We start from the raw sequence: 288,358 nt of genomic DNA on the forward strand, positions 1-288,358 counted from the left end.
CCTGGGGGGGGAGGGAAAGGGGGGAGGGAGGGGGGCATGAGGGACAAGGCAACAAACAGTACAAGAAATGTATCCAATGCTCAACGTATGATACTGTAACCTCTCTGTACATCAGTTTGATAATAAAAATTTGAGGAAAAAAAAAACTTTTACCTAAAAAAAAAAGAAAACTGAAGAAATATAAAACAAACACAGACCAATATTTAAAGAAAACAGTATGAAGAAAAATTGAGAAATGATGAAGGTATTGAACAAATCAACATTGTATTTTATTATATCTCCATTCTAATTAACTAATTGATAACAATAAAGTCTATGGGATAATAATTCATATGTGGTATTATATGGTTAACTGGCTTTCCTAGATGTTACTTAGCTTGGAAAAAAGATACACTGAGAGTTACAGAGCCATTTAAAACTTATTGAGGCTGAATATGGAAAAAAAAAATCACAAACTTTACTCTTGTCAGTCAAGAAAGGCTTGGAAGTAATTGCAGGCAAACGTGATGATAGAATGAATGAAAATGATATCACTTTTCTTTGTCTTTCTCTATGAGATCCATAAAGAATGATGTCTACTCCAAGAGAATAAGCATGGTCTTAAAGATGACAGAAAACAATTGCAAACCTGACATGGAAATCTGAAAGGCAAAATGAAGCAATGAGCAAAATGAAGGTGGGGGGAGGGGGGGAAGTGTTTCTACTACCACTACTCTCCTAAATCAAGAATATTGTATTCTTTTCACCCAATAATTTGATTTGATTCCCTAGAAATAGGATATTTATTTAACATGACAGAATCAGTCAGCTCCATTGTCTTTCTCTTTTTCCCTTATACATTCCATCTTAGCGACTAAGGAAACCCACCAATAATTGCATCCCTCCTTTTAGAGCTTTGGGTGCACAGAAGTTGGAAACTCAGTTGGCTAACTGCTGGAGATAACCAAAGACAACAAATCAGAAAGAAGATGCTGAGGACTGGATGAATCACAGAGAGGTGTCATGGGTCCTTTATTATGGCAATATTTTAAAATAATAGATCATGTTCTAGTTTCTTACTCCCTTTCTACCACAAAACAAGGATTGCCTCTTGAGCACAGATTCTAATAAAAATCAGGTAGTAGATTCCTGTACATGAAATATACTCTACTATATTTTTCCATGTTTTTTAATTCTATTTTTATGAGCCTCTGTGGCTGAGAGAAATAGACTAAAGAAACAGAGAGTTCTGGGTGTGTTAACTGCAGGCTGATATATGCCCATAGAACTCTTAAGGATGGAATGGAGCTTAAAAATTAACTCACCCAATTCTCTTGTCTCGTGGAAGTTAAGACCTGAAGCAGTAGCTCATCCTGTTCATGCATGGTAGCATAGAAAGCAACCTACTTTTTTATTTTGACACATTGGGACAGTTTGTCAAGGCTACTCAAAGCAAAAGATGTCATTGGTTTCCTGCAATTCTGTTTCCACCATGGATTCCATGGTGAGCAATGTAGTGGCATGCATATGTATTTACAATACCTCCTGGTGTCAAGAGCACCTCAAGAGAACAATCTGGTCTTGAGCCTTAATATTCAAACAGAAGATTCCAAAAATAAGCAGTAGTAATAATCTGGATGTCTGACCTTCCAGAAGCACTTCCAAGGAGTATTATTCCCAAGGGAGTAGTTAGAAATATGTGGAAGGTTTCATGAGATGCAAACAGTAGTTGCCTAGATTTCTTCTGATCTTATGCAAAATTACTTCCACAGTCTTTGAAACTGGCAGATTTAACCAGGTACCAGTGGCCTATGTCTGTAATCCTAGCTACTTAGTAGGCAGAGAAGGGGAGGAGCAAGACTCTCCAAACCATGTCAAGTCAGGTCCCCTCCCATCCCCGTGCAAAAAAAGAGAAAATTTACAAGACTTCCATCTTAACAGAAAAAGCTGAGCACAGTGGCACATGTCTGTCATCTCATCTATGTTGATAACTATAAAACACAAACAGAAGGAGTATGGTCAAGACCAGCACAGGAAAAATACAAGACTATATCAAACATAGGCAAAAGGGACTACAACATAGTTCATGTGGTATAATGCCTACTTAGTTGGAAGCCTGGGCTCAAGCCATTGGGTTGAAACTCCAGTGTGATGAATGAAAGAGAAAGAAAGGAAGGATGGGGGAGAGGAAGAGAGAGAAAAGGAGGAAGGAAGGGAGAGGCAAATTTAAATCAGTGTTCCATCCCACACTTTACACTATATTTCCTAACTTAAAACTACTTGTGTATGTTGCAGAAGATGAATTAAGATGAATGTTTCTTTATACTGATAGCACAGTACTGATAACAGTCTTTCTGCTTACATTTCTGTGTTTAAAAGCCACCTATATCCTGGCACTGGTGGTTCATGCCTATAATTCTAGCTACTCAGTAGGCTGAGATCTGAAGATCATGGTTCAAAGCCAGCCCAGGCAGGGAAGTCCATGAGACTCTTACCTCCAATTAAACCCCAGAAAACCATAAGTACAGCTGTGGCTCAAATTGGTAGAACACTAGCTTTGAGTAAAAAGTGTTCAGGGACAGCAGCCCAGGCCCTGAGTTCAAACCCTACAACTGACAAAAGAAAAAAAAAAGCCATATAGAGTACCTCAATTTTTCCTATTTAACTACTAACAACAGGTAATTAACCAACACATTCCTTATAATGATCTTTCAGTTATTGGCGTGATATGTTTTCAGAATTTTAAAAGTTGGACATGGCAATTCTGGCATGCATTTCTAATCTCAGCAGTCAGCGATAGAAGAAGGAGGAGGAGGTCTTGGAGATCAACCTGAAATACACTGAAAAACCCTGTCTCAAAAAAAACAAAATCAAATAAAAAGAGGAAAATTAAGATAAAACAAAATAAGATATTTGGTAAGTGGTAAAGCCAGATTTGGCTTTATTTTCATAACTACCCAGAATTTTTTCTTAAGATAGAAAAAAGTTATTGTGGAACTGGAAGAGTGGTTCATATGGCAGAGTGTCAGTCATGAGAAAGAGCTGAGAGTATAAGGTCTTGAATTCAAGCGCTAGTACTGGAATAACAAATTAATTATGAATAACTGCTAAAACTTCTACACATCACACAGAAACACATACAAACACACAAACACAAGTCCACCCTAAAGTAATTAACTTTTGTATGATGTTGCAAAACTCCATATATCTATAAATTTTACTTTCCTGCCCCGTTTTCTTTAGGAAGAATAGTTCTTGCTGAGTCTGTGGTTGGTCATATCTTAGCTTTCACAGCCTTTGCTAATCTGTCTCAGAAAATTTGACAGGCATCTAATCTATTGATAAAATGGGTTCCTTTGCAGATTAAAACCTTTGTCAGTCACATTTCATTTTCAAATGATTATGTGTCAATATCAAAACTTGAAAAGCCAAGGCAATTGGGCACTGGTGTTAACATTGTTTATTGACTTTCAATGTTTATTAACTATTATTCTTTTTTTAACTATCAATGGTTTCCCCATTGATTTTTCTCCTGAGCTCTGAAAAGACTGCGGGGTGGGGGAAGTGGTAAAGAAAAGAAAAATACAGAGAGAGAGAGAGAGAGAGAGAGAGAGAGAGAGAGAGAGAGAGAGAACACATCTGTTTCTGATTATTTTTGTACGCTGCATACTTAAGAATTTTATAAGATGCTCCCCATTAAATTAAAAAATGTTACTTTGGCAAATCCCAGGTTGAAAACCAAATGAGGACAGAATGGTTTCTTTAAAGACATTTGGAAACCTTGCCTTTTAAATAACTCCACTTCTACTGCAGAGAGAAAGCCATGACTATTTATTCATTTCATTTGACTACTTTTTAATCTCAGTTTTTATGAGGACACTAATGACCCTCACAGATTGTTACCCTCCAGTGAAATAACAGAGCTTTGGCAGCAGCTAGATTCCAGTTGAAAGAGTTGTGAAACTCATTGTAAATCTTCCTGTTTTGTTGTTCTTCAAACTAGGCTTTGCCATCTGCCTTATGAATTGAATTTTTTGTTGCAGTATTTCACATGATCTAAAATACGGTTATTGCTGTCCATAAACTGAGGTTCCTGGAGAGTATTAATTAAGTCCAAAATATTGCACCAATGTGCACAGTGAAATACAACACAAATGTCATGGTGCGACCATCATTATCACACTCTCCTCATTCCATGATGGCTGTTCTCTCAAAACCCAGGCAATTTGGTTGTAGCTGCTAACAAAGTTAAACCTGAAGTCTTAAATTCAGGTGAATGAGATAAATTGAATCAGATATCATTGCTCCCAAACACTCTCTTGGAAAATAATGGCATCTTGACATTTTATCAGTCACTCAAGCGGTCATTCCCAGTGGTATCAGCCAGAGCTTGAAGGATAGAGCTGTAAAGAAAAGACTGTCAGTCATAAACATTCCTCAAAACCATGAAAACCACAAATGAGAGCTTAAGTAATGGAGGACGCAATACCCTTGATATTTCAACAATTACCTGCAACAACAGGCTTTGTTCAGAGCCTTGGTCATTTTTTTTCCAAACTCTTACTTGTCAGCCTGGACTGGGGTAAGCAGAAGAGTGATGGAGGGAGAAGAGAAGAGGGGAGGAGGAGAAAGGGGAGGAGGGGGAGATCCCATCTGATGTCCTGAGGTTAAAAAATGAACTTGAGGTGGCTGTATATTTTAAAAAGCTTATGGGGATTTTTTTCCACGACAACAAAAACAACAAAAGACCCCACTGAACACCGATCCAAGGACATTAATATTATTAAGCTTGAAGTGAAGCTTGGAGATCATTAGAAAGGCATTTACACCCCTCAAGTATTTCCTCCAGCAGCCATTCCTGGTGTCAAATTACAGAAGAGAAAAATCACATGGAGTCCATCACAGGGAAGAGGAAGTAGTAAAGGATAAGAATGTTTGTAGAGGAAGGCAAAATGAATTTAACTTCATTACACCTCAGGAACATAACACAGCTCTTTGGAAAGAAAAAGACTAATTTTAAATGAACTTGGTGCTATTACCTTGGCAATTGGGACCCAAGAAAACTAAATGAAATTGAGTATAGACCACAACCGAGTCACCGAAATTCACAAGACAGCAAACACAGAAAGGTTAAATGCCCCAGAAATTGCATTTGTGGAGTTTCTCAACACCAAAGATTAATGGCTCCTCAAAGCAATGGATAAATATTAGCTGAAGACTATTAGCCGAGGAAAACACATCAGTGCATCACTATTCTTGGGCTTATCAGATCAATTTTAAATAGGTTTATCTGGGACTTTTCTAACATTTAATGAGGTGGAAATTTTTCTCTATTTCCTCTATCCATGTTGACTTTTTGATATTACCTAGGAGCGAACAATTAAAATAAATGTTTCTGTGACAGAGTGTTAATTTGGTTGTCTCTGAAGCAATTGCCAAAGGGTCATTTTATGATCGTGTCCTCCTGTTACACAGCTTATCATAAGTATTTAGATTGAGCAGTGGAATCCTCCGCTCAGAATTTAAGAATCATTTGGCTTTTTCTTCAATTTTCACGTAGACTGACACAAGCCAACTTTCTTTCCAATAGTTCAGTCTATGTCAATCAGATTCAAATTGCCAGTCAGTTCTGTTTATAGGTAGTAACAACAAATAGAAACAAAAGCACAACCTAAAGATTATTGAGTCTCAGACAGGTGCCAGTCACTGTGGGCGCTGTGGTAGGGATTTCACAAAATAAACAAAGCCAAGCCCTCCCTCCTTAGGAAGTATAGTTCCTAGTAACCCTCCTTTTCTCACATGATATAGACCCATTTTTCCCCCAGGAGAAATGGGCAGAAATCAGTTGAAACATACTTATCTTATCCATAGCTTCTTTAAAAACAATTATTGTTACTCTCAAGGTGATGTACAGAGGAGTTACTGTTTCATAAGTCAGGTAATGAGCACATTTATTTGGGGGCAATGTCCTCCCTTTCTTTTGCTCTTCTTCAGTCTCCCTCTCTCTTTCAACATAGTTTCTAACAAGTACCACTGTTGCATTTGTTCACCTTTTTTTCTTTTCTTTCTTTTATTTGTGTGTGTGTGTGTGTGTGTGTGTGTGTATGTGTGTGTGTGTGCCTGTCCTGGGGCTAAAACTCAGGTCCTGGGTACTATCCCTGGAGCTCTTTGTGCTCAAAACTACCTCTCTACCACTCAAGTCACAGTGCTTTTTCTGTAGTTTGCTCAGGCTGGCTTTAAACCATGATCCCCAAGGTCTCGGCCCCCTGATTACAGACTTGAGCCACTGGCACCCTTCTTGTTCACTTTTTGCTCCTTCATTTCTGTGCTTCCCTTTACCTCTCCCCCACAAAATAGATAGATAGATGAACAAACAAGACCCCCCCCCAACAAAACCCCACAAGAAACAGAACAAAAACAAACAAAACCTTGTTTCCATTTCCTAGATTCATTTCGATAAACATTATTTTCACAGCGGCATTGTGCCTTTGCATCCCTATCCCCACCCCTATGAGTATCCTCCTTTAGTCTCATCGTGTGTGAATGAAGGCCTAGAGACCTGTCTAATTTATGCTATCTTGGTATATTTTACATCTAGCTTTGGCATACAAGGAAAATAACTTGCCCCTTTTTTTTTTCCTCTCTGAGCTTGCATAGCCTCTTCTTTTTTTTTTCTTTTAAGCCCATCCAGTAGCTTAACGCAGGGCCTGGATGCTGTCTCTGAGATCAGGTTTTGCTAATGACTAGCACTATACAAGTTGAGCAACAGCTCAACTTCAGCTTTTGCTTTTTTGTTTTGTTTTGTTTTGTTTTGGCAATTAACTGGAGATAAGAATCTCACGGACTCTTCTGATAAGACTGGCTTTTAATCTCTATCCTCAAGGTTGCTGTTGCCCCAGTAGCTAGTATTACAAGTGTGAGCCACAGGGGCCCAGAATCCACAACCTCTTGATTGGCTAAAAGGAATGTTAGAGTCCAAAGCTTTCTGTATAGATATTAATAAACAACTTGAGAATGGGAAAGGAGACCACAGAGCAGTCACAAAGAATACTGGAGATGAAATGTCCACTTTCCAGCCCTCCACTCTGCTTCAGTCACTACTTTGTCTCCACCATAGTTGCAGATGATGACTTTGAATTCACCCCCAACCTTGGAGCCTACTTGACAAATGTTAAAATCAAAAGGATCTGTGAATACAAATTTGTCTCTTAATACTTTTTTTTCATTTTTGTTTTCTGTGGTGTCTTCCCACATTCAACAAAGAAGTACCTGAAGTTTTCTATGAGCAGCAAATAATGCGATACCCATTTTTAGTGAAATGATCCAAGAATGAAAGTGACAAGTGACATTTATGCTTCCTTCAATGAACCATGAATGTGGTCTTCATTAAAAGCATCATTTCTTTTGATTCTACCTAGCTATCTCATAATAAGGCATCAATAGAGTAATATTTGTATACCATGGCTGGCTGACCTGTAAAACAACTTCTCATGACCCCAATATTTCCCATTGTGAACAATTCAGCATGAAGCAGCCTCAACCCACCCACTCCGAAGCCTGCAATGTCAAAACAAATAAAATAGCACAGTGCTTGACCATGCACACCTTTCACATATGGAGGACTCCCCATAGATCTAAACCTGAGTCCATCAGTGGTCTTAGAACATGGATCACATGTATAGATACCTTTGAGGAGGCCATCTAATGAGAATAAAACATATGTTCCCTTTAGTGGTTCCAGAGAGAAAAGAGATATGTCTTCCCTAAGTATCAAACAAATGGAATATTCTCAGTCTCAGAAATAGGGGCATTATTGTTATTAACCATGGAATCTGATTAGAGTAAGAGGGCACTGAGGTGAACAAAGACCTTTTACCATGTATGTTTAATTATTTACATCTATTCGCCCTCCCTTCTCTGTCTCTTCTTCATCCCTTTCCTCCATGTAACATGTATCTCCTGTTGTTTGTACAGGGACTATGCACAAATTTGTTATAAAAAGTTAACAAAGAGAGAAAGAAAAAGTCTTCAGTGTGCTTCTCCTTCATAGTTCTTTCAGTAAACAGTTTAAATACATATTCATTAAAAATGAGTGATCAGATTCTATCCTAACCTTTCCCCTTTCAACAGAAATATGTCTATTGTGTCCTTTATTCTACTTATATACAAAACCAGAAACACACACACACACTAAAAAAAAATAGGAGTCCTAAAATTTTTTTTCACCTATGATATACACTTTTCCTGCTCACAAAAACCATCCAAGATTCATTTCCTTCTTCATCTCAGTTTAGGATTCTCTGTTCTATTACCTGACTTTAAGCCATGATTCAGGTCCATTTTGATTTAAATGATCCTCTAGTCTCCCCTCTGGATCTTCAGATTTCTGCTTTTGTATATGGGTTTTGTTTTCCTTGGAATTCTTCATTCTCTAGGCCAGAAATCCTAGCTCTATTCTTCTTCAACTCAAGGAGAAACCATAGGAAAAGCTGAGGGAGAGCTCCAGGTCAGGCCATGAGATAAAGACTCAATACAATACAGAAAAGGAAAGAGAGAAGGGAGGGAGGAAGAGAGGAAGGGAGGGACAATGAGTGACAGAGAGACAGAGAGACTGAGAGATAGAGAAATATATGAATTTTTATATGGCATCCAACACAGTAGAAGACAAATAGTAAATGCTTATTAAACCAAAGTTCTATTAACTCATTCCAACATAAAGCTACTTTCTTTCATGTGTGTATTCATTTAGTTCTATGTATATATAATATATACCTGTATCATATGTGCCCTGTATATAACATGTAAATAATGCTAGTTGTTCAACAATATTTTTTTCTAAGAGCTTGCCATATAGTTGGATCCAAAAGACATACATACTTCATAAAATAATATTTTTAATATATAAACTTTGGGCTTGGCTCAAGAACTCATTCTTTTTTTTTTTTTTTGCCAGTCCTGGGCCTTGGACTCAGGGCCTGAGCACTGTCCCTGGCTTCTTTTTGCTCAAGGCTAGCACACTGCCACTTGAGCCTCAGCGGGCCTTCTGGCCATTTTCTATATATGTGGTGCTGGAGAATTGCACCCAGGGCCTCATGTATACGAGGCAAGCACTCTTGCCACTAGGCCATATCCCCAGCCCAAGAACTCATTCTTTTAATCCAAGCTCTTGGGTAGTTATGCACAATAAGTTCACCTTTGGCCTTTACTTAGCTCTGATAATCATTGATTATGGAAAAATCATTTTCTTCTATATACCCCACTTCAGATCATGGTGTCATGGAAGGTGGGTATGAAAGAAGTACTGACTAAACAATTCTACCACAGTGAGACCTCTACTGAGTGAAAATCCTAGCTAAGGAAAGTATAAGTAGCTCTACTTGCTCAGAATTCTGTGATCCTCCAACCCTTGAGGGGAACTGGCACTTACTGTAACACTAAGTACCAGCGACAAACTGCATAGGCATGAGCACAATTATTGCCTCATGCTATAAGGACCTCGAGAATAAAACTATATCCCCTTAATAGAAGGGAATCTTATCATTTTTTACTCTACCTCTTCCACATCCTTGGGCCCTAGCACTTTATGTGTAGTTCTATTATTGGCACTGCAGACATAATAGAATTGAATAAATACCTTCATCTGATATGTAGTCATTTGATATCTATTCCTCTCCCCATGTCATTTCTTTATCTCACTGTATTATCTCTACTTTAGCAAATTGTATAAACAACTGCAATTGTGACTGCACTTTTTACATCTCATTCTTATCCTAACACTTTCTTATTGTACAGTACTTTGATCCACTATTATCATATATTTCATGCAACTTGCTAAAACCACATAATCTTAACCTGACCAGCAATATTTTTTTCTATTTTTCTTTTTTCCTTTTCTCCCTCTCTTTCTTCTCTTTCTAAAAACCCTGATTGTGTCATTGCTCTGGAGTGATGGTTCATAGGCTTTAATATGCATAAGAATCATAGGGACTTATTAAAATGCAGGTTCAGATTCAATAGATCTATCTGGATAAGGCTGAAATCCTATATTTCTATTGAAGTAACTGGCAATGGCATTGCTTCTGATCTACAGAGCATATTTTGATTAGAAAGAAACCGGGAGTCCTCAAATTCCCTTCCACCACTTCAGTTTACATGGGCTCTTAAATGGCTAGACATAGGTTGGGAAGTAAAGGAAGGAAATATACAAAAGTAGTCTTTGCTTCCTTCAATGGCTGATCATTCCGTAATATAGGTTAATAACTACTGAGAATGCTTTGCCAACCACTATTCAATAACACCACACTTACCTCAACATTGTAAATTAGACACTATTCTTGTTTTTCAGATGAGGAAGCTGAGGCCTAGACAGGCTTGATTAACCTGCTCAAAATCACATCAACTAATGAATCCACAGCAGGGAGCAGAATTAAACAAGATTAAGTTTGTTTAACACTTAAACACTTAACATCCACTCTCCTACCCCTCTATAAACTATTTGCATAACAAAAATGTAACTATGATATTTCTAAGACTATAGATTAATCACTCGTTCATTTAGTGTCTTTAGAGCTAGAACCCTTAGACAATCCCACCAACCACTAGGGAAGGACGAGAGACAAGTGATTTATTAAAGATACTCTCACTTTACCTCAGAGAACAGTTACTTGCTAAATTGTCAGACCTATAGGTTGAACTCACTGCCACCCACTAGCTATTAACCAATGTCAGCTGTTCTTTCATGTCTCCATCCCTGTCCCTTGTAATTGTGACTCTAGAGCTTCCACTGGCTTTACACAGAGCCACAAAAAGCCAGCTTTGCCTACTTCCCAGAACACACCCTGTGTCCCATGCCAAGGCTGTGCTTCTTCTGCCAATTATAATGGGAAGTTCAGATATTGACTTACAAACTAAATTTGGGCTTATTAATTTGTAGCCAAGAAAGGCTTAGATGACCCCATCTCTTATTTCTACCCTTAATGGAAAAACTGAAATGGCACAGACAGTAAAGTATGTTGCCTCTTTTGGCACACAAATAATTTATTTTAAGACTTTTCATGCCTTCAGGGTTCTCTTTTCTGGGTCACAAATGATAAAGCACACAAAATTTTATTCATTTCTATCATGGTCCTGGGGAAGTTAAAAACCACATTCTGCTTTTAATAGCTTCTCTATCAATACAGGTAGTAACCTCTTTCCAGTCTCTCATGCCAGACTATCTGAGCCATGGAAACAAGACTCTTGTATGATCTCTCATTTAAGTGCTGGCTACAGCTAAGTGCTTTGGAGAATATACACAGCATTAGCACTTTGTAAGATGCACTGCAGTTTTATAAATTGATGACAATAATAAAGTCTTACTTTTATGGTGTTCTTTATATTTTTTCAGAGAGCTTTTTGTGTTCATCATCTCTTGTGGTCCAAAACTATCTTTCAAGAGGAAGTAAAGTAAGTATTATTGTGTCTACTTCATAGATTTAAAAAACTGAGGGTCAGAAAGGTTAAGTGGTTTGTTCTGGGTTAAAAAACAAATGCTGTTGGTATGATATTTGGAACTGGAGGTCCTCTAATTCTTTTAGGCTTCTTTTTTGATACTTTATTTCACTTTTATTATCAAGGTGATGTACAGAGGGGTTACAATTACATACATAAGGCAGTGAGTACTTTTCATGTCAAACATGTTACCCCCTCCCTCATTTTTCTCCCACCATCCTTCCTCCGTTCAACCCTCCCCGTGCCCCAAGTTGTAAAGTTGGTTTACAACACATTGTCTTGTAAGTATTGCTCTTTCATTGGTTCACCTTTTACCCTTTGTTTCACCATTTTTGATGTTTCCATTCCCTTCCCTAATTCAGGCACACATATATACAATACCCAGGGTACCAAAATCAAATATAGTGACAACAGGTGCTAAACCATAGGGAAGCAAAACAAAAGATTTCACATAGTATGTTGAAAATAACTATTTAAATAGACAAAGTCAAAATTACATGCTAACCAAACCTAGTTGATACATGTAATCATTGAATCATGGGATTAAGAAGAGTGGGAAGGGAAGGAGGGAAGAATGGATGTAGAAAGAGAGGAAGGAAGGGAAAAGGGGAAATGGTATAGATAGAAAGAGAGAAGGGCAATATTTCTGTCTATTTCACTTACAACAGTGATGAAATTTTATCTTATTCTTGAAATGTAGCTGAGATGTTTATGGCCACTAAGAGAAGAGATAGATGCAAACAAAAGTGTAAGCTTATGAGTATTTATGAGCAAAAAATTGAATTTATAAAGCCATAAATGCAATCTGACAAAAGCAAAAGTCCTACAGGAGAATTAGAAAGGAGTAGGCCAGGATTAGATAGAACATGGTCTTGAATATCCGACTAAGAAGTTCAAGGCTAATGTATTTGCATAGTCACATACTATTATCCAAATGGTATTTAGTACACTTTCAGATATTCCATTAATCTTAATAACTACTGCACTTGGACAATCTATAACAAATATTCAGCTAGTTAGGGGCTCATGCCTATAATACTGGCTATATGGGGGGCTGAGATCTGAGGAACACAGTTCAAAGCTGGCCTGGGCAGGAAAAGCCCATGAGACTCTTATCTCCAATAAACTCTTCAGAAAAAGCTGGAAGTAGCACTGTGGCTCAAGTTGTAGAGCACTAACCTTAAGGAAAAGAATCTCAAGAATAGCACCCAAGTCCTGAGTTCAAGCCCCAGGACCAGCACACAGACACACAGAAACACACACACACACACACACACACACACACACACACACACACATACACACAGAAATCACCAGTACAATCTTTGCATGGGAACTCTCATTCCCGCTCTTAAATATCTCTTGCTCTACCTTGTATGTGCATCGCATAGCTGTATACATGCAATTAAATTTTAAATCTACAAGTTTCAGTACTTCACCTTCTTTTGTTAACAAGTTGTTTCTAAAAAGTCTATATCTCAAATAACAAAAAATGGTTAACTGATTATTTTAATTAGCTAGAAGTGTTTTCATTTCAATTAACGATGATAGAAGAAGGGAAATACAGAAAGTATACTAAAACATACCATGTTTTGTTTTTAAATGTGCAACTCCAGCTTCGTTTTTTCTTTATTTCTCATTACTGGTGATGACAATATGACAATTTTAGAAAAAAATGGTCAAAAGTCCTTTGTAAAAGAAAGTTGAATAGTGTTCTTTCCAATAGGAGGAATTGTCAGCATTAATGCTATTAGCCTTTAAAGCCTAGAACATGTTTGTTGTAGAGGACTATTCTGGCCTTAAAGGACATACAGCTCCATTGATAACTTCTGCCCATTAGATTTCAGTAGAAACCCCTGAGTTGTGACAGGCAAACATGTCTCATATATTATCATACTATCTCCTGGATGAAAACGTGGTTCCTTATTGAGAATCACTGAACAACAAAACTAAGTGCTATGGAAACAGAAATCGTAACAATTGTTTCGAAACAAAATTAAGAAAAATAAATTTAATAGGTTCCCTATTTCCCTAAGCTTTTCATGCTAACAAACTTTGCTATATAATCTCATTGCTCAGATAAAAGCCTTACAATTCCAATAATCAAAAATCTAAACATACATGCTCAAGCATATGCATGCCTAGGTGCACGCACCCACACAGACATGCATGAGTATGTGCATGTACACACACACACATACACACAGACATGCACACCAGAAAATAAATCCCAGCTATGAACTGGTTAACTAATATTCTACAAGAACTTGTAGACAATTTCCCTCAAGAAATTAAATTCTTTTACCAAAGTACCCTGAGGACTTCAGCACAAATCACTATTCTTACTTGAGACAATTTATCATTTTTTTAGAGCTTATAAATTATACACATGAAGCAGCAATTTTATACACCAACAACCATAATAATCCAGACACAAAACAGAACAGTTGAAGGGTACAGTCTTCTAACAAAGGGGTGGGGGTGGCAGTACAGGAAAAGCTAACTATGCCTCTGTTTAGAGCTCTTCCCAGGGACACAGCTTTTCTTTTCTGTCCTCCCTGTCTTAATAGATTTCATCTTCCTTTAAAAGACAAGTCACAATCTGTCCCTGAAGACAGCCGTTATCATTAAAATGCTCCACTGGGGGCAGAGGGGCAACATTACTCAGCGTGCGACAGGACATACAAGAAAACGCGTGACACTTTTCCTTCAGGGCCAGCATTTCTGAGAACGGAGGGGCTAAGACAGAACTTGGCAGAGGTCAGCCCTTCCCTCCTCTTGCCTCTGGTTGAGGCTGCATTCAAAGTCACTCCAGAAGGAAACTAGTCACATTCCTACATTTACATTTCTAGAACGGAATGTTTAGTTTTTCACAGTAATTAACAGAATGTGGAGTTCTGCTATGACATTTCTTCCCTGTTTATCCAATGTACTCAGCTTCAGCTATCCCAATCTGAGCATCACTTATAATGATCAAGAATCCAGTGCCACACAAAATACATCACTTCTGCCCTCTCATGTTGGAGGTGAGGAGAAACCAGATGAATGACAGACAGACACATGCACACACACAAACACACACCGTGATCACCTTTCTTTGCAGTGGTTTCCATCTCCATATGATTTAAATTAGTAACCTTCATGTCACAATTAAGCTGTTCACCGTCTACAGAACAAATAGAAAAACAGAAAAGATGCAAAATAAAATAATTACAGTACAGTGTATTTAGAACTAGAAGGCACCTTGAGAAATCGCTCTACCCAAACTCATTTTACAGAAAAGGAAAGTCATATGAATAAGTTCTGAAGATTAATGCAAGCATGATGACACAAGCAATAATACTCTGTGGTATACTGGAGATTTGCTCAGAATGTAGCTCTCTCACACACACATACACACATACATGCACACATGCACATACATACATACACACACACATAATCACATAGAGATAAGGAAATCCTAGCTAGGTGAAGTGATGGACATGGTAATTACTTGGATGATTATTTTTCAGTGTATGCATACATCGAATCAGCAAGTTTTAGGCCTTAAATCTACATAATTTTTAAAGGAGGGGCAAGTTCAAATTGAATAGACAAAATGACACTTTCCAGTGTCATCCAACTCATCAATAAATGACCTGTGAAAGCCAAAGGCAGTGCCGGCTCAGCCCAGTGATCTGCCCACAATGGTCCTGCCAGGTCTCAGAAGCAGGAAAAAAGTATCTAAGGAAGCCCAAACAAGACAAGAAGTGTGAAGCTTCTGTTATTAAACAAACCAGAGCAATTATTTGCTTTATTTGATTTTTATTTTCTTTTTGAGGCTGCACAGCAGCCATTCCTTTTCTCAGTAGCATCTACCATTCTTTTTAGGACTTTACTATGCCCCTCATTTTGAGCCATGTGATTTGGATGGATTTTCTTTTTGCACCAGTTCCAGGCTGTCTGTCTTAGCAATCAAAAGAGTCTACCCTCAGTTGGAAAACCTTAAAGATATATTAGTTTATCGGATTGCTTTCCTTTCTGTAAATGGCCAAGAAGGTGAGCAAATTTAAGGCATTACTGGTCCTAGTGATTCCAAATATACACTTTTTATTTGTTTGTTTGGAGGTGTCACTAAGCATATAATCTATTCATGCACCAAGGCCACTGCCACCCCACCACACCTCACCATGAGACCCGGGAAACCCCAAATAAGGCTTGTTATTTAGTCACTGAGGAATGAGGTCCTTGTGCAAGTCATCAATGTCCCAGCAAGGCTGTCTGCACTAACCCACTAATCCTCCTGACTTCCTACCTGTAATCAAATTTGCTCCATTGTTACAGTGACCAGGCAAAGTAGGTATTACTAACAATCTTTTCGGGATTCATAAACCGAAGTCCAGAACTTCAATACCTCAGCTATGTCTGGATCACCTGGTCCCTGACTGACAACTTGTCCTTTGTTTTGGACATCACATCCTGCCTCAGTGCAAGGAGACAGAATTATTTTTTTAAAGAAATTATGAGTTCTACTCTTTCCTATTTTAATTTAAATTGTCTTCTTTAGACATCACCTTGGACTTTTTTGAAAAGTTCTTTGTCCTTTGATTTTGAGTCTGCTGCTTCTTTGTTAAACTGATTGTGTCTGTGGTGCCCTTCCAAGATGACCTATGCCTGGCACAGAAAGCCAACCAACAGGCCATTTGTCACACCTCATCTCTTCCTTTTTATAAAAAGGGACAAAAGGCTGTCTTTGAGCCCCCTTTGGAAATGTTTTCATGCTACTCTAAGAATTACTGTTGTGTTTGTTTTCTGGCTGGTGCAGTGTGAAGTCATTCATGGGGCCGCATGGACCTTGTCTAGTCACATTCCAGGCCATTCTTGGAACATTTTGGGGAAACGCATCATCGCTCTGCTGGTGGGAGACAAGTCTGTGTTCCTGCCTGAGGCTGGCAGCCAATGCATCTATGTCCTTGATAGCGCATGAAAACATCGCCTGCCATCTCTGCCAGGCAGCCCACTGCATGCTCACGGGAAGGGGCGAGCAGAATTAAATGTTCATCCAAAAATACCAAGACTGGGGAGAAAATGACAAACTCCTAACTGCTTATCTTTCTGAAGAAGAAGAAGGAAAGAGAGTAAGCTGAGCACTTTAGAGGATTTTGTGGGGAAAATGGAAGCTTTACACACACACACACACACACACACACACACACACACATACACACACACAACACCCTAAGTTATTGTGGCATTTTGTTTGTTTGTTTGGTTCTTTAGTTGGTCCTGGGGTTTGAACCTAGGGCCTAGGTGTTGTACCTGAGCTTCTCTTTTGCTCAAGGCTAGCAGTTTACCACTTGAGCACCTGAGCGACAGCTTCACTTCCAGCTTTTCTTAGTAGTTTATTGGAAATTGGGTTTCAGACTTCCTGACCCAGTTGGCTTGAGTGTGTGTTCACACGTGCTTGTGCATGCACGTACAGACAGTGATAGAAGAGAGAGATAGATAGCTGGATGGGTGGGGAGAGAGAGAGAGAGAGAGAGAGAGAGAGAGAGAGAGAGAGAGAGAGAGAGAGATTCTAAGATTCAGGGTAGAAATTCTGAGACACAAAAACCAGTTCTGACTCTGCTCCTAACTGATTGTGAGAATTTGGAAAGTTAGTCACATTATATCCTTTCTATACCAGGGCTAATATTTCAAGCACCACAAGAGTATGGAAAAGTTAAAGGAAATATTCTCTACTAATACACTTAGTTAACAACAGAGACACCCTCCCTCCCCACCCCAAAAAAAAAAAGTCTTCTGATTCTTGGCCCCAATGTTTGTACATTAAGACAGTGGAATACATCAAAGTTGCCAAAGTCGGCTCTGTATCAGAAACATTTACAGATCTTAAACCATATACAAATTAGAGGCTTTGTGAAATCCTGAGGATTAGGGTCTCAAACCATGTTTTATTTTAGTTTCCAAGGCTGTCTGGATTCAGCCTGGTCAGGACTAGCTGTTGTAGTCTCCTGTGAAACCACTGAAGTTTGCTGGTCCAATATTTAGCTTTTCTCAAATGAGGCAAAGCAGCTAATAGGTGCTGAACTTGCTTCTTATTGTTTTTTTATTTATTTTCATTGCACAGAGGGGCTACAGTTACAGGTAATGAGTACATTTCTTGTCAAACATTGTTACCCACTCCCTCATTTTTCACCAATTTCCCTCTCTCTTAGCTCTCTCCCCCTAAGTAGTAAAGTTCATTTCCAACATACTGTCTTATGAAGATGGCTGTTCCATTGGTTCATCCTTTGTCCTTTGTCTCACCATTTTGTTCATGGTTTTTATAGTTTGGATAGTGAATTTCTCCAAAAGGCCCATGTGTTTAGTTGTTGGTACGCTATTTGTAGTACCATTGTGAGGAGGTAGAAACATTCGGAGGTTGAGCCTTGTTAGGTAAAGTGATTTATTGAGGTATGTGCCCTTAGAGGTTATATTGGGACCACAGTACTAGTCCCTGCTCTCTCTTTGCTTCAAAGCCATCATAAGATAAGTAGCTTTCTCCTGCCTTACTCTTCTGCCATGTTTTCCTGCCTTGATAATGGTCCAAAGGCAAGTAACCATTGACTGACACCTCCGAAATTATAACTCAAAGCACACATTTCTTCCTTTTAAGATATTTATAACAGCAATGGAAAGCTCACTAAGACAACCATTAAAGAAAGTTTTATTTTTTTTTAAAAGTGTTTAAAAATTCTCTATGAAGGATGAGCAAATGCAGCAGTGGTACTCACTAGATAATGAGTTGAAAATGAGCTATGCAATGTGTGAATGGGGATGGGAGGAAAAACTGAGAGAGAGCAAGGGAAGGGTGACATTGTCCAAAAAGAAATGTACTCATGGGAGAAAACAGAAGGACAGAAGATACTGTACGAAAGGAAATGTATTCATTACCTGACTCACGTAATTGTAATCCCTGTGTACATCACCTCTATAATAACAATAAGGTAAATTGTTTTTTAAAAAGAGAGAAATATGCTTATTACATAACTTATGTAACTGTACCCCTTTGTACATCACCTTTATAAAAATAATAAAAATTTAAAAAATTTTCTGTATAAAAAGGAAATATTCTTCATAAGGGCAACATCCTAATTAATGACATTGTATTTGTGGATGTTTATTAACCATAGTAACTAAGGCCTTCCTAACACAGTAGAAGACTTTGACAATAAAGAAAAAAATTTAATTAAAAAAAAACAAGAAAGGAAATGCTTGTGTATGTTGAGGGTAAAGTTCTCTAGAACAATCTCTTTCCAAACATAAAAATTGAGTGCCAGAATGTTTTTAAGTAATGTGATCATAAAATTTTCATCCAAAATAGGATAATTTTAAGAGTGAAAATGGTATTCTTGATTGTTTCATTAGGCATAGAACATGATTCTCCAGGGCATACAGCAATATCTGTTTACTCAAAAGTGTAAACATATATTGAAAGTGACTTAGCCACAATTCCACAAAAGTTTATATCCTCCAAGGACTGAATTATTAAGAAACAAAATGGCACTAGGACTTCATTTTCCAGCTGTTTCTTAAATCAATGGCAGATATATTTGTGGATGATTCAAGTTCTCTTCACTTTGGGTCTGTGAGTATCCTAATTGGGTCGAATCCTTTCATGCAAAACCTGTGTTTTTTTCTTTTTTGGTTCTATTTTTTTATGGGTAATGTGATTATTTATATATACATATATATATTTTATTATCAAACTAAATTACAGAGAGGTTACAATTTCATAAATTAGGCATTGGATACATTTCTTGTACTGTTACCTCATTCCCCCGCAAAACCTGTTTTTTTATAAGGAATTGACTGTCTCAGGTATTGTACTAGAAACTGCTGTCCAATGAAAGGCAAGGCAATGGCTCACTGAGAGCTCTCCTTGCCACCCCTGCTAAGCATCAGGGCAGAGTACCATACTGTACATCGCTAACCCAAGGAAAAGAAATCAAACTGCAAACTTTGAAGTACGATTTCTATTGAATTTATATCACTTTGTCATCATTGTAAACAAAAACTTGTGAAGTTGAATCCATCTGTATATCACCCTGTACTTCTATATTGACTCATCCATGCTCTAGCTGACCAGTCTTAGACCCATCCCATCTGCCACAGTCTGGTGATTCAATGAGTGTATGCTATCACGTGGAGAAGACCTTCCCTTCACATGAGCAAAGATAGCTGCTGTAAGTCTCAACCGATGCTCCTATAGATGGCAGTGACTACACCAGGATGCTTGAAACTTCCCACATTGAAAAAGAAAGCTTCTGAGGGTCCCTCATGCCTATGGCAAACCATGTTAATTGAACAGAGACTGAGTTTGCCACCACTCATCCCATCAGTAGTCCCATAACCAGACTCAGGCTACCCATTTGACAGCTAGAAAAAATGTCTCTTCTTTGATTTCCTAATACTGTGTGTCTGACCCAAGTTAGGGTTTTCTGGCTTAGTTTCTGAAAAACAAACTCCTGGATTAGAACTGAGCCTTGACTTCCATCCCTATTCTCAGACATATTAGTATGTACCAAGCACCAGGTTTAGGGTTAAAACAAGCAAGCAAACAAACAAAAACCAAATAAATAAAAAAGCAACCTGAATTGCAGTCCCCTGTCAGGCTTGAAAGGGAAATTGTGAATTATCAACTTAATGTTATTTGCTATAATAAGAATGACCCCCCCCCCTCCCCGCCCAGGTTTCACTCATCTACAGCCTGTGGCAGGGAAAGAGGATTCGGTTTGTATTTGTCGTATTTTCTAGAGCAGATTTTCTTTCAGCCAGTCTGCTATCAATTCTCTCTGCCAAAATAGCATTTTAATATGTTACCTGCTGGTCACGTATGTTCTGTTAAGTTGTTTTCTGCCTCTACTGTGTTTTCTGATGCTGTTTGCCATTACATTTTCCTCCCATTTTTACCACGTTTATTATATTTATAACAAATGTGTGTTATAGTATTTCAAATACACCTCCAGTTTTGAAAAACATTAGTTTAAGAGAAAAAGACAAGGCTAGGGGGAAGATAGAAAACAGGGCCTTCTCTTGCTGCAAAGACCATTTTAATGAGTTTTCTTTCTTTTTTTTTTTTTCTGTAGTTGGGAGATGCTCTTAACCTCGTTGGCCTGATAAGATGTGATTTCTTGACACTGAGCGTATTGCAAATGCATTTTTAACAGAGAAGTTGCATAAGGTGGGCACCAGGGGGATTTCTCCAGTATTTAACAAAGCCATCTATTTGCAACTCAAAGTAATGCTTTGTTTACCCTTCCTCTTTGTCCTGAACATAGCATTATTCTGGAGGCATTGCTTCTACCTTGAAAATTGTCAGTGGCCAAGGGTACTTTTCAGCGTGTTTAGGATCATAATTGGCAAAAAATGTCTGCTGAGTGGTGGAGAGGAGACAAAGATCAGGCCTGATCCATTGGAGGCCAATCTCCAGTTTGCATAGCACAAGACACCAAAGCACCTTGCCCCTTCTCCAAAGTTCACAAACCCTTCTCTGCCTTCTAGAGGAACAGCCTTTCCTCTCTGCCAGGTAATTAGCAACAGTGGCAAACCTAGCTGACATGTCATTGGGCACTCAATGGCGCTCCTTTCCTCCAAGCTCGTTTCCTTGGAAGGTGAGAGCCATTATCGTAAAGATGGATATTGTAAATTCTGTTCCTTCTGCTATGCCATTGCTCTGAGCAGAGAAATTTGTGTTTTTCTGCCAAGGAGAAGAATAACATTTATTTAATGGATGCTGAGCAAAAGGTATTCACATTTCATGCTTCAGGGCTTAAAGCCTATCCTAGATCAGGAGGGAACTTTTCTGCACTGTGAATTGCACAACAGGGTAAGTGCTTAGTGAAAATGACCCTTCTGTCCCTCTCCAGGTGTGGTCTCAGGTCACCATCTCCAGGGTTTCCCCTCATCCCTTCAGCTACTGAATTTGTTCACAAACAATGTTTTATTCTTTCTCCTTCTTGCCAGGTTTTCCCTACTTGCCAGTTTTTCTTGCTTTTTGCGCTTTAGAAGTACTTCTTATAGTGCCACCATAAAGACACTTGCTTATCCATGTTCATTGCAGCACTATTCATAACCCAAGTGGTTGTAACAGCCGAGATAGCCTACAATAGATGAATGGATCCAAAAAATGTACTTATACATAATGGAATTTTACACAGCCATTATGAAGAGTAACATTATGTCATGTTCAGGGAAATGGATGGACCTAGAACAAATCATGTTAAGTAAGCCATATTCAGAGAGACAGGTAGCACATGTTTTCTCTCATATGTGGAAACTAGATCTAAAGTGCTCTGGGACATAATAATCTATACAGATCTCTACGTATTCAAACACAGTGATGATATCCTTAGAAGAGGAAAGAAAGGCACAATGTCGACCTGCATCTGGTCATACAAAATAATATTTATTGAAATGAATGCCAGGAAATGGAAACAAGAGGTTTTTTATTTTTTTACTGTTTTTATTTTCTTTTATTTTTGTTCTATTTTGTTTGTTTATATGTCTTTGAAAGTACTAAGTGATGCATAGAAACAGAAGGACAAAGTGTGAACAAATGCAGCAATGGTACTTACTGGAGACTATATTGAAAATGAACTGCATAACTTGTGGGGGGCGGGAGAAAAAAATCTGAGAAAGAGCTGGGGTAGGGGTGACATATTTTAAAATGAAATGTATTGAGAAGTGGAGCTCTTGTTCAACGTGATAGAAAGGTAGCCTTGAGCAAAAGAGCTTTGAGACAGTGCCCAGGTCCACAGTTCAAGCCCCATGACAAAAGAAAGGAAAGAAGGAAGGAAGGAAGGAAGGAAGGAAGGAAGGAAGGAAGGAAGGAAGGAAGGAAGGAAGGAAGGAAGGAAGGGAGGGAGGGAGGGAGTAAGGACTCTTACTTATGTAACTCTAACACCTCTGTATATCACCTTTATAATATAACAATTAAAATTAATACCTATAATAAGAATCCATTTTTCACCCGTGTCTGGTTCCTCTCCATAGCTCTGCTTCCTTGTTCCATCTCTCTGCAGCTGAGTTTCCTGCCTCCCCCATCTGTCTATCCACTGGCAGCTTCAGAGAGCACACTTCAGGATCCAGCCACCTGGAGAAAATAAATTCCTCTCTAGGGCCCAATAGCAAATTCCTGGGTAATGGCTTAGATCATGTAGTCATTGCTGATTAAACAACAATAAAAAGGGTGGGGCATTATTGAAAAAAAATAGAATCTTGAGATATCATGAGCTGAATAGCCCAAAGGTATTCATCACATAGTAATCTGGAATACAAGATTGGCTTCAGTCCTGCTGGAACTCCCTTCAGCCACATCTAGCACTGAGTCCTCCACAGACTTTAAGGTGTCATCTGGCTCTGCTGCTGGCATGAACCCTTACCATAGCTTTGCAAGCTATAGATGGCAGTAGTTTGTGGTGTTGGGCCTACTTTTCCCTGGTGTCTGCCTACAAGGGAAAAAAATATTCTCTAACTCATCACCATAGGTGTGTAGAGCATTGAAACAGTTCGGAACTTGAGTAGTCCAGTTTGGTACCAAAAAGGGCTGGCCTATAGATACTTTCCAAGGCAAGGAATGATAATAGTGGTTTGATCAAGCTGAGCCAGGAAAGGAGGGAAAGGGTGAAGTTGGAGAGCCACAGTAAAATTCTATGAAATGTTTATATTGCTGAGACCATAGTCCTGAGCTCTTTTACCACTGAATCCTCTGGAAGAACTGACAACTGGCTGGCCTTTAAAAACTGAAATCGAGATTTACTGGCTGAGGTTCAACAGAAACTGAAGGGAGGTGAGTTGGGGTGGGGAGGGGCCGGCTATAGGCAAAGCTTGAGCCCAGTTTCCTGGATCCAGGGAAGCAGCTCTATAACTCTTCTGTGAGTGATGGGTCAATATCCAATAACTCCAAATCAAAAGCTCAAAGTCTTCTTGAGTCAGCAGAGCTCAAGCCTCCTTCAGGGCATAAGAATACAGCACCCATCCTTCTGAGAGAGCTGGAGTTGCCAGTAGCCTTTAATCTAATGAAACCACAGGCAAAGCAAACTTGGCATATAACTTTTCCTACATTAATTAGCACCCTTAAGTTTAAAGAGGGAAAAAGTAATAAAACTCTCAGGAGCATGGCTAAGAGTTCATATCCTACTCATTTAGATTCAGCACACAAAGACACAGGGGAGGGGGACAAAGGGCGGAGGATGGAGTGAGGCATGGAGAGGGAGAAGAGATTATTTCAGGTCAGCTGAACAGTGGCTCTCAGAAAGCAGGCCATTGTTTGAATTGTGTTTCATGCTATTGATTACAGATCACCCTCAGTAGTTGTTCACCCTTCTGGTCAGGTGCTGGCGTTCCTATTGGAAATGGGAGGCAGAATCCTGGTGCTGTGCTCAGAATACTTTTTTTAAGTGCAATGAGCCTGCTGGGAAGATAGATTTGACCTGGTCTTCAATTGCATTTTTAATAGGTGAATATCTAGTTAAGAGAAATTAACTAATCCCTTATATATGTGCACCAAACAGAAATCAAAAGCAAAGTGATGAGAGAGAACAGTAACAGAACAAATAGTACCACACACCATTTATGTGACTGTTACAACTTGAGGGGGGGAGGGAGTTGAAGGGAATGGAAAGTGGGAGAAAAATATGAGGGAGGGGGTAACAATGTTCTACTAGAAATGTACTCATTACCTTATGCATGTCACTGTAACCACACTGTAAATCACCTTGACAATAAAAGAAAATAAAAGACACAGAAAGAAATTATTTTCGAAATGGAACTGAGGATATACTCTCAATCTCACAATCATGATTCTTTTTATTGGTGACAAAGATCCAGAATTGAAAGTGCTGGTTATTCACCCAAGTAAACTTTTGCTTCCTGTTTGCATTTTTCTTAATTATTTTTTCTTATCTGGGAAAAAAGAGTTAAAACATATAAATCATCTATAAAACAGCTATGTATAGAAAAAGACAAAAATAAGATATTTGATTCCTAAATTGAGAAGGGAAAGTTGACGTTTGATTTTTATGGTTTCTGTCCACTTTCTGAAAATAAAATTTTAGAAACTAGTGTTCATCACCTCAGTTCATCACCATAGCTCAACTTCCTTATATTTTTATAGTTTGCATTTGAACACATAATACATGTAAGACAATGAAAATATTCTTTCTATTTTGTAAGCATTCAAAACAGATAAAAATTGAAATTGTGTATAATGCCAGTTACAAAAAAACTTCTCTTTTTCAGTTGGTCATGGGCCTCGACTTGGTGTCTTGGCACTGTCCCAGAGCTCTTTCTGCTCAAGGCTAGATCTACCACTTTGAGCCAAAGCACTACTTCCAGTTTTCTGGTAGTTAATTGGAGATAACAGTTTCATGGACTTTCCTGCCTGGGCTGGCTTTGAACTGTAATCCTCAAGTCTATACCTCCTGATTAGCTAGGATTGCAAGCATGAGTCACCAGCACCCAACTCATAAAAAAGAAACTTTTATATCTATTAATTTTATTTAATTATTTCCATTCACATCACAAAGGGTTAGGGTTAACATGGTTATATCTATTCTACAAATAAAGAATCTGCAGCTCCAAATATTAAATAACTTCTAAATCATAGCAATTGTATGAAGGCTTTAACGAGAGATTGAGTTTTCCCATTTTCAACTGTCCCTCCAGGCATACACCCATTCAATAAACATTTATTTAACTCCTATAGGTTATGCTTCTTTCTTCTAGATGTTTTTCAGTTTCTCTGGCAATAATAATAGCTTGTAGTGATAGAAAGAAATTTATTATTTTTGTTGTTCTACCCTCATAAACTACCATTTAGACTGTTACTCCACTATGGACTATACAACTATTATACCATTATTGACTATTATACAACCAAATGACCTAATTAATTACAGTCATTGACTAATTTCATAGTTCTAAGATGAAAGCTTTTCTATACCCCACAAAATATGCAGAAAATCAGTACGTGATGCTAATTTGCTGACCATTATTCTATAGGTATGAAAGCTTAGATATAAAAGAACTCTCCATGGAACTCTAATTATGAGAGGAGATAAAACTTCTTTGTATCATATACATTCCATTTTACCGAAGGTGTGAAACAGATGAAATATAACTTAAGAGCTGGACATAAAGATAAAATAATAGTGCCCATATTAAAACTAAGTACTGTTCTGAGATTCTTAAGTGTTTGTTTGTTGTTGTTTTGTTTGTTCATTTGTGGGTTTTTTGTTTGTTTTAATTTCAGTACTGGTGTTTGAACTCAGGGCTTGGGAGCTGTCCCTGAGCTTTTCTGCTCAAAGCTAGTGCTCCTACCACTTGAGTCACAGCACCACGTTCAGCTTTTTAGTCTTTACTTGGAGCTAAGTGTCTCACAAACTTTCCAGACTTGGCTAGCTTGGAAAACTAATTGTCAGATCTCAGCCTCCTGAGTAGCTAGGATTACAAGTGTGCGCCACCAGCACCTGACAAGATTCTCAATTTTATTACTACTCAGAGCTGGTTATATTATATTAAAAATAGATTCAGACAAGGACGTTCAGTTAGGAAAAAAAAGTGACATAATTATTATCTACCAACCTTTTTTACTGAGATTCTATTGGATATTACAAATATATGAAGTGAAGTGTATGGGCATCTTTTGTCTTCTCATTGTAAATTGCACTTTAGAGTTTACATGCCATCACATTTCAAACCGTATAGTCATTTCAAACCTTATAGTCCAGCATGGCAGTTGTCTACTTGAATTCAGAATCAGACATTCTAATTTTAAATCTTGGCTCTACTACTTTTCAGCTGTGTGACCTCAGGCAATTTGCTTAATCTTACCAAGCCTCAATTTCCTCATTTTGCACAGCAATGATAATAGGGTTCTTGGGAAGATTAAAAGAGATAATTCATGTAAAGCACTTAACACAGTGTCTGGCACAGTAAGCCCTCAATAAATGTTAGCTATTCTTATGATTGTCTTTACAACTTACCCTGCTAGGTAGATAGGGCATGCATTATTTATATATTAAAGAGAAAACCAGGGTTGAAAAGTTGGTGTCCTTAGTGAAGTTACCCAGCATTCTCATTTGCCCAGTGCCTGCTTCCATCCAACTAACAATGTCAGTGAGGGAAAACAAAAAGAAAAAAAAAAAGAATTATCATAATTATGGGGAGAAAAAAAGAATAGATATAGTAGACAACTGTAGGAAATATGACTGTTTCTGCTGGCTGAGCTCTCTGCTTTAATGAACACTTGATCTGTTACTTATCAATAAATAGACATATCCTTGGTGTCGTGAAGTGCTTTCCAATTAAGCTTATTTTCTTTCATCTAGACCAATTCTCTGTGTTTTAATTTTACAGAACTAATTATTGGATTTTTTGTAGCATCCTATAACTTTTCACTGAATTAAATATTGCAAGTATATATTCAAGGGGTAAACATTATTCACCTATGTGCTCAGAAAACGCATGAGACAAACTATGTCTTCAGTTCCAAGAACTCCCTTGGTTTAGTTATCAAACTGCATTGAACACCTTTCTGCATATGATCATATAAAATAATAGTTAACAGAATGAAGTCTCGGTAATGGAAACAAGAGTGTTTTTCTTTGTTGATGTTTTGCTTTCTTCTTCTTTTTGTCTTGTTTGTTTATTTATCTGTCTCTTGCCATAGCACTCCAGATGATCATCTACCAACTAATCGACATTCAGCATTCTGGATGGCTTCCATCATGTTGCTGGCTTTCCACGTCCCACTTTAGACTTGCTAAAAAAGATTCTCTTTTGACAGGATCTAATAATCTGGATTATTATAAATATTCTAAATTAATTTTAAGCTCACTAAAATTTGTGAACCACCAATTTAAATTGAGTGTTCCCATTACCTATACCTTCTTCCTGTGCTCTTAGAATTTAACGGCATGCTTGCCCAATAATAACTACTCAAATATTACACACATACACAAACACACACACACATACACACCCCTCTGTTGTGCATCCTATTCTCTGCCCACTAGACCTTTGTCTCCATATCTGGTTCTCCTCCAAACACTTGATGTTCCTCAGAATAGCTAAGAACCCCATTTCTTCAACACAAACAGATCTTAAAACTAATTTCTCATTGTCATTTTAATGACTTTCTCAGTGTTTTATTTTTCATCTTGTTCAAAACCAGTTAATTAAGCCAGGCCCCCCTGGCTCGCATCTGTAATCCTAGCTACTGAGGAGGCTGCAATCTGAGGGTTGTGGTTCAAAGCCAGCCTGGGCAGGAAAGTCCATGAGACTCTTATTGCCAATTAATGACCAGAAAACCAGAATCGGCACTGTGGCTCAAGTGGTAGAGTGCTAGCCTTAAGCTGAAGAGCTCAAGGACAGCACCCAGGCCCAGAGTTCAAGCCCCATGACTAACAACAACCAAAACAAAAAACAACAGTTAATTAATGAGATTTTAATATCCCCTAGAAGAATGATCAGATCTCATTTCTCCCATCCACTAAACCCCAGTCCCAATCAATGCATTCTTACTGAGACCAAAAATAAACATTTTATTTTATAATGTATAACACCGAACAGAAAGCTATGTATTTATCTATTCAATAATTCAATTCAGCACCTACTAAGTGCAAGACACTTAGTAACATGCCAATTTCTCAATGAACATTTAACCAGAAATAAGCAGTAAATGAACAAGTGAATATTTAGCAAATTACTAATCCTCTTTGATTTTTATTCTATCCTCTTCTATCACACTGCACACATGCAGTGGCTAAAAAGTAGGTGGCTAAAAATGCCCACTGGAGGGGCTTGGGGATATAGCCTAGTGGCAAGAGTGCCTGCCTCGGATACACGAGGCCCTAGGTTCGATTCCCCAGCACCACATATACAGAAAACGGCCAGAAGCGGCGCTGTGGCTCAACTGGCAGAGTGCTAGCCTTGAGCGGGAAGAAGCCAGGGACAGTGCTCAGGCCCTGAGTCCAAGGCCCAGGACTGGCCAAAAAAAAAAAAAAAAAATGCCCACTGGTAGCTGAAAGAGGCTAATGCTCTGATAACAAAGTGATGTCACAGGAAAGACCAGGGAGCTTATCTCAGTGAATATCTATACAATTCTCATATCCGCTTTCCCCCAGGGAAAGAAGAAAGACATCTTTTTGGTCCCTTCCAATTGGGTGACAGACACTTTCATATTCCCTGTACTCAATCAATGCTTTATCAGATCTCAGTATATTTTTTTGGTTTTTTGTTTTTGTTTTTGTTTTTGTTTTACCCTGTGTGATAGGAAAATTCTATAATCAGTTTATAGAAGTCTGTCCCAGAATCATAGCTGTAGGCAGGATCTTCTTTTAGCACGAGGAGGAAATTTACAGATGTAAATCTAGCTGTGAAGAAGAAAAAGCAATTTAAAGGGATATTGTCAAGTTTGAGAGGACTAAATAGTTATTTTTTAGTTTAGTAATTAAGAGCTTGAAGAGGACCCAATTAGAGCTATTTTCAGAAACATTATAAAGAAAGATGCAAAGAACTAGGATTTCTTTTATCCATAAAATCATTTTTCACATGATAAAACCGAGGAAAGCTGAGAGGCAGTTAATATCTATCTTCAAACAAATATTGGATTATTGCTGGAAGATTCTTGAACCACAAAGAACTCCAATCCTGCTTCAGATGAAACCGAAGTTCTAGCAGAAAAGACTTGCCAAAACTCAGAAGCATCTCCTACAACTACTTCACATGTCACATAGAGAGCTATGTGGAAATGACCAAGTCTCAAAAATAAAAGAATAAGTGTGTATTTAGTAGCTGAGAGAAGTGGAGCCAAACATGACCCAGGGTCTCACAGCCAGGTGTTTACACCTACAACCTGGTATTATTTTTTTCCTCCAAAGGCCTCCTGAAAGAGACTGTCCCATGTGTAAGCAAAATTGGGGGAAGGGGAGAGAGGGAGGAAGCAATCTATTTACATAAAGGATTTAGACTGGACATAGAAATTTAATTTCCCATGGCAAAAAAAAAAATGGCTACAGAGAATCTTTCCCACTAGATACCTCCTGTTTTTCTTCAAAAAGCATTGCTACTGGGGCTGGGGATATAGCCTAGTGGCGAGAGTGCCTGCCTCGGATACACGAGGCCCTAGGTTCGATTCCCCAGCACCACATATACAGAAAACGGCCAGAAGCGGCGCTGTGGCTCAAGTGGCAGAGTGCTAGCCTTGAGCGGGAAGAAGCCAGGGACAGTGCTCAGGCCCTGAGTCCAAGGCCCAGGACTGGCCAAAAAAAAAAAGCATTGCTACATTTGTTAAGTGGGAAGATTCTCAGAGTGTGCAGTTTCTAAGAACTAAAAACATGTTCTTAGGCCTTAAAATCTTCCTTTCCTATGTTTACTGTGGTGTGTAAAGTTTTCATCAATATTAAAATGTGTTCGTTTCTGTTATTATCTTGAAGTAGTTGTGCAAAAGGAATTTAATTTAACGTATCAGTATAGAAGTAAAACTGATCTTGATCAATGTCACCACTTTTATCATTCTCCCAGATCCCTCTTTAGCCACACCCATCCCCTTATTTTCTTACCTCCATTTTCACAAATGTACATTATTATGATTGCATTCTCTCATCCTTTCTCTCTCAATTCATCTACTCCTCTCCCTTGACTTTACCTCCCCTCCCCCTCTCATTTCAAGTTTGAGCCTCCTGGCATTCATTTTGTTAGATAGTAAGTTGTTCAAAGGAGTTATGCTGTGGAATTCTCCTCTGTGTATATCATACTTTAGTTAATACGAAGACAAGTGGATATGAGCCTATATGTATTTTTAAACTAGTACAATTTAAGGCATTATATCTTCAGAAAACTGCAATTCAATGCCACTATATCATGATGCAAGATTATAAGCAACGCAATGAATGAGGAGCGCCCCATTCAACCTGCTCATGAGCAAGTAAAGACTGAAGCATGTATATGTGCATGAAAGGCACATAAAGGTAAAATAAAGGAAACTCCTAATAAAGCTAGACTACAACTGGAGGAAAGCAAACAACTGAATGAATGAGAATAGAAAACAAATTTTATTTTGTTGTGTACTTGAACTATGGTCATTTTTAGATGTCCCCTAAGGAAAGCCTAGGCTAACATAAGTACTCATTGGGTATTTATTCTGTAGTTTGGGTAAGTTCTGTATCCAAAGTAGAAGAGAACTTAAAGTTGGTGTTTCTCATAGAACTATTCTAAGAACCAAGCAATACTACTCGTGGGCATCTACCCATATTATGTCATTTTCAGGGAAATGGATGGACTAGAACAAATCATATTAAGTGAAGTAAGTCAGGCATAGAGAGACAAATAGCACATGTTTTCTCTCAAATGTGGAAGCTAGATCTAAAATATACCTATACATGATATACAGTGTTCTATGATTTTATACACAAACAGACCAAAGGAGGGTATCATTGAAGACAGAATCCTAAGGCATAACTCTTCTGAACAACTGAAGTACTGTTTATCAAAATAAATACTAGGAAGTGGAAACGACTTTAGGGAGGTGCAAAGCAAGGGAGAGGTCATATGAATGGAGGGAGAAAAAGTGAGCAAATGTAGTTAGTATATTCATTGGACATTATGTAAAAATAAAAGAAATGAACTGTGTAACTTGAGGGATAGGAAGTACAAAATAGCATTGACCAAGAAGCATTGTACTCATAACCTGACTTAAGAAGTTGTAACTGCCTTTGTAGAGCTATTTAATAATAAAATATCATAAATAATTTTCTTCTTTGCAGAGATGGCAAACAATAGGGGAGATTAGAAAAAAAAGAAGAAATGCAATGGGTATGCCTTAAAAGTATGACCAGTCAATATTCATGGAACCTCAAGGCAACTAAAGCTATGTGTTAGTTACATATGAAGTCTTAAAGTAACAGAGAAGATAGCTTATGTACTCAATAGCCCCACTTATAGTGGGAGATAAGATCTGAGCCGGAGGTGTAATATTTTAAAAACCTAGGTTTCCAGTATGTGCATTCAGGAATCAGGGAGAGTGGATTGACACTACTGCTGAAAATCTGCCACTGTTAAAACAATTCTAAACTTGAAACTGGACTGAAAGGAAAGTTAGACTTCAAAAGTGAAAGATCAGAGGGAGTACATAACAGAAGTTCAAATGAGCATATGTGCAATGTATGTTTGCATTATGAGAGCAACTTCTTTGTGATAGTTAACTGGAATAAGGAAAAATGACTGAAACATGTTTTCTCTCATCTGTGGAAATTTGATCAAAGTTATAAATATATATGGAAACATATATGCATATATACAAGAACATATCAACTAAAGTATGGTATATGCTGGGGAGGATTCCAAGGTGTAACTCCTTTGAGCAGTTAACTAACTTAGGGGTAAACAAAAATAAAATCCAGAAAGCAGAACATGTTTGTAGAGGAAAGATAAAGCCAAGGGGAAAGAAAGGGGTAGATGCATTCATAGAGGAATGCTCGGCAAATGTAGTCATAATCTTCAATGTTTATATGTGAAAATGGAACCAGGTAAATTGACAGGCTGTGTGGGATTGGGAGAGATAGGAAAGAATGGTGGAAGGAGTGGCATTGATCAGGATGCATTGTACTCAGAAACTGATGTGTTGAATTGTAACTATGTAAAGATAGTTTTAAAAGTTACTTTAAAAATGAATGTGGTATTGTGGTCCTCAGCTAGCTCAATGATTATGTACATATGATCATATAAGTTAATGCTAAGCAAAATGAACTCCAAGATATAGAAACAAGTGGTTTTTTAAATTGCTGTTGTTATTTTTAATGTACTACGTGAAATTATTTCTTTTTTTTCTTGCAGTTTTCTTCCCTATGGTTTAGCATCTGTTGTCACTGTATTTGATTTTGGTACCCTGGGTATTCTAAATACCTTTATCTGAATTAGCGAAGGGAATGGGAACATAAAAATGATGAGACAAAGGACAAAGAGCAAACCAATGCAACAGCGATACTTACAAGACATTATGTTGTAAACTAACTGTGCAACTTGAGGGGGGAGGTAGAGGCTGGAAGGTGGGAGAAAAATGAGGGAGGAGGTAACAAGTTGGACAAGAAATGTACTCACTACCTTACATATGTAACTGCAACCCCTCTGTACATCACCTTGACAATAAAATTTGAAAAAATGAAAAAGAAAAGGTAGGCATCATATAAGGTCTGCTTAATGACCTTGGTGTTATTTTTTTGTTCACTTTTGAAACTTCAAGGCATGTACAAAAATCTTGAAGGAACCTTCGAAATTTGGCCTTCTTCTCCAATATAACAGAATAAGTTAAATCCAAATGCAAGTTCTGTTTCACCACTGAACATGTGAATGACTTAATCAAATCTTGTATCCTGCCTTGGTTCATTTCTGCATTGATACCATAGAATGATTTCTACTACTAGTTTATTAAGGTTATGAAAACCAAATGAAATAAAGTCTAGCAGCAATATTATGCAGGGCTACACAAATATTAGTTGTCATCATAATTAATGAAATGTGCGTAGTATGTTTGGTAGAAGCCATCCAACACCAGTGAAGAACCCAGAGTTAAATGCTTGTTCCGAAAAGATTTTATGTACTGAGAAGGTATGAACATATTTAAAATTGGAAACCAAGATCTAGCATATGTGTGAAATGCATCTGGCTTCTGTAATAAAGCATCCTCATTACTACATTATTTTTCAAGTAGTGGAAAAGTCAGTGTATGGAATAAGGAGATCACTCCAGTCTTTCTATAGATGCGTGGAATGTGACAAATGCTTTCAGAAAGACTGACCATAAAATGCTTTTTCAATGTATCTGATTGGTTAAAATTCTCCTATATCACAATATTAATAAGATTAAATGTCTTGTGATGGAACTGATGGTGCATCTTCTAATTACAGCACAAAAACAATGTGCAATTCATTTACATACTTCAAGGAACTTTTCTTCTCTCATAAGTCTAATCAAGGACCACTATGAGCAAGTAAAATGGAGATTTTAAACCTATTATAAGTATCGTCCAAAGAACCAAGTTAACCAAGTTATATCATTATGTAGATGTTATGTAAATTTATTCAACACCTTACTTAGCCTCATCCCAACTCTTGCTACAGAACTATGGTCTCTAGGCTTGCTATGCATCTTGAGAACCAAGGAGGAGTCAGGGTCACAGGCAAGCCTAACTTTATGAGCAGCTGCACAATGCCCCAACAACCCTTCTTGAAAAGTTCCTGTTCCTAGTTTAGTTTTTTCCTTATTATTATTAATTATACCTTTAGACTTACATATTTTAATAAGTTAGTCCCATAGGAAAATAGTATGAGTATGTGTGCAGTGGTGATGAAGATAAACAGAAGAAAAGGACTTCATAGCTTAGTACTTTTCAACACCATGGCTTGGCACAAATTTGGTCAATGGCTGTATTTACAGCCCAGCATTTACACAGAATGCATGACAACTTTGGGCTTTGTGACATTTCCTCATCTCCCATTGGATCTCGGTCTCAGTTTATTCCAATGAAGCCATCATAATTTACTACATTATGATCCACACTCTATCCTATTTGGTTGACCACAAAGTTATGCTGGAATTACAGAAACATATTAGAGTGGTAATATATATTGGCTGAGTGTTATTCATTTAATTTGAACAAATGATCTTAATTTTCTGTTTCATTCCCTAATGATGAAATATTCCCTATAAAAATCTATCTGACTATATTTCCAAAAGTAATTCTTGTACATTAAAGCCAAACAAATATTAATCAATACTCATAAAATTGCAACTAAAAATTGAGTTAAATTATAACTCGAAAATATCAAATTGGCTTCTTTTTTTAGCTTAATTCTTGCCTAATTTCTTTCATAGAACACTATTTAGATTTTTATGTCATTTTCAAAGTTTCCAGCATATTACATTATGATTTGTTTGAAATAAGTAAAGGGATGTACATGTATATACACATACCTAATGTCAGCAGGCATATTTGTTAAATTCATAGTCTATACATATTGATGTTCTATTTAGAAGGAAGTGAGACAATATATAAAAGCTTTAGGGAAAAGTTTCTCTGCATAACAAAAGAGCTAATGCATCAAGTTATAGTTTGCTAATGGCATTCAATTAACACATAACTGTTGTTAGTTGATTAAAAATTAACTGTGGATAACCATTTAACATTTAACACTTACAAACGTTCCTTGATTTATTAAAATTGTAGAAGCAAAGGAGTCTGGGGAGAAGCTAGAAATACTTGGTTAGATATTTAATGAAATTTTGGACATACTGTGAAATATCTCTTCCTAGTAAATATACATGTGTAAATCAATCTTCATATTTTAACTGCTTGTGAAGAACTTTGTATACCTCCTGTGTTAGAGGCACTTAAGAAGTAAATACGTGCCAGGGAAAAAAGAAATCCATCAGTTTTCTTTCTGTGTCTATACAGATGGTAGACACACTCTGAAACTTGTTTTTCTTCAGTTGTTCCATTCTGCACATGCCCCAAGGAATCTCAAAGTTGTAGAAACTAGAGATGTAGTAGAGTAAATAGGTCATCTATTCCAATAGAAAATTTACCAGATTTATACAAGACTGTCTGGAATTTACAATGCAATTCACTTTCAAGGGGGTACAAATGTTGAATAGAAAATTGGCTTTTTCCCCTGCCATCGTAGAGTAATGTATCATGCTCTACTATTAATCATGCTCTTCTCTTGGAGATAACATAGCATTAGAATGTACATACTGAATTGCTTTTTCAACAAAAGGATTAGGCTTGCAGTGGTAGATTTGCAGTCTCTCATTGGCACCCTTAAAACAATGATGGCTTTTGAAAAATAAACAGTGGACATATTAGGAATCATTCATAGCTGGTGGAAGAATGTTCAAGTAGGTACCCTTTGTAATAGTCACATTTGCCAGGTACTGGTGGCTCCAGAGTGTAATGCTACCTACTCAGGGGTCTGAGGTCTGAAGGAACATTGTTTGAAGGCAGCCAAGACAGGAAAATCATGACTCTCAATTCCAGTTAATCACCAAAAAGCCAGAGATAGAGCTATGGCTAAAGTAGTAGAATGCCAGCCTTGAGTGAAAAAGTCAACCAAGATTATAAGGCTCTGAGTTCAAGCCCCAATGCTGCACTGAAAGAAGAACAACAACAAAGGTCACATTCAACATCTTATCTCTTTACAATCATACCTTAACTAACCAAAGTAACCAACATTGGGCTTGCTGCATAATAACTATAAAAATCACTTCAACATCTGTTTAAATACCTTTAATATGGAAGAAATAAACAAGCCAAGGAAGTTGAGACACTGTCTCAAGCCTTAAAGGTATACATTCTCCTCACATATGAAATATGTGAGAACTTTATTCTATTGGGTATTATGGCTGTCCTTTGTCATCATTTGCCTCCCTGTCATTCTTCTGTATCTATAGAAAATTTTTCTCTGTGGGTTAGATGGCTCTAACCCTGAAGTAACCCACTGAGGAAGAAATGATCAACAAACTAGTTTGGGGCAATTAGCATTCTCCATGAAAAGCTCCCCTCTTACACACACACACACACACACACACACACACACACACACACACACACCATTTCAGGAAAAACTAAACTATAATGAGAGCCAGAGAGTGCCAATGACGTGCCCAAGGCATGGGGATAGAGAAGACAGAGTATGAGTTCCTCATATCATTAAGTCTTTAAGATGCTCCTGATATTATATACTTACTTACTTTTAATTTCCTGGGACCTCAATCAATAGATCTCCTTTATTTTTTAACTAAGATATTTTGAGATGTCTTTCTGTCATTTATAAGGGAAAGGCATCTACTAGTGAGCAATACACATGGTAAAAGGAGTATGTAAGATAAAATCCAAGAGAATAGAAATTTTCCAAAGAGTATGAAGCATAATCTATAAATTTGAGAATGGGGGAGGAGAGAGAATGTGGTTTAGTGGTACAGTGCTTGCCTAGCATGAAGCCCTGGGTTTGATTCCTCAGTACCACATAAACAGAAAAAGCTAAAGTGACACAGTATCTCTAGTGATAGAGTGCTAGCCTTGAGCAAAAGGAAGCTCAGGGACAGTGTCCAGGCCTTGCATTCAAGCCAAAGACTGGACAAGGAAGGAAGAGAGGGAAAGGAAAAAAGGAAAGGAAAGGAAAAGAAAGGCAAGGGAAGGGAAGGGGAGAGGAGGGGAGGGAAGGGAAAAGGGAGGGGAAGTGGAAGGGGAAGGAACAGAATGGAACCAGAACAGAAAGGAAAGGAAAAGGAAAAGGAAAAGGAAAGGAAAAAAGAAAGGAAAGAATGAGAGAAGGAAGGAAATAAAAATGAAATTTTTGATAAAATGGTAAGTTTAAAGAGGCTAAAATGTAAAAACCAATTTCAAAGACTAAAGATGATATGTAATGAAGATCGTGTGTAGGTAGGTAAGCAGTAGGAAAAAGGCATACATATAAGCACATTCTCACAGAAGTGGCGCTGTGGCTTAAATTGGTAGATCACCAAGCTCAGGGAAAACACACAGGCCCTGGGTTTCAAGTCCCACAACTGACCAGAGAAAGAAAAGAAAGGAACATTCTCACTCCATGCAAAATGTAATTGATAATCTAAAACAGTGGGAATGTTTTGAATAAACTTTGAAAAGAATAAAGTGCTAAGTGTACATCACTGTCATCATGGTTAAACAACATTGTAAATCAGCTTCACTGGTTAAAGTTACATCATAGAGTCTTGTTCCCCTTGGAGGGTATCCTGGACGTAAGCATGGGCATAACAACTTGGTGCCACCCATGTTGCACACACAGAGTGACTCATCTAAAGACTGGGGTGCCTGGGACATCTACCAAACATTTGTCATGATGACATAATCCTTTTAGAAAGGCCAATAGAATCGAATCTACCTATAGATTGTGATTTTTCTTCTCTCCTTGGCTCTCCCTGGAAAGTGATTCAATTAGATCCTTCTTTTTTCTTCTCGCACACACCTCATTGAGCTTTTTTAAAAATGTATTTCTTACATTTCATATCTTAGTATTGTCTTGACCTAATTCATACTTGCATGTCGAATCTAGAAAAGAAAAATATATAAACTTAAAAAAATCCATTTGTACCCATAGAAAAGACAGACTGCATATGTTACATGTCAAGGGAATTATCTGGCCCTCCTTTTATTTTGAGAGTAGTGATGAAGAGTTCACCATCATTTATAAAGACACATTTTGTAAGCAATGTTAGAAGGAGTACATTTAGATACATCAGGGCACAGTTTGCATGAACATAGTTTAGATATACAAGTATAGATATAGGCATACATGTAGGTAGAAGGTAAAATTATAGAAACAGAAAGGGAGAGAAAAGACAGACATAGAAAGAGAAAAAATAAGAGTAAACAAACATATCCACAATATTAGCTCACTCTTTATAAGTGAAAGGGCACTCACATTTATTCTGCTCTCTTTTGTTCTACCTTTTCCAATATCTTCTGAGCAAGTGCATCCTTCTTAGTTCCATATGAATTAATGAATACTGAGAGAGAGCGAGAGAAAAGGTGACACTTTCCAAAAAGAAATGTACTCTTTACCTGATTTATATAACTATAACCACTCTGTACATCACCTTTAGAATAATAATAAAAATTTAAAGAATTACTAAAAAAATTGGGATTCCATGGTTCAGTCCATAAATTATAGCTAAGCATAGCAGCTAAAGGAACAGAAAAGGGTGGATGTGGTTGATGCTGAGTAGCTATCACGTCTACTTAGGAAATGTAAATAGGAAGATTGCCATAAATCAAGGCTGGGCAAAAAGTGAGGCCTTATCTACAAAGAAACCTGAACCAAAATGATTACTCAAGCAATAGAATGCTTGTCTAGCAAGCAGACACCTCTGAGTTCAAATCCCAGTAGCACACACATACACACACACACACACACACGCACGTGTGCACTAAATAAGTATAGTTTTCATTATAATGAAAATCTTCATGGAGATAGAACATTGTCTTTATTTTGGAGCATAAGAAAGGGCATTTCATAAGGTAGAATCATTTGATTCACTTTTTTTTTTTTTTTTGGCCAGTCCTGGGCCTTGGACTCAGGGCCTGAGCACTGTCCCTGGCATCCTTTTTGCTCAAGGCTAGCACTCTGCCACTTGAGCCACAGCGCCACTTCTGGCCATTTTCTGTATATGTGGTGCTGGGGAATCGAACCCAGGGCCTCATGTATACGAGGCAGGCACTCTTGCCACTAGGCCATATCCCCAGCCCTTGATTCACTTTTGAATGTTGGCTTAGTAGCAGTAAAGATTTATTACATCTGACTAAATGAAAGGGGCTTGATACTCTACTGTTACTCAAATGTCTTTTCATTTACTCATTTGTTCTTATTTTGTTCTCTCATAGCCAGAAAGAAATGAGCCTGAAGTTCTGCAGTTAGAGTGGGGTTTTACAAAGATAAATGGAATGGTCTTATAATTTCTAAATGATTGGATGATTTTCATTAGTTAATAAACATTGAATACCTACTATATTTTGAGCATCAAATTATTTGTGCCATATTGATGCATTATTATATGCTTCCATCCTAGATGATAGGAATGTTGAAACAGGGACTGTGTCTTCCTTTTTTTAAAATTTAACACGTACAAAATTAATGGCAGATATGTGATAGATTCTCAACGTTTTTTAATAGATTGTTGTGAGGATTCAATGACGAGTAAATAATGAACACAACCCCCACAAAAAAAAATAAAATTTGCATCAATGTTGTGTGTTTTATTTTAACATCTAAGGAACAGATATATAAAAAATGAACATGCAGACATTGAGAAGAAATGGTGATATAACACAAGCCATGCCTTTTGCTCACAACAGATATTTTCTTTTTTTGTGTGAGATGTTCCTAAGACTTCTGACCACTGATTTTCATCTATTACTTCACCAAGATTTGGCTTTGATTCCAGGAATCCCCCAGTCTGCATAATGTGTTCTTGCTTTTCCATTCCACACCTACCACCCTAGATACAGTATTCATTGTCTCTGGAAATCTTGAGATTAAGATTACGAAGTCAAGAGTACAACGAGTTATTCCGTTATTTAGATTAACTGAGACCTTATTTATACATCTAGCCACACATTAATGAGCATCATCACCGTGAGAAGTGCCAATACATAGGGAGTAAGCAATATTCTGTGTCAAGATGAGTAGCACAAGGAGTGAGCTTAGATGAACTAAACCTACTTCGCATGGAAGTATATTTTGCAAGTGACTTCTCCTACCAGATCAAGCCCATAATCAGTGAGAACATATAAGGAAATTGATGAAATCTTTTGTTCTCAGTCACTTTTAGTAAGGTTAGATATTTCCAGGAAGTCAACTAAAATGAGGCTTGAAATGTCTTCCAGATTGAGACTTAGACTTTTTTTCACATTCTCTTACAAAAATTTTTGAAATGACATGGCAGGGATGGAAATAAGAAGGTTGGAACTTTGTCTCTCATTCAAAGGAGAAGGGAAAGATACTTGCTAGAGAGGTTGGTTGGTTTTGAGAGCATTTTTTAATCTTAGAGAGTTTTGACTATTGATAGAAAAAAATCATTAATAACATAGAAGTTGAAGATGAGAAAAGATAAGGAGAGGGCAAGATTGATCATGACAAACTTTGGAAGGATTCTCCTGTTCCCAAAGAAAGGGAAGATACTAGTAAAGATATATATCCTCAGAAAGGATGAGTGTTGGACATCTGTTATGAGAGGTAGATTTGTGGCAGAAGGACTTTGTGGACATGCATAGTGGAGTTTTGTAAAGGCTGGAACCAGGCTTGATATTTGCAGAAATAAGAACCATAGAGTTAGGCTGGCTATAGAGAGAAGTAAAATCATTCTGTGTAGTTGTCTGGGGGAAAAATAATGACTTGGAAGTCCATTGCATTGGGAAGGGTAGAAGGATCAGAGACCACAGAACTACTTTTAGGTTTCAGTTGGTTAAAACAAACAAACCAAAAAGAAACAGGACATGATTTGGGACTTGCGAGCAACTGTACAGAAGAATAAATGTTATTTTAAGTATCAAGCCTAGAAGAGAAAGGTCAAATATATTTGTTGCATGAAATGTTGTGTTGGCAAGAATTCAAAAATCCATCTTATCCATATAGAAGACAAGTATTAGAATCAACGAGTCTGTACCAAGGAATATAAACAAGAATGTTTGGTAAGCTATTGTTATTTGTTACCTACAGGAATTGTTAAGTCACCTAGGACTCCTGAGAGAGCAATCAGTTGAAGCAGGAACTAACACTATAAATGAGAGAAAGCAGAACCACCATTGTATGAACTAGTTGCATAAAACTGTTCTCTGGAAACCACCTTTCCTCTTTCCTTTGGATGAGAGCCAAGCTTCCTGATCTCATATGAAGGCTTTAACCCACTGCCTTCCGATTTCCATCCCTGCACATTATTCAATGATTGTGGAAGTGTAATGATCTGTAAGCAGCAATTAGGAAGTAACAGAGTGCTTATAAAAGTCAGAAGATAAACATCTCAGCTAGCATAAGGAAAATGGCAGCTTCAATGGAGGCCAGTCCATCAAGAGCTACATGTAACCTCAAAAGTAAAAGACAAGTTCCCTAATCTACCATAAAACTGTTCCCTATGATGGGCTTAGTGTAGAGAAAAATTTATTTATTCCTATGCATAAATCACTTAGGCATATCAGAACACTGAATTGGGTCCAGTATAGATAAGTGGATAAAAATAATTTTTAATAGCACTCTCTGATTCAAAGCCATCCATCCATTAAAAGGTCCTTATCCTGGTTTCAATCTTGTTGTTGTTGGTTTTTTTTGGAAAAATTTCTCCCACTGCTCTAATAACTAAATGTCTATCCTACATAGGGTTGTATGTCTCCCTCTCCTTTATTATCTCGTTTCCCATTTTCAGCATCATCTCTACCTCAGATGCCCTCTTTGTTTTTCTCTGGCTATTAACATTTTTCATGTCCTTCCAAGCCCAGTCTACTATCAACTCATTTTATGAGGTCTGTCTCTGATACTAGAGAATTATGACTTTGTCCTCTTCCTGTTTCCGTTTGTACCCATTTGTATTTTCAAGCATGATGGACATTTTTTAATTACATCAACAACCATTTTAGATTCTTACATGCCAAAAAAAAAAGTCCTTATTCCTCTTTCTCGGCCCCCATAGCCAACACATGTTAGACACCCAGTTCATTACTGATAGGTCAACATGTAAGTGAATTGAGGGATAATTCATACAATATTCTCTCTCCCTTCATCTTCGTAAGGAGGAGATAGCTCTATACAATCGAATCTGTGTCCCAGGCAAGAACTTCAGCAAGATTCCAGTGAGGAAGAAGGGTGAGGACTCCAACTGTAACCTGGAAATATGCAAGGAACTTGGCATTGGGAAAAGGGGAGCTAAAGCCCACTGAAGGACAGGGTGGGAATGGGGTGCAACCCCGCCCCCCCAAGGGCTGGAAGGATATCTTTGTTGTCACTCACTAGAAAGAGTGTGTAACACTTCTGGCAAGCTCCCATTATCCCATCACTATCTCAGATGGTGGGCAGTGGAATCGATATTCCCAAGGCTTTAAAAAGCTCCCAAATGTTGTGCTGCCATTCATTCAACAACAGAGGGAGAAATAGGGAGGGGGGAAAAACTGATGTTGGCTTCTTATTTTGCTTATGTTGTTAAAAGCTGCTCTGATGCTGCGGTTCTGGAATAGGTCCCCTCTTTCTTTGAAAGCATGCTGTGTGATAGACTGTCATTTGTCCCCTGCCTCCAGAAGAGCCAGCTGGCAGCTAAGTGCTAAAGCCAGTGACTTGCATGTGTTTTTCTGACATATAACAAATGGGAACAGCTTGCAAATCTGCATTAACTCACTCTGTCTCACAAATAATCAGGGCCTACGCAGTGTAGACGCTGGGAACATTAGCTCCGACACAAAAGAGTGAGAGGCTGGGGGGGGGGCGGTGTAGGGGAGACAGAAAACAAGTCAGCAAATAAAGGATGCTTTAACGAAGGGATGAATGTAACATTCTGCTTCAGAGGGAAGAGTTTTGAAGTCATTTTTGTTTTCAACAAGCCACTGCTAATGGTGCTAAATCCGTCTGTCAAGGCCCTGCCTTTTACAGCTTTCCAGTCTTCATGGCTGCACCTCACAAATGCTGATCTGTTGGCTGCTATTACCCTGCAAATGTAATTTCAAATGTCTTAGGCTTCTAAGTCTACCGTGTCTCATGAGGGCTGTTTGAATACAAGTGGACATTTGCAAAGCCCATCTCACAATTTAGTTCCTGTCCTTATATTGATATTAGATGAGAGTGTCTGCTGTGTGACTTCCTCGCACAAACACACCCCCATAAACGAGGTACTTAACCCCCAGTAACACTATGGATTTTAGGGTAAAGGCAGGTGTCCCCTTCAATCAGTGATCTTTGTTTCTTTTGTTCTTTGGTCATGGGACTTGAACTCAGGGATTGGCTCTGTCCCTGAGCTCTTTTGCTCATAGCTAGCTACTACTTTGAGTCATAACTCCATGCCCAGTTTTCTCATGACTAATTGGAGATAAGAGTGTTGTGGACTTTCATGCCCAAGCTGATGTCAAACCACAATCCTCAGATCCCAGCTTCCTGAGTAGCTAGGATTGCCAGCATGAGTCGCCATTGCCTAACTCAGGGAAGAGTAGCTCCATCAAATGCTAAATGTTTCATTCTTTTACAGGATAGTTGTGTTTGTGTTGTTTCATATTCTCAACTTGCATTTTCAAAGAAAACAAGAGCCTTGGGATAAATAAAGAAATAGATATCCTCGGGAAAATTTGACTTCCAGAAGACAAGAGACTAAATGAATTTATGCTTCCCTTAAACTTACAGGAAAGGTCCCAGTGATATATATATACATACATATATATGTATATATAGATATAGATAGATAGACATATATGTACATACATATATATATATATATATATATATCCATTCTCCTGTTAGAGCTGTGTGAAACTGAGATGGCCCTCAAAACTTCTCTTCTAAGAACTTAAGATATAGGTTACTAGAACTCAGGGTTAACACAGTGTCACAAAAGAAGAATATAAATGTCCTTTCTCATTGGTATTAGTGTCCAGGAGGGCAATGACCTGGTGTTGGGAAGGTCTGCCTCATAGGCAACCATGGCCTTGCATAAGATCAGAAACATGATGAGAATTGTTGAAGTGACAACCACCTGTACTTCCCAAGGACACAAAGCGAGCTTCTCAGGGAGGACTTTGTTGGGTTTTTATTGTTGTTTAACTTTATAGGAGAAATCACTTTGAAAACTCAAACCAACTCTCCAGGACCAAAATAAAAATTGACTACTACCAGATGAAAGAACTGTCATATTCTAAGGCAGAATGGCAACTGTATAAGGAATAGATAGCCATTTGCCAGACCAAGGCCAGAGCTCTACGTCAGCAAAGAAATAGAGGAGCATGCTGGCTGAGGTTTGAGATTCCAGTATATCTCAGGATCACAGGGCTCTGTGGCTTTGCAAATCTACCTTGTTTCTTGACTTTAATTGAGTTATCAGTGATTCTGGGCAGAAAGACAGGAAACAAATAAGACCCATTCCTCTGGAACAAGGCATTACATGTGAATCCATCATGCTTCTCTGGCATTCAGATGAGTCATGACCTGTAACATGACTGGATTCTGAGGAAGTAAGTCACAGGCAATTTTTTAAGTGTAAAAGATGAATGAATTATATTTGAAATATTTACCGGGATCAAACAGAGATCATTACCAACACAATATATTTCAGAAATGGTACATCTTACATGAATAGTTCTAGGTTCCAATTCTTTATTTTTCTTGTCTTTGTTATTGCTTTCAACATGTGTGGTGATGACTTCCAACAAAAATAGTGTTCTTCCACTTCATCTGTACACTAAGCCACCAACATTTTGCCATCTCTCCAATAGACTCTCATCTATCCTCATTCCAGTTTTGCTTTTGTTCCCTGCACAGGTTTCTCTAAAACACTCAAAACATGCACTAACGTGTCCTAGGTTTCCATTCAGACTCCTAAGAGTCTGCTGGAATATTTTTAGTACTTAAGGAAAACAATACTACTACATATTGCAAATTTTCAACATTCCACTGTACAACATAGTCTTTATTGTGGGATATCTTTGTGAAGCTGGGTTTTCAACAACTGCTGTGGTAAGAAAACCAATAACACACAATAACTATTGTGGCATAGGAAATAAAAGTGGAGGTGTCAAATCTCATACCAAAGCTTTAGAAATTGGCAATGCCCAATAGGCAAACATATATGGTTTATAATTTATTGTAGTTAGTTAGCTATTAAAATATATTGCTATATAACAGATAGCAATTAATATACATAGCAATATTTAAAATAGCACATAGGTAAATGTTTTCTCTTCTTATTCTAGTGACCTCCAAAAAAATGGAAGTGTTCTTGTTCACAATTGTACCACTGAATGCATCATGAAATACCTGTCCCAAGACATGTGTAAAAATTGTTTATGAATATAGAAAAGAAATATCACTTTAGGGTTTGTTTTTTGTTTTTGTTGTTGTTGGGGCATTACTCTAGTTTAGTTTTCCTTACCTTATCCAGGGAGCCAATTCTCAGCTGAGTAGAGTATTATAAAACCTTGTTTGCTTAATTGTCATCTATTATTTTCTCTCATGTATTTTATCAAAATGAAATAAATGACCACTGGCTCAAATGTAAGATACCAGAATTGCAGTGCCTATGCCATAGGTCTCTCAGTCAAAATATCTATGTGATAGTTTCTGATCTCTACCCTGTGATGGGAAACTACAGCTCATGGGAAAGACTAGACCATAGCATTAGAGGGGACCCTAAGGCAAACATCTTCAATTTATGGACAGAGGGTACTGAAAGATCTGAAAACTCAGCCACTTTGTGGGAAGCCTAATTTAAAAACAATTGCATTCTCTCCTAATGCCTAAGAACACACATGTGAGAATACCACCCAGGCAGACCATGGCTTCCAACAGATGAGAGGCTGTTCCAGGACCTCAAGCAGGCAAGAGACGCAAGAGAACCAAAAATAACAAAGATCAATGCAAAGTGCTTATTGAGGCCTTTGAGGTGAACCCATATCCTGATTTCAGCAAGAGAGAAGAACTTTCGGAGCTGACTCAGATTCCTAAGTCTCGAATCCAGGTCTGGTTTCAGAACAGGAGAGCTAGGATATCAAAGAAAAACAAGAAAAACCCTGGTACGAAAGTGGCCCCGGCACATGTCTCCATCGCAGACCCAGAACTGCCTGGAATATTTTTCCCCAACTACTTTGGCCAGTCGGGCCTTCCAGGAACCCAGAGAAAGAAAGGTTGCTTCTCCCATGAGTCAGACCATGCTACCTTCTGGGGCCACACTAGTGGCTTGGGCCTTAGCATGGTCTGTCCTGACCTGGAGACTCTGGATTGCATGCCAAGACCATCTTCTAGAAGCTTCTGTCCTTCCTTGGGTCCAGAGGAGTTTCCACCTGCTCTACAAAGGCCCTTCCCACAGCTGGAAGCTGAGGGTACTGGGACTCACGTTTGTCTAGGCTGCTTCTGCATGGGGACCCAGCCTTGCAGGGATCAGAGGAACATCCTCGCTCTGAGGAGCCGCAATCACTGTGGGACTGGAAGCCACCTCTGCCAGCTGAGGAGCCAAAGCCCCTACTGGTGCTGACAGCGGATGCAGAGGGTCAGGAGCAAAGCAGTCCTCCTTCCCGTGTGGGATGGTCGGGAGCACTCAGCCCCTAGTGTGAGCCACTGAAGTGTGAGCACTGCATTCCAGGCTACTACCACTGTAACAAGGATCTAAGCACTTACTGCCAGTAGGAGATGATGGGAAACGATAGCATCAGTGTGGGAATGCAGAAGACATACAGCAAACACAAGACCTTGAAGTTTTCCCGAAGAAGAGAAAAGATTTACAAGACACCACAACAGGGCTGGGAATATGGCCTAGTGGCAGAGTGCTTGCCTAGCATGCATGAAGCTCTGGGTTTGATTCCTCAGCACCATAAACAGAAAAAGCAGAAAGTGGCACTGTGGCTCAATTGGTAAAGTGTTAGCCTTGAACAAAAGCAGCTCAGGGACAGTGCCCAGGCCTTGAATTCAAGCCCCAGGACTGGCACCCCCCCCCCAAAAAAAAATCCATCTCAGCTGGGAGCTGGTGGCTTATGTCTGTAATCCTACCTACTCAAAGAAGCTGAAATGTGAGGCTCATGATTTCAAGTCAGCCAGGGAACACAAGTCAGTGAGACTCCATCCTCAATTAAATAGCAAAAAGTGCAGTGTTAGAGGCCCTGGTATTGGTACAACACAAAACAAAACAACAGCAACAACAAACTGTGTGATCTAGTTAATTGCATCTTGACTAATATTTCACCCATTTCTACCTTTAAAAATTATTTTTTGGAGATATTTCTTTTGTTGTATATTTTGTTGTATATTTTAGCTGTTAGTATACAGTTCTAATTTACATTAGAATTTAGTATTTCCCAATTTAACAATAGGAAACTATTCTTTGCCCAAAAAGAGTTGTACTGATGTAGGTAACTGTAACCCCTGTGAATATCACTTTTATAATATCACTAAAAAATAACAAAAACCAATGATTCTCACTTAAAAAAACAATAGCATTAAAAACTAATACAATGTTAACTTTTGAATTTTGCTAATTGTACTCTGGTTATGCAAGATTTAACATTTGAAAAAGCTGTGTAAGTATATAGAAGGATATATTTAGACTACAGTGTATTTGTAAGCCTCTGCAAATAGGAAATTATTTTTAAAAAAACAACTTTAAAAATAACTTTTAAATATGTAAAGTGCCAATTGGTATGTGGCTAAGGTAAATAAATACAGAAAGATTCTAATGGTCACGCAACAACTGCCCTAATGGGTAAAGTCAGCTTGTATGGTAACAGTGACAGAGGGTTTTTCAAGAGCCAGAGGGAAACGCGTGACTTCCTATGACTTGAAGTGGAAGTAGAAGGTCATAGTTTAGGGCACTGTCATAAAGATGGTATGGGGTAAGAACCACATTACATGTTTTTCTGTTAGGGGTTTCTTTCTTTTTCTTTCTTCTCCTACCCTCAGGGATCAAGGAAAGAGAAGAAAGAGAGAGTGGTTATCTCTACAAAGGTAAGGATTGTGATCCTTTCACTAATCAGCAGCACTGATTGAGTCAGTTTCTAAGTGAAATTGATGGAAAAATGTATTAGGAAAAGAATACACTTTCAATAGACGGAAAGTAGGTCATCTCTAGGGACAAAAAAGCTTAATGGAGGCTGTTGTTGATTATATTCTTTCTGTGACATGACAAAAGCTCTCAAGTATTTGTTATAGCTAACGAATCAATACAAAAGATCAAAAATGAAAAAAAGATTGAAATGAATGGCACCATCAAATATGACCCAAAATGGGAAAGGGTGAATGCATCTTGAAAATGCCTATCTGAAGCCCAGCTGCAGAGAGTTAAACATCACTCTTGCCATTTATACACAGAAATCAGTTTAAAATGATGTAGCATGCTCTCTTTGTAGAGTTCTTCATGAAGAACATAGGAAGCCACAGAATACAATTAAATCTTTATCCTAGGTAGAGGTAAGCAAATTGTCAATTAGTTTGATATAAATGATGAGGTGGCAAAACTCAAAGACTTAACTCCCCAAATTCCTTCCTTCATCCCCATTCTCTAAGTTGTATTTTCCCTGCCTGATCCTACATGAAAAGCTAGAGCCAAAACAGGGCTGGGTTGTGGAACTAAGCTATCTTTTGGAAACTAATGATGGGAGGAATCAGGACATAGACTGCTGCTTAGGTCTGGGACCCAGCTGCTGAGGAACTAACAATGTCTAGTTTGAGTTTCAACTGTCATTTTCACTAGTTAACACTCACTACATGCAGCCAATTCCTTCTGGCATGGTTTGAGGTTTGTTCTCTTGCCATGAAGCATTGTTGATGTCCTGAGCATCTCTTCTTCAGTCTCAGCTTGGGTGTTTCTTCCATAACTGGCTCCTGTGCTTACTATCCCTTGTTCCAACCTCACAAATTCTTTCTGAACTACAACTCTGAGCCAGACACTTCAACCTGCCACTACTGAGATGTCTTAGCTTTCTCCCACACCTTCCATCTTTCAAAAACAATGAAAAGTTATTGAACATCATTGTGTACCCAGTCAATTCGAAAACTGGGATATTCATGCAAATGAAAGTTAATCTGCACAGTGAGAGACAACAGAAAATAAACAAGTACACAGAGAAATGATGTCATGTTCCAGCTGGTAACAAATGATCTCATTGTTGTACTGACATCAGCTTGGACTGAACATAAGGTAACCCTGCCTTTTGTGTTTGATACTCACAGTTTCACCCAAAGAGATAATCAGTACTGCAAATGTGACAGTCGGCTTCCTCTGTGTCCACAAGACTGGGTCTCCCCGATCTCTTCTCTGCTAGGAGCTTCTAATATCCCACAAATTTGAAGTCAAACTACTGTGCAAATTCCTGCTACAGTAAATATCATATCTCAGCTTGGCTAGGTCATGAGGTGCCAAGATATTATTCAAATATCATTCTAGGCATTTCCTTGAGGGTGCTTTTGGATGCAATTTGCATTTAAATAGATAGATCTTGAATGAAGTAGAATGCCCTGCAAAGTGTGAGTAGACCTTATCCAATCAGTTAAAGACTTGCATAGAACAAAAAAGCAAGCTCTTCTGACCTGCCTCACCCAAAAACAAAACTCAACCATACTACCTTTATCAGAAACATCAATTCTTTCTTGCTCAACTGCAAATAGCTTTAGATTTCAACAGGAACTTTGGCACACATGAGATTTCTGGCTCTACAAACTATGACCTTCCTAGAATTCAAACTAATGAAACACACACACACACACACACACACACACACACACACACACACACACACACGAATATATACTATTTCTTTTTATATAAATAAGATTAGGATTTATGTATAAATCTATATATGCATATGCACATCCTGTTGATTCTATTTCTATGGAAAATCTTATTTTATTTTCTTATGACCATTTGGAAATTTAAAAAGAAAAAACTTCTTATCCCTTAGAAAAAGGAACAACAACAAAAAAATAATGGCTGGGATAGCTCCTACGGAAACTAGAGCAAATGATATTAGCCTCCAGTAAGTATTCACTGATTGATTGACTGAACAGCAAAAGTAGCAATGATACTAATTGTTGGACTTATTAATATCAATGAAAACAAAGACAAAATATAATACATTTCAAAAAGCACTGGGAGCAAGAACTTATTGACTAGAAAACCCACTGGTGAGACACATTCTATGTGCTATGTAATTATAAAGAACAGAAATGGAAGGGGGACAAAGTAAGAGGATGCTTGTTGTATCATCAAAATCAATGTTCTGCAAGTGGCAGAAGCAGAAAAAGACTTGAATCCTTATTACTTGGTTCAGTAATGTCAGGCATAAAATGAAGACAGTAATAGCATCTACTTCACAAGGTTGTCATGAGGATTAAATAAGAGAATGGAAGAAAGGCATTTAGACAGTGTGACTATATGTGCTAAGTGCTCAGCACTGTCAACTGTGGTACTTATTATTTGTCTGTCCTGTATTTTTAAAACGGTAAGGTCTGAAAAGTATATGCAAAGAAGTGGAACAGGAGTAAAACACAAACAAGCTAATACAATGCAGATGGTCCCTGACCAATCAAGGTGGAGGGCAGAGAAAGAATGAAGCATGAAGAAAGAAAAAGTGGGCAAAAATGTGAGAAGCCTCCCAGAACAGGTTAAATGACTTCCCAAGGCAAGACCTGATACCCAATATGGGACCTGATTTCCCATACCAGATCCCCCAAACCTGACTTATTTTATCCAACACTCAAATGAGAAAAGAAAGGAAGCTTTACCCAATAGTGTAAAGAAATTAGTATTGATATTTGATTCCCTAGCTAGAAATGATATCTCACATATAGTAACACTTGTAACTTTTTTGGTTTCACAATGGTGCAAAAGCAATAGCCATTCAGTAGAAAACAATACTTCAAATTTTGAAATTTGAGCTTTTCCCTAACTAGCAATCTTTTATGTAATACTTTCTGACAATACTGCCCAGCAGCAGGAAGTCACAACTCTCAGTCAGATGCAGTCACTGAAGTAAATCAGCAACATTTTAACATGTACTGTGTTGCTAAGCCCCAGCATTCTGCAGGTTAGGTATATTATACTCATGGTCTCTTCCATTTAATGATGAATTTACCAGGTAGCAGTCTTATTTTAATTTGAGGAGCAACTGTGTTATCTTGAATAATATTAGATTATTAATATCTCTCAAGGCCATGAAAAGTGCAATGAAGCTATATAAGATTTGATCTCTCTTGAATCAAACTACCTGATAAGTCCACACACAAATGAATGCAATTCCATCTAGGAACACTTAAGTGTCATAGTAGAATTTCAAATTTTATTGTGAAAATTCAGAGAAGAGTTAAAAAATAATACCCTACAGAGAAATAATAAAATCAAGTAGAACATCTCTGTGTTTTGGAAGACAAAAACCATGTGTATGTGGAGGAAAGTACTGAATGAGAACAAAAAATTGTGAGCTGGATGTTGGTGATTCACGTCCCTAGTCCTAGCTACTCAGGATCAGGAGGCTGAGATCTGAGGATTGTAGTTCAAAGTCAGCCTGGACAAGAAAGTCTGTGAGACTCATCACCAGTTAACTACCAAAAAGCCAGAAGTAGAACTGAGGCTCAAGCAGTAGAGAGTTAACCTTAAGCAAAATAATCTCAGGGAAAATGCCCAGGCCCTGAGTTCAAGCCCAGGACTAGCATGTGCACACACACACACACACACACACACACACACACACACACACACACACGATTGTAAAAAATGTTGTAGAGATGAAGTGCCTTCGGTAATCAAGGTGAATGGTAGAGAAAGCATAAAGCATGAAGAAAAAAAGAGTGGGCAGGCATGTGAAAAGTCTTCGCAAGGACAGGCCTCATACCTAGTATGGGGCCTGATTTCCCATACTGGATCCCCAAATCCTGACTTTTGCTATCCAACACTCAAATAAGAAAAAAAAAGGAAGTTTGACCCAATGGTGTAAAGAAATTAGTATTAATATTTGATTCCCTAGATTGAAATGATACCTAACATATAATTCGCAGAGACTTTAAAATAAATAAAAAACAAGACAACAAAATAGAAGGCTAGCTTGTTATAGGGTAATTATCTCTTATCTAGGATTGAAAAAAATAAACTCCATCAAAAATACCTCTGCCCCTATACTAATATTTGGTTTTAACAAACTAGAATATGGTCATTAAGAAGAAAAATGTCACCGCTGTGGGGTTTCATTTCTAACTCTTACCTTCTCTTCAAAGCCAAGTAATTCTATAAAAAAACTTTTCTAATAATCTACAGGCAAATTCAAATCTCCATTTGGAAAATCCTTTACAGAGCACTCACTAATCCACATTTCAATGCCCACCCTGAACTAAATTCACAAGGAGGCCTTTAGCTGGTACTTGAGATAGGCCTCTGAGTCTTATGCACACTGGGCTTAATTTGTAAGTCATTGAAGAATACTACCTAACAGGCCTGTGCACAACCTCCTACCCCTCATAGCTTATTTGAACACTCTGTTTTTTCATAGGCCTATCCAATATAGTAATCTCATCAACCAACATTAAGTTTGTACCAAGCCATATACATTCATACACACACACACACACACACATACAAGTATATATAACATATGTGTATTCTTACTTCAACATATATATGCACACACACATATATATATACATATATACAAGTATATATATATGCATATTTGTATAAGTATGTATAATTTATATATACATTGTGACTTCATCCTGGTTTCCAAATATGCATTCCTGATGCTAGAAAGTCATTTTTTTCTGATACTTCATTCAATTTTAATGTATTAAAGAGATAAAATAATTCATATTTGATTGTCTCTTCTCATTGTTCCTAAGAGTTTGATTTTTCAGCTTCCTTAGCCCTGCAGTGTACATATCTCAGTAACCTAAAATAGCCATACATTTTGTCATTGATACATCTATTTAGATTCTATTGTATGCCAAGCTCTGTGCTAGAAGCTAGTAAGATTGTCAGCATCCTGTGACCAAGACAAACTCCAGAAAGTGCCGAGTTGAGAAATTTATTGAGATTCAGCTGAAGGAACAACTGGTATATTATCATTTCAGGGGTGTGAGATTCTAAATTTGGATTTGCCTTTATAAATCTGTATATACCTTTATTTTTCTTATAAAAATTGGGGAACAGGATTAAATAGTGTAGATTTTTTGTTTGATTGGTTGGTTTTTGTGTCAGTCTTGAAACTTGAACTCAAGGCCTGATAACTGTCCTTTAGCTTTAGTGCTCAAAGCTAGTGCTCTACCACTAAAGCCACAGCACCATTTCCAACGTTTTAGATGAATAAAGTATCACAGACTTTTCTTGCCTGGGCTAGCTTTGAACTACAGTCTTCAGATCTCAGCCTCCTGAGTAGCTAGGATTACAGGCCTGAGCCACCAAAGCTCAGTTAGGTTTTTGTTTGTTTTACAACTACTATGGTTTGAACATAGCTTCACATTTGCTATTCAGGTGCTCTACCACTTGAGTCACACCCCAGCCCTAAGTAATGCTCCTTTCAGCTCTACAATTATAAATGTAAAAATCTATTTAGGTTCCCTGAAACTATGTATGTTGTATCAGCATTAAGAAATAAAAGATTTGTCATTTATTTCATTTCATATTTCTTCCAAAGGCTACTTTATTGTCAATGACCTTTCTTATAGCGTTCTCAACTCTCCTTATAATAAAATACTAACATCTTAACTCTTACAAAACCAAATCTCCAGGCCAAATGGAACTCAGTGCCTTACAGTCATCCATACTTCCCCCTCCAAATGACTTTGTCTCTACTCTTAACTTGTCATTGTTTTTTAATGTCCTTTCTACCTGTCAACAGACCACCTTCAGCCAGGTGCTAGTGGTTCAGACATACAACCCTAGCTATTCAGGACACTACATATAGAGGATCAAAATCTGAAGCCAGCCGGGGCACACAAACATGAGAAATTCTTATATCCAAGTTCACAGAAGAAAAAAGAAAACACCAAGAAATGGAATACAAATGATAGAGTAAAAAAAGCCAACCTAGAGTGCAAGGTTTTGAGATGAAGCGCCAGTACCAGAACAAAGAATAAAGGCTACCTTTTTCTGTGTGGGTCAAACAAAACATTTCCTAATCTATGATTATTTGTTAATCACAACTAAACTCCCTAGTACTTTCTACTTCCCTAGTAAAGCTTAACCTTACATATTAACATCACATTTGTTACTACTGACTGCTAAGTGTACATAACCAAGTGTCTTTATTGGGGAATGATGGCCTAAAAGCTGCAATGTGCTAGAAAAAGTTTAACAAACTGGCTTTCTAAAAAAAATTAATATAATGTTAATGTGTGTGATGAAAATAGAATTTTGTCATTTTCACTATTAATGTTAGTGCCTAAGAAACAAAAGGAAAAAGAAACAAAACATTAAATGAAAACTTGAAATCTTTTCTGACTTCCATGTCAGATAATTTTAAGCTACCATGACGTCACTGCACATGGGCTCCTCTGGTAGGATCCTGCTCAAGTTTGTCTGCTCTGTGAAAGTTTTTCTAATTGCTCATCTCCATCCAACCTCTCCAATCCACTTCCTTGCTCTGACAGCACAGGACATCAAATAATAGGTTTAAACTTCAAAGCATTGAATAAAGGTTTTGAAATTTTAAAAAACAAAAGAGCTTTTCACGTGCCCAAAAAGATGAACATTGAAAAACAGAAAGAGATCAACTTCATAGAAGAAAAATTTAGTGTGTTTGTTCCTTTCTGTTGATGACCAAACAAAAGTTCTCCCTCCCAATGGGAAACAAAAAGGTCACTGATTTCCTGGGAAACTGGTCAAACAGTAGAGGCAGTTCTCTCAAATTTTGAGATAGAATTCTGTATACTCACCAGCTGAGTATATTTCAGTAAGTTATTCGTATATGTGAATATGTAGCCAGACTACATCCCACAGTTTAAAATGACCAGGAGGAGTGGCCGCATAGCTCTGTCTTTTAGACTCTGGGTCTCATATTCACACATTGGATCTCACCATTGTTAAACTGTTTCAAGGTCTTTTTTTTTTTTGCATGAGTTTTCTCCAAGTACTACTTCACACCCCAACTTATTTTTAACATTTTTGCTAATGTTTTCTTCTATCATAATCTTAAACAGCTTACAAGGAAATTTATGCTTTATAATATATTGGTATTATATTTTGACTAATGCAAATAACTTTCTACTTTATCATTTCCACTCATCATAATTCATCCTCATAAGTGATATTCCCAATGCTCTTTCAGGATGATTCTGTAGATAGGAAAAGTCATGTGTGCATGCTGGTGGGGGTCATCTAGTAAGCAATGTACCAGCACTGTTATGTACCATCATCTTACCAAGGTCTGCTATTTCCTGCAAGACAGAAAATTATGTGAAGCCCAAGATAAGAAAAGTTCAGCAACCCAAGGAAAATATAATCATAAAATTGTTGATTTAGTGCCCTTGTAAACAAAACGTGAAACTCCACCAACCTCTCCGTTTTCTTTTTTGCTATTTCCTCCCTTCACTAATTATTGTACAGGTTGTACTCAGAGCATGTAGGACATAACTAAAAGATAAAATTGTGGAAGGGACAGGAATGCACATGAGTGCCAGATAGTATAATATTTTAAAAGATAGATGGGATGAAACTGAATCATCATTCTGGCCCAGACAAAATCAGTAGCAACACAGGTAAGTCCTTTCCTCCTCAGTTTTGGAATGGTTGTTTTAGCTGGACATGGGTGGCTCAATATTATAATCCTAACTACTTGAGAGGTGGAGATGGGGTGATTGTAGTTCAAGGCCAATCCTGACAAAAAGAAGTTTATCAGACTCTACTTCATTCGGTGACTGGGTACAGTGGTGGACACATTTTATCTCAACTACAAAGACAGCACAATGGCTGGACACAGTGCTGTCTGTCATCCACAGCAGCACCAAGGAAGCACAAGTAGGAGGATGACAGTCCAAACTGGTTGGAGGCATAAAGCAAGGCTCTGTCATGAAAACAATCATAGGACAAAAGACCTGGAGACACAGCCTATATGGTAGAAAGCCAAATATTAATCCCTGAGGTTCAAACCTCAGTGTCATAAAGAAAAAAAAAAGTAACTGATTTATACATTTTCTGCTTGAGAACTCCAGGCTTCAGAATAAGTTTTGTGTCCACTCTTTATGTATGACTTGGTTGTTCTTCGTACAGAAGTATTTCTGAAGTTTCTGGACAGTAGGAGGAGTCCATATCATACAGGCAGAATACCTGTAGGAATTTTCCCTGGATTTGTTCCCCCTGTTGTTGAAAAGCACAATCATTTGTAGGTAGAAAGGAAGAGTTAGTTTTGGGGCGGTGGGGCGGGGGTGTCACTAATATACATCTCTAAAGGGCCAACTGATCCTTATTTCCAGAACAGTTGGTGCTTGTATGATACTAAATGACCATTTATAAATTCAAACAACCTCATTTTTCATTCTATACAAATTGTTACTATACAAATCGAGACATTTTGTATCTTAGAACTTCTTCATTCCTCTCTGAATCTTCTGAAGGAATCAAAAAGAAGAGCTTCGTTAAAACAAAAAATAAAAAATAAAAAATGAGTATCTTTCCTTTGTATACTTACTTATAAAATTCTTCATGTTGTTGATAAAGTTGTAGTAAAGATATCTAAGATTTTTGAGAAAAAGGAAAGTCTTCATCTCAACATATAATGAGCCAAAAGAATTTCAAAAATGGGTTGGAAGCATGACTGAAGTGGTAGATTGTCATTCACTGAGTGAAAGCATAAGATCAAAAGTTTGAGTCGGGGCTGGGAATAGGGCCTAGTGGCAAGAGTGCTTGCCTTGTTTACATGAATCCCTGGGTTCAATTCCCCAGCACCACATATATAGAAAATGGCCAGAATTGGTGCTGTGGCTCAAGTGGAAGAGTGCTACCCTTGAGCAAAAAGAAGCCAGGGACAGTGCTCAGGTCCTGAGTCCAAGCCCCAGGACTGGCAAAAAAAAAAAAAAAAAAAAAAAAAATTTGAGTCAAGAGTTCAATCTCAATCCCAAAGGAAAGTTCAAAACTGATATAGGGTTGAATGCTTTCTATGATATCATAATAATCATATTAATTTTGCTTATTGTACTTATTGTACTCATAAACTGATAACTTGAACTGAAACCCCCATATAAAGCTACTTAAAGATAACACAAAGTAAAAATTAAAATGTGACAATTCCAATGCTCACAAGATATACTTGGCCACATAGTTTCATGTATAAGGCATGGCTTTTCCTACACCTGAACAGATGATACCATTTCTTTCTAATTTTCAGATATGAAAACTACACAGCAAAAGTTAAAGGAAAAATATCAGATAAAAAATAAAGTTAAGTGAGATTTGCCTATTATCCAGACACATGGTAAGACAGCCAAAAATCTGAGAGCTTTCCTTTTTTAGAACACTGTTTCTATTTGACTATAATTTTCTTTCACCAAAGGTTTGCAGTGATGAAGAAAGGCATTTTACTGTATTTTATAGTGCCAGAATTAGGAAAAGGAATGCAAAGACATTTAAAAATTATAAGAAACCATCTTTAAAATTATTGTCTTTAAGCATTTGCATAAAGGAGTTGCAAAGCACTGCATGAATAAAGGACACCTTTTTTTTTAATCAGTGTTATCCCTTTCATCATTCTCACCCAGTCCTCACAACTCACCCTTTCCTTCCTTTTTAAAAGATGCAAACTTAAAATGGAGATTTTATTAAGAGAATTTAACACAGATACTCTGCAGAGAAATCCTACATTCAGATTTCCTGGATCGGAATCCAGGCTACTTGACTTAATCTAAATTGTGACCTAAGGCGAAGGGGAAATTTTTTTTTTTCAAACGCCTCAATATGGCTATCTAAAAAAGAGACTAATCAGAGCATCATCACTCTTAAAGTCCTTATAGGGATACTGTGAGATTATGCATATTAAGCACTCAGAACAGTAAATCATAATACACGCTAAAATCTCACCAGTTGTGACAACAGCTAGAAATTCAAAATATCTCAAAAGTGACTGATAGGAATTCATATATAACAGATCTTGAAAAGGTCATTCTTGGAAAGAATCCAGTTGTTTAAGGAACGTTCCTAGTTCCTTATTCCCAGAAGGGCTAGGGGAAGAAACACATGTGAATTTATACAAAATTTGTTTCTTGGTTAATACATCCCTAAGACTATTGATTTCTAGAGGTCAAGGACCCTGTCTGCTTCAGATCATCATCTAAGCCTTCCTGAAGACCAATACACTGCTCTGCACTCAATAAAATAATTCTAATCCCTTATTTATTGATAGGGGGGGAAAAACATGAGGTATTTGGAGAGATTTGCCAACAGTCATTGATCTTGGAAAATAGCAATTAGACTTTATCATGGAAAGTCAATGGTGGCAGAAACCAAGAAAATGAGCATTGAAAAGGTGGGCAAGTATTACAGGAGTTGCCTTGCACACACACAAATAATACTCTTAAACAATTTATTCTATAATTTTACATTAAATTTTAATTGCCTATTAAGTATTGATCATCTCAATATCCCTGGATATTTGGAGAGGTATTGTTACATATAATAACTCTGAGATTCAGAAAGATAAAATAGTTGGCTTGGAGACATACAGCTGTTAATTTTTTTAGTACTTTTAAACTTTTTTTAAATTAAAAGATTGGGAAAATTACCATATTTCAAATTTCTTTATTGAAAGATAGTCATAAAAATGATTTTCTGACACTTTTCTCTACCCAGATAATACCTTTAGACCTCAAGGAATTTTGTTTTTTAATGGAGTGATAGTTGATAACCTAAAGTATTGAATATTTGATGACTAGTTCATGGCATAAGCCCTGACTACCCCAAGCTCATACTTTCAAGTACTTATATGCTACACAGTAATGGTATACATAATATGGATATACAGACGTAAATTTGTATCTAATGTAATATAAATTCAACCCTCTATTAAACTGAGGACTGCTTATTTATATAATAAAGTAATGCTATTAAGAACTCAGAAGACTCCTGATATTCCTAGCTCTTCTGTTAGCCTTCCCTATCCTTTGATCCCTACAAACCTCTCCTGGTCTGAAATTTGCACCTCTCAAAACTGAACCCCTCAGCTCTGCAGCAGGATCTCCAACAGTGATGTTACATGAGAGTGCATGTTGGGCTGTTGTGATCTGCTCAATTGTCCTGAAAGTCCCTTAAGATCATGTTTAATTACTTCTCCTTCTGCCAGAGCATGTGTTTGACAAATATTTACTGATATATGTATTGTAATGCAATTTAATAACTTTGAGAAGGTATATGAGATCCATATACATGCTGGAAAAGAAAACAATTTCTTACTGGAAGAGTCAGACTAGACATTACACAAAATATTTAAAGTGGCCCATGATGGATAAATGAATTGTGATGGAAGTGGGATGCTGACAGATAACCATAGGAATAGATGGAAGATTTGTGGTAAGATAGTTTAGTAATCCTTTTTCTACTGAAAAATGTTTTCATGATTTGAAAAGTATTTCAAAAACTGCAATCACATTAGGTGCTTCAGATCATTTTGTGATATAAATGAAATAAAAAAGTTTGATATACAATTTGATATAATAATCTAGATCCATACAGATTGCAGTTAAGATTTAGTGCCACTTCACCATGGTTATCTGTTCCAGGTTATTACCGATGGAGGCCATTCTGTCTGGGTGGTGTTCCTAGGATTATTTTAACAATTCCAAAAATCATTTAATTGGATGTAACTTTTTCCATTGGTCTGATTAAGAGATCTCAAGACTAGAGAATACAGACTTACTTCCCCAGATGGCATGGTCTGCTCTTTTTTACTTAACCTCATTCCCCTGTTCATATCTCACTGAGTCCTGCCATACCCCAATACCCAGAGATGATAAAAAAAAATTTAGCCAGTTTCTTTAAAAAAAGAAAGAAAATAGAAGATCCAATTGTCAAGTGCATTTATGAGAATTCCCATGAGACTCATTATCACAGGATTTTGTTATGTTTGACTTCCTTGTATGGCTATAAGAGATCAATCAATTTATTCTTGTGCAACCCAATTGCAAAGCAAGCATTCCATACATGGATATGTTTAATCAGTGTAAAGTCACAGCCCAGATGCTACTCTTTTTTAGCACACATACAATTACCCGTGGCTCTGTGAACCCTTCAAATCTTGCAAACTTTATTAGATTTCCCAAGTTCCTTCTGAGATTGTCTTCCTACTTTATTCATTCTATTTCTAGTGCAAGGAAGGTGCCAGGAGCAGAGAGAGTTCTCAGGAAATATATGCTGAATGAATAAGTAAGTGAATGAATGATTCTGAGTACTTTTATATTTGATAAATATTCTCTCATAGGTCTCTGTCCCCCTAAAAGTGTAGCACACAAAATAAAACATAAAATTTTAAGTATATCCAGCAAAAACAAACACCATTTCTCTCATCCTGGAAGCTTAAACATCATGATGCAACCCAAGAATGGCTTCTCTTCTTAAACAATCCTATTATTACGGATTCTTATCAAGTTTATAGTCAGGTAGGACCCTCTTGAGATTTCCCCACAGATCTACTGGTTCAGCTATATCTCCCCCAATTGAGTTTTCTGACTGAAGTGCAAGACCTCATGTTATTCCTTGTCAGTTTTTTCTTATTGGATTTTGGCCATTACTCTAGCATCTAAAGGTCTCTTTGAGCCTTTATTTTGACCTCTGACATACTAGATATTCAGCCTATCTTTGTGCCATTTACAAACTTGATCAGCATTCCTTTACAGAACGCACACAGCTCTTCAATCAGTAGCTGGACAAGTTCTTGCATAGAGGCCTGAGACTTGCTTCAAGAGACATTTCTCCAGATTAATAGTCACTTAACTCACAGATGCATTGTTGCCTAAAGCCATATGGAATTATATATATACATATATATGTATATAGATATGTACTATATATACATATATATGTATATATATTATATATTATATTATATATTATATATACATATATATATACCAGAACTAGACAGACCTAGACCTACTTGCTAACCCCAGCTTATCACTTACTAATTGTGTTCCTATTAGCAGGAATTGTTATGTTATATTATGTTGAACCAGACTGTGTTGTAGGAAAGTTTGTCCTATTGACCTAAACAACAAACACAATGAGTTCATTGAGACATTAGGGGATACATAGTGTCAGGAAAAAAACTTGTGGTGTTCTGGGGGAAAAACAAGACCCTAAAAGTCAATGCAAGTGACTCAGGCCTGTAATCCTACCAACTCAAAAGGCTGAGATCTGAGGATCAGAGTCTGAAGGCAGCCTAGGAAGGAGAGTCCATGAGGTTCTTATCTCCAATTAGCAACAACAACAACAAAAAAGCCAGAAGTTACCAGGAACTATGGTTCACACCTGCAAACTTAGTTACTCAGGAGGCTGAGATCTGAGGATCATGGTTCAAGGCCAGCTGTGGAAGGAAAGTATGTGAGACTCTTATCTCCAACTAATCACCAGAAAACCAGAAGTGGATCACTGGCTCAAAGTGGTAGAGCACTAGCCTTGTGGAGAAAGATTTCAGGGACAGAACCCACTACAAAAGTTCAAACTCAGGGGGTGGTGGAGGAGCCAGAAGTGGAGCCATGATTAAAGAGGTAGAGTACTAGACTTGGACAAAATGCCTGGAGACAGGGCCCAGGCCATGAATTCAATCCCCAGATTGGGCACAAATATGTACAAACAACAACAGTGAGGAAACTACAAAAGCTTTTTAGTTGCTTTTATGATTGTACAAAAGCTGCCTAACTTTTTTTCATCCACTAACTGAGATTATTACTAATTGGAAAACATGACCATTTTAAACAGCAAAATAATTTCTTTTTTTTTCTTTTTTCTTTTTATTAATTAAATTTTGTTGACAAGTTGTTGTGCAAAAGGGGTATAGTTACATAATAGGGCAGTGAGTACATTTCTTGTGATATCTTATAATTTCTCTTATAGCCAGTATTTACATGTCATTTAGGACATTCAAAAGAGGTCTGTGGATTTTGTGTTACTGGTTCGGTCATTTAATCACCTCTGGGGTCTCATCATCTACAAAATAAAGGAGGTGGACTCAAGACCCTGTCATTTTTCACCCTGGCTGTGAAAGGGAAGTGGTGGGACCTAAAGGTGATAAATAACATTCCAGTTGGAGCTGGTGCTGATTTGTTTCCCCACTTCTTGTAAAATCATTGCTGTTAGGCTTGAACTCCAAGAAATATTTTTTTTCCATTCCACTTTTCATCCTTGTTAGAGAAAAACATGAAGAAGAATATTGGTGGGAGCAGTAATCTACCAATCATCCTAATATTGAAGAAGAAAAAAAGAAAATCACACAATGAGAACAAAGGAGGACATTCTTAGGTGAGGACAACAAAGGCACAATACTTATGTGCATCTGACCATATAAAATAGTATTTATCAAAATGAACTCTAGGAGATGAAAACAGAATGCTTTCTCTCTGTTGCTGCTTTTGTTTTCTTTCTGTCTTGCTTGTTCATTTATCTATCTTTGGAAGGCGATGAGGAGTACATAAGTGGACAAGAGGTGAACAAATGCAGCACTGGTATTCACTGGACACTATGTTAAAAATTAAATATACAACTTGTAGGTAGGGACAGGAGAAAAAACTGGGAGAGAGCAAGGAAAGGGGTCCAAAAAGAAATGTACTCTTTATCTGATTTATATAACTGTAATCCCCCTGTACATTACATTTATTGTAATAATAAAGAAAAGAAGAAAAAAATCCTGGTATTAATAGCATTCACTATGAATTCCCTTTTAAAAATGTGGTAAATTGTTGTAAATAGAATTTGATTCAGTCCTAAATACAATCTCTTATAGGTGAAGCTAATGTGTGTTTCAAGACATAAAATGATAATAAAGTAAGATGATCAAATTTGCATCATAGTTGTATTTTAGATCGTGTCTCTATTGGAGCCAGATGACAGATTTGTACTAAGGATGGAATTCCTAGTAGTGTCACATGTCGTTTTCAAGAGACTCAATTCATTGGAAGCATGCTTGTGAGGATCCTCTTGTTTGCCAATAACAGAAATTTTGCTCAAAATTGTTTAAGTTGAAAAGGGAACACATTGGGTCATTTAGCTTGGAGAATAGGGGGTCAGTTGTTCTGTCCTCTATACTGTAGCTCACCTCACACTTTTACTTCTCTCTGCATATTTGGCTCCTTATTAATTCTCACAGCCTTCCTTTGTGAAGCAAAGATAAGAAGAAAGGAGGTTTCCATGATCCCAGTTTTCCTATTCCAAAGAAAAATAGCATTTTCAGTTTGCTCTATTCTGTTATTTGGGTTTATGATAGGATATCACTGTGCAGTCCAGGCTTGTCTGGAAATTGAAATCTTTCTGTCTCTCCTTCCTGGTGTCTGGGATTACAGGCATGTGGCACTGTGCCCAGGCATAGATAGCATTTCCCTGTATTTAAAATCAAAGTGATTGTGGATCATAAACATAGGTACATCACATATACTTACAAGCATCCATATGTACACACAATATGGCTTGATGACATGTAACTAGAAGATTAAGATATTACTTTCCACAACCAAAAGAACCACATGAGGTAGAATTACTCAGAAGAAAGGATATATTCATAATGTAAAGAGAGGAAAAATAGATGAGCAATGAAAGATTTAAAAATCTAGTACAGGGAGCCCTTACCCGTAAATAACCATTTCTCATAGATGCCCAGATGATCAAAATGTACATCACTCTTAAGAATCTTTCTGGTGATCTCTGTCTCTGACAAGGATCACCTCATGCTACTATCTGTGTCCCCTAAATTCGGATGTTGAAACTTAATCATCAACATGAGAATAACCAGTGGTAAAACCTTTGAAATGTGTTTGGGTCATGAAGATCAGGCCATTATTAATGGGATTAGTGTTCTTGTAAAAGAGGAATCTCTTGTTTCTTCTGCTGCATGAAGACTCAATAGGAAGTAGAGGCTGAACTGTGAGATGGGCTATCACCAGGCAACAAATTTACCAGTACCTTGATCTTAGATTTCCCAAACTAATGATCTATTTTAAACTACCCAGTTTATGATCATAACAGCCCCAAAGGATGAAGACAGAAAATGGCACAAAAAAGTGGAGCTACTGTTGTAGTCACATCTAAAACCATGGAAATAGCCCTGGATTGGGTAATAAATAGGTAGAGTATCGAAGAGTTCAAAGGTATATGTAGGAAATCTGACATTGCTGTGAAGAAGCTATGAAAACTGCTGACTAGAAAAGAAAAGAGGAGTCAAGCTCCTATGTAGCTCATATATAGGAGTAACTCACACTTGTAATTCTAGCTATTCAGGAGGCTGAGATCTGAGGACCATGATTTGAAACCAGGTGGAAAGTCCATTATACAATTATACACTTATCTAAAAAAAAAAAAAAAACCCTACTCAGAATAAAGGTGGAAGTGGTAGAGCTCAAGCCTCAAGCCCTGTCTTCAAGCCCTAGAACTATCACACACACACACACACACACACACACACACACACACACACACACACGCACACAGAGAGAGAGAGAGAGAGGAAGGAGGAAGGAGGGAAGGAGGGAGGAAGGGAAGGAGGAAGGGAGGGAAGATAAAAGGAAAAAGGAGAGCCATAAAGATGACTCATCCTTCTAGATCTAACAATTTTGAACAGAATATTTTAATATATATATAGATAGTAAAGACCTTTCTGGTGTTCTGGCACAAGAAAGAAAAAGTGTTTAATTGTGTTTGTCTTTTGTTTTGTGACAGGAAAACTTGCCAGCAATGAAATCAGGTATTGGCTGACGAGGTATCTATGCAATGAACTGAAGTAGATTCAGTTCCTCTGGATCATTTGTAGTAAAACATGAGAAGAAAGAAATGATTTAAACATGGAATTTTCATAAGATCTCCCATCTATCCACAGTGAAAAGAAGAATGTTTAATCAAGAAATGAAACAATAGTGCACACAAAGAACATCTGATGAGTCAACTCCCCAAAGAAAAGCCAGGAAGACAAGAAAAGAATGAGCCCCCAAAGACTATAGAGAAACGTTCAGGGCTGCCTTTCCTATCACTGGTTCAGAGTCCAAACATCCCAGCCAGACAGGACAACCACAGAAAACAATCCTTTATGCAATACCTAGAGGAAATGTAGTCAACTATAGGGAATTCTCCCCCAGGGGAGCCAGAGTCATATATGACAAAGGTGCAGAGCCACTGTGTGGTTGGGGCAGCCATAGAAAGCTACTGTAAGAGTGGGGCCCAAGCTGAAACAAACTGATATAGATGGTTGGGCTGTTTCAGATGATCCTGGGTTCTGAGACATGCCAGGTAAAACTAGGATGCTACCTCAAGCAGAGCAAAGGAAATGCAAAGAGAAATACACACACACACACACACACACACACACACACATTTCATATATATACATATATATGAACAAATGATCTACTAGTAAAACAAAATCACACCCCTAGGTTAGGCAGCAATTACATAAGGACCAATTACATGGCAGCTGTCAAGGATGGAAAATTTATTCAATAAATGGCACAAAACTGAGACCCTCCACTTCTGGCTTCTCACCAAATGGTTTGATAATTATACCATGCCTGCCAGGTTTGGGATGGCTTATTTCTGTGCATTGGATGCTCTTTGCATTTCCCAGTGTTGCACTAGCAATTCGTTGTCCGTCAGTATGCCCTTAACATCACATGTCCAGTTGTGCTACCAAGAATATGTTCCATAAGGGCTGTTATTTTAACTGTCCCAGGATGTTGACTGAAAGTTAGAACATGAGCCTTAAGGTTTAATGCTGTTTGCACCATTGAACTATCGACTTGAACTAAATCTGAAACTGTCTTCTTCCCTATTTCTTCCTTTGGAAGTGACTCGATCTGTTCTATGTGGAAGCCACCCATTTTGGATACATATATTTGATTGTACAGACGAAAAAATAAAGAATAACTTGCCTTAGAGTGGATTATACCCTGTCTCATGTATAGTTGATTTTAATGATTATTTTTAATTGTTATTGTAAAGATGATATACAGAGGGATTAGAGTTGCATAAGTCAGGTAATAAGTCCATTTTTTCCCTCCTGTCCCCTCTCCCCCACAAATTGTAGGTTTCATTTTCAACATGGTGTCTAGTGAGTATGACTGCTGCATTTGTTCACCCCTTGTCCCAATATCTCCATGCTAGATGATAGTTAGATGAGTTTAACTGAACTTCAGATTTGAGGTAAAGTGGAACAAGCTAAGATTTGGGGGCTACTAGGATAGATTTCATGTCTTTCTTTTTCACTTTGTGAAAGTATTGAAACTTGAACTTTACGCCTGTACACTGCCCCTTTGCTTCTAATCAAGGCTAGAACTCTATCACTTGGGCCATAGTTCCTCTGGCTTTTTATTTATTCATTGGAGAAAGAGTCTCGTGGATTTTTCCTGCTTGGCTACCTTCAAACCATGATCCTCAGATCTCATCCTCTTGAGTATCTAGGATTAGAGGCATGAGCCACCAATGCAAGGCTGCATGGAAGATATTATTACCTTTAGGCAGCCAAGGGTACAATGCAATGATTGGAGTATTTTTAATCTCCACATTTGTGTGTTTAAACTTAATCCCCAGTATGAAGACAAAGATGGTGCCTTTTAGGAGATGATTAAGTCATAAACACTGAACTCTGATGAACTGAATCATCTTTTAAGAAGAGGCTCTAAAACGACCCCTTTCCTCTTTTGTCATTTGGGGGCACAATGAGAAGAAACCATTTTAAACCAGGAGGCATGCCATCTCCAGACATCAAATCTGTCAGTGCCTTCATCATGAACTTCTAGGTCTCCAAAACTGGTTGTTTATAAGTGATCTAACATATGGTATTCTTTTATACTCATCCAAAGAGGCTAACATATCTAAACTCCAGACTTTTTTGCAGCAGTGAATAGTGCCTACAAGTTCAGAACCATGATATCCAGGAGGAAGACTAACAGAGCATGAAGCAAAGAAGCCTCCACACTGTAGCTAGCTTACTATGGCTGAAAGAATCTGCAATGGGTGGATATGTATTACCTTGACTTAGCCCATCTGTAAACTGATTGTGCCTTTCCTTTCACCAATCCTGGGGCTTGAACTCAGACCCTGGGCTCTGTCCTTGAGCCTCTCTGTGAGCCACAGCCCCACTTTTGGCTTTTTCTGTTTATGTAGTACTGAAGAATCAAATTCAGGGCTTCATGAATGCTAGGTATGTCCTCTCCCACTAAACAACCTTCCCAGCCCCCTGATGGCTTTTTGAACCTGTGGCTTCCTACCTTAGATCTCCAGGAACATTGCTTCTTTCCTTTAGGTATTTAGGAATCTCACACATTCCCTCAATTCAGTAGTATGCTAAGCCCCTCTGTATTCATCCCTCTGAATGATCCCCTCACATCTGATGCATGGTCATTCATACACATTTTTGTTTCTTCATGTGTAATCCTCCCCATATTCCAACTCTAGCACATGGCCAATAATGCAGCTTCTATCTATTTCCTCAACAAGTTGTACATGTTTAGTTCTTTTTTAACCAGGAAGTTAACGATACCCTGGGCCATACATTCATTTATGTGTTCAGGGGTAGTTTGTCATAAAATACAAAAAGATAGCCTGAATGTTAGCTTATAGGAGAGGATGCTATCTTTGACATTGCTTGTCAAAGCTTGCATTCCTGCCACTAGCATTGGATTCTGTTGTTCTTCTCAAGCTCATGCTTTGTCTCCTGTTGATAAGTTTCCGTGAGAATGAGTTTAGCAATTCCCTTCCTTAAGTAGAATTTCATAATGCTATGTGAAAAAGAACAGGCAAGCTTCAGTAATCAGTGGATTCCATGTCAAAAAAAAAAAAAGAAAAGAAAAAACAGAGAGAGCTGAATGGGCTCTTGTGCCCGCTTTTGAACTTTGCTCACTCATACATGTGTGCTTCTGCATCTAGGACCCAATCTGCTGTTTTCTGTTGCCCTTTTGGCTTCCCTAACCTTACCCTAATCTTCTTTAGGAAACATGTCCCTTTCTTATCAGATCTCAAGGTGTTTTCAAACATGTGCTTCTAGCAGCTTAGACTAAACAGGAGAAAGCTGATGCTACTAGAAGGCCAGATTAGACAAGCCCTGAAAAAGATCAACATCGATGCAGTGGTGACATGCTACTCGGGCTGGCATATTCCTGCCTGGATATAAGATGCTGCCACCACCAGCATCTTACATCCCAGAAAAGGAGTCATGTTTTACTTGGTGGTTCTATATATTGATAATAGCTCCAGGGCCAAATAAATAGAAGCACAATTTAGGCAAAATGCCAATTTCTATGTACCTTACTAGAACATCTTAAATTTTGAGGGTTTTCTTTGTTCAATTACTGCCAGCTTGTTTGTTTGATTCTGCTTTATTTGAAGATGTGTCCCACCCTGATCTCAAAGCTACAATTGTGGGTGCTGTTCACAGCTGCTATCAATGTATGCTTCATCTGAAAATATCCAGAGGAGGAGAAGGCAGCAATGAACAACAAGGCAGCCACGTCACATAAAGATGATTCAGACCATGGTGATCTGATAAGAAGATGTGTGAGATCCATTTTTTTCTCATCCAAAAGGGCAAGAGTTATTATATCACCGGCCATAGTCAGTATGATAAAGTAACCAATTGGAAGACACACTATTCATGCTTCATACAAATGCACTAACTGGGTAAATAGAGAACCATGGCTCATACCAGAAACCATAAATTTAAAGTTAGTATTTTAGGTCTATATCTAAAGAATGACAGAACATCATCTCTCCTGATTCATCTAGCAAAAATGCATCATCCTTTTCTCCCGATCTAATCAGGAACACTTCTGCCATGTTCATTTTTCTTTATAAGTCAAAAGCCACAGAAGAGATTTAAGCTTTATCTCCTACACCCTTCTTGACTCAGGGTAGGAGAGGAAGTGGGCTGCAGAAGAGCAAAATCTCAAATTCTATTCTCACCACAAATAATCATGTTTTCAGTGTCGATTTCAAACGCTGTGCACAAGTGCCATCTAGTGGTCTTTGGTAAATTAACATGACTCCTTCAGAAATGAAAAGCTCTTCATGAGAAGCCAACATTGAGGATTGGGGTGAGGGGTATGTTTTAAAAATAATTAAACAAACTGACTGTGTATAATTTAACTATGCTTTGAGGAAATTATTCCTTTCATGCTGCTTTTTCAAAAAAAGAATAATCTGTCAAAGTATGGTTTGAATGATAAAATGTAGGTTGGGATTTATTCCCTGGGAAACACAGAAACAATGCCTTCTTTATTACAGATCACTACAATATGGCATAAAACTGAGTTTATCCTATTTCAGCAATGCTTTTAACAAAAATCTCCATGTTGAAGGTGGCCGGAGTTGTGTCTGAGTGTTGAGGATGGGGCAAATCAGTTGTTGCCTTCAGCAGTTCTACATTGGATAGAGGACAGCAACAATTCTTGTCCCAGATCTCAAAGAAGCATGAATTTGCTCATTTTCTTACCACTCTCTCCAAACTAATACTTTCCCCTTCCCTGCTTAATAACCCTTCTTATCCTTCAAGTTACATAGTACTGCAACAAGATGTTAAAATGAAAACTCTTTGGGTGTTTGTTGTCATGAAGATTTGTAACAATTAGTCACTGCTGCGTAACAAATCACCAAGCAGGATTAGCAGTTTTAAGCCCCAGGGCTGTTAGTTTATACCTATAATCCTGGCTAATCAGAAGGCTGAGATTGAGTATTGTGGCTCAAAGCCAGCCCAGGCAGAAATGTCTGTGAGACTCTTATTTCCAATTATCCAGCAGAAGAACCAACAGTGGGGATATGTCTCAAGTAATAGAGTGCCAGCCTTGAATGAAAAAGCCAACCCAGAGCACAAGGACCTGAGTTCAAGCCCCAGTACCAATTCACACACACACACACACACACAGACACACACACACACACGTTAGCTGCTTTCAAACTGAAAGTTTTTATTATCATTGATAAATCTGTGGACTATCTACATATACTAGATACACTACATGTATACATATACTATATGTATATGCATAGAGTATACTATATGTATATAGCTAGTCTTACTCCTCCATCAGTGGCCCTGCTCTTCTTGGTACAACTCTATTTTATGTTTCTTTTTTGGTCTAAGAAACCTCAGCTGGGACAAGTAGGCTCTTCCCTTAGCTCTCTTATACTTCAGCAGACCAATCTCAGTTTGTTCACGTGGTCAAATGAGGTGCTCAGACAGTTTGAAAGTATACAGAAGAATTCCAGGCTTGCAAAGTACAATGAGACTTTGATCTTATACAGTTGGCCAAAGAAAATCCCAAGGCTATATTATGTTTCTATCTTCAAATAGAATAAAGTACAAAGTCAAGTGGCACAGCATTTGAAAAAGTGAAGGTAATCACTAATTTTAAGAATCAGTCTACCCCCCAAGACTCAATAGGTATGCATTTCACAGTGAAATGAAGACTCCTCCATAAACCTTTAAGGTGATATCAAATTCTGGTCTGTATTTCTTAATTTATAAGTCACTTCAGGAATCAGGTATTAGGAGAAAATGCTAATCTCATCTTTTCTTTGAATATAACTGACACCCCCAAAAATACAAACCGAGATTAAGAAGAAGGAATAGCCCTTACATTGAAGTACAGAAAGAGGTAATTCAGTGAGATCTCTTAAGGAGCATGATAGATGTTCACTGAAATCTGAAAGATGTTCTGCACCCCTGTCTGACTCACCCTGATAAATATAAAGGAAGGACAGCTGGATAATGCCCTGAAGTTTGTGAAGTCACTGAACTCCTGCCAACAAAAGGTCACAAATGTCACACTTCCTGTGAAATAGACATAAACCAAGGGTTTTAGAAAGGATGGTGTGAGTTTGTTTTGGACCCTCATCAAAAGGGCAATGAAAATGTAAGCACCAAGAAGGACTGAAGCATAAAAACAATGACCCATTTTGAGGGAACATAATGTGCAGAGATGTTTGGATTTGCAGTGGAGAGGTTAGGTTGGGCTCTCAAGAACCACAGGAGAACCCCCAAGTGAAGAAGAATCAGCTTTAGGGCAAGAAGCTGACATCATAGTGATGCCATCCTTCAAGCAAAAACTTTTTTACTGCCATTGGCCATGCTTTGCTTCCTCCATAACCCCCAGTCCCAGCATTACAACTTGTTTAAAAAAAAAAGTGGTCAAAGAGAAACACACTGGGAACCAAGCCTGGGGGGAAAGATCTACATATCCTTTTCCTCTGCAAGATCTAAGCCTCACGCAGGGCAGCGGGGAATCTTTACTTTCAAGAGTAAGTTTGTCTTTGTTGTTGTTGTTGTTGTTGTTGTTTCACTATGCATACTAATAATTCATCTAAAACCAATCTCATTTGACAGTATTTGTTTGCTGATTCAGAATCTCCTAGGCTGGCTACACATCTCATGGTATTCCTACTTCATATCTATTTTTACAGCTTTTCCTTTAACAAGTATCATGGATCATGCCTCAGTTTTCATACAAAGTTTGAGGCAAATATTTGCCCTGCAGCAGCTATTTGAATGGGCCTTGGAAGAACAAATCCAGTTGTTTCTCAGGATGCCTCCTGAGTATAGCAAGCTCACTGTAACAATTTCTGCCAAGTTCCTTCTTAATGCAATTTTCCCAGGAGTTTGTAGCCTCTGTCCTCTCCTCTTCTGGGTTTATTTGCTTATCAGAAATCATTAAGAAATAAAGATATTAAATTGAAGCCAATTAAGAAGTAAAGATAGCTATGTGCTGGTGCCTCACACCTGCAATCCTAGCTACTCAGAAGACTAATATCTGAGGATCACAGTTCAAAGCCAGCCCTGGCTTCGAAATGGAGACGCCTGTCTCCAATTAACCACTCAAAAACTGGAAGTGAGCCTTGGCTCAAAGTGATATAGCACCAGACCAGAGCATAAAGAGACAGAGGACAAGCACCCAGGCCCTGAGTCTAAGCCCCACAACCTCAAAAAAATTAAGATATTAAATTGAGTTATAACTTTATAATTCACTGCATGACCTCAACATTTCTCACAACATTTCTCTGAGTTCTCATTTTCTTCCTGATGTTAAGTAGAGCTGTGGCTCAAGTGGTAGGGTGCTAGCCTTAAATAAAAAAGATCAGGGACAGCACCCAGGCCTGAGTTCAAACCTAGGATTTGCACAAAAGAAACAAAAACAAGTAGAATTATATATATATATGTATATATATTACTATTATATATACTAGATATATATACTGCCACAGCTCTTGAAAGTATTCAATGAGATAACATAAATATAAGAGTTTTAAGAATATTTACCATACTAGAAATCAAAATTATTTAACATATTTAATTTTAAATGGCAATAATAAAACTATATACATGTTTATATAAAGTAATGCATATGTTTGAGAAATGCTCCAAACCAAAGAAATTTTGAGACAGGTGACACTGATTTGCTTTTTTATTTTGTTTTTCTTTTTTTTATTTTGTGGGGGTTGTTTTGGTAGTGCTGGTATTTGAACATAGGATGTAATACTTGCTAGGCATGTACTCTATTGCTTGAAGCCTTTTTTTGATCTGGTTATTTCTGAGATAGGGTCTTTCTGCCTTAGCAGGCTTTGACCACAATCCTCCTATTTACTCTTCCCACTGGAACTGCCCACACATCCACTATATTCTGTTGAGATGGGCTCTCCTGAACGTTTTTGCCCAGGTTGGCCTAGAACCACTATATTCTAAATCTTTATCTCCCAACTACGTTTTGTTTTTCATTTCTGCAACATCATTTCCCTTCTTTTTAATACCTGCCTTCCCAATGGAAGACAGATAGATTCTTTTGCCTGCTTCTAAGTTCCATCTATTACAATTTATGCCTTTTACTGCAGTACAGAAAGAAAATCTGTAGGTGAACAAATATGCAGTTGAAAGAGGGAGGAACATTTTAGTAGTTATTTTTTAGATAGTTGTGGATATTCTTCTTTATTACATCAAAACTTAACAGACACTAATTTCCTTACAGTGTGGAGTTTATATTCATGTCAATACTTCTGTATTTAGTTGTCATAAAGTCCATTGGTTTATTATGTGCCTTTGTAGTGGGTCTTTTATCTATGAATGATTTTATAACATTATGAATCAGCCATTTGGAAAATATTAATTCACTGAGTTGTACAGATCTTCCAACTGTTAACCCAGTTAATCATAGACCATGTTTAAAATATCACATTTGTTAAAGTATCACTATCAACCTTATTATAAAATGTGTAAAGTATTGGGAAGTCCTCATGGGCATGTAGAAGATAGAAAGAGTCCATGCCATTAAATTTTACTTATACTCTTACTTGTGTCATTAACAATAAATGCATTCATTGTTTTCTTGTAGTGTTAGACTGACATTGTACATATTTGTCAGATTCTCAGGTCTGAACAATCATAATTGTCTCTGTTTAATTTCATGAAAATGGTTCTAGTGAAAATGTTGCTAAATGATTGTAATGATTTGCTGCTCCTCATTGTACCTCTATGAAAATAAGCAAAAGTAAGAGAACTATATTCATGAGTCGTGTGAGCCATCTATTGAAGAAAGTTCCCAGAACCCAGTGGGTAGTCATTTGATCAGAAGTACACAAGACTTGGAATTAGAATTGACTTCTGAAGAATAAGGATTCTATTTTCATTTGATTTGTGCCAGTCTTGGGGCTGAAACTCAAGATCTAGGCACTGTCCTAGAGTTTGTTTTGTTCAAGGCTAGTACACTCCCACTTAAGCCATAGCTCCACTTGAAGCTTTTCTTGTGGGTAATTAGACATAAGAATCTCACAGATTCTCCTTTCTGGGCTGGCTTTGCTTCACAGTTCTCAGATCTCAGTCTCCTGAGTAGCTAATATTACAGGCCTGAGCCACCCTTACCTGTCAATGTAGACATTTTTTTGTTATAGGAACTTGCAAGGTCTAAGTCTAATCCTATAAATGTCATAGTTGAATAATAATTATAATTATAGTAATTGTTGGATAACCACTTGGTGTCCAAAGTGTTGGAAAATTGTCTGATGATAGGGGGAAACCCCATCTATTTTTGACAGAACTTTTAGGAATGAAATAATTTCCCTAGAAAACCTTTTTTTTTTTTTTTTTTTTGGTGCCTGCCTGGGGGTTTGAACTCAGGGCCCAGGCACTATCCCTGGTCTTTTTTTCTCAAGGCTACTAGCACTCTACCACTTGAGCCACAGCTCCATTTCTGGATCTCTGTGTGTGTGTGTGTGTGTGTGTGTGTGTGTGTGTGTGTGTGTTTAATTGGAGATAAGAGCCTCAAAGACCTTCCTGTCCCGGCTTGCTTCAAACTTCAGCCTCCTGTGTAGACAGAATGACGGAATGAACCACCCATGCCCAGCTTTGAAAACATTTTAGATATCCTTTATTCTAATCTAAGAAATTCTCTCTACAGGGCTGGAAATATGCCCTAGTGGTAGAGTGCTTGCCTCTCAGGCATGAAGCCCTGGGTTCAATTCCTCAACACCACATATACAAGAAAAGATGGAAGTGATGCTGTGGTTCAAGTGGTAGAGTGCTGGCCTTGAGCAAAAAGAAGCCAGGGACAGTGCTCAGGCCCTGAATTCAAGCCCCAGGAGTGGCAAAAAAAAAAAAAAAAGGAAGAAAGAAAGAAAGAATAAAATTCTCTCTACAGCAGGCTTGACATGAGGTCATTTAGCTTCTGATCAAGCACTTCCCAGTGATGTGAATCTCAATAATTCTCCAAAGCAGCCCATCCACTATTCTTAGACAGCTTCAATTATTATGCAGATCTTCACCCTATTAGGCCAAAATGTTCCTGGATTCCACGATGCAGAAGAGAATGAATCTACTCTCTCTTCCGTGTGGCTAATCTTTGAGCGTTTAAACTTTACATTTCTTTGAATTTTAAAAACCACTTGAACCCATCCCATTCCCTAGTATACAAACATACACACACACAAACACAAACACACACACACACACATTTTCACAATTATAATACTCTTAGAAGAGAGCCTGGTTTCTTCATATGCTTTCACATTTAATATGGTTTCTAGATTCCTGTCACTATCTTCCTAAATCTTTTCTGCTTGACTCCTCTGCCTCATAAAGTTAGCAGCAAAGTAGTATTAGAAGATTTTTGAGTTAAATATTTCTAACATGGAATTCATTTCCCACTTGTACATTTGTACTGATTCCGCCTGTGATTTTTTTCATTCTTGTTTTTGTGTTGGTTTTGTTTCTCAGGAACCACATCTAAATGGGAGCATATGTTGAATTACTCTTCAAACATAATCCCCAGGTCTTTTTTCCACATGAGCATTAGTTTGGCTTCACAGTTTTGTACCTGTTCAATTAATTTTTTAGCTCACATGAAAGAATTTATGGGAAGTGGTTCTGTGGTTCAAAGTGGTAGAGTGCTAGCCTGGAGCAAAAACAAAAATTTAAAAAAAAACTCAAGGACAGCACCCAGGCCCTGAGTTCAAGCCCCATGACCAAAAAAAAAAAAAAGAAAAAAGAAGGCTATCCTTCTTAGCTTAGCTCATTTAGAACAATCTAGACTTTATAAACCCTTCTTAGCTTTAGTTTTACATCTGTAACAGAGAATGCTGCTAGCAAGAAAAAAACTTTTCTCTTTCTTGAGCATACGACAAGATGACTTTCTGCAGATTTCCTTTGGAGTAAAATACAACTGAAGTCTGAAAATTAGCTTGAACCAACTGAATCCAGCTCAAAGAGTAGAGACTGTTTTAGTGAGTGTCTTAGCCCAATTCTGCTTTTATAGTCAAATGCTAAGTGACTTCTAAGCCACAGGAATTTGTTTCTCACAGTTCCCGTCAAGCTGAGAAGTTCCAGATATGATCAGGGTCAGGGTCTAGAAAGATTCTCTCCAAGATGGTACCTTGCTGCCTTGCACTCCAGAAGGAACAATCACTGTGCCCTTGTATAGCAGAAGCAGAAGGGAAAAAGAGACAGACTTAGTGTCTTCATATGGGAAAAGGTAGGAGGGACATACTATGTTCTTATGTGGACAAGAGACAAAAGAGGAACAAATCCATTTTTAAGCCTCTTAATAGGACCTTTACACTCATCCATGGGGGCTCCCTCATGACTTAATCTCCTCCCACAAGTTTCATTTCTTAACAATATCACCTTAGTGATTAAGTTACACTATATTAATTTTGAAGAATACATGAAGACCATAACAGGAAGATTTAAATAAGTAGTATTCTTACTTTACCCTTCTTCTCCTCTTTACTGAGTCTTGAACCAAGTCACAGAGATGGTGTTAACTAAATTGTGAAAATTAAACTAAGCCTGAGGGAGAAGGTATCTGAATTCCTGAATCTCTCTAGGGAGAAGGATCTCTCTGCCCACCTGAATGACATAAGCAAGAAATAAACTGTTCCACTCACATGTGAATTTAGAATCTACTTATAATAACAGTTTAGATTATATTAATGAATGTAATATCCAACACACTTATGGTATGTGTCTTTATCTTCACTGATTATTTTTCCTATGCTTAGAATAATGATGAGAAATACAATATCTGCTAATAAAAAAATGAGTATTCCATATGTCTCAGCTTCATTTTAGTTTCAGAAGATGAATTTATTTCCCAGACATTTCCCAAAGTGCTAATTCTGACCATATTGTTCTCTCTCATATTTTTCTCTCATCCTCTCTCTCTTTCTTTCTCTCTCTCTCTCTCTGTACTCTACCACTTGCTATACCTCCAGTTCAGTTTTTTTGCTGGTGCTGGTTAATTGGATACAAGGATACCTGATTGTCTGCCTGATCTGCCTCTGACTCATAATTCTCAGACCTCAGTCTCATGAGTAGCTTGGTTTATAGGAATGAGTCACTAGTGAGAGCTCAAATTACTATTTTATTAAGAGTAGCCTCCTCTTGGAAGTCCTCTCCATCTTCTTTATGTAAAATTTATAAATACATGCTCCTAAGAGTAAGAAACACATTTCCTTATTTCAGTGCTATGTCATAGTGACTGACACACACAATGAACATTCAATAAATGCCTGAGAATGAATAAAGAAATACACATACGTTTCCATCAGTGCCAAATAAGAACCAGGCCATACCCTACAATTTTTAGGAGCAGAGTAAATGGTCACCTTATGGTTCCCTCAGGCATTCTGAAATCTCTGGATTCCTCTATAATCCTGTTTTGCTTGACCATCCTGAACTAATAATGGTGTCATAATTATCTATGAAGCATCAATGCCTCACATCGCAATGAAAATGTCTGAAAATCAGAGCTCACTTTTTAAACTTTGCACATTCTCTTAAGCTCAAGTAAGATGGAACCTACTATCTCCTTATATTTCCTACTTCAGGTTCGATTCATTTAAAACAATTTATGACAGCCAGAGGGTCCACACTCATTTCAGACAAATGATCACAGTGCTAAGCCATTGCATTAAATCTATTTCTTAAAGAAGCAAAACCGTCTATAATTTTAACAGGAAAGAGTAGGAGAATCTAGCCCTACATCATTGCCTAGACATGAGTTCATAGTTCATGATTTTTCCAAATCTTTGTCTATAACTTACCTGAAGTAGTAGGCACTTTGTTTACTAAATAACATGGATATAGTTTTCAATGTTTAAATAGGGTTAAGCATTTGATAATTATCCATTCGCAAAGTAGAATTATCAAATATTTGTCATAACACTAATGTGTAATATGGACTATAACACAAATATTCCTCTAAACTTGGTCAAGCACCCTTTAATTTTAAAGGTGGGAACTTCAAGAGGGATGAATAACATGACACCAAAACTTTCAAATACACACATTCCAGATGTGCTGTCTTCATGTTCCAGGAACCTGTTGTTTCAAATAGCTGGGTTGTGGCCTCCTGCAGAAAGAACATCTGGGCGATTGACTCCATCCTTCCCTATTCATCCACATGTTTTGGCAGCTACTTGCAGACAGATTGAAAATCTTTTCTTGAAACAAGTAAGAGTAGCCTCTCTCAGCTGAATATTGACAGGATTTGTGGTGTCTTCTCCCCCCTCCCCCCCCCAGGTCTCAGCTACAAACAAAATGTCATTTTTCAGCTTCTATGTACTGATCTTTTATATTATAATTCAAAACTGATTATATTCAAACTGAAACATCAAAAATGTGCCCTGATAAGAGGTGTTTAGATTGCAGATAAAGGTACAGAATGACATATGAAGCAATATACTTGTTAATATTGGACTCCTTGAGCATTTGTTTAGCATGTGCAAACCCTTTGTCTGAGCCCAAAAATCATGGGGAAAATGTTCACATATTGTCTGGTACTCACAATCACCAGGAAATACATGAAATATATAACTATGTGGAACCTAGGGCTTAACAATCATCTTTCCCAGCCATATAAGAAAAATTGTCTGTAGAAGGCAGAGGGGAAGATGCAATGTGAGGAAAGAAGTAGACACACACATACTAAGAAGGAGACAGAAAACAGGGAAGCATTGAGTATTGTGATTCAAGGCCAGCCAGGGCAGAAGAGTTAGAGGGACCCTACCTCAAAGAAAATAAGCTAGACATGAGTTATAAACCTGTAATCCCAGTTAGGTCAAGAAGAATAGGTAGGATGATTATAGTCTGAGACCAGTCCTGAACAAAAAGCTTGAGACTTAAATGAAAGATAATTAAAACAAAAAAGACTGGGAGTATGGCTAAAGTGGTAGAGTACTTGTCTAGCAAGTGCAAGATCAGAGTTCAGATCTCCAGTACTGATGACAAAGAGGAGGAGGTGGAAGAGCAGGAGGAAGAGGGGGAGAAGGAGGAGGAAGAGGGGGAAGAGGAGGAGGAAGGAAGGGAGAGAAGGAGGGGGAGGAGGGGGAGGAGGAGGAAAGAAGAAACATAATATATTTTAAAAAACCTCCTGTGGCATTATTTAAATCTCTTCTCAATGCTTTTTACCAAACAGCCTCCAACTCTATGCTTTCTCTTACATTGCTCCATCCACTCATTTCAACTCTTGTATCTTTTCCTGCTGCATTTTAAAATTGTGGGGTCTTTAATTTCTATCATTTTTTAATCTCCTCATTCCTTCCTGAAATGTCTCTCCTCTAAAATATTGCCAAGTACCCACTTCGCCCCACCTCACTTTATATTTGGCACTTCAAGATTTTCTATAATGATGCTTTATGTGTTTCCCTAATAGTCTGGTTTTCTAACCCATATCTGCTCTAAGACTTCTCTGTCAATTCTGCTTGCCATCTTCTCATTAACTTCTAAATATCTGCCGCATTTTGAGAGTGCCACACAAAAAAAGAATGTTTAGTGAATTTTTTAAGAAAAGTGAAAATCAGGAAAAACAAACAGAATACTGGGAATGTGGATTAGTGGTAGAGTGCTTGCCTAGCATGCATGAAGCCCTGGGTTCCTCAGTACCACCGAAACAGAACTGATGCTGTGTCTCAAGTGGTATTGTGCTAGCCTTGAGCAAAAGAAGATCAGGGATGATGCCCTGGCCATGAGTTTAAGCCAAATATAAAAGACTCACTACAGTAATTAAAACTCTTGAATTAATTAATGATAGCACACAGAGTATGTTAAGTGTCAAATCTCCACATCTGAGTTCCTGAAGAATTCATAAATCTATACCCACACTTTCCATTAAGACCCCCTCAGCAGTTGTGAGATTTGAAATCAAAACCTGCTTCAAACATGTTTTCTTGTGATATATATGTTATTGCATTTTATATGTATATATTTTAATACAATAGGTGTGCAGAATAAAAACCTAGTATAAGAAAATACAGATAAACACTCTGAAATAAATATTTAAAAAGCTGGGCATCAATTAATTCCATTGTCTGCAAAATGTATTCTACTTAATAGGAGACTTGCTCCAAGGTTAATTTAAAACTAATCATCTCAGGTTCATATTAGAAAAATAAAAGCAGGCTTCAATTAAAAACGTTCTTCTGTTTACAAAAATTTAACTCTTACCAATATTACATAGAGAAAAACATCTCTACTTTGTGTCCATGTCACTGAATCTCTGCTTTTCCCAACCTTAATTTACAGCAACATGGTTTAATAATGAACAGCATATGCAGTATAAAATACATGCTAGAGAAGCCTAACAGCATTTAATTAAAATAGATTTATATCATAATATATATATATATTTCTTGAAAGTTTTTCTTCAAAGTATTTCTTGAAAGCTATTTTGAAAGGGATTTTGTGGTGGGGTTGTTTTAATGCTGACAACACAATGTAAGCCTCTCAAAATCAGAGCTACAAGATGCTCTTTTTCTATAATTCTCATAATTTTCAGGATCTTATAATGGCAGTGATCAGGCTAATGATGTTAATGACAGTAATAACATTGGAGATCGAGGTATTGAAGATGGAAAAAATGAAATATCTTATTTTGAAATGGGCCTTTCAAATTGTCATTTCTCTTCTCTTTTTTTTCTTTCTCCATTGGCAATAATGGGTAGAGATTCACAAATAATTTCAAAGTACATTTTGTTCCTTGACACAGAAGCCCCTATCTTAAATCATCAATTCCCAGCCAAGGTGTCATGACATGCTCTTTTGTTCATCACAGTAGCAAAGTACTTTAAGATTGGTCTTCATGCTGGATATAGTTAGATTATAGAGGTGAAATATTAAAAAGCATGATTAAAAAAATAAAACAGTTATTGGAGAGCCTACCATGGACTTGCTTTAATTTGCCTTGCTTTCAACTTATGTCTCCTGGTAGGGGAAAAAGGACAACATTGCTAGTATGTTTAAAACTTGTACATAATGCCCTGATATTATGTCTACACCCCATTTCCATAATGACAAACTTTCATGTATTCTCTGTTCAAATATTCTTTCATTTCATGAATAAGGAAATATTTCATCTTCAAGTCTATCAGAATCTAAATCTAGCAATGTGCTTCCCAAAGGCTGAATTTGCATAAAAATATTTTATCAAACTTTGGATTTTTGTTTATAAAATGTCACCATAAAAATCTGGTAAGACTATGTTTGTTAAAGGTCAACATATAAATGAAAACCAGAATTCAAGAACCATTACACAGATATCCTTATCACAGTATTATGTTTAAGTGAACATTTCAACATTTTTCCCCTGTCCAAACCCTTTATGCCATGTCTGTGGGGTAAAAAGAAAAATAGAAGAAATTGCGAAGGCCATCCAGGAATATCAGACTTTATATAACCAAAAAGGGAGACGTTTGGTTATGTTCCTACCTTCAATAGATTGCCAGTCATTTGCACTGTGCTGAATAAAGAATTACCATTTTCAATCCACACTGGGGAGAGTAGGAGATATTCTGTAGGTAAAAGAAAATATCACATTCACACAAAATACTAAAAGTACAAAGTTAAGTGAGGAAGAAAGTTATTGGGGAAGAAAAGGCAGAAAGAAAAGGTGGGGCGTGGGGAGTAGAGGAGAAAGAAACCTCTGGGTGTCGAGCAAGAGACCAAATCAAGGGAGACTGAATCGAGTTTTTAATTTTAGGAGGAGTAGGAATTAGATTTTCCACTAGAAAAATAAATCAAGAGAACTTTTATAGGGTGACTAATACATTAATAACCTACAGAAAAGAGCTGAGCTCTCAGGTGCAACCAGTTCAAGGACAAAAGGGCAAGCTCCCACTCTCCGAATACTGTCAAGGGATCTCTAATGAATTCGCCTAGCAGAGCCACAGAATCTGGAATTCATAGCGATCCTCATCCACATCCGGAAAGTCGCTGATGTACATCTTTGAAAGGCCTTATTATTGACTAATGAGCTTGTCTGAATCACCTATTTGCTTTATTATTTGCAAGCAAACATACAATTATGCCTGAGCTAATTTGCAATTCCAACTTTTCATTTTTAACGCTGCTTAGTTAACAAATAAAACCTTTCACAGTGTTCATGACAAAAGGTTACTCTTTCTTCCTTTGTGCCAGTGATTTTTTTTTTCAAAAGCAAGCTCCACTGGATGTCATTTTCTCTAGAAACTTTCCTCCCTCCTTCCATTAGTAGAACAGTCTAATTACTGCATAATCAAAAGGAGAAGCGTACCCGGCTGCCTGGCTTCACCACATCCGCACAATGGTGCAGAATGCGTCTTAACAGTCCAGTGAACTGTCAGCAGCAAAAGTAATTGGAAATTGGGGGCCATTTCTTCCTGTACTTACTTAGTGGGAGTTGTTCTTGTGTTTTGTTAATAGGCAAATCACTCTCAGGAGGTTGGGAGTCTAGAGTTAGTTTGTAAAGACTCTCTTATAATGGTTTTTATTTTTTTTAAAAAAAAATAGTTAAGAAGCCTGCCTTACTCCCTCCTAAAATTTTTTTTTCAATTACACATTAAATGACTTGGCATTTGAGGTAATGTTATCTAGTGTTAATTCACCTGTTAGGAAATTGCCTCTCTCTAGAACCTGGGGTTAATAGAGTGCAAAAGACCATTCTTATCAAGGGATGGGAGAAAGGCGATTAATTTACACTATAAATTAAAACATAGAAAATGGAAAGAAAAACAGACTCTGAGTTCTGGCCTCGCTCCTGAAAAGCTATTATGTTTTCCTTGTATTTTTTTCCTTTCTGTTTTTAATTTGTTATTTTTATCCACGTTAGCAGGCCTCTAATCATTCTAGGCAGAACACACAGCAAGGATGAAACTATACATGAAAGAATATGCTTCAGGAAGCAAAATTAATTGACATGGCAGGGAATGTATTCACAGAATCCATGGGGTTACAGCTGTGTGCCTTCCATTCACATCACAGTAGAACAGTCTGTCTGGTTAATATTTGCAAAAGCATATTTTGAAAAGGAAAACTATGCAGTGCTAAGTAGCCTTGTTGACAAGTATTAATCCTCTTTGTCATATTTCACTTTTAATAATAATGGTGGTGCTAATAACGATAAAAATCCATCTGTACCACATTCAGAATCCATCACAAAGTAATATAGGTCAGAGTACATTTCCAACAACTGAGCCTGAAGAATAACTGTTTATGGACCACCATATGACTCTTTGTAAAGATCAATTATTACAAATAAAACTCTGGTGAATTCAGTTTAAAAAGGGGGGAGGGGCTGGGAATGTGGTTTAATGGCAGTGTGTTTGCCTAGCACGCATAAAACCCTGAGTTTGATTTCCTCGGTACCACATAATCAGAAAAAGCTGGAAGTGGAAGTGGCACAGTGGCGCAAGTGGTAGAGTGCTAGCCTTGAAGACAAAGAGGGTCAGGGACAGCACCCAGGCCCTGAGTTCAAGCCCCAGGACTGGCAAAAAAAATTACTTTTGGGGTTTTCTTTTTTTATTTCTAGGAGTTTTAGAGCTTTATTTCCAACATTTAGTCTGTCTCTCTCTCTCTCTTTTTGTTGGTTGTAGGGCTTGAACTCAGGGCCTGAGCACTGTCCCTGGCTTTTTCTTGCTCGAGGCTAGCACTCTGCCAACTTGAACCACAGCACCACTTCTGGCCTTTTTCTATATATGTGGTGCTGAGGAATCGAACCCAGGGCTTTATGTATATGAGGCAAGCACTCTTGCCACTAGGCCATATTCCCAGCCCCCAAAAGTAAATTTTTACAGCCTTCAATTAAGCAGTGTTTTCTTAGATATGACATCCAAAACAAAAGAGACCAAAAAAATGAATTCATCAAAATTTAGAGGTTTTTGTGTCTCAACAGAGAGATGCCATCAATAAAGTAAGAAGATTGCACCTGGATTAGGAAAAAAAATATATATATATGCAAATCATGTTTTGATTCAAGAGTGCATAAATAATTCTTGCAACTCAGCAATTAAAAAACTAAAAACCTGAATTTTTAAAGTGGTCACAGTATTGGATAGAAATTTCTTCATCTATTAATAGAGCACAATTGATATGCAAATGATGAATAAACTATGTGAAGAGATGCTCAACATTATTATTCATTAGGGAAATGGATATTAAAACTACAATGGGATGCCAGTAGTGTACACACACATACAACATATATACATATACATATATTGTGGTGAAAATGATAAACAATAACTAGAGGAGAATGAAGAGGAGAAATACGAAGCTTCCTATCTTGGAAGGCAAGTTGATGTATTCACTTTCAACAATAGATTGATGGTTGTTTAAAGAGTTAAAAACTTACTACATGACCTAGAATTTCTACACAAAAGCATGTACACTGATATTTATAGCTCTATTTACAATAGTCAGAGTTAGAAGAACCCAAATGCCTACCAACTATTGAAGAAATAAGCAAATATGGTATTTCCTCACAATGGTGAATTATTATACATAAAAAGTCCAATACAGTGTGTATTGGATGCCTTAAAGGAGTTATATTGATTGAAACAAGTCAGATAGAACAGGTTACTGCTATCATCTTAATATTTTGCCCTTTCTCCCATTTATATTTTGAAATCCTAAGCCCGAAAGTGATGGTATTTAAAGGTGGGGACATTGTGAGAGGATTATTGCAGATCTTCCTAACTGGGATTAGTGCCCTTATAACGAGGCACCAGAGACCATTCATACTTTCCATTATGTAAGAATAGCCAAAGCTGCCATAAATGACCTAGGAGGCAGGGCCCAACCAGCCACCAAAATTGCCAATGACTTAACCTTATACCTCTCAGTCACCAGAGCTGTGAGAAATAAACATCTATTCTTAATAAGCAAGAAAGTGTAGGATAATATCTTTGGTAGCCCTAATTAACTAGTATAGAGTCATATGATCCAACTTACATGAAAATTCTAGAATATAAAAAGGCATGGGCAAAACAAATATATTAATGATTTTTAGAGATTAAGAGAAGGTTGCTGTAATGGTTTGAGTAAAAATAACCCCATAGGATTGAGTATTGAATGACTGGTTACCAGTTGGTGGTGCTGTTTTGAGAGGTAGTGGACATGTTAGGTAGTTGAACCTAGCCAAAGAGGTAGGTACCAGGGGAAGCGAAATTAAAGTTTGCATCTGACCCTCACTTCCTGTTTCCTGCCTACCACAAAGTGAAGAACCTCTCCTGGCACACACCTTAATCACTATGATGAGCCAGAGCATGGGGCCAAGCAACCATATATGGAACCTTGGAAGATGATAAAAAATGTATTAAAGTCATTCATTGAAAACAGTTTTTCACTTTAAAAGAGTATAAGTTAAGAGATGGCATTTCTATCTCACTAGGATGATATTTAAATTCTAGGAAAAATATTTTAGCGCCCAATTTTAGCTTTCACAAATGTTATCTTGACTATTAGGATAACTAGAATCATTAGAACCACCTTGGAAAGCCCCAAGAAAATGGAATAAGGCCATTATTATAGAAGGATTCCAGATAAGAATATTGCAGCCTCTATTGAAGTCTTCAGACATATTTTATCTTATCATTTCAGATAACGTTATGAGACTTCACCTACTTTTATTTAATAATGAATCTAAGATTTCATTTACCAAATATTGATTTTTTCTTGCATTCTTCTCTTGGGATTTATTTCCTCATCTTATTTGAGAAAATTCCTTTAAGGAAATCAAAATGCTGGGATGCTATATCCACCTATCATTATAAAGGAATAAGTTATTCCATATAGATAGATACTACAAGATGACTAATGTTTTTATGCAGTACACATTGAGTTTTCCTTAATAACACTTGATAGTAAATTATTGAAAAGGCATACCAGCCCTGACTTTTGAAAGAGAACAAACAGTAAGCAAACTAACATTTTATTTGTGATGTGGAGGCAGCATTATGAATAGCCATAGATAAATAGATATGTACTGACTCTGAACCATGTTTGGGTATCAGCTCCTTCCATTTCTGTTATCAGTGCTAAATGAGGACTATGAAAACATTTCATATATTTAGGAGTATTGTTTCACTTCTTCTGGGCCCTCCCTCATATTTCAGCTGAACAAATTCTTTGAGGTTCAGAAGATTTTACCAAGAGAAAATGAAAATGAAAGACCATTTCCCTATACCCTCACCATCATGCTACTTTATTACAGCATGACTGATAGAGGGGAGTCATTCTTTCTCTTTGAATGGATGGCTTTTTTTTTTTTTTTTTTTTTTTTTTTGGCCAGTCCTGGGCCTTGGACTCTGGGGCTTGAGCACTGTCCCTGGCTTCTTTTTGCTCAAGGCTAGTAGCACTCTGCCACCTGAGCCACAGCGCCCCTTCTGGCCGTTTTCTGTATATGTGGTGCTGGGGAATCGAACCCAGGGCCTCATGTATACGAGACAAGCACTCTTGCCACTAGGCCATATCCCCAGCCCCGAATGGATGGCTTTTGGTAGACTTAGGGTTGAACAATGGATAAGTCAGGGAGAACCAGAAAAGATGGAATGTAGACCCACTCCTTGATCTCCATAGCATAGATATAATACTACATCTATCAGCCTTACTCTGTTACTAAAAGCTTTTTCTCATCTATGCCCTCCATTGTATTGTTCTTTAACTAAAGATTGTAAAGGCGGTAAGGGGATAATTTTAAAGAATGAAGTACATAAGATCTAGGAACAGTGTCTCTACCTTGATATATTTCCTTCCAAGACATAGCTGAAATAAAGGAAATTATTGTCAAACAGTTGGTTTCTTCGTTTTTCAAAGCCTTACAATTTAAATAACTTAGGATATTTCTCTGTATAGATCATGTTGACCACACATGATTATTCTTTTAGTTACAAAGCTTTTTAAAAAAAATCTTTGAACTGTAAATATTGGAAGGGTCTTGGATGCCGCTACAGATTAAAATTCCTCCAACGGGATGCACTTCTTTCCCTTCTTCTATCTCCCTCAGATTTCAGTGTTAGAAATTTACAAATAAAACTGTGTCTTTGTATCTAAAGATAGGGAAATAATCAGATATAAGTGATAAAGTAACTTATATTTTTCAATCTTAAGATTCTTGATTTATTTATTGGTTCATAGATATACTTCAGGCTTGACTATATTTGATATCTCACTACTAAATAACTAAATGTAAAACTGAAGTAAGTAAATATAGTGCTGCAATCCAAAAATTATTTGGATGAAGCAATCTAATCAAAGTAATTAATATTACTCTGTGCTCCACACTTTTTAGCCAGTAGAACTTAGGGACTGTTCCATGAATGATGGTATGGGAGAAAGATCCCCCTATTATCAATGTGGTACAAGCGAGAAATAAAGATTTACTCAATGACTGCTGTTGTGCAGTACATTGCTACCACAATGAAATTTACCAATCCGATGAAAACAGTTGATGAACCTAAAGAGGAGGCAAATTTGTATGACAAGGGGGTTCAGCTAGAGTTACATCAAGTAGTATTTTGTGTGGGGTTTTTTTGCCAGTCATGGGCCATAAACTCAGGGCCTCATCACTGTCCCTGGCTTCTTTTTGCTCAAGGCTAGCACTCTACCACTTGAGCCACAGCACCACTTCTGGCCGTTTTCTATATATGTGGTGCTGAGGAATCGAACCCAGGGCTTTATGTATATGAGGCAAGCAAGCACTCTTGCCACTAAGCCATATTCCCAGCCTGAGTAGTATTTTTTTTTTGCCAGTCCTGGGGCTTGACCTCAGGGCCTGAGCACTGTCCCTGAGCTCCTGTTGCTCAAGGCTAGCACTCTACCACTTGAGCCACAGTGCCACTTCTGGCTTTTTCAGTTGATGTGGTTCTGAGGAATCGAACCCAGGGCTTCATGCCTGCTAGGTGAGCACTACCACTAAGCCACATTCCCAGTCCTCAAGTAGTATTTACTGAAAGGGGGCAGTACTGTGGCTTGAACTCAAGGCCCAGGTACTATCCCTTAGCATTTTGCTCAAGACTGGCAGTCTACTACTTGAGCCACAGCTCCACTTCTGGCTTTTTGGTGGTAAATTGGAGATAAGAGTATCAAGGAGCTTACTAACAAGTCTGGCTTTGAACCTTGCTCCCCAGATCTCATCCTCCTAAGGAGCTAGGACTACAGGTGTGAGCCACTAATGCCCAGCAAAGAATGTTTATTACAAGGAACAAAATGTAGAAGTATTCTCAGCTAGGATATGAAACTTGAGCAAAACAGCAAAATGACATCTATGTGAGCAAAAGAAGATAATAAAGAATGAAAAGAATGCATTAAAATATGGTTGGCCATGTAGTCTATAGGTCAACAGCATACAAAACTTTTGAAATGCGGAACATCACATTAAGATCCATTAACTGCAAAAAATAGAAACCAATTTAGCAAGCTTAAAACAAAGAAAGGGATTTGTTCAAATTATATGGCAAAGCATAAAGGAATACAAAAACAAGATATATCTTCAAGACTCAGAAACATTAGAGAATCAGGCTTTGAAAAGCCAATAAAAACACTTTCTCTGAGCATTTTATCTCTAAATCTTTACTCTCCCTCTTCCCTCTCCTCCTCCCCTCTCCTCCCCTCTCCTCTCTATCTCTCTCTTTCTCTTTCTCTGTTTACATTTTTAAGTTGCACCCATAGACTGGTCAATTCCAAATTTGAATGCCCAGTTGCCAGAGAAATGGGCACTGACCAAGTCAGAAACTGTCTGACATCCTCCACCCACCCAGTCATAGGCAATGTAGGAGGCTGGTCCACGGCACAAACACAGCTTCTGGGAGCTCGCTCTGTGAATAAGGTGGTCACCTACTATTGAACAAAATGTCAAGTTTGGGGAAAGAAAGCCTCCACGTGCAGGCAGAGCAGTGTTTATTATAAGAACCTAACCACCACTGTCCCATGTGAGATGGAGATGTGCAAAGGTGCACATAATGCTAAGGAGAAAAGTTATGTGGGGAGAGGGCAGAGGGGGAAGAGGTGTGACTACAGCTGATGCAGAAGTGACCTCAGAACCCGGGGTAGCTGCCAGTGCTCCAGATTCATCAGCAGGGACTTCTAGAGAGGACCAGGTGTGCATGGAGGGAAAGAAAAGGGAAGGGGCCATTTTTCTTATTCATATTATTTTTCTTTCAGAATGTGCATCCTGTTTGTGTCAGTCTTGCAAGGAACAATAGCGTAGTGAACTGAATAAGACCCTCTCTTGATAAGAAAAAAGATTATTCTGAAATCTCAATTCAATTGAATCCTTGAGCAGAGGGAGTGATTCAGCTTGAATCGGTGATGCTTCATACAGATTTAGGGCTCTAAAATGGTTTAACAAACAGGCCTTTGCCAACATGAGTAATCATCACTTAATTCAGAGGGAAGTCCAGAGGCAGAGTTGACACTCGGGTGTCTCCAGTTCTTATCCACCCAGTGGAAAGTCATAATTAGCTGAGTATCTCTAGCCAACCTGTGTGGCTAGGCCCCAGGAGAAGAGTCTGCTCTCTGACTGTGACCCTCTATGTTCCCCACAGTACAATGTGTGCTATATCATGTCTCCCTTAGACTGCTGACTCTTACTGCATTTTGAGATAGGTCTAATAAACTTCATGTTTCACTGTAGCCAAACTGCATAAAAGTAGAACAACATCAACACCAAAGCATGGCTGCCAGAGTGGCATAAACTCAGCTACAAGCCAGACCTGAGACTCTCCCTGGCACCAGAAGACTATAGTGGAATACATGGAAAGTCAACTATTCCTGCTTGCCACTTACCCATTCTTTCTGGATATATGACAGATTTGGGGAGCAACCTGGCACCAGGGGAAGTTCTGTGCAGACTGGCTTTGCTTTGCACAGTCTCATAATCAGTTCCTCACGTAAATACCTGTTGCACTAGAAAAGTGAAGCATCATGGTGACAGATCTACTTTGCTGCTCTGCAGTGTTCCTACTGTTGGTTAAGGCTCAGATAGCTGCTGGAGTCTGTCCTGGTCCAGAACAGGAAAGCTGTCTGCTTTTTGGAGTGAGTATGAGTTATTAGTCCCTCACTCAGTCATGCAGAAAAATTGGAGAACTCTTTGTCACTATGAAACTAGAGTTGAGACTTGTTCGGCTCCACTGAAACTAGAGTGGGAAGATGTGGAGATTTTCAATACTATTCTATTACTCCACCTTGGAGATTTTTCTCTGTATCTCTTGTTACAACTTGAAAGCTTCTTCAAAACTTCATATAGGACACAGAAGAAACAATAAAGAAATCAGGGAACTCATGCAATATAAAGTTTTTATTTATTAATGCTTTAGCAGTAGCAGGAACTGAATTTAGGGCCTTTCATTTCCTGATCAGGTGCTCTATCACTGAGCCACACCTCTAGCTATGCTTTGAGATTCAAGGTGAGAAGGTACACCATCTCATTCTTTCCCCATTCACAGTCTTCTCTTGGTTCACTGGTATACTCAGATAATTCTAAATTGATCTCTGTGTTGTCCAGAAAAAGAATCTGGGTGTGTAATAGTTAAATAAGATATCTCAGTCATTCCCTGAATTCATAGGTTGGTGCAAGCACAACCAGCATTCTGCTTAGGCAAACATGCTGGGGAGGAATGAATAATAAAATTTCAGTCCTTGTTACTTGATTTAAGAAAAAAAAAACAGCTTCATCTCATTGCAACCTATTTTCATGTGATTTAAAATAACCACCCTTTATTTTCATTTCAACAAAAGAATGACATTTGAGAAAAATGACTAGACAGATAATCCTAAAATATTCTATTCTTAATCATATATGTAACATGTATTTCAAGACTTGAATAAAGAATTATTTTCTTTTTTTTTTTTTCTTTTTTTTTTTTTTTTTGCCAGTCCTGGGTCTTGGACTCAGGGCCTGAGCACCATCCCTGGCTTCTTCCCGCTCAAGGCTAGCACTCTGTCACCTGAGCCACAGCGCCCCTTCTGGCCGTTTCTGGGGAATTGAACCGAGAGCTTCATGTGTAGGAGGCAAGCGCTCTTGCCACTAGGCCACACTCCCAGCCCCTAAAGAATTATTTTCAACCTATTGTTTTGTTTGTCCTTAGCTTCAATTTTATTTTTTCAAATTTAGTTTATTATTTTAAATTTTATTAGAAAAAGTCATCTTTACTATAGAAAGTGTAAAGAAAAAAAAATCTTCAATCTAGCCAGGTATTGGTGGTTTATGCTTGTAATCCTAGCTACTCAGGAGACTGAGATTTGAGGATTATGGTTCAGAGTCAGCAGGAGCATTCAAGTCTTGAGATTCTTTTATCTCCAATGGACCGCCCCAAAATCCCAAAGATCTGTGGCTCAAGTAGTAGAGCACTTGCCTTGATACAAAAGCTCAGGAACAATGGGCAGACCCTAAGTTCAAGTGCCAGGACTAGAGTGCATGCATGTACACACAGACACAGACACACACACACACACACACACACACACACACACACACACACCTCATCTTACTACTGTTAGCATTTTGCATTTGGAATATACTGTTCTACCTTTTACATCTTCCTAAATGCAATAATTAGATTGCCATAGTATGTACCTTTGTAAAGTCTTCTGTTTTGACCTAACACAGCATTATGAGAAATTTCTATTTTATTGGTAGCAGACAAAGATCTTTTAGGGGTGTGGAAATTTTCTTTCATTGAATATTTAGATTGCTTCAATACTTTTGTTTGGGGCTGTTATGAACAGAACTGAAAAGTACAATTTTTTGTGAACCAATGTTTGTCTATCTAATTTTGATTATTGTCTCAGGATAGAGTTCCTATTTTGTAACTTGAAGAGCAATCTCATCCCACACAATACATATTGGTAATTTGGTCTGTTCTGTAGCCATGAAGAGTCATCTTTTCTTTCTTGAACTTAGAAGTACATTCAGAAAGCATATAAATACATAGGCAGTTACATTGTAGGTGAAGAATCCATGTTACTATTGCATATGTATATCTTTCCTATTACTGTTAAATATAGTAATTGTTACTTTAATATAGTTTGTGATTCTTTATACTGCTGTCCACAGTTACTTTGAATTATGGTTGAGTGATTCTTACCTGAAATATAGGACTTTTCCACTAAAGTGTGAAATTTTCATCTTACAATGAAGTAGTAAATGCCATCCTTAAAGTATATCTGAACATCTGGTTATTGGTTTGGGGATTGGGGTAAATAGATTCTTTTCAAAGTTATTTTTGGCAGCTTGAGTTGTGAGAAATTATATGGCACATGAATCCTTTAATGTTTTATATGGGAAACATTGTTGAACACACAATCTGAGAACAACCAGAATTTCCATGTAAATCACTGGAATCTTAAAATGTCAATGGCTTAAGCCATTGATTTAACCCTCTCTCCCTTCCCCCTACCTCTCTCTCTCTCTCCTGTAATCCTAGAATCTCAGGATTCTGTGATCGAGGGCTCTAAGTCAATCCAAGCAGAAAAGTATACAAGATTCCATCGCCAATCAATCAGCAAAAATCTGAACTTAAGGCATGGATCAAGTTGTAGAGCACCAACTCTGAGCAAGAAAGCTGAGCATGCCAGGTCTGGTGGATCATACCTGTAATCCAGGCTACTCAGGAGGCAAGATCTGAGAATTGCAGTTCAAATCTAGCCCGAGCAAAAAAAATCCCAGTGTGACTCTTATCACCAATTAACTACCCAAAAACTGGAAGTGGCACTGAGTCTCAAGTGGTCGAGGCTAGCCTTGAACACAAAGAGCTTGGGGAAGGCTCCGAACCCCTGAGTTCAAGCCCCACAACCAACAAAAAAAAGAGAGAAAGAAAGAAAGAAAGAAAGAAAGAAAGAAAGAAAGAAAGAAAGAAAGAAAGAAAGAAAGAGGGAAGGAAGGAAGGAAGGGAGGAAGGGAGGGAAGGAGGGAGGGAGGGAGGGAGGGAGGGAGGAAGGAGGGAGGGAGGGAGGGAGGGGAAGGAAAGAAGGAAGGAAGGAAGGAAAGCAGATAATGTGAAGCTCTAAATTTAAGCCCTAGTACCAACTCACACAGAAAAGACCATTGGCTCATAAGAACCACGGAATTTTTTAAAGGTAAAACTGATTATAAGTCATAATAATTAAACTTCAGTGGAAAGAGTATAAAGGGATACACAGAAATGAAATAAATTATAGTTAGAGGATTTTGAAGGGAAAAATTGAATAGAGGTGTCTAAAGATTAAATTGCTTAAAATTTCTTTTTCTTCCTTTCAAAAACAGACACCAAAATTGTAGCAATAGATATCTTCTGTAATTGAAATGATAAATAAATGGAAAGGGCAGAACCCAAGGTTGTTTGGTGTTTGAGCCGGGAGGGTTGCATTTATACTTTCCAAGTTTCCCTTTCTTAACATGTGACTCTGGGGCTGAAATAATGATCTCTTTTTTTTCCTTTTAAAATAAATCTTTCCCTGCCTCTAACTACCAGGGGAATATTATGAAAACATTCAGAACTAACATTACAGAACTAACGTAGCTAAAAAAAAAAAAAAAAAAAAACGTGCATCAGCATTGTGAAAAAGCCCTAAAATCCCAGAGAGAGAAAAACTCCAAACATTGTCAGCAGTGCAGGGTTCTTTACTGTTGATTCTAAGAAACAGTAAGCTAGAAGTTCTTGCAGCTCATTTAGCAAAAATAAACTTTGAAAAAGAAGATAGGAAAAATAAAAGAAAAACACTTGCCTTGCATCCTTGTGTTACTCTATCTCACAACTAAGTAACTGGTTCGACTCACAGATGAGCTAAGAGGCATAGGAAGAAGAGGAGATCTGGGAGAATGAGGCAGAGTAAGAACTTCAGATTCCCAGGTGTCACCTCCTCTGCTGTGATGATTTGTTCATTCAGAGATGAAATACGAATGGCAGATGCTAGCTTTATTCCATGGCTTTCCTCATCAGCTATAATTCTGTGTAGAAAGACAGACATACTTAGAGTGGTTATCACTACTCCTGATGTACACGTCCATATGAGATGTCTTTAAATGTCAGCAAGAGTTCTCTGTTTCTTTTTTCCTACTAATTATTTATTTATTGCCAAAGTGATGTACAGAGGGGTTACAGTTTCATATGTAAGGCAGTGAGTACATTTCTTGTACAATTTGTTAACTCCTCCCTCATTCTCCCCTCCCCCTTCTCCCTTTCCCTCTCCTCCCATGAGTTGTTCAGTTGGTTTATACCAAATGGTTTTGTAAGTGTTGCTTGTGGAGTCATTTGTCTTTTTTATCCTTTGTCTCTCAGTTTTTATATTCCCTTTCCCTTCCCTAGTTCTAATATAACTATATACACTATCCAGGGTACTCAGATGAGATACCGTGATAGCACAGTGACAACCACAGGAAGGGCATACAAGAGGAACAACAAAAAGCTGTGGCTTCACATGGCATGTTGAAAAGTTGAAAATAATTACAACAGTTATATAACACTCATTTCCATTACATGGAATTCATTTCACTTAGCATCATCTTATGTGTTCATAAGGGTATAGCTATTGGGCTCTTATGATCCTCTGCTGTGATTAGCCTAAACCTGTGCTAATTATTCCCTATGAGGGAAACCATAGAGTCCATGTTTCTTTGGGTCTGGCTTACTTCATTTAGTATAATTTTTTCCAAGTACTTCCATTTCCTTATGAATGGGGAAATGTCATTCTGATAGAGGCATACAATTCCATTGGGTATATGTACCACATTTTCCTGATCCACTCATCTACTGAGGGGCATCTGGATTGCTTCCACATTTTAGCAATGACAAACTGTGCTGCGATAAACATTGTTGTGCTGGTGGCTTTAGTATGTTCTTGCTTGTAATCTTTTGGGTAGATGCCCAAGAGTGGGGCTGCTGGGTAGTAGGGGAGCTCTATATTTAGCCTTCTGAGGAATCTCAATACAGATTCCAGAGTGACTGAACAAGTTTACACTCCCACCAACATTTTAGTGGGGTTCCCTTTTGGCCACATCCCCTCCAACATTTGTTATTGTTAGTTTTCCTGATAATGGACATTCTTACTGGGGTGAGGTGGAATTTAATGTTGTTTTGATTTGCATTTCTTTTATGACCAGTGATGTAAAGTACTTCTTCATATGTCTCTTGGCCATTCTCATTTCCTCTTCAGAGAAGTCTCTTTTTAGGTCTTTAGCCCACTTGTTGAGGGGAATGTTGGTTCTTTGAGAATTTGTTTTGGAGGAATTTAATTTTCTAAGACTTCTCTGTTTCTTTTGCTATTTAGTTCAGTGTAAATTTGCTGAGCATCTCTATCATAACCTGTGTATATACCTTTCCTATTTTCTTTTTTTAAAAGAGATATTTGCAATTCAATTTGTTGATTTCTGCTCTGAGATTCTTCATCCTACATTCTTTGAGATATTTTTTACTTAAAAATTATTGTAAAGGTGATGTACAGAGAGGTTACAGTTACATAATTAAGTTAATGAACAGTGTTAGCCCCTGCCTCATTTCTTCAATTTCCTTTTCCCCAAAGTTGTAAAGTTCATTTCCAACAAAGTATCTACTGAGTATCACTGTCTCTTTTTTCACACCATTACTGTGATTCCTTTCTCCTCCCAAAATCAGTTAAACTTATATGCAAGACCAAGGGTATTTCTACCCAAAAGATTAAAATCAAGACCACACTAAAGCCACCAGCACAACTATGTTCATCACAGCACTATCTGTCATCGCTAAAATATGGAACCAACTCAGATGCACCTCAGCAGATAAGTGGATCGAGAAAATATGGTACATTTACACAATGGAATTCTATCAGAAAGAATGACATTGCCCCATTTGTAAAGATATGGAAGGACTTGGAAAAAAAATCATACTAAGTGAAGTGAGCCAAACCCAAAGAAACATAGATTCTATGGTTTCCCTCATTGTGAGTAAGTAGTACACATCTAGGATAGTCCTAGAAGAAGATCACAATAGCTCAATAGCTATGTCCATATGAACGCCTAAGATGATGCTAAGCAAAATGAACTCCAAATTATGGAAACAAGTGGTATATCATTGTTGTTATTTTCAACATGTCATGTGAAAGTATGCCTATTCTTTTGTACTTCTTTCCTATGTTTTTACCCCTGCTATCACAGTAACTGATTTTAGTACCCTGGATATTGTATATAAGTGTACTGGAACTAGGGAAAGGAAACAGAATACCAAAATCGAGAGACAAAAGAAAAAAGACAAACCAATGCAACAGCAATACTTACAAAACTATACGATATGGTATAAATCAAGTGTACAACTCATGGGGGGAAAGGGAAATGGGGAAAGGAAGGCAGAAAAAATGAGGGAGGAGGTAACAAGTTGGATAAGAAATGTACTCACTGCCTTATGTATGAAGCTGTAACCCCTCTGTACATCACTTTGACAATAAAGAAATGGGGAAAAAATGACCAAGGGTACAGGAAGCAAAGACTATGACAGAATAAACCAAAGGAGAAAAAAGAAAGAAAAAAATATCTGCAAACAGGACACTAAATAACAACCTTGTTTCCATTTTTGGGAGTTCATTTTGTTAAGCATCATGTTATATGTTCGTATGAACATAGCTATTGTGATTCTCTACTAACAATATCCTAGACAGAGTCTAGTTATTACAAATGAGGGAAAATATGCAGCCTATGTTTCTTTGAGTCTGGCTTACTTCCCTTCATATAATGTATACCTGTCCTTTCTTCCTCCTCCTCCTTCTCTCCCTTCCCTCCCCTTCTTCTCCCTCTTCATCACCCTCCCCTCCTCTTCTTCATCCAACTCCACTTCCTTCTCTTTGGTGCTGGTCCTGGGGTTTGACCTCAGGGCCTGGATGCTCTCTTGGATCTCTTTTGCTCAAGGCTAACACTCTGCCACTTGAGCCACATCCCTACTTCCTGATTTTTGGCATTTAATTGAAGGTAACAATCTAATTGACTTTCCTGCCCAGGCTAGCTTTGAACTATTTTTTTCAACTGAACTGTGAGTTGCTACAGTCTTTAAAAAAAAAAACTAAGAAAAAGTGGTCATTTATTGTGATATTCTCTCTCCAGCTGATTATGAACAACTTGCAGATATGTAGTCTGCTATGCAACTGGCACTTAGCAGTAATAATAATTGCTGACACTTACTTGAACAACTATAGACTCCCGGGGCTGGGGATATGGCCTAGTGGCGAGAGAGCTTGCCTCGTATACATGAGGCCCTGGGTTCGATTCCCCAGCACCACATATACAGAAAATGGCCAGAAGTGGTGCTGTGGCTCAAGTGGCAGAGTGCTAGCCTTGAGCGGGAAGAAGCCAGGGACAGTGCTCAAGCCCTGAGTCCAAGGCCCAGGACTGGCCAAAAAAAAAAAAAAAAAAAAAAAAAAAAACAACTATAGACTCCCAGGAATATGCTAAGTAATTTTATATGGGTAGCCAATGGAAGTTTATCAGGATAACATAATTTTTCCAGTTAGATAGGGTAAAATATAGCCCTAGGCACCAAACACTTGAAGCAACAATGCTTTCTACATTTGTTGAATTAATATGGGAAGCTTTATATCTCTTTTTGTTGCAGTAACCAACCATAACTACAGATAACCGAAAGTTGTAGTATAAAAAGCTTAAAAACTCTCTTTTTACTATCATTAAATATTATTTAGCAGTTATATAACTTAAATTGCCTTAGAGTTTATTCTTACCCTCTAGAAAGCTAGAATCTAGGTGCTCATATTATGGGATGCATAAATATATAAAGTGTATACAGCCCACAGAATAAAAGCCTTTAATATATTAATAGACTGTAAAATAATCAATAAAAGCTCTACTTTTCATGAAAGATAAAATAACAGAAAGACCATATATCTTTGCTTGCACACATACAGATATATATGTGTATACATACACATATACATATAGGTACCTATAAATTAATTCATGTATTCATTCAGACAGAAACAGAAAAGCATCACTAATGATTGTCCTTAGGCAAGAATTCGTTCTTTATCTGATCTACATACTTTAAAACGGACTAAAATGAGAAGAAAATGTGATAAATTATAAAGTGTGCTTCAAAGACAGTGTGCACCCTGTCAGATACTGCACATATTAGTGGTGTAAGTTGACAAGTCTCTAAAGACAATGGTTTTATTCCAGTAAATTGAATTCCCACAGTGACGTTCTACCTGTGAATGTACTTAGAGACTTTCTTTGCCTATGACAAATCAAGGACATCAGATCTTCCATTCACATTTGCCTCTGCTGGGGTCCAGGAAGCTGAAGAAGCAGGCAGATTTCTCTCACTTCCCTTGTGCTCCTTTATATCAAGGTAAGCCATACAAATACAGAGGAGAAATTTCTGGAAGCATCTTGATGCAGGTCATAAGATTTTGACATAAGAAGTATCTTCCCACACATAGGAAAAACACAACTTTATCTCAGCCTTCTTTATGACAAAAGGTCCATTTAAACTCTCCCTAGAGGTCAATTCTATATCAAATCTTGTATAAAAATAAACAAGTTTAACTGTTTCAGATAGATACATACATACATACATACATACATACATACATACATACATACATACATATAGATAGATATTGTGATGGCAGGGGGTTACAGTTACATAAGTAAGGTAATGAATACATTATCCTACTTTAAACAATGTTACTCCTTCCCTCATTTTCTTCCACTTACTCTCCTACTCCTCACCTCCCCCAAGTTGTATAGTTCATTTCCAACATAGTATCTAGTGAGTATCATTGTTCTTAGTCTTGATGTTTATGTGATTCTCTTTCCCTTCCACATATCAGTTAAATTTATATAAAAGACAAAGGGTACAGAAAACTAAAACAGAAAAAATAGAAATAACTGCATACAGGACATCTTATTTCTAATTCTTGGAGTTCATTTTGATACACTTCATTATATATTGCCCTATTCCTGGAAAAAATATATTAAGCAAAGCAAGCTATGCCCAAAGAAAAGCAGAAATAACTAGAATATGTCTATGATATTCTTAACTAGTTTAAGTGTAACTTCAGATTTTTATTTGCTTATGAAGAAATAAGGTAAAATTAAGGAAAAATTTACATAGCCATATTCATTAATATAAATATGATTTTCTTCTATTTATGTTTGTTGTGACAGAGTTCTCAGCCATGAACTTAAGATAAGATTAGAAAAGTTAAACGTCCTATACTAGAATTAGAGGGCATCTAGCCATATCTTACTGCTTATTCCCTCTTGGCCACACCATCCCTAATCTCCCTCAATCTTCTTTATTCACCTCAATCTTTTCACTGGGCCTTCTGGAACTGTGTTCTGAAATTAGAATGAAAATCTCAGTCTCATTTTTTAAGTCAGTATTCATTTTGTGCCATTTGGGTAACATGTCCATCTCTTGAGGACAACCGTGACCCTTTCAAATAGAGGCTACTTTTTGTTCCCCTTTTCTAGCTACACAACCCAATTAACGGCCATGAAATGGATTAGAGAATATGCTTGGTCTCCAGCCTGCCTCCAATCACTTCTTTACTCTGCTTCAAAAGAAGTTTACTTTATCAACTGGATAAGTTAGCCTAAGGCCTGTGATACTTTTAGGTCATTAGGAAAATATTTTGATTTCTTTGAAGTTTTATGGCTTCCCTCATTTGTGGTAGATAGAGTGTACCTATAAGTATCTATAAGCAGGCACATTGGTGGTATGCAAGTAGCTAAAATTTAATTGAAGTATAATAGACTCTATGCAGGGCTCAAATTGTATAATTTGATAAAAAAAAAAAAAAGGGCGATCAAAGTCGAATAAAATCAGCACCAGAAAAAGGGTATATGCAAGGAAAGGAGGCTGGAGAAGTTGAGAGAGAGGAATGAAGGGGAAAGGGGTGAGAATGCATTCAAGAATTCATTCTGTATGTGACAAAATTAAGACAAGTAAACAAAGGGGTGTGTTGATGGGATATACTGTATTCATAAATTGCTTTGTTAAAATGTCACCTCCTTTGTATTATTGTATAGTTTATTTTCAGCATAGTGTCTAGTTAGTACCACTGCTGTACTTGTTCATTTATAATAATTTTTATTTATTAAAATAACATTTAAATTATAAATTCTTTTAAAAGCCCCCAGACAATGAAAATTAGAAATGTATTCCCTTAAATAGTGTCTGTAGACATACATAGTTCCCTACATTGTCCTTCAGATAAGCCCAGACTATGCTTTCTGAAGTGTTGGAACCTACTTTTCAACTCTCTTTTATTGACTTCTTTCTTAACTATGAATCAAGATGCATTTTCCCCTAGAATTTTGATGTTCATGTAGTAACTCTCAGTCACTTCACAATCAGCCTTTTTTGGAGAATAGGATATTTAGAGCTGTTATTTGATAACACAAGATCATATCATGGTAGGCTGGGCTCCTAATCTCAGGTGTGCCGATGAAATGGGAAAATGTAGATTCAGGTAAACACAGAACATAAAGGAGAGTGGATGCAGGAATCTGGGTAGTGCTTATGTAAGCCAAGACCACTTGTCAATCATCTTTTAATTGTTTACTTTGTACAATTATCATGACTAATGAAGGAGGATTATGGGTGCTTGTTAAAGTTATGTACAGTGAAATTAGCAAATATGGAAACATTGCTCCTTGGGGCAATACAGGGTCCAATCCTAGCAAATCACTGGTCACAACATTTCCATTGACCAATATATAACCTTGCTGGTTGTATGTATCTGTTTAACAACAAGTTGCTTGATAGATATTTTTAATTAACTGATATTGAAGTTGTGTCCAACAGCATTATAACTCATGCTTGAAGGAAGGTTATCTAATAGAAATATTTCCTCCCTAAGGCACATCACAGCCTTGTTACATTTAGGACAGCACTTCTGTATTTCACGAAGAGGTTATTTTATGCTATTAAACTTCCAAAGAAGACATAAAATGCAAAAGTAATCCTTCTAAATAGACTGTACAAAAGACACTTTTTATAATGTAAGAGCTGAAAAAAGAAGGCAGAACATTGCTTGTTTGGTCACAATGAAAATGGATACATCAGGCAACTCTGACTCCTTGCTGCTTCGCACAAGTTTGTAAACAACTGCAAAAGTCCTGTGGTTCTCCAGAAATACGAGCAAGTAGGAAGATTATGAGAATACATGATGCATGAAGTTTGGCATAGTAGGTCACACTTGTAGTCATAGCTACTTGGAAGGTTTAGATCAGGAGGACTGTGGTTTGAAATCAACCTGGACACAAAGTTTTTAGGACTCCATCTCATCTGATAAAAATGTGAGTTCAGTGATTCCTTTCTGTCACTTCAGCTTAACAGTAAGTTTAAATAGGAGTATTGTAGTCCCAGCTAGCATAAATATAAGGAAAATAACAAAAGCAAAAGGTATGTAGTATGGTCAACTGATAGAGTACCTGCCTAGCAAGTACAAGCCTGGAGTTTCAAAAGAGAGAGGAAACACACACACACACACACACACACACACACACACACACACACACACAGAGAGAGAGAGAGAGAGAAAGAGAGAGGGGGGAGAGAACAAAGAGCAAAGGGAGAGAGAAAGAAAGAATAAAGGATAGAGGGAAGGAAAGATGGGAAGAAAAGTAAAGAGAGAGAAAAAAGGAAGAAAGGAAGAGGAGGAAGAGAGATGGAGATAAGGAGGAAAGGAGGGAAGAGAGAGGAATGAAGGGACTGAGGGAGGCAGGGAGGGACTGAGGGAGGGAGGAGAAGGAAGGGAGGGAAAGGAAAAAGAAGAAAAAGAAAACAAGAAAGGAAGGGAGAAAGCGAAAGCGAAGGAAGGAAGGAAGGAAGGAAGGAAGGAAGGAAGGAAGGAAGGAAGGAAGGAAGGGAGGGAGGGAGGGAGGGAGGGAGGGAGGAAGGAAGGAAGGAAAGAGGAAGGAGGGTAATCACTTAGCAATAAAGAGTGGCTACTGCCCCATAAGGGAGGTTTTTGTAGTATTTGTTGTTTTGTTTTGTTTGCCAGTTCTGGGACTTGGACTCAGGGCCTGGGAACTGTCCCTGGCTTCTTTTTCTAAAGGCTGGCACTGTACCTCTTGAGCCACAGTACCACTTCTGGCTTTTTCTATTTAGTCATGCTGAGGAATCGAACCCAGGGCCATATGGATGCTAGGCAAGCACTCTATGGCTAAGCCTCATTCCCAGCCCCCAATAATGGGGCAATATCTATCTATCTATCTATCTATCTATCTATCTATCTATCTATCTATCTATCTATCTGTCTATCTATCTATCTATCATCTAGCATCTGTCTATCTATCTATCTGTTTATCTATCTACCTACCTATCTATCTCTATCTATATATAGTATGGAAATTCTTCATGTTTATAATGGGGCTGAGGTATTTCCACTCCCTAGTGACATTGTACTCTTTACCTGACTTATATAACTTTAACCTCTTTGTACATCACCTTTCTAATAAATATTATTTTTAAATACTGCTTTATAAAAAGAAGTATGCCAGCAGCTTAATATAACTTACCTTATCTACATGTCATGATTTCAGATGTTTTTTCTTGTATTTGTTCATCACTGCGAGGTATAATCATCTATTGTATGTATGAATGTATAAATATGTTACATATATGATACACACATACACACCATATAATCCAGGTGACTAGTAGCATATACTACCTGGGTAACTTTGCTCTATCATGTTTACACAATGATAAACTCATCTACCATCACACTTCTAAAGAAAATATCCCCACATAAATGGCACATGGTCCATGCGGGACTCTACTCAGAGAGAACAAAGGCTATATTTAATGCCTTTTTTTTTCTTTTTGGCAGTATGCCTGGCCCAAGGCAGATGCTCAATAAATATTGGTTGAAAAAGTTCATGAATGGTAGGTGCAATAATAAATGTGCATGCTACTGTGCCATTACAAATACAAAGATAAAGTAATTTTGACTGCTACCTTCTTACACAGATAACGAGTGCACACACACATACATCCTTGTCAACAAATGTAAGGGTTCCAAAGATACTAGAAACTTGGAATCTGGGGCTGATGTTCAGGGTAGGGCTCAATGGAATGAGATGTTTCTTAAAATAAGTGAAACAAGAAGAAAGAGTTTCATTTTAAAGTAGATAATAGATTCCTAGCAGCAGATAAATGGGGGAAATCTGGCTTTCATAGATGCAGTTTGGCTGTAGCACAAGTAGAGTATACCTTATCAAGAAATAGAAAAACAAAAGGAGACTAAAGTAAGACTCTAGAGATAAAAAAAAGTTACCAGGAGGCTGGGAATATGGCTTAGAAGTAGAGGGCTTGCCCAGCATGCATGAAGTCTTAGGTTGGATTCCTCAGCACCACACACAGAGAAAAAGCCAGAAATGGCACTGTGGCTCAAGAGGTAGAGTGCTGCCTTGAGGAAAAAGAAGCCAGGGACAGTGCTCAAGCCCTGAGTCCCAAGCCCAAAGACTGGCAAAAAAAGTTTCCAGAGAAGAAGCTATTTTTATTTCACTACATTTGAGTAGTCACTGAAGGGTTATGAAGAAGGATGGATGAACTCACGGTGACACATAGTAGAATATAGACAGAATGAAATCATCTCTTATCAGGGCATAGTAGAGTGTTTTAAAGAGGTTTTTAAGATGTTTAAGAAAACTCTCACCAGTTTAGAGAGTCTTCAGCAAACTCAAAAGTACTTGGGAGAAAAAGATGAAGGGAAAGAGATGCGCCCAAAGGAGAAAAACAGCTCATAAATTTCCTAGTCTGCCCTAATTATATATCTAATTTGTGTCTGTTAGTTATCACAGAGGTCTGTCTCCTCTACTAAGTCTTCTGGAGTCCATTTCCAGCTTTATACCTAGTACCATTACACTGGCAATTTACTTTAGCCCCCTTGGGATTAAATTTCTAGGTCCCTAAATGAGAAGATATGGGTGGTACACATTAAGATGACTCAAAGCAACTTGGGCCTTATTCATGAAACCATTCAAGCCTATCCCCTAGGCCCACACATATTGAATTGCTATCTTCAGTCCAGTGAGATTCTTAATCACAGGCACAGCATTCTAGAGAAGTGCCAGTTCCCTTCTGAGGAAAAAAAAAGTTGACTTTCATCATTCATAAATTTTGTAACTACAAAGTTGTCTCCTTGATGAAATTTATTGTAACCACAAGGTCTGTATTTATAGCCAATTGAGGTCATGCAAGTAATGAAAAATGTAGGTGTGATATACATGTTGCCAGTTGAGGCCAAAAAAGTAATGTTCTTTCTTTTTTGGCTCTCATTCTACATGAATGTCTTTTCTTCAGTTTCTTTATCACCTTTTATGGTTTTTTGTTTTGTTTCATTTTGTCTTATTTACATGTGTGATTCGGGTGCTGAAGATGGCCTGTAAGTGTAGTATTGCAGTGTCTTGTGTTTGTAAGCACAGGAGGTTCGGGCATGACTTATGGAGAAAATTCTTGTAGTAAATAAGCTTCCTTTTGGTACGAGGCATTACAGTATTGACCACAAGTTCCCCAGTAGTCAATGGCAAACACTGAATGAAATCTATTCCCTTTTTCATTGTACACATTCTTCTTTTAGAATTTCCAGAAACTTTTTTTCCCTATTTCTTGTTAAAATATAAAATCCTACAATGTAACAGTAGGTGCATTGACTAGGTCTGGTTAGGTGACACGGGAAGTTAGAATGATGCTGAAATCAGTGTGCCACAAATTGTTGTCTGTGGGCTTACAGTCTGATTGTTCCTCTTCCTTCCTCAGAGGTGCAAATTTGAATGGGAAGCCAACAACCTTCTTGTGATTAATTATTCATGAATAGCACAAATGGACACAGGGCAAGGCAGAAAGAAATGCCAAAAATATAGTATTTCCATCTCTGTGCTGTGGAACATGGAGGCCCAGAATGAGTGAACAGAAGCAAGTATTACAGTCGAACATGATGTGAGCTGAGGATACATTCATTGCTATGGGTTTCCTGAGAACAAAAAGTTCTCAGTAAAGTCTAAAGTCATTCTCATATATATGGGATAAATTAAGTAATGATCTTCTTGACATAGGATCTTCTGGGAATGGATGCGTGATGACCTAGGAAAAACACAGTAAGGAGAACTAGGTATCTCCATATCTATGTTTACTATACAATGTTTACTATACTGCTAGGGGTAGTCAGTGGCATGTTTTGAGCATTGAGGGTATACTTGTTAAATAAACAAATGACATGCAAAATGTTGAATAGATATAGAACTCTTCCCTTTGTGAATGATGTTTATCTGAGGACACAATCCGGAGAGAAAAAGGACTCAGTGGTAGTGAGAATGTAAAGACACAGCTATTAATGACTTATTTTCTGTTGCAAAAGGATCAGGATTCATTGTGGAATATTCCCTGACACTTTGATTTTTAAAAGACATATTTTTTAAAGTCAGACAATCTTTATGCTGTACCATATAAGGCAAAAATCATCTACTCTGGCCCACAATGCCTTCTTGTAAAAAATATAGGGGCTGGGGATATAGCCTAGTGGCAAGAGTGCCTGCCTCGGATACACGAAGCCCTAGGTTCGATTCCCCAGCACCACATATACAGAAAACGGCCAGAAGCGGCGCTGTGGCTCAAGTGGCAGAGTGCTAGCCTTGAGCGGGAAGAAGCCAGGGACAGTGCTCAGGCCCTGAGTCCAAGGCCCAGGACTGGCCAAAAAAAAAAAAAAAAAAAAAAAATATATATATATATATAGTAACATATTCGTCATTAATTTGTCAAAACAATTAAATAAATAAATATATATATATATAATCACCTAAATTATAGGCAATTTTTCAAGTGTCCTTGTATTTCCTCTTGTCATTATTTTTTTCAAACATGTTCTTGGCCAAGAACTAAAAAAGCAACATGGTACCATGGTATATTTGGTTGCTTTTGGTTACTGTAACAAATGACCACAGACCATGTGGTATGAACAACAAATATTGATTTCTTATGATTACAGGGACTAGAATTCTGAGGATCAAAGTGCCCTGTGCAGGAGAGGGTCCTCTTCCAAGCTGTTGAATGCCAATTTCTCATATTTATCCTCTAATGATAAGAACATATGAAAGATCTCTGAGCAATAATCACAAGGGCACTAAACCCATTCATAAATGCTTCACCTTCATAACTTAAATACCTCTTGACTACAGGCAGCACTTCCCCATTTGATATATGAAGGACACAAACATTCATTTCAAAATACTTAATAAATAAAAGAGACATGTATTTTCCTCTGACATTATAAGTATGTTCTCCAAGAAGCACTGGAACCACAATAGACATAAAAATAGAATTGTTTTCAGCAAGGCAAAATTTACTTTCATAGGAGGGTGCACCACCACCCACAAACCTGGCAAGCAAGCACTCAGTCTGTGCCCCTATTTATTAAGCAGGCAGCTGGCCCCATCTCCCTCTACTCAGATTGGTTGAGCTCAACTTCATAATCTACCTGAAATTGGCTAGTTTGAACTAAATAAAATGTATTTACATAGAATACCATTAAAACGCTTTGAAACTTTACACAAGTAATCTCAAAACATACACCGATTTCAATTAGTATCATTTTATATGGTCATATGTACGTAGCTATTGAGCTACTGTGATCCTCTGGTAGGCCTATTCTAGACATATACTAATTATTACAAACAAGGGAAACCATGGAACCTAAGTTTCTTTGGTTCTGGCTTGGTTCACTTAATATGAGTTTCTCCAAGTCCTTCCATTTCCTTACCAGTGGAGTGATGTAATTCTTTTTGATGAAAGCATAGAATTCCATTGTACATATATACCACATTTTCTTGATTCATTCAACTACTGAGAGGCTAACTGAAATGAACTCCAAGATAAAGGAAACCAGCAATTTTTTGTTTTTTTGTTTAATGTACTGTGTGCAGTTATTTCTCTTTTCTTCCCCTTTGGTTTATCCCCTGTAGTCACTGTTTTTTATTTTGGTACCTTGTGTCACATATATATGTATGTATATATATATATACATATACACACATATATGTGTGTGTGTATGTGTGTGTGTGTTTATATATATATATATGTTTATCTGATTAGGGGACAAGAAGGGGAATAACAAAATGATGAGACAAAGTACAAAGGGTGAACCAACACCACAGCAATATTCACAAGAAACTGTGTTGGAAATGAACTTTACAACTTGGTGGAGAAGGGAGTCAGGGTGGTGGGAGAAAGTGGGAGAAAACCAAGGATGACTAACAATGTCTGATAAGTGCTATGCCAAGTCACGAAACGACCACCAAGAAGGCCACGGAGACTCAGACATTCCGAAATGCAAAAGCAAGGCAAGACTTTATTCAAGCGAGCCTTGTCCTACCCACTGACACAGTGGAGGTTAGGAGCCAGCCCCGAGCTGAGATTACACAGGGCTTATAAAGGCAAAAGACAAAGTTACAACAATCAGGTGTTCAAGCAAGCCAGATTAGGACACAGGTACAAATCTGATTGGCTCAGGGCTCAAGGCATTCTGGGGGCAGTTAGAATTAAGCATTTCCAGTGGTTAAAGTTCTCAACTGGCTGGGCCCTAATAAGCTTGTCCTGGGTTTGCTCACAGGGCCTGCTTATCTCAGGTTCACGTGGTAAAGTGGGGTTCGCATGGTAAAGTGGGGCCTGACTTCAAAGTCTGGCTCTTCAATAAGAAATGTACTATTTATCTTACTGATGTAACTGTAATCACCCTTACAATAAAATAAAGTTAAGAAAAAAAATGCACACCCTCTGATATTGCTTCAACAATCTAAGATGTGTCTTAATTCTATCTTGGAGGAAAAAGAAGAGTTTAAGGCAAACCTTTCATTTAGAAACTCCTACCTTATCCTTAAGCATTTCCACTTTCCCTCAGCAAGGGCCAGGCCACCAGGCCAAAGCAAGAACATTTAGGCAACACACTTTGAGAGAAAAAGTCAGTTGTTTTTTCACAGTAACATACCTTGGGATTTAGTGATCAAGACAACTATCAATCCAAAAAGTATTTTTTAGTGGTACTAGAGTTTGAACTCAAGGCTTTGTACTAACAAGGCAGTTACTCTTCCACTAAAACTATGCCACCACTTCTTTTGGCTATCATTATTTTTGAAATGGGTCTCTCTTTCTTGCCTGGGCCAGCCGGGACAGAAATATTTCTATTTGGACTTCCTGTGTTTGCTGAGATGGCAGGTGACAAGAACCAGGACCAGCTTTCTCTCTTGAGAGAGGCTCTCTTGAACTTCTAGTGTCCAACTGCAACCTACTTGATCTGTGCCTTTAAAGCAGCTAGGCTTACAGGTGTAAGCCAGGGTGCCCACAACCAAAGTTCTATGATAGAAACTGTTGAAAGTGCTGTGACAGATGAATACAAGAATAGGTTTTACTTCTTAACTTTTGATACAGTATATCTCCCTGTAGCCCAAGCTGTCCTCAAATACTGTTTCCGTGTCTTAGCCTCCCAAGAGTTGGTTTTATAGGCATGCGTCATTACACCCATTCAAGAAGTAGATAATTTATGTTGATAGAAGACAAGTATTTTAAGAAAAAACTTGCTGAGGGACTGATTCGTATTGTGTTAGTATACTTTCAGTTGTATAAACAGAAATTTCACCTAATATTTTTATCTGAAACATTAGAATTTATAAATATTAGCTTTTACCTAATAACTAATCCAGATATAGATGACCCCAGAGCTATTCAGCAGCCCCAGAAAATTTTTTTTTTTGGGGGGGGCCAGTCCTGGGCCTTGGACTCAGGGCCTGAGCACCATCCCTGGCTTCATCCCACTCAAGGCTAGCACTCTGCCACCTGAGCCACAGCGCCCCTTCTGGCCGTTTTCCATATATATGTGGTGCTGGGGAATCGAACCAAGAGCTTCATGTGTAGGAGGCAAGCACTCTTGCCACTAGGCCATATTCCCAGCCCAAGCCCCAGAATTTTATCAAAGATGCAGCACCTTTGTTCTTCCATTCTGTCAGCTTCCAAATCTTGGCATTCATTATCAAACTCACACCCCAGGATTTCCAGATGGTTATAAAGACTCCAGACTTCATTTTTCTCATGACAGCCTTCAAGGAAAGAAAGGAAGTCAAATGCTGTGATTTGCAGACAAGACTAGATAGAACCTTGCAATCAAAGCAAGGGGAAATTAAAATGTAATAGTTGTGGGACCAAAGAATACTGTTGTCCACAGTGTTGACTTTGGTCAAAGACTATGGTCTTTGTCCTTGCAAGATTAAACCTGCAATTTACAAAGGCCAGAACTTACAAAATGATACTCTGACCCACATTCTTCAATGAGCCAGTCCAAGAAGTCAAACCATAATCTCCACAGCCATCTGCCCCAAATAATCACAGCATAATAACTGCCAGTGCCCCTAATTTTTTTCCTTGGGTTTCAATTTAGGCCTAACAAGAGCAAAATAAATATGTTTCTCTCGCTGATCACAAGCAATGACCCATTTCTTGTTAGCTGGCATCCATCCTTCCCTTGCCAAACAAAGGCCTCCAATTGGGACAGCTAGATGATTTCTCTTTAGCCACGGTTACATTTTATACTAGTACACCCTCCCTGTTTCATAATAATCTTTACTAACTAACAAAGAGTTCCAAGCCAACCCAGACAGAAAATTCCCTAAGACTCTCACCTCCATTTAACCACCAGAAAACCAGAAGTGGAACTGTGGCTCAAAGTAGTAAAGATCAGGGACAGTGCCCAAGCCCTGAGTTCTAGCCCCATGTCAGACACAAAATAAAATGAAAAAAAAATATTCTTTTTAAAAATATATTATTATTATTATTATTATTATTATTATTATTATTATTATTTTGCCAATCTTGGGCCTTGGACTCAGGGCCTGAGCACTGTCCCTGGCTTCTGTTTGCTCAAGGCTAGCACTCTGCCACTTGAGCTGCAGCGCCACTTGTGGCCATTTTCTATATATGTGGTGCTGAGGAATCGAACCCAGGGCTTTATGTATATGAGGCAAGCACTCTTGCCACTAGGCCATATTCCCAGCCCACAAAATATTCTTATTTCTTGTTTATATCACATTCAATCTTATGTTTGCTTGCCACACAATGATATAGAGATGTGGAATCTTTCTATATTGTAGTTTAGAACCTCAGAGGTCACATCTTAAACTTCTATACCTGGGCTGGGATGTAGTTCAGTGGCAAAGTGCTTGCCTAGCAAGTGTAACATCCTGGGTTCGATCCCCAGTACCAAGAAAGAAAAGACAAAAAATACAGTTAAAAAACCCCTTCTATACCCAGCTAGGACTTAAAGGAAAGAGAAAGAGGGCTGGGGCTGGACTAGTTCTACTTTTGTTTTGTCTATAATCCATTTATCAGATTCCTGCCTATGGCTACAATAAATCTACCAAGGAGGTTGAAGAATGTAATCTTCCTTTGTGCCTCAAGGAAAACAAACATAGGTCTTCAGATGTATATTGCACTTATACAAGAGAAATAAAGAATGCAGAACAATTTGGCCGGGATGAACTTGGTGATTAGGAATTCATAACTATACCACTCAGTCTTGCTGTCTGTTTTCTCCATGAGCCATATGCTGCCTGAAATATGGAGATCAGTTGTCATGGTATATACACTACAGGTGATTTTTTTTTGTCCAGTTCTGGGGCTTGAACTCAGAACCTAGACATTGTCCTTGAGCCTCTTTATACTCAAAGCCATCACTCTACCACTTGAACCACAAAACCACTTCTTGCTTTTTCTGAGTAGTTTGTTGGAGACAAGGGGCTCATGAACATTCCTGTCTAGGCTGGCTTTGAACTAAAATCCTCAGGTCTTAGCCTTCTGAGTAGCTAGGATTACTGGCATGAGGCATTGGAGCCTTGCAAAAATGTAGGTTGTTTTTTTTTTAGAGAAATCTTTGTCACTAGAAACATATTTTTGCTTCCCTATCCCCTAATTAAATAATGTTAGACAGCATATTAGAAGATTCAGATTCAGTGCAGCCAGGTAGCCTGTGCCTGTCATTCTAGTTATGTGGGATGCTGACTTGAGGAAGATCTCAGTTCCAGACCTGCTCAGGGAGAAGTTTGTGAGACCATACCTTAATATATGAAAGCTGAATATGGTTACTGTCATTCCAGATATGGGGGAAGCATAAAACAGCAGAATCTCATCCAGGCACATGCCAGGCAGAAAAGTAAAAACCTATTTCAAAATAACTGGGGCAAAAACAATTGGAGGGGTGGGTTAGTGGTATAATACTAGGTAGCAAGTTTGGGCCCTGAGTTCAAACTTGAATACTGCCAAATTATAACAAAAAAAGGACTCAAAACTCTTAATACTTAAACTGAATGGATACCCAATGAAACAATTTTAAACTTTGACTCAATATAAGTATTAAGATCATTCTTCAGTTCTACTTTCTAAGATCTGAGCACTAGAAATCATTCAAAGGCAGTATACATAGATGATGACATAGAGAATTTATGTTATTTTGTAACAAATATCAAAGGAACCAGACTCAGAAGTTAAAACCAGAAAGTAAACAAAGAAAAATGCCATCTACCACAACTATTTTAGATTCTTTTTGAAGATAATTACAAGATTAAGGATCACAAGAGATGCCAATCTTGTTTCTCTTTTGGAGTGGTGGAGGAGCTATCTTCTTTCAAATTCCTTGGACTTTTTTTTTTTTTTTGCCATTTCTGGAGCCTGCACTCAGGGCTTAGGCACTATCCCTGAGCATCTTTTGCTCAAGCCTAGCACTGTACCACCTGAGTCACAGAACCACTTCCAGCCTTTTCTTTTATGTGGTACTGAGGAATTAAACCCAGGGCTCCATGAATGCTAGGCAAGCACTCTACCACTAAGCTACCTTCCCAGTCCCTGGACTTTTCTTGAATAGATAAATGTAAAAAGAATGAAAGGAAGTCTGGCTTTGGTGGCTCATGTCTGTAGTACTAGCAACTCGGGAGGCTGACATCTGAGGATCCAGGTTCAGGGACAGCTCGGGCAGAAGAGTTCTAGTGACTCTTATCTCCAGTTCCTCACCAAAAAAGCCAGAAGTGGAGCTATGATTCAAGTGATAGAGTGCCAGCTTTGAGCAAAATACTCAGAGGACAGCACCTAGGTCCCAAGTTCAAGGCCCAGGATCAGCACTAAAAGAAAAGAAAAAGATATCTGGTAAGAAAATGTTGATGGTTACTTTTTTTTTTTTGGCAGGCTTTGCTCATTTTACCCAGGTAAAATCATTGTCTAAGGATTAGGAGTTTCTCTACTGATAGATTAATGTATAACCCACCCAAATTAAAAACATGCTTTTTGTTTGCTTAGTTTTGTTGAGTAAAAACTTGATTTGTTTTCCTTTGATCTGTCTGTATTCTTTTTTTTTTTTTTTTTTGGCCAGTCCTGGGGCTTGGACTCAGGGCCTGAGCACTGTCCCTGGCTTCTTTCTTCTCAAGGTTAGCACTCTGCCACTTGAGCCAGAGCGCCACTTATGGCCATTTTCTGTATATGTGGTGCTGGGGAATTGAACCCAGGGCCTCATGTATAGGAGGCAAGCACTCTTGCCACTAGGCCATATCCCCAGCCCCTGTATTCTTTTCTTGATTCCACCAATATTTTTTGAGAATTCAATTTGGGAAAATTATGGCGTATTCTCCATTTTTTTTCTTCCAGTTTAAATAACAAGGCACCTTTTAGCCTATTTTGAAAGTCTTTGACAATTTAATTATTCTATTTTGTTGCACTTAGAAGTAAAAATAAAGGTAAAAAATAAGTAAGTGAATAAGTAAAAATAAGTAAATAAAATATGTAGAACATGGGAAGTAAATATATAGAACACAGGACTTTTCAGTATCAACAGTTATAAACAATAAATAGTAAATTAGCAATGTGTTAGACTGGAGAAAGACAAAATTATGTGGCACATATATTTTTGCTTTCAGTTTTAACCCAGTAAGAATAAATCTTACAATTTTGGATTATATTGAACAGTATAAATACAAACATTTAAGAACTCAGAGGGCACACATTTCTTGGGCTGTATACTGTCTGTATACTGGAAATTTATGTGTTCTTATTAGCATTGGGTATTGAAAGCTTTATTACATCTACCTAGTACAGACAGCACTGAAATACTTCTTTTAAATGGCTTAAGTATTGGTATTGCCAGAAATTATACCCAAATTTCGTTCCTCTTTGTCCACTCCTTTCTCTAATGTAAAACAAAACAAAGCAAAAGGATTCCACTAAAATGATGATATTAATATTTTATACTATATGTAAGTATAAATATTACTATAGTGTATTTTACTATCATAAATACTAGTATATAATATAGTATATATGTAGTACTATAGTCTACTTTGTAAGTATATATATATACTAAAGTGTGTAGTATATGTAGTATACAGTATACTAGTATATATTACTAGCATATTAGTAAACTAGTATAATTATATATAATTAGTATACATACCATATAATATATATCATTAATATAATTATATATAACTAGTATTTATATTATGATATACTAGTATGTTATAATTAGTATAAATAGTATACTATATACTAGTGTACCAATTATATTTTTTGTAACATAATTTTGTCCCAAAATAAGTGTTACAACCACTTTTGAATCGAATTCCTTTCAGATTGCTGTTAGGTACAGCTCAAGCACAAATGAGTTATCTAAAAAAAATCGGAAAAACCAACAAGGAAAAGAAAAAGGCAAACAGGAAGATTGGAATGTAACTCTATAGGAGGTATTTCCGGCATTCTGTTTGCCCTTTAGAAAGATGGTGGAGGGGGTTCACACATGCGCATCAGTGCCTCTAGGGCGGGGACTTCCGGCGCGTTTTGCTTGCGTTCCGAGTAGTGATTGGTAGCGCTCCAGTGGAGCGACAGAACCGGAAGCGCCAAAGTAGCAAGATCTCCACGGGTTTAGTCTCGGCGGTTTTTCTGTGCTTAAATTTAACTCCGGAGATTCTGCTTTTACGGTGGTTGCCATGGGGGAAGGGGAGAAGTTTCACTACATCTACAGTTGTGACCTGGATATCAACGTGCAGCTGAAGATGTAAGAGACCGCTGGAAACGGAGTGGCGTAGCCGGGCGGTCGGGACGGCTTGACCGGAGTCTGTCAGGGTGGGAACGGTCAGGGAAGACGGAGACCCTCTGAATTGGGACTGCCGAGCGGGCTGTGGTCACAGAAAGTTTGAGGTCTGGGCTGGGAATGTGGCTTAGTGGTAGAGTGCTTGCCTGGCATGCACGAAGCTCTGGTTTCGATTTGTCAGTATCACATAAACAGAAAAAGCTGGAAGTGGTGCTGTGGCTCAAATGATACGGTGCTGTCCTTGAGCAAAAGAAGCCTAGGGACAGCGCCCAGGTCCTGATTTTAAGCCCCAGGACTGGCAGAAAAAAAAATACATTTTGAGTAGTTGGCCTGTGAGAACAGCTATAAGTACAGTATAAGCCCTTTAAGTTTACACGCTGTTGACAAACACCGAGATTATTTGGGTTTTCAGTATTTTGAGGGATTATTGCAATCTCATTTTATACAGGAAGTAATCGGGTCGTATTGCACTTATTCCCTGGCCATTAACAAGTGAGAGATCTTTATTTTAGAACAGGCAGCGGAATGAAGACTGCAGAAAATAGAAAGTTGGTATAGGCAGATGTGGATTAATGCAAGTGGGTGTAGTGTTTACAGCATCGACAAGTGGAGGCATCCATTGAGAGTGTTGGCTGAGAAGTTGAGAGGGAATGGAAGAGATCATTGTAAAGGGACCAAGAAGATGAAAGAGGCCTTCAGGAGAATGCCTTGGGACACCGTGTTTAAAGTAAAAGTCAAGACATATGCAAATGAGAATAATGGAATCGATTTACTAATAAGAAACAGGAGTGATCTTACTAGAGTTGTATAGAAATATTGTCATACCTGTCACAGGTTACAAATAACTACAGTATAATCCATAGTCAACAAACTTTTATTTAATTTTAGTAAATATTAATAATTGTATGTTAAAGGGATGCAGTATGTAACAAATACATTTTCCCATTTCTCAGTGTCAAGGAAACATGACACTTGATGTGTTCCAAAGCATTATAAAAATTGTCCAGAGTTGAGATCATTTTAGTTCTGCTCTAGTTCTGATTTCTCTTAACACTCCCCTCCCCCCGTTTTTTTTTTTTTTTCTTTTTTCTGTTCCTGTGGCTTGAACTTAGGGCCTCGGGTGCTGTCTCTGAGCCTCTGTGTGCAAGGCTAGATCTGTACCACTTGAGCCACAGCACCACTTCAGCTTTTTAGAGTAGTTTACTGGAGATAAGTAAGTAGTAGTTAAGTAAGATAGTAGATCAGTAAGATAAGTAATTTACAGTACTTTTCTGCCTGTCTTCAGATCTGTCTCCTGAGTAGCTAGGATTATAGGCTTAAGCCACTACATTCCTCAGATTTTACCACAGATCTCAGCCATCTGAGTACCTGGGATTACAGGCATGAGCCACCAGCACCCAGATCTCTTACCTTACTTTGAAGATTGTTAATCCATCTTTTTTTTCCCTCCAGTACTGAGCCTCAGATTAGGGTCAGTGAGCTGTTGTTTAGCATTTCTCCTCCTTCCCTAAGTCTGGGACTTGACTTCTTGAGCCACAGCTTCAATTCTAGCTTTTTAAATTGGTAAGAGTTGCACATATGTATCTGCCTGGAGGGACTTTGAACCTCGACCTTTAGATAGCATTTTCCAAAGTAGCTAGGAATACAAATCTGAGCCACTGACTGCTGACCCATATTTTTTTAATACAGAAAAGTGAGTCATAATGACCTTCTTCTACTAACATTCATCTGTTCAGTTACTCACCAAGTTATTGAATCTATCTGCTAAAACTTTTCTATTCTATTGTTCAAGTTGTATTTTATTCTATTCTTTCCTATTGTTGGGAAGTCCAGTCACTTTTAGTCTCATTTCTGTGGGTTTCTCTTACTCAGAATTGAACTCAGTAGGAGCTCTTGTTTGTCATTTATCATTTTGAATAAAGAAAGGCTTTCTGCCACACCTCCATTTCCAGCGTTTGCTGCTTAGTTGGAAATATGTCTCGTAGTTATCTTCCCTGGTTTAAACTTTAAACTTATCCTCAGATCTCAGCCTCCTGACTACCTATGATTAATGGCTTAAGCCACCAGCACCCACCTCCACCTTCAGTTAACAGATGTTTAGGTTGTTTTGTCTCAAATAGTGGCACATAGTAGATTTCCAGAGATGATTACCTCAAAACTGAGATCAGAAACAGTTGAGCAGGTGGGAACATTTACTCTTGCAGGTAGAAGAAGTCTGGTATTTAATCTTCATATTGTCATAACTGACCAGGGTCTGTTCTGGGGGCTGGGGATACTCAATGTTGGGAACTATCTGGTGACAGTTATTTGTTTATTTATTTATTTTTTGTTGGTGGGAATTCTGGGGAGTATTGGATGGTGCAGAGTTCAACCTGGAGAAACAGATTGTATATTGTTTATCCGTGAAATGATTGCTACTTTTTTGTGACCATCTCCTATGTATTATTGTTTGGGTTCAGTTTAGACTTTTCCTGGAGGCAAGTTAAGGGCGCCTGAGACTTTCACTTATCATCCAGAAGATTGACTTTGGCCTTCTTGCTATAGTTTTTATTCTCAGTTCTATTATTTTTATTCTCAGTTCTATTACTTTGACTTCAGACAGTGAGTTTGATCTCTGAATCTCTATTTCCTCATTTATAAAATGGAACATGGTAAAAATGAAGAAAGAACATATAAAATGCCTGATAAAATAAATGACATAGTCATGATGTCCAAGAATTATTTTTTAAAGAAATATGTCCTATTTTATTTCACATGCCCTGTGTATGTCTCTCATGATTTGTAACACTGTCTTTTATAACTTTAAGAAATGAACAGATAGCACATATACATAGGGAAGAAAAGAGGACAGAATACAAGATAATATTTATTTAAAAGTAAGTTTTTCTCTCAAGAAGCAATAACTTAGCATGCTCTTGCAATGCTGCATTATTGATTGTGTCCCTTTATTTCTGGGCCCATATGTCTACTACAGTAAATATTTGATGGAAGAATTGAAGAATTGGCCAGTTTGAAATGAGTGAGGTGAAACCAAAATCTGGAAAATTGTTCATTTCCTGAAATGGATTAAGAGTCAGTGGCAGAGTTTAAGATTGATACCTAAAACAGACAGATAGGTTGCTGCAGATGGATTAATCTTGGATATGTTAAGATTTTGAGACCTTTACATGTAAAAGTAATTTTAATTTTCTATTTGGGAAAATGTTCTTTAGGTAATATAAAGGTACTTTGACAAGCACAACCTTTTCTTTTTTATTGTTGCATATGTATTGAAAATGTGTAAATGTTTGTTCTTGTGTTTTCAGTGGAAGTTTGGAAGGGAAGAGAGAACAAAAGAGTTATAAAGCTGTCCTAGAAGACCCAATGTTGAAGTTTTCAGGGCTGTACCAGGAGACATGCTCTGATCTTTATGTTACTTGTCAAGTTTTTGCAGAAGGGAAACCCCTGGCCTTACCAGTGAGAACATCCTACAAGGCATTTAGTACAAGATGGAAGTAAGTTTGCTTTTTTTTCTCCATTCATATGGTTGATTACACAATGTTCTCCCATTTCTTGATGTTATAGTTGCTGATTATAGGAATAATTTAGTAGAGATGATGAAGACATTTTTGAATTTTATGCATAGAGGCACTGATAAGTTTAGTTTTTATTAGCATACATTAGCTATACAAAGGGAGATATGATTCTGACTTTTCTACATGTGTGAAGTATATTGTAATCCACAGCTCCCTCCCCCCACATAACTCTTCCTCCCTAGACACTGATTAGTTTAAAACAGTAACATGCTCAGTTGAAGCACTATACTTGGAATTGAAGTGGGAGCAAATATTTGTAATCAACATATTGACATTTTGCTAGTTTTTTTTTTTTACTGATTTACAACTGAGTCAAACCAAACTTTATTGTGAAATATTTAAAAATTCTCTATACTGATTTGTGCCCTTGAACACAAGACCTTTTATGTAGTCTCAAGTATGCAGCCTGGAGTTTAGAAATCCAATCTCTGAAATTAGAGCTTTTACTGTCTGTTCAGATAAAAGTTTGGTTTTTGTCTTCCATAAAAATCTTTCTTTCCTCTTCAGATTCATGGCTCATTCATCCTGGCATATTAGTAAAATATGTGAGATGAAGGGTAGTAAACATAATTCTTTTTCCCCCCCAAGAACAATATTCTGGTTCTTTAACCTTTTGATATTTCTTACTTGGTAGACATTTTAGAAGACTTCCAGTACTCAGCCAGTATGTATTATTCAGCATTCTGGTGTTCTTTGTGCCATATATACGTTGTGTGCTTCTAAGGAAGGAGCTGTTGCTCACAGTGTTCATGAAAGTGGTCATGAGGGGTATACTGTGTAGACAGCCACTCTGCCTTGGAGCATACAACCTTTTTTCTACAAGTAGTGCCCTTTGAGGCCAGAAAAAGCTTTTCAAAGATAAAAAGCCTCAGCTTTGGTGATCTGGCTACAAAAAAATCTATTACAAGTTCTGTACTGGTAGCTCATGCCTGTAATCCTAGGCTACTAAGAATCTGTTAGCATAGTTCAAAGCCAGCCCTGGCAGGAAACCCATGACAATCTTATCTTCAGTTAGCCACCAAAAAGCTGGAATGGACCTGTAGCGTAAGTGGTAAAGCAAACAGAAAAGCCGAGGAATAGCACCTGGGGTTTGTCTAGTTCAAGCCCCAGGATCAGCAAACACATACACACACAAAAACACACACACACTTCTATTTTAGTAGTATAAGTTCTTTATAATTACTTTTTGTTCCAGAAAATTCCAACTACAAAAGTAGAAAGAATAATGAACATCTAAGTCTTTATGACTTACATATGCATTTGTGAGGATGTAAAAGTTCCCATGTATGATTTCTAAGAGGTTGAAATTTTAAAATTAGTTCATTTGTTTCTACTGGGGTTTGCACCCAGAACCTTAGTTATTCAACTGGCCCTCACCACTTGAGTTGCACCCCACCCTTGCTTTTTGTTGATTTTAGAGATAGAATCTTCTGGACTTCTATGCCTGAGCTGTTATTGAACTGTGTTCCTTCAGATATTAGCCTTATGATAGTTAGAATTACTGTATATGAGCTACTGGTGTGTAAGTTTGTATTTTCTGAAAGTATGAAGCTACTCAGTAAAAAGAACTTTGAAGTAAATAAAAGTGGCTTCTTGAAATTAAAAGGTCCAGAAAATAGGCCAAGCAAAATAACTTCTTTTGGATAAGTAACTTAAGAATAGGTTAAAAATAAAAGACATTTACAGATTTTTAGTTTTAGGAAGTTGTGATTTTTTTTTCTTTACCAGCTTATCAAACAAAACTTGCCCTTCTAAAATAAATGGGCTAAAAATTGCTAACAGCCATTGTTCTTTGTAAGTACTTGCTTAAAACAAATATTCTGAAACAGTGAAAAAAAGAAGTTATATCTATATATTTTATTGACTTTATTTCCATAGTTGGAATGAATGGTTAAAACTGCCTGTGAAATACCCTGACCTGCCCAGGAATGCCCAAGTGGCTTTGACTATATGGGATGTGTATGGACCAGGAAAAGCAGTACCTGTGGGAGGAACAACTGTTTCACTCTTTGGAAAATATGGGTGAGCTTTCTGTTTCTGGAGTCTGTGAGTATTGTAGCTTTCAGGCTCTTTGTTGTTTACGCCATCTCGTTCTCCATGTGAAAAACATTTTGATTTATAGAATTTGCTTCTCTTCCATTTTTTGGGGTGAGGATTTGGTCACTTGCTTTTGAGACTGAATTTGACTTAGGTTTCCTAAAGGATGTGCAAAATAGATTACTTAGAAACACAGTTTGTATTACTCTGCTACTAGTGATTGCTAATGTGACTTCTACTAGACTATAGAAGTTGTTGGGATCTAGCACTTTGCTTTTGAGTAACAAAGACTGACATTTACTGTACTGTTACAAACTTTTTCTTTGTCTAATGATGATAGAAAGGAGAATAGAGAGGCTTGAAAGCATTCATTAGTTTAGGGTGGTATATTACAAAAATAACTATTTTCAATTGAGTTGTTTTGGCATATTTCTTTAAAAAATTCTTTTATTGTTATTGTAAAGGTGATATACAGAGGGATTATAGTTACCTAAGTCAGGAAAATGGTACATTTCTTTTTGGACAGTGTTACCCCTTTCCTTACTCTTTTGTCAGTTTTTCCCTTCCATTCCCACCCACGAGTTGTATAGTCCATTTTCAATATAGTATCTAGTGAGTACAACTGCTGCATGTGTTCACTCTTTGTCCCTCCATTTCTGTGACACCCCCTTGCCCTCCCAAATACATAATAACGAACAAACAGAAAGAAAAGAAAAGCAGCAAAAACCAAGAAATCTCTTGTTTCCATTTCCTGGAATATATGATCTGGCACACTATCCTAAGAGTATCCTCCTTTGGTCTCACTTTGTGTAAATGCTTGGAGTACTATATAATTTGTTATGTTCCAGTGTATTTTAGATCTAGCTTCTGTATGATAAATTTCTTGTGTTTATGTTTATACTATAAGTAGCCTCCTTTTTATAATGATATAATTCACATGCCATATAATTCTTTTGAATGGTTATTTTCTTCTTGCTATATAAGGAGCCTGTAAATTTGAACTTAGTAAGTCCTTCTTGTTCAAGTTATTTAAAGGATTGATTTTGTTATGCTTCTTTCCCTTTACATTTGATTCTGTGATTAATATAAAATTAATTTTGTGAGTCTCATTACTAATTAGCATAAAAGAAAACAAAAACAAAAGGCATATAAATATATAAATCTCATTGCCGTTTATTACATAAGTTTTTCGCCAGTCCTGGGGCTTGGGATTCAGGGCCTGAGCACTGTCCCTGGTTTCTTTGCTCAAGGCTACCACTCTACCTCTTGAGCCACAGTGCCACTTCTAGCTTTTTCTGTGTATGTGGTGCTGAGGAATTGAACCCAGGGCTTCATGCATGCTAGACAAGCACTCTACCACTAAGCTACATTCCCAGCCCTACATAAGCCTTTTTTTTCCATCTGTTTATTTTGTTACTTTAATGTGCTTACTCAATTCACCAGATACTAAGTCTAAGAGAGGCAAAAACAGTACATAGTATAGTAGTTAGGAAGCCAGATTATAAAAATAGATTACTTGTCTTTAAATTCTGTTTTTTTTTTCCTTACTAAATGTGTACCTTTAGACAAATTAATCTTATGTTTCAGTTTTTTATCTATAAAATAAAATAACAGTAATAAATACTTAATTTTTTTTTTAGTTTTTGGGGTTGTACTGGTGTTTAAATGAGGGCCTCATGCATCACTTCTTTTATAGTTGTCTATGTGACTTATATATACAACTCTGTTCAACTTTCTTTTTCATTCCTTCCTTTGCTGTTATTTATTTGTAATTCTGTATATATCTGAATAAAAGGGAAATTTTCTAAGTTCTCATTCAAATAAAGATGAAAGTGTCTTCTACAGGACATATTTGTCAGGATAAATTAGTAGTACTTATTCCATTTTAAAAAAAGTAGTTAAACTTCAGAGATTTCCATAAAGACAGAAGCAATAATCAGTGGAGTTAAAATTTTCATTAACTAAGACTTTCAACCTTGGGAAGTCATGCCTTTTCTTTTTTTTTTTTTTTTTTTTTTTGGCCAGTCCTGGGGCTTGGACTCAGGGCCTGAGCACTGTCCCTGGCTTCTTTTTGCTCAAGGCTAGCACTCTGCCACTTGAGCCACAGCGCAACTTCTGGCCATTTTCTGTATATGTGGTGCTGGGGAGCCGAACCCAGGGCCTCATGTATACGAGGCAAGCACTCTTGCCACTAGGCCATATCCCCAACCCAGCCTTTTCTTAACTATAACTGGAAAATGACTACTGCTTTCCCCCTTTCTTTTTAAAAATTGTTATAAAGGTGATGTACAAAGGGGTTACAGTTATATAAGCTAGGTAGAATACATTTCTTTGTGCAAGTTAAAGCTATTTCTCTGTGTCCTAAATGCATCAGATCTTAGACATAAAGCATTCGAGCGTGAGACTGATTCTGTGAACATATCTCTTCCAGCAGGTTTCTCAGACTTGAGCCATTTACTTACTTACCACTTTTGCAATTCTACAAGAATTCTACAGAATATTTCTGTGCATTGCCTATTCTTTGAACAGGGGTCTGCTTTGGCCTGAAAACCCTGTTGGCAAGCCTGAGTGCACCCAGGTTTCTGGTGCAAGAGAATGAACTTCAGAACATTTAGGTGCTTTAGCATCCTTCAGATATCCACTTCCCTCTGAGTCCCAGCTACTTTTCTATCCTGGGAATAAAACATCTAGGGGGACAAAACATCCTAAGCTTGTGGGTAGGAAACCTCACTTCATGTGCCATACAACTATCATGATTTAGAGAAATATTGGTTGAAGCCATACTTACTTCAGGATTTTTTATGCAATGAACTGATATCAGTTGCCCTTCATCTTTCTCCTGAGCGGTCCTGCTATGCACTTTGTAGATTGTAGAAGTGGCTTTTATAGCATCTATTACAGTACTATTGGTAGTTGTATGACTAAGAGCTCTTGCTTTTGCTAATAATCTGTTTTGTATATGTGAGTCAGGGCAAAGTAGAATTTCTTTCAGGAGCCTAATAATTGAAAGACTGATATGTTAGGAGAAGGCTAGAATAACTTACTGTCCTTAATTTGAACATCTAGCATGTGAAATTTCTAAGTAGCTTAAACATAGATTGATCATTAATCTGAATTGGTAAAGAACCATAGGTAAGCAGCAGACTTCTCGTGCAGATGTTTCTTCTCTAAATGTGAATTCTGAAGTTAAGACAGTTGCTGGTAAAGCAGCTTGGCACTGCAAGTTGGAGCAGCAGCAGCAGCAGCAGCTGGAGTTGGGGAAGAGCCTGCTGTACTGTTTTTTCTGTCTTGTCTGGCTTAATTTCCCAAGTGGACATGGTGCTCTGTGCATCTTCTGCCTTGCCACCTGGAGGCTGTGTAACTCTCTGCAAGATTCCATTAGTGTCAAAAGAAAGTTATATGTTCACTTCATTGTCAAAGAGTCACTTGGCATGACTCCTACCCTTGGCATCGTCTATCTTTACATCTCCTCTTCAGATCTATCCCAGGGCACTTAAATCATTTAGCAGACTGACTTCCTGCCAAATGGGCTTGTGTTTGAATTAAATTCAGCTACAATATTCATTAAGTGGTGAGGAGGTAAAGAGAAGGAAGGGAAGCTTGCTGCTATTTCTGCAGGTACATTTATTTAAAGGGTGTTCATTTAAGATAGTGTTACTTCCTCATTGTGGTAATTCCATGGAGACTGCTCTAAGAGGTCTGCTGGATGTTGAATCTGTCTACTTGAAAGGGAACAAAATAACTTTATTAAAGATCTATTTTGTAATTAGCTTTTTGAAAAATGTTTAATATGATATTAGAATTTTGCTTTTCTATAGCCTGTTACTTCATATCTCACAAATTGGGCTTATAAGATAAACTTCTAAAAATGTGGTATAGAGAATTATTTACTTTGTTGCCAACTTCAGGGACCTTATGATAGATAAAGCGCTGAATCTTCTTGCGCCTTATGTACTTGTGGGAATCTATCGTTTCCAGTCTAAGTGATTATAGCATCACTACCTATGTATATTCCATATGCAATGAAATGAAAACCTCCTTGATAACCCCAGGCAAATCATGAATACGTTTTTGTTAGTCAGAACATTATAATTAAAATTTTTACTTATATTTCATAATTAAGTGGACAATTTTGTAAAAACTAAGGACTTGTGGAAAATGCTTTCATATTTCGTGGTATACACTTGTAGCCTGTGCACTGCAATTGTCACTGTATTCTCTTAGCATCTGCAGAGATGCTGTTTGAGTAGAACTGATATAGTTTGAAAGGACTTACTCATAAACACTTGTAAAATGAAAACATGCTAAAAGGCAACCATCCCCATCCTTAAGCTCACGATAAAGATAAATACGGGAACTTTCTATGGTCTCAAAAAATTAAAAGGGAAAAAAAAACTTTGCATAAAGCTCTGCATGAGCTTATTCAAGATTTGCCCTAGATCTTCTTAGTAGTCTTTTCAAGGTAGTCTGGCAGTCAAAGGTCACCTATTCTTTCACTCTAAAACAGGAACTACCTTTAAGCTGAATCTTGACTTGAATGCATGTGTGTATTTTGTTTGTTTTTTGTTTTTGTGCCAGTATTGGACCTTGAACTCATTGCCTCTTTCTCTTGCTTGACTTTTTCACTCAAGACTGGCATTATACCACTTGAGCCATACCTCCACTACTTTTTTGTTTTGTTGTTTTTAATTGGAGATAATGGTCTTGGACTGCTAGGGCTAGCTTTGAACCGCAGTCCTAAGACCTCAGCCTTCTGAGTAGTTAGGATTGTAAGCATGAGCCTCCTCTGCCAGGTTGCATAACTTTCTTATGGAAAAGAAGACAGGAGAAAAATCACCCTATATAGTGAAAAAGATAATAGTAACTTATATTTACATTTTATTCTAGTGAATATTAATTCAAGTACATTTTAATTGAAATTTTATTCAATAATTGATTGCTAATTGAAATGATTTAACCTCATGATGAGTAATGGCGTGAAATACAAATACTCTACTAATCCTTTTTATACAAGAGAAACTGGGTTCTGGGAAGTAGCACTAATTTATCCAAGGTTACATCTGAAATGAACAGATGGCACAGCTGAAATTCAAACTCAAGCATGCTGATTTGTTGAGTACAGAAAATAGATGATTTTGATTTTGTTTTTAGTCATGGTAAATATGACATTCTATAAGGTAGATTTTTGAGGTGATGGATGTATGTTTTCTATCACTGATCTTTACTTCTAGTTTGCATGAAGACTTCTCTGTAGCAGTTTTGCTTACTCAAAAGACAAAAGAATGGCATGAGAAAAACTTATATGGAATATAGTTGCTTAGTTCCTTTCGGTACAGTCATGTGGGGGCTAAAATCGTGACTGTGGAGACATGTATTTATTTCAGTAGAATTGCTGTTTATAATCTAAAGTTTCCTATAAAAATTGCATTAATTTATACTTCTACACTAATCATACTTTTTTGTAGAATGTTTCGCCAAGGAATGCATGACTTGAAAGTCTGGCCTAATGTAGAAGCAGATGGTTCAGAGCCTACAAAAACTCCTGGCAGAACAAGCAGTACTCTCTCAGAAGATCAAATGAGCCGCCTTGCCAAGGTAAAAAAAAAATCAAATTAGACTTTGAAATAAGTAGAATTTTCCTAGTCATGTCTATAGTGTATTTAATATAACAAACCATCATATTTTACTTCAAATAATACCATTTTAGTAATAGTTTTATTGAGATATAACTTAATACTTTTATAGTATATATATTTATGAGTGAATTTATAAAATTCACTCCTAGAAGGTGTAAAATTTATAGATTTGCATAAATAAGCATCACCACTGTATTTTAATTTTACTTTTTTTTTTTTCTTTTTTGGTGGTGGGGATTGAAACCAGGACGTTGCACTTGCTAGGCAAGCACTTTGCCACTGAGCTACTTCCCAGCCCAATTTTACATTTTTATTAACCCTAAAAGCAACTGTGTCCTCATGAATAGTCACTTATTGTTCCTTCCTCTTTGTAGTTCCTGACAACTGCTCATTTACTGTTACTATGAATTTCCCTATTCTGGACATTACACATAAATAGAATCACATTTTGTGGCCATTTTTCTGCAATTTCATCAGATTTGAAAATGTAGGCTGCTTTGTGATATATCCATATATACCCATATATATGTATATCTTATTAAAATATGTAATATATAGTTACACATATTAAAAGTTTAATAAATATATATTAATATTTAAAAAATTGGTCCAGGGGTTGATTTTAAGGCCTGGGTGATGTCTCTGAGCTTCTTGCTCCAGGCTAGCACTCTGTTACTTGTGCTACACTTCCACTTCTGGCATTTTTTGGTTTTTAATTGGAGACATGAGTCTCATGGACTTTCCTGCTTGAGCTGGCTATGAACCTTGATCTCAGCCTTCTAGAGTAGTTAGGATTACAGGTGTGAACCATCAGTGGTAATATCATTTGCCTTAAGCCTTAAAGATAAAAGTGTTACATGCTAGAGATGCTTATGATTTTACAAATAAAAAAATTTCATCATGTACTTTTAACTAATGTGCTTTTACCCTGTTTTATAAGTGGTTTGGGTTATCTTCATTCACGATGGGTACAATGAGTTGTTTTCATTTTAAAATACAAAATTTAAGTCCCATTCTAGTGTTTAAATTGAATCTCCTTTTATTAAGCACCATTAAATTGTTTACCTCCACACTCCTCCCCCATTTTTTTTTATGCGAGTCCCAGGGTTTGAATTTGGCCTGGGTACTGTCTCAGAGCTTTTATGTTCAACTCTACCAGTTGAACCACAACTCCACTTCTGGGTTTTTTGATGGTTAATTGGAGATAACAATCTCACAGACTTTCCTGCCCAGGTTGGCTGGCTATGAACAGAGATCCTCAGAAATCAGCCTCTGGGTAGGCAGGATTATAAGCTATTGAGCTGCTTTTCAATTCTTTTGTTAAGACTTAAAAAACATATGTACGTGTATTTTTTCTGTGCAGTCTTACTAGTGTGGATGACTTTAATTTAGTCTACAGGAAATCTTGGTGCCAATTATTACCTTGTTGCTTCTATTTATAGTTTTTAATTATAAAGAATACATTTGGCTATTTGTTCTTAAACATAAAAGTTTTAATTGGCATATCCATTCATGTATTTCTCTTTAAAAAAATAGTTATTGTGACCTAATAAGCATATAGAACAATATAGTATTACCCAACCTTTTTTTTATATTTCTTTACTTTTTTTTATATAAAGGTAATAAATCAAGTAAAGAGTACATTTCTCTTTGGACCATGCTTCCTTGCTTCCTCCCAGTTTTTCCTTTCCATTTCTGTATATTTAAATAAAAATTTAAAAATTAATTTCAGCAAGGTTTTTTTTATTAGCATGCCAGAAACTTTATTTTGACAGTTCCCTACATGCATATGCCCCAGTCAGATTCATCCCATTTATTACTCTACTTTATCCATACTTCACCTTTTTTAAAACAATTTCAACAAATTTTTATGTCTCACTTCTCTTTAAGTGTTTATCTTAGCAGTGTAATTAGATTTCAGTTCTTGTTTGATTTTTCCAAACCTTGAATTCTTAGTAGACATTTTCATAGAATCAGTTCATTTATAAATGGTGGGTCACTGCAGTGTGAAAAAATAATAATCTCAAATACTAGGGGAATGTCACCTATACAGAAGATAAAGAAGATCTTAAATTGTCTTTTAAGGGCTTTGTTGTGATTCTGCTGTAGATGAAACGTTAAGAGCCAAGACATAGAAAGCTTTAAAGTTAAAATAAGCTGTTCACTTTTTTCTATTGTTTCAAATCACTTGGACTTCTGTTCACATATTCCATTTTTTCCTTATTATTTTTTTATTATCTTTAAGGAGTTAACATTTAACAAAACAGTTTATTTACACAGTATGTCTTGATTAGTGTTATCCCTTTCAGCATTCTCACCCATCCCTTTCTTCACTTAATTTTGTAGGGTATATATTTAATTCTTGAGTGCATCCTCTCCTCTCTTTCATTCATCTTGCTTTTAATGAAGCTTTCAAACTAATTTTATTTCTGTTATATTTTGATCATCAACAGCATTTGTTTGAATTGAACTGTTTTCTATCGTAACACAGTGTTCTAGTATAATTTTCTTGTTTTTCTGTTTGGAATTTTGTTGTAGAGAAAAGATGTTACTTGATAACAACTAATATATTGATGATTGAAATAGTAAGCCCTTAAGAGATGGATGGGTTCATACTTGTTCTTTTTGTTATCCATTTATATTAGAAATGAAGACCATGCATTAACAGAGCTAAAAGAGGTAATGGGAAGAAACCTTTTTAATGTTCTTGCTAATTGTTAAAAATCTACAGTCTTTAGAGTATTGCAACCTGAGTCCTGTTTTTTTCAAGAGATAATTATTAAGATTTATGTACTATTAGTATTCTGTATTTCAGTTGTGATATTAGTTTGTAAATCTTTGAAATGTCAATAAAAATTAAGGAGAGTAAGCATTTTGTAGTTTTTCTTGTGGTAATTGGAGCTCAGTACTTTCCCACTTTCTTTTATCTCTAATAGAATTGTACTTTTAACTTTGAATGGAGACTTCAACTTGCTGTGCTCTGACAGCTTGCATTAGTGTTAACTTTTGTTCCCCACTGACTAAATAGAGACTATCAAAGCCTGTAATTACTTTACTTAAGGAAAAAATTGATGCCATTTGAAGCAGTGTTAAGAAACAGATACCTCTTAGAGGAAAAAATTTTATTTCTTGGCATTCTGGGCTAATATATTCTATTTTTCATACTTTTGAGGTTTTAGAACTTGTTATATCCTTACTGCTATAGCTGAAAGAGGTTTGACAAAATATAAAGTCATTTGGAAGCACTTTACATTGGAGAAGAACTGACCCAGGAGTCAGAGATTTAGCTATTAGCAACTCAGAGAAAATTATTTCTGAACTTATAAAATTACAATTTTAGTATGCACAATTTATGAAGACATAATTTACAAAGTAGCTCTTTTGTAATTCTAAAATTGGTACAGCAAAGAATTGCAATTATTTACCTACATAGATTTTATAGTTAATTGCCTCCATCTAGAACAAAGTTTTGGACATTAACTTTGCCTTTGGATTATGGTGTGTTCATATTGCTTTTCTTCTAAGATATAAAACAGAAGAGGTATATTGAGCTTGCCTAATGTAAATGGTGTAGCTGGGCTCTTGGATTTTGTTTCTGTTTGTTTAGTCCCCCTGTCTTTAATTAACTGCTTCAAGCATGCTTCTTAAATATAACTTGGTCTTGAGATATAACTTGTTTGCTTGCATTGGTTTAATACCGGAGAAATGTTTTGACCTTAACTTACTAACCTATCAGAAAGAATCAATATTAATACTTAAATGTTCTTAAATTGTTTCTTCTCATCTTAAATTTGATCAGTGAAATTGTCGGTTTCCTCTGAAATTGTCTTCTGTGAATTAGAATTTTAAAAACTAGGGCTGGGAATGTGGTTTAGTGATAGAGTGCCTGCCTAGCATGCATGAAGCCCTGGGTTCGATTCCTCAGTACCATATACACAGAAAAAGCCGGAAGTGGGCACTGTGGCTCAAGTGGTAGAGTGCTAGCCTTAAGCAAAAAGAAGCCAGGGTCAGTGCTCAGACCTTGCGTCCAAGCCCTAAGACTGGCCAAAAAAATTAAAACACATAAATTAATTAAATTAAAAAATAGGAAAAAACCCTCATGTAGTTAGTTTTTCTATTTTTCTATAAATAGCACAGAGATTGTTGAGGTGATGTCATGCCTATATTTCTTAAACTACCATTAAAGAAAAGAAATGTGTACTTAAATAGATGAAGTTTAAGTGGTTAGAACAGAATACTTTATTTCTGTTAAACTTTGATATCCCAGCCAGTGAATTTACTATGATTCTATGTAATTGTTGAGCAGGCAGTTGGTTTAGCGTAAAAAGGTGTATATAAATCTTAATAATAGCAAAGCGCAGTTGCTCTGCATTGTACCCATGAGCCTAAATAAGTAGCTTAGTGACAATTTTCAAACTGCAATGTAAGAAAGTTTATTCAGTTATAGACTGCTTCAGTTTTGGTTGCCTAGGGATAATGGGGCAAGAGGACTGTGAAATGAAGATTAACTGCTTAAATAGCCTGTGAAAAGATGGTGTTAGATAATTATTAAGCAAAGAACTTCAAGCTGAACTTAATACTTGTACTCTGATTTATTCCTTAGCTATGAAAGTTGAATTCTAACTACAGTGTGAATTACTGACATTTAAAATCCTGCTTTCCAAGTTTAACATTAAAAAAAACGCCAAGCCTTTCTGGATGATTTTTGTAGAATAAGCTGTCTAATGATTTTACATCATTTTGTGAATGTGCCTAATTTTCTTTTGAGGAATACTTAGACTTGGGTTTCTTAGATCTTTTTTAAAACTTAATTTTATTGTCTAGGGTATGTATGGAAGGGTAATAGTTATACACATAGTCAGTACATTTCTTGTCAAACTTGTTAACCCTTCCCTCATTTGTCTCCTACTTCCCGCCCCCCCAAATTGCACAGTTCATTTCCAACATATTATCTTGTGAGTATCACTGTGGATTCCACAAACTTTTAACAGAGTAGGAAGAAATGAATATATTAAGATAACGATATCTTTCTTTGTTCTCTATTTTCTTTTCCACCTAATTGGTTTGGGCTATTAGAGTGTCTTTCCGTTTGAATTGATTGGTAAAAACAATCAGAGGCCAGACTTCTAGAGCATTGTCTTTGATCCAGCCTTGTAATGCTTGTTTCTACCACAGTTGACCACATTGTCCACGTATACTCGATCTTTTAGCTTCTCATATTATAAGACTTACAGCTAGCATACATATGCACCTAGGGTTTTGAATGTGACTACTAAGCTTTCGTGTTTGATTTATATTTGAATCCATGTATGTAGACATGAAGGGTTTGTGCAGAAGCAAGCTTCTCCATTGTCTCTGTCTCATTTTAGCATATCTGCTTGGTGCCTTTGGAATGTGCTTTAATTTCTGTCAGTTTGATTAAGAGGACACACTGAGAAAGTAATAAGTAGATGAAAAGTACTTTGTGGTATCTGCAAGAAAGCTGGGTTTGAGAATGCTGAGGAGAATATAGAGGTGAACATGCTGGGATGAAAAGGCGGGAAAATGTGGTACTCTAGGCTGAACCTCAGAGTTCTGTTCCAGTGTCCAGCATCCAGATCAGGTTTATTACAACTGGCACTGCATTTATTTTATGTTTTTAAGTTTATCTAGGAATAATGACTTTCTTAAGAATAGTACCCATTTAAGTAAAAAGTAAAAAAAAACCCAAAATCCCTCAGTTGCCCTATTATCATAACCACATTTCTAGTTCTATTAGCTACATGAGGCCCAAGTTTGTGTATTGGACAGTGCAAAAAGGGAACATTTCCATTATTACCAAAAATTCAACTGGAGAGTATTGAGTTTACTAATTTGTGATGGGAATTTTTGATGGCCATACTATTTATGTTTGCTGTCTATGTTTTCAAACTGTTGGAAATACAGTCTCTTCATGAGATTGTTGATTTCATAGCGAAGAATGAAGAACGTTTATTTTGTGACATACTTCTATCAGTGTTGGGAAATCTTTTTTTTCCTTAAGTATTGACATTTAAATTCAGAGTTTCAAGTTTGCTCTTTATTATTTTTGAGATAGTGCCTGATTATTTTTGAAATAGTGTCTCACTTTTTTCTTGGGACCTTTATTTCTCTTTCACACTCTTTCTATCCTGCTAATCATAGAAATACAATCTTGTGAATTTTTATCCTGACTAGCTGAAAATAAAGTCAATAAAAGTGCATTTTTCCTCATGACAGTAAGAAAGCAGAGAGAGTACAGTAGAGGAAACCTACTGTGGCAGGCTTCCGTGTTCTGCTTTTGTTCCATTTGTGACCTTAGCCTATATTCTGGGCTGGCATTTCCTCAAAATTGTTCTACATGCTAATTATCTCTACAATCATCTTCCAAGATACACCTAGAAGTGTATTTTGCTCTTCTCTTTAGGCAGACCTGCCCTGCTATGTTTACATAGGCATGCTTCAGCAAGGTTAACCTTGGGCTGTTATCACAATATTTTTTCCTTCTAAAACATTTCCTGATAGAAGTGGTTCACTGTACCTGAACTATTTGTATAGTGTGATTTATGATTATCACCGCTTTCTTTTGATGGTTTCAAGGTAGAGAATGCCCAGGTGAACAGCCTTCATAGAAACCATAAACTGTGATTCTCACATGGAATTTTCCAGGCTCCAGTTTTTCCTGCTACAGAAATATCCATATCTAGCCCAGAGGAGAGCACACAGGAAGCCAGTGTATAGAATTCTCTAGGCTCTTCCCATGTTGTTTTCTGTTACTGAATCACGGTAAGGAAATATCCTTACCGTGTTGGACATATATTTTAGCTGTGAACCCTAATATCCGACTCCTAATGAAACACTGAGCCTGTGGGTGTTCTTGGGCATCCCTTGAACACTTAATGCAGTGGATTGTGTTAACAGACACTATGTTAAACTGTTCTTCTACTCTTGAAATAGATCTTGTGTGATCTTAACATATTTAATTAATTACCTAATCCAGCTACCTGTTAATTTTCTAAGATCTTTTATCTACATTTATGTGAGAATTGTTTCTGATTTTCCTACCAGCTTATAAAAACCACTTGTGGCTTACTGGTAGAATGCTTGCCTAGCATACATGAATCCCTGGGTTTGATTTCTCAGTACCACATAAGCAGAAAAGGCCACAGAAATGGCTCTATGGCTCGAGTAGTAGAGTGCTAGCGCCTTGAGCAAAAGAAGCTCAGGGACAGTGCCCAGGCCCTGAGTTTAAGCCCCAGGATTGGCAAACTACAACAACAACAACAAACAAAACCCACCTGAATTTGTAATTCATCTAGTCCACATCTAGATAAGTGTACATACGAAATCCATGCAGTGTTTGTGTCTATTATATATTTGCATTTCGTCACATGCTAAAACAGTGTAGAATTGACCATGTGTAGTTTTGAATATGCCACAATGATTTCATTTCTTCAAGAAAGTAAGAAAAACCTTACTTAGGTATTTTGTCTATAATAACAGAAAAAAAAACCAAAGCTTTTGTTTCTTAAAATTTTAAGCATTAGTGGTGGCTTATGCCTGTAATCACTGCTTTGGATGTTGAGATCTAAGTATCATGGTTCCGAGCCAGCCCAGATAGAGAAGTCCACCTGTCTCTTATCTCTAAGTAAACACCAGAAAGCTGGAAGTAGAGCTGTATCTCTAGAGGGAGAGTGTACTACTAGCTTTGAGCAAAAGTTCAGGCAGTGACCAGGCCCTCATTTTAAGCTCCAGGACTAACACACACACACACACACACACACGCACACACGCACACACGCACACACAATTACTAAAAAAATAAGCAAACAAATACATAAGATGATAAAAATTCAACCCACTCTGAACTATGAGTTTTGATGATCCAGAAAGCTGTTTTCAGAGATGACTATGTGACATACCTTTTCCCTGCTGTTCTTAGTCTACATACAGTGTGGCTACTTGGCCTACTTTTAGCCCCATCGTTGGTAGTTTTATTAAACACCCACTGCTCTGAGGCATCTTTCTTAAGCATATAATTCTCTCTTTCCATTAAATCCTTTAGTACGTCATTAGTGCTCTCAGATGCTTTTTGACATGTTGTTATTTGGTTCTTGGGGATTCTTTTTAGTTAAATAGCTTTCACAACCTCTTGCTGTTTAATTCTTGGAGGAGTTAGGGCTCAATAATTAAGCTATTATTTTTGTGACAGTTGGTTTTTCTCTCTCACTCTGTGTGACTTCTTGGGAATTCTTTAGAAACCTGTGTTCCTGAAGAAGAGTGAATGACATTTTTACAGATTCCTTGACCTATCTTCTTCCTCAAATGGGCACCCTGGTGAAGATTATTTTTTTACAAGCAATTGAAAACAGATTGCACTACTTTTACTCTGCTATTTAACAGAATGCTGATTTTCTTTTTAGAAAGGTATAGGTCACTGACATTTCAAATACAAAGTGAAATATAAATCACTAAGTCAGTAATAAAATAATATTTCTGCACTCTTGTCTGTTTTAAAGTTCATTTTTGAACTTCTATAGCTGATGGGATAACTAGATACTGCGTAAGTAGTGAAGACCTCTTTGTCTGCCTACATTGTGACCTGCACCAAGCAGAAAATAGGCGATCCACGTCTATAATCCTTCCTACTTGAGAGTCTGAGAATATTGGATTGAGGTCCAAGTCTCGCTCATACACAGACACACAATAAAAACTCATACCCTTTCTAAATGAAGAGTGGGCAATAGGAATGTGTGTTCCAGTTATCTTAGCTATCTGGAGCCCTAACATAGGTGGGTATGCACATCCAGGTACAAGCTTAGGCAGGAATCAAGACCCTGTCTCAAAAATTACTAGCCAAATTAGGCCCAATACGAGGCTCAGTGGTGAGAGTTTCTTAGCAAGCATGAAGTTCAAACCCTGGTACTGTAAAGAAATGAAGGAAAATCACTAATGAAGTAATTAGAGTAGGTTCTTATGTTCAGAGTGCTTCATAGCTTTATTAATTTTATTCAACTTTAATAAATATTTCAACTTGATAATTAGTTTTTCATCTTCATTGAACTCTATAACTAAAAGTCCTTATGGTTTAAAGAACCAAAAGATACTCTAGTGGCTTGAATGTGTTCAGTTTGTTGGAGAAATGGAAATTATTTTGAAGAGGAAGTTAGAGGCTGATCTATTAGCAATTGTCACAGCTAATTCCAGACTTTACCTATATTTTGAAGTCCAAAGAGCTAACTTTGCTGGTTGCAGACTCCACACCATTGCCCTTTTGCATGAACAGTCAATTGCCATGTGTTGAACCATGATAATTAAGTGCTATCTAGCTAGTTTGCAAGTCTTAATAGAGCATACACACCATAGTTTACTTAACTGAGCCTGTTCCTACCATTGGTGGCTAATCACATTCTTTAAATTTTTCTTTATTGTTCATAGAGGTTACAAACATGAATGTCTCTAGGATGCTTGAAACTTGTCCTCTACAGGCATTACTTTTTTAAAAAATAAAAATGGTTACTATTTGAGAGAAGAATATACTTTTTTTTTACATTAAAATGAGCTTCAAACTTTTTATATGAAGCTACTGTTTTCCTTTTGGAAATTGATTGACCTTGTGATAAGTTAAAAAAATACAGAATATTGATATTCAGGATTTTTAGTTCTATGAGACTGATAATTTGCAGCAGTATTTGATGTTCCAGTAGGAGCACTGGTCATGACATGAGCAATGGAAAGGAAGACAACCAACACAGATAAGCTACTATGTAAGACTTGAATATCCAGTTGTACTTCATGCTTTGAATCTTTTTAACAGAGTTTTGATATATAAATGAAGTCCGTATTTAGCATTACATTTTCAAATAAATATCTACATCTAATTGGAGGACTTTGGGACTTCTCGAGTATTTTTTTGGATATAGAACTGCAATATGTTATTTTGTAACTTAACAAAATAATGGTAGAGTGTCATATAAGGCCTCAGAAGACTTTTTTCATGACACCTTAAATCGTCTATCAGTGTTTTCTAAAATAAAAGCATGCACATGCACATATTCATTTCTTAGAGTATTAATTTGTAGGTTTTAGATATTTCCCTTTCTGTAATGGCCTTATTTCATGTTGTTTGAAAAAAAAACAGGAAGAAAAGGGAAAATATGGTTTCTTTCCTAGAAGTATTCTTATTTTTCCATATATAATTTCAAATTTAAGAAGTATAGAACATGGGGATTCTTTCAGAAAAGATTACTATTAATTTTAAGAATATCTTTAAAAATTGGACCTTTGTAAATTTTTTTACTTGTTTTTCTTTTTTTAAAAAAAGATTGACTCAAGTTTCTTTTTTTTTTTAAGTTTTTATTATAAAACTTATGTACAGAGAGGTTACAGTTTCATACGTTAGGCATTGGATACATTTCTTGTACTGTTTGTTACCTTGTCCCTCATACCCCCCTCCCCCCTCCCCTTGACTCAAGTTTCTTATCTGGAAAGTTGTTTAATTAATTAATTTTTATTGTCAGCCATGGGACTTGAACTTTGGGCCTGAGCACTATCGCTGAGCTGTTTTCCTCAAGGCTAGCTCTTTATCACTTTGGGCTGCAGCGCCAATTCCAGTTTTTTGGTGGTTAATTGGGGAGAGGGTCTCAGAGACTTTGTTGCCTAGGCTAGATTCAAACCGTGATTCTCAGATCTCAGCCTCTTAAGTAGGTAGGCTTAGAGGTGTTAGCCACCAGTCCCCAGCTTGGAAAGTTATTTATGATGTATGTTATGTGTAGGAGTATTTCAGATGTGAAATTTATATGACAGATTGAATATCCATTATCTGAAATTTTTGAAAGCAGAAGTTTTAGACTTTTTCTTTTAGATTTTTGATTTTTTTAAAATTAATTAATTTATTTATTTTTCTTTTATTTGTTTATTAATTGAACACAAATTTTTTTACAAGGTGTTGTGCAAAAAGGGTACAGTTACATAGTAGGGCAGTGTGTACATTTCTTGTGATATCTTACATCCTGTTTTTCTATCCCTTCTCTAGGTCAGGTATTTTTTATTTTTTATTTTCATTTTTATTTATTTTATTTTATTTTTTTTCCAGTCCTGGCGCTTGGACTCAGGACCTGAGCACTGTCTTTGGCTTCTTTTAGCTCAAGGTTCGCACTCTACCTCTTAAGCCACAGCACTACTTCCGACTTTTTCTGTTTATTTGGTGCTGAGGAATCCAACCTAGGGCTTTGTGCATGCTAGGCAAGCACTCTACCACTAGCCACATTCCCAGCCCCAGATTTTTGAGTATTTTAATATACCTAATTACGTGTCTTTGTAGTCAAGCCAGAATATAAACAGAGTTCACTTATTTTTCATATAGGTTATAGGTAAATGTTTGCATATGAATTGTATATGATCTTTAATGCACCAGTGTTTTAACTGCAGCCTTTCACATGAGGTTAAATGTGAAATATTCCACTTGTGGCATAATGTTGGGTTTTGAATGACAGATTTTAGTTTTTGATATTAGGAATACTTCACCTATCGTTCTTCTTTCTGTTTCTTCCTCTATTGTTTTCTTTTTGCAGCTAACCAAAGCTCACCGACAAGGGCACATGGTGAAAGTAGATTGGCTGGACAGACTGACATTTAGAGAAATAGAGATGATAAATGAGGTGAGTTGTATTCATCATTTCTATTTTGAAATATTTCCAATAGATTTCTAAATAAATTTTTGAAAAATTATTTATTGTTAGACACCTCACAAACATGAGATTATTGGACTCCTATACCTGTGACTTTAACTCTAATAAGAACAAAACTCTTATTTTAATTTACTATTGAAATATAAAGTAGGTAGCATATATTATAAATGTAGTGAAATCTTCTTGCTTTCATGTCAGGTCATGATTAAATTCAAGTCATTTGGGTACACTTTTCTTTTGTCCAGTGCTAAGTCTTCACTTCAGTTTCCATGTTTTATCTTGCAGAAGTCTCCTCTACAATTAATATTTTGTTTTTATTTATTTATATTTATGCACTATAAAGGTTTATATCAACTTAACATTTTTCTTTGTGTCTTGGGCCAATGTATATGGCTGAGATGACATCAATATTTATGTATTTTTATTCTTTTTAAATATTTTTCTAACATGCCAGATGTTTGGTCTAACAATCTATCTCTAGAGAATAAAAACAGCAATTGTAGTAGTGAAATTAGGAGAGAAAAACTGAGAGTGATGGCCACAGTGCACAAGTAACTTAATTTATATTCTCTGTAGAGTTGTCAATGGATAGGTAGAAAGAGGTTTTTAATTTTTAAAAAGTGCAATTTTTTTTTGTAAATGAATCTACTCACATTTAACATATATATTGTTTAAAATGGAGTATCTTTTCTAAAGCTGTTTACAGAATGTTCTTAAGTATAAAGTGTCAGAACCTTTTTCAAAATAGTCACATTCATGTTTTTGTTGTTCTTGTTGTTCCTTTTACAGCAGAATCTAAAAAAAAAAATGTGATTTTGGAGCTTTCTTTGTGTAACCATTCCCACTCTTCTCTACCCTTCTTTAAAAGACCAGACTGTGCTTTATAAAGCTGAGCAGTTAACTACTTCAGACCTTAATGATTTTATTAAGTGGATTTAAAGTCAGTTATGAAAATATTTTGACAAGCCCAACCATTTATTTAGACTTCATAGTATTTTCAGTTCATCATCAGGATAAGCTGATAGCATCTTCTTTAAAAAATTTTTTTGTTACTATAAAGGTTACATAAGTCAGTTAATGAGTACATTTCTTTTTGGACCATGTCACCCCTTCCCTTGCCTCTCTCCCAGTTTTTTTCCTACTATTCCACACACAAGTTGTACAGTTCGTTTTCAATATAGTGTCCATCAAGTGCCGTTGCTGCATTTGTTCACCATTTGTCCCTTCATTTCTGTCCTTTCCCTTAAACTCCCAAAGCTTTTTTTGTTTATAAAGAGCATAAATTTCTATAATCAAACTTTTTCTGATAAAAAAATTACTCAGTATATTAAAAGAATTGATAAAAATTTCAAATGCCTCGTTATCTTAAGAATTTAAATCATGAAAAACTTACAAAATAATGCTTGATTAGGATAAAAAAGGCCTTAGTTTCATAGTCTCTTAAAGTTTCATTTTTATATATTTATTATTAATTCTTATAGCTGAATTAGTCATAAAGTTTAAGTGTGAAGATTCTTTGCTTAAAGCATAAAATATCTTTATTTTTAAACTATAGTAAATCTCAAAATGTCCTTCCTTCCTTCTGTCCTTCCTTTCCCTCCCTCCCTCCCCCATCCCTCCTTTCCTTCTGTCCTTTTGTCCTTCCTTTCCCTCCCTTCCTTCCTCCCTTCCCTTCCTCCCTTGTCCTTCCTTTTCTTCCCACCCTCCATCCCTCCTCCCATTCTTTCATTCTCTCTTTGTCTCTGTCTCTCTGTCTCTCTGTCTGTCTCTCTGCCTCTCTGTCTCTCTGTCTCCCTGTCTCTCTCTCTCTCTCTTTCTTTCTCTGATCCTGTGTCTTGTTGAACACAGGACGTGGGTGCTGTCTCTGGGATTTTTGTTCAAAGCTAGCAATCTACCACTTGAGCCACAGCTGTACTTCTGGCTTTATGGTGGTAAACTGGAAATCCTCAGATGTTAACCTCCTGAATTAGCTAGATTTACAGGTGTGAGACACTGGTATCTGGCTCACAAGATTTTTACATTAAAAAATCTGAACTTCTACAGAAATAAAAAAATTTATTCAGTTTAAAGAGAACATATATAAATACGTAACAGACAATTTTGGGTAAAATCACAGTGTTGTATAAAATACTGCATGTGTATATTGAAGCTACTTATTACATCATCGTATTTAACTGGACTGCAAAAACAAAGTATTCTGACATATTAGAACTGTTGTAAGTATTTGTGTTTCCTTTTTTTTAGAGTGAAAAACGAAGTTCTAACTTTATGTACTTGATGATTGAGTTTCGCTGCGTCAAATGCGATGATAAGGAGTATGGTATTGTTTATTATGAAAAGGTATTTTCTTCAGAACTGTTCATGATCTCTAAAATAGAGGGGAGGGAAAACATTAAAAAATAACTGTTATCCCTGCTGAGATGAATTATTTGGTTGCAGGATAGGTGCAGACAGCTGTCATCAACAGCTGTTTCTGTGTACACAAATCAAATCTCACAGCAACAACAAGATTACAAACACCGATCATTCATGTAATGTAGTTCTGGCTTGCAAAAATTCAATAAGTATGCGAGTGATTAAGAACTTTTTGATTAATTGCTCTGCAAATCGGTGAATAGGACACTAAAGTAGTAGCTTTATTTATCATTATTATTTATTTGCAAGGTATTGAAGAAGTTATAGTTTTAAGAGTGGCAGGCTATTGAAAGCTTAGGGTCTGATTATTATTTTAATATGTGAGTAATATATATGTTGGAATTCTACATGTGGTCTTAAGTAAAAATGCTTCTGGAAGATTTCATAAATATACATTTATTTGTGTAGTAGGTGCAAGAAAACCATGTTACCCCTAGGATAATTTAATAATGAAATTGTTGACCTTGCCTTTTTATTATGGAAATAAAATATTTATGTCCTTCTAGATAGCTACTTGCAAACATGCTTGTTGAAGAGGCTATATTTAAATACTGTAGAAATAAACTGTATAGTTTCAAGCAACATATCCCCTATCGTTTGTTAACATGGAAAATACCTATGTGCTCAAATCATTGCAACTGAGAGCCAATTTTTGATACATGGCATATAATAGGTAATTTTTTCTTCCAGCATGTAAGTTCATGTAGTACATTTATTAGAAATAGAACTTTGAATTACATTAATACTATTGTGAAAATCATTGCAAGTGATTTTCAGCATATGTGTATATATATTTACTGTATGTGTGTATGTGATATATGTTTTATATATACATATACATACATATACACATTTATGTGTATATATACAAACATACTTGCTAGATTTCTATTTGAAAATATTAGGTTTGAATATTTAGTTTATGATTATTTGTGGCATTTTTCAAGTTAGTGTTTATATTTTTGCTGTTAGCTGTTATTCCTTTCATTTTGATGTGAAAGATCACGACAAGTTTGCTTGTTGAACCCTTTTATAAATGATACTCTGATTAAAAAGGAAGATAGACAACATTGTTTGAACTGTCTAAAACAAAGTATAGATAAATGAACTTGTCACCAATATGTTTTAACAAAATTTATTTTTATGTTTTACACTATAGTTAATTTCTTTAAAGTAATATTTGCTGTTTGTATGGAACTTAAATTACAAAAATTTCTAATGCAGGTGGTATATGGGGACAGTAGAGATGGGAAGGATCTTTTGAAAGACAGCTTTGATCGTAGATGAAATAATAACAGAATAGAAATTAGAAGAATTTCAAGCATTTTTTAAAAGGTTCTTGACCCCTTTCTACTGCTTCCAGAAAATTGCTCATAAATTAATGCCTGTCTACCTACTCTGTCATATTTCCACTTAGAGTAAAGATTGCTAGGCCAGTGTATTGAATCTAATGGAAATAGACTTTCTTGTCACCTGTCTTTCATGACAGATAGCCTTAGTGAAGATTACTTGTCAGAGTTGGGCTGATAAATGTGTTTTCGGGCGTTGTGACTGAGAACAAGCCTGTTAAACAACAGCTGTGGGAATTTGTGGTTTCCTGTAAGACTCAATTACTAAACTGAAGCAAAGTCACAATACTTCCCCTCTTTCAGTCTCTCCTGATTTAGTTGTACACATCTAAAATTAAAAACGTACTAACATTTGAAAATTGACAGGAAAGCTTGATCCTAGCTATAAACTCCTGAGGGAATGAATTTTCACTTTAATTAATTTGGCCTTTTCCATTGTATTCGGCAGTGACATTTATTACATTAGATCACCCACCTTTCTTGCCTGAATTGAATAAAAATAAAAGCCAACATTCTTTAACAAAGTAAGACAGCTTTTTTTTTTTAGGAATTGAGGGATATAGTGTTGTTGTTTTTTATGTTTACATTCTGTTGTCCCTATGAGAAACAGTAGTGCTGCCCTTCTAGTTTGCATGAATTTGAGTAACATCAATCCAAGACCTATAATTTTTTTCTTCTTTGAATGACTCTCAGTTGAACTTTGAAAGGTTACTAGTATTTGCCATTTTTACAAATAATGAAAATACATCCATTTTTCCATATTTTAATTTTGTTCTGTTTTCTTGTTCCATGTTTGAAAACTAGGACTTTCTTTTTGATGCACAAAACAAAAAGCACTAGGAACAATTTGTTAATTTCCAGACTTCCTATCTCTACAGCTGTAATGTCAATTATGTTGTATTTTGTTTTTCTGAAACTGCTTTTATTAGTAACAAAAGAGGTGGAAAAGCCGGGCACTGATGGCTCATACCTGTAATTCTGGCTACTAGGGTGGCTAAAATCTAAGGATCATTGTTCAGAGCCAGCCCAGGCAGGAAAGTCTGTGAGACTCTCATCTCCAACTAACCACAGGGAAACCGGAAATGGAGCTGTGGCTCAAAGTAGTAGAGCAGTAGCTTTGAGCTCAAGAGCTCAGGGACAGGGCCAGGCCCAGAGTTCAAGCCCCACAACCAACCAAAAGTAAAAAGGAGGACTATAAATGACTATGTTTTATAATATAATGGAGAGATTGAGAGATGATAATAACTTTTAAAATTGAAGAATAGTGTTTTCTCAAGTAGAATATAAAAGTATATAGCATCATGTCTTATTTAGTTTTCCCTCCCTCTCTCTTTCTCTCTCTCCTTCCTTTCTTCTTCTTTCCTTCCTTCCTTCCTTCCTTCCTTCCTTCCTTCCTTCCTTCCTTCCTTCCTTCCTTCAATTTAGGATGGTGATGAGTCATCCCCAATTTTAACCAGCTTTGAATTAGTGAAAGTTCCTGACCCTCAAATGTCTATGGTAAGTTATTGTGCACATTTTTTAATGAAAGTACTTTTCTCTAGAATGATTGTGACCTAGAATTATGTAATATAGCTTTCTTTAAAATGATTTATGGAAAAATGATTTCATATGTCCACTTTCACTTTCTGGAATCAGATTTAGATGGAATATTTGCAACCAGCATTGACATCCTAAAAATAAAGTCAAGGTAATATAAAATTGGAAGAAGATTTTATTTAAGTGGTTGAAAGAGCTAGGGAAAATAGCTCTTAGAGTGAGATGTTTTTAAAACTGGTGATTGAAAGAATATCATCATATAGAAGATTAATTTATGTAACATGGGTCCTACAACTAAAATTAGCAGATGAAAATTTTTTTCGAGAAACCAACTTTGGTATGAAGTAAGGAGAATCAGTGTAAAAGACTTAAATCGACAGGCCATACATTTATTTAACCAGTAAATAAATAGATTAAAAAATAAAATGAGTGTACATACCACATACATATATACATATGTGCATATATAACTCAGTGAATGCATTTATGTATGTAGTCTTAAGTCATGACAATGTGGCTATGATTTTGGTCATGGAGAAAAGCAGTCAATGCCAGGTGTGTATATGTTCAAACTCTAGGAGAGTTGTCTCTGCCTTCAGTAACACAGATCTTATGAAACTGTTCACGTGTTATTACAGTAATGTCCTAAGGTCTTTTGTACCTTATGGGGAGGAAAAGTGCTTTCATCTGGATGTCACAGCAGATTTTTTTTTTTTTTTTTTGGCCAGTCCTGGGCCTTGGACTCAGGGCCTGAGCACTGTCCCTGGCTTCTTCCCACTCAAGGCTAGCACTCTGCCACTTGAGCCACAGCGCCGCTTCTGGCCGTTTTCTGTATATGTGGTGCTGGGGAATCGAACCTAGGGCCTCGTGTATCTGAGGCAGGCACTTTTGCCACTAGGCTATATCCCCAGCCCAGCAGATTTTTTTTTTAAAGTAAAGGTATTACAATAGAGGATGCCAAACATCTTGTATTTGTGGAAAGCATGACGTGATAGATATTCCAAGAAGCTGGTGTGGCATATACATATAATGTTAGCAGTGGAGCTTAAGTGATATGTAGTTGTTCAGTCTTGAAAGGGGGCTATACTGTCTAGAGATCTGTAAGGGACTAAGTTGATTGAAGAATAAAACACTAAGTAATATAAAAGGGTCTGTGGTGTCTTTTGTTTTGCTGTTTCTGGTTTACTATTAAAATTTTGTCTTAATGAAGCTTACAGTTTCATTGTTTTAAAATACTTTATAGGAGAATTTAGTCGAGAGCAAACACCACAAGCTTGCCCGGAGTCTAAGAAGTGGACCTTCTGACCACGATCTGAAGCCCAATGCTGCTACAAGAGATCAACTAAATGTAAGAACATTTACACGATATAAATACAAAAATATTTAAGTGGGTAGTTTGGTTGTAGTTGATATAATTAGACTTAAAGATGATTTAAGAGATTTAAAATGAATTATATATGACTTAATACGATGTTTTCACTAGGGTTAATGAAATTACCTAATTTAAAATTTTTCTGCTTTTGCTTTTAATTGTTTGGGGATTTTAGTTAATCTGTTATCTTTGGAGACAGTGTTACAAATAAATATTGTCTTACAATAAAATAGTCTTAGAAACCATTTTGCAACAGTACTTGAGATATGATGAATTGTTATAGTGCAGGAGTTTGCTTTACTCTTTCCTTGTTAATTGTGGATAATATTGCTGATTTGGTTCATTTTGCTTTTTGCTTAGTTAAGTAAGGTCTGTAATCACATACTTTTGCAAAGAGTATACCTCCGTTGTACCCCAGTAATACACGTTTTTTTTAGATAAGTATAGTACACTTAAGTCTTACTTGATTCTGTGTGTCTTCTCCTAGCTTGAATCATAATTATAATATAGACATATTTAACTAATTGAAAATTACGTGATGTGGAAATAGATAGGCAATATGTATTTGAAAACTGTTATTCTCCTTCTTTGTTGTAGATTATTGTGAGTTATCCACCAACCAAGCAACTTACATATGAAGAACAGGATCTTGTTTGGAAGTTTAGATACTACCTTACTAATCAAGAAAAAGTGAGTTTCTTGAACATTTACATGCATAAAATTTATCTGAAAACTTTGTTATTTAAACAAAGATAAGATAAAATTACTATGGAGTTATAGTCTTTACCTACTTAAAAATAGTGTGCAGCAATATATATGCTAAGCCTGTTGAAAATAATTAAATTGAAATATACACAATTTTTGTTTTTTATGTGCTTGTTTGTTGACTTAGAGAGTGGCTGACTGTGTTGTCAAAAGGACTTTAGCTCACTTTCTGACACTATAATTTGTATGACTTAGGGTAAGGCAGATTAGTTTGTTGCTTATTGTTATAAGAACTTTGCTTCACAGGTGAGATAATATAGATAAGTCACTTCATGGAGTATATGGTTCATAGTAGATACAGAGTAAATGTTAATTCTTCCTATGTTCTCCCCTCTCACCAACCGGTTAACTTGGAAAATACTTACAGAATTAAAAGAAATATATATTGGACAGAGATACTTATGGTAAAGTCATGAACAGTAGATGAGTCTGGAGACCTAGTTTTGAGTATTATTACGAGTAAAAGCAAATTCATTCACCTATCTTAAGTTTTGTTTACTCATATTTACACATATCACATATATATACGTATGTATATATATATACTGCAGCTTTATGTGTCTTCATCTTATAATTGCCAGTAATGCAAATATTTGGACTAAGGGGCAAATACTTTTTTGTTGTTGTGCTGTGTGTGTGTGTGTGTGTGTGTGTATGTGTGTGTATGTGTGTTTTGTGTGTTTTTCGAGAGGCTTGAACTCAGGTTCATGGTACTGTTCTTGACCTATTTGCTCAAGCCCAGTATATGGTTAAGTAGAGATAAGAACCTCATGGAGTTTCTTGCTCTGTGTGGCTTCAAACTGTGTTTCCATAGATCTCAGTCTCCTGATTAACTAGGATTATAGTCATGGACCAACTGCACTTTTTTTTTGACATTTTTTTCTCTATTGTCAAAGTGTGATACAGAGGGGTTACAGATTCAAATGAAAGGCAGTGAGTACATTTCTTGTTCTACTTGTTACCTCTTCCCTCGTTTTCCCCCCTCCCCTTTCCCTCTTCCCTTAAGAGTTGTGCAGTTGGTTTACACCAAATTCTAAGTGTTGCTTTTTGAATGGTTTGTCTTTTTGTTCTTTGTCTCTTGGTTTTGGTATTCCCTCTCCCTTCCTCAGTTCTATGACCCGTATCCAGGGATATTGTCCAGGGATATTGGATATAATACAGTGGTAGCGAGGATACAGCCACAGGAAGGGACTACAAGAGAAACAAAACTAGACAAACCACTCAGTCAAACAAACAGACAAGGAAAAAGAGAAAAAAAGTAGTACAAGTTCACATGCATGTTGAGAATAATTGCAACAGTGGTATAACTCTTGTTTTCATAACATGGAGTTCATTTCACTTGGCGTCTTCTTACGTGGTCATATGGGTGTACCTATTGGAGTACTTTGGTCTTCTACCATGACTAGCCTGTTCCTGTACTAGCTATTCCCTATGAGGGTCACCATAGGGTTTATGTTTCTTTGGGTTAAGTCACTTCACTTAGTATGATTTTTTCCAAGTGCTACTATTTCCTTACGAATGGGGCAGTGTCATTCCTTCTGATGGAGGCATAGAATTCTATTGTGTATATGTACCACATCCAGAAACATTGACTCTTAATGTGTAAAAATGTGAAATAGCATTGATTAAACACCTGTTGTGACAAGGAGCTTTTAAATCCCACAACCAGCACAGTGTATATATTATGTCACTATTGTACAGATGAGGAAAGAAACCTTTTCTGAATCACGAAGATTGTATATGTCCCTTGCTATATACCTACTTTTATGAGATATAAGAGAATAGAATCAGTGAAAATACAAAAAATTGTAGAGACAACATTTAAACCTCATGCACATGCTTTAACAGGAAGCCTCAAGTGCATTAGGGGGTAGAGTAGATATTAGGAAAATTAATATCTATTGGGAAGCCGTTATCTAATTGTGTGAAATATGTTAATATGTTTTACCATCTCATGAGATGGTCGTTAACTACTTTGTTTTACCTTGTTTTTCTGAACAAATTGTCCATTTGTTTCTAAGGTACGGATAAAAATGCAGCTACAGCTTATCTTAACTCTTGTAGCTTTTCCTCTTAATCATTTATTGATAACTTGGGAAATTCTCTGTAGATGAATCATATTTATTCCTCCTTTATATCCGTAGTAAGAATGAGAGAAATTTCAACTTTACTATAACTTTAAGTGCATTTCTCTCCATCATTGAACAAAAAGAAATACTAATCAGCAGAAACTTAGGATTGTGATTTTATGTTCTATAAAGATTTAGTGGGTATCATGATACTGTGTTAAATGAAGAATGACCTTGGTCACAGAAATTGCATCTTGAATGCAGCACAGTGTCATCTCAAATTCCCAGCAAGATGTTGAATTAAACCTGTTAGGATGTATAGGTTCAAAAAGCATTGAATAGATTTACAGAGCAGAACTTCCTTAGATAGAAAGACTGGCAAGAAAAATTGTTTGTTTAAACAAGTAGTCACTTCTCACTGAAATTCAATTACTTCTAGATGTGTGCAAAAGAAATAAAATGCTCAAGTGATATAAAGTGTGTGACAAGTTTCATTTAACTACTTCATTTCAAATTTTCCAAAGGTGGGTGATGAAACTTCAATTCTCGGGACATATTACAGGATTCTTACAATCTCTGGAGAAGAGAGAACAATATTTTTTAATGTTTGAGAAGTAGTTTAGAGTAAACCAAGTATAAATTGGCCTTGAAGTGACCAGAGGAAATATTTACCGAGCTACATTTGTATCTTTATAGTAGTTTAAAGTGAATTTTGTGGAAAACAAATACTTCTGTACATTGCCCCTTAATTCGTTTGCACAAAGAAAATCTTTCATTGTCAGGTTCTCTGAATTGTGATATTGGCTATTTGGTATTGGGGTCCTTAGTCTTAGAAGCTTTCCTAGAGACAAAGTCATGCTCAGAGAAGAAATTGGAGGAAATTGATTCTTATGGAGTTATCCTATTTAAAAATGAATAAAATGTGATCCATCTACCTATTTTTTCTAAAAGAGCTGTCCAAAGTAATTTGGATGAAAATTCTCTAGTCTGTACTATGTCAGCTAGTATAGTAAACCAATTTACATGTATGAAATACATTTAAATTTGTGGTCCATGTTAGATAGGAAGTAACATTCAGAATGTAAATATTGTAATTTTTCAAAACTGCCTTTACAAGTGTTTCTTAAAAAATTTAATTAAAGGAGCTGGGGATATGGCCTAGTGGCAAGAGTGCTTGCCTCATATACATGAGGCCCTGGGTTCAATTCCCCAGCACCACATATACAGAAAATGGCCAGAAGGGGCACTGTAGCTCAAGTGGCAGAGTGTTAGCCTTGAGCAAAAAGAAGCCAGGGACAGTGCCCTGAGCCCAGGTCCCAGGACTCGCCAAAACAAACAAACAAAAAAATTTAATTAAAAATAAGTGCATTAACTTTTTTTTTAAGATAAAGCAACAGGAAGAGTCATATCATGGAGCTGTATTATAGAGACAGTGATATGAGAACAGGACTCATCACACGTTGGTGAAGCATAGCTGAAGTGAATTTAGTGTATTTAACAAGCATTCTGTATTAAATTTTGACATAGTATTACACAAGGCTTTAGGTTTTAAAGTATCCTGTCAGTAAATTGTACAAAATTATATTAGGTGAAGGGTTTTTCTTCACAGTGAATAAACACATAGGTAATTACTGTATATGAAAGCCAACAAGATGAGTGTGCTATAATGTAAGAAGATTTTGCAGAGGGATTGGACTTAAATTGTGTACTTGTTTAACATTATTTAATGGGGAAGGTTAGCAAAAGGAGGAAAGACTGTTAGGATGTAAGAAACAGAGCAGAGACTATCACTTGTTTGGCCTTGAGTTCTACACTTGGGAATTGGACTTGACTGTCCACAGGAAATCCTCTGAAGCAGGTGTCTAACATGTGTTATTGTCAGGAAGATAAATTCATGCACATTGGAGTACAGCTGAGAATAGAAATGAGATAATTAAGAAGATACAAATGGGAGAATAGTGTACAAATAAATTGACTTTGAAATGAATACGGAGGTTAGGCTTGGGTGCCTGAAATAAAGAAATGATACATGAAAGGGTAGGATGAGATGTTTTTGTTAAGTGTTTTCGATTAGAATATTGGTAGAGTAGCAAAGTAGAAATTTCCAGTGATATAGGATACATATGGTCGAAGTTAAAACTTGAAATATATATATGCAAATGTATTTTAACATTGACATAATTGTGATTTAATGAATAAGATAATAATGTGATGATTTTAAGATCAAAAGACAGATTAAATAATATTAGTATAAACTGTGATACTAAATTCAACATGAGAAATAAGAGTAACCACATACTTGGTAAGACAACAACCACCAGCCACCAGTAGCTTCTTCCTGTAATTCTAGCTACCTAGGAGGCTGAGACATGGAGGATATCTATTCTCAGCCAGCCTGGGAAGAAAAGTCTGAGTCATTTTCCAGTTCACCAACAAATTCTTACTGGAAACATAACTAAAATGGTCCAATGCTTGCATTGAGCAGGAACAGGAGCCCATGAGTTCAAGCCCTGCAACCACCATCTCCTCTCCAAAAACAGTAAAAAAGAAAATACTTATCTTTTTTTTTTTAATTGCCAGTCCTGGGGCTTGGACTTAGGGTCTGAGCACTGTCCTTGGCTTCTTTTTGCTCAAGGCTAGCACTGCCACTTGAGCCACAGCACCACTTGTGGTCGTTTTCTATATATATGGTGCTGGGGAATTGAACCCAGGGCTTCATGTGTATGAGGCAAACACTCTTGCCACTAGGCCATATTCCTAGCCCTCATTTATCAAATTTTATACAACAAGTACTGTTCAAATATTTTAACTTCATTTACTATTTAATTTATAACCATGTGAGATATGTCTTAAAAAATAATATGCTCCTAGCAATTGACTTCATATGATAATAGACATATCAAGAATTATGATTTTAGCACAGATGACCTAACTCTGAAGCCTATTTATTTTTATCTTTGAAAGTTCCAGAGATAAAATTGCATTTAAATCCTTTATCATTACCACATATAGGTCAATAAAATATGTTTAAAAGATCTGAGATTTATTATTATGATTATTATTACTGTTATTATTTGCTGCCTTCAAATTTTTATCCTTCCCTTCGGATTCTTCTCTTCATTCTGTTGCCTCTGGGTTTACATTTGTAACATTTAGCATTATAGCATCGTGAATTTTTCTGTCCAGTTCTTTAAGCTACTTGGCATTAGTATACTCTATAAATCTCAGGAATATATCTATAAATCTGAACCTGGAAGTTAGATTGTTTCAGTTATTGAACTGAATACATTGACAGGCTGCAGGTTTTCTTATAATAAGTATATACCCACACATTTCTATTAAGACTGTTGATGTACTGTGAAATGGAAAAGCTTTCACTGTAGTTACTTAAGAAGTATTGCTTTGTTTCCACATTCAACCTAGAATTGCATTTTAGATGTGAAAAATAAATGCATGGAATAAGTTAGTAGGCAATCTATGCTTATATGAAAGGAAAAAGCATTATACTAAACACTTTGTGGGATGTACGGAGGCAAAGGACAGCTGTACCTGGAGAATACTACATATGCCATTGTAGAGATAAGAAACTTAGCAAAATCACCTGGTGGTTGGAAAAACAACATTATAAGTGACAGTAGTAAAATGGAACTAACTTCTAAAGGAAGAGTTGAGAGTTAAAGAAAACCTGCTGGACCAGTTGAGCTTTTGACAAGCTGGTCATAAAGAAGGGGATGCTGCCACTGTTTTAGCGAACTGAAGAAAATTTGTAGGCAGAACTTAGAGAATGATGTGCAAAATATATTAACTTGGCTGAATCATAGAAAGGCAAGAGAACAATCTAATGAAATGAAGACTTAGATTGTGATGAATATGCATATGTAAAGTTATCGAAGTGGGGATGAATATTTTGACAGCTAGGGCTGTCATTTAATTCATTTAGTAACTGAAATGATCCTGTGAGCTAAGTGAAGCCACATTCTAAACATATCAGAACCATGTTATTGTTTTTTTTTACAAGGGTGATACATTTAGTGTGAGAGTGAATTTATTATTCAGTTTAGAGAGTGAAATGGACCAATGATAAATGTTATTTAATGACATTTTTATCTTTTGGCTAACCATAGTTAAAAAACAAATGACTTATTGTGCAATAATGATTACTTTGATATTTAACACTGGAAAATTAGGATGATGAGAGGAAATTTAGGAAGCATTGCTAGGAATAATTGACAGGGTTGAGAATAGGTTTAGAAGGTCAGTATTGGTGAGGTAAGAGCTCCATTTGGTATAAACCTAATGGCAGTGCCTTGATGATAAAAGTACCATCTGAGAGGAGGAATGTGGAGTGGATTCTGGTTTCTAGGTCTAGTCCATTTACCAGTTTGAGGTGATATACATCTTTTAACTTTTTGAGGTTATATATTATATAAGCAATAGACTTCACGCTGCTTTTTTTCTTTTATAACAGTACTAGGGCTTAACTCTTGAACTGAGAGCTTGTGTGCTATCCCTTAGTTTTTCTGCTCAATGCTGGCACTCTGCCATTGAGCCACAGCTCCACTTCTGACTTTTTCGTGGTTAATTGAACACGAGAGTTTCATGGACCTTTCTGCTCAGGCTACCTTTGAGCTTCAGTACTCAGATATCAGCCTACTGAGTAACTAGAATTATATACATAGGCTATCAACACCTGCTAGAAGATCTTTTTTTCTAATATACTAAAGTAAAAAAAAAAGGGGGGGTAGACATTTAGTTTTACTTTGCAACATATTATCAGAAATTATTTTGTTTTTAATATGGATATTTACTTTAGTGCCTGATTACTTTGCTAATTAATAATAATATAAACAACACTAGGAATGCAAGAATTGAATGTGGCTTAGTGGTAGAGAGCTTGCCTAGCATGCATGAAGCCTCAGTACCACATAAACAGAAAAAGATGTGGTGCTGTGGCTCAAGTGGTAGAGCACTAGCCTTGAGCACAGAGAGGCTCAGGGACAGAACCCAGGCCCAAGCCCAGGATCTCCCCTCCCCCACCACGTACCGCAAAAAAATAAAAATAAAAAAAATTATCCTTGTTTAAGCAATGAAAAGAAGAAAATGTTTGAGGTTATGCAAAGAATGTGTTTCGAGAAAGGAGAAATGGAAATTGGAGTTGCTGTATAAAAGACAAGCACATCTTAAAAGAGCATCTATTATTTGTGCAAGATGATCTACTTAACTTTTTGTTAAAAAAAACCCATAACTTTAGCATTTTCCTGTCTACAGAATTAGTAAGCTTCGAAACATTTAGATGTTACCATCAAATGAATCAGACTATTTGTTGCTACCTAGCTTTACATATCCATTCTGATGTTGACTTGAGTATTGCTTTTATTTATTTATTTTTGAATGCTTATCTTTTCCTTTATCAGTAACTTCTATTCAGAGAGATGTTTTTATTCTTTCAGTTCTCATGCGAGAATGTTGGAAGGCAGACTTGAGAAATGATTAAGGGTGTACTATAACTGGAAATGTTTTTCTCTGCTTGTTGTAAAATTGAAGTATCATAAAGACAGGCAATGTGTTGTTTATAATTTTAAAATCGTTTCTGATTTTAGGCTTTGACAAAATTCTTGAAGTGTGTTAATTGGGATCTGCCTCAGGAGGCCAAACAGGCATTGGAACTTCTAGGGAAATGGAAGCCAATGGATGTGGAAGATTCTCTGGAGCTGTTATCCTCTCATTTTACCAATCCAACAGTGAGACGTTATGCAGTGGCCCGGTTGCGACAGGCTGATGATGAGGCATGTTGTTATTCATTACTCTTCCTGATTGGCTCTCTGCATTTAAAGTGTACCAAGTTTAAAACTAGAGCCTAATTATACACTGTATGTGTATGTGTTTCTAAGAGAGTAAGAATATGAACAAGCAGAGACTGAATTTTAGAAGGGAAAAGGAACTAGACTAAGTGTGTTTTCAGAAGTAGAATTAAAATATTCCTCTAAGGACTGCTCTGTGAAATGAAAATTTACTTCCTGATCTGTTTTGTGATGGGGCAATCTCTCCCAGGACATTTACCTGGCAGCATAGCTTGTATTGCTCTGTCTGGAAAAAGGAATTCAAGTGAAAAATAGCTTAATGCAGTAACAGCTAGGGAATCATTCAAATCCCCTCTATCAGTCAGTATACAACAAGCCACATTTAATTGTAGCCTCAAAAAGCCCTTGGGGCCTTTAAAGCACAGAGATGCATGGTCATCCGACTCTCCTTCAAACTGCTCCTTTAAACTTGCATCTGCTTGTAATTAAGTGTACATGTAGATTTTCCAAAGGTAGTTTTGAATTCTCATGGTAGCAAAGACTGCCAAATTTATGCTGAATATTTATACTCATGTGAAGCCATTAGGTGAGCAGAGACACTAGTTGACACAAAGCAGTGCTGGATTTTGAACTTACTAATTTTGTGAGGAATTTCTAGTCCAGCAATTTTTCTTAACTCTTAATTTTTATAGAGCAATGTGTTCTCAAACATAACTTTATAGTTTATGCTAGCCAATAGGACAGTAAATCTTTTCAACCCTCCCTAGATAAATAATGATCCCGTGGAACAACTATTACCAGTGATCTTTTTCGTATAAAACATTGAGATAATTTGTGTAGATGCTTTCCTACACACAGACAGGTGTATGTGCTATATACATTTGTATATGTGTGTGCACGTGTGTGTACATCCACTGGTACTGGGATTTGAACTCAGGGCTTGAATGCTAACCCTTAACTTTTTCACTCAAAGCTGGCACTCTACCACTTCAGTCAGAGCTCCACTTCTGATGATGTTGGTGATTAATTAATGATATGTCTCACAGGACATAACTATTATTATTATTTTATTTTATTTTTATTTTTTTGCTCATCTTGGGGCTTGAACTCAGGGCCTGGGTGCTGTCCTTGAGCCTCTTTATGTCCAAAGATAGCTCTCTACCACTTGAGTAGCTATGGTTACAGGTGTGAGCCACTGGCACCCAGCTGACACCACTGTTTTTAAGTAAGTCATTGACTACTTTTTTTTTTATTTCTTTATTGTCAAAGTGATGTACAGAAGGGTTACAGCTTCATAAGTAAGGCAGTGAGTACATTTCTTATCCAACTTGTTACCTCCTCCCACATTCCCCCCCCATTTGCCTCTTCCCTCATGAGTTGTACAGTTAGTTTACAACAGATAGTTTTGCAAGTATTGCTTTTGCATTGGTTTGTCCTTTTATCCTTTGTGTCTCTATTTTGGTGTTCCCTTTCCCTTCCCTTGTTCCAATACATGTATATACAATATCCAGGCTACTAAAATCAGTTACAGCGATACGAAGGGAAAGAAATACAAAAGAAAAAGGACATAATTTTACATGGCATGTTGAAAATAACAATGTTATACCACTTGTCTCCATAACTTGAAGCTCATTTTGCTTAGGATCATCATATATATTCATATGGACATAGCTATTGAGCTGTTGTGATTTTCTGCTAGGACTATCATAGATGTGTACTAATTATTCACAATGAGGGAAATCATAGAGTCTATGTTTCTTTGGGTCTGGCTCACTTCACTTAGTATGATTTTTTTTTTCCTGAGTCCTTCCATTTCCTTACGAATGGGCCAGTGTCATTCTTTCTGATAGAGAATTCCATTGTGTATATGTACCACATTTTCTTGATCCACCCATCTACCGAGGAGCATCTGGGTTGGTTCCATATTTTTGCAATGCCAAATTGTGCTGCAATGAACATAGTTGTGCTGGTGGATTTAGTGTGGTTTTGCTTGTAGTCTTTTGGGTAGATACCCAAAAGTGGACCTGCTGGTTCGTAGGGGAGCTCTTTTGAGGGCTAACCTCCATGCTGCTTTCCAGAGTGGAAACTGAACAAGTTTCCACTCCCACCAGCAGTGTAATAGGGTTGCCTTTTGGCCACATCCCCTCTAGCATTCTTACTGGGGTGGAATCTCAGTGTTGTTTTGACTTGCATTTTTTTTTTTTTTTATGGCCAGTGATGTAGAGCACTTCTTTTTTTTTTTTTTTTGCCAGTCCTGGGGCTTGGACTCAGGGCCTGAGCACTGTCCCTGGCTTCTTTTTGCTCAAGGCTAGCACTCTGCCACTTGAGCCACAGCGCCACTTGTGGCCGTTTTCTGTGTATGTGGTGCTGGGGAATTGAACCCAGAGCCTCATGTATAAGAGGCAAGCACTCTTGTCACTAGGCCATATCCCCAGCCCTGTAGAGCACTTCTTGATGTGTCTCTTGGCCATTCTCATTTCCGCTTCAGAGAAATCTCTTTTTAGGTCTTTAGCCCATTTGTTGAGGAGACAGTTGGTCAATGACCAATTTTTGCCAGACATGTTTTAGTAACTTTTTTTCCTATTAAATGATTCATGACTGTAAGTTTTATGTTGTATTTGTTATATAAAAAGATACTGTGAGCACTAAGAGGTTAAGCAGATTAGTAACATACCAGAGGTAACAAGTGAAAATGGTAAATGAAAGCAAACTGTTAGCTTGAGATTTAGGACTGAATTATGGCTGTAATCCTTTGATTTTTCTAACATTAGTTTCTGTTTTATTTGTTTGTTTTCCAGGATTTATTGATGTACTTATTACAGCTGGTCCAAGCTCTCAAATATGAAAATTTTGATGACATAAAGAATGGATTGGAACCTACCAAGAAGGATAGTCAGGGTGCAGTATCAGAGAGTGTGTCAACTTCTGTAATAAATTCTGCAGAAACAGATAGGTATGAATATCCAGGGAGGATGTATTTTTAAATTTGATAGCTTCCTCCTTTATTATCCTTTCCTTTTGACCCAGGTATATCAATTATAGCTTTCATATATGAGAATTGAACTTTGTTTCCCTCAGAGATCCACCAAACTCTATCTGTACTAGTGTTGAAGTTTTATCAGTGAATATGACATGTGCACTCACAGAGCACAATTGCTATTTTGGAGACAGTGCTTTGCAATCAGAATACTTGAGTTAAAAATTAAACTCTGCCAGTAGTAGCTATGTAGTTTAAGTAGCATATTTTTTTTCTCACTTGCTATGTACTCTTTCTTTGGTAGTTATGGTAAGTGTAGTAAAGCTCCATTATATGAATTATGAATAATTTTAATTATAAATATTATAATAAAGTTTATTTTTCTGAAGTAAGAGCTAGATATGAAAAGTAGTAACAGTTCAGAGATGCATATTTGACACATGTACCAAGTGCTCCATGCACATTCTGTCCTATCAGTCTCTAGGGTTGGTGTGAATGTCCTTAATATAGAAATATGAAGAACATAATCAGAAGCTGAATCGCCCTGTCTTATGTAATGCAGATATCAGTAACTCCAGAGACTAAAGTGTGAGATAAGTAGGTATTTCTGGGTAAAAGATTGCATGGCACTGTCTTGGCCTTGTGAAGGTCAAGTGATTGTTTCTTGATAGAACCAGATCTAGATTTGAGATTTTTTGAAACAGTATAGTCATTATTACCTAAATCTAAGATTTAATTTCTAGATTTTACCTTATGACTATGATGGTTGAATATGTTGCATTCTATATAGATTTAGAGAAGAACAAGCACCTTTTTCCTCATCTAGAAGTAACCTGGTTGCTCTACCATTTGAGCCATATGTCTAGCCTTGTTTGCTGTAGTTTTGATTTTTTTGTTTTTCTTAAAAAAACCACACATATTGATTGTTATTACAAAGGTGATGTAAAGAGAGGTTATACTTACCTAAGTCAGGTAATGAGGACATTTCTTTGTGGCCAATGTCATCATTTTCAACATAGTATCTAGTGAATACCACTGCTGCATTTGTTCATCCTTTGTCCATTTTATTTTGTCTTTTCTTTAGCCAGTACTGGGGCTTCAACTCAGGACCTGAGCACTGTCCCTTGGCTTCTTTTTGCTCAAGGCTAGCACTCTACCACTTGAGCCACAGTGCCACTTCTGGCTTTTTCTGTATATTTGGTGCTGAGGAATCAAACCTAGGGCTTCATGGATCCTAGGCAAGCACTCTGCCATTAGGCCACATTTACAGCCCCCCCGCCTTTTTTTTGTCTTTTTAAAGATAAATCTTGTGCATTTTGCTTGGGTTGGCCACAGGAGCATTTAATTATTCCTGGATATTTTTAGTGAAGAAAAAAATTTTGAGTCAGAGTCATAATATGTAGCCCAGGTTTGCTTTGAAGTTGTGATTTACCTGCCTCAGCCTCCTGAGCGCTAGAAATTTCCTGAGTGTATCACCATGCACAGCTCTTTAGTATTAAGAATAGAGACTCCTTACCCTTATCCTTTCTATGAATATTGGAGACCTTCGATCTAAAGCCACATGTTTTTCTTACTTATTCCACCTAGAATGTTTAACTTGTAAAAACCTACTCAAGACTGTAGTATACTATGATGAAAACTACAACCTACTATTTCCCAAATTATGACATACTGGTCACTTAGTCCTTATGATGTTTGAAAAAGGTACAAAAGACATGTGCTGGTCTTGTAGACAAAAATAATCGGGAACTATATGCTCTTTCCCCAAGTATAGTGTGACTCTAGTATATCAGTGAAAACACTTCAAAAGGACATAATCCCCATTAACTGTGCTACAAATAATATGTGCTTACTCTTTTAGATAGTCATGTATTTTTTTAACATCTGAATGGTCTTTTCTGTTACATTTTCAGTTCTCAGATTATAAGCAACCCACTTCCTTCAGTGTCCTCCCCTCCTCCTGCATCGAAAACAAAAGAAGTTTCAGATGGTGAAAATTTGGAGGTGAGTACAAAAATTTTCAAGCTTACTTTGTAGGCTAGTGGCACTCAGAAAAGTATATTTTGGGTACTGCCTGGTTAAAAGGTGATTCAGAATGTATTGTAGAACTTGTTCTTAGAACTTATAATTTAATCATTCTATATTTACCACAGATGTTATAAAGACTAATTCTTTGATACCAGAAAGATAAGTTGGTTCTATGTATTGCTTTCTGTCAGATTTTTGGAGTTAATGACTGAATGAGTTTTGTGACTACACTTCACAGGTTTACTTCCCCCTTGAGAATATTTTACTAAAAAAGAAGATTTAAAATCTAATTGTCTTAGAATACTTAGGTGAGCCCCTCAAGGAGATGTTGTACTCAGGCTAAATATTTTGCCCTTTCAAAGCTAAGAAAAACATTTATTCAGCTATTTCTGTATGTGTGTTACACACACATAGACATAAATACACATGCTTTTATGATCTACCACGAACTATTTTGGATGCTAAGAGATGCAAAAATGTCTTTATTTTTGTCATCGTGGGTCTTGCATTCTAGTGTGGAACTGAGTAAAAATCTATTTCTATGTATGTAGTAGAAGAAATAATGTTAATTATTCAAATGTACTAAATCACAGAGGCATTATAGCATTGGGGCAGGGTTAGCTGGTTGCAGTGTTGCAAAGATTAATTACTAATGATTCCCCAGAAAACTAACATCTGCTTAAAGGTGAGGCACATAAAGAAATAATAACGTGATTATAGGGAAAGGCCTTAGCAGAGGGAATAACAAGTGTAAAGAACTTCAAGGGTAAGAATTTGTTTATGGAACAACAGAGGCCATTGTGCCTGATTGGGGTAAAAAGAAAAGAACATGACAGAAGATTGAGTCTGAGAGAGAACTATATGGCTGGTTGAGTAAGGCCTATAAGCCGTCCTTATACCAAAGTAGTTTATTTGGAAGCTACTGAAGTAATGTTTCCTTTTTTCCTTCCCTGTAAATAAAGTTGGACAAACAGTTTACACCTTCAAGTTTATATTCAGCCAAGCTCAATTTCCTCTAGGTGGAGCTGGGAATCAAACCAACAGCCTCATTTATATGAGGCATGCTATATTATATCTCCAACCCTGAAATTGTTTATTTAAACACAACTAGAAACACCAATATTTTCTTCTCCTTTTTGAAAGTTGAGGAGAATATTTGGACTTCCTGTTTAGGGAACCATTTTGTATGTCACAGAGATATAAACAAAAGATAAAAAGTTTTCATTGCAAAAATATGGTTCCATTTCAGACATTCAGAGTTCATGAAGAAAGGTGTTGCTGAAATGTTGGGTGCAGTTTTGTACATGTCACTGAGCAAGTATATCATAACACAATTAAAATCTTTTGAACTTGCACTCAGTAACTACTTAGAGATATTTACACCACTAAGGGTATCTATATTCTTACCATTTCTTCTGATGCCTATGGTTTCTAATATGAGATCATTTTCTTTTTGCCTAAAGCATAATTAAAAAAATGTTTTAAAACTTAAAGCATTTGACATCCAAATTGAATTTAAAATTTTACAATACATATTTCCTATTTCATAGTTTTAAAATTTAATTTTTCCTTATTTATGCTCTATAAATAAGTTTTTATAGAAAAAGCATTCTGTAAAATGAAAACTATGTGCTTTATATTAAACATATACATCACTGTATAAAAATGTAATGTCCTTACCATACAGTCAAAAGGAAAACTTGCAACAGATTTTCTGCCTATTGAATGAATGTAATTTTCAACTTTGCATTATGACTTAAAATGTAGACCTAAAGTTCAACGTAAGATTCTCAGCACTAATGAAAGCTTTGACACATCTTCATTATGATAACAATCTCTAATTACTCAAGCTTACATCCTTAAGAACTCTTACTACAGAGATGTATGTCTTTGTGTGTGTGTCTGTGTCTGTGTGTCTGTTTGCACATGCACGTGCGCACTTGTGCCCCTATACTCAGCCCTGATTTTTAAGGCTTGGGTTCTGGGCACCACTGTCCCCTTTTTCAAAAGCTCTCGAAGCTGTTGCTTGACTATTTGAGCTATAGCTCCACTTTTGGCTTTGTGCTAGTTAATTGGAGATAAGAGTCTCATGGTCTTTCCTGCCCAAGCTGGTTTCAAGCCATAATCCTCATTTGTCAGCCTCCTAAGTAGTTAGGATTACAGAGTGAGCCACCTCTTCTCCTAAATTTCCACCTTTGGATACCTCCACTTTCTAAATTCAGTAAGAAGATTTGAGTTCATTCTTTTCTTCTTACTCCTTGTTTGTCAGCATGTCATATTAATTATAATTCTCACTTTTGCCTTTTCTGCTTTCCTTATCTAAAGTATTTCTGTAAGAATTTCTTTCTCCCCTGTGACCCAGCAGCCTCACTTTTGGGCATCTACCCAAGAGACTACAAACAAGAACACATTAAGGCCACCAGCACAACAATGTTCATCGCAGCACAATTTGTCATAGCTAAAATATGAAACCAACCCAGATGCCCCTCAGTAGACGAATGGATCAGGAAAATGTGGTACATATGCACAATAGAATTTTATGCCTCTATCAGAAAGAATGACATTGCCCCATTCATAAGGAAATGGAAGAACCTAGAAAAAAAATTATACTAAGTGAAGTGAGCCAGACCCAAAGAAACATGGACTCTGGTTTCCCTCAGAGGGAATAATTAGCACAGGTTTAGGCTAGTCATAGCAGAGGATCACAAGAGCCCAGCAGCTATGCCCTTATGAACAAATAAGATGATACTAAGTGAAATGAACTCCACTCCATGTTATGCAAATGACCGTTATATCACTGTTGTAATTACTTTCAACATGCCATGTGAAACCGTAGCTTCTTTTTCTGATGATCCTCTTGTATCTCCTTTCTGTGGTTGTCCCTGCACTGTCACTGTATCTCATCTGAGTACCCTGGATACTGTATATACTGGTATTAGAACTAGGGAAGTGAAAGGGAATATCAACATCGAGAGACAAAGGATAAAAAGAGAAACGACTCCAAAAGCAATCCTTTCAAAACCATTTGGTGTTAAACCAACTGAACAACTCATGGGGGGGAGAGAGAAAGGGGGCGAGGGGAGGGAGAAATGAGGTAGTAGATAACAAATAGTGCAAGAAATGTACCCATGGCCTAATGTATGAAACTGTAACCTCTCTGTACATCACTGTGACAATAAATAAGTAATTATTATTAAAAAAATGAACTACAAAAAAAGAATTTCTCAGCTGTCCAATGAAGCTACAGGAGAACAATAAAATTTGCTAGTTTCTTCTCTGTTGCTTGGAAAGGTGAATTGGTAGATGAAAATATAAACTGTGACAGAAGATATACAGATGAAAACTGATATTTCAAAAGTAGACTTTTTTTTTCTTCTCACCTGATAATTTATAATAGTTTGTTTTTAATTCTTTCAGCAAGATCTGTGTACCTTCTTGATATCAAGAGCTTGCAAAAATTCGACACTGGCTAATTATTTATACTGGTATGTGGAAATAATTTTCTGTTTATTTCGCTCCTCCTAAGCACTTTTCCCCCACGCTTTGCAAATATAAAGATAAAATGTAATATACTAGTCATCAAAACCGTGTATCAGTGTTTGAGTCACTCACATTTCTGTACTGCTTCGTTCGTGAAAATGCTTGAAATAATAATAATGTTGCTTCTCTTCCTTTACCTGATTTTCGCAAAGTAAGTTATCACTTGCCAAGGTAGTCTTTTTTTTTCCAATTTGTTCTGTTTGTCTTTCATCCTATTAACGTAATATATAATACTTTACAATTGTCACATAATTTATCAAGATGGTGAAATGTAAAAATAGAAAGTGAGAATTCAAAGTTACCTTGTTTCATCTAACAATGGATGAATGAGTCTTAGTTTTGTACAAAACCCAAAGGGCAGAGGGGCAGCTAGATACACTATACCTAAAACCTTCTTTACAGTGAATACTTAAAAGTAAATAATACTTTGAAATTCTTGACAGATGCAGGTGTTTTTTGTTGTTTTTTTTGTCTTTTTTTGTTGGTTGTGGGGTTTGAATTCAGGGTGAGGGTGCTGTCCTGAGCTTTTTTTCTCAAGGCTAATACTCTACTGCTTCAAGCCACAGCTCCACTTCTGGTTTTTAAGTGGTTAATTGGAGATAAGAGTCTCAGAGAGACTATTCTGCCTAGACTGACTTTGAACTATGATCCTCATGATCCTCAGATATCACCCACCTGAGTAGATAGGATTACAGGCATGAGCCCCAGGGCCCAAGTTAGGGTTTTATTTTTAGCTGTATAAATTATTTTATAATTTACTGTTCACAGTTATTTCTTTTTCTTTCCTTTTTCTTTTGGTTTATGCCCTGTGGTTACTTTTTTTATTTCTGTACCCTTTGTCCTGTATGTAAGTTTATCTGATTTGCAGAAGGGAAGGGGAATCACAGAAATGGAAGGACAAGAGGTTAAGCAGTACAACAGTGATACTCACTATGCATTATGTTAGAAATGAACTTTATAACTTGTGGGGAAGTGGAGCCCTAGTGGGGGCGGGAAGCAGGAGAAAATGAGGAAGGGGAAACCGTGTTCAAAGAGAAAGGTACTCATTACTTATGTAACTGTAACCCCTCTGTACATCTCCTTTACAATAAAAAAATTAAAAATAAAGAAAAAATATCTCTGATCAATGTTGCTGCTGCTTTATAGCCTTAATTGAAGAAATATAAGTAACATATCCATTCTGAAAACTTGTTATTGTGAATGATAACAAGATAGTTTGCTTTTTTATTGTAAAGAAATTAAACAGATACTATCTTGTTTTAGATTTAGTTTGGAGAACATGTTTTGTGAGTTGAGTCAAACTTAATTTCATCCTCTCATTCTCTATACATAATTCTATTTTCATTATTGCCTCTGTAGCCAAGAAATAGGTAATGAAATCAGCACTCTTTAACACAGGTGACCAATGTTTACATAAATAATATTTAAACCTTCATGATTTTCTTTGCAAAGAGAAAAATAATACCAACATTCTTGATCAAATCAGTCATTTTATCCCCTTTGGAACTTGTGATTTATTTTTTTCCACTGCTAGCCTTAAGTGAGAAGAAAAATAGTTCTCTTATACTTTAGCAGTTGAATATAATATTCATAAAAGTACATTTCCATTGCACTAAATCTAAATATGTATCCACAAAATATATTGGCTAGTTGTTAATACCTATCATTCCTTTCAAAAGTTTATTTGTAAATTTATAAATTCCCATTTTAAACAAATAGCTATTTCCTTTTAATGTAATGTATTACTTTTTAATGTTCTCTGTATTCTGATCTGAATTCTTAATTGTGTTTCTATCCACTAGTATTATGGATAAATATTTTCTCGTGAAAATCCAAGTAAATATTTAAAAGGAAGCAGAGGAAATATGTACTGAGCATATTTCTGAGTTTTTTAAGTAAGTATTTCTAAGCATGGGTATTTTAAAATTAAGGTTTTTATATAAAATTTTAACTCATCTTTTTTATTCATTTATTAGAATTATTTTATGGGTATTTCATTACCCTGCAATATAAATGCAAAGGCAGGTATTTTTTGTATTGGAACTTATAGTCTGAAGTAGCTACGATTGTAGAAAATATAGGTATATATAATGACTATGTGATATTTGGAGATTATTTATTCTTTGCATTTGACTCACGACCAGATTTCATTTTGATGGATGTAATCTTTGATCTCTTATTTCCAGTTGGAAGAGTTTTCTAATTGTTGTGAAAGCAGCTGACTGGGGGAAGCCTAGTATATTAACAATTTCCAACATGACAACAGTTTCTACTTAGAAAGTGGGCTTTGTTTTTCCTTTTTTTCTTAATTTTTAAAAATTTTATTGTTATTGTAAAGGTGATGTACAGTGGGGTTACAGTTACATACATCAGATAATGAGTACTTTTTTTAGTAGTGTCACCTCTTCCCTGGTTTTCTCCCAGTTTTTCCCTCCCAACCTTCTCCCTAACAAGTTGTATGATTCACCTTCAACATAGTGTCTAGTGACTATCACTGCTGCATTTGTTTACCTTTTGGCTCACCATATCTGTGTTCTTCCCTACCTTTTTGAAAACAGATAATCTTACTTACAAGACAAAAGGTACAGAATCAACATCAACAAAGGAGAAATTGAAAAAGAAGCAAAATACATAAAACCTCTTGTTTCCATTTCTTGGGGTTTATTTTCATAAATATCACTTGATAAGGTCCTATGCCCATAGCTTTTGAACCTCTGTGATCCTCTCCTAAGAATATCCTGTGGTTTCACCATGTGAATGTCTAGTCCTTTATGATATATCGTATCTAAGTTTTATTTGTCTTTTATCATTCAATATGTTGACATGTAGATATCAATAAAGTGTAGCCTCAGTTGCCAGTGTTAAGAGTGTTAAGTAAAACTTAGGTTTGACTTGTGCTTTTCCACTACTTTTCAGATTTACTGAAACAGTAGGATCAGCTATGTCTATTCACTAAGAAATAATTATTTTTCTCATTTTTAGATTGTGTATTACCTATTCAGAAATTCTTATGAAGAGAAAGGTATAGCTGAATACCTTTGACTGGTTGACATTGCTTTTATGAATATAGGATAATAATATGGAAAATAATATCAAATCATCATTCTCATCCTTTGAACTGAAAGTATAAATATATTAATAAAATAGAATGTATATGTCCTTTCACTAAGCTTACTGTATTATGGGGAATGTACTAAAATATAAGTTTATACTTTTTTTGTTTTGTTTGGAATATTTTCGATTTCTTTTTCATCTTTTCCCTTTCCAAAGACTCAAAAAGAAGTCCTGTGGTGGCTAAGTCCTGAGGGGCCAATAGTTGTGTAGACAATCCTTTTAAAATGAGTAGTGTCAACCTTTTAAGCCACAGAGGGGACTTAGAGTCTGCAATGTGTAAAATGTTGGGCATCCAAATCTATAAATCGTTCCAATTTTTTATTTTTATAGTCATTCCAGTGTCTTGAAATTGAAAGTAAACTTTGGATGCTTTGACATGTTTTCTGTAAGTTTTAAGACCTTGGAAAGTAATAAAAGTTATTTACTCCACAAAATGAAATTGCTCGGGTAGAGAGTATCACACCAGTGTCATGTTACAATGAGGGCCTGGACAATCTTGTCTCCATTTCCACTTTAAGATGACAGTTTTCAAGGGAATACTAAACAGAACTTTGTGGAATCAAGTTTATAGGTGTGCACAGAGACAAACAATCAAATCTAGGTCTTGTATTCTTGATCTAATCTTGTCTTTCATATTTGGAGAAGGCACTGTAATTTTATTATAAGTAAGCTTATCTTAGTAGCAGAACTTCGGCAGATAATTTGAAAAGTGTTTGATAATTTCACTATTGTCATAAAGATCAACATATACTTTCACTAACAGGAAACTGTAGTTCTTGTGTTTACCTGGTGATCAACACCAAGTAAAGACAGCAGTAGGACAGCAGTATATTGTGGGTCATTTTTATGCTTCTGTATAGATGAGATTGCTATAGCATATGTATGAGAAGAAACTGAATGTATAAAGGTAGTAGAAACAAGGACTTTAACCAATATGAACTTGATTTTGAATGAAATCTTATCAGTTTTATAATTCAAATCTATTGAATAATTTTAGATAGAATCCTCAAGTGGGCATATATTCTAGAATGCCATGTATAGAAAATAGGAATTTATTTTCACTATTTGTTTCTCATTAGTCTAGAACATATTTGTCCAATAACATTTAGCTCAGTGGCATAAATAATCTACTCTGTTTGTACATCTTTGGAGCACTTTTATAGGCTGATTGGAATATGATTGGAAAAGTGGATTTTTTTTCCTTCCAATTTAGCTTAAATAGCTGTGTCTATTGGCAGTTCTGGAAGTTCTAGAATGCATTCTGGATTCAGAGATTCATGAATACCTTCTTTCTGCTTTAAAATTCTTGCTGGGAAAACTATACAGTAAATCTAACATTATGGTTTAATTATTCATATAGACTTTGTAGAAAACTTGGGGTTCCCCAACTCTAGGATCTTCAAGAACATTTGTTATCATAGGTACAGCCTTTCCTTGGGAAGTAGGGAGGACAAATCTCTACCAACTTTAAAAACACTTGTGTGTGCAACACTATCTGGATGTTGAGATTCTGAAAGACCTAAGCTCCAGCATCTCCCACCAGTTACCTACAACCGCCTATGTGCAGGTTTTTTTTGTTTGTTTGTTTGTTTTGGCCAGTCCTGGGCTTTGGACTCAGGGCCTGAGCACTGTCCCTGGCTTCTTTTTGCTCAAGGTTAGCTCTGCCACTTGAGCCACAGTGCCACTTCTGGCCATTTTCTGTATATGTGGTGCTGGGGAATTGAACCCAGGACCTCATGTATACGAGGTGAGCACTGTTGCCAGTAGGCCATATCCCCAGGCCACCTACAACCACCTATGAAGGTAGCTAAGAGTTAAACAGAAGCAAATATTGATAGATTAGCAACAAAAATTGTGAAGGAAGCTATCCTTCTCCTCTCAGTTTTGATAAGGAAGTGGTTAGGTTCTATAAAAAAAGACAGAATGCCAGTTATATTTGACGAATGAATAGAATATGCACAGATGAAGAGTTAGGGAAAGTCTTTCAGTACAGCACTGTAATGTTAGTAAATTAACACTAGAAGTGTGTAGAAGGAGTAAGAGACTGATCTGCCTAGAATATGAATAAAAAAGTGTTGTGTAGAGAAGTTTACATCAGAATCCTGGGACTATATTGTTTTTAAATTTATTTGGCTATTTAGTGGTGCTGGAAATGGAGCTAACACTGTTGCAAAGTAATAGAAAAGAGAGGAAACATTGATGCTTATTTTTGTTGCTGTGACATAAAGGAATTTTTTAAAGTTACTATTGATTGGATGAGAACTAGAGTTAAGTAGGTTTTTTTTTAGAGTTGGAGAGGTCAGATATCTGCTCTTGGATTCCACATATGTGTGGATAGAATGAGAAATCAGTGGTAAACTTCAAAAGGTCTGGTGAGTAATTGAATAAAGTGTTTGAGGTAGGAGCTTATAGGCTCTAAATGCATGAGCCACAAGTTCAACACAGAGTGTCAATGTAAGATTTGAGTAGGGTTTGTATTCTCTGCTTTGCTTCCCTCTCTTTTTTCTTAACAATCAGGTAGATCAGATAATCCAGATATGTGTTTCCTATGTGACATCTGAAAGAACTTGTATTTGAAATCTTGTTCAATGATATTTTTTGTAATAAATTCCTGGACGATTGATACTATTTTCAATAGAGGTAGAAAACGATCCCATTTCACTCAATAAGCTCAATTTTACATATATTTTGGCAATAATGGCTCTAGTGTTTAAATCACGTTCATCTAGCAGGTCAATATGAAAGGAGTCTGGTTAAATAAATAAATGCAAAAATTATACATTCAATAATATATCTATCCTATGTATTATATATATAGGAGTTACCAACATTGAGATGTCTAAAACTATGAGACTGACATATTCATTTATTGATAAAATGAGTATCTATTAAAGAGCCAAATATGAAGTGCTAGACTTATAGAGTACTCTGTTCTTGTTGAGCACTTCTTTTTTTTTTCTCCCTTCCTGGTCTTCAACTCAGGGTCTGGGCACTTTCCTTGAGCCTTTTTGTGCCCAAGGCTAGTGCTCTACCACTTGAGTCACAGTGCCACTTCTGGTATTTTCTGCATAGTTAATTGGAAATAAAGAATCTCATGGACTTTCCTAACCCCAGGCTGGCTTTGAACTATGATCCTCAGGTCTCAGCCTACTGCGTAGTTAGGATTACAGGTGTAAGCCATTGTTGAGCACTTCTGAGTAGGTGATGTACTCTTCAGGGATAATAAAAATAAAAATAAGTATTGAGACTGCGGATTTAAGAAACACCTTCAGTAAATGAGATTGAAATATGTCATAAAATTTTAAACAATTAAACAGTTTGAGAATCACCTCAGTAGAATAGAGTTCGGGTCTGGACACTCCAAGTTCTGATTTAGATTTCTTTTATACAATCAACTAATTGTTCCATCGTGGGCATAATGTAGCATTCCCCATATTGTTGTTGATGAAGAAAATTCTTTTCAAACTATACATTGTCATTCGTTGAAAACAATATAGACCTTCACAGTTTAGTGACACTTGCTTTTAAGTATCTTGACTATGTTCCAGTCATATTAACAAATAATATATCATTTTAAATAATGATATATGACTAAGTAATAAATTTGGCAAATACTAACTTTCTCAGGGCACTGCATCTCATAGGACTTTATATACATCTCTGTGAACATATGTGGCAGTGTGTACCAACTTGAGATATAAAATGCTATTTATTATCTTGATACCTTCCTGTCAGGACATTTGGAAACATTAGTTTTTCAGATTATTGCTTTTATAAGGAGTTATACGGAAACATTTAGAATTTCATTAGCTCTCAAGAACATAAGATAGAGAATTGCATAGACAGGTTTTTGAGAATAGGAATTTGGATGAGAAAGGAAGTATCTCAATTTAAAATTTTATTCATATTTCAAAGTATGTTAATGAGCAGTGATTCCAGAATGATATTTAGAATAACAGGCTATGTGTTATATACAGTGTTGACAATAATAAGCTTTATTTATGAGTGTTTTGGGAACATGACCTTAGACGGTTTTGAGGAATATTAATACTGTAGTACTCTTAGATGATAGGAGAAAATGCTTGTTGGCAAACATCTTTTTAAAAACTAGGGCTGTTTCTCATGTTAAACATTCTTACTGTTGCTTACCTTTTAATGATTGTTATATGTGTTGCTTCTTACTTTTCATTATAGAAAATGGTGATAAAATGTACTTTATTACTTCCACCTGTAATATTGAAAATATCTGCTTTAGTGAAAGTATGTTGAAAAATGAATCTGAATTGTGTTTCACTTTACATAAATTATTTAAAACATATTTTGAAGGTATGTGATAGTGGAATGTGAAGATCAAGATACTCAGCAGAGAGACCCAAAGACCCATGAGATGTACTTGAACGTAATGAGAAGATTCAGCCAAGCATTGTTGAAGGTAGCTATTTAATGTGGGTTTGACAAACTGGAGTGTCTCAACACAACTGCCCTATTGCTACTTTGTTATATCCCCTGAGCTAAGAATCACTTTTACATTTTGAAATTATGCGGATAAACAGAAGACATGTGCATTTGCTTGCATAGGTGTGCATGCGTGTGTGTGTGTGTGTGAACTCAGGTCCTTCTTTCTTTTTCTTTTCTCTTTTTCTTTTTGCCAGTCGTAGGGCTTGGACTCAAGGCCTGAGCACTGTCCCTGGCTTCTTTTTTGCTCACTTTTTACCACTTGCGCCATGCACCACTTCTGGCTTTTTCTGCATATGTGGTGCTGAGGAATGTAACCCAGGGCTTCATGCATGCTAGGTGAGCACTCTACCACTAAGCCACATTCCCAGCCCTCAAGTCCTTATTTCTTGAGAATGCCCTGGTCTAGTATTCTTATTACTCATTTTGAGTCATACCTACAGCTCAGTGTTTTTCTCCTTTCCTCCCTTCCCTTTCCCTTTCTCTCTCTCTTTCTCCCTCTCTTGGTATGTAAAAATTAATTGAAATTAATGTTTTAATGTTCATAGTAAGTTACTGTGACATAGCTATGCTCATACATTTGCATATTTTATGACTACTTTTGCATTGCAATAACAACTTAACAATTCAAATCAATATTGTATGTCCTAAGGGCTGGGAATGTGGCTTATTGGTAAAGTACTTGCCAGCATGCACGAAGCCCTAGGTTCGATTCCGCGGTACCAATATAAATAGAAAAAGCTGGAAGTAGCACTGTGGCTCAAGTGGTAGAGTGCTAGCCTTGAGCAAAAGAAGCTGAGAGGAGGTGCCCAAGTCCTGAGTTCAAGCCCCAGAACCGGCAAAAAAAAATACACTTTACAGAAGTATAATTTGATACTTTACAGGGATTTTGTTGATCTGTGCTTTAATGAACCCGTAGATGACACAGAAATAGAATCTTGCTTTTTTTCTCTCCCTTTTTGTTGTCTGTGGCTCTGATTTTGACTAGTTATGTTCTACTAATCTGGCAGTAATCATGGTAAATATATATATATTTTTTTTGGCCAGTCCTGGGCCTTGGACTCAGGGCCTGAGCACTGTCCCTGGCTTCTTCCCGCTCAAGGCTAGCACTCTGCCACTTGAGCCACAGCACCGCTTCTGGCCGTTTTCTGTATATGTGGTGCTGGGGAATCGAACCTAGGGCCTCGTGTATCCGAGGCAGGCACTCTTGCCACTAGGCTATATCCCCAGCCCCATGGTAAATATTCTCTGTAACTGTTTGCCTGGATTTTTTTTTTTTTTTTTTGCCTGTTAGGACACTGAAGCAGTTTTCACTGTTAACCAGCAGAGGGTGCCTAACATTCAGGAATTAATCTGAGTTTGCTTTGAAATGTATTACTTCATAACACCTTTTATTTGATGTTTCCTGTTTTATGTTCTTAATTAAATTAAATATCATTAATTACTCTGTCACTTGCAGCTCTTGTTACCCATCAAGTCATTTCAGTTGGCTTTAAGCTTAATTTTTCTCATCTTTTAAAGCAAGATGAAACTATTTTTACAGCTGCTATCATGAGGGAATGTAGAAATTTAATATATAATGTTATGAGCTAGGAATCAGTACAAGTGATGTTTGATCTTAGATCTTATTAAGCAAACACATATTAGGGTGCTATTGAGATATTTCTCTTTATTTTTAGTTTGAACTTATTGAATTTGGTATCTTTATTTTTGCAGTATGTTTTCCCAGTACATTTCTAAAACATCATCAGTTTTCAAGTATTTGTTGAATCAAAGATTGAATGAATTATTTCTTGTCACATACTTATTTTTGTTTTGGATAAACTAATATTGGCTAAAGACTCAGATAATTTTCTGAGAACAGGTGGGTGGTATGTACTTAAGACAGCGTATTTCTTGTCATCTCTGAATCACGCTAATTAGCCTTTTTCAGTTTAGATCAGTGTTGAAGATTACAGCTATAAGAATGTAAAAATGATTATTTGCACTATTAAGGAAATCCAGACCGTCTTGCTACATAGGGAACTAATTTTCTTTTACTTTGACTCCCTTCAGGGTGATAAGTCTGTCAGAGTTATGCGTTCTCTGCTGGCTGCACAGCAGACATTTGTAGATCGGTTGGTACATCTAATGAAGGCGGTACAGCGGGAAAGTGGAAATCGTAAGAAAAAGGTAAAACCTAGATTGATTTTCTACTCATGGTTTAATGTCACTTTATATCATACAATACTGTGTTTGGATCATTATCTTGTTGTGCTGATTTACTATAAGAGCATTTTTGGTGACATTATGGTCTTGCCATGTATCTCAAGCTGTTCTTCATATTGCTATTCCTCAACCTACTGAGATCTGGATTACAGAAATGCATCACTGGGCTGGGAATATGACTCTGTGGTAATGTGCTCGCCTCATATACATGAAGCCCTGGGTTCAATTCCTCAGTACCACATATATAGAAAAAGCCGGAAGTGGCACTGTGGCTCAACTGGTAGAGTGCTAGCCTTGAGCAAAAAGAAGCCAGGAACAGTGCTCAGGCCCTGAGTTCAAGCCGCAGGACTGGCAAAAAACCAAAACCAAACAATTGCATCACTATACCCAGTTCTATATGTTTGTCTTATCATTTAATTATAGTTATAAGAATATTCATAAATACTGGTTATCTGTAGGGTCCTATTTCAAGCATTTACACTGGCATATAATTCTCACAACAATTCAGTATGTTGGATAATATTATTCTTTGTTTTTTCTTTTATTGGTCATGAGGCTTGAATTCAGGGCCTGGGCACTGTCCCTGAGCTTTTTAGCTCAAGTCTTTACTACTTTGAGCCACAGTGCCACTTCCTGAATATTATTAATGTTATCTTAATTTTGGGAAAAAGTTAGTATATAAGTTTTGCAGTGCTACATAACTAGCAAATATTGGAGTTATTTGTATTCAGCATTTTAAATTCACACTTTCAACTATATTGCATTGCTCCCTCTCATTTTTGAATATTAGTGTTTTAGGATGTAATATACTTTAATATGCAGTGGAACTATAGAGATCATTTAGACTGGGATTCTGAGAAAATGAAGATCCAGAGTAAGCTGTCTGTGGTTTCACAACTGGGTGTCTATCATCACAGACCTTCCATCTGTTCTCCTGGCTACTACATTAATCTTTCTTACAGCTGTGAAGATGACTATCTCTTCCTCATGTGTCATGTTTTTTGATCAATAACGTAAACAAACCATTTGAAAGATTCACTTAGTGAAGGGAACATCTTTCATGGTGACCTTTGTAAAACTGCACAATACACTCTTATTGTTATTCTTTCCTGGAAGAAGAAAGCTTAGAGAGGAAAAAGTGAATTGAGTTTGAAGTTAAGAGATAAGGATTCAGGTAAATGCTAGAAGAAATAAGAACATTGTTCACATTGTTAGAGAGGGCAAATAGACTAAGTGGAAACACATCTTAATTGAGTTGCCTTTATTTGTTGTTGGAAAGAATCATAAACTATAGTTAACTAGTCCCCATAGCCTGCGTGAACAAGAATGTGATGTATAGTGCTCACCAGCAGAGGGTGTGCCTGGCCTTGGACTACACATTTCCTTGCCTTGTGTGTGGCGGGGGGAGGGGAAAAGGTGGGGTAGGGAGCAGTGACTGCACAACTGCAGTGACCAAGACAAGAAATGAAGGTGGCCAGGCCCTCAGAATAGAAGAGGCAATAATAGTGGATGGATTTCTCACCCTTATTATCTATTTTCTGGTTCTTATTCTTACCATCAGACTAGAAATTGGCTAAGACAGAATAACTTGAAATTCAGTCTAATTGATATTTCTTCACACTGTTATATCTGATGCTCTGTTTTCTCAGAAGGTGTGCTTTCCAGATTTTATAAGTCATATAAAGAAATTCATACAATTCATATTAATTGATTTTTAACTTGAACTTGTCATCATTTATAAGATTTGGATTATTCATGGAAGGGAAATAATTTTCTGTCTTTGTAGTCATTAAAACAATGGTTTCTCACCTGGTATCTCACTCATCCTAAAGCTGTCTTTTGTTGCACACTTGTAGAATTATAATTGGTATGCTTTGTACTTCTGGTATTGATGACCACTTCGTCCCTTAGAACTCAAGTTTACCTTTTTAAAAATACATTATCCTTTTGAAATGAGTTCTATAGATGTCAAAACTTGAATTTCTCAGTTTGTTGAATCTCATTTATCCAGAAGCTGAAGAATGTGAATATTTCTGGAAAACTTTGATCTGACAGACTCAGTGAAAGGTAGACAGTATGCACCCAAGTTCTTCCAAATGAATTAAATTTCTTATTTATTATATTTTGAGGGGCTTAAAAAATCATGTAGTTGTACAAAGGAGTAGTCATTCAACAATGCAGTTCATGAATGTAATTCATCTTGATCAATGTCACCTAAATTTCCTTTTGAAATCCATCCAAATGCACGAGAGAAGAATAATCAAAATTTGAGTTAATATTTTGTCATATAAAATTAAGCTTCAAGTGAAGATTATTTTCCATCTCCCACTTTGATGCATAAATCCTTAGGAAAAAGAAACCTTATTAAGTATAACTTGAATGAATTCCTAATATTTTCTCCACTTCTCAGATAAAATTCCTTCTCTGTCCCTGTTGTGAAAGGCCACCATACTGCCATATTGTTAAGTAGATCGCCTGTGTTTTTCTCTCCCACACATAGTTTGCTCTATACTTTATTGATGCTTTGCAAATGTTTTAAATATGATACATAAATTCTTTTTTTTTTTGCCTTAACTATATGGCATATAAAAAGACTTTTACCCTAATTTATCTTTTCTCATTTGCTCACCTAGAATGAGAGACTACAAGCATTGCTCGGAGATAATGAAAAGATGAATTTGTCAGATGTGGAACTGATCCCATTACCTCTAGAACCTCAGGTGAAAATCCGAGGAATAATTCCAGAAACAGCTACATTGTTCAAGGTAATTGTCCTGGATACTTAGTGTATATAGTTGGTTGATTCTTGTCTTTAAGGATAGAACACAGATGGCATCCTGGAAAAATTAGCACTCTGTAGGAAATAAACTCTTAACTCCTTATTGTTGAGTAAATGCTTCATAAAAAGGTAATTTTTGTCTGTAACTGTGATTTAAGATCTTTCCTCTTATGAGTACATAGGCTATTTTTTAAATAAAATGATATATACTTGAATTTTAAAAAATGTTTAATTCTTTGAACTATTTATTATTCAGAGCCATAACTACTCTTACTCCATATAGGCTTTTTGTGTGTGTGTGTGACAGTCCCAAGCTTGAACTCAGACCGTGGCTGCTATTACTGAGCTTTTTTACTCATAGCTAGTGCTCTACCGTTTGAACCACAGCTCCACTTCTGGCTCTTTGGGAGTTAGAGAAAGAAGTCAGCATCTTGAATGGCTAGGATTTACAGGAGTGAGCCATTGGTGCCTGGCCTTTCCTTACTTTTAATATAAATAACAAAACATATTTTGTATCCAGTCCATACACTCAAATGGTTATTTGTAAGGCTCAATTTGATATTACTTAACCCAGTAGCTATTCCTTTGAACTTTAGTCTTAAGATTTTCAAGTACAAATTCTATTTGGTCTGTGAGAGTACACCTGGCTTTCTATACTAGCCACCAGTTGCACAGATAGAAAAATAATTACAATCAGCTTTTATAATCAGGCTAAAATGAATCACTGTTTGCTGGGTATTCATACTTACAGATCACTGTGAGACATAATGTTTTTGTGAATCTATATTTGTGATTCTGATGCTAGTGGTAGAAGAGAAGTTTCTCATTGAGTATTTATACTAAATAAGAAAATGCTCATAGAATAAATTATGTAGATGACAGGGTCTATAATGGCAGTAGAACTTTTTTGTGAGTCAGCATGTTGCTGGGTTTAAATTCAGAGCTTTGTATTTGCTAAGTATGTGCTCTATCAATTAGCTATTTTTGAGATAATCTGGCTATTTTTGAGATAGTGCTGGCTATTTTCTTTTGTTTTGTTTTTTGCCAGTCCTGAGGCTTGAACTCAGGGCCTGGTCACTGTCCTTGGCTTCTTTTGGCTCAAGGCTAGTACTCTACCCCTTAAGCCACAGCAACAATTCTGGGTTTTTCTATATAAGTGGTGCTGCGGAATTGAACTCAGGGCTTCATGTATATGAGGCGAGCACTTTATCACTAGGCCATATTCCCAGCCCGAGTGCTGGCTATTTTTGAGATAGCTTCCTTCTCGCTCTAGCATGCACCAAGAATCACGATCCACCAATATAAGGCTTCTGGTAGTAGCTAAGATGACAGACATATATGTCCAATTTCTGTTGAGATAAAGTCTTATGGAGTATTCTGCTCAGCTTGGCCTGGCACTAAAGTCCTATTCATCTCAGCTTTCCATGTAAGAAGTTGCCAGATGTTTGCCACCATGCCCAGCTGTCTTTGGAGAAGGTTCTCATGAATTTTTTTTGCCCTGGGAGTCCTCAAATCACTAAGTTTCAAAATTCTGATATACAAAACACTATGCAAATACTTTTTGCTTCATGCTTGTATGCCACTGAGGGCTGAAATTTAACAAGGTATATACAAACTCTGTACATGTATCAGATGCTATTTCTTTTGCTAAATTCCCCCATCAGACCTGTGTTCAATCGTTTCATATAAAAGTTATGAAACATATAGCAAAGCTGAAAGAATTTACCATTAAACAGAAATACTGACATTATCACTTGGCTTTGCCATGACTCTGTGATCCCTCTATGCCATACTTTCTGTGCTATTATTTTTCTCAGGTGCTGTGAATTAGTTACCAATACTTTTCCTTTGTTTGACTTAATTTGTTTGCTTTAGATTTTCTCCTACATTCTATCTTATAGTACTTCCTTTCAGTAATCAAAACTGATCACTGCTTTCTCTAGCCATTTGTCTCCAAAGTAATGATCTGGGTTGACATATCTACATGGAGACAGAAAATAGAAAACATTTTGATGCAAAACTTTGCAGCTAGTGGTCTATAATTACCATTAGAAACCACTGTTTTTGGCTTTTCATCTGGTATTCAATTCTACTGCACTGCTTCAGTGAATGTTCTCTACTGTATCTCTAAGAATTAAAGTAATGGTAGTGATTGTATATAAAATATCAGTTTGCAGTACAAGACTTGATGTGGTTTCTGATTGCCTTATAGGCTTTACCTTACATATGAGCAAACACGTTAAATATGCACAGGGCCATTCAGCAGAATTTACACAGTAGAGACTAGATTCACAACCGTCATTTATCCATTCCAAGACTTTTGCTCTTTCCAGTGTGCATTCTAGTAACTATGAGCTAGGTTTTTATGCTCCAAATGATTCCTAATGTATCTTGCTGACAGTCCATCTAGTATCTTTAGGCCCTGTTTATGTATTTGTTTAACTTATTTCTGAGTATAGCAGTAGTTCTTTTGTTAAGTAGTGGTCCATTGTTACTGTTTTTGTTTTTTTGTAAGCAAGCAAGATTTAGAGTACTTAATCAATATGTCACTCTCCAATAGACAATTCCCAATGTATTGTGCTTTCAATGGTACTGGGGATTGAGCCCAGGGATTCTTTAACACCATCCTCACCTCTCTCTCTCTCTCTCTCTCTCTCTCTCTCTCTCTCTCTCTCTCTCTCTCTTTGAGATAGTGTTGCTGCTAACTTTAGTGAGCCTGGTTAAGAGTTTTGCTAACTTTGCCAAAGCTGGTTGAAGTCATGATCCTTCTGCCTCTACCTCCCAAGTAGCTGGGAACATAGACAAGAATCAACATGCCTGGCTCCTGTGTTTAACTTATTTGTCAGCATTTCCTTCTGTAAATATTCATTATGTCCAGATTTAAGAACAGTATTCTTTTTCAGAGTGCCCTTATGCCTGCGCAGTTGTTCTTCAAAACAGAAGATGGGGGCAAATATCCAGTTATATTTAAGCATGGAGATGATTTACGCCAAGATCAACTTATTCTTCAGATCATCTCACTTATGGACAAGGTGAACATAACTTTATGTTGGAAGGGGACATTTTTTATTTTAGAAAATGGAGGTTTAGTATAAATTTGTTCACAGAAAGAGAAGTGCATGTAACATTCAGCTGTTCTGCTAAAAAGTTCAGCAATTTGCAGCTGGCCCTGAATATGTTTTATATATGTCAGCATGGCTGTCGTAGAGTATGAAACTGTATATGACCCATCAAACTTTCCTTTTCAAATTAAATTCTTATTTCAGATTTTGTAATTCGTCTATTAGATTTGAAACAAGCCCCATCCTTGATTCTTGCTTTTAAAAGGACATGTTTCATCTCATTTCTTAGTTCAAATATACATTACGTCTAGGTCTGCATAAAGCAATGGGGGAATCCAGCTATTTATTGGAAACTGATGACAGAGATATAGAGTAACTTAAAAAAGTTGTCAAACCATCAAAGAAAAGATTAATGTTGACAATGAAAGTTAAGTTCAGCTTACCTCCTAAACCTTTACTGTATAAAACTGCTCTAATATTTGTTCACAGAACTTTATGGTCTCTCACTTGTTTCATGTGTTTTATCAATAGCTCTTACGGAAAGAAAATCTGGATTTGAAATTGACACCTTATAAAGTACTAGCCACGAGTACAAAACATGGTGCGTTTATTTTATATCATGACTGTTTATTTCAGTGTCTAATGAAAATATTTTAATTGAAAATTCTTAAGACTATGAGAGATTGAATTTTTACAGTACTATAGATCACTTGAGCAGATTTAGTTTTCTGATTGCCTTCCTCTTTCCCCTTTTCCTCTTCCTCTTGTTCTGCTCCGTCCTCTTCTCTTTTCCTCCTCCACCTTGTCTTCCTTTCCTCTCTTCTCTTTTTGCTCTTTATTTTATCCTTGCTGCCATTAACAATCTTTTCACCTCTTTTCTTTCTACTCATATTCTGTCCTTCCTTTTTTCTCCTTTTATTTTTACCTCTTAAGATTATAGAACAGAATGTTTGGGAAAAATATATTAACATCTATATGATATATTTCTTTATATTCACTGTCTGGATGCAGGTTGCGGCAGTTTCCTACATTGTAATCTGTCCAGAATTATCCACTTGAGAGTTACTGTGACCCAGAAAAACCTTGTACTATGCTGCGCTTTTATTTTGTTTCCTGTGTGTGTGTGTGTGTGTGTGTGTGTGTGTTTAAGGACTTTAGCAAATGATGTAAACTGAGTGTGTATGTGTATTTATGAACTTATGTAAGCATATGCATGTTTATATATTTATATGTGTGTATACATGTATATCCTAGCATGTGTTGAGAATGAATAGTCTCTGGAATTTTTATCTTAGTAACTTTGTATGCAGTCAGTGTGCTTGATGCAGTGTGCTCATCTCTATAGGCTTCATGCAGTTTATCCAGTCAGTTCCCGTTGCTGAAGTTCTTGATACAGAGGGAAGCATTCAGGTACCATGTCAGTTTTCCGTATTTACACAATTTGTGGGTATATTATTGCTAGCAAAAATTCTGTCTTTATGAAGAATCTGTGAAGTTTTTTTTTAGCATCCTTTCTACAGTTTTTCTTTTTTTTTGGAGGTAAGCATTGTTAGCTATGTTGTGTTAGTAATTTATATGCGTGATTCTTTGAACAATGGTTGAGCAAACAGAAGGGATCAGAAGTTCATTTGCAATACAAAGTTAAGATTTATATTCTAAATGGTGTACATATAGTAATTTAACCGTTCATTAATGAGCATTTTGATTATTATATTTGTTGGCATCTTGAGCACTGTCACAATGACATCTTTTGTACACTCTCATCCATGCCATTACGATTTTGTATTTTTCCTTTGGAGTAAATATATGCTCACGGTGTTCCGTTATGGCAGGAGACTTTTGTATCAACTTCTCCAGACTTTTGCATTATTTTTCATGAGAGTCCTGTATTTTTTCTTTTCAGTATAAATTTAGTCCTGATATAATTCCACATTGAGCTTGTGGACCCTTCTAGCAAATGAGTTTTTGTATGGTCTAGCCATAGCTTCATAAAACTCGGTTATTATTATTATTGATGGTAGCCTTGTGGCTTGAACTCAGAGCCTGGCCACTGTCCCTGAGCTTTTTGTCTTTAGCACATGGTGCTTTTTGTTAGTTAATTGGACCTAAGAGTCTCATGGGCTTTATTGCTTGGGTGGCTTTGAACCATGATCCTCATATCTCAGTTTTCTGAGTAGGTAGGATTACAAGCATACGCCACCTTGCTGTTAGGTTGGTGTTCTTATCTTCAGGTTTACTTGATATTTAAAAGTTGTTGGGTAAAATATTTGTACCATTTCCTCTCGTTGACACATATTTGATTAATCTTGGTATAATCACATTTCTAGTTCTTGCTATTTATCTGTGCACAAGTCTGAGCTTTTGAAAATACATATGAGGACCATTTATTTACTTTGTTTTTCTTTTTTTCTTTCTTTTTGCCAGTCCTGGGGCTTGAACTCAGGGCCTGAGCACTGTCCCTGGCTTATTTTTTGCTCTAGGCTAGCACTGTATCACTTGAGCCATAATGCCACTTCCGGATTTTTCTACATATATAGTGCTGGAAGTGGGGCTACAGCTCAAGTGGTAGAGTGCTAGCCTTGAGCACAGAGAGGCTTAGGGACAGAGCTTAGGCCCTGAGTTCTAGCCCCAGGACCAGCAATATATATATTTGGTGCAAGCACTCTACCAGTAGGCCATATTCCCATCCCCTTATTTACAGCTTTTGTCCTTGTTCCTTTTGGACTGCTTTTGTGATTCTTTTATAGCTTTTTATGCATTATAGATATAGATCATTTGTCTATGTGTAAAGAGTTCAAAACTCTACAACACATCTCTATGTTTTAATCAATTGTATTTTGAAGTAATGTTTTTTCTTTAACGCTAGAATGTAAAAAGAATCCAATTGATAATTTGAATCAAAATACAGTAGAAATTATTTCCCCAAGTGTTTCTAGACTCTGGACACTAGTGCATTTATGGAGCTCTTTTTCATATTATTTGTTTTTGTAGTCAGAATTTATTTTGACTAAATTTTGAATAGGATACTTGTTACTCATCATTTATAATTAATTTTTAAAAATGTTTAACTTTTTTACTTGTATTGAATTCTTACACACAGAAATATTGTCTTTGCAGAACTTTTTTAGAAAACACGCACCAAGTGAAAATGGGCCAAATGGGATCAGCGCTGAAGTCATGGACACTTACGTTAAGAGCTGTGGTATGTTTTCATCCTGTGGTTTTTCTGTATATGATTTTGAGTAAAGAAAATCTGCTCATCCAGGTGTTGTAATATTCATATGCATTTAGATTTAAATGTTGCATAAGGAAAGAAAAGATACAAAATGTCCATAGTAGATAATTCTGTTTTTAACAGTATTTGACATCGTTTTTGCAGTTACCTATTTTACAGTTGTTAGATATTTCATTCTTGAAGCTATTAATTTTCCCATTTTTGAATAACCACAACTAAATGGACTATAGGAGGTGGCGACTCTTGGTCACAAATAATTGTGCTTTAAAGATAAGTTAGCAGCGCTGATGGGCTAAGCTTGAGAATGCCACTCATGGTACATATGTGTCCATAACAATGTTCATGTGACTTATTCCTAGGAATAGTTAGGTTGTAACATGCGATAGGTACCAGTTTATATTTTTTCTTCGTATCTTTGTGAAGTTTATATGTTTAAGGATTGCTTAGTTTCCTAAGGTAACTTTTTCTATTAAATAGAGGATAATTAATAAAGAAGTTGACTAGAGGTGAGCTCTGAGTGATACATGATATGTAATAGTTCCACTGTTTTATTTAAATGTCATATTAAGGCTTAAGTTCATGTCTATACTTGTACTTCATCAAACAAATCAAGGAGAGTAAAAGAAGGTTTTCTAAACGTTTAAAAACTGTATTTAAACTAGAGTACTTTATGGTTTAGAAATTGTTATATGCACAAGTTTTTCTTTTGTTCTTCTTTCTTAGTTTCCCTCCTTCCCTCCCTCTCTCCTTACCTCCTTCCCTCCTTGCCTGCCTCCCTCCCTTACTTCTTCCCTTCCTCCCTTTCAACTTTCCTATAAAGTAGTATCTCACATTTTTGGACTTTATGTTACAGAAGCCAAATGAACAAATATTTTTTGAATTTGAATATGGTGATTTTTGTCATTACAAGTGGTCCAATCTTATATGAACTAAAATAAATATAAGGGGCTGGGAATGTGGCCTAGTGGCAAGAGTGCTTGCCTCATATACATGAAGCCGTGGGTTCGATTCCCCAGCACCACGTAATATAGAAAATGGCCAGAAGTGGCGCTGTGGCTCAAGTGGCAGAGTGCTAGCCTTGAGCAAAAAGAAGCCAGGGACAGTGTTCAGGCCCTGAGTCCAAGGCCCAGGACTGCCAAAAAAAAATTAAACTAAATTAAAATAAATATAATTTTAAATCAATAATGTTATAGTACTATAGCTTTGGTAATAGTTTCTGTACATTTTGAAGTTATACTCTTATCAAGATACTAATGGGACAGGTTGACATAGTATGAAACACACTTTATAACTATACTATTAGCTCAATTCATTCTCTTCATGTTGCTTCCATAAATCCTAGTTTTCTTGACTTAAGATAGAAAAACGGAAAACTGAAAACAAGCCTGTGACTGCTCCTATTCTTGATTATGTAACTTTTCTTTATAGTGTACAAGATTATGATGTTGAACTTATCAGTTCCTTTACCACTCACAGAATTTAATTTTGTATTTCATGGCACATTGATATTGTTTTTCTATGTCCTTCTTTGGGAAAACAAACCATCCTTTTTTCTTTTATGTTTTGGAAATCCAATTTTAGACTATCAGGATATTATTACTTTATTGTATATATGTATACACACAGTATCTGTATGCAATTTACTTTTTCAGTGTCATACTTTCCATGTGTTCTATATGAGAAACTCTAAGCACATATTATAATTAAGGTTCCTGAAACCTTATTTTATTTTTATATAAGTAACCTTTATAATTTGACAGAACTTCGTATGATATTTTTCCCTGTTGCAAATGAAGAGTTTCATGTGATAATCTTTTAATAGAACTAGAGAAGATTATAGATATGGGAATTTAGTTGAGAAGTGAGAGAATAAAAAGCAAGTTGAAATTAAAAATCACACAAATAGTTTTTATATTCAGTTGAATAGATAACCGTAGGGGTTTCTGTGAATTTAATTGTTTTTATTGCTATTACAGCTGGATACTGCGTGATTACCTATATACTTGGAGTTGGAGATAGGCACCTGGATAACCTTTTGTTAACTAAAACAGGTAACAAGTAATGGCACATTATTAGACATGTATTTTATGTACCAGTTAACTTTTAGTCCCAAGTCTTACTAATATAGTAAGTTACATATGTGAAATAATGGTAGAGTTTTTTTTTAAAGCTAACTTGAAAGAACATTTAGGGCATCTCCATCTCCTAGCCAGAATTTCTTTAGGAAGTATCCTACAAATAGTGTGCATAGGGTTGCTCTGCAGAAAGATCAAAATATGTACAATCATTCTACTCTCTTCCAGTGAAGCTCTAGTTAAAAATCTTCCTTCTCTTATTAAAATACACATACTAATTTTAATACTTGCCTGTGTTTTCTTTTTCCCTTGTTATGCCATGGAATGTTCATTCTTTTTGTTCTCTTCCTCATAGCTCTTTCCCAGGATCTTTTTTTATTTTTTGCCAGTCCTGGGGCTTGAAATCAGGGCCTGAGCACTGTCCCTGGCTTCTTTTTTTGCTCAAGGCTAGTACTCTGCCACATGAGCCACAACTCCATTTCTGACTTTTTCTATATATGTGGTGCTGAGGAATTGAACCCAGGGCATCATGTATGTGAGGCAAACTTTCAAAAGAAAGGAAAGGTAGTATTTGTGAATACAATATTATATAGGTAATGATATCCTGTACAGTAGAGAATTCCATGGTAGTTATAAAACAACTATAATTTAGGAAGAAACCGATACTTCAGTAGCTTGACCTTATGGTTTAAGGAGTTAAACAAAAAAGAGAGTTAATGACCTAGATGTGGTGTTTCATGCCTGCCATCCCATCTGCTTAGAAGGTAAAGAACATGAGAAAAAATTGTTCAAGGCAAGCTCAGACTAAAAGAGATTCCGAAGAAAACAACAAAATCAGGCTTTGTGGTTCATCCCAGCTACAAGGGAATTATAACTAGGCAGACGGCAGTCATGTCTGTCCAGAAACAAAAAAACTTACAAGAACCAACCTATATGGAAAAAATCAAAGAAAGAGTGAGTAGAAAGTAGAGAGAGACATGTGTTCTAAGAAATACACACACATACACACACACACACACACACACACACACAAATTATAATCCTATCCAATCATATCAAATTGTTTTATAAATATCCTTTGATAATGAACAAATTAAACAGGAACTTCCATGACATGATTATACTGGCCTTGATCATAAGAGGCATTGCTTGGCCTTGACAAAGACATGGAATCAGAAATACAAGTTCAATCACAAATAATTTTTCACAGGTAATAATATACTATGATTAATGTGGTTATTATATGATATAACTTATTCAACATGTTGCATTAAAATTTGGCTACTATAATTTGGAGGAATAGTATAAAATGGAAAATTTCTTTATGTGAAAGAGTGGTTTAAACAGCAAGCTGAAAACATGGACTGTTTAGTCCAAAGAAGAAAAAGTAAGGCAGAAAAGAAAAGTCTGTAGGACCACATCTCCAAAATAACCAGCAAAAAAAAACCACCCCAAAACAAGGAAAACAGCAAAAAGCCAGTCAAATAAGCAAAGATGAGTAAGCAAGCTGAGAAAGTTCAAGGTTCTGAGTCCAAACTCTGCAGTTTGAACATGTGGGTAGATAAAAAAAAGTGAGGCATCTAGAACAGGAGAAAAAGAGGACAACAGTTACAAGGGACCACATATAATTACGGTTTTCAGTGTTTTAAGATACCGGGCAGTTGGGGCTGGAAATATTCCTTTCTTTTGAAATTGATGGTTTTACAGATAATATAACAAGTACTTTCTTGTTAGAGTCTGTGAAGTTAGAACAGTTAGATTCTTGTGTTTGTGTTGATAAGTGTATTTAAATAAACTTTCAGGGAAAGTATTCTACCTAATGTGTTTTTGACCCACTTCTCTATTACTTTCTTTCTTCCGTGTTATTTTTAAACTATCTTGATGTAGTAGTTATACAAAGGAGTTGCCATCCAGCAATGCAGTTTATGAATACAGTGCATCTTGAGCAATGCCACCCTTTTCCTCATTGACCCTCTATTATTTTCTTTCTTTCTTTCTTTTTTTTTTGCTTAATCCAACTCTGTTCTTTTTTTTAAAATTTTTATTGTCAAACTGATATAGAGAACGGTTACAGTTTCATACTTTTTTAGGCATTGGATACATTTCTTGTACTGTTTGCTACCTCCTCCCTCCCCTCCCCCCTCCCTCTTTCCTTTTCCCTCCATGAGTTGTTCAGTGGATTTACACTAAACAGTTTTGCAAGTATTGCTTTTGTAATCGTTTGTCTTTTTTACCCTTTGTCTCTCGATTTTGGTATTCCCTTTCAATTTCCTAGTTCTAATACCTGTATATACAGTTTCCAATGTATTCAGATAAGATACAGAGATAGTGCAGATACAACCACAGGAAGGGGATACAAGAGGATCATCAATAATAGAAACTATGGTTTCACATCACATGTTGAAAGTAATTGCAACAGTATATAACAGTCGTCTTCATAACATGGAGTTCATTTCACTTAGCATCATCTTTTGTGTTCATAAGGGTATAGCTATTGGGCTCTTATGATCCTCTGCTGTGACTAGCCTAAACCTTTGCTAATTATTCCCTATGAGGGAGACCATAGAGTCCATGTTTCTTTGGGTCTGGCTCACTTCACTTAGTATAATTTTTTTCAAGTCCTTCCATTTCCTTACAAATGGGGCAATGTCATTCTTTCAGATAGAGGCATAAAATTCCATTGTGTATTTGTACCACATTTTCCTGATCCATTCGTCTACTGAGGGGCATCTGGGTTGGTTCCAAATTCTCGCTTTGACAAATTGTGCTGCAATGAACATTGTTGTGCTGGTGGCTTTAGTGTGTTCTTGTTTGTGGTCGTTTGGGGAGATGCCCAAAAATGGGGCTGCTGGGTCATAGGGGAGCTCTGTGCTTAGTCTTCTGAGGAATCTCCATACTGCTTTTCAGAGTGGCTGAACCAGTTTACGTTCCCTCCAACAATGAAGTAGCCTTTCCTTTTGGCCACATCCCACATCGTCATTGTTAGTTGTCTCTAGGACATTCTTACTGGGGAGAGATGGAATCTCAATGTTGTTTTGATTTGCATTTATTTTATGGCCAGTGATACTGAGCACTTTTTCTTTTTTTCTTTTTTTTTCTTTTTAATTTAATTTTATTGTCAAGATGATGTACAGAAGGGTTACAATTATATATATAAGGTAGCGAGTACATTTCTTCTCATACTTCTTACCCCCTCCCTCATTTTTCTGCCACCATTTCTCCCCCAGAAGATGTGCAATTAATTTCCAACATGTTGTCTTGTGAATATTGCTGTTGCATTGGTTCATTCTTTATCCTTTCTCTCAGCATTCTGATGTTCCCCTTCCCTTCCCTAATTCAGATAAGTGCATATACAATATCTACTGAACCAAAATCAAATACAGTGACAACAGGGGATAAACCATAGGAAAGAAAAAAATGCAATAAAAAAGAAATAACTTTGCATAGTACATTTAAAATAAAATGAAAAACCTCTTGTTTCCATATCCATATCTTGGAGTTCATTTCACTTAGCTTTATCTTACATGGTCATATATACACAGCTATTGAGCTATTGCCATCCTCTGCTAGGACTATCCGAGACTTGGAGAAAATCATATTAAATGAAGTGAGCCAGACCTAAAGAAACACAGATTCCATGGTTTCCCTCATAGTTGAGCACTTTTTCATATGTCTCTTGGCCATTCTCATTTCCTCATCAGAGAAGTCTCTTTTTAAGTCTTTAGCCCACTTTTTGAGGGGGCTATTGGTTTTTTGTGGTTTTGTTTTGGAGGGATATAATTTTTTTAGTTCTGCATATATTTTAGATATGAGGCCTTTGTCCGTTGTATGGCCGGTAAAGGTCTTTTCCCAATCTGTGGGCTTTTTGTTTATCTTGCGAGCTATGTCCTTTGCCCTGCAGAAGCTCTGCAGTTTGATGCAGTCCCATTTGTCCATCCTTTCTTGGATTTGTCTCATTTCTGGGTCTTTGTTAAGGAAGTTGTGTCCTGTCCCATATCCAGCATTGAAATACAAATGGCAATAAGTGATCTCCCATCCAAGAAAAGCCCAGGTCCAGAAGGATTCGCAGCAGAATTCTACAAGTCCTTCAAATCAGAACTCACACCAATATTTCTGAAACTCTTCAATGAAATTGAAAGAGAAAACACATTCTATGAAGCCAGTATAACCCTTATCCCAAAACCAGGCAAGGACTCTCAATGAAAAGAGAACTATAGACCGATTTCCTTGATGAACATTGTTGCAAAAATTCTCAACAAAATTCTGGCCAATCGACTTCAACAGGTCATCAAAAAAATCATACACCACGATCAAACTGGATTCATCCCAGGATGCAAAGTTGGTTTAATATACGCAAGTCAGTTAATGTAATCCACCACATCAACCAGAGCAAGGTAAAGAACCACATGGTTATATCTCTGGATGCAGAAAAGGCATTCGATAAAAACCCATTCATGCTAAAAGTCCTGGAGAAATTGGGATTCCTGGGCACACTCCTGAATATAATAAAAGCAGTCTATGACAAAACATCAGCAAGCATAATTCTAAATGGTGAAAAACTAAAGCCATTCCCTTTAAAATCAGGAGCAAGCCAGGGATGTCCGCTCTCTCCCCTTCTCTTCAACATAGTACTAGAATTCCTAGCCAGAGCATTTAGGCAAGAAGAAAATATAAAGAGGATCCAAATAGGAAAAGATGAAGTTAATCTTTCTCTCTTCACAGATGACATGATCCTTTACCTAAAGAACACCATTGACTCTACGCCCAAGCTACTAGAGCTGATCCAAAACTTTGACAAAGTTGCAGGATATAAAATAGAGCCTCAAAAATCAATGGCATTTCTATATGCTAATGACCCAAACGCCGAGGCTGAAATCAGGGAAACAACTCCTGTTGCAATAGCCTCAAGAAACATAAAATACCTAGGAATAACCTTAACCAAAGAAGTGAAAGACATCTATGATGAGAACTTTAAAAACATGAAAAACAAAATTAAGGCAGAACTAAGGAAATGGAAAAACCTCCCATGCTCCTGGATTGGGAGGATTAATATAATCAAAATGGCAATATTGCCAAAGGCTATCTATTAATTCAATGCAATACCCATTAATATCCCAACACAATTTTTTAATGAAATAGAGGAAGCAATCTAGAAATTTATATGGAACAATAAAAGTCCCAGAATAGCAAAAACAATCCTAAGCAGAAAGAACAGTGCTGGAGGAATTACAACTTCAAGCTGTATTATAAAGCTATAGTAATAAAAACTGCTTGGTATTGGTACCGGAACAGGCCTGAAGATCAATGGAACAGAATTGAAGACCCAGAAATGAACCCACAGAACTATGCCTCTTAATCTTTGATAAAGGAGCTAAAAAAATAGGATAGAAGAAAGACAGCCTCTTTAACAAATGGTGCTGGCAAAACTGGTTCAACACATGCAACAAACTAAAACTATATCCTTATATATCACTCTGCACCAAAATCAATTCCAAATGGATCAAAGACCTCGAAATTAAAACAGATACCCTAATACACTAAAGGAAGGAGTAGGAGAAACACTTGGGCCCCTTGGTACTTTTTTTTTTTAATGGAAATTCAGTTGTAAAATTACAAAGGCGGAAGTTAAAAACTATCAGTGTTCTACTAGACAGTGCTCTAAATATTTTTAAAGTCCTCCTTTAAGAAAACAAGCCAAAGGGACAGGGACCTTTAACTATGCTAGATAAGAGGCACATCCTTTTCTTTCTTACTTAGCTGCATTGTGATTATTTATTCTAGTAGTATTGAACAGTTGTCATTTTAAGTCCCCCATAATGAGAAAAATGCTCTCAAATTCTCTTTTTGGTTTTAAGTTATATTATAGAGAGGAAATTGATTATTTCAATAGAAATGTAATACATGCTTCAACCTATAAAAATTTATAATGACTAAAAATGTTTATCTTTACTTTTTACTATACATCCATATTTCAAGACAATTTCAATTCCTATTTTTTATAAACATGTATTATGATTTGACTTGGTGCAGCTTAAAGTGAATTTTGACTGTGGATCAGGCAAGAACTATTTATTTTATTGAAAATGCTACAAACATCAAGCTTTTTTCATTATTTATCATGTGTCCACTATGTATTTAACTGATTCTATACCATTTTAAAAACAGAACTTCAGATTTTCTTAGGTGTTTACCCAATCTGTCAACAGCTGATGGAATATGTTAAGATACACATTGGATACATTTGTATTCTTCAAAACAGAACACTTAATGTCCTGTTCTTATTTGCAAATATAAGTTTTAGAGTGACTTTGCTGTGTGGATGAAAGTGGGGGTGAATAAGCTTAGTTCTACTTTATCATCTATTGTCTCTTTCTAGTTGTGAGCAATGGAACAGAGGAGGGAGACACTCAATTGTATTGCTGTCTTTTTGAGGACTTGTCCTTGTTTAACTCTTCTCTCTTATGCATACAGTTGAGATGGAACAAGATCCAGCTAAGGATTCTAGGAATAAAATATTTTACCACTTACAGAAAATGTCAAATCTGTATTGCAAACTGAGTCTCATCTGTAGATACCCTCAAGTTTCTTTTGCCCTGCCTGACTTTATTTAGGTTTAGCTTAATTGATGTTCTCTTAGTTCTGCAGCAGAGGGCGCTGCTCATCCGTACAAAAAGTCAAAGCATTGAAATTACTTTGTCAGTGTATTGCCTTGTGCTCAATTTTAACATTTGTTTTGTGTTGTAAAGAAATTTGGAATTAAACATATTTTGCTTATTAATGCTTTTATGTACAATTATTTTATCAAAAAGCTGCATTTTCAAGTTGTAGAGAAGAAATGAAAAATGGATTTTTTTTAAATTACTATATACAGAGGGATTACAGTTTCATAAGTGAGGTAATGAGTACAGTTCTTTTTAGACATTGTCCTTTTCTCTCAATTTCTCCTCCCATCCCCACAAAAAATGGATTTTTTAATATATTTAAACTTTTTAAGCTTATTCAAGATAATGGTAGTCCAACTCAAACATAGTCACTCTAAGAATACTTTTTAGATTTTTTTTTTGGCTGTGTTTTACATTTGTTTTAGAAGGACATGATTTCTTTTCATAACAAGTAATTGAAGACAGTGTAATACTGTATTTTATATGCCTAACAAGTAGGAAATTACCCAGTGGAGAAAGTATATTAGACAAAATCATTTTGGCTCTATAAGGGAGAAGACAAAATAACCTAGTAAGAATTGAAATGGGCTTTTTTTTTTGCTCTTTTTATTTTTTTGCAAGTCCCAGGACTTGAACTCAGGGCCTGAGCACTGTCCCTGGCTTCTTTTTGCTCCAGGCTAGCACTTTACCACTTGAGCCACAGTGTCACTTCCAACCTTTTCTGTTTATGTGGTGCTGAGGAATCAAATCCAAGGCTTTATATTCTAGGCAGACACTCTACCACTAAGCCATATTCCCAGCCCAATATTAAAATTTTAAATACACTTTTCTTGTCAGAGGAGTGCATTATTTAAAGTATCAGTAAGTTCTGTATTTGTTTTGCTTAGCAATGAATAACTTTCTGTGGCTAAATTGTAGTATTTCTAAAGTACTCAATTCTATAGAATAGCAATTGTGTGCTAGGTTATTAAAATGTTCATTCACTTTGTAATCCTCATATATTAAAAGAGTCAAATTGTGCAACACAGGAAATCCATAACCTAATAATTTTGAATATGAGTTTTATTCACACCATCAGTTTTATCAGAATCTGTCCATAGTAACTTAAGTAAGTAGTATTAGTATGAGCTAGACCACCAGTTCCTATGTCAGAATCAACCTGATAAAGTACAGAGTGGTACATTCTAGACTCAGAATTCATGAAACTTTAGGACCTATGGAACTGTCTGATAACCCTGTTTTTGTAGTAAAGAAAACTCTAGGTATCTGAAAATATTATTAAAATTCTCTTTCCTTTAAAAAATTAGTATTAATTTGAGAATGAATATGCTCCTTTTCCTTCCTAACAAAATATTATACTAGAGGGAAAACAGTGTTAGAATCCCCTTATGAAGCCATACATTAAAGAAATTTGTAGATCACAAGACAATTCTCTATGTCATTTTCTGCTTTAGAAATCACTTGCTATAAGGCAACAAACAGTACAAGAAATGTATCCAATGCCCAACGTATGATACTGTAACCTCTCTGTACATCAGTTTGATAATAAAAATTTGAGAAAAAAAAAAAGAAATCACTTGCTATAGAAAGCACATAATGGTAAAATGTAATTTATTATTTTTAAATATTTTAATACTTTTATACAGTTTAAGTTCAGATGCAGTAAATATTGATAGATGTAACCCATATAAACTAAAGGCTTGAAAGGATCTCAATTGTAAAAATATAAACACTTAGAAACCAAGTGTTTAAGAATATTTTCTCATTGGTGGCCATTTTGTTTCTTCTTTAAAGTGACTATTTTGTTTTTGGCCATTAGCTTCTTTAGAAAAAAGAACTAGTGTAGGGAATGATTTAACATTAGCAAAAGTTTTATTTTTCTTGAAAGGAACTAGATTAAACCTCTATACTGTCTAGGTTACATATGATTTTCTTCCCATTATTTACATTAATAATTTTGTCCCTATTCATAAAAGCCCATTTTGACTGTTAAATGTAAAATAATAAACAGTATGAAGCAACTTAAAAGATAATTGAAATGTCTATACTATAATATGAATTTATTTGTCTTATTTCTTTTTATTCAAAACTGTTAATAAAAAAAAACCCATGTCAATATTGTACTTTTATCTGTTTTTAAAGATCCCTTTCACCAACTATGTCTTAAACATTTAAGTAATGACTATGGGGAGTTGGAATGCAGCTGCTTTTCACCTTCTTCTTTCCCATTTTAGTGGAAGAGTAACAGAAAAACACATTTACATTTCTCATTTCCTGAGAAATTGGTAAATGTGTATCTGATGATATACAAAAAAATGGGCAATGGAGACTCATTGTGGAGTTAGCATGACAAGTGAAAACTTTTGGAGTTATATGGAATTTAGAAGATTGGAGTTTGGAGTGTAGGAACAACAGCAAAGTGTCAGACAGGAAAAGGAGTAAATAGATGTAAAAAAGTGAATGCAATTTTGAGATTGTGAATTTAATTTTTAGACAAAAATGGAAATTTAAAAGGATATTTTACTGTTAAGTATTAACTTCACTCAGTAGTATCTCTTTTCCTTAATCCCTAAACTACAAATGTCTTAAACTGTAATTTTAAAAAGTATGTTCATGTCACTTAGGGACAAATGGAAGTAATTGCAGTTAAGGTTTAGATTGGTTTATTGTATGTACCTTTTATCTCCTTACTGTTTAAGGTGATAGATTTGTATAACATTACACTTCTTGGATTTCTTTAACTTCTTGTATTTCATAAAATGCATTTCAAAAATCCCTTCATTTATAGATAATAACTTTTCAAAAAGCATTTTCTTTGGTATGGATGAGGACGAATTTTCTTAAAATATTAATAGCCTCTTTTCAAAATACATGGCTCTTTGAACTTCCAAAGCATAATAATGACTTCATTGTTACATACTGAGTCATTTATGCTTCACGATTGAGCCCTAGTCTTGTTCTGTGAGAGTTTTCTCACAAAATAGAAATATACCCACCGTTTACAAGCAATGATGCATAGCAAACATTGGAATTCCAATAATAATTGTTATGAAATGAAGAAAATTGGACTCCATTTTCTACTAAAAACATGGTGCCCATTAGAGAAACCAGTTCTCATTAGAGAACTGACCAGATTGATCTTCTGCTCAAGTGCTATCAGTAAGAATTACACCAGCCAAAAATGTACTTGATTCTGGGAACAAAAATAGTAGTTAAATAATTAAACTGAGGAACTTTCTTGGTCATCATATTTCTAATATTGTGAGTCTCTCCATTGCTTTGCCTCTTGAAATATAGGATGGAATGTGTGTGTAGAAAGGTTAAAAAAGAACTGGGAATTTCAGAATATTAATAGACCACTAAAAAACAGTGCTTCTCCAACCATGTTCATTGCAGCATTATCATAGCTAAAATATGGAACCAACCCAGATGTTCTTCAGTAGATGAATGGACCAAGAAATTGTGGTATCTATATGCACAATGGAATTCTATTCTTCTGTTAGGAAGAATGACATTGCCCCATTCACAAGGAAATGGAAAGACTTGGAAAAAAATCATACTAAGTAAAGTGAGCCAGATCCAAAGAAACACAGACTCTGTGGTTTCCCTCACTGGTAATAATTAGTATATGTCTAGGATACTCCTAGCAGATGATCAGTAGTTCACTAGCTATGACATATGATCACATAAGATAATGCTAACTGAAATGAACTCCAAGATATGGAAACAAGCAGTTTATCATTGTTATTTTTAATGAACTATGTAATTTTTTTTCTTTTTTCTTTTCTTTATTTATTTTATTTATTTGTTTTTATTTATCTTCCCTATGGTTTAGCTCCTGTTGTGACTCTTTGATCTTGGTACCCTGGGTGTTGTATATATGTTTGTCTGAGTTAGGGAAAGGAAGGGGACATCAAAATGGTGAGCCAAAAGGGTAAAAGGTGAATCAGTGCAATAGCAGTACTCATAAGACAATATGTTGTAAATTAACTGTTGGGAGAGGGGGGATTAGGGCGGACGGAAGGTGGGAGAAAAATGAGGTAAGAAGTTTGACAAGAAATATACTCATTACCTTACGTATTGTAACTGTAATCCCTCAGCACATACCTTGACGATATTTTTTTTTAATAAAAAATAAAAGGGAGCTGAAAGAAGTGTTTTTCTCAGCAGCACAAAGTTTGCATGTAGTTGAAGGCTATGAAATCGTTAACAAGTTCACCTTGGACTTTTTAATCAATTAAAAGAAAATTAAAGTTACAGCACTTGTACCTTAACAAATTAGGTGATACTTTTTCAGTGAGTGTTATAATTACCAACTTTTTAATTAAAACCAGTTCCTCCTATAGCTTGAATCATAGACTGCTTGAGATTCAATCTGTTAAGATAGGGTTGGATGTATGGCTTAAGTAGTAGAGAGTGTCTGCCCAAGGAATTGTGAGTTCCTGAGTTCATACCACAATACTGCTCCATTCCACAAAAGGAAGGAAAGAAGGAAGGGAGGAGGGAGGGAGGGAGGGAAGGAGGGAGGGAGGGAGGGAGGGAGGGAGGGAGGGAGGGAGGGAGGGAGGGCAGGAGGGCAGGCAGGCTGTGAAATATATGGACCTTGTCCAAACATTTTTTCTTAGAGACTTCTGAAGCCATCTTAGGCTTCTGAAAGGAAGTTTTCTGTGCAGTAGTCATAATGTACGCTAGAGCCAAGTAATAAACCTTTGATAGCGGTTTTAGGTATCCCTCTCTTCCAATTTCTAAAGTTAAACTTCTTGTCAATATGCAGGCAAACTCTTCCACATAGACTTTGGATATATTTTGGGTCGAGACCCAAAGCCTCTTCCTCCTCCAATGAAGCTGAATAAAGAAATGGTAGAAGGAATGGGAGGCACCCAGAGTGAGCAGTACCAGGAGTTCCGGAAGCAGTGTTACACGGCATTTCTCCATCTTCGGAGGTAAGTTGACTTGCATCCCGCAGAGAATTCTGTCAGTTTTGTAGTACAAGAGTGTTTCAGCTTTATGCATTCATTGACATTATTTGGTTTTCAGGATGACTGAAGACAACAAGACTTTTTAACAAATATATATCTATTTTGATAAAAAGTCTAATATCAAAGTAAAAGGGCATGAAATGTTCTCCTTCCCCACTAATTATCACATTGCTTAATCTTCCCAGCTAAGCATTATAGGAGTAGGCAAAGACAGTGGCTTCAAAGTCAGTGCTTGGCAGCTGCATAGTAAAAAATGTTTTGTGTACTTTGATAGTGCTGGGATGGAAAGGGTTGAGAAGCTTCACACTATCCCAGTTTCCTGAAAGCAGTCTCAGAGCACTGTAGTAACTGAGTTCTAAAGACTGTATCATTTCACTTACTGTGCCTCCTACCAGTTCAGTCATTTTTTTTTTCCGTAGCACCTTTATCAACCATCGTTTGACGCTCTTTAGGAACACTCAGAAGTATGCTGAGTGATTGAAGAGTAAATATTTCGTGTGATTTTTTTTTCTTTTTAACACCTCATCACTAAATTGCTATACAGTGGTGTTGATTTTTCTTTATTCCCTCTTTTTCTTGAATGCCACTAGATCTCTGCTTCCTTCACTCTTCATGTCATATATCATATATCATCAGGGGCAATATTAAAATCATGTTTATTTGAACATGAGCAGAACAGAGAAAGTACTGACTCTGATGATTTGTCAAAAGTGTCAGAGTTATTCAAATCTAATGGGATTTTTGACTTAAATATATAAAATGAAGTTTCATAATCCAACTGATAGTCCCACTTCAGGAGACAAACTATACCTGAATATTTTTCCAGATGAACAGATGAACAGTAGGCAGTGAGCTTTTGGTGAGCCCTATTTTTGTCTCTGTAACTTCAATTGTTCATGTAGTACTTGCAGCATATAACATGCTACACATACATGCATACATATATACATATATGCACATACATATATATACATACATACCATGTAGATATATAGAGACTGTGTGCATGTGTGTGTGCGCACACGTGTGTACACATGCGTGCATGCACGTCTTTTCTATGGTTGAACTAATAGCCTAACACTTGGATTTTTTTCCTCTCTCCTCCCTTCCCCTGCCCTCCCTTCCTCTCTCCCTTCACTCACCTCTCCTTTCTTTCTTTCTTAATTTCTTTTTCTGTGCCAGTCTTAGGGCTTGAACTCAGTACCTTGTTGCTCTCCCTAAGCTTTTGTGCTGAAGGCTAGCTCTCTACTACTGAGCCACAGCTTTTCTGGCTTTTTGGTGATAAATTAGCAATACAAGTCTCACATACTTTTCTGCCAGGGCTGGCTTCAAACATCACACTCAGCTCTCAGCCTCTTGAGTAGCTGGCAATACAGGCTTGAGCCACCATCGCTCACTCAGCTTTCACCTGGCTTTCTTACTCATGGCTAGTGCTCTCCCACTCCAGCCATGCCTCTAGTTTGGCTCTAGTTGCTGCTAATTTGAGATGTCTGTCTGATTGTGAGGCTGTCTTAGAACCACCATACTTGAGGTCTCAACCTCTTGAGTAGCTACAATTAAAAGTACGATGCCAGTGTATACTTTTTCAATGACAGCTTTTAGTATTTGAGTAAGGACCTCCAGAATTTCCGCTTTTAGGCCACATTAGGGGATGAATATTGACATTACTGTCCCAAAGAAAGCAAGTCTTCTGTAGGAATTAGATTTCATTTTTGTGCAAATAGGCTTTTATTGTAAACTGAGAATCATTCATGCGTTTCAAACACTATGTCATTCACCTTACAAATGATGTTTATGTCTTGCTTTAGATGGCAAAATGGTTCTGTTTTACTCTCCAGACCTGCTGAAAGAGTAATAATAGAAGACTTGTTTGGTGATATGGAAGTATTTTCATGGATTTTAAACTTGAAATAGTCAAAGTCTATAGTAAACTGGATGGCACCATAGTGATCTTGGTAAAGAGGCAAATAAGATGTCATGGCATGGCTGGGGATATGGCCTAGTGGCAAGAGAGCTTGCCTGGTATACATGAGGCACTGGGTTCGATTCCCCAGCACCACATATACAGAAAATGGCCAGAAGTGGCGCTGTGGCTCTAGTGGCAGAGTGCTAGCCTTGAGCAAAAGGAAGCCAGGGACAGTGCTCAAGCCCTGAGTTCAAGGCCCAGGACTGGCCAAAAAACAAAAACAAAAACAAAAACAAAAAAAAAAGATGTCATGGCATGATAGTTGGAGAAACGTCAGAGGTACCCTGTCTTATCAAAAGCAGAGGAAAATGTGCTTTATAAACTGTGCCATTGGTAATGAATTAGTAGCAGTTCTTTAGAATGAAAAAATAATGACAGGTTGTTAACTTTCTTCATTCCAATGAAAAATCTCAATATGCTTAATCTAAGTGATGTTAAATTAGGTGTTCATGAAACCTTTTTGAGATGTATCTTATGGCTTGCTTGGATATCTACTAAGAATCTAATGGACATTTCTACCTTGATATGTCTAAAATTGAATTCTCAGTTCCTTGCCTGACATCTTTTTCCTTTTCCCTACAGCTTGCCTGCTTGATGTTCTTCATTTTTATTAGTAAGGCTAAATCCCTTTTGTTGACATTCAGGTCCTCTGTCTTCTCATTCCACTTGCACTGAAACAATCAGCAAGTATCATAAATTGTATCCCCCAAATATAACCTGATAGCTTTAGTTGTTTCTTTTTTTTACCCTGGAAGTCTGTGATATGGCCTCCCAGATCCATTCTGAGTCCCCACAAGCTAACCAGTGTGATTTTTTTTTTTCTCTTGGTTGGTTGTGGGGCTTGAACTCAGAGCCTAAGCACTATTTTTGAGCTTTTTCACTCAAGGCTAGTGCTCTACCACTTTGAGCCACAGTGCCACTTCTCACTTTCTGGTTAATTGGAGATAAGAGTGTCATGGACTTCCCTGGCCAGGCTGGCTTTGAACCTTGATCCTCAGATCCTCAGCCTCCTGACTAGCTAAGATTACAGGTATGAGCCACTGGTGCCTGTTTTTTATTTTTATTTTTTACAAGAAACTTTATTGGCTCTGATGTACTAGAGATTGTATGGTACTAGAGGTCAAACCCAGCACCATTTGTTGAATAAATGAATATTTGCTGATATATACCTAACTACAAAGAGCAAGAACTAGATTTAGAGCAAAACAATTGCATTCCAATATTCAAGGCCACTCACAAGGTATGAGGGCTTAGGCAAAGAATTTAATCATAGCTCAACTTCCTCAACCTTAAACCTAAGCTGCGTAGTTTCCACGTAGGCTTATTGCAAGGTTCCAATGCAGAAACATTGTGAAAGTTTCGTGAATACAACTTACAGCAACACAAACAATCAAGTTGAGGAATACTTTATCACACCCTTTTAGTGTACAAATATACTGATGGAGTCAACAAGAAAGTGACAGAATAGCTGGTGTCTAAGAATGGAAAGAATGCTGCAGTATCTAGGCACCTATTCTACAAAGCTAATTGTTCCACATTTATTTACATGTGAAAGGTGCAAGCTTTAAAAAAATGTGTATAAGCATATCCTTTGATTGTTTAAACTCAGTTGCTTCTCTGTGAATTTGGAATAAAACCATATAGCCCTAAAAATATTACTTCTTTTCCTACTCGTTTCCCTGATTTTATTTTTGCTTATTCCTTGAAAAAATATTTTTATTGGTCCAGTAGACACTGAATGATCTTTATTAGTTTATTGTGTATATTCTCATCCTCTTCCATGGCAGAACTTTCAGGAAGCTAGGGAATGCTGTTGTTCTGTTTACAATTATGTCCCTAGTGTCAAGGCGTATGATGAGTACAGGACTGCAAATATTTTTTGGCTGAATTGATAAAATTGAGTAGAAATAGGCAGATGGGGGGTACTTTTTTCCCCACAAGAAAACTTAAAGTGAGCTTGAAGTGTGAAGCTATCATTTTAAGAGTCTAGATGGGTTAGAAACTATTTGTTTATATTTTTATTTTTATTGCTTTTTTTTCCCCCCAGTCCTGGAGCTTGAACTCAGGGCCTGGACATTGTCCCTGGCTTCTTTTTGCTCAAGGCTAGTACTCTACCACTTGAGCCACAGTGCCACTTTCGGATTTTTCTATATATGTGGTACTGAGGAATCGAACCCAGGGCTTCATGTATACAAGGCGAGCACTTTACCACTAGGCCATATCCCCTGCCCTAGAAACTTTTTTTTTTTTTTTTTTTGGCCAGTCCTGGGCCTTGGACTCAGGGCCTGAGCACTGTCCCTGGCTTCTTCCCGCTCAAGGCTAGCACTCTGCCACTTGAGCCACAGCACCGCTTCTGGCCGTTTTCTGTATATGTGGTGCTGGGGAACCAAACCTAGGGCCTCATGTATCCGAGGCAGGCACTCTTGCCACTAGGCTATATCCCCAGCCCCTGGCCGTTTTTTTCTGTGTATGTGGTGCTGGGGAATCGAACCTAGGGCCTCATGTATCCGAGGCAGGCACTCTTGCCACTAGGCTATATCCCCAGCCCCCCTAGAAACTTTTTGATTATGTGACTACATCAAGGTGAAGTCTTTATTATAATCTCACTTGGTTTTCATTGGCAATATTAGTTGCAGAAGTAATAGTAAAACAGGTCATTTGAAAGTCATATATGGCTAGTCATTTTTGCATCCAAGTTCCATTATCCACTTGAGCTCAAGCTTTAAAACGTTTTTGAATAATGGCTTGCAGATTTTTATTGTAGATAGATAGGTACCTGGAATAAAGGTTTATATTACCAAAATTCTGACCTGTTTCCCCTGGAAAAGAAAGTACAAGATATTTGTGTTGCTACTTTTTTTGAGTCCAGCCGAAACTTTGATTACTGAAAACCAAAGTTCCTTTGACTCACATCCAGTATGAATTTACTTTTGCCACAAAATTGATAAGAAGGGTTCAGTTAAAAGCATTGGAGAGTATTCTGGAGCTCGGAGTAAAGTAGGTACAGAGTAGATTTTAACCTTGTTCCCCGTAAGATTCTACCTCTGGAAATGAGCATGTGGAAAAACAGCATGTTTTCTCCTTAAGAGAAAGGAAGAGTTTAATGATTAGTGAACATACTCTGTTGATTCTTGTTGTAAGCAAGCATATTCTAAAGATATCATGACCAGTTGTGATGTATGTAGTAGAGTGCTAGCCATCTTTCTTTCATTTAGGATTGTTTATATCCAGACCTATCACTGTGGTTCCTGTAGCATAATTACTTATCACATATTCATGAGCAACTCATAGCATATTATTTCTTTCATTCCTTTAACCTTATCACATTTAGTAATTTTAAGAAACCAGATACTTGTTATCATCTCACAATTAATTCTATAGAATGATAATTAGAGAGAATGTGAGTTTCTTTACATCTACTTTTAAAAATATGAAAAAATCATTAAATGGTTACTATAAATGTCTTTTTTAAGTGTGAGACCAAATAATGATTAAGACCTCCTAATAAGATTTTTTCCCTTCAGACAGCTGATGAATTATGTCATATTGTATTTTCCTTTGGATTAATAGTAATTATTTAAAATTTCCAACTACCATGTTTACAAGTGTGTCCTTGAACTGAGAAAGAAATGTAGATTGCTAACTTGTTGCTATTTTTTTGCTACTCTTTTAGGTATTCAAATCTGATTTTGAACTTGTTTTCATTGATGGTTGATGCAAACATTCCAGATATTGCTCTTGAACCTGATAAAACTGTGAAAAAGGTAATTTTGTACATTCTGAGATATCAGTGTACTTTTCTTATATATGTAAATATTTAAAAAACTGGTATTTTAATAAGGTTTTCTCTTTTTGTCCTAGCCCAGAGACCATTAGGTAATAAACTAAGAGGCCTTTTGTATAACTTTTCCACATTCCAGAATGTAGCAACTTCATAGGTCCTTGTTAACCATTTCTGTTGTGTGTTCTTTGTTTATACCCAGAAGCACCGGAAGAGGTCTCCATATCTGGAGAGATGGCTTCCTGTGACAAACCCTGACCTTTGTCCTTAAAAGCTTAACTCTACCTTTAATATTTCAAATAAAATGCTCCATTGTTGGCATCCAGACTCAGAACATAATGCTTATCTAAGTTGATCTTATTTCTGATTCTCTTAGTCACTGAAGAGGAAAGGATATGTAAAGCAGTCATTTACTCAAAGGTGGTATACTGTTAAATATTCAATATTTAAATTTAAAGAACGATAGTGAAGCTTTTTAACCTTTACTCACTGATAAGCAGACAGAGATCACCAAGAAGTAGTAACAAAAAGCCCTATTTTCTATGGTAACAGATTTAGATACTCCTGTGACAGAACAAGAAGGAGACCAATTTCTTTCTCTGATTTTATACATGCTGAGCAAGCAGTGAGAATTTCAGTGTTAATATTTTATTATTTAATCATTTAAGAAAATTTATGCTTTTTTTAGGCTTCCTTTTTTATTTCTGACAAATGGAACATTGGCTTTTTACATGTATACTTTTATCAAACCAGCACCATTCTCTTTGTAAAATTGGAAATAGACTACTTTTTGGCATGTCCTATTTATTTTTGCAATTTTATTTATGTTTTATTGACTGAAGTTCATCCATCATGAAATGTAATTGGTTTATGAAAGCTTCCTTAGCTATAATCAATGACAGCATGAGTTTTCAAATGTTACATTTTGTTTGCATCTGCTATATTCAGGTTCTATTTTGCTGTTTATTTTAAGTCCATTTATTTTATCTCTGTCATCCATTTATTCTTCTGCCTAGAGATGTTCAGAAGTCGTTTATGAAAATTCTATCAGCACTGTCAAACCAAGTCAGTCAGTTTCTTTAGCCAGTTAAACTATGTTGTTATTCTCACTTGGTTTTTTTCTTGTTTAAGGAAGTGTTGATAGCTCCCTTTTGTTACCAGCTATCTTTATGGCAGTGTATTTAAAATGCAAAGCAATTCATTTTATGAAGAAAGGGCAAAAACATGTTTATTACTCATTTTTTAGAGACTAGTACTGTTCATTCTAGCTTCTGTTATGAAACAGTTTACCATGTTTTTCCTCAAAAGAGTATTTTTATTAAAAATCTCTGCTTTCTAATGTCTAATCAAGAATGTGATATAACCAATTGCAGCATAAACTATTTCTTCATCAGACTTAGGATAAAATATGTACATTTTTCCATTTCTTTGGGTCTTCATTTTCTGAAGGTTCCTTGTGTGACAAAGGTATGTTATAGATAACATATGTAATTTGTATACTTTTCTATTGATAATATGTTTTTTTGTTGTTGAAGTCATAGCTATGAAACTTGTGAAGGATGAGAAATTGTTTTCTTTCCTAAAGGGTGAAATTTATTTTTAATAAAATCTTTCACAAACATCAGCTGAGTTTCTGATAGTTGTATAGTTAATATGCCATACAATGCTTATTTCTACAAGAATCTCCCTAAAAAAAAATTGCTTTAATTCTTTAGAGCTAATTATTTAGAACAAAGGTCTTCAGGTAGTCTAATAAGTAAATCATAGTGTCATTTCTAAAAATAGACACCATACTTATTTTTTACATTTAATATTTCTAGTTCTTATTAACATATATTTATGTGGTATATTTACGTCATAAAAATATAAAATTGTCTACTACTCACTGCTTTAACACATTAAGTTTCTCCCCATTTAAATCCTATTCTCTTAGTTAATGATAATGTGATAGTGCTCCAGACAGGCATAAAATGAAGTCATACACATTGTTTTATCCTAAGGGTAATTGTTCTTCAAAAGAACATAACTTTTTAATGAATATTTTTATATTCATTCATTTAACAGTATTTTGGTTTTGTGTATGTATGTGGGTGAGCATATATGCTAGTACTTGAGCTTGAACTAAAGGAGGGCCTTGCATTCTTGCTTGGCTTTTTTGCTCAAGCCACACCTATACTTCTAGTTTAATGCTGATAAATTGGAAATAAGTATCTGTTCAATTTATTTGCCTGGGCTGCATGTATTTGAATCTCCTTTCTTGGGTCACAACTTTAAGTGGCTAGATACAGGCTTGAAACAGTACTTTTTGAGCAAGTTACTATATAACAAGTGTTGTCTTAGTGTTTGCATTATAAAAATAGAATTTCCCTGCACTCAGGGGACTTAACTTCTAGTAAGAGAAACAAATATGGAAGTCAGAGGTACTCAGCTTATTAGATGGTGGTCAGTGTGACTCATGAAAATTTAAGAGGAGAGTATGGAATTGTGAGTTGCAGTGATGTTGGAGATTTAGATGTGGAGTCCAGATAAGATTTACAGAGAAAGCATGAACTCATTCTGAGAAAATTCAAAGGGCATACTTTATATAGGTCTGGTACACAAAGTTTATATAGTATGCACTAGTCTGTGAAAGGAACTTAAGACATTTGATAAAAAATGTTTTCCCCATCAAGTCATTAATTTTGCTATTAGGGAGAGTGAATTGAAAGAAGACAGTTGAAGACAGTCTTAAGGACTATAAATCTTCCAGCTTTTGTATCTGGATGCCTCTGGCTCAGAGAGAAAAAACTCTACAAAGAAGAACTACCGTAATGGATAAACATATAAACATGACCACTTAACAGTCAGTGTTTTTTCATTCACATTCCTTCAGTTCAGTAATTACAAAGAAGCCTGAAACCCTAACAACAAGTTCATTTAGAGTAATTTAAAGGTAATACTATTTTGTGTTAAAGAATAAAATGGATATTCTTACTAAATTACTTAATTGATTTGTTACTAAACTTTAAAACAAAGAATTATATATAACTAACAGCTGCAAATTAGGTAAAGATCTATTTCAAGTAATCTATAAAATTGTATTACCTTTGGTGCCTTGAAGTTTAGTACATCTACAATCTATAAAAACAATAATACTCTAATGGAATTTTGGCAGTGAACATTTTTTTAAATTCCTTTACAATAGTTGTATTTAATTTTAATTTATTTAATTTTTAGCACTGATTTTAATTTTCAGCACTGATTTTTTTTAAGGAATTGTTGACTTAGGGATTATTTTCATCATTTTCAGAATTAACTCATTTAATTATAGTTTTTATTAACATAAAGGGTGTTTTTATTCCAGTGAAGCTCTAGTAACAAATTTACTCTGCTAGAAAACTTAGTTTAAAAACTTTACCTTTCCCCCCAATTGAATCAAGTATGTTCGTTTTTTTGTAACTGTTTGGTGATTTATTTAAAAATTGGTGCAGGAAATCAGTTCTTCTGAGTTTATTTTTTTTATTTTCTCATTTTTCATTAACAAATTTTATTGTCAAAGTGATTACAGAGGGTCTATAGTTTCTTACACACGGCAGTGAGCACATTTCTTATCAAACTTGTTACCTCCCTCCCTCATTTTTCTCCCACTTCCCACCTCTCCAATTCCCTCCTCCAAGTTGTACAGTTGGTGTGCAGCATATTGTCCTGTAAGTATTGGTGTTGCATTGGTTTGCCTTTTACTCTTTGTCCCTCCATTTTGGTGTTCCCCTTCCCTTCCCTAGCTAGTTTTAATAAATGTATATACAATGCCCATGGTATCAAAATCAGTTACAGTGACATCAGGGATAAAATCATGGGAAGACAAAAGAAAATGGCATAATTTCACATGTTATATTGAAAATACCAACACTGAGTTTATTTTTTTAGTAAGAAGAATTTAATGGGGAAAGTTTTTTCTTTAATGAAAGTTGCCATTTCAGAGATGCCAAAAATTCTGAATTAAGGTCTTCCTGCGATAATGAGTGTTAAATTACTCTTTTTAAGTGTTGTATTCATACTGTCAAAGAATAGGAATTGGAGATAAGTGAAATCACTGCCTCTTATGAAAGACAGTGTAGTTTAGATGTTTCATGGTTCGAGGCATTGCTCTGTATAACTAAGAGTTGCTTACAAGAATAGTCTTTGTTGAAATGCTACTAACAGTTTATGTCCATGCTACTTAGAATATAATTGTATGTGTGTGTTCATGGCTGTGAGTGTGTGAAAAAATGACACTGGAGTATGGTGCCACAATGATGCTAATCTGGGTTATTCCACTCATTCACATTTAACAATTTCATATCCAATAAATTGATGTTTGGAAATCAAGTTTACAACATTTGGTGCATGGCTGCTATTGCTCTATAAAGTACATGCAAGGTGAGATCCTTTCTGAACTTGTATTAATACCCCCGCCTTCTCTGAGAACCTGCCTGAGCTGATCACAGAGGAGAGTAACAGAATGAGATGTCTTATTCTTATACATGTTTATATACTTCTCATGTAATTATATGGCTCCCCCAAACCACCTGGTTTATGGGATTGTCTTAATTGCTAGGAATGTAAATTCTGAAACAAACAGAACCAATATCCACAGATTTGTCAGAAAAGCAGATTTAATACCCAGAGCTCTTTATTCTAAAGGATGGTTGTCCTTCAGAATAGCATTTTAAATTCAGGGAACAGTTAGAATCCTATATGTTAAGTTTTTAAATTTAAGGAAATATAATTACTTGTTTTTGTTTAGTCATTAAATGTCTATGTATTCTTTCCCTTACCCCTTTGAGACATGTTTTTGCAATCTAGCCCAGGCTGGCTTCAAGCTTATGAGCCTCCTGCCTCAGCTTTCTCAGCACTAGGACTACAGACGTGCACCACCACACTCAGCTTAAATTTATCTATTTGAAAAATAGGAAGATGTTGACATTCTAGTTTTTTTTTAAAGGGGTACAGTTACATAATAGGGCAGTGGGTACATTTCTTGTGATATCTTACACATTTTAGTTTTTCAAATGCATTGAAATTTAGGTTAATGAAGTTAACTGGAAGTACAGTTTTTATGACAGATGCGCTTTGAAAGTACAGACATCAGGTAGTTTGCTTCTGTATTTGGTAGCAAATATGAGCTTTCTGTAGACTCTCAGTAACCTATAATTCACTGGCTGAGACCTAGTATACTTGAAGAATGTTCTTCTTTGCTTGCTGAAAGGTAAGCACCACAGCTGTCCACTGGTGGAAGTGGACACCTTTTTGAAATGCTTCTGGTTTTCTTTTAAACATTCTGCTGAAAGGACATGTTTTCAGTAAATCTTTCAGATGTGAAGTGTCTGGCCATAATGAGCAAGTGTTGTCTTTATTTAAAAAACATTAAGTGTAAGAATGTTATCTGAAAATAGGATTTAAAATACTCAAAAGACTTTCTGTTCCATGCTGAAATCGGGTGTTTATCATTACTTACAGCTGTTCTAACATCATTTCACTTGAATGATAAGAGCTTGTTTTAGCGCCTGCAGCTTTCGCCTATTACATCTCCTTATGAGAAATGTGTATCTACGTTTTTTTTTTCCATGAAGCCATTCTAATACATCTCTCCAGTCATTAAATTGTCACTGGATTTTAGATGGAAAACTGAGACAAAAATAGGTTTGTGACTTAGAAACAAGCCTGATAAAATACAAAGGAGTAAATAATTATTCTCCAGAACAATTTGAGAGGTTCTTTTGCCCTTTAGTTTTTGACTAGGAACATGGATTGCTTTTTTTTTTTTTTTTTTTTGCTAGTCCTGAGGCTTGGACTCAGTGCCTGAGCATTGTCTCTGTCCTGAGGCTTGGATTCAAGGCCTGAGCCCTGTCCATGGCTTCTTGAGCCACAGCACCACTTGTGGCCTTTTCTGTTTATGTGGTGCTGAGGAATCAAATTCAGGGCTTCAGGCATGCTAGGCAAGCACTCCACCACTAAGCCACGTAACTGAAAAAGATACTTTAGGATAAATACAAAGTAAGGTTTGCTGGAGTAAACCTTTCTTTTATTAGGTAATACAGAAGTAATGCATCCGTGTATTTCAGTGTACAATTCAGTCCTTGGTACTATTGATAGAGAATCCTTATTGAGATTAATATTCAGAAAACTCTAGCACTTCAAAAAAAAATAACAATGTGGTCTTCCATGTAATTTTTAGTCCTCATTTTTTCATACTCTTTTTAATTTTCTTTTTTTTTTTTTTTTTTTTGGCTAGTCCTGGAGCTTGAACTCAGGGCCTGAGCACTGACCCTGGCTTCTTTTTGCTCAAGGCTAGCACTCTGCCACTTGAGTCATAGTGCCACTTCTGGCCTTTTCTATATATGTGGTGCTGAGGAATCGAACCCAGGGCTTCATGCATAAGATACAAGCACACTTGCCACTAGGCCATATATCCAGCCCTTTTCATACTCTTAATACTACTTTACATAAGCTTCTAGTGATGATGTTAAGTTTGAAATTCTTGAACTAGATTTTCATTGTCTCTAACAGTAACCACAGTAACAGCCAGGTGTTGAGCCATTCCTTTAATTCCGGCACTCAGGAGGCTGAGGCAGACGAGTGGTGTCAGCTTGGGCTACGAAGCAAATTCAAGCTAGCTTGGACTTAGTAGTGAGCTTCTATTTTAAAGACCAAAACAACAAACTTAGGTAGTTTTTAATAGTAGCTGCAAGCATGTAAGTCTTCCAACTATTAGAAGTCTTTTCTTATTACTATGGATATTAAATTGTTTCTTTTGATATTCTGGAGTATCACTAAGTGTACTAAAGATTAGAGTACTTATATTTTAAAGAATGAGTTATCGGTCCAGATAACAATGTTAAAGTGAAAAATAAACAGTACTCTTTGAAGTACTAGGGAGTAACTAAAAACCAAGTAAAACAAAGGATGTCTGTCTTTGAAAGATGGACAGTATGAAAGAGAGTTATAAGTTTATAGCCCTTTTTTGGGGCATTGTCACCCTTTCCCTCACTCTCTCCCAGTTTGTCTGTTTTTGAAAGCAGTAAATCTCCATACTCAAAACAATGGCACTCAGAACTCCTTTTATTGGTTGTAAGTCATTATTGGCGTATAATTAACTCATGATACATTTAAAAATACTTTTTAAAATTTTCTTTTCATCTGTAGAAGATTTATCAGACTGTTACCTTCCAGGTTCAGGATAAATTCCGTCTTGACCTGTCTGATGAAGAGGCAGTACATTACATGCAGAGTCTGATTGATGAAAGTGTCCATGCTCTGTTTGCTGCCGTGGTGGAACAAATTCACAAGTTTGCCCAGGTAAGTTTTCTGAGAGCCATGTGTTTCTCAGCCTCCTCTCTCTAACTGTCATCTTTTCAGTTTTTACGTCAAGCCTAGTGACACTTACCTACTAGCTGAAATGAACATGTTCCATGTAATTATCAACAACAAAACATCCAGTTTTCTTAGCAATGATTACATTTTAGAGTGCCTTCGTAGGTATTTTTGCTCCTTGTAGTCAGTATTGCTTTTAAATCCTTCTTGAAAATGATTTTGGGTTTAACAGAGGCTTTTAGATATCATATCAGCAGCAGTGATAGGAAAGGAGTGTAGGATCTGAGGAAAGCATTTATCCCCACACCACGAAGACCTGCCACCCCTTAATTTTAGTAATAACTGTACATAGTTGAGGTTAAACGTTTCCATGCTAGCCTATAATAGTAATCTTCAGATATAATGTACATTTAATTTATGAATGTCATAATGAAAGTGGTTAACAAACACTAGGCTGCTCCTCTCTCTCTCTCTCTCTCTCTCTCTTTCTCTCTCTCCTTCCTTTCCTCTCCCTCCCTCTCTCCCTCCTTTTTTCTCTCTCTTCTTTCTTTCTTCTTCCCTTTCAATGATATGTATTTTTTTTATTTCTTACAAGTTTTCAGTCTGGAATTTATCAAGCGCCCACCTGTGCAGTTCTTTTGTTTGCTGTGGGTTTAGTCCTTCAACTGGTTGTTAAACTTGTCTAGAAGACTCAACAGAGCTTCAGACACAAGTTGGGCAATTTAATGCACCCCCACATGGCTGTTCCTCACTTCTTTCACCTGCTTCTGCTCTGCATAAGTAACAAACACAGTGCTGATTCAGTGGAAAAATACCCTCTACCTCTCAATGGGAGGAGATGGTTTCCTATACAGAAAGGAAAGGAATTGGGGAAAGCAATCCAATGTGCCATGTTTGGAGATTGAACTGATACACACATGTTATGCTTCACTTCAGAGTTTGAGCTTTCAACTTCTGTTAAATGAACTATTTTATTTTAGTAATCTTGTTTTGAAATTGTTTTTAATTTTCTTTTGTTGTTGTTTCCGTTTTCTATTTTTAATTTTCACATGATACTATTTTACTCGATGAATTTAAGAATGAAAAGCATGATTTTTCTTAGTTCTTTGTAGTAAAGATGGATGAAAAAAGGGCCAGAGGCATAGTGCTCAAGTCTAGCAATCATGAAACCCTAAATTCAAATTCTAGTACCCTCCCAAAAAAATTACAAAAAAATCAAAAGAAGGATGAGAGAAAAAGTGATTTTTTTAAACTGTAGGCATGGTCTGTACTATTTTTAAAATAACCCATGGCATTTGTTATAACAGTATAATGAACTTTTTAACTGCATGCTAAATAATCATCATAGACTTTGATCCAAAGATGAGGGTAGGTGGATACATTTTAGCAAGATTTTATTTAGCTTAAGAGGAACTATATTCTGAATTAAAATAAAAATCACCAGATGTAACTATTATACAAAAATATATTTTCTTTCATCGTGGAATTCTGTACAAAGGGTAGAGATTAAATAAACACTGCAAATTAGCTGCCTGGCAACAGATTTTCTTCTGAAAAGTACTTTTATTTGGGACATTGTCTTTGAAATTACATCAGGAGAATATCCCTCTCTGCAGAAATAGTCTTTCAAAGGCTTTCTTTCTAGTCTTGTCTGCATGGCAAAAGTCGAGAGAGGTAGAGCTTGTCACTTAGGTTTGTGAGACTTCCTTCCTCAGCAGTACTCTCTCACATGCAGTGTTTCCTCTGTTTCTGCTTTTTTCATGTCTGTCTGTCATCACTGATTGATAGTACATCTAGAGAATGGGAGTATAGTTGTCATTTGTCCTAATTTATAATGTTAATTGAATCTGCATTAGAACTAGAAATACTTGTGAAACATATAATTGCTAACTATTTAGCAAGAGTTCTATTTTAGTGTCTGGAGTGTGCAAGAAGGAAAAGCAGTGATCGATGGGGACTGGGTGTTGGAGGGTTGTTATGTGGTCCATATTTTTAAGAAAGTACATATACCTTGTGCTTAATAGATATGCAGTTTTATTGTGTGTGTGTGTGTGTGTGTGTGTGTGTGTGTGTGATTTCAAATCAAAACAAAAATAATGAAAAAGAAAGCAATGGTGCTTATTTTGCCAGAATATCCCTTGAAGAGGCTCTTTCCGATTAATAAATGTGAGAGCTGTTTGCAGACACATTTACACTAGATTGATGTGTAAATTTAGAACACTTTTGTCAGTCAAGAAATGCACTGTACTGCTTATTTGAAAGTTCTTATTTCATATCTCAGAACATTTTTGTTTGTAATATAGCAAGTATTTTCAATATAGCAAATAGAATAGCAATAACAAGTAGGTACGCTTTCTTTATAGAATAATTTACCCCATAAATGTGACGTTTATTTGGTTTTTGGTTGTAGAAACTAATTCTGTTTAAAGATGGCTATATATTAATACCAACCATGGAAAGGAAAAATTAACAAGTACGAAACTTTTTATCTTGTTTATTTAAAAAATATACTTGAGGGGCTGGGAATATGGTCTAGTGGGTGGTAAGAGTGCTTACCTTGTATACATGAAGCCCTGCGTTCGATTCCTCAGCACCACATATATAGAAAAGGCCAGAGTGGCTCTCTGGCTGAAGTGGCAGAGTGTTAGCCTTGAGCAAAAAATAGAAGCCAGGGACAGTGCTCAGGCCCTGCGTCCACGCCCCAGGACTGGCAAAAAATAAAATAAAAAATAAATAAATATATATATATTTGAAGTACTTATGGCTAGAGTTATAGTATTTTGTGTTCTGGTTATAAATAGGTAGAAAATAAAATATACTTTATTTTCCTAACTTGAATCTGTCTTCTCACAAACATAATTGCTCTTAATAATGAAAGTAACCATACACCCCTTTTTAAAAATGTTTATTATTTCCTAGTTGGGTGTTGGTGTCCCATTCGTATAATCCTAGCTACTCAGAGCTCATATCCAAGAACTGCAGTTAAGCTAGCCTAGGCAAGCAACTCTGTGAGATTCTTATTTTAAGTGGTAGAGTGCTAGCCTCCAGTAAAAAAATCTCAAGGATGAGCCAGATGCCGGTGGCTCACACCACTCAGGAGGCTAAGACCTGAAGGTGATCATTCAAAGCTAGCCCGGGCAGGAAAGTCCATGAGACTCTTATCTCCAATTAACCACCAGAAAACGAGAAGTGGCACTGTAGCTCAAAGTGGTAGAGCGCTAGCCTTGAGCTGAAGAGCTCAGGGACAGTGCCTAGGTCCAGAGTTCAGGCCAAGGACTGACCAAAAAAACAAGAACAAAAAACCCTCAAGAACAACATTCAAACCATGAGTTTAAACCCTAGTACTGCACCAAATATATATATATATATATTATATATATATATTTTCCTGCTGCAAATATGAAGTAGAATTTCCTTTTTGTTGGGGGTGGAGGGGGTTGGCTACAGAGGTTGAAATCAGGGCCTGGGCGTTGTCCCTGAGCTCTTCTGGTTAAGGCTTGTGCATCTACTACTTTGTGCAACAGCACCGCTTCCATTTATCTGGTGTTTAATTGGAGATACAAGTCTCATGGGCTGGCTTTGAACCTCCATCTTCAGATTTCAGCCTCCTGAGTAGCTAGGATTATACACAAGAGCCACAACTGCCAGTTTGGTATTTCTTTTACAGCGGTGTTATAGATATGTCAGTGTGTACATTTAAAATAGAACTATTTCATGTTTAGCGCATTACTGGCATTTGTATATTAAGCATAAGCTCAGATCTTTCAGTGTGCTTGTTATTGCCATGTGACTTTATTCCCTTAATATTTTCTGCCTCTGGTGACCTATTTTTTGTCTCATCATCTCTGTTTATTCTTCTGAAACTTTTCTGTGTCTGTAAATTGAGCAGTGAAATCTAATTCTGCTAAATACCTATTCCTAAGTCATACTTCTCACAGGTTGAGGCTAGTTAGCTTGCGTGTTCTCAAATACTCATGTTCTAAGCCATAAAGTTTATGTCAGTCAGTATATCTAATATCCAGTTTTCCTTGTATTCAGTTCTCCTTATCCTGTGTCTGTAAATAATAACAACTGAGCGTTTTCTATCCTGCCTCTTGGTTACAAAATGGCTGAAAAAGAAGAGCATTTACTGTCATTTCTCAATTTCCTTAATATGGCCTCATCTGTACCATTGGGAATAAAAAGTAGCATTGTAACATATTTCATGGAACAAAACAAAATTATTGAAGTCTGTAGCCAAATAAAAATTCTTATCCGAAGCCATTTTTTAACTTAGTAATTTTCTAAATAGCCAGTTCATTTCCTTTCCAGTTACTTAACTGAATAACATCACCATCATCTCATACAAAGCTATTTTGTATCATCTGTATCCCATATCTTCTTCTAATTGATTTGCATTGTCTTCAGAGGAACAACAGTAAGAGCTGAGAAGCAGTAGTAAAAGAAGCAAGCCCAAACTGAGAGGCATTTAAACATGACAGGAACTTCCTCAAGTGGGTTCTCTGTGTCAGCTTATTTAGTTCTCACACCTGTGAAATAGGCTTATTACCTGGCCTCATTTGCAGATGAAAAATAGAGATTCCTGGGTGGCAAAGCCCAGACTCAAACCCAAACCTGGGGGTATGAAAATAAATACCAGTTAATAAATAATGTTATTGGTTTTAATTTTATCTAAACTTTAATAAACATTTTTACATTTTATTATAGTATATTTTTTAATTTACTTACAATTTTTAAGTTATCATTTTATCTTTTCTTCGCTTTAATCTTTCATCTGACCATCAAAAGAAAAACAAAATCGTCTGTCCTATTTAAATATCCAAGCTACTATGATATATAAAGGAGTCACTGGGAACAGCCAATTTGAGATAAATATCATGAGATAACATTTACTTTGTGCATTGGCCAAAGCTAGTCGTCTCCAGCTTCATTGACCCACATGAGCCATCTTGTGCCCTTATTCAGCACTGTTATTGACACTATCTGACAGATGTTTCCAGGTCTTCCAGTTAGTTAATTATTGCAAAGCAGCAGTCACCAGAATGCTTAGTGGTTTTCAGCTAACATGCCTGCAGTTTACTTATCATCCACACCAAAATGTAATTTATATTCTCTAAGGATAGTTTTCAAGTCCTGGAATGTAATTCTTGGTGTGGTTTGTCCTTGTCTACTCTATTTACTCCTTCAAAGTCACTTATACTAATTGTTTTTTTCTTACTCTCCTATGTACGTTAAGCTCTTTCATATATTGTTGTTGTATGTATGTGTTAAGAAAAATGGAATTGATTATTTTGGAACTGACTGCTATAGCTATACAGAATTAACTATTAATCTTTTTCTCCATAGAGACCCTTAAAAAGTATTAAGAATGCATTTAAGACCATCTGTTCAATAGCAACATTTTGCTCACATACAAAAACTCAAATAGTTCCAGGATACTTAGACTTCTGACATGTAATCTGGATCCTTAACCTGAACTTTCAACTTTTCTTGCAGGGGAGTAGGATGGGGTGGGGTGGGGGGTCGAGGCAGAGGCAGTCCTGGGGCCTGAACTAAGGGCATGGGCACAGACCTTGAGCTCTTTTTGCTCAAGGCTAGCACTGTACAACTTGACCCACAGCACCACTTCCAGCTTTTCTTGTGTATGTGGTAATGAGGAATCAAACCCAGGGCTTAGTGTATGCTAGGCAAGCACTCTACCCGGCCAGAACTTTCAAACTTTACTTAATCTAATAGCTTTTGAAAAGAACCTTCCTTCTAGCTCTGGCAGTGATGATGATAATGATGATTACTCACATTGGTGTGTGTGTTACATTCTTTATGTATATTGATTTCATTCTGAGTGTTTAGCATGTGACAATATGTGTGTTACAATCTCTGTATACTGATTTGGTTCTCAGTGTTTTTAGTGTTAGCATAATATCTTATAGTGTCTGAAAACTGGTTTGGTTCTCTGTTTTGAGGGTGTATTTTTCTGTGTACATGTTTATATGTTTGTGTCTGTGTGCCACTTCTTTGTGTGCACACTGATTTCATTCTTGGTGTTTTGTTTGAAGCCATTTTTGCTATGTCCTACACATCCTAAGCCTGATCCTACCATCTAGTATATGCCACAAACAAATATGTGTGGGTTTTGTTATTATTGTTGTTTTCCAGTCCTGGTGCTTGAACTCAGGGCCTACGCACTGTCCCTGAGCTTCTGCTCAAGACTAGCACTCTACCACTTGAGCTACTTTTGAACTTTTCTGTTTATATGGTACTAAGGAATTAAACTCAGCGCTTCATGCATCCTAGGCAAGCACTCTACCACTAAGCCACATTCCCAGCACAAAATGTATGATTTTTTTTATGAGTGCTAAAAACCATTTCTATACCTGCTAAGAACCATTTCTTTAAAGTTTATTTTTTTGCTAGTGCCTTGAATTAATTCACTTACTTTGGTTTTGAAATTGAAAATTACATTTGTGTTATTAGCATAAAAAATAAGTGTTTCCATCAGTTTTTCAGAATTTCTATTTGCTGTTGTATCAGATAAAAATCAGTCAAGATCTTGGAATTTTTCTTTCTTTATTTTCAGTCATGGAGCTTGAACTCAGGGTGCTGTCCCTGACTTTTATTTTGCTCAAGGCTAGTACTCTACCCTACCACTTGAGGCACAGCACCACTTCTGGTTTTTTGGTGGTAAATTGGGGATTAAGAGTCTCATGGACTTTCTTGCCAAGGCTGACTCTGAACCAAGATCCTCAGATCTAATCCTAGCTAGGATGGCAGGTGTAATCCACAGGCACCAAGCTTATTTTTCATGGTTTTTCAGAGCCTCTAATAATGTAGCTGTAAGAACAAAACACACCTTATAGTATCAATCTCATTGCTACAGAATTCATTCTAATATTTGCTTTCCTAGGCCTGGATGATTTTTTTTTTCATCCCATATAAGTGGATCACCTTGAACTTATAGAAGGCAAACCACTTCTCCAAATATCTTCTCCAGAATTGTGTATATAATGTTTTCTATGTACATTTAGAATAATTTATTTTTATATTACTATGAGTCTTTGTGAAAGTATAGACTATTGTTTCTTGTTATTCATGATCTGTGAAGTAAACTATTATCCATATGTTTGTTTTTAATTTTTTAGTACTGGAGAAAATGAATTAGTCCATCATGACATTTGATGTAGCAAGAAAATCTTCATTAGAACCAATTGGTGTTTTCATGAAGACTTCCAAGGTACAAAGGAGAAAGCATCCTGAATGATACTTCATACCTGAACTTGGTTTTCTTGGATATGATTACCTAAATGTAGCCTTTGAGAATTTTGAGAATTTGTTTTTAAAATACTTTGTGTATATATATGCATATATATATATATGCCTCATAATATATACATGTTATTACGATAAATTAGCAACCTATTTCAGATTTATGTACAAATTACAGGAATTATGGAGAAGCTTTATGGTGAAATTCATAGTTTATATGTCTTTTGTTTGTTTGTTTGCTTTTTGTTTTTTGCCAGTCCCGGGGCCTGAACTCAGCACCTGAGCACTGTCCCTGGCTTCTTTGTGCTCAAGGCTAGCACTCCACCACTTGAAGCCACAGCATCACTTCTGGCTTTTTCTATATATGTCATGCTGAGGAATTGAAGCCAGGGCATCATGTATATGAACCAAGAATGCTACCGCTAGGCCATATTCCCAGCCTTATATGTCTTTTTTTTTTAGCTACACCTCCAGACCTTTTTGCTTCAGTTACGTTTAAGATAGGGTCTTGCTTTTTGAGCAATTTAAGTAGACCTCAGTTCTCCTATTTTTATGCTTTCTAGATAATTTTTTTCTTGCTAGCCTCAAACCTTGATCCTTCTGAGCTCTGCCTTCCAAATAGCTACGATTAAAGCCACACCTTTTTCTTCAAATCCTTACTTAGGACAGCATATAAAAGAACTTGGACTGATTTCTCGGCTTGGAAAGTTGTTTTTTCCACATTCCCAGCCATATTTCTTTCAGTTATTTTTGCCTAACATACATAAAGTTTTATTTTAAAATTTACTTACCATTATACATGGTGTCTCCTGCTTTTTAGTATTTTTTCAAGACAGCCTGTGTCTGGGAGCCCAGTAGAGGAGCTAGTACACAGAGATGTTGGCAATGAATGTGTTCCCAGAATTGCCTGGGGCATGACGCTGCTTGCCGCCTCCATGGACAGCACTGGGTAGCTGAGGTATGCCTGGTTCCACTCAGGAGCAGCTGTAGTTCAGAGGGAGCCATATTTTAGCCTCTGGAGGTGGAGAGAGGGAAGGGTAGGGAGGTGATTACATTCATAAAGTCACTTTCTCTTCATTGTAAATATTTTTGGTTATTTGAAAAACAAAATTTGTACCTCTCATGAGTTGAAAGTATGTAAAATAGAGTATGAAAATGTAGTTGTCTGAATAACTGCCCCAAAAGTATTATATTAGTATTGAACATAGGATTTTTTACATGTTCATAGTGATAATGTAAATATACTGCAATAAATTCTTTTTTGATGCAAACTGAATTTTCAGAAGCTTTTTAAAATAATTTACCTAGACCAGTTTATGTAGTAAAGACCTTGATTTGGGCAAAATAATGCTGTGTCTTTCTAGACTAGAATTCCCACTTATCTATCCAGCTTTTTTCTCAGGCCATTTCAGAGAAAAGAAGCATTACACAAATGATAGGAGCAACACAACAATCATGTTTGCAGATTAATATGTTATACAGCTATATGACTTTGCCCTAGAAGAAAATGAGTATTTCATACTTTTTGTGCTGAATAAATATGGAATGTCAAATGGCAGGAAGATGAAGTTAAATTACAGTACAGTTTCTGAGACCTCCATGTATTATAGTGTTTGTCACAAAATTCTTACCTCCTAAGAGTGGGGTTACTGGCCAGAAAGTAAGCATGTAATTAAGATATACCAGAGAAGCCTATGAGTATGAAGTGAACAGAACATACATGCAGATTAGCAAAATAGTAAAGATGAAAAGATCCTTGTAAGTCATCTTGAGAAAGATTATGTACATGACCTAATTGACAAGTAACACCTTCTGTCTTTTTCTTTCCTTCACATACTATGTCTTTTTTTGTGTGTGTGTGGCTCAGAAGTTTTCAGTCCTTCTGTATATTCATTCTTCTAGGCCTATCTATGTTGATACCTCCTTCACATTTTCCGTGAGTGGTCCTGTTTATACTAACCTTCAGCGGTCCTGAAATTATAACATTTAACATAAGATTCATTTAAAAAAATAAATAAAATTCATTTGAGTATTTCTTAGCTAATCTATTTCAGAGATTAACAGGCTTTCTCTGTAATGACCCAGTATGGCAAATATATTTAGCTGTGGGAAAAAACATGATCTCGGAAGGAACAATTCAATCCTGCTATTAAAATGGAAACACAGCAATAGACAGAACAAAAATAAGTTGATCTGGTCAGATATGCTATTTGAAATCACTGTAAGGCACATTTGCAGCATTTCACCAATACTCCTTAGTTCCACAATACTTTGCATAGATGATACTGTGTGTAATAGGGCTCAGTAAATAAGATTTTCACTTAGAGAAATTCTCTGGAAAAACAATGACAATGAGAAAGAAGAACTCATCATGAGTAGCCTTGTATTCCACGCAACCTTAAGTGGAATAAGCTCTCTGACTTCCATGTCTCCAGTGCTGCCATTTAAAAAAAGGAAACAAGGAGAAGTACATGGGAATCACTGGTCCTCAAAATCTTTAATTCCTGCTAGGTATATCTTGTTAGGCCCTTCAGCTAGAGTTAACCATCATTCCTATTCTCTGACACTGCACATTCTCCAAGGCTTCATACTGAGAGCAATGGAGGAGTATGACCGTGGAGTTCCATAGGCCATGTGACTATGAGAGGACACTTGATGGGAACAGGGATGAGGAGTTGCAGAAATTCTTGATATGCATGAAGAATATTTGGCTTAATTATAACCTTGGATATCACAATTGGAAACAAGAAGTTATAAATAGTTGTATGTATAGTTTCCTGGTGGACAGTTTTATAAAGCTTGAAATTACTAATGAATCATCCTAGATTTTAATACTGTAATCTACCAGGTATAGAAAGTGCAGTAATGTCCATGAAGTAGGTTAGTTTGTTCCTGTTTGTTTCAGTCTACTTGAAGTACTTTTTGACCAATACCTTTGACCATAATGGCACAAATTATTTGAACTACAAATAATTAACCGTGCAGGTTCCTGTGAGCCTGTCATCTCAGTAACAAGGGACACACACATAGGGAGATTACAATGCAGACCCACCTGGAATAAAGCAAGATTATCTCAATAAGCAATGCAAAAAGGGGTTGAGTCAAGACGTGAAGTACCTGCTTAGAAAACCTGTCACTGAGTTTCAATCCCAGTACCATAAAAAAAAAAAAAAAAGGTAAAGAATAAGTAAAGCAACAGGGCAAATCAGAAGATACCTCCTTCAAGTTACATGGTCCACAGACAGGGAGAACAATATCAACTGGAAAAATCTAGGAAGGCCTTGAGAAGAGGAGGACCCACTTGGTAACTGAGGGTCTAAGCAATTTAGCCTGGATGAAGTTTGGTCAGATTGAAGATTTGCTGGGGAGAAAAAAGAATCTGTGTTTAGCCTAATGTTGGTAACCATGATGCTCTGTAATAATTACAAAGGTTTTCACTTGATTTTCTGCTCAGATTTTGTGTGGTTTTACTTTGGTCATTTTTAAATAATAAATGTTTACCCAGTATCTATACCGGAGAAGATGTGATATAATCTGTAAATTCAAGAACAAGTTTATTAAGGTAGGTTATAAAACATGAGTATCATCCAGTTGTCACAGAAAATAATACCTGAGAAGGATCATGGGTGGGCATCATTCTTCCTATTACTTTACCTGCCTATTTCTTGGCATTTTAATAATGAGAGTACATAACTTTTGTAATCATAAACTAATAATGAGAGAGGCTTATGCATTAGGAAGAACAATATAGCAAGTACACGCATGCATGCAGCAAGTAGGAAGAGCTGGCTTCGCGGGCACTCGAGGGACATGGTGTGTGAAGGCACGGTGGTCCGTACAGACGCCTGGGACTAGGGCAAGAGGAATTTTGCGTTGGGGCAATGGGAAGAAAGAATTAGTAAGTGCAGCCTTTCTGGTAATTGCTGCTTTGAGGGTCATTAGTATTTTAAACAGTGGGATGAATTTTAAATAATATATTAAAAGAGGCATTGCCTTAGGCTAAAGAAGTGTAATTACTGAACATCCAGATTTAAATATGTATATGATAATAAATATGTATGTTGAGAATTTTTGAGTTCTATTTCAGGACCCAGATTGCACCTTGTATAAGTCGGGGAGCACTTGCATGTGCGGAGAGAAGAAGAGCTGAGACCTTACCAAGGGCTCAAAGTCATCCACTGGGGAGGAAGTTACTGTTTCCATGCAGAACACAGCCATCGCCACCTTGTTGACTTTGAGAAAAGTACCAAACAGAGACAATTTGCAACCAGTCATCTCAAATGAAAGAATATGAAAAACAGGAGCAACAAGGATTCATTAAGTAACACAGATAGCAATCGCATGTCTCCAAGAGCTTGAAAAATTAGTTTGGCTGCTAGAGAGAAAGCATTTCTCTTTGAGTATGATGGATGGAAGGGATCAAAAGGCAAGAGCTAGCAGAGGCTTCAGAATCTAAATAAGCTGTTTAATCTGGCCAAGCAGGGGGGGAAAGTCTAGATGGCTATTTTGAGCTTTCTTCTTAGTAGATTCACACAGAGGGTAAAGATACTTTCCTACTGAGCACTGTTTGTCGACTGAATCTGAATAATGTAACAGCGGTGGGAAAAAATAGTTTTAGCAGCCAAGTTCTCTGACAATGGCTTTTTTAAATGGGAAAGGTAAAAGCTTCAAACTTTGAATCCACATGTAAATTAGTATTGTTTGGGAACTGATGATCCTTTTTTCTTTTCTTTTGTCAGTCATGGGTCTTGAACTCAGGACTTTAGTGCTGTCCCTGAGCTTTGTTGCTCAAAGCTAGCACTCTACCACTTTGAACCATAACTCCTCTTCCAATTTACTGGTGGTTAATTGGAGATAAGAAGTCTCACTGACTTTCCTGCTACGCCTGCCTTTGAACTGTGACAACCCTCAGAGCTCAGCCTCCTGAGTACCTAGGATTACAGGCGTGAGCTAATGGTGCCTGGTTGATTCTATGAACCTTATACTAACAATTCATGAATTATCAATGGGTTGCAAAGTTCATAAAGGATTCACTTTGAAGTCACTGTTCACTCATAAGAACAGAGTGCTTACAAGCAGGGAAAACCAAAATGGACTTTAATGAAGACTATGATAATCTAACATGGAGTTATCAGGACAAAGCTCTGCTACGTGAGTGAACAAAGTTGATATCCTTTGTAAATGTTTACTCTCTATTTGGAGCCTAGACATCACTGACTCTGGCTTATCTGCCATGTAATCAGAAACGAATAATGAGAGAGGCTTATGCATTAGGAAGATCAATATAGCAAACCAAGAACACACATGCATCAAGCAAGTAGGAAGAGCAGGCTTCGCGGGCACTAGAGGGACATGGTGCGTGAAGGCACGGTGGTCCGTACAGACCCCTGGGACTAGGGCGAGAGGAATTTGATTTATCTGCCATGACTCACACTTAAGTCAATGCCCTCAAATTTGTACCTGGTGTTAGCCAACAATAACCTCTTCAGACATTTCTGTGGACAAATCTGTAGTCAGGCCCCATTCTGTCTCATCCAGCAGGGGGTGCTCTCGGGTAGCTTCTTAAAGCCTCCAAACCATGACTGTGTAGTCAAGAAAACTTTTCAAATGTGTATAGTCAGGCTCTTTGTGATCTTGCTCAGTGCAAATGTCTGTTGTTAGAGCACAGGCAAGACCCAAGGAGGAGTTCTATTATCTTTTTGCCAGGTTAGATAAGAAGTTTCCTCTACAGTTCTCACTTGGTAATAAGGAAAACACTGTTCTTTTTTTTTTTTTTTTTTTTTTTTTTAATGTATCCCTTACCTATTACATCAGGAAAGACAAAACTCTGGGTTATGGTTTCCCCTTCCCTTCTTCCCCTTCCAACTCCTTCACAATTCAAATCTCCTATGTAGTTGTTTGTGTCTGTAATCTGTGTAGTCTGTTAAATCCTCAGGCATAGAGGCCCCACTGAGTGCTTAGTATCAAAATTGTTCCTGGAGGCTTAAATCTGGTGAGCAAGTGTAGATAACACAGAAAACTCCCCTCTGTAACACTACCTGGAGACATTCTCTTAATTTAACCAAGAGATTTTTGAGGAAGAACTCCGTACCTATACTCTTACTATGCATACTTTTGATCTATGAAATTATTTTCAATAGAATTCTTAATAGTTATTTTTCTACCTATTGTAGGATCTATTTGTAGAATGCTTAAAGAGTTGATATATGTGAAGTACTCACCACGGAAACTCCACACAGTAAGTTCCACATAAATGTCAGTCATTATTATCATAATTTTACCATGCTGATGAGCCTCCGGGTTAGATAGATCTTCTAGTTCCATGGGCTTTTGGTAGAAAAGAGGATTTGTTTTGAACAGGAGGCTTAGGACTAGGTTAAGGCTTAAAAAGTTCATTTATTGGACAGATAAGAAAAAGCAAGTTAAATACCAGTACTACTTAAATTCCTTTGAGCTAGGCTTTATGAAAAATAAATAGTAAATAGTGAAAGATTGAACTTTTGGCCAGACATAATGGTACACTCCTGTAATCTCGGCTACACCAGAAGCATAGGTAGGAGGAGGATCATGGTCTGTGCTGGTTCTGAGCAAAATAAATAAAGAAAGAAAGACAGTGAGATCTTGTTTAAAACAACCACAGTTAAGAGAAGGGCTGGAGGCATGGCTCAAGTGGTAGAGCACTTTCGGATCTGCCTGTCTGCCTACTTTACACACGAGTCCCTGAGTTCAAACTCTAACCACAAACACACACATGCACATGCATACACAGTTCTACATTTGACAAGACTAGAAGGAACATGATAAGGACCTCATTAAATATAGACAGTACTTAATCCTTTATTTAGCCAAAGTGGTAAACTTTTTAAACCCATGTTTACACTCTAAAGGATTTGACTGAGATTTCCAAGGGACTCTGTTGCTCAATAGGAATTAAGATGCCAAATCATTTACCCGCCGTGGTCAATATATCTCCCTCTCACCAGTCTGTGTCCTTTTCAGGCCCTGAATTGTGATCTGTGTTCTTACGCTCCTGGAAGACACAAAGTATGTGTACCCAACCCAGGTGCCTGCAATAGGTGCTTCATGAATTCAATGCTTCTGCACTGAATCCTTCTTACTTTTCATTGGCCTATATTCTTACCTACCGGGGGCCATTCATCCATTCCAAAAAAAGTCCTACCATGTTTTAGAGATTCTAGGTTCTCTAAATTTCATCAACTTAATGCTTGTATTCTTAACAATTGGAAAAAACAACCCTACCTGCTTGAACCAATCATTAAGCACAGTAACCAATAGTAGTCTCTTTTTGTTGTTTTTTCCCGCTTATGGCAGGCCTGGGTTCTCAGTTCTACTGGTCTCCTTGTTGGCTGGTATCAGTTTTGCACCAGCTCAACTCTTACATGCACTGGCAGAGCCTGATGGCTGCATCTTCTCCTTTCCCAGCAGCTGCCTGTACAACCCAGCATGCTGGACACATTTTAATTGAGCCACATTGATTCCATTGATGTCTTGTCACATACTTTGGAACCCAAGGCCTCACCAAACTCAAAGGACAGATGAGAGATGGGCCCTCTGGTGTCTTGACCCTGATTATTCCTTTCTTTTCATGGTGACTTTTCTCTTGGCATTGTGGAATGATGTGAAGAAGAGCCTGGGGAGAGGGAAGAAGGGAACAAGGAGGAGGGGGGCGGGGGAGGTCAGTGCTCATAGACACATAGGAACAAAGAACTGCAAATTGGGAGCTCTCTCCACAGGGCCTTCCCTTTGGAAAGTCAATGCTGAGCCGGTACATCATTTCTTAGCTCAGGGGTCCAGCTCATGTCTGGCGGGGACCAAGTGAGAGCTGTCACTTGGGAGTGCTAGCTCTGGGCAGCTGTAGTGACTTCCACAGATGTGCAGGCCAGCTGCCTTATGGGGCTTGATACCTCACTTATTATTAAGGAGACAAAAGGAATAATGGATGAAACCTGTGCCTCACAAAGCAGGCTGTTGCACTTGGCTGCTGCTCTAGGCTGTACTCTCACCTGACAAATGTTAGGCCAGATGTATTTGTTGTTATTGTTTTTGATTGGATTCCTTTTTATTGCCTTTATTTAACATATCTAATGATGACATGTGCCCTAATTGCATTTCTACCATACTTTTGACAATTCTGATAATTTGTTGGTTTTCATAATACAAATTTTTATAGCATTTGAAGTTCTTATAAGTGAATGTGGTTTGTCTACGAAGGTGAGTTGGGACAGGAGAGTCTATGAATAATATATGCAATTTGTTGCCATCTGGGGAGCTGAAAATAAAATAAATCTTTGTATGAAGGTGTGTGAGTATGTGTGTTTTGGGAAATAAAGGGTAATGTCTGTATTTGCATCATATCTTTTCAGTAAAAGATGGTATGTTTTTCTGACTTGTCAACATTATAAATGGTACTGTATATTTATAAAGATATTTACGTATCTTTTATCAGGTGGGATGCTCTTCATTGGTTTATGTGTCCAGCTTATGTTTGGGACATAAATTAATATTTCACACTGAGATGAAATGCTTGGGGAATTTGATTTTCTGTCAGTTTTAGGGCTCGTTTGCACTTGAGACCTGTGGTGTTTTAGGGTTAATGTTGCATCTACAGATGACTGAACCAGAGGCTTCCCATTTCTTACTCTTTGTTCCCACTCCCAAACAGGCCTATGGTGGCTCCAAAATCTTCAAAGGCTTATTCTGGGCCTTATTATCCACTGATTTTCATTTAAAATGCTATTTCCTTTCTCTTGTGTTATAACGGACCTTCTAGAAAGAATAGAGTTCTTTAAGACTCTCCACAACAAAAGGAAACCTAGTAGATAAAATGTTTTGTATATTTTATCACTGTAATTTATGATCTTTCTTTATTCTTTGTTATCCTTCCTCTCTTCCTTCTTTTCTTCCTTCCACTCTTCTTTCTTCCCTTCTTTCTACTTTCCCTTATTCCTGTAGTTTTCTTACTTTTCTCCTTCCTTTTTCCTTCTTTAGATTTTTGTTAGCTTACATTATTTTGTAAGGGAGTTCCACTGCAATATTTTTAGACATGTAAACAATGTACCTTCATCCAACTCACACCTCTGTCACTGTCTCTTTCTGTTTTCCTTTTTCTATCAGTTGTGGGGCTTGAACTCTGGGCCTGGGTGCTGTCACTGAGCTCTTCAGCTCAAGGCCAGTGCTCTACCATTTTGAGCCACAGGGCCACTCTTCTATCACTCTTCTTTACACTCTTACCCCTGTTTTCCTTTCCTTATTTTTCCTTTCTTCCCTCCCTTCCTCTTTTCTTTCCTCCCTTTCTCCGTTCTTTATCCCTCCCTTCTTCCCTTCTTCCTACCTTTCTTTCCCTTCTTGCCTCCCTCCCTCCTTTAAAAAATATTTATTTGTGGTCCTGGGGATGGAGCTCAAGGCCTCACACATGCCGAGCATGCTGCTTGGACAAGCAGTTTACCATTAAGTTTCCACCCTGCCCTGGCTTTGCTTTCTAAATCTCAAAACTCCCCTCTGAGAGAGAAAGGACAGATTTTACTTTGTGAATCTTACAGGGTAAGCTGACATTGAATGAAGGGTTTGAAGTCACAGTAATTTCCATGAAGATTTGTTTCATCTGTTTAAAGTGCTTTTTACACTTTTTACACTTTTTTGAGATATGAGACTTGAGGTTTGAAGCCAGCTTGAGGAAAAAAAAAAGTCTGTGAGATTCCTATCTCCAACTACCCAGAAAAAAGCCAGATGTGATGGTATCACACAAGTTGCCTAAGTTGTAAAGCACCAGCCTTGAGCCAAAAACCAACCAAGAAGCATGAGGCCTTGAGTTCAAGCATCGATACTGGCACACACACAAAAAAAAAGAAGGAGAAAGAAGAAAAGGAGAAGGGGAAGGAGGAAAAGGAGGAATAAGACAAATGAATAAATGAATGAATGAATGAATAAAAGTACTTTATGTATCCTATGACACTGCAGCCCGTTGCTAAAATCTGTTCTCAACACTGGATGTGGAGGAGAGATCTCTGGTTAGAGATTCTTTCCCTTTTGTTGATGATATGGTCCAGTCTACCTCACCTTGGAGAATAACATGTAGAGAAGAACAGACATAGAATTCAGGGTTTAATACAGTTTTGCATCATTTTCACTGTGACCTTTGCAAAACCGAGTCTGTCCTTCCTAGTTTCGCCTTATATACAATGGAATAATGTAGCTGAATTATGAAAATTTGTGATATACCTGTAAAATCCTGACTTTAAGAGAATTATCAGTATCAGTATTTCTGGTCATTGATACAGTGTCATACTTGTTTTCTTCAGTTTGGCGATGAAGAAAGCTAAGACATTCAAAAGATATGATAAAAAGGTAAGGTTAGGGTTGTAGGCAGCGCTTACCTAGTATAGTCAAGGCCATGAACCACAAATACATTTGTTTTAGATAAGAATTTCTGCTCTGTTTGAATACCAAGGTGACTTTGAAGTGACTGCAAGACAGAAGGCTCAGATGAAAAGTTGGAGGCTGGAGTGTGGACCCAAGAAAACAATGTTTCCCGTTCAAAGCAGCTTATTTTGATCTTCCATAATCCTGAGAAGTCAGTAGATCAATAACACCTTTTTTTTGACAAGGAACTGAAACTACTTCTAAGGAACAATTGAGTCTCCTCAGGACAGATCACCTGCTAGGCAATGAAGGTTTTGTTGATCTTGTCCAGGGATGGCAATGATAATAATGTCTATGAAGCCACTCTGAAAACATAGACTGAAATCATAGTGACCAATCAGGCCATATGCTGATCATAATCATTTAATTAGTGGCCATACCTTTCACTTGTGTGCCCAGTTCTTTGCCTATTGAAACCTATATCTCATGTCTGTACCACAAAAATGGCTGCAGATGAGCCAAAGAGCTTAATTTGCCTGTCTTCCCATGACTTCCAGCTCTGTGTAACAAATCTTCCTTTGCCATTTAGTGTGGAGAGAAGTGAGTATTTAGACCTGACATGTAACTCTTGAATATTGGGCCTGTGTTCCAAAACTCAGGTCTCAATATCTTTTTTTTTAACTGTCCTAAGTTGTTTATGAGGTAAGAATTGTACTTACTGTGATTATTGGTGGTAATGGTGGATTTAGAGAGTATTGCGCCTTCTCCACGCTGCTCCCCATGAGAAGCACCAATAGTGTGGTGGAACTCGGAGCCCTTTCCAAGGCCACGACCCTTGCGGCCTGTGGCCTCTGTGCTTGTGAACTTGTTTGGTGACCCACTGGGTGTCAGGATTTCTTCTGATGGCCTTATGAAATGCATCAATGAGGATAACCTGAAAGAATTTGTATGTAGAATCTTCACCAACCCAGTAAGACTTCAGGACTCTCAGAGCTCCACAGTGACGCCCACCTCGCTCCTTGCCAACAGACTAAAGGCTATGAGCAAACGAGCTGGTTAACACCATGATGGACAGGTTTGCCGTAAGTCACACCCTTAGGAAGCAGGCATTTTTGCGGCACCCACGAATCCTGTATATGAGGGAACCTTGCTTGGCCTTGTATCCCCTGGCCAGGTGGGGCAGGGCGCCCAGTGCCGCGCTGAAAGCTGGCCCTACTGCCAGCAGCGGACTCTCAGAATAAAATGCACCACATCTGACTGCTTCTTCCTCCATAGCTTCTGGATATACTTGTAGGCACCCACCTTGGCTTACCTGATGGCTGCCGTCAGACGGAAAGGCAGGTTTCAATAGCTCAGTGACTAAAGTCAATGAATTACAGTCTAGATTTCTTCTCTAATACCCTACAGAGCCCCCCTCCGTTGGGAAACTGATATAATTGTATGGATTGAGCTCATTCTCCCTTAGTAGTAAATAGGACAGACCATATACTTTTCAAGATTCCCTCTTCTCCAGTGGTTGAAAATACTTGTCACTGAGCACTTTCCTTTTCTTGGTTTTGTGGTATACAAAATGCATTCTTACCACTCCCGCTTTCATTCATCTTCCCCTCTCCTTGAAAGCAAAGGCACTGAAACCTTTGAGACGCCTGTTTATCTCCACTAACCTAATAGAGAAACTGAGGCCCAGTCACATGGATGATATGTGAGAGTGATTGGATTGCCAAGTCTTCCAGTTCTCATCTCAGCTGAAAAGGACCCCAAAAATGATACTATATTTCTTTCTTGAAATATAATACCCAGAGAAGTGACAAATGATTATAGATGGAATGGAGAACCAAGAAGCAGAGACAAAAAAACCACACACACACACACACACACACACACAAAAAAAAAAAAAACAACTGGGAGAATATTCGCTTCACATTTTATTGTCACCATTTAAGTTGCTATGTATACAAAGAGTGCTAGGGGAGAGCTATAAAATAATTAATAGCACATAGGAGGAACATTTATATTTCAATTTGTCTACATTTAAGAAACACTTTGCATATCTATTCAAGGCCTCCAATCGTGGTCTTGAATATGAATGAGAAGAGGAAACAAAGGAGGCCCAGAGGCAAGAGAAAAGCAATTAGAAGGCTTCAGACAGGGCAAATCAATCTCTGTACCATTGCGGGCTTGACCTTCTTGTCCAGCAGAGCAGTACAAGTTCAAGCCTGATTGTGTCTGTTTGCTCACTGAGAACAAGGTCTGTTTCCTATCCTCCGAGATTTACCCGCAGTTGTCTCAGAACTGTGCCCATCATTTCCCCTCATAATTGGCTTGTTTTGGCCATATGTAGTAAAGGCCACTGGGCGCTAAGCAGTCACTTCAGATGCGCTAATTAGGTTTATATGTGCCACAATCCTAGGAGGAGAGAAAACCAATAGCTTCCAGCCAAATTTATCTCCATTTACAGAGCTGTGAAAAATTCTCAGTTTTTTTTTTTTCTTCTTCTTGGAACTTGCACTTTTGAAGAACAGCTGAGAACAATAAAGGCCCCAAGGCTTTACATTAGTTACACACACACACACACACACACACACACACACACACACACACCACACACCACACATTTTAACTCAGTGGTTAAGAAGACAGGCAGATCAGTCATTGTTGCCCCCAATTTGATGCACGAAGCAGCTGATGCAAAGTTAAATGACTTTACAGAAGGCTTTCTGTGAATTGTGTTGGAAATACAGAAAGGAGAAACAAACTCTGACCACTAGATGGCGATGCCCACTAAGGTTAAGGCTGGAAGCAGGGCTGCTCTGCAAACTGCAGTTTCTCATTTCAGAAGTCTGACCCCCACCCCAACACACACACACACACACACCAGCCCCCCAGCACATTCCTACTTTTAACCTAGAAGAATGCCCCTGTATGATATGATCTCAGGTCTTCTATGACCTGTCCAACCCTAGTTTAGTTAGGATCCAAATGCAGATTTGAGTGGTCTTCCTGAAACAAACTGCTCTTTTACAGAGAACTGTAGGCAGTATTTATACTTTTCTCAGAATCCAATTTTTTAAGGAAGCTTTGATTTGCATGATTAAAATAGACACAGGATTCATTAAATCAAATGTAATATCCCAGAAAAAAATACAGACATACAGAAACAAAGAGTTAAAAATAACATGGTTAGAAAAAATTCTTGCCTTCGTGTAATGTGGTGTTTTTGTTTGTTATTTATTTTTTGCTAGTACCATGGGCCTCATGCTTCCTTATGGATGTTGCTCTAATTAATGAGCCATGCCTCAAGCCTGGATTTTTGCTGGTTATTTTCAGAAATAGAGACTTATGGATTGTCTGCCTGGGCTAGTTTCACACTGTGATTTTCAGATCTCTTAGATCTCATCTTGGTGAGTAGGTAGAATTGCAGACAGAAGCCACTGACTCTCCACTAATCTATTCTTTTTGCCTTTTTATTGCCTTTTTTTTTAATGGTACTGGCTTTGAAAACTTGTGCCTTGTTGCCAGCTAGTTATTTTCACTGCTAAGCTATGTCTCCAGTCTGGATAAGGTTATATTAGCAAGAATAAGAAATACAAATACACCACAGAGCAATAAACTTTGGAAACATTCTCTAATTTTCTTAGTATGTGGAATTTCAGTTTCCCTTTGTTATGGTAGTAAACTTTTAGGCATATTAATATATTTGTCACATAATCAGTAAAAATGTGTGATTTTTTGCTTCCTCTTTGTGCTTCCTCTTTGTGGGTGGAGCACATAATAACTATTTCTGGTTGGCTGCTATAAAGACTTGCTTTAAAAAACACACCATTTAGTTAGGTTTGCCCTTCAACTTGGAATTTTTCTGCTTCAGACTCCTAAGTACTAGGATTACAGGCATGAGCCACCATTCTACTCCTAGTTTGTTTATTTAAAAAAATTCTATAAACTGACTTTTAGCAGTTACAGGTTTACAGAAAAATGGCACAGCAAGAGAGTTCCCATGAATTCTTTCTTCTTCCAGTTTCCTCCATTAGCCCATTATTGGATATGTCCTACCAGAAGGAAAATGCATCCTCACTTGCCTCATGGTAACTAATAAATGGAAATGGGGTATGGCTGACAGCTCCCCAGAGAAAGCCAAGTATCAGTTGTGCCTTTCTTTTTAACTGTTGCGTGTCAACTCGGTTCATTTCTCCCTCCCTCCAGGGAAAACTAGAGTGACCCCAACTTCTTCACAGTTTGAGAACTGTGATGCTCATAGCCCCAACTGAAACAGCAGTGGGAAGGAGAACCAGTGGCTTTCCCCATTATTGCTTGGCTAGAGCAGCCTGAGGATTGCTCAGTTTTGCTTTTCTATTGGATGGATCTTTTCCCTGTCCATTGTCTAGAGGGAGCAAGCTTTCTTTGAACTTTCATTTGTGCTTGTTTTGACTTCTGAGTTTCAGAACTTTTAGCAAATTCTCTGTGATATATACAAGGAAGGAAAAAAAACACACCCACTGTAGAGCCCACTGTCATATTGCTTTTTGTGTTATGGCAAGGCTTTCAAATTACTGTAACTATTTAAATGTGTTTATTTGCTGATTGAAACATTTGCTCTAGTCCCAGGTAAATTTCCACTTGGTCAACTTACAGCTGTTAGCTGTATTTTCTAGGACTGTATGATTGTGATTTTGTTTGGGGGATTATGGGATATTTCTATATTCTTATAGCTGTTTTTGAATTCTGTTTTAGTGAACATTTAAATAACTCAGGGAACACTTGATACTTTTAGTAATGGCTTTTAGAATTGTTAAGTGGGCCTGGGAATGTAGCTTAGTGGTAGAGTGATGTTACAGGGTCTGGGGGAGGTACCCCAAATGGGACTCAAACCCATGTTCCTCCAGTGTCCACCACGCAGAGACAGTCTCAAAGATGATTTATTGGGGAAGTAAAAAGCCAACTGACCAGCCAGGGACACAGCACAGACTCGGGAGCTGAAACTGCATGAAGCCCTGAGTTCAATTCCTCATTACCATGTAAACAGAAAAAGCAGGAAGTGGCACTGTGGCTCAAGTGGTGGAGTGCTAGCCTTCAACAAAAAAAGCTCAGGGACAGTTTCCAGGCCCTGAGTTCAAGCCCCAGGACTGGCCAAAAAAAAAAAAAAAAAAAAAAAAGAAATTGATTTTTTAAGTGAAACTAGAATAGCACTTTATTTATTGATAACATCTCCTTAGGAAAGGGAAAGACTTTCTACATATTACATCATGAATTATAAGTTTTTTTCAGTTTGCCAGATGGACTCAAAACCTGTTACCAGTTGCATGGAGCTGCTGGGTGTGCTGCCACTAGCCTTTCTTTAGCCTCTGCTGGTTTGTTTGTGTGTGTTCTTACCAGGCTTTCTTTACAGGCTTTTTTGTTTTTTCTTTTTTTCTTTTTAATGTGGTACTAGAGCTTGAACTCAGGGTCTCTCCCTCCTGCTTTTTTACCCAAGTTTGGTGCTCTTGAGCTACAACTCTACTTCTGGCTTTTCACTGGTTAATTGGAGACAAGAATCTCAGATTTTTCTGTCCAGGTTATTGTCAAATTGAGATGCAGTTGAATAGCAAGGAATGAAGGTATAAGCCTCTATGTCCCATGGACAGTCATAAAAAAAAAAAAAAGGACACACATACACACACACACACACACACACAATGGAAGTTTGAAAACAGATAGGAAAACAGAGAAAAGCAAGGTTCAAGAAAAAATAAAGAAAATTTGACAATATTCAAAAAACACCGCAAAACATATGCAATGTGTATCTTTTCTACAACTGTCAACATGCTAGAATCCACATTTTTTTTTTAAGATAGAGTCTCACTTTGTAGCCTGTGTTGGCTTAGAACTTGTGATTCTCCTGCCTCAACTTCTCAAATATAGGGATTAAAATTGTGTGTAATCAGCACAGAATTAATAATCATTTCTAACTTCAGATGTATCCTGAAATATGCAGAGAGAACCACTGTTCAATGTCTGCTTTTAGTTTTCTCCTGAGGGTGAGGGAAATAGACCAACTCTTTGCAATCACTTTCACCAAATTTCATCTCTCTTTCCAAAGATAAATTCTATTGCTCTCAGAATTTTCTTAAGCTAAAGTTATTCTTTCATATAAGAGTTGCACATGCTTATATCTCCCAATGGATAATTTTAAAATTTTAGACTCAAAGCGTGTAATGATTTGAAGACTTTTAGAGATAGCTCTCATTCTATATATGAGGAAAAGAGTCTAACATGAGTATTGAATCATGGTAGTACATTCAACAGAAATTGCCAAACAATGTATTATCTGTCAGGTGTCATACTTTGGGTTACTCTGGCTGATAGAAATAAAATGGTTTATGCAGTTTCACACGAAGCACTAGTCAGGGTCATTTGGTTATTGTGTGCATGTGTGCGTGCATGTGTGAGTGTACATGTGTCTGTGTGATTGATATATGTTATTGATAATTGCATACTATGTTATTGATAATTGCATACTACTGGTGCTTTTTTTTTAAAATAGAGCTCCTATTTTCTATTTCTAGTACTAGACCTACTTTTACAGTATCTTTGGAGTCATTTTTAATAATTCTAATAATTTGTAGTAATTGGAATAGTAATTTCTCCTAATACCTCATTCATGGGATTTTAAGTAATGTTACCATCATGATATTGTGAAGTTGAATCCAGGATGAAGAGATCAACATTCTGGTTTTAAAATAGTAACCTGAACCACCCCAAAAGAAGAAAAATGCCTCTCCCATTGCAACATTCCACAATTCTGTCAGTTTCACCACCCCAATATTGTTGAACTATGTGTCTGATGGAACTTTAAACCAGAGGTTTGTGCACTGCAAGGCTAGTCATAGACCCAGTGGAAATGTGCAGACTTTTCTAGACTATTTGTCCTGACCATAGGTACTGGGGGACTCATTCTCATGTCAACATCTTCAGACTTAGGAAATATTGCAAGACATCAGTGATTTATGATATGTCAACTGCTCCAGGCGGGCATAGATAAAAGCAAAACAAAGAATTGCAGGCTAGGTATTTGTGCATTGGTAGATTTATTAAATTGGCCAAATGTATGCAAAGCTATTAATGCAAGTGTATTCAATTCCAGATAACCAGCGTTTCAGTAGGGATCCCCAGAACTGTCCGAATTTTTCCCTATAGCTTCTGCATACCGTATCTTACCTTTTCTAGGGTGACAACACTTTGAGGAAATAGAAAACAGGTAAGAGTTCATTGTATATACCTCAGGATTGATAAATATAAGAGAAGGGGTAGGTGGAAGTACGGTGAAGTTGAAGTGATGACAGATCAAGTTGCATTGTACACATAAACAGCATTGTTGAAAGTCATATAATTAAATTTACAACCTAAAATGAAGATAAATGAGGGAAGGGGTGGGTTGGGAAGGTTGAGTAAGAATATTGAAAGCAATGACAGTTGCTTTCAAGGTGCACTGTATTCATAAACTGCTTTGTTGAATGGCAACTCCTCTGTACAGCTACTTAAAGGTAATAAAAATATTCAAAAAACAGGAAAATTTTTGAATAATGAAGTGATCTTTGAGTAGTAATCAATTGTTCCTTTCATTCAAGGATTTAAAGCTTCAACATTAATTGAACATTTGTTCTTTGCTCCTTGCAAAGCACACTTGTTCTCTGGTGACAGTCCAAAGAACAAACTAATGATAGGTTCATAGAATTGCTGTAAAGAGTATTGGCCATAAGATTCAACCATTGACTCTCTGTGTGTCTGATCTGGTGTCATTCACATTCAAAGGGTTAGACCCATATTCACTGTTGAAACCAATGTCAATGTTTGGAGCATCAAGTATAAAGGCCATTCCCAACAATTGATGTGGCTTGTGACATTTAGGCTGTGAGGTCTCTTCAGAGTGCATTAAGATGTTAAGCTGTAACGATTGTGCTATGTCCCTGAATGCCTGAGAATCCAGGCATACTTATTTATGGAGGCATACTAGCTTATTTCTTTAATATTTTGTGTTAATTTATTTATTGTCAAAGTGATGTACAGAGGGGTTAGTTTCATACATAAGGCCCTGAGTTCATTTCTTATTCAACTTGTTACCTCCTTTTTAATCGATGTAGCTATTTTAAGAAGTACAATATTGCAAGAAGTTGCTTCAGTTTCTACCTCCAGAAGTAAACACATCAAACTCTTAGTTTTCCCCCTTTATGGCATCAATCTATGTTTCAAGATGTCCCCAATAGATCTTTACCTCTTGATCTCTTCCCACAATGTTACATGGACGGTCCCCCCTTTGAGCAGTGATGTTTATGTTTCTTCTATTTCATTGGGCTGTGGCTATGGTGGGCATTGTGACTAATTGTCTTTAGTGACTAAATCATAAAGAAAGCATTCAACTTGCTAGAACATTTTCCCTTAGAACCTGTCCTACTGTGTAACAAGTAGATGAATGGATAAACCACATGTGGTAAAGCTACGCAATGGAATGTTACTCACTTTAAGAAGGAATGAAGTACTAATACATGTTCCATTGTGGATGGACCTTGAAAATGTTCATCCAAGTAAAAGAAGCCAGGTATAAGAGGCCAAAGGACAAAAACAGATTGGAATTTGTCGTGGTTGCTATTAGGTTCAGGGGAAAATGGAAAGTGACTGCTTTTATTTTTGCAGTGATGAAATACTTTAGAACTAGACAGAAGTAATGGCTGTGCCATATTATGAGAGCACTAAATACCACTGAATTAATTATCTGCTTCAAACAGGCACATTTTATGTGCTGTGTATTTCACAAGCTTAAGTTGAACAAGGGAAATAGAAAACTTAGTGCTGGCTAATCCCTAATAGAGAGACTACAGGAAGGATGATTGCTTTCTAGTCTCTGAGATGGGAAAGTAGACAAATACATTTGTGAAGAGGGTGAGTAAAATAAAGAGCGAATGAGCAGTGATACGGGTACATCTATTAGATTTTCTGGAATACCATTCTGCTTACTTAATGTTCTGATATAACATAACGCTTTGGATAAGAAAATATTGTATTCTTCTGACAAATCGGCACTTACACACACACACACACACACACACACACACACACACACACACACACACCCCACAGTCATAAACAATTTTAAATTTTGATTAAGGGGGCTGGGAATGTGGCCTGGTGGTAGAGTGCTTGCCTGGCATGCATGAAGCCTTCGGTTCGAATCCTCAGCACCAAATAAACAGAAAAAGCCAGAAGTGGCGCTGTGGCTCAAGAGGTCAAGGGCTAGCCTTGAGCAGAAAGAAGCCAGGGACAGTGCTCAGGCCCTGAGTCCAAGCCCCAAGACTGGCAAAAAAAAATTTCTTTTGATTAAATGGGATGAAATATGTGAGAAAAATATGTTTAAAATATGAAGCACAATATGTAGGAATTTCTTGAATATCTAAATGAGTACTTGTGGATGTGTAGTTGGAAAGATATAATTGAAGGCCAAATACAGGGAGGTGGACAGACAACAGGCAGGAAGAACCTCATCTCAGTGGGTCTCCCTCTTGCCAGTGATGGCTCTGGCCTCACTGAGTGAGTTTCTATGTACCAGGGAGAGCTGCAGTTCTAGAAACAGAAAAAGCAAGCCCTTGCCAAGGAGCTGGGCCAGTCAGCAGCGGGGCTGTTATTAAGCGGTAGCCCTTAGAGCCTCCCAGTTTTTATTTTATTGTTTCTGGAATACGAGTGTTGTGCAATTCCTAGGCAACTTTCTTTCCAAGCAATTAAGTCTTCCATATTCGCATCTCAGAAGCCACAAGAAGGAAGTAAATAAGAATGGGAGGCAGCGGCTTGGGGAGGGGGGCTTCCAGGTTATTTATTACTTTAATAAATTTGAGCTCCTCCCGGCCCGCCTCAGACTCCTGTTTCTGTCAAGCTCCCGAGGACAAACGATCACTTAATTGTAGAGTTTGTGGGCCGAGATGGGCGCCAAGCACAGTTTATTGTGCAGGAAGGGCTGTTAAGTAAGACGATATGATAGCGCCCTGGCCAATAAGTCATTAAGCAGAAATTAAAAGCAGAAAACTTCCAAGTACCTTCTCTCTGACTCGTATTAACCTCTTAGAGGCAGAGTGGGATGTATAGGGAGCTGGGAGTAAAGCACAAGTCTGGGGAGAAGTTTGGTAGAAGAAGGAAAGGAGAAAGGTTGGGGTCTTCAGTTGTCAGGAATTCCCCCCCCTCCTCCTGAACACGTGGCCCACCCCAGCGCAGTCTTCATGGCCACTGTCATGCTTTGAGCACAGAGGGCCACCAAACTTCTGGAAAGTAATTTTAATGTCATCCCTTCTACACTTCATTATATCCTGCAGCATATGGGTCAAGGGCTTTGGAATTTGCTGAGGTCCTGGGACGCCCTGATCCTAGGGGCTGTGTTTCATTGGGAAGTTGAGTCTGAGATAAGTTGAGTCTCAAATGGGAGCTCGCCTACCATCAGCCAGTGTGGGATTCTCACAGATACCAATATATCGTTGTGCTCTCTGTGGTTAAAGAATAGAGACACCAAATAACTTTGAATAATGAACCATCACTGACTATTTACAACCATAAGTCAAAACAGGAAAACAAATTTTACCTTGCTTCAGTTCTAGCCCTGATGAACTTCTCTGCCTCTATATCTTTGCTATATCTTCCTTTTCCTATAGTTTTATTTCGTGAGTGTTCAGTTACCTTCAGTCAAACATAATCAGAACTAGTCTGCCCTTCCTCCCTTCCTCCCTTCCTCCCTTCCTCCCTTCCTCCCTTCCTCCCTTCCTCCCTTCCTCCCTTCCTCCCTTCCTCCCTTCCTCCCTTCCTCCCTTCCTCCCTTCCTCCCTTCCTCCCTTCCTTCCCTTCCTTCCTTCCTTCCTTCCTTCCTTCCTTCCTTCCTTCCTTCCTTCTCTTCCTTCTCTTTTAGTTTTGTGCCAGATCTGGGCCTTGAAATCAGGGCCTAGGCACCGTCCCTCAGCTTTTGTGCTCGACTAATATTCTAAAACTTGACTCACACCTCCATTTCTTGCTTTTTGGTGATTAATTAACTAGCCTCATGGATCTTCAAGCTTGGACTGGCTTCCAAGGTCAATCCTCAGATCTCAGACTCCTGAGTAGATAGGATTACAGGGGTGAGCCACTGACACCTGACTAGGACTTTCTTAAAACCTATTGCTTCTCTATCATGTTTCCCTCAATTTTTAGTAAACTATTCTAATAGCACCATCTCAGTGTTTTGTGTTATCTGTTTTCTGGATTTATGCCATTTGAGTAACCATGTATAGGAATTTTATTGTAGGCGCATCTCTTCTGTATGCTGATCCTGTCTCAACTTCTGCTTCTTCCCCTTGCTACTCCTAACCTTCCTTTTTCCTCTTTCATTGTTTCCTTCATTTCTTTCTTCTCTTCCATAATATTTCATACATAATCACGAAATTGGAGAGTAATATGTATTTTGAATATATTGGATATATTACATGTAGTAGTTAGCTCCTAATTAAAAATACCAACCACTGACATTATATATTTCTCTCAGGGAAACAACACCAAACAATCAAATTCTTCTTTGTATGTGGCTCAGGATTTATTATTTTCCCATATGAAGTCAGTAAATCTCAAAACCTATTTCCTTTTGATTTCCTCCTCCATTATTAGTCTGTTTGTAACCCACAAGGATTTTTAGTACATGGAAAAAATTGATTCTCAATATATTTCTAATCCTGAAAAATAGTGTATGCCCAATCCTATATTGTTCTGATTGAAATTGAATCTTAGTTTTCTCTTAAGCAATCCACAGCTGAGCATAATAATGCACTCAAGTGGATGTTGAATAATGACCCTGTCATCTAATTTTTCCTTTAGATTTTAATGATGTTTGTTTCTTATGTTGCTTGCTACTTATATTCTGACATTGTGAAGGGAAATTACCAAAACTTGCATTAGACAGAATGGTCCTAAGTGCCCTTGCAGACATACAGTGTTTTATAACAAATCCAACAAAAGTTCATCACACACTGAAGAAGGTAACATTATTTAGCTTATTCTTTACTATTATATGAGGGCTCTACCTTTATAAGATTTGATTCTATTCTATAGATGATTGACAGCTTGCAAATAATTTTATTGGGAAAGACAGGTACTTACTCCCTCCCTTCTCCCCAAATGCTGTGGTTCTTCTGTAAGACATTAATCAATTCTCTTATTCCACTGATATATGTCAGTATATCAACTCCTTTGCCATCTGGCTGGTCCCTTTATTAAAGAGTTAAACAGATAAATATGTGTTTGATCCCTCTGTTTATTCCTGGGAGAGTTAACTTTTTGACAATGTTCTTAGTTTTGTGTTTTTTTTTTTTTTTTCCAATTCGGGGGCTTGGACTCAAGTCCTGAGCACTGTCCCGGGCTTCTTTTTGCTAATGTTCTTAGTTTCTCAAGTTTATCTCAAGTGACTTGCAGGATCTTTCCTTTGTTTCGTCTGCAATGTTCATTCTGCCTTCCAGATCTGTTTTGTTTTGTTTTTGTAGTTGATTTAAGTTAATTAATAGCTCTATATTTCCAAAAAGTATACTGTTTTGGATATAGAACCTATGTGTCATCCTTTCTCTATAACAAGCTCTTATCAATGAAAATTGAGACCGCCTCCTTAAACGTTTATTGGATTGAATAAGATTGGACTGAATCTGTCTCCATTGTTTTCAGCCTTAGGCTGTTAACAATAACCTCATGGAAAAAAAAAGAAGCTTTTGTTCACACAGAATATGAGTTTTGTAATCTCAATTATGGTCCGTAGGAGTATTTTTACTGGTTACTGTTTCTGCCGCTAGCTGGCCTTCTCTACCCCAATTTTGGAGCTTTTCCAGGACTGTCTCAGTCAACAGCAGAATACATTTGTGTCATCTTGTTTAATATCAGTGAAATGTCTCTCAGGTTTCATGTTAGGGTATTGGGTTAAAATTGACTGCATGATTCCTTCCTCATTTATGAGTTTTACCCACACTGGTCTACACTCTGCCTGAGAATTAGATAAAGTGTAACACTGATGCCATTCTTTTTTATGTTTTGTTTTCATGAAATGAATGTGTCATTGTGAAGATTCTAAACAGATGGGGAAAGGTCAAGGTTTCTTTGTTGCTAAGTGTGTTTCCATGGCTACTGCAATATGTATGCATTTGCAGAAAGCATCATTTGTTTGGCTGCTGGAGGCTCATTAGAGAAAGGAGGAACCCCATCTTGGTGGTTCTAACGGCTGGCTTATTTCTGTTTTACTTTTCATCTTGCTATGAGAACTATAGATAGGTCAAAACAAATAAACCTGATGCCTATATGTGAAGAACACCCACAACAGGTCACGACAGCATATAAATAACCAAAAACAATTTAATTGAGACAGCTTAAGTCAGATCAAATAAGCTCTAGGTAAAATGAAGTGGTGTCCAGCAAGCATATGTTGGGAATCTGGTTGTCTCAGAGGCTTCCCTACATATGGCACCTACCCATTCTGTTTCCCTTCCGGAGTTTTGGCTTCTAGCCTCCAAAGATACTTCAAAGCCCATTGCATTTTGGGTATCCTGAACCTTGCTGTCCTCTCAACCTGTTGTTTTTATCTTGTCTTTAGTGCTTTGGCTCTAAGGCAATCTGGGAAAATGTGTCGGTGAGTCTTTGAATGGTGGGAATGATATAAAAGAGAGCCATATCAGGCTGTCTCTTTTCATTTGTGGAGAACTCCAGTCAGTGGCTAAGAATTTGGGACAAAGATCCAGTTTCTAGAAGAAGTTGGCAAAGCAGGCTTTAAGGGACCTCATCCAATTGAAATGTGAAACTGTACTTCTTACCTCTTCTTTTCTTTCTCTTTGTTCAGGTTGTAAGACTTGAACTTGGAGACTGAACTCTGGTACCTGAGCTCTTCTGCTCAGGGTTAGCATTCTACCACGTGAACCACAGCTCCATTTCTGCCTTTAGTGGTTAATTGGAGATAAGAGTCTCACAGACTTTTTAGCCTGGACTGGTTTTGAGCCATGATTCTTCAGATCTCAGCCTCTTAAGTAGCTAGGATGACAGGCATGATCTGTAAGTGCCCAGATCCTGAATTTGATATTGATATATAAGCTTCAGAGAACACAGAAGATGGGAGCCAGGCCTGAAATCACAACCAGACTTCAGAGCAAAGGGAATCCAGATTATGCTATTCGGAGATTCCATTTGCTCTCCACTTCAGCACTATGCTACCCAACCCAAGAAACACTCCTTTGAGATCTATCACAGGACTGCAAATTATTTGTTGTGCATTCCAGCGGGCAGCACCAGGGTTGTTCCATGATGAGATTCAGTGGTGTGTGATCACACAGGGCTGCAGAACTGAGAGTTCCTACTGTCAGTCAAGAGCTTGTTCTCACTCTATGTCCTGCTATCTCTGAATGATGAGTGATGTTTTAGGATAAAATTCTGGTGAGAAAATGGGAGTACTTGAGTCATAAGAATAGAAATTTTTCCCTTTTCCATACTAATACTGGATACCTTAGGATGGTTCTTTCTCTTACCTGGGCCTCAGTCTTCTCTGTTGACTCAATTCAGGGCTGAGCTTAATGATCAACCTTCTAGTCCTTCACAATCCTAATGAAGATCGTTTAAAACGTGTGTTAAATAATGAGACACAGAAAATGGCTGTGTAACAGAACATTAGAGATGGTCATTTTTAAAGAACACATTTATTTTTCACATTTCTAGAGGATGGGGATTCTAAGACACACACTGAAAGGATCAGTGTCAGGTAAATGCTTACTATTTCCTTCCAAGATGTCACTTAGTCTACATCTTCTGAGTAAGGGAATATAGTGTTCTTATGTGGTCAAAGAAACAGAAGAAAAAACATGGCCAAAGTTAATTTCTCCCCACCCTCAAGTCCTTTTCTAAAGTAATAATACACTGGAGGGCTCACTAGATCTAGTTTATGTGTATGTCAGTATGCACAGAAGCATGTATATACATAACATAAAAACATAACATGTAATATATATTATGCATATTACAATATGACAAACATATGACACTAAATTATTAAGTTATTTAATAATTTTCTCAACTATTGTACATCTTAATATCACCTGAGTGAGAATGAAATTTCAGAATTAGTGTCTTAGGTGATACACACTCAAACAATAGCAGCTGCTTGGTATTAAAATTTAAAATGAAATAAATCCATCTCCAGTAACACCCTGACTTGATACTATGATAAAAAAAACCCATCTCCATTTAACTGATGAGAAAAAGATAACTGTTTCTTCCATTTTTCCCTTCATTTTGTCTGGTCTACATCAGTCTCTGATGGTTTATTTCTGCAGAAACTAACCAGTCTTTTCTGCTTCAGTGTATCAAGTTCGGTGCTGCCAGAATTATTCTTCCTAATGCTACCATTTGTCTGCTTGGAAGACTTTATTCTAAGAGACAACTACCTGCAGGATAAAAAATAAACTCATTAGGTCTCCATTGAAAACCATTCGCAAACCATCTTTATTTTCCACTCTCACCTACATGAAACATATTTTCTGGGCTCTTGGTGCTCTCGTAACCTGGCCATTTTTCCTTCCTGAATTTTCATGTGCCCTTGGGTCTTCCTATTAGCTAGTTTCTTGGTCTGAAGTACGATTCCCGACTCCTGGCTAAGGTTTTTCTCACTGACTGCTGCACCAGCATCAGGGACATGCTTCTCCCATGCAGTATGGGTTATACCACCTTATACCTATTCAGACATATATATTTGGAGTCCTTCATTTCTTCTTTCCTTCTCTTTCTCTTCCCTCCCTCCCTCCCTCCCTCCCTCCCTCCCTCCCTCCCTCCCTCCCTCCCTCCCTCCCTCCCTTCCTTCCTTCCTTCCTTCCTTCCAATTTTTCTGTCTTTCCTTACTCCCTTTTTGGTTCTGTGTACTGCATCTAGGACCTTGCACAGCTAGGCATTTTTTCTACCACTGAAATATATTCCTAGACTTGCAATTTTCTTTTAAGTCTCCACACCAACTCTGCTATATTTAGTGATTGGTAAGCTACTTTATGTCTTTCAAAAATCTGCATGTATATCTTCTTTTGTGAAACCCTATGTCCTTCTCTTTTCCCAGTTAAATTCATTGCAAACAGTTGAGGGGTTCAGTCAGGCAATTCAAAATTATATTCCTAGAACTAAGCAGAGGCTCTCAGTACATGCTTGTACAATGAAATATTCATTTCTATGACACTCTAACTTCTTTTAAAATTCTATTACTTGATTTATATCTTTTGATAAAATAAGAATGTTATGAATATAGGAACATAACCTTTTAAAAACTACATGAAGGAATTGAGATTTATATGACCAAGATCAGAGATTGAAAGCAGAGGATATAGGATTCAAACTATTATTTTTTTTTAACTTAAATTGAATTATTTTCAGTTTCTTACAAGGAGATATAATTTCCAGGATTCTTCCCTCATGGACTTTAGGACCTACTCATCCACCCAGGACTACCTTAAGCCTGCAGTATGATGCTCCCAGAATTCCCTCAAGACTAGGCATCTTCTTTTTTCTGTAAGTTTTCAGAGTCAGCTGTTGGCCATGCATAAAGAGAAGGAGAGCTGATGTCTCTTGAGTCCTCAGGAGCTAGATTTTTCATATTCCTCATGTAAGTCTTATGAAAACCTTTTTCTCTATTTATTATCCCTATGAACTCATGTTGCATGCCTTGTAAATTCTTTGGGGGAGAACACAGGTCTTTGGTCATCATCTCTCCCTGTAAAGGAGAGAAGTTGGACTCCAGTAATCATTTTCTAGTTCAGATTCTATTGTATTTCCACACTGACTGACGCACAGAAGGAGAGTGTTAAGACCTTTTGAACATCATTATCACATTCTTTCTAACATTTGTTTCAAAAAATTTATTCTTTTTTCTTCGACTATTTTGAATTCCTTGCTCCTCCCAAGTGACCAAACATTAGAAAGGCATGGGAAAACTTCCTTTGTCCAATTTGTTCATATAACCAGAAAAGTATGATGTACTTATCAGAAAATGCATTCCTTGTTATCCCTTACACATCTCTATTTTTAACATCTTTATTCTGTGGGAAAAATGCGTTTTGCACAAGCACTATTATCTTAGATAAAACCAAACTCTATCATGGAAGAAATGACAGTGGCAGGGAGAGATATTCTTTGGGAAATGCATAGGCCATATTTAGTTTTTGAGTGTACCGTGTATCATAAACAAATGTTTGTTTTGTGAAATTTTAGTGTTGGAAGGAAAATGGATTTTCTCTAACAGTAAAGAATAAAATTCACCACTTAAATAAAAAGGCAGGAATATTTCAAAGCTATTCAACAAGGTCACTAATTGAAGAAGATAGAAAACATGTGATAGAAGTAATATTATAGATAGTAGCCAAACACATTTCAGATGTAGAACTTCTTTGGGTCTGGAAGATCAGTTCGACTCTTTATATGATTACACAGGGCCCAACTTTAAATAAAGATTAATAGTTGGTCATTAGTTTAGAGAAGCTTGAGAGATGACAAAAATCCTAGAGTGATGGAATAATTGATTTAAAAGGGTAAGAAAAACCTTAGAGAATATTCTCTAAAATTATGTTTTTCAAAATACTGGTTATAACCTTTTAGTCAGGCATAAAATCGATTCAATGTCAGCATTAAAAAAACTGAACATACAGAGCAGAAGTAAAAATAGCCAAGTGCAAGGCACATAAGCAGATTCAATTGAGTGGCATGAAAATATTGTCATGTACACACATATACATCATTTGATTTTTAAACCTAATTCTTACAATAAGTCATGTCAAAATAATTCCAGCCATTGTACTGTTTGTAACACTTAAGGATAGGGAAGTATCTGATATCTTTACTAGTGAATGTTCTTTACTTAGCACACTATGAGTCCCAGAAGATCTTTAGTAACTATTCATTTTTTTATCTTAATCATCACAGAGCAATGAAATGAATTCTTCAAAGTTATTGTTTCTTTCCTTTTATTTATGAATTACATTGTATGACTGAGAGTCCCACTTTGTCAAGGCCATAGTAGACAACCTGTTGATGAGACATTGTTGATGGACAGCATTCAGTTGCCACATGTCTAGACTGGTTGTGTCATTCATACCAAGGCCATTTTTTATTGGGTTGCTCTCAGTCAATGACCAGTAGCAGTTGGAGTCCTCTAACCAATCCATTCTTGAAATCTTCAAGATGAAGGATTCCTCTTATGAGCTCTAGTGAGTCATAGCTTCTGCAGTGGCCTGGAAGACCTTTCATGACTGTGCTATTGTCTAAGGTCCTTTCTACCCAGTCTCTCCATTTTTCTTTCCCTTTACTGGTTTCAAACTCACATCATCATCTGAATGAATGTTTTCCATGCTGATCTCCTTCTTCCCTCTTTATCTTTCATAGGCATATTCTCCAATAAATCTCTACCAGACTTTGTGTATTCTTCAACTATGATCCATGCAGCATTACTTACCTTAGCCAAGACATGGAATCAACCCTGATGCCTTTCAGTGGATAAATAAATCAAGAAAATATATTATATATACACAATGGAATTCTGTGTTTCTGTCAGAAAAATGGCATTGTCCCATTCATAAGGAAATGGAAAGACTTGGAAAAAAATAATATTAAGTGAAATAAGCCAGATCCAAGCAAACATAGACTGCCTGCTTTACTTCATTTGTAATTACTAATATATGTCTAAGATAGTTCTATCAGAGGATCACAGTATCTCAATAGCTATGTACATATGACCTTACTAAATGCCAATTGAAATGAACTACAAGATATGGAAACAAGAGATTTTTTTCCTTAGAGTACAGTATATAATTATTTCATTTTCCTTTCATATTTTTAGCATTTTTTTCCTTTGGTTTACCCACTGTTGTCAGTTCTTTTGATTTTGGTACCCTTTCTATGTAAGTTTATCTGATTTGGGGATGGAAAGGAGAATCACAGAAATAGTGAGACAAAAGACAAAGGATGACCCAATCCAACAATGATATTCACAGGACACTGTGTTGGAAATGAACTTTACAACATAGTGAGGAGGGGAGTCGGTGGGGTGAGGGATGGGGGGAGGAAATGGAAGAGGAGAACAATGTTTGACAAGAATTGTACTCATTTCTTTACTTATATAAGTGTAACTCTTCTGAACATCACCTTTACAATAAAGAAAGAAAATGAATCTGACTCGATGTAGACTGTAACAACACAGAATGATGAAGAGATAGTTCCCCTAAAAAAGAATGTCAATTCTTCTCCTCCTCGTCCTCGTCCTCGTCCTCGTCCTCCTCGTCCTCCTCGTCCTCGTCCTCGTCCTCCTCCTCCTCCTCCTCCTCCTCCTCCTCCTCCTCCTCCTCCTCCTCCTCCTCCTCCCCTCCTCCCCTCCTCCTCCTCCTCCTCCTCCTCCTCCTCCTCCTCCTCCTCCTCCCCCTCTTCCTCCTCCTCCTTCTTCTTCTCCTTGCCTGTCCTGGGGCTTGAACTCAGGACCTGAGCACTGTCCCCGGCTTCTTTTTTCTCATGGCTAGCACTCTACCACTGGAGCCACAGGACCACTTCCTGCTTTTCCTCTTTATGGGGTGCTGAGGAATTGAACCTGGGGCTTCATGCATGCTAGGCAAGCACTGTACCACGAAGCCACATTCCCAGCCCCAGGAATGTCAATTATTTTAAAGAAAACACATGTCCATTAGAATATACATCTCTCTGTGTTTCTCTAGTTTGGGACATTCTGTAGGATATAGAGCAAGTGCTAAGGTATAGAATCCCTAGGCAGATTCTAAGCTCTAATTCTTCTAAGGGAGGAGTGAAGTTTCAAGGGTTAGTGAAATTCTTAAGGGTCAAAACAATGATAGAGGTTTTTGATTGTTTAAAATATATCTAAAAGAATGAATATAAATGCATGACTTGAAACTTTTATGTGTCACTTTAAGCTTTCTATATCTCTATAGATGTCAGCCATAGTTATAAATATTGCACACTCAGGCTCACAGAGCTCATTGTGTGTGTGTGTGTGTGTGTGTGTGTGTGTGTGTGTGCCTTTCAGATTTGTCTTTTGAGTGTCTAAAGATTCCATTATCACAGTCCAGAAATGAGATGTTTTAGTAGAGAATCTGTTTGATTCTTCTGCTAATCCTTCTGCTTAGTCCTTATAGTCAAGACAATGACCTTGTGATTCCATTGATTTTTCTGTAGGCAGTGTATTTAGTGTTCATTATTTCTTCATCATTTTGAGAAGGGATTACTTAAGAAAGCCTATTGTTAACATTCAACCATTTTTAAAGGGGAGTTAGTTTTTAATTTGATCATCTTTCATAAGCTCTTCAGAGTGGGCTATTTATCTGTTGAGTTTCCCAGCTGGAAACATGCAGGTCAGATGTGAAAGGGCAGTCCATTTTCAGTGAATTTGAGGGTAGGTAATAGAAACAGCTGTGGTGCAAGGGAATGTCTTAGCAGGCTATTTTGTGAGTCATGTGGGTCTGGAATGTGAGCTGTTAGAGGCTAGGGGGAATTTCAGAGAGCACTGTGTGGCTAGAAATGGGAAGACTGAAGAAACGAGGGAGGATGATGGCTAAGGATGGCTTTTGCTTTTTCATTTTGCCAAGGGCATGGTTTGGGCTATGCCTTTGAAAAAAATGTACAAAAGGTTCAGTGACATCCTGAGAGAACAGGTGGTCATAACCTCCCCTGCATCTCCTCAGGCAGAAGGAGGCTAATTTCTAGCCCCTGGTGAGGCCTACTGGATTCACCAGGCAGAGTGAGATGATCTGAGGATCTATGCCAATCCTCCTGCATGGCCAAGCTGTGAGACCAACTGTTCCTTATTTTCTAAGCACTGAGCTACTTATGGACTCTGTGTCTCTGCTTAGGAAATAGATCCAAATCCCTCTCCTCTGGAATCACATGATCCTCAAGCCTGAAGTCAAGCCAAAATTGGCTATAATCTGTTCTCCTAGACTCGTATTTAGAACCATAATAACCATAGCACACATTCATGGGTTCACTTTGGGCTTTTACATTATCTTGGTCAGGAGTTCCCACCTGTTGACAAGGTGTTGCGCCTGACGTCTGAAAGAGTTGATATGAAACTGATGTCAGAGCAGGGATCCAACTTCAGATTTTTCATCTGTGATCCAGGAATACTAGTGTATTTGCCTTCGAAAGAAAAGGCACATTCAAATTACTTCTGCTCAGAGCCTGAACTTTTGTAGGGCTTTCATTTTTAGTTCTTCATTTACAAATAACCAAATAAAGAAAGGGAGGCATTAATATGGTTGAGCTCGCTGCCACTTTCTGGATAGGCAAAAATAAGAGCAGAAAGTCAACACATATGATTTAATAAGAACAAAAGGATTAGGTACATAAAAAATAGTATTACAAAGAATAATAAAGCCCGTGTTTTAGTCATAAATTTTAGTGAATTAGCTCTAATAGTTATTGAGCTCACGTAAGCTTCTCTGAGATTTGTTCTATTTTTAAACAGAAATAATACTAACCTCATATATATACATATATATCCATATATAGTTGGGTTATCAAAGCTAGTCAGTGAAATTACAAAATGACACTTCCTTTCAAATCATAAAGTATGGTTTGAATAGCAATGAGTTATGTTTTTAGCCTTTTAATTATGTGTACACAGTACTATATATATAATATATATGTTTGAACAATAAGTGTAGAAATTAATGAATGAGGTGGTTCTTTTGAATATTGTACATATTAATGAGCTCTTTGCCAGATATGTAATCCTTTCCTCTGTACATTGTTTTTTTTATTAAAACAAGATTGTTGGGTCTAGGAAGATGGCCTAGTGGTAGAGTGCTTGCCTCATATACATGAAGCCCTGGGTTCAATTCCTCACCATCACATGTATAGAAAAAGTCAGAAGTGGTTCTGTGGCTCAAGTGGTAGAGTGCTAGCCTTGAGCAAAAAGAAGCCAAGGACAGTGCTCAGGTCCTGAGTTCAAGCCCTAGGACTGGCAAACAAACAAACAAATGAACAAAAAACATATTGACTTTATTTTTTCTATAACTGCATGTCAATGTTCTAAGGACAGCCTTAACCCCAAAGTTACACAGAGTCATGCATGAGTCCTACCATTAGCAACAACAGTTCCTTAAAACAATGAGAGCCTTAAAATGGGAGGTCATCCTGAAATATATAACCCTCTATTCCTGTTCCTTTTTTTCAACTAAGAGGGGAATTTGTTTCTACCACGTTGACTATTAAGGAAACTTGTGAACATCACAGAAGAACAGACTTATTGATTCCAGGAACTTCAGAGATAAGAGGGTCCTGAGAGACTGTCTTAGTTCCTTTGTTACTTTGTAAAATGACCTGCTGAAATTTACAGGAAAGGAAAGTCTGAATAGTGCTCACACAGCTGTTAAGTACAGCATCACTGAAGCCTAAGGCTTTGGGTCACCAGTGCAGTAGTGAGTGGTTAATAATTCAGAGAGAAGGCTACAGAAAGGCAAAGCTGAAGGGACCATAGGATTGTCTGTACTTAGGGATTTTTTTTTCCTTTTCAAAGAGTGAATTTCAAAATATCTATTGCCAGTGTCTCTATCTCTCAAATTTGAAGTCTTCCCTTTGAAAACTTCTCATGGCAGCAGAGACCTGTAAGGCTCTATCCTTCTCAAGCTATGTATTCTAGCTCTTCCTATGTTGGGTATTCAGCTTGGCCTTAACGGGGGAAAGGCAACTAGAGCTCCTTTAGAGATGCTGCCCTTCCCCCAGCCCTGGGGCTGTGTGGAAGGTAGTCCCTCCCACCTTCCGGCTTCTTCTGGAAGAGAAGCAAAGCAGCCCGGCCTCTCAGCTAGGCCACATGGGCAATGGCGGAGGCCGGGTCCTTGGAGGGCTGTGGTCTCCACCCATATAGGAAGTTCCATGAAATCACCTGAGGCACAGTCCATCAGGCCAATCGTTAAGATCCAATACCCACTCTCCTCTGGGGGTATAAGTTGTTGGCTCCTCCTTTGAATAAACCAGAATGCCCCAGAGGCTTTCTCCAGGACTCCCACACACCCGTGTCTTTCTTGGGCTGGCGGGCATGGGGTCGTGCAACCACACGTGAACTGAGGCTACCTTGGGTCCCCGCTTCCGCGACTAATCCCTACTGGCCAGGGGGATGTGAGAGAGACAGAAAGGATCCCACACAGAAGAGGCAGACAAGCCCAGGACCCCCCTCCCATGTAGATGGGGGAGGGTTAGAGCGAAGCCCGGCATTCCTAGAGTAAAATTAGAAATTAATATCCAGATTCAACCCACTTTCCACAGATTACTTACTTAGCAAATTGATTGGAGAATCCTAAGCTATTGATTTTTAAAAAGCAAAATATCACACACAGAAAACAATGAAACAAAATAAAAAAACACCTCTGCAGAGTAATGTTTGAACTACTTTAGGCATGTGGGGAAAAAATTCTCACTGGCCACAGTTGTAGTTTCTAAAGATTTGAGCTTTTGAGTGTATAAGTTTAGTCTCACACGAATCTTCAGTTGGGTTTTTCAGTTGGTTGTGTCTCTAATATTAATTGCAATTGCAGAAGTTCTAATATAATAGGTGCCAAACAGATCATCTACTCAAAAATGACTTGGTTAATATTTTTGAGTACTCATCACTTAAAAAAAAAAATCTCCTTGGGGCTGGGGATATGGCCTAGTGGCAAGAGCGCTTGCCTCGCATACATGAAGCCCTGGGTTCGATTCCCCAGCACCACATATACAGAAAATGGCCAGAAGTGGTGCTGTGACTCCCAGTGGCAGAGTGCTAGCCTTGAGCAAAAGAAGCCAGGGCCAGTGCTCAGGCCCTGAGTCCAAAGCCCAGGACTGGCAAAAAAAATAAAAATAAAAATAAATCTCTCCTTTACAGCGTAATTACTTGCTCATTAGAGTATGTGTAATGCACCAGAAAGAATCTTCAGAGAGATGAAATGGTTGTTTGGGGAATGGGATCACTTTAGGAGCCCTAGAGTACATATCCAGATAGGTCGCCAAAGTCATACTCAGATATATTGTCTTAGTGATTGGTAAATGTATTATTACTGTAGCTCTTATGTTGAGAGCATATAAAATAAATTACAATATGCTTTTACATTTATGATCTGTCTTAAGCATTCTTTCTTTCATTAATTTATTCAACGAGTGTTTTCTTGAGTTCCCGGTAAGTCCTTGGCCCCGTAGGTAGGATTGGATAGATTAGGTATGGCTAGTGACTAAGGTAAGCGGGGTGGGGTGGAACCAAAGCTTGAATTTACAGTCTCAGTGATGCTATGGTTGAATGTGACTTGTTCCAAACAAAACTCACATTGAACCTTAGTCATTCAAAGGAATATTTTGGAAGAGGTGAGACCTTTCTAGGAGATAAGTAGAACATGGGGCACTGTGGAGGTACTGACACTGGCCTTATATAGTGGTTTAGGTCTTACACGGGGGCATCCATTCTAGCATGGATGGATTGTTGTACAGGAGTGAGCCTGGGCCTCCCTGGTCTCTTTCTGCCCCTCTTATCATATGGGGGCTTACCATGTGATGCCATTAATTATGTGGCAACACAGTCAGGATAAGATGCTGGTTACCATGCCGCTTGAACATTTTAGCTAACAGGAAACTGCTATACATGTACATATATATGTGTATATACATATATGTATATAATTGTTACTGTAAAGGTGATGTACAGAGGGTTACATAAGCCATAAGATAACATTTTTTGAACAATGTCACCACCTTCCCTCCCTCTCTCCCAGTTCCCTTCTCCCATCCCCACTCACAAGTTGTATAGTTTTTTTTCCAACATTGTGTCTAGTGACTGTCACTGCTGCATTTGTTCACCCTTTGTACTGTCCTTTCTTTGCCCTCCTTTCCCTCACCCAAACAGATAAGCTTACAAACATGGCAAAAGGCAAAGAAAACATAACCAGCAACAACAATGAAACCTCCTGTTTCCATTTCTTGGAGTTCATTTTGATAAATACTATTTTATATGATCATATGCACATAGATATTGAGCCTCTGTGATCCTCTCATGAGAATATCCTTCTTTGGTCTCACTGTGTGAATGTCGAGACTTGTATAATTTATCATGTCTTGGTGTATTTTTTGTCTTTACCATCCAGTAAAAATATTTGCTTGTAGACTTATGGGCACATTCTAATTACCACAAATGAGGGAAACCATGCAGCCTATGTTTCTTTGGTTCTGGTTTACTTCACTTAATATAATTGTTTCGAAGTCTTTCTATTTCCTTATGAATGGGGCAATGCCATTCTTTCTGATAGAAGCATAGACTTCCATTGTGTATATAACCAAATTTTCTTGATCTATTTGTTTGCTGAGGGGCATCTGGGTTGATTCCATATCTTAGCTATGGTAAACAATGCTGAAATGAACATGGTTGTGCTGGTGGCTTTAGTGCAGCTGGTTTGTGGTCTTTGGGTAAATACCCAGGAGTGGGATTACTGGGGCATAGGGAAGCTCTATGTTTATTTTATTTTATTTTATTTTTTATTTTTTTGGCCAGTCCTGGGCCTTGGACTCAGGGCCTGAGCACTGTCCCTGGCTTCTTCCCGCTCAAGGCTAGCACTCTGCCACTTGAGCCACAGCGCCGCTTCTGGCCGTTTTCTGTATATGTGGTGCTGGGGAATCGAACCTAGGGCCTCGTGTATCCGAGGCAGGCACTCTTGCCACTAGGCTATATCCCCAGCCCAGTGGAAGCTCTATGTTTAATCTTTTGAAGAACCTCCATACTGCTTACCAGAGTGGTTGAACAAGTTTACATTCCCACCAACAGTAGAGTAGCATTCACTTTTGGCAACATCCCTACTAGTATCTGTGATTGTTAGTTTTCATAATAATAGCCATTCTAAATGGGGTGAAGTGGAATCTCAATGTTGTTTTGATTTGTATTTCTTTTATGGCCAGAGATGTTGAACATTGCTTCATGTGTCTAATGGTCATTCTCACTTCCACAAACATCCTCTTGGGCTAAGAAAATTCTTTACATTTTATATAGCAACTAAATATTCTGTTATAATAATATAAATTGTGTGAACTAAGACAAGTTTGTTTCGCAGAGCTAAAATTCAAACCCCATGTTTGTATCAAATCCTAACTCAATTTCACATATAATCTTTTCGATACCATGTCTAGCTCTCCTGGCTTCTGCTACCACCTCTATTCCTCCAGAGATGTGCTACTTACTCTTACTGTAAGGCACTCAATAGATATACAAAGTTCTTGCATTTGACTATTTTTGTTTACTCTAGTGTGGTAAAGAGGGATAAACATTTCACTTTGTACTCATTGTGTCCATTTTTATTGCTTTGTATTCATATCACACCATTAGTTGCTATGTGTTTTTGAATTTCACGGCATTTACAAACTCATCACAATGAAGAGTACTTTTTTTTTTTTAACTTAACTAGCTGCTCAGCACTGAGAACTCTAGGCTGTCTGACTTAGCCAGGCTATTGATTGACACTTTTATATTAGAGTGTAGCCTTGGGCCCAACTCTAGCATATCAGAGGCTGGAGGTTGGCCACAGGGGTGACAGGGGAAGGCAGTATGTATACTCTAAAATTCTGACATGGAAAATAATTGCATTAAGCTAAGTAAGCCATACCCAAAGAGACATAGGCATCATGGTTTCCCTCATTTGTAATAATTAGAATATGTCTAGGATATCCTTCGGAGAGGACTATAAGAGCTATGTGCATAAGATCATATAAAATGATGCTTTTTGAAATAAACTCCAAGAAATAGAAACAAGGAGGTTTTTTTTTTTTTTCTGTTTCATTGCTTTCTTTTCTCTAGCTTTTTTTTCTCTTTGGTTTATTCCCTGATGTCACTTTTTTTGATTTCTGTACCCTTTGTCTTGTATATAAGCTTATTTGATTCAGGGAAAGAAAGGGGATTCACTGACATGGTGGGACAAAGGGTGAACCAATTCAGTAATGATACTCACTAAACACTATGTTGTAAATGAATTTTACAACTTGGGGGAAAAAGGAGTTGGGAGGGGAGAAAGTGGTAGAAAATGAGGAATGGGGTACTACTGTTCAAAAAGAAATGTACTCATCACCTTACTTATGTACCTATAACCCGTCTGTACATCACCTTTACAATTTAAAATTTTTAAAAATAGACAAGTAAAATTCTGATACTTCATCTCTAAATAGTAATCTCTTTTAGAGTATCTCTGGGGGCCAATTGATACAAATTGTACAATCACCTAGTAAATGATAACATATTAGGGAAATAAGAGGTCATATTATGTGTTTTATACAAAGAGATTATAGAGCACAGTTATTAATGTATAGTGCCTATCATACAAGCACACTAGTCTGAAAATGTCTCTTGGGGGAGCTGGCTGTCATTCTCCATGGTATTTTGAGACTTCTGAAGAGTTGCTAACACATGCTGTTTGAAGGAAGATTAGGTTAGTTAAGTGACAAAATAAGGGGGCATCGATACAGGAAACAGGGAAGAAAGTAAGTTTTATACAAAGTTCAGAGAAATGAGGAAACCCGCTATGTGAAAAGATGATGCGGTAACTTCTGTATAATCTTAATTGAGGAGAGAACTTTGTGAAAATGGAGCTAAAAATCATGAAAAATAGTATGAATTTATAACAAACAGACTTTAATTTTCCACACTGTAGTGTATAAAAAAGGACTGAAGAAATTACCTATCACAAATCTTCTGTACTGTGTACAATAAAATATAATGCTCTAGTTTTGTGTGTAGTGCCTACATATTTTCAAAGTAATTGTACATTCATCATCTCATTGGACTCCGTATGATTATACTATTGTGAAAATTATAATACTAGTTAGTCACTATTTATTAGTATATTAATATTTAAAATGCATTTGAGTTTATTTAATCCTCATACAAGGCAGCTTACTGATAGTGTCCCTTTTAATCAGACAGGGATGCTAAGGCAGCAAGATGTTAAGAAACTTCCTTAAAATCTCATATTGTATAAATGGTAGAGCCAGGACTTGAACATATACTATTAAAGCCATCGTCTGTACCCTCTTAAAATTGCACCATGGGATAAAGAAGGAACTGTGATGTCTACCTGGTACTGGTGTGAGTTGTACCTGAATGCTGAGGCACCAGAGAATGTCTACCCCATCCAAAGGCAGTCTAGACCACCAATTCTAGAAAATTCTCTTCACCCTGGAGTAAATGTCAGGTTGTATAATTTGTTGCCAGATTTTCTGAACTGTATATAACTAATTCATTAAATCTGTGTTTCACATATTTATATACATGGAGTAAGTATATGTACATATGCATTCACATATACACAAATGTCTATCCATATATGTAAATATTTACTCATAAAAGCAGTCTTCATACCAAACACATAGGCTGGTTTTCATTTACACAGTCTATATTCCTGACACCTAGGAATATCCCACATTTTACAGGATATAGAGAGAGGTAATGATACATTCATATGGCAATGGTTGATTGCTACTGGGCATAATAAATACCTAGCTATCTTTCGCTATCATATCCATTCCATTCAATAGCCCATTTAAAAATTTGGGGTGAAGATAGCTGAAAAAGGACTTACCATTCCTTCACATGGAATGTATCTTAGCATCCAAGTGGCAGATGAATACGACAGCAGATTCTTAGCTGGTTTTGCTATGGAGAGATAAGCGTTTAATTCTGCTCCTGTTGTGATTTGCTTGACCAGTAAAATTTGGCAAAAATAATGTTCTGGAATTTCTGAGATTAGAAGTCACCGCATCTGCCTCAAGTCTTCTGGCATGCTTTGCCCTTGGGATGCTTGCTTTGGATCTGGGCCACAAGCTGTGAGAAGCCCAATACCCACCGAGAGACCAAGTGTCAGATCTGCAGCCCCCACAGCCACAGCTGGGCTTCCAGCCATCAGCTAAAATCAACTGCCAGGCATTTCTGTCCAGAGAAATAATCAAAGCTACCATATTGGATGTGACTTCTCCTGTATCAGTTCCCCCAACCCCCCGCCCCCCGCCCCAGCCCATCCTACTGTTTCACAGTGAAGAGTTCTACTATCCAGTCCAGTCTTTTCTAAATTCCCCACGCACCAAAGCAAATCAAATGCAATAGTCATTTTAAGCTACTGTGAATAGGAGATAGTTTGTTATATAGTAATTAAAAAAGAGAAAAACCCTTTAAGCAATTTATTCAGAAAAATTGGTCAAATCTGCTTCCTTTCTCCTACCCTTTGACCTTCAGGTTCTCCTATGGGAATTTCACTGGAACCCACAAGCCTAGGTGTTTGAAAAACTCAATTTCGTAAAAGATGGCTTGGGAGGTTGTGTTTTCATATTGAGTGCATTTGTCACCAGGACACAGGTGACAGGTAGACACCATCAGGCTAAAGGGTAAAAGAAGTATGGTGCATGTCCCCAGATATGGGACTTCTCATTCCTGTCTGTTGGCCTTCAGAAGACAAGTAGAGCTGGTGAGATGAAAAGTGATCTCCATAAGGAGTCCAGGCCTCACAGCATTCACTGGGAGTACAGTGTTCACTGGAAGTGATGACTGTGGAGAGACAGCCGAGTGTGCTCCCAGGGTTGCTCTACCAGACAGCCTGACACTTGTCTATGCTCCAGGCAGCAGGTGTTTCTGTCCACCCTGGAATCCCTTCATCTTCATCGTATCATAAGCAGGTACTGGTGGTTAGGGACATGCAAAGGACGGAACACATCTTCTCCCATCTTCCAAAATCTGCAGACAAAATAATGTTTTGTACACATACACACACATACACACATATATACACACACACCTCTGTACACATGATAAAATTGATTACTTAGGCTGAGTATGAAGAGGGTATAAGTTTATTTTTGCACCATAGTTTCCTGCTGCATATTTATCTCATTTCATTTGTTTTCCTTGCTTCTTGGCATTTTGGACAGCCTTCACTATTCCCCAATCTGTTTAACCCTTTTTTATGTCAACATGGAATTCCTTTTTTTCATAGAGCAACACAATTTTGTTATTTATAAAGCCATAGTCTCAGATTTAAGTGGAAGGTTTCTTCCTGATTTCATAGTAAGCTTAAGTTGTTTCTGGGAGAACCAGGCTGTTCTGTCTTCATTATTCCTTCATGTTCTCCCTCTCTTCCATATTTCTCCAAGTTCTGTAGTCTAGGAGGAGGAGAAAGAGGCGAGGTCAGCAATTTGACATTGGATGCAAAAGAGAGACAAGGCTGTTGTACATGGGTAGTGGTTTGTAATTTTGACATTCATGCTCTCAGCTATAGCAAGTCTAGAAGCTATGGGAGACACTTCAGTAATTTCTTTACAGGATCCTTCTATTCAGCACCACCACAAAAAAACATGTTGATTTTTGCAGTGCTGTTTCCTGATGTAATTACTTCTTTTCTGACTAATGTTTTTCAACCTAATTTTAGTTCCTATACCCTCTGAAGTGCTTGGATCTTTTGGAAAGGATCCCATCAAGTGGCCTTGAGCTCAGCCATCCTCTAGGTCACTAGAAATTATATGTAGTAGTTAAGCCCAGTATTGCCCTCCCCACCTGCCTATTGTCACCTTCCTGCCATACTGGGTTCTTCTGGGAAGCCTTGCATTTTGCAGGTGGGAATTGGGTTCCATTCTTGTTTCTTATGCAAGCCTTCAAAGATGGCACCTGGGACTCTGCTTCTCTTGGCTCTTACATTGCTCTGAGGCCTACAATGCAATGGTGTAGCAAATACTCGACTGATGAGTGGATTACCAGCCTCCCCTACTTATATCCATCCCTAGAATAAATCATTCTTTCAAAGGGCCTTTCTTTAGTCCTTTAAGAAAAGTAAAAAACTTCCTGACTATATTCTGAGCCTTCTTTGACATTTATAATGTTCTTTTGGTGTGTGTGTGTGTGTGTGTGTGTGTGTGTGTGTGTGTATGTGTGTGTGTGTACTGGCGTTTACACTCAGGGCCTTGCACTTGCCAGGCAAGCTCTCTATCATTGGAGCTATGGGCCTTACTCTTTGCTTTAGCTTTTAGATGTCTATCATTATTGTCAGAAGTCATCATCAAATGGTGATACTTCTATCACTGTCTCCAGTGTAATTGGGATTATAGATATGTATCAGTTCTAAGCCAGCCCTTCTCGTGTTATTTCATAGCCTACATTGCATAGTATTTCTCAGGGCTTTAAAAATGATCTTTTAAATTGTTATTGCAAAGGCGACATACCGAGGGGTGACTGTTGTATAAGTCAGACATAAAGTACATTTCTTTTTTTACGGTTTTACATGGCATGTTGAAAGTAATTACAACAGTGATATAACAGTCATTTCCATAACATGGAGTTCATTTCACTTAGCATCATCTTATGCGTTTATAAGGCCATAGCTATTAGGTTCTTGTGATTCTATCCTGTGACTAGCCTAAACCTGTGCTAATTATTCCCTATGAGGGAGACCATAGAGTCCATGTTTCTTTGGGTCTGGCTCACTTCACTTAGTATAACTTTTTCCAAGTCTTTCCATTAGAACAATGTCACCCCTTCCCAAATTCTCTCCCAGATTTTCCCTCCCATCCTCACCCACAGGTTGTACACACTTTATCATCTTCCATTTACTAGATACTAGAATAAGAATTGAAATGCCCACAATATGGACACTGCTAATAATTACTAAATGGAATCTTGCACTGGATACAGTTAATGGCAGGAGGAGAAAGGAATGCCACAGGCAAGCAGTTATGTGGGAAAGTCAGCTCTAGAAGAGCAAATGGGATTTCATTGGAAAGGAAGAGGGAAGGAGCTCAAGGCAGATGTATGAGAACAAATTTAACAGCAAAGAAGGTTTCATGAAGCCTTTCCAAAATGAAGCACAGTGGCTATTTGGATCTGTAGAGGGGAGAAGGACGCCAAGACTTGGATCCAGATTAGCAGGAGGGTGGGGGTGGGTTGGGGTACTTAAGAGCCATTAAAGAGTTTCTTTGGAGAAGGTAAGTAGCATCTGTTTCTAGAAGGGGAAACAGGACAGTCATGAAAGCTTCCCTCCAGGCATAGGAGGGTGATGGTGAACTGAACAAGTGAAATTCAAGAGTAGGGGTGAATCCTCTTTTAGGTCTCCAGATAATCCTATTTCCCCCCAGTTTTTACCTTTTACACCTCCCCTAAGTAGTCAGAGTTGTTTTGTATACCACTATCCCGTGTTTGTTCCCTTCTTAGAAGGGTGACAAATACTGGTAGCAAATTATCTGGTGACGGATCAGGCTCCAGTGACCACTGTCTTATTTTGGCTATCTCAGTTTCAGTAAGACTGCAGTAAGATGTAGGAAAATGTTCTAAAGAACTTTAACCTTAAAACTAATGCAGGAAGCTTTTACAGGTAAGCAATTACTGTTTATATGACTCAGTTGGCAATTAATCATGCACTACTTGTGATATTTCTTCTCTTGTTTTACAGAATTATTATTTAAGTCTATAAATCTATTTGTCTTGTCCTTCAGGGCTTTTCTCTTCACTTTCTAAGGTGACAGCTAGTTTGTTGTAGATTAACTCATGTTAAGCTGTGTTTCTAAAGGAGGTAACTGAACCCAAGTAATATTCAGGCTTCCTTTAGAGGAGAAAATATACTTTAGATTCATAGTATTGACTTGTATAATATTAAATTATAGTATTAATTACATAGACTTGTAGACCCTTTGAATGTGCTAGGTATGCTGTGTTACTTTATGAACTTTCACTCCGATCTAAACAGACTCTGAGTGCTTCGTTCATTCTGTTGTCAAGCTAGCAAGAAATCAAACGTTGATATCATTAGGGCTTGTTACATTTCAGCTAATATATCTAGTACTGTTTTTACAAAAGCCTTGGGAATAATATCTTTGGCGATGGCAAAATATGTAAGCTATTGCTTCTTTTTGTAATCAGTGGCCTCATGCAAATCTTGTAATTTTAAATCCAGCTGCTCTCCCTCTAGCCCATGTTTGGGGTCCAGTAAATGGGTTCCAGATCCCCTAGGATCCAACTCATTTTTTTGTTGGTCACATGACTTGAATTCAGGACCTGGGCACTTTCCCTGAGCTCTTTTTGCTCAAGACTAGTGCTCTACCATTTTAAGCCACAATGACACTTCTGGTTTTCTGGTGGTTACTTTGAGATAAGAATCTCACGGACTTTTCTGCCTGGTTGGCTTTGACCTTGATCCTCATATCTCAGCCTGTTGAGTAGCTAGGATTATAAGGCATGAGCCACCATGGCCTGGCAGATCAAACTCTTTAAAGCACTCCAAACAGTCATTACCCAATCATCCAAAAAGAGTTTGGAGAGCAATTTATTCTACTCAAGGGACCCTCACATTGTGAACACCTCTAACCTTTAGGTAAATACACCACATTCGCCATTGTCCTCTCTCCCTCAAAAGGGTCTTGTGATTCTTTTTCTTTCTTTCTGGTATACTTAGCATATTCCCAGTAAGTGAAACTTTCATAAGAAAATCCTGTATGGGAGAAATCCTAAATAAATATACTCTACATACAATGCTTAATCCTTCTTCCACCCCCCAAAAGAAAATCCTATGTGATACATTCCATAGTAGCTTTAGTGATAGCTCTCAAAATGCTTGTGTTGTGAGAAAACACAAGTAACCCACTACCCAGTAAAATGGAAGTGGTGGGTATTGAAGATTACAAAACACAACTATCAACTCAATCAATTCTTAACCTCCATATAGACATAAGAATAAATTAACATTTCAATGGCTCTAACATTTAGCACAATTGTAAAAATAATGAAGCAATTAATTCAATAGAAATATACAGCCTAATAAAATACCGTTGACAGTATTAGTCAAATGATGATACTATTGAGAGGAATGTCATTGTTCTTGTCATACTTATGACTGGCTGCAATGAATGGCCCTTTTGAAATCAGCATGGTTCTAAAGTTGTGTGATGATGACTCAATCCACCTACATTTCCTGTTCCAGCTATGATGACCTCTACTCATACGCACATCTGTGAGTTTATTTCACATTGTGCCAAAAGTTATTTACAAAATTGATATTCTATACTACTTTCCTTTTTTAATTTTTCTAACACAGTGAAACTAGCATGATGGGGAACAAGTTCCATCATTAACACCAGTATCAGCTTGGGAATGGAAATTGTGGTATAGGGGTTATCAGGTGGCTATTAAAATTCTTACTCATCATTTCAAATGCTGTTGATATGCAAATAGGAAATAGTTTTAAAATTTTGGTCGGATGTCTGGATCCTCAGCACATATCCATGGAATTCAGAGCCCAGCGAAGTGAGTTTGGAAACTCTATGACAGTGGTACACATATGAGTTCTGAAGTTAAATGGAGCTAAATTTCACATCTGTAACTAAAAGTAGTAATTTGTCATCTGAATTAGCTTCTTAGTAGTACCAAGACAACTACAAAGGGGTGTTTAAGAACAAAAACAATTTGTTATCGCACAGCACAGGGAGATGAAAGTCTAAAATTAAGCTGCTGGTATGGCAGTGAGCACTCTGAAGTCCCTAGTGAAGTTCTGCCTGCTACTCTTCTCATATCTTCTGGTATCTTGGAGCATTTCTTAAATTGTAGATGGATGGGTCTAGACTTGTCTTTATATGTCATTCTTTATTTCTTCATATGTAAGGGTCTCAGTGTCAAAAGTAAAAATGAAAGTCACATTGTATGTTGGTTACCTTTTCAACTTGAAACCTCTGCATTTCCAAGTAAGATCCCTGTCTGATGGGTTAGGACTGTGGACTAGGACAATCAAAATCTCTGTGAGCAAGGGAGGGCACAGTACAACCTATAATACCAACCATTGGTTTTCGCATCATTAGAAATGAGGATCCAATCTATTAGGCTCATTTAAGTGTTTAAGAAGTCATCAGTGTTTTTATAAAAGTTAAATTATGTCTCTCCCAGAGATACATTTCACATACACATTATATTTAGTCACACTATTTTAGTTGAGAATTTTGGAAGTGTGACATGTCAATGAGACAAGATAGATCTCACCAAAATGTTTATGAACACTCCAGGTTAAGTCTGTCAGATTTTTCTTTACTATGATTTATTCAGAAATCACTTTTGACTAGTTTTTGTGTCTTTGGATCACATTTGCTACTCTATCTCCATTGTCCATCAGCTGATTTGTGAAACCCACCTCCTCAGTCATTCCGTTTACCTGCTACTTTCATTTGCTTGAAAAACAAACCCAGATATCAGTCCGTGTGTGTGTGTGTGTCTGTGTGTTTTGTGTGCATGTATATGAATACATATATGTTTGTATACATATACATCAGACAAAAAGATTATGTATGTAATATAAAAATATATTATATGTAAGTAATGACAAAATACTATACATATTATATATTAAGTAAAATATATAAATATAATATATAATATGTTTATATATTATATATATAATATCTTCGTCTTTACTTTTGGTTTAAGTTGGATTTGTGGACTGAATTTAACTGTCCCACAAATGAAAAAAAAATACCAAAAGCTAGAGGAGTGGTAATGAGGACTATTTTAGAAAATAAGAGAATTCAACAGGAGGAATACGTATGATGTCTTGTTACTGACATGGTCATCTTGTCCAGGGACATAAGAGGATTCTGCATTCCAGTGCTGGCTTTTCATATTCTGTACAGATTAAATCCCAAAGAGACATCTGAACCTGTGGCCTTTGCCTCTTGTGCATAAAAGTTTTCATTGTAGAAATGCATGCCCTTTAGAGCAACAGCTAAAGTCCAGCTCATCAGACTAGCTAAGGGTTTTTATGTGGCACAGGGAGAGTAGAGAAGGACCAACTTTATAAAGTGCTCTATCAAGTAGATACACATTTGACATAAGAATGCTGAGCTATCAAGTTTTCTCCAAGGGCAATCATATATCTTGGGAATCCTGAGCCAAATTATATTTGACATTTCATTTAAAGCCTGAGACATCTCGATGCTGAACCAGAGTCTAAGGGTGCTAAAGCATGAGGCTGTACAATTTGATGGAGCGGATGTTTCTATTCCTATCTCACCTGCATGGGTAATAGACAAGTCCTGATAGTTCTTCCTTATTTCATCCAGATGAAAATCACTGAGTTAGCTCTCTGCTGAAATGACACTGGCTCAAAGTTATTTTCTCTCTGGCAGTGTGAAGAGTGTGCATCTGCAGTCATTTGGAAGTTGTGTCATAGATGGTGGCTTGTAATACAGTGGTTAAGGAAGCTCTATTTACGTGGATTACACTGCAGATTGAAGAGCTAGGGGACATCTTTGCATGCGCATGAATGGGAGATGGATGAGTGTGGTGCCTGTGAAATGATATTTCCTCCAGTTGGGGTGGGGCAGGAGGACAAAACTGCCTTAACTTGGGTGTCAATGAATCCCATATTCATCTCTATCTTTAGGAGAATTTATTATTTCTTTTTGTATAAAAAGGAGAGGTGAAAATAAAGGGGAAAAAGGGAAAACAGTTTAGTCCATTACTTCCAGACTTTGCTAATAAAGTAATTTATTTTTTTTCAAAATAGGACCAGTTTTAATTTTTATATAAATATGGTGAAATACAAATAAAATTTATGGGTAAGTAACAACGTCATGAATTCTCAGCATATGGTTCTATAGTAAACGTTGAAAGAGAGTCTAGGAAACATGGGGAATGATCTTTACCCTTCCTCTGCCATTAAGAGGAAAAAACTCCCAGATAAGGTTCTGCAGGCTGAGAATGACTTTTCATCTGTGCAGATTCTGCCAAGCCCAATGAGGTCAAGGGAAGGTGTTAGATGAAGGATCCAGGAACTGAGGGAATCAATGCCTGAAAAGGTGCTGTCAGATTTAAGCTAAGGGGAATTTCACAAAGGGCTGGGGCTGTAGGGGGTTACAGAGAATGAGGGAAAGAAGCCATACTTACAAGGAGTAAACTTATTTTATTTGAAAACTTCTACAAGTGAATCTAGATGTGTGTGTGTGTGTGTGTGTGTGTGTGTGTGTGCGCACGCGTGCGCGTGCGCTGGTCCTAGTGCTTGGGCACTGTCTCTAAGCTTATTTGGCTCAAGACTTACTCTACCACTTGAGCCACAGGAACACTTCTGGCTTTTTCTGTAATTAATTGGAGATAAGAGTCTCACAGACTTTCCTGCCTGTGCAGGCTTTGAAACACGATCCTCAAATCTCATCGCCCTGAGTAGCTAAAATTACAGACATGAGCCACTGGTGCCCGGCTGTGAAGCTAGTTGTTTTTTTTTTGTTTGTTTTTTGTTTTTTTTGCCAGTCCTGGGGCTTGAACTCAGGGCCTGAGCACTGTCCTTGGCTTCTTTTTGCTCAAGGCCAGCACTCTGCCACTTGAGCCACAGAGCCACAGAGCCACTTCTGGCCGTTTTCTATATATATGGTGCTGAGGAATCGAACCCAGGGCTTCACGTATATGAGGCAAGCACTCTTGCCACTAGGCCATATTCCCAGCCCCTGTGAAGCTAGTTTTTAAGGGCCTCAATCAAGTCCCAAGTCAGAATATCCTTATCAGGCAAAGATAAGACAGACACATTAATCTCTCAAACTTTGTCTATCCTTTAAGACCCTTCTAAAATGTCTCATTTGCTTCAAAACCATCTCGGAAAAAGTTAGGTACTGTCAAGCACTGGTGTCTTTTGGTCTGTATTCCTAGCTACTCAGGACGCTGAGATCTGAGGATCATGGTTTGAGGACAGCTTGAGTAGAAAGAGGGACTCATCTCCAATTAACCACAAACAAAACAAAACAAAACAAAACAAAACAAGCAAACAAGAAACAGAAGTGGAGCAGAGGTTCAAAGTGGTTGAGCACTACACTTGAGCAAAAAAGCCCAGAGACAGCACCCAGGCCCTGAGTAGGGAGGATTACAAGGTCCCACAACTGACAGAAAACAAAACAAAACATGTACTGTTACAATCTTGGGTTAGAGTACTAGTTTAGGCTCTTCCTCCTCGATGTATATCTGCTTGTGTATTCCTACATTTTCCCCCATGCCAAGACCCTATTCCTTATATCTTTGTGTAGCCTGCCTCTTTTTCCGGTAATAATGCTTGCATTCCCATTTTTATTAAATTATAGACTACTCAAATATTCTCAAAAATGACATTAAAATGGCTTTTGCAGTGGATTTCCCTCATATCCATGGCTAGGACCTCACAGAGCTAGATTTTATGTTACCTAAGCAATGCTGCGGTGTGGCTGGCATCTACTATACACAAAGCCCAATTCCTAAGTTTTCAAGAGTTATATGTGTTATTTTATGTCATACAGGTAACTTGAAATTGCCCTTGTGGGACATTTACCACATGAAAATCACAAATACTACAAATCACAGACTTTCCATTACTTCAGACTGGTTATGAAATATTCCCACTGTTCATTACTTTAATTTTTATAACATAGCACCCTTCCCCTCTTCTATTCTATGACAGTGATTTTTTAAGAACACAACAGCTACTCTAAAGAGGGTATATCTTATTTTACTCTGACTTGTCATGTCATTTACCTCGTTTGTTTCTTTTATTTCACATATGGCCTCTATACTAGAAGTTATGTTGAAAGACTTTATGGGTTCCAGTAATTCTGGCTGAGAGAAAACAAAGGAAGGGATGACACTGCTTGGAACGAAAGGTACTCATTACCTGCTTTACGGAACCATAACCCCTATGTATATCACCTCTACAATAACAATAAAAATATTTTTTAAAAGATATATAGCATTATGGTCATACAAGAAGCTACATACCAATTGCTTGATTCATTGTTAGTAATACTGATGTTAACCTCTGCATTAAAGTAATGGCCATTCAATGTCCCTGAAATAGAATCATGCTGTCTACCTGCCTTCCTTCCCTTCCTTCCTTCCTTCCTTCCTTCCTTCCTTCCTTCCTTCCTTCCTTTCTTCCTTCCTTCCCTTCTTTCTTTTTCTCTTTCCTCTCTCCCTCCCTCCCTCCCTCCCTCCCTCCCTCCCTCCCTCCCTCCTCTCTCTCTCTCTCTCTCTCTCTCTCTCTCTCTCTCTCTCTCTCTCTCTCTCTCTCTCTCTCTCTCTCTCGTCAGGGGGCTTAAGCTCAGGGCCTAGCCACTGTCCCTGAGCTTCTTTTGCTCAAGGCTAGCTCTACTCTACCACTTGAGCCACAGCACCACTTCCAGCTTTTTCTGTTTATGTGGTACTGAGGAATTGAATCCAGGGTTCCATGCATGCTAGGCAAGGACTTTACCACTAAGCTACATTCCTAGCCCCCTGTTTTTCTTATAATAAAAGAAATAATCTGTGCAGTGTTTCTTTGTACTATAGAAATGAATAGCTTCACCAACTATTTATCTTGTCATTATAACACAAGCTGATGATCCGTGCTCAAAGCAATTAATTGAATTATGAATTTTAAAATGTTAACAAGAATTTCTCAACACTCTTGCTTCATTGGATAGCTGATATTCATATGTATGTATGGAAGATGTTTTCTTCACCAAGTAAGGCTATTTTTTGAATCTAGATCCTGCCAGAAAGTTAAGATAAATGATCAATTCTTCCACTTCATTTCTCCATGTTCAGAGTGGAGTTGTCTTAATCCCTACTGCAGATGGTGACAAATGAGATGCCTATGATTTCTTTTAAGTATATCATGCTAGACTCATTGGTTTTCATTGATTCCATCCGTTTTAGTCCACTACACTCATTATTCTTTTTCAGGTTCAAGTTGTCACAACTTTGCCCATTGGTAACCCCACCACATTAGCTACTGGGTCAGTTTTTCTTTTCAGGCTTGCTTGCTTTCTAGCACAGGAGGTACTCCTTTTCTATCATTGACTTGAAATCAACCATTTCCAGACACCTTAGTTTCTCTCCAGGAATAACTGTCAATATTTGTGCCAATACTTTGGCATAAAATGCTGTTCAGTTTTACTGAGGTTACGTTGCTCCTAGTATCTTTCAAGTTTTAATCATGTAGTCCTGAATTCATATTCATAATTAAGATATTAATATTAGTGTGATTCCATTTATTCTTTTTTGTTGTGTATTTGTAATCTATTTTGGTGTAGAAAGTTTTGATTCCTAACATCATTAAAATAAATATTTTCCTATATATTATTAAAATAGTTGAAAACACTATTGCCATTTTTGCAACAAATAATATAATTAAGAAAGGTTTAATTTTTGTGGGGTGGTGTGTGTGTATGTGTTATTCTTTTTGCTTTTAAAAAATTTCCTCTATGCTGGGCACCCAATGGCTTACATCTGTAATTTTTTCTACCTGGAAGACTAAGATAAAAAAGATTATGATTTGAGGCTGCCTAAGCAAAAAGTTCATGAAACCCAGTCTCAGCTGATAGGTGGGCACAATGATACATGTCTGTCATTCTAGTTACTTGGGAGGCTAAAATAGGGTGGATGGTAATTCCAGGCCAGTCAGGGAAGAAAATTCCATGACACCTCAACTGGAGAAAGCTGGATGTGGTAGCGTGCGCATATCATCCCAAATACCTACAATGAGAAACCTAAAATAGGTGAATTATGGTCCATACACATGCCAGCACAATATGTGAGTACATATCTCAAAAATAACCAGGACAAAAAAGGCATGGCAGCATGCTAGACTACCTGCTTAGCAAGTGTAAGGCCCTGAGTTGAAGCCTCAGTACCACCAAAATAAAAACATATCACATTATGTGTTCATAATCATAAGAGTGGGTTTTATAATCCTTTCAATGAACTTAGTATGCTGTTATCAAAGACAACACCAAACAGAATGGTTTGTTTTAGACAGTTTTTGCTGTGAAGTAGTATTATTTTCTAATTAGTTCTCATGAAAAGTATTATATTGGCAGAGGCTGGTGATTTATACCTGTAATCCTAGCTACTCAAGAGGATGAGATCTGAGGATCTGTGGTTCAAAGTTAGCCTGGGCAGGAAAGTCCAGGAGAACCTTATTGCCAATTAACCACTAGAAAACTTGAAATGAGCCATGGCTCAAAGTGGTTGAGCACTAGCCTTGAGTGGAAATACTCAGGGACAGCATCCAGGCCCTCAGTTTAGCCCCATGACTGACAAAAAAAATAACAAAAGAAAGGAAGAAAAGGAAGGAAGGAAGGAAGGAAGGAGGGAAGGAGGAAAGAAGAAGAAAGTAGTATATTTACAATTTTATAGGTCAAAACAATATATACATACAAGTATATACATGAAAGTCTTTCTTTCTTCATTCCCCCATCACTTTCATGTAATATGTTAATAATTACTTTTGTTTACTAGTTCAGTGGTTTTTTTTACACATATGATGCATATACTATTCCATGTCTTGCTTTATATTATTCCATATTTATTGTAATTTTACTATATCAATGAATGGGTATTATCTTTACAGTGTTTTTCCTCTGTAAAGGAACATGTACAATAAAGATCTAGTCTGTTCCCTATTAAAGAAGAGGATAGAGTCACTTATTTATGCCTGGTAGTACAAAGAAGATGCCTAGATAATACTTTCTCAGCTCAGCTCAGACAGTTCTTTTCCTCCTGAAGTGCTATAACCTTCAGTACTTGAGTTCTCCTTTTTTGCTGTGACAAGGTGTGAGTCTGTGCCATGGTGAAGCTACTAATGAGAAGAGCAACATTCCTTAGTGAATTTGGGGGCCTCCTCCCCAAAAGTCAAATGCCCTTTGAGTAGCTCTTCACTTAGCCTTACCTCCAATATGGCACTAGCCTGAAGGCTTATCTCATTGAAGTTATTGCTCATGATTAGGCCATGGAATGTTGTGCAGAGCTGATGGAACCAAGGAACACAGCTTGAATAGCCACATTCATATTTATATTATTAAGTCGTTTATTCTGTGTATACTCAATCATTTTCTAGCAACTTAGTAATGAACAAGTATATAAGTAAAGCCAAATACCCTCTTGTTTTTTAGGGTCTTCTAATATATAACAAAAGATTTACCAGTGTTGGGGTCAGCTGCACCTTTAAGGGGCCACAGCTGACCTCAGCCTGTCCCTCCCCTTCCTGTCTTTAACAGGAAGAGAAGGAAGTCTGACATCACTTGAGGGACAGCCCTTTGGGACCAATCAGGGGCCCCTCTCTTGTGCCTGCCTTTGGGGTATACCTGGGAGGCTCCTCATTTGAATAAACAGAAGCCCTAGAGGTTTTCTCCAGGGGCCCGTGCATCTGTGTCATTCTTGGCGGTTTTGAGGCACCCTGCGACCACACACCACCGAGGCTACCCGTGGCCATCGCTCCCGCGTGAGCAATAATGGACCACTCAGGAAGGGGCGGACAAGCCCCTTTCCCCCCCAAGCGAGGGGAAGTCGAGAGAGAGAGCCCACATACCAGGTTGTTTTTTTCTTTTTTTTTTCCAATTGTTGGGCTTGAACTCAGGGCCCAAGTGCCTCTTTGTGCTCAAGGATGGCACTCTACCACTTAAGTAACAGTGTCACTTTTGTTTTTTAGGTGGTTAATTGGAGATAAGAGTCTCACAGGGACCATTCTGCCTGGACTGGCTTTGAACAGAGATCTTCAGATCTCAGCTTCTTGAGTAGCTGGGTTTATAGGTATGAACCACCAGTGCCTGGTTCTAGATTTTTTAAAAATCTCATGCCCAGCATTTTTCGCTGTGCATTCCAATTATCCTTAGTTATTCAGAACATCTTCTCTATATTCTTTTTTATCTTTAAGTAGTTGTACAAAGGGGTTTCAAATCCACATAATAAACGGTTTATTAAAATAGATATGTTGAGGGCTGGGGATATGGCCTAGTAGCAAGAGTGCTTGCCTCGTATACATGAAGCCCTGGGTTCAATTCCCCAGCACCACATATACAGAAAATGGCCAGAAGTGGTGCTGTGGCTTAAGTGGCAGAGTGTTAGCCTTGAGCAAAAAAAAGATGCCAGGGACAGTGCTCAGGTCCTGAGTCCAAGCCCCAGGACTGGCCCCCTTCCCCCCCAAAATAGATATGTTGAAGTTCGAACATTCTCTAAGAATGGTTTTGTAAATCATTATTGGATATTATATGCATATAATATGGGCACTTAAAATACACAGGGCTTTGGCTGGGAAAATGGACAAGTGGTAGAAAAAGCCAGAAGTGGCACTGTGGCTCAAGTGCTAGAGTGCTAGCCTGGAGCAAAATGAAGCCAGGGACAGTGCTCAGACCCTGAGTTCAAGCCCCAGGACTGGCAAAAAAAAATACACAAAAGACCACAGAGCTGGTTATATGGAGCACATGTTTAGTTTGTGTACAAACTTAGGTTTAAATCTTGGCACCAAAAGTCAGCCAACCAAATTAACCAAAAACCAGTAAGACAGAACATTTTGTGGCAATTTTCAGTAGAACTTAGTCCAGTTAAGATGAAATTTCTCAATGATTTTCTTAGTCATTATTTTGTAGCCTGGAATTTTAAAAAAATCTTTCCTATTTAATTGCTTATTCACTTAAACCAAATCAAAGGAGCCTTTTCATTTTTTAACAATAAGACTCAAAAAGGCAGTAAAAGGTGTTTTCTTCCTAAACAAAATTGTTTTTCAAGGGGTATGACTGTACTGAATGTATATATGCCAACTCATTGGTAGCAAAAAAAAAAAAAAAATCTTGAAATTGTTCTCCCAGTTTGTCCACTAAAAAATCCTATAATGGTGGAAGTACTGTGGATATGGGGCACATTTGAATCCAGACTTAAATTTTTTCTGATGTCTGTAGGATTCTTTTCTTTAAGAATTAAGGCTAATGCATTACATTCTGGATTTAAGATTTCTATTATTACAACACAGTCTGTATTATATACATATTCACAATAAAGCCTTTAAATAGTAAGCTTCTATTCATTGATCTCAGTGAAAGAGTTCCTTTTGTATGGTCTCTGGGGACTATTGCCTGCAGTTACGTGTTATTCTAACTTTTAGTCATCTGGTGTCTACTACATAGTGAAGTGGGTTCCCCAAGATTTGGGGTGTTTGTGCTCAATTATTTTGCATGTTGAGGACTTGACTGGAAATGACTGCCCTTATGGTACAGGAACATGGGCACCATGACACAGTTTTAAACATCTTTGTGGAAACTGCAGGTTCCCATATTCAGAGTTTTGTGCATTACAATAAGAAAGAGAGTGATAATATTAATGTGATTTTTTTTTAACTTCAGGTTAATCACTGAAGTTCAAAATGAAAAAGAAAACATTTTCAAGGGCTCCATAGGAGACCTGTTTTAGGAGGGCCCAAATGATAAGCTTCTAATGTCCAAAGGTGTTTGTTAACCCAGGAGTCTTATTAAAATGCTTGGAAATCATTTACAAATAACTCTGAAATATTTCTTATTCTTGGTCCCAGATAATTTACTCTATAATATCAACTGACTCATGTTGAGCTAGAAGACTTCTGGCCAGGTGAGGAAAACACAAGTTTCAAGTGGTACAATCCCAATTACTGAAGCATTAGTAAACTTATAGGTTTGGTTTAGCGTTAAGTTAGAGCCCATCCTGGTGGTGAGCATATATGTAGCTGTGGGTAGAGAAGGCCTCTCTTGTAAGTCCTTGGTAAGCATTGTATTCTATCCTCTCTCATCCTGAGCTATGTGATTTTCCACATACAATATTAACATAGTAACAGTCACATACATACATTTATGATGTGCCTCCCTTCCCCCACACCCTACTTTTTTTTGTTGTTGTTAGTCGTGAGGCTTGAACTCTGGGCCTGGTTGCTGGTCCTGATCTCTTCAGCTCAAGGTTAGCACTCTACCATTTGGAGCCACAGAGTCACTTCTGGTTTTCTGGTGGTTATTGGGAGATGAGTCTCATGGACTTTCCTACCTGGGCTGGCTTTAACTGTGATCCTCAGACCTCAGCCTCCTGAGTAGCTATGATTACAGGTGTGAGCCACTGGCATCTGGCTCATGTGTCCCTTTTTAAGAAGCACAGATATAAAGATGTAACCAAGTGGATTCATGTCCACATCCACATTATAACACATAATTTGCATTTCTTTCTTTGAGGGTGGAAACCCCTGTTGTCTCTAAGCCTCCTAATTTCGTTGAGGATAAAAGTAAGCAAAATTGTGGTGTCCCCATGGAAGCTATGGAATAAGGGACATACATGGACTTAGCACAACCATTGGAACAAATTAAAATGAGTTTGAATGGCTGACATTTTATTAGGAAACATTCAGTGCCCATATGGTCTTCAGCAGCAGAGTAGTGCTCTAGTTGAGATGATCTTTTCTCGTTCTTTGCAGCAGCATCCAAGAATACTCATTAGTTCTTAATTGGGCCCTATGCAATGCATATAATAATCTGAGCTCTCAACACCTGCATTTCCCTTTATAGCCCTGTGGTATCTGCTGCTTATATGTCTGTGATTATTATATTAATGTCTTCTTCATCAGGCCACCTGCTCCAGGATTTATATCTAGTTTCTGCACAAGGTCTGGTGAGTAGTACTGTGAAATTCATACTAATGGACAGAAGGAAAGAAAGAAGTAAAAGATGAAGGTAGAAAGAGAAATGGAAGAAAGAGGCAGGAGAAGAGAGGTGCAGAGAAGCAGAGAAACTGTAAAGGGATAGTCATAATTCTTGAATGGTTAGTGGGAAGTTTGAAATTATTTTAGAGGTGTGTATATTTCTGATGACTAGAAACTTTGAGCCCTTGGAATATGGATGTGAAAGTTATATTTCCATTGTCCTGGCTCACTCACATTGACTTTCTCAACCTGGAATAATTATTTACAGTGTCCTGCTTTAGTCTTAACATTGACATTACTTGGTAGATAACTTTTGTAAAGTATAATTTTGTTGTTACTATTAAGATGTTGTACGGAGGTGTTATCGCTTTGTAAGTCAGGTAATGAGTGCATTACTTTTTTGAACAATGTCACTTCTTCCTTAACTTGCCCCCAGTTTCCATTTCCTGTCCCTGCCTTCAAGTTATATCATTCATTTTCCACACAGTATATACTGAATAGCATGATACCATTTTTCACCTGTCCTCCCTCTCTTTTTGTACCTCTCTAGAAAGAAAAAAAACCCAAAGGTCTAAAACAAACACCACCACCAACAAAAACAACAGCAACAAAACAACCCCATGCTCCCATTTCCTAGAATTCATTTCAATGAACAGTATTTTAAATGTCCAGAAGAGTTACACCTTTGGGTTACTTCTCTAGGGGTATCTTCCTGACTGTGTGAAGGCCTAGAGACTTGTATAAGTTACCATGCCCCAGTGTGTTTTAGTTTTAGTTTCTGCATATGATAGAAAAATCACGTGCCATTTGTCTCCCTGAGCTTGTCTTACCTCACTTAGCGTGATTTGTTTTTGGTCTATCCATTTCTCTGCAAATGACATAATCTTATTCTTCATAATCTTATTCTTTCTAATGGAGAGTAAAATTACATACACACACATATACACATATATCTCATATTTTATTGATCTACTCATCTATTGTAGGGCACCTGGGCTGATTTCATAAGTTAACTCTTGGGAATAGTGCAGCAATGAACATGAATGTGCAAGTGTCTTTACCATATCCTAACTTTTAATGTTCTGTGTAGATGCCTAAGGGTGGTATTGGCTGGGTCATAGGGAAGTTCCTTGTTGAGTTTCTTGAGGAATCTCTAAATTACTATCCAGAATGGTTGTACTAGTTAGTAGATAAGTTTTATAGGCATTCTAAACCTCATGAGATAGAAATGTGTCTGTTGGTCTGTAGCTAGCCACTGAACATTCTTAGTAGAGTCAGAGGTTTTATGTTTTGGTGATATGAACTCAGGTTACATCCTACATACATCTCTGTAAACTAGTCCCATATGCATAACCTATAAAGATTTCCAAATAAGTATGTGTAGATTTGGACCACTGTATAAATGGACTGGCTCCATCTTCTTGGAATCTGAGGAGAAATGGAACAGGTAGGAGGTTGTATTCCAACTCTCAGAGTTACAGTTGGCTCTAACTTGGTTGTGAGTTTCTGCAGTGTTTATTCTCAAGCACTTATTTTCATGACTGGATAAGAGCAACAATAAGCTGTGAGCTGGCAGTACAGTTGTACAGTCTGGGTGGATGTGATCTGTGTAATGTTGAAACCTGAGGACAAAAAGCAGATCATCTACGAAATGATCTGACTTTTGTTTGTGGAACATTCATCACATAGATACAGGATTTGGAAATAGCAAAGATGTTCTGAGTTTTCACTGCTTACGTGATTAATTTCTTACCATAAATAGCTAGTACTTCACTGGCTTCATGTTCATTTGTGAAAGATAGCAGGAATAGATCTGCCAAATATCTCATTGTAGCTTGTTGTGAAGAGAATTAGCACTTGAGTGAAAAATGGAACCACAGCAAGCAGCTGGGAGCACTGTGGATCCTACATTTTTGATCTATGAGAACATGGATACTTAGTACATCCTCATTTTGACCAGAAGGCAATTGATTGAGGCTCAGAGAGTTTAGGTGACTTACTGAAGGTCATCTGGCTAGTGAGAGCCAGGGTCACCTCAACTTAATGCTGCAGTCTGGATAGAATTAAGACCAAACATATGAAACACTGAACTGTGCTATTCTTAAGGCTGAGGGGAAGCCTGAAATGGTGCCCCACAATGAGAGGGCTTAGCATGATTGTAAAGCATCACTCACCCAAAGTTCTGAAGAATTTGTAGCTATCATATGAAATTTGGGTCTCAGGGTTGAATGCGACTTTGTCCAATTACTACTTCTTCTTGTGAGTTTTGGCTGGTGGATTTTTTATTGGTGGTTCTGCGCCAATGTTTTCTTCCTCTCAAAGCTCTGTTTCTGGCAAAGTTAGGTTGGACACTTCATTAGTGAGGAAAGACAGAGGTCTTTCCCTTCCAACTCAGATGTGATTCCTCACCCCTGCTAGTTAACATACCCCAAGCCATGTAGTTCATCTGTCTTAATTATGCAACTATTTGAAAAGATTCCGATATTATCTACTTTATCCACAGTCTCTGGAATACCTACCACACCTCTCTGATTAAGGGTGATTAGGAATGATTAGAGAAATACCTGATATCAAACTGTTTCACATTTCCTTCTGTATTGATTGTCCAAAAGGTGATTATGTGGCTATTCAGCCAGCTGTTCTCATTAGGGCTTCATTGATCCAGGGCTGGTTAAGGCTCCAAATGCCAGACTAAACATCCTGCATTTGATTCACAGTGAGGGGGAAAAAACAGAATGGTAGCATTTTATTGTCCAAGATCTAGTTAAATTGCCCCACCTTCTTACTGCTTTCACAGCTCCTTCCTTATAAAAACAACATTAATTAGTCTTTTCAGCTATGCAGTCTTGGGAAGCAATACTCTTGATCTATTGAAGCCTGCATTATTAAAATTATCTGCTGTGTTTGTCCTTAATAAGGTCAAAGAAGGACTCTATGAAAGCTGATTCATCACAAAGGCCCAGGGGATACACATCATTGAGAAAGGCAATTTTATTTTCCTACTGCAAGACAGAACTGGGTTACAACCTCCGTTGCTTATCAGAAAAGCAAAGCCCAGAGAATCCACCATTAATTTGGAGAAAGGTCTAATCAGTTTCTTTGTGGAATGTTCCTCATGGCCAGGATGTATATGGGGGATGGAGTGGCGAGGGAGGGTTTTAACTCTCTAAGTGAATGGTAATTCCTCATGGGAGATGCTTGTCGGAATAGATTTCCCTCCCAGATCTCAGCCTACATTTCTTTAATAGTTATTAATGTCACTGTGTCAGCAATGCACTCCTCTTGCCATGATAAAATCTCCCCAAAGAGCATTGCTATCGTGTGCATTCAGCAGGATTTAGGAAGACAAGATGTAGGTAAAGAGAATTGATTTTCCCTCTTTCAGTAAAGGACAATGTTGGGGACATTGAAGTGTCTCCTCTCACAGAATCTATAAATTATTTCAAATTTGCATAGAATATTATTCATAATATCCTTAAAAGGCATTGGCCCCCAACATGACCTATTTACCTTAATATCTGCAGGCTGACAAGAAAAAAAGTTTGCTTATTATATGTACCAAACAAAATTTTGGTTGTGGAATTTGAGGGAGAAATCAGCCTAAGAAAACAATCACTGTTTTGACTTATACCATGTCCCATATTCAGGAAACATCTATAAGATATTTGCTGACTTGTGGACACATTGCCAAGATATAAAGTTAAAATTTCCCATGAGTTCACTTCAATATAGTTCCCATTTACAGCAAGTAATTAAAGCTTGATCTTTAACATAATGTATTTATTAAATAAGTACAACTTTATAATTGTGGAATCTAAGCACTGGAGGCTCTCCAAGCTGTGCTTTGCATAAAATAAAGGCATCTACTCAGAAGCCATCATCTAGCTGCTATCTCTGAGGCCATGTCAGTGGTTCCCCCACCCCTTTTACAGATTTGTAATGACATTTCTTAGAAGATATTTTTACTCTAGCCAAGTAAAGCCAGGTGTGGAAATGAAGTGAGTGTCAAAACATTTTCTTCTTCAAAGCCTTGGAAGTGTAAGAACTCTCTTGGGCTTAGCATGCCATGGAAAGTCTTGATTACTAGGCTGCATGGAGGAGGTTTAGCCAATGTATGATAAACTATATTTGGCAATGTCTAGAGGGTGCTAAGCACTTTTCTTTGAATTAGAGGTATAAAGATAAGGAAGTAATCATCTCTTTCTGGCCAAGGCAAGTGGCTGGATTAGTAAAAGATGGTGAGCCATGGATGTGGAGAGGTTTCTCAGAAGAGAAGAGGCTTTGCTTACTATATGGGCAGTCATGGGGGGGGTGTTTATAATCATTTGGGGTGTGTTAGGAAATAAAATCCTAAATAACAACCTTTGTGTCACTTTTAAAATAAAAGAAAGTAAGGCAGGGCTTAGATCTTCCATGACTTGCTAGCCAACCTGGGAGACTGGATGAAAACCAATGTGATGAGGAAAGTGTGGCCATCCATGAACCCAAACAAGGGCAGAGATTTAGGTCACAGTATGCACTCTATTTAAAATACCCTGGAAAATAAAATAAAATAAAATAAAATACCCTGGACCATTGCATTGTGCCAGGGGAAGTTTAACCCTTTATATTCTTTCTAGCTATTTCAATAAAAAAACTTTTGACTTGCCTTGTCTTTATTGAATGCATTTTTTCCCTAAGGCATTCATGTGGAAATGTACTGCCTGGGACTGTGAGGGCAGGTGGGTGGGGTGGTGTTGGGGGACATTTACAAGCTGGACTTCAGGCCAAAGTGTGGATATTAAGTAGAAGACATGACGAATGGGAAAGAAGGCGCCATGAGTACTTAGTACCTGGCAAAATGAAATCATTTTTTTTTCTCTCTCTGACTCTTTTTTTTTTTTGCCAGTCTTGGGCCTTGGACTCAGGGCCAGAGCCATTTCCTACATATGTGGTGCTGAGGAATCAAACCCAGGGCTTCATGTATATGAGGCAAGCACTCTTGCCACTAGGCCATATTCCCAGCCCCCTCTCTTTCTTTTTCTGTCTCTCTGTCTGCCTCAGAATTTTAGCAGTAATGGGGTTTAAATTCAGGGGTTCTGCTCGCTAGTTAGGTATGGTAGCCCTTGTGTATTTATATTCCAGATAGTGTCTTGTGTTACAGGTGTGAATTATTACTCCTGGCTTGTAGGTCCCACCTCCTTTTCTTCAATCATTTTTAGATTAATAATTAAGGAGTGTCTCAAATTTTACCACACAAAATGAAGCTAAAGGAGTAGTTGATGTTCATTAGAAACCTGTTCTCTCATTTTCAAAATTCAAGATTTTGTTCACACTAATGTCTTTCTTTTTCCTTGCCCAATGACTAAGATTTATGGTATGCTACAGCTCTAACACCATTCCAAAAGAAAATATTTCTTGCAGTCCACTCCTGTATTTGAATGAGCTCAAGTAAATGACTCTGGATAGATTAAATGTTCCTTGAAATACACCCAAGCTTAATAATTAGAAGAGTGCTTGAATAAACACATTTAAAGTGCTATCGAGCATACACAAATTTAGTTGGTCCATATTTTCAAAAGGCAGTGAATCTATAGTACTTTCTTGGGAACTGAGTAAATTATGTCATAAATAAAAATGGCAAAGGCATTTGTTTTATCATTGAGTTAAACAGCAGAAATTCTTTCACACCTAGGGGGCTTAGAAAAGACGAATGAACACACAAATCTAACAAGAACAACAACAACAAAAAACCCCAATAAAGTGTTGCATTTGAAGTGTATGAAATCACTTTCCCTAGTATCTTTTGGAATTTAATATACTTTTAGTGGTATTAACAAACAAAAAAGTTCCCCAAAGTAGCAGATGTATATATGACTCTTACTGAACCTTTCAGTGCAATGGGTTCCTATTATTCAACATTCCTCTCTATCTTTCCAAATCACTCCTTTCTATTTCTTCTGTGTTCCAAAATCAACTGGATAAAGGGCTGTGTGGTACAAATCAGATAAAATACACTGGTCCAAGGGAAGAGGAAGTTTATTTCTCCGTCTGCATCTAATCTTGAGCAAAGTGATTCATGATTCTGAGCTCAGCTTCTCCAGTGTTAGACAACTGCTTTGTGAATTGAGTGAGATGACCACAGGAGAGGGTTGGCTAACATTGTCATTCAGTATGGTAATCCCATGGAGAATCCCACTGGCAGATAGACACAGACACACCCTACCAACCTCATCCTTTGCCTTTGCTGAGATCCATTTCATGCCTTCTTTCTAGCTGTTGTATTCTCTGCTACACAAATTGCCCAATCTCTTTACCTGTTCCATGTTATTTCTCTGGAAGAAGAAATCCTAGGTATTCATGGTAAAGACAAAAAGATAGATTCCTAAGGAATAAAGTATGGATGTGACTGGAGATGATATCCTGCATTTGCTTGGGACACATTTGATAATCAAGTGCCCATCTTTTCACCTAAATAAACAAAATCTGTGGGAAAAGATGCAGGTTCTGTCACTACTCTGATCATCCTAACTGTGAGGAGAAACTTGCACCTCCTCTTTGAGGTGGAAGTTCTTTTGTGGCAGACAATGCAGCCACTCATCTCTGTGGTTTCCCCAGTGGCTCTTCTGGAAAAGACAGACATTTTTCTTCATGATAAGATGAGTCTCATAGTATGTCTGACTCAATATTAAGTCATTCTCTGAAGGATTTCACTATACTTTTCCCCAGCACAGCTATGACTGGCCTGACTGGCCTGCCCTGCCCATTGCTGGTCACTCCCTCCTCTCTAGAGGCCTCTCTCTGCACGTATATGATGCTTTCTCAATTCACAAAGTGACCTGTCTGATATCACCTAATTCTTCACTATTTCCTGAGCTATTTTACCAACTAGATAGTGCACAATGTAATTTTTGTTCACAGACTCCTCTCAAGCCAAACTGGATTTCAGTAATTTGACTGTAAATGTCCCTCATGGAGTAATTTGAGTTGCTTCCTTATCTATCCTGAATAGTCTGAATCTCATGCTGTACTAGGTGGACTTTTCCATGGTTTTAAGGGTAAGGGGACAAGAGAGTGGAATGATTTATATGGAAGATGGCCTTGAAGGGACGAGCCAGGAGATTTGGGAAAAGCACATACATAGGAGAAGGATTAAGAAGAAAGAAGAAAGACAACAAATCTAAGATTGGTGTTACCCAATTGTACCTTAAGTTGGTATGTCCTTAATGCAATAGCTGCATTAGTGATAAAAGCTACCAGTTCCGTTCAATAAGAACAAATTCCTTTATTGTACATAGTACCTTCCACGTATTTAGCAAATAAAGATTTTCTTATCAGAATGGCAATTGGGTTTTCAGAAAAGCCCAGCACTAGCATATTTCTTACCAGCTTTTGAAGGTTATAAAAGTCCCTTGAATTAATCCACATTTGTACACTTGCCATTTGGGCCTTGATGCTTTCTTTCTTCCCTCTAACCCTAGGAAAGACCTCTTGCAGTCTGTCTCTGTAGACATCTGAATGTGAAAAGCTGGATGGTTATCTTCTATAATCCGAAGGTCAACAGGCACCTGTGGCTTTCCCATCTGTCCCCCAGCTGAATAGTGGCATTTTGTAAATCAAAAATTGGTTAGAAATTAGCAAAGCTGACTAGCTCAATGATATCCAGCCTGGTCTTTGATGGAAGGGTGGGGGCTTAAATATGGTTTTAGGGGAGATTCCAGGTGAACTCTATTTGTCAAAGCTGTGGAACATCAGTTGGGAAGATAAAAGATGTTCTCCTGGGGGAAAATGTCAAATCACATGTGGAATAGGAATAGTTCACAGGGTGATTATTGAATGTTGAGCACAGTTATGAGTGGATTAAGTGAGGTTTTCTTCAGACAAAAAGGAGTGGCTGAAATAAATTGTTTTCAAAGTATTTCAGCTCAGGAATCAGTTGGATGCTTGTGAGGAATTGCACTGATATCTCCAAGTTCTAGAAACACAGATGGGAAACAACTGTCAAACAAGTAAGTCCCAATCTGTGAGGTGTGGAACACAGACTAGAAAGAGAAAGACAGTGATAATAACATCACAGAGACCCTTCTTCAATAAGCTAAGCTTTGTTCTGGACTATTAAAAACTGGTATGGTTTTGCAGCAGAGACTAACAGAGAAGAGTTGAAGAAGTAAAGATACAAATTCTGTTTTGTTTGTTTTCTTCTTTGTCACTGTTTTTTTTAATTTCTGCACCTTTTGTCTTATATGTTAGTTTATCTGTTTGGGGGAGGGGAAGATGAAGCACAGAAATGGTGAAGCAAACAGTGAACAAATGCAGCAGTGATACTCTCTGTTGAAAATGAACTATACAACTTATGGGCAGAGGAGGATTGGGAAAGAAAAACTGGGAGAAAACAAGGGAAGAGGTGACACTATTCAAAAAGAAATGTACTCATTACCTGATTTATATAACTTTAACCCCTCTCTACATCACTTTTATAATAATAATAACAACTTATTCTCAGAGTTGATCAGTCAAAGTAGAGTCCAGATGGGACTGAATGTTGAAAGAAAGGGGTGACCAAGATTAATTGTAATCATAAACTGCATCGTTAAATGGCAACTTCTTTGAACAACAGTTAAAGATTGTTTATTTATTTATTTGCCAGTCCAGGGGCTTGGACTCAAGGCCTGAGCACGTCCCTGGCTTCTTTGAGCCTTTGAGCATTTTGCTCAAGGCTAGCACTCTGCCACTTGAGCCACAGCACCACTTCTGGCCATTTTCTATATATGTGGTACTGGGGAATTGAACCCAGGGCTTCATGTATATGAGGCAAGCACTCTTGCCACTAGGCCAATTCCCTGCCCCAACACTTAAAGGTTTTAAGGAAGATGTACTTCCAAGAATAAGGAACTCTGAAAACCTAGCCAAGAAATTTGCTATTTCAGAATCAAGGAGCCCATTGCTGTTTATCAAAAGTGATAGAAGAATAAAAAAAAGCATATGAACATATATCCCCAATCACTGATATGCACTCTGATTATCTGTAAGAATGGAGTCTAAGATGCGTTAACATGGTATCCATTGGATATCACTAGCTTACAATGGAAATGTTGAAAATGGAGACAATTTAAAAATGGAGGACATAAATGAAAATCAATAAGACTCTAGCACAAGACAAGGAGGAATTCAGACGGCTTACCTCTTTACCTCTTTTTCAGAAGTAGAGGTTGTATCATTGGCTTTCATTTGGAGCTTCCAACTACCAAGTCGTCACTTCAGCCACATTTTTCTACAATTTTGGAAAACCTAACCCTCTTATCTGTCAAAAGTCTGTGGTCCCTTTTTCTGCCCAGGCATCCAGCTGGGTTTCAGGGAACCAGAGGGTTACCCCTAGGTCTCTACACTCCTTTTGTGATGCTTGGGATTGAACCTAGAGCTTCCACCATATAAAGCTAGGGCTCTCTTACTGAGCCACATCTTCAGCTTCACCTTCAGATACTGATGTACCTGATGCCTGGATGTAGCCAGAGATCAGTGCATTCTAGGTGCATCAGGATGAACTTGCAGCATAGACCGGTGATGGAAGTATAGAAGCCTTTGGGTTCTATATTTGACACCTCCAGGATTATCTGTAAACAACTCTGCAGCTTCCTGGCCACTTGTATCAAGATTAGGCACAATTTTGGATTGTACATACTGAGAAGCCCATAAAAAGGGCCTTGTTCAACCACTCTGGGAAGCAGTATAGGGGTTCTTCAGGAGACTAAACATAGAGCTCCTCTATGACGCAGCAATCCCACTCTTGGGCATTACCCAAATGACCACAAAAAAAGGTTACACAAAAGTCACCAGCACAACCATGTCTATTGCAGCATTATTTATCATAGCTAAGATATGGAATCAACCCATATGCCCCTCAGTAGATGAATGGATCAAGAAAATGTCACACACCCACACAATGGAATTCAATGCTTCCATCAGAAAGAATGGCATTGCCCTGTTCATAAAAAAATGGATAGACTTGGAAAAAATTATATTAAGTGAACCAAGCCAGACCCAAAGAAACATAGGCCGCATGTTTTCCTTCATTTCTAATGACTACAATATGTCTAGATATTCTTAACAGAGGATCACAACAGAGGATCACAATTTGCTATGTGCAAATGACTATATAAAATGATGTTTATCTAAATGAATTACAAGAAAGAGAAACAAGAGGATTTCTTCTTTTCTTTTTTTATGTCCTGGTTGCAGTTCTTTTTTGTTGTTGTTATTGTTGTTGTTCCTTTGGTTTATCCCTTGTTGTTACTATATTTTATTTCTGTACCCTTTATCTTGGGGAAGGAAGGGGGGAATCGCAAAATCTATAGGACAAAGGGTGAACCAATGCAACAGTGATACTCACCAGACACTATGTTGGAAAGGAACTTTACAACTTGGGGTAGAGGGTAGTGTGTGGGAGGGGGTGAGGGATGGGTGAAAATGATGGAGGGGATTACATTGTTTAAAAAGAAATGTACTCATGACCTTTCCTTTGTAACTATAACCTCCCTGTACATCACCTTTACAATAAAATTTAGAAAGAAAACGAAAAAAAAGAAAAGGGCCTGGATGTGGAGGTTTAGTTTGTGTGTAGAACTGACAGACCAGCCTTCCTTTGTATCTCAGAATAGCTGTTTCCTTTCTTAACTTTCCCCTGTACACTTTAACTTTTATTGAAGACCTGAAGTAAAAAACTGATTATCCCGCCCCCCGCCACCCCTGTTCCACACTTGGACTTGAATGCTTTTTATATCAGTAAAGTACTATTTGCAAACTTAGGCACTAATTAAAGATCTTTGAACATATGTATGAATATCAAAAGTTTAGTAACCTCCACTTGGGGCCTGGTCCTGTTAGTGTTCCCGAGATGTGAATGGAGAAAAGGCAGAGCATTAGAGTGCAGTATGAGGGACAGAACTAAGCAGAGGAGCAGATATGCTGGGTGGGTCAGTTTAAAGGGAAGAAAAAGGAAGAAATCTGCTTTGCTTACGCTGTTTGTTAGCAGCATGTTTTGCTGTAGAATTTGCTCAATCATTGTTTCCTGAATGCTCCAATTTGGGGAGGGTCTAGCAACCACTCTACTGAAGCCCAGATGAGGTTCCTCCGTTGTTGAGTTTTCTAAGCTGGTGACAGCTGCTGAGGCAGTTCTGTTTCCTTGTGTGCCCTGGGGTTTCTAAGGTTGTCAGACAGAAACTGAATTCCTTGATTCCCAAGGCCTTCCCTGTCTTATTTGGTCCTCTCAGCGGGGGCTGAAGGCTCTGAAATGGGGCATGTAAGTAGGGCTCTGACTCCCCTTAGCACTCATTTCCACACTTGAAAAAAATGATGTATTTTCCCAGGTGGGTGTGTGGATGCCTGTAGCAGCCTTCAGCTAAATGAAAGCATTCTCTTGGTCTCTAAGGGCTTAGATGCTGACAGATGGCCTTCCAGGATTTTAAGTTTCCTGGGTTTGTTATTTGAACCTAGCAAAAGAAAAAAGAAAACCTATGCTGGATGCAATCGGATTGTTTTGTTGTTGTTGTCTTCCCAAGCTTCTGGACAAAAAGGAAAAACAAAGGTGAGGGACATAATTTTACTGCTGGTTTATTGGTCATTTAAAACCCACTGCTGGTGAGATCATATCTGGTAACAAATGAGAAGTTTGCGCATGCATGCTCTTCAAAAAGAAAACCTATAATCCCTTGAGGATAATCTGAACAAAGGACAGAGCCTTAGTACATTCAAATAATTTAATTATGACACACAAAGCACTAATACATCTGTATGGAATAGTAGCTCTAAGGGGTGGGGAGCCTCGTTTCTGCTAAGGACCATTTGAATATTTATGGCATCTTTCATGGATCATACAAAATTACCAGTACAGGAAGATGGCTGTAGATGCCAGTGAGAAGCATACAAGAAGCATAGTTGGTTGTCTGCCCTTTCATGTACCAAAGAATTTGGAGGACCTTATGCAGTCCTAAAACTGGATGTTTCCCATACTTGTCAGTTTCAGAGCAACTACTATACAATGCAATGGTACTTTTGCTCTGAAATGTCTGGCAGAAAGAAGTATGAATTAATATTATCCTATTCTATAAACAGCATCTCTTGCTCACAGGTGAGTAGTGATCACTTGTCTTCCCATCAAGTTACTACTGAGAAACATGAATAAGTTTCTATATTAGCTTTATTGAGTTGTAATTTAACAACAGCAAAAATGACCTATTTAATTAAATTAATTAGCTAATTAATTTATTTATTGACAGTCATGGGGCTTGAACTCTGGGCCTGGGTACTCCCTGAGCTCTTCAGCTCAAGGCTAGCATAGCACTTTACCTCTTTGAGCCACAGTTACACTTCTGGTTTTCTGGTAGTTAATTGGAGATAAGAGTCTCTTGGGTATCACAGTCAGTTACAGTGATATCAGGGGCAAACCATGGAGAAGAGAGACAAATGAAAAAGGCATAATTTCACATGGTATCTTGAAAATAACCAATGATAAACCGCTTGTTTTGTTTCCATAACTTGGAGTTCATTTTGCTTAGCATCATCTTATGTGTTCATATGCATATAGCTATTGAGCTACTGTGATCTTCTACTAGGATTATGCTAGATGTATACTAATTATCCCCCATGAGGGATATGTTAGAGTCTAGGATGTGTTAGGTATATGTTAGGGATATAGAGAGAGTCTATGTTTCTTTGGGTCTGGCTCACTTTGCTTAGTATGATTTTTCCAAGTCCTTCCATTTCCTTATGACTGGGTCAATGTCATTCTTTCTGATAGAGATATAGAATTCCTGGATATTGTATATATGTGTATTGGAACCAGGGAAGGGAAGGGGAATATCAAAATGGAGAGACGAAGGATAAAAGACAAATCAGTGCAGTGAGAGAGCAATACTTAGAAAATTATATGCTGTAAACCAACTGTACAACTCGTGGGGGAAAGGGAAATGGGGGAGGGGGAACGGCAGGGGAAAAATGAGGGAGGAGGTAACAAGTTGGATAAAAAGTGTATGCATTGCCTTACATATGAAACTGTAACCCCTCTGTACATCACTTTGACAACAATTTTTTTTTTTTTTTGGCTAGTCCTGGGGCTTGGACTCAGGGTCTGAGCACTGTCCCTGGCTTCTTTTTGCTCAAGGCTAGCACTCTGCCACTTGAGCCACAGCGCCACTTCTGGCCGTTTTCTGTATATGTGGTGCTGGGGAATCGAACCCAGGGCCTCATGTATACGAGGCAGGCACTCTTGCCACTAGGCCATATCCCCAGCCCAATATATTTTTTTTTTTTAAAAAGAGTCTCACAGACTTTCCTGCCCAGGCTGGCTTTGAACTGCCATCCTCAGATCTCATCCTCCTGAATAGCTAGGACTATAGGCACCCAACGTTTTATTATTTTTATTGTTGTTATAAAGGTGATGCACAGAGAGCTTAGAATTTCATAAGTTAGGTAATGAGTACATTTGTGTTAGGACAATGTCACCCCTTCCATTGCTCTCTCCCAGTTTATCTCCCATCCCCCCATGTTGTATAGTTCATTTTCAACATAGTGTCAAGTGAGTTCCATTACTTCATTTGTTCACCCTTTGTCCCTTCATTTCTGTGGTCCCCTTTTTCTCTCAAAGACAGATAAATGGACAAGCAAGACAAAAAGGAAACAAAAACAACGAAATTGACCAAATTTAGACATATAATCCATTGGGTTTTGACGAATGTGTATGGTCATTTAACCTCCTTACTATCAAGCTAGAACATTTCCATCATGCTAAAATGTTCCCCTTCTCTATTTAGTGTCCACCATCCCTTCTCTTTCATGGCAGATGTTGACCTTTCAATCCCTGCAGTTTTGTCTGTGTTTTTCCTTTGCTGTGCTTTTGAACTCACTTTCTTTGTAATTTCCACATTGTTTCTGTGACTATGCCATTATAATTAATCTCCTATAAGTGATATCTTCATGATCATAGATCACTTTCTCTTTAAGGTAACTTTGTAGATTTCCACTGTGAAGTAATCATCACATGGGATCCATTTGTAGTGGGATTTCAGCTCATATTTCTGGCGTATTTTTCTTTTCTTTTTTTAAGGTCCTGACTGAAATTGTACTTGTACTTTGTAAGTTATGAAAGAGGATCACATAGACACTGTTCACCAGGATGGAATGAAATCAAGAAAAGGGAAGAACCAGAGAATGGCTGATGAGAAAAGGCTAGATCTATTGTCATGGAAAAGTTAAGCACCCTTCATCAAATAGGGCTCTAGAGGAGGGACTAGAGCCTCTTAGTTTGGTGGCAGGGGAAGTAGAGTGAGTAAAGTATAGAGTAGAATAGAGTGAGTAGACACCTTTTGCTTTGGAATAGCAAGGCAAGATAGATAGATGTGGTCAACAGGTTAGGTGACAGAATGCTTTAGTTCATATGATGCACAGAACTGACAATGATTGAAGTAGATTTAGGGACTTCAGTATTCTGAAGAACGTGCTAGAAGTTGACAGCTTCTGGAGACAACCCAACAAATCAAGGTCATGACATAAGGGAATAAATAGCAAAGGGGCATTCAAGGACCACTTTCTCTCTAGGTATCAGGAAGGTGCCATTTTCTGTGATACTTCTTTGATTAGACAGATCCTTAATCCAGCTCAAGTATGCTTTCATAGGAAAAAATGTAACTAGCTACATTGTGCTCCCACAGGCCTTTCCTTTAACCATAAGCTATTGTTAATATTTTGCCACATTTGCTGTCTCTCCTTTTCTCTTATATAAAAACAGAGTATTATTGTGATTATTACAATAATTACTATCTTCTTGCTGATCTATTTGAAAATAGTATGTAGAGCTCACAACTCTTCATCCCATGAGCATATATATATATATACATATATATATTTATACATATATATAATCCCTTTAAAATTCCCACAAGCATGAAATTTAATCCAGTTCATATTCAAATTTCTCTCTCATTATAGGGACTAACATTTTAACTGACTTTTTGGAAATAAAAATAATATAACTCAAAGCATGATGCTTTTAGGAATGCTATTTGGGAATAGAAAGAAACCTATTGCTCACATTTAGACTCTATCTTGTGGAAGATACTTAACCGAACAAATACTTGTTTAATTGACCTAAAATGTCTGTACATTGACTAAAAAAATACTTGCTTATCTTTAATTTTTAATTCTCAGTATTAGGGGCCCTGCAGGCAGTGAGTGAACAAAACTGGGCCATTAGCTATCTAGAACACCCTGTCTCAGCTCTATTTCTCTAGTGATTTGTAACAGGGAAAAGAAAACTTTTTACTGCCTTGATTCATATCAATCAAAGACAAAAGAGAGAGTCTTAATATATTTTTTAAATGTTTTCATTTATCTTGGAGTTTAGTTGTCATAAAACCTGCATGTTTAAAGTGTCCATTGGGTGTAAATGGTCTCATAAACCGTTGTAACTGAGCGACATGTGATAATGAAAGTACCTTTACAAAGACCAACAAATAGATCTTTTTTTTATTGTAATCATCAAACAGTGCGCCCCAAGATATTGATTGAATTATACATAAACCTGATATGGAGCTATAAAAAGGATGATAGCATACTGGTTCAAAACAAATCACACACAGATTAATCTGTGACACACACACAAAAAACAACAACCTTAATTCTAACAACATCCATATTGCTTCCTGGATGGATCACAAAACAAAACAAAACAAAACACAAAAAAGTGCTTTGGGAAGAAAATGTCTTTTACCTCTATGCAAATCTGTAGAGGATATCATGCAAAATTATAATAGGAAATGTGTATTCAAACAGGGAGGGGACACATTCAATCTAGACTAAGTACAGAGGAAGACAGTCGATTTAGCAAAGCAGGTTATGTGTACAGCACGTCTTGATCAGTGCCACCACTTCAACATCTTCACCCCCTTTAAAAAATATTCATGCATAGCCTAAAATCAAGGTAAGTAAGGGAAGTAGTAGGTTGGAAGGGATAAGTGAGAATGCTGAAAGGGGTGATATTCATCAAGATGTGTCATACTCATACATTATGCTTTAGTGAATGGCAACTCTTTTATACAATTACTTAAAGATAGTAAAAAAAAATTTTAAATACTGACTTAATCAAGTTTTCACCAAAAAGAAAAAAAGTTGTCCAGGGTGGGTCCTTTAGCTGTCACTATGTTAGGATTCCTTTTCAGAAAAATTAAGGTTTAGAAAAACTCAGAGACAAATAGTTTGAACCGTTTTCTGCTTTTATTTTCCACATGAAATGTTCAGTGATTTTGGATAAATGAACTACTTCTTTGTATTTCCAATTTTCAGTTGGTTGATAGAAAGGGTGAAGTGATTGGTCATAATACTGAAATCCAGAATATTATTTTCAGTGAATCATGTCCCTAACAAGGCAAGCTTTTAAAGTGCTTTATCTGCTCAGAACATCGTGGCTTAGAAAGTCCACCTTTCTTCACATGTTTTCTTAGTTCTTAAGTTCTATTCTTAAGGTATGCTCATGCTTTTCTCCTCTTTAATTCTCTGCAGACTTTCCAGTCCTGCAATTCACTTCCCCTTACCTTGTCTTGTGTATGTACAACCTACCCAACTGTCAAGGCCTATCAATCTTCCCTCAGTGGGGCTCCCTGATTGTCCCAATTGACAGTACTTTTACTCTCCTTCATCACAAGGCCCAATAGCTATACCTTTATGAACACATAAGATGATGCTAAGTGAAATGAACTCCATGTTATGGAAACAATTGTTATATCACAGTTGTAACTACTTTCAACGTCCCATGTGTATCTGTAGCTTCTATTATTGATGATGTTCTTGTATCACCTTCCTGTGGTTGTACCTACACTATCTCTGTAATCTTATCTGAGTGTATTGGAAACCATCTTTGAATATTCTTAGCTGTACATCTCTTAACACTTCCTTTGCAGTTTCTTACTTGCTATGATGAGTGTGAATAGGCCTGTTTCATATGATTTCTGGCCAGTGAGTTCTATCTGTTTACAAGCCTCAGGCACTGTACCCAGCTTGTTTCATTTACATAAAAATCCGAAAAATGAGAACAAATTATGATTAAAATAAGAAGGAAAGTAGTGATCTTACAAGTACAAGAAGGAAAAATGTTGGGGCCGGGAATATGGTCTAGTAGCAAGAGTGTTTTTCTCATATACATGAAGCCCTGGGTTCAATTCCCCAGCATCACATATATAGAAAACAGCCAAAAGTGGTGCTGTGGCTCAAGTGGCAGAGTGTTATCCTTGAGCAAAAAGAAGCCAGGGGCAGTGCTCAGGCCCTGAGTCCAAGTCCCAGGACTGGCCAAAAAAAGAAAAGAAAAAGAAACAATGCAAATGATTTCAGGAAAATTTGAAGTGTCCCCCAAATTTGATTGTAAAGGTAAGTTTACATGTTTTAGAATGTGTTGTGTTTTAATATATCTCGATAAAGCTGTTATCATTGTTCTTTTTTGCACAAAGGTAATCTGGTTTCTCTTTGAAAAAAATACATAATATAAAAGAAATGCCTGTTGGAAGACGATAGCCTGATGCATAATGAAGACATGGGTTTGCACCATGTCACTTTGCATGATAAATTCAACTGTTTTTCAGGGTTTTTTTTCTTTTGGCCAGTCCTGGGCCTTGAACTGTCCCTGGCTTCTTTTTGCTCAAGGCTAGCACTCTGCCACTTGAGCCACAGCGCCACTTCTGGCCGTTTTCTCTATATGCGGTGCTGGGAAATCAAACCCAGGGCCTCACATATACAAGGCAAGCACTCTTGCCACTAGGCCATATCCCCAGCCCTGTTTTTCAGTTTTGACCTTAGTTATTTTGTTTCTGAAAAACAAGGGGGCGGGGAATGAAGGAGGAGGTAACAAAATTTTACAAGAAATGTACCCACTGCCTTACATATGAAACTGTAGTCCCTCTGTACATCACTTTGACAATAAATAAGTAATTATTAAAAAAAAAACAAGTATAATAAAATCACCATATAAGATGCATACAACGATCATGCCGTACAGACAAAGCACCCAGCACAGTGGTTCTCTGGTTGATTTCTTTTTCTCATCTTCTTGTTCTTTCCTCCCCCCCCTACCCCGCCTCTCACACACAATGCTAAGGACAGACTGCCTGTGTAACCAGTGCTCATTACATCTTTGGATTACTCACCATTTATCTGTTCCAATCTGAACTTACTCAAAATTTTTCCAATCTGGTTTTCTATGTTTTGATATAAAACAAGAGCAGAAGAGCTGAGGTGTAGCTCAGTGGTAGAGCACATGCTTAGTGTGTAGGAGGACCTGGCTTCAATCCTCAGCAAAAAGGCAGAGAATAAACAAATATAGAAACTCTGAGTACATATAATTAGAACAAATTGAATACCAACTGTACATGACCAACTGTACATCAATGACATACATCAATGACATACTTACTTGTAAAAAAGTGTATACTTCTAAAGCCACAGGGCAAGATTTAGACATATTTATAAAATGTGAGAAGCTTTATCACATTGTGTGTGTGTGTGTGTGTGTGTGTGTGTGTGTGTGTGTGTGTGTGTGTGTGTGTTTTCCTATCCTAAGGCTGGGCACTGTCCCTGAGATTTTGTGCTCAAGGCTAGCACTTTACCACTTGAGCTATAGTTCTACATTCAGCTTTTTGGAGGTTAAATGGAGATAAGAGTCTCATGGACTTTCCTGCTGGAGCTGACTTTGAATCACATTCCTCAGATCTCAGCCACTGGAGTAGCTAAGATTACAGGCTACTGGTTCCCAGAGATCATGCATACTTTTTAAATTCATTTTTTTTCCTGGTCCTGAGTCTTGAAATCTGGGCCTGGACACTGTCCCTGTGCTTCTTTTGCTCAAAGCAAGCATTCTACCACTTGAGCCACAGCACCACTCCAATCTTTTTTGAATAGTTTGTTGGAGATAAGAATCACAGGGTTTCCTGACTGGGCTGGCTTCTAACCATGATCATCAGATCACAGAAGCTAGGATTATAGGCGTGATCCACCAGTGCCTGGCTTTTGAGTATAATTTTATTATTACTATTAGGATGTTGTACAGAGGGTTTACTGTTTCGTAACTGTGGTAATGAGTACATTTATTTTTAATT

The 288,358-nt window shown here is 37.2% G+C and overlaps 1 protein-coding gene, 1 long non-coding RNA gene and 1 pseudogene across 2 annotated transcripts; 1 reads left to right on the top strand and 2 right to left on the bottom strand.

Moving 5' to 3' along the window:
• Positions 1–113,528: 113,528 nt before the first annotated feature.
• Pik3c3 (phosphatidylinositol 3-kinase catalytic subunit type 3) lies at positions 113,529–213,713 on the top strand. Its single transcript, XM_048363129.1, has 25 exons — positions 113,529–113,683; positions 117,025–117,213; positions 119,173–119,316; positions 124,797–124,926; positions 136,538–136,624; positions 138,899–138,994; positions 141,844–141,915; positions 143,198–143,302; positions 143,924–144,016; positions 151,761–151,946; positions 154,760–154,914; positions 156,852–156,942; positions 160,384–160,451; positions 167,947–168,052; positions 170,131–170,247; positions 172,917–173,048; positions 175,966–176,094; positions 176,656–176,725; positions 177,470–177,534; positions 179,242–179,326; positions 181,336–181,410; positions 192,871–193,039; positions 198,715–198,805; positions 206,014–206,139; positions 213,294–213,713. Exons 1-25 carry the CDS (start codon positions 113,616–113,618, stop codon positions 213,306–213,308), a joined length of 2,664 nt encoding a protein of 887 aa, XP_048219086.1. The 5' UTR covers positions 113,529–113,615; the 3' UTR covers positions 213,309–213,713.
• Positions 163,297–165,760, bottom strand: LOC125363832. The gene is made up of 2 exons (XR_007213357.1): positions 165,413–165,760; positions 163,297–165,167 (listed from the first exon to the last, which is right to left on the bottom strand). It is a non-coding gene; the product is annotated as an uncharacterized LOC125363832 (long non-coding RNA).
• A 10,829-nt stretch (positions 213,714–224,542) lies between the features above and the next one.
• Positions 224,543–225,398, bottom strand: LOC125363933 (annotated as a pseudogene).
• Positions 225,399–288,358: the final 62,960 nt, after the last annotated feature.

Source organism: Perognathus longimembris, chromosome 15, assembly GCF_023159225.1.
Source record: "Perognathus longimembris pacificus isolate PPM17 chromosome 15, ASM2315922v1, whole genome shotgun sequence".
Classification (NCBI taxonomy): Eukaryota; Metazoa; Chordata; class Mammalia; order Rodentia; family Heteromyidae; genus Perognathus; species Perognathus longimembris.

Bases quoted from the DNA above. Each gene is read 5' to 3' on its own strand.
- Pik3c3 (XM_048363129.1), top strand. From the start codon at position 113,616: ATGGGGGAAGGGGAGAAGTTTCACTACATCTACAGTTGTGACCTGGAT. The intron at 113,684-117,024 runs GTAAGAGACCGC...TTGTGTTTTCAG, and splicing joins ATCAACGTGCAGCTGAAGAT to TGGAAGTTTGGAAGGGAAGA. The intron at 119,317-124,796 runs GTGAGCTTTCTG...ACTTTTTTGTAG, and splicing joins TCACTCTTTGGAAAATATGG to AATGTTTCGCCAAGGAATGC.